Source organism: Centruroides vittatus, unplaced genomic scaffold, assembly GCF_030686945.1.
Source record: "Centruroides vittatus isolate TY-2023 unplaced genomic scaffold, ASM3068694v2 contig_150, whole genome shotgun sequence".
NCBI classification, from domain to species: Eukaryota; Metazoa; Arthropoda; class Arachnida; order Scorpiones; family Buthidae; genus Centruroides; species Centruroides vittatus.
Genome location: NW_027120928.1, coordinates 2,165,093 through 2,391,777, shown reverse-complemented (window position 1 = coordinate 2,391,777; position 226,685 = coordinate 2,165,093). Strand labels below are relative to the sequence as shown.

General features: G+C 26.8%; 1 protein-coding gene across 1 annotated transcript; it reads right to left on the bottom strand.

The window, feature by feature from the left end:
• Positions 1-12,217: 12,217 nt before the first annotated feature.
• Positions 12,218-202,246, bottom strand: LOC136968637 (voltage-dependent calcium channel gamma-5 subunit-like). The gene is made up of 4 exons (XM_067262640.1): positions 201,746-202,246; positions 48,802-48,897; positions 24,364-24,504; positions 12,218-13,896 (listed from the first exon to the last, which is right to left on the bottom strand). The coding sequence occupies exons 1-4, from the start codon at positions 201,951-201,953 to the stop codon at positions 13,358-13,360; spliced, it is 984 nt and encodes a 327-aa protein (XP_067118741.1). The 5' UTR covers positions 201,954-202,246; the 3' UTR covers positions 12,218-13,357.
• Positions 202,247-226,685: the final 24,439 nt, after the last annotated feature.

Sequence of the window (226,685 nt, the reverse complement as noted above, 5' to 3'; positions counted from 1 at the left end):
AATTTTTGGAAAAGTTTCATGGAGATTTTATTAAAATAATTATTTAATTTATTAAGTTTCTTTGATGTCAAATGTTATTTTCCATACTGGTTGACCCCATTGAAGGTCAGTCCCTACCGTAACGGATGTAATTGTGACCAACCAGAAAGCGTTTATTCTATATATAATGTGATTTTTCCATTTTTGGTATTTATTTATTAATTTTGTTTTTAATAATAAAATTTGGCACTAAACATAACATTTTAGAATTATTCGAACTTTTTTCGATCAACTTTTTTCGTACAGTTGATTCTCGATACAGCGAACTCAATGACTGAGATAAATCATTCACTATATAAAAAGTTTACTATATAAATAAAGAATAGCGAAGATCAAATTGTTATCAAGTACTGCATCAACAGAATAATGTATTTTGTTCATTTAATTTAAGTATTTAGAATTTGCTTTGAATAATTTCTTCCACCTTACATGTGTTACGTTCTTCAAGCGCATTTCTTAAATCAATATTTAATGAATTTCTATAGAAATTATGTAAATATTTTCTTTGCAACTTTCATATAAATCTTATTTGTCACGATACATTGATTTTTAATAGGTTTAAAAAAGAATCGCTAAATAGAATTTCATAACACGATATATTAACTTGTTGAAAACTGAACTAAGCTTAACATTGGGAAACAAAGGGCGGCTTAAAAGGATTTATTGAAGGGTGACGAACGAGTAAACAACGCCATAAATTCTTCCATGTGTAAAAGTTGATGGATTCTTCGGCCGGCACCTCTGAATTTTGCATCTACCTGGCACCTGTTCAAAATTAAGGCTCCTTGTCCCGTGGTCTTAACTCTTGATTGCTAGTGCCATCTAAAATAAATAGAAGGGAGCAAGAAGAGAGACTTTTGGATCCAGGGGAGGCGATTTGGAATGAAAGGTTAAAAGAAAGAGATCGTCAGTGTTTCGTCGGTGTAGGAGAGAGGAGAGCATCGAGCTTGGTTTGAATTGAGAACTTCAAGATTTCGTAGTAAATAGAAGAAAGTAGAAAGTTCTCTCTTGTCGAAAATTGGCCACGCGTTATGGTAAAAGGACAAGTTTACTTGTTGTCCCTTTAAGTCTTAGTAGGAAGATAAAATGGTGGTGCTTACGATGGTAAATATCCCTACAGCTGGTCCAGTTTACTTGAAATTTCCACTTCCTACTTAAGCTTCCCCTGAAGAAAAACAGTCTTATTGGAATCTGTAGTGGTAACGCTCCATTGTGTAAATTATGTAAATTTATAAATAAACTAGTTATAAATACAAGTATGGTTTTTTCAGAGTCACCATAACCATCGTTCAGCGGATGAGGAGCGGTCTCGTTACACGTCGTACGCATTCGAAAAATCATCATTATGCAAAAAATAAATTAATGTTGAAATACATAGTCACTATTCTAGTGGTTATTTTCTTAATATTATTTCATTTTCTGTAAAAACATGGAATGTAAAATCTTTGATTGCGGACATCAAATAATCGATTATGGTATAAAGTAAGGCTTTTGCTAACAAAAAATAATTATTTGGTGTATTCTTTTTCGAATTTAAAAAAATCAACTTAAAAGTTCTTTATACATTGAAATGAAAGAAAAATTAAGCTATATTTTATGTTTATTTTAAGAACGGATTAATCCTTTTAAAGCATATTTTAAGAACAGCTTGGAACAGCTACGTATTCATAAAATAGATCTTGGTTAACCTTCTTTTCTGCCATACTGTTTAGTACACATTTACTTTAATTTTTTATATTTTTTTTTAAATATAACAAACATAATTTCAATATTAAGTTTTCAATTGCAAATTCAAGCAAGATGGGTCATTCCACTTGAAGAATGTGGGAAAGAACTTATCATCTTCCATTACAATTTTCAATATTGTAAAATAATTATTTAAAGAAATAAAAAATATATATTAGAAATGAAAGAATATATTTATACATTTCTAAATGCAAAAAAAAAATATTTATTATTATTTTTTTTTAGTTAATTATTATAATGGTAAGTAATATAACATAAAAACAACGTCCGCGGTAAGTTTAATGTCAAGTTTTTACGCTAAATTTTATAAATATAATTAGGTATTTGAATTTTTACTAACTTTTATTAATTAAATTAATATTTTGCTTTATTATAAATCATAAAACTTAACATTTATACAGCAGAATAGATATGAGATACAACTATTGGATGTTATGCGTAAAATTTGGATTGAATCTTCCAAAGCTGAAATATTATGACAAATGCACATTCGTATCCAATATCTGATGATGTTTCGATATTGAATTATATGATAAATGTGATGTTTTTTGAACATCTGACCCGGAAAATCACCTTAGAAAAACCAACATAAATCATCATCCACTGGGGATTTTCAGGAATATAAAGAAAGGTATAACTCTGAAGATACTCGATCTCCATCTTCCTAAGTGCCACATCTTGTGTTTAAAATTTTATTATAACTTATTTTCATTAAAAATTCTTGATAGGAATTAAATAATATCATAATAATTCATATAATTAAGTTATTACTGTACAAATATAAATATATATATTAATAAAATTAATATATACATTTATATTTGTACAGTAATAATTTTGTAATAAAACATGTCTTAATTTAAAAAATTCTTGTTTTTGATTCGATTATATATTCATTATTATTATTATTGATTATTATTAATTTTATATGTAATTACAACTAATTAAAACTAATACTAAAATTAGTATTTTATTAAACAAAATTAAATTTCTTTATTTAAAGTATACCTTTATTTTTGCTAACAGACATTGATATTGTTATTTATTGTTTTGATGTAAAAATCTGTAAAAATTTATTAAAAACAGAGTTTGAAAATCATTTTTACTAGAATAAATTTTTGTTTTAAAAAATTGTTTAATTTCAGTTAGTTCAATATGAATCCAATATAATCCTTAAATAAGTCCAATAATTAATACGTATTGATCCCATGCAGAAAATATAAGATTCAGTTATCCTACATTATGCATAGAATTCGTGTAAGAAATTGCTGAAATTTCAAATATTCATTCTCAAGTCTTCTTGCACTTCCTGAGTTTTTTTCCTCGAATCTTCTTGCTTTTTCTGAGTGTTCTTTCTCAAATCTTGCTCCTGCTGAGCTTACTTGTTCAAATATTTGTGAGTTTTCTTCCTCGAGTCTTCTTCCTCCTCCTAAGTTTTCTTCGAGTCTTTTCCCCCTTCATCCTAAGGGGTCCTCCTGAAGATCTCGCCCATAGTTACTTCCTTTAATATAGCTATGCCGGGTTTTTCTTTGTTGGCGGGATCATTCAGGGTATTATTAAAATTATTTTTGATGTTATTAATAGCCAGCAAAGCGGATAAGTCATAAAGCGCTTTATGATGACTTAGTACCTCACTCATAGGAACTTTTTGGATCTTGGCTAATCCGCTTTCCGGTTAATGCGATCTCAAATAGTTGAAAGCCTATTGTATTTATATTTTGAATGAGATCGCATACGTTCATAAGAGAATTTTTTTATGATTTCCAAATAATTTTCAATTATAAAATATCTACAAATGAGCTGTTTATTTATAATTCACCGTGTAGGTGTCATTTGTAAAATAATTTTGCAGTTAGGAAAGACAAGAACATTCTAAATCTTCTAAAAATATGTTTATTTTTTGCCAAACAAAGGGAATCATAAATCATCTTTATGATTTTATATTTATTTTTTAAAATTTGTTCATATATTTTTGTTTTTGATAATAAATGTAACATGTACTGTATGTAACTATGGAGCAGACTGATGATGAAGATGAAGAAAATCTTCTTGTATTTATAATATTTTAAAATAATTGATAGAAATTAGTATTTATCTCCTCTAAAATTTTAAAAATGTGTGTAAATATTACTTTCTGGTTTCTATTAATGTGATAAAGGAAAGAAATTTATAGATTGAATCCTACACAACAATGATTTAAGATGGAAGGAATGACAATTGTGGAGTTCAAATTCAAAGTTCTTTAGGCATATTTTATATTTTGAAGGTTTCTGAAATGACTTTTCTCTACAGTAATATGATAGATAATCATTTACGTCCATTTATCATCATCATGTTTTTTCGACTCACCAAAGAAAAAACTTTACAAAATACAGTAGTCTAATAGCATACTTTTTAAATGAAAAACTTAGACTAAAACGTCAACATAACTAAAAAATTATCATAAAACATGTTACATAATATTAAGAAATTCGATATTTCTCTTTCTTTCTTACTCGTCACGAACACAGTAAATACAAAACCCGTGTTTATTGTGAGAAAGTTGAGAACTTGATGTCTACTATGAGGAGAAATATTACAGAACACAAAAGCACTTCGTCTCAATTGAAACATAAGAGAACTTAACAGAATATAACAACTATTCAGACAATTCATGTTGTTTGAATTGTTAAATTTAGGTAATGTTCCTATTTTTGTATTATTTACAATTATCCAAAGGACACTTTTAACAATTTATATTTGAGAATTGTATAATATAATCCACAAGAAAAAAATAGCCCAAGTTAAAATGATCTAATTGGTTATAAATGAAGATTATATTCGTGTAAAGCCTAAGAATAATCAATAAAACTATGATATTTAAATATGTTGTTGTTTATGTAATCGTAATACAGCATTTACACTAGTCGTGAAAACGAGGGAGCGGTCGTAAAACAGAGACTATTGTATCTAATTTTAAAAAGTATATAGGCCTATATTAATTGTAATATTTAGCTTTGATGACTCCCCTAAATACAAGGAGCTAATAAAGCATTGAGCATTTATTTGACGAATTGTACACACTGTACTGAGTACAAAACCTTAGTACATAAGACCAAAATCTAGCAATGAGTTGCTTAACTTTCTTGGCAACATTTAAAACTGTGCGTGATGCTGCCATCCTTTCATTTCCATCCGCGCTTGGCAACTTCACAGTCGCGAATCCTCAAAAATTCCTAATTATTTATCCCAAAAACGGTTGAATTAAAGCTTTTACTCGGCATGATGCGTAGTATCTACAATATAAGTGGTGAATGCTTGTTTAACACAGGTACAGGGTCTATGAGAAGTAAAATGAATCCAGATCGGTCACAAATGTAGTGCCTCGCCCCCAGTGGTGATATTCGAAATATTTAACAAGGGGTTCGCTAGCAGAAAATTTACCCTGACAATTACCGACAAATGAAATGGAAGTTTTGAATAGAAAAATAGAAATAAATACAATACCTTTTCTTGCAACCGTATATCTAACAATCAGAGGCGTAATGTACTTGGAACGTAACGAGCCATGGGTGAAGGGCAGGTAACGATAATATTTTAGGCTGTCGATTTTTTTTTTTTTTTTAGGCAGGGGTAATCTTTACCGCGAAATGGCACTTCTGAAAATACACACGTGTCATCATCTCTCGAGATACATTATACTTTTTCTTTCGCTGTCCATAGCCCGACACGTGTTCGACAGCCATCTTGTATTGTCTCGCGCGCGTGGCATTCTGGGATCTCTCTTATGACTGGATCAAGAACTCTCTTGAATCGATCGCGATTAAACCTCGATTGAAATACTACGTTCGCACACAATCCTCGACTAACTTCGATCTCGATTTACCTACAATCTGGATTGTGACTGTCGCTATTCAAACGTCGTGCCGTTCGCACAGGTAATTCGCTTGAGAATAACCCGGCTATTGTAAGCGATGATAAAACTGGCATAACTACTCGGTAAGTCACAAACACCAACACACAAAATGGAAGTTTTGATTAGAAATAAATACTTTATCTTGCCATATATCTAATAATAGACAGATGTCATCGTCTCTCCAAACATCTTTTTTATTTCTTTGCCGATAGCCCGACACGTGTTCTGTAGCCATGTTGTATTTTCTCACGCGCGTGGGATTGTGGGATCTCTCTTATGACTGGATCTAGTTTCAAGAACTCTCTCCAGTCAATCGCGATTGAACGTCGTTTCAGTCGAGATTGAAACGGTCGAGGGTGTTCGCACCAAGGCATAGTCGCTGACCTTGGTCACAATCTAGATTGAAATGCTCGGTGCGAACGGGGTAAAACGGTCGAGAGAGATCGCACCAAGACATATCCCTGACCTTGCTCACAATCTAGATTGAAATGCTCGGTACGAACGGGGTATAAGGCTCTAGTTTAGTAGTATTACAGAGTATAATACGCATATTTTAATATATTTTTAAAAAAAACAAACCCACTGAGAAATGTTCCGTGTGTTTAACAAGGTTCGGGAAACTGAAAATTTTAACAACGGGTTCGGCCGAACCTGTGCGAACCCGCCGAATATCACCACTGCTCGCCCCTCTTTAAAAGTCACAGAAAATATGAATAAAATTACTAAAAACAAATACATTAAGAAAAAATATATTAATTTGTTTTATATTCGTGGCAGATTTTGGCATGAAAGAATGAATTTTAAGGCATGAATTGTGTCTAGGAACACAGAAAGCTCCCTAAAATTTAGTTTATTGTGTGTAGCCTTCTCTATCTGAAGTTTATTTTGTATCTTACATTGTAAATAATTTATCAATTTCAAAATTTATATCATAAGACATTTATTATATAACAATTTTAGAAATTTTACTATTACTTCTTTTAATTTTTCAAAAATATGTTACATGTAAATGCATTCAAAATAATTTGCATTTTTATTATTTTGAATGCGATTTTCTATTTAATTTTTCTTAAAATACATTCTTAAAAGATTAATTTAAAAATAATTTATTTCTTCGTTTAATATTAATTCAAAAATCTTGTAAAAATATAGAAAAATTTGTGACTACTAATTATTTTACTCGTTGGACACGTTTTAAATGTAAAGAAATGAGTCTTTAATCTGCTTTTTTAATAATATTTCTATTTTGTAAATGATTAAAACATTGATACGATCGATATATATTGGAAAAAATGAAAAAAATATTTGGGGAAAAATAGCCAAATTGTAAGAAAATGAAGATAAAGTCATCAAAGCTAAAGGTAACTTAAAAAATATCATTTGTCATCGAGTGTTTGTCATATCGATATTTTGTTTTTCTACTTAAAACCAAGATAAAAAATATAACTAAGGCTTGAATGAACTCTATAAGCTGTTAAAATATATCTTATTTTACAAAAATTTTGCAAATTATAGACTCTAGAATATATATTTTTTCCAGCTATTTGTTAATTACTGACAACTTTTAACATGCTGAAGACATCAGAATATAATTTAAAAATTAGAAGAGATCGCGATATACTGATTGATAAATTATCTAATAATTGGGCTGCAATTTTCAGATTGCAGACCTATACACTCCAACTGTTATCTGTTCGACTGTCTGTCCTTCGATAATCTCGAGAATGGAGTTAGATAGATCAAAATGGAGATCGAATATGGAAAGCTTAGGGGGAATAATATCATTAAAATCCAGACCATATATGGAGAGCTTAGGATGCACAACACCACTAAATTCTAGACTAGAGTTTAGGGGCCTGAGGCCCTGATTAACCATATAAGAACTCCCGGTCTGTACAAGAAGTCAAATTATTGTGTAAGTTAAAAGATGATTAAAAATTGCAGCCCTGCACTATGATGATGTCACAATAACATTATGTACACTGTATATCTTTATGTCATTCTATTAATTAATATTTTGTTTCTCTTCAAAAATACACTCAACGTTATGAAATAAATCAAATTTTTTTGCAATAAAATCTTAAACATGTATTCAATATGAAGTTCTACGTATTTTAATTTGTGGAATTCTCTACATTTATGAAACAACCGCGATTATTTGCTTAAGATTCTAACGATTGAAATTTCAAAGTCAGCTTCTGTAAACAAAACTATGTTAACTCTGTATAATAGTATACAGCAAGAAAGTATAAAATATTAGAATTTAAGAAGATAAAATGACACCAAACAATGTCGAACACACGAGTACATTCCTTTCACTAAAAATAGAGCCAATTTTGGGAAGTGAAGAGATTATTCTAAGATCTCAGTAAGCCCATCAAAGAGCTATATCACAGGATTCTATGGTTTTAACGATATAGGAAGATTGTTTGTCATTTAATTTGAACTTATGTGCCGCTATAAGATGGATGATGTCAAGAAAAATTGCCAACAAAACTTATATGAAAGGAAGCTGTACAAATAAATTCAATATACTTCTTTATCTTTAGGTCCTTCAGTGAAGAAATCCCATTATTATCTGTCAATATTTATAATTTTTCGTTCTAATATTCATTATTGATATATTTTCTAAAGATTTATTTTATTATTTAATAAATTTTTAATAAAATTTACCAGTAAAAATATTTTTTTCATTAATAAAAACATCTTTATTCATTAAAATAATGCATTAAATCCAACAAAAATATTGGAATTTATTGGAAGATTTACCTTTAAAATATTACCATTAAATTAAAAACTATTTATATTTCATTGATTAAAATATAAAGAAAAACCTGTGTAAGCCGGAATGGCATCGTACCGAATATTTTTTCCCAGATTGGTAGGTTTCCGTGTTACTCAGGTTCCGTTTTGGATAAGTTTTAGTGTTTACGTACTTTACTTAAGAATTAAATTATAAATAATTTATTAATACTTTTATAATTATAAATTATGTATAATATATTTAATATTAAATTTAAAATCTTTAAAATAAAATTTTAAAGAATTTTATAAATTCTGGAAAATTATTTATTATTATGCTTATTATAATTTATTTTTAATTTTAAAAAGTGTTAATTGTATTAAAATCTCATAAAAAAAACTTCCCATTTCTCTTAATTATCATTAAAATATGAACGGAATTTATTCTTTTATTCTTAATCGACATTAATTAATTTTTTCTTAATTCTAATGATGTTGATTCATTATCATTTATAAAATTTTTGTAATTAAATAGTGCATTTCCTTTGTTTATAAACAATATTATTTTAAATATTTAAATGGCATTTTTCTAACACATTAAACACTTTATGTAATTAATTTTATTATAATTATGATTATTTAAACAATATTATGATGTTTATTCATTAATAAATCCTCAAACGTCATTAAGAGCAATTTTTATAATATTTAATTTAATTAATATAAAAAATATACAAATATAAAGCATTGACATCATGTAAAACCTGTTTAAAACCTGTTTAAAATGGAACTTTCCTTTTTATACAAGTTTATGCTTTTATTAATTAAAAAGATTAATAGAGTCCTTTCATTGAGGATGATGTGCTATAAATACAACATCCTCAATGGAATAAATCTCTTAACAGAAATAAACGAGTTGCGTAACTTTTCCGGCAAAAAAACTAAAATCGTGTGTGGCGCCATCTATTATTAGATTTTATTTTACAAACTTTTTATATTATTTATTGATATAAAATGGTAAAATGCTTTGTTTTGAGAGTAGGGACGGATTTTATAAAAAATTGTAAATATTAATATCGTGTAAAATCGTCATTAAGTTTGACCCTCTCTATCTCTCCATCTCATTGACTTTAAATCTCCAAACTTTAATAGCATTAACTCCCCTACTGCACAAAACTTACTGCAAAATTTCAGAGATTTTCGGCAGAAAACACAGGACGTATTAAGCTTCGAAGTGGGGTGAAGAAAATTGTGCCCTCCACACCCACACAAACAGCCATACATAGAAAAAAAAAACCCGATTTTTTTTTATTTTTCGACTCTTCACGATCTTCTAAATCCAAAAATATAAATATTTTCGGCAAGGGGATTTAATTTTTTCACAGATTACCATACTTTTTCTTTGTTTTACTTGTGTATAACAGCCGGAAAAATAAAAATGACAGACTCTTATTAACAAGAAGTATGCCATGATTCGAAACCGCGAGTTACAGTATGAGTTATTATTTATAATTTAGCGTCAGTTACGCTGAAAATTTCCCTGCTTACTATAAAAAGTCTTATTTTTTTCGTTAGACAGGTTTCCAGCTTACAATAGCATTTTACTTATCAAATCTTTCTGAGATTTATTTTTCGTTTAGACAGGTTTCTGTTCTGTAGATGGTCTGTTTTAGACAGGTTTTACTGTATTATGTGTTGTTTGATTATATCGATTTACATATTTTTTTCGTGTGTTGTTTGAAGGATGTGCATTTGGTAAAATGCCACAAAGTAATGCTCAAAAATTAAATTTTCCATGTCTACATAAAAATATAAAGTGTAAATACTTTATTTATTAATGTATTATTATAAACAATAAAACTGGCTTTAAACATTCTTAAAATATATTTCGGTCAACACACTTTTAAACCTCTCTTTATATTTTAAACATAAATTTAATCACGTTTTTTATTATACAAAAAATAAATTAATATTTAAAATTATTACAGTTTTTAAAACAATAATTTTTGAAGAAAAGCCATTAAAAAAAAGTTAATCTGTGTGTCTGATCTTCAAGCAGAAATCTCGAGCCCATTTATATTAAATTCCGATTATAATATATCAAATCAAGATTATATTTAGAGCCATTTCTACTAGTATATATTTAGGCCTACGCTAAGAAAATCGATCGAAGGAATTGCATTTTTTTTGTATAAAATTAATTATTATATTGCGTTAGAAACCTTTCATAATACGTGAAGTATAATTATGTTAATCATAAGATATAATAAATTAAGACACTAGAAACTTATCTTTTTATTTATTAAAAACACACAGATCTTTCTACTTAACAATTCTTGCAATTATATTACTTAACGCATGTACCTTTGATCGTTAAGCAGAAGTTTTAGTTGATTTTCAGCAGTTAAGCTGCAGAGTTGATAAAAGTTATAATCAGGTTAACGACTATTAAGGTTCGTGACCCCCTTTATATTAATGTGTATACATTTCTCTTGATATATAAACCTTAATGATAATTTGGTGGACATACTTCGACTCATTAATTGTCTTCAAGAAAGAGGGGGTTTCACATGATAAAACTTGGTTAACGTTAGTTTAATTAAATTGTGAGGAAAATACGGTATATTTTTATGTAGAGAAATTATGTTTAAGTTATTATATATGTTTCATATGAAGCTAAAACATTGAAGAAATGCTATTAAGGGTGTTTCATTATTCAAGAGAATGTGAAAAGTATCTTCCTTCTGGTGTATATGGATCTTAGAGAATTATCAAGGAACAAGCTTTTTAAATTCGTTATACTTCACTCGTGCTCCACTTTAAATAAACATCTGGTACAAATAATTAATTACCTTAATGTATTTTGTAAACTGCAACCTTTAAGTCTTTTAGAATTTATAAAATTAAGTCAGGAATACAATAATTAACAAATTTGGAAATTTAATTTTCTTACAATTATCCTGGTTTATATTAATTATTGATCATAAATTTTCTATTTTATTTAAATGGCTGATTAATAAGTTATTTTATTAATTGTTATATCTATAAATTGTAATTTGTACTTTTAAATTAATTATTAAAATTGAGAGGTAATTAATTATTTTTCTTTTTTATTTTATTGTATTGATCAATATCTATTTTAATTTATTAATTGTTTTAAAATTATATTTTATTTTTGGGTTTATTATTTTTTTTAATAAAAATACATTTTGATGGAAATTATGTTTTATTTTAATTCTTTTAACTGAAAATCTTCATCTTTTATTCGAATTTTTAATTGTAAGATTACATTTTACTCCATTTTATTAGATTAAAAAAATGAATTTTATTGTAATTTATTAACTGAAAAATTGCATTTTCTTCATTCTGTTGACTGTAAAAACTGCATTTTTTAGAGGTAGTTTAATAAAAATTACTTTTTTATTTTATATTTCTAACTAAAAAAAGGGAATTATATATTTTTCCAGTGTAAAAAATGAATTTTACTTTAATCTCTTAATCCAAAGAATGCATTTCATTCCAAAAATTACCCGGTAAACAAAATAAAATAAATTGAGTTTTATTGGAGTCTCATAACTAAAAGAATTCGTAACTTTTTTCAATTTTTATTAACTACAAATATTTTTATTCTTTATACCAATTTATTTTTGATTACATAGCAATAAATTTTCTGATGATCTACGATATGTCTCAGAATTTTTATAAAACCGAATATAACAAATGTTAAAAAGACAAATAATTAAATAAAATTCACACATTAAAATCGTCCTTTAATAACTTTATTAGCCTTTTTTTTATAATGAATAATATAAAAACAGATCTGTACATGACTAAGAACATGCCGATGGGGATAGCTACGTGTGCTGCGTGAGTAGATGGCAGTGGCTGGAGCCAGTGTGTCCCTAATAAAAGGGGCAATTAAGCAATCTTCAAATGTTAATTTCAATCCTTTTTTTAAAGCCAGACACAATTTTCTGGTTATTTCTAAATGGCACGAAATGCAAAAAATGTCGAGGAACCCTCGTTATACCGCTTGTTATTGTTTTCCTACTTGTGTCTACAAAAGAGTTGAAAACACCGAATCCCTCTTTATAACGAAGGGATGCAGTATTGTTTATCATACGTGTTTCTTCTACTACTATCGGCTTTTATTAATTGATGAACACCTATTTAATGATAGGCTGGAATTATGTCTTAAAATTGCTCCAGCAAAATGATGATCGATTTTTATTTATTTATTTATTTATTTGTTTGTTTTTTGTATGATGATGGACTTATTCGTATATGATTATTATGAAAACACGATGTTATAATGTACTCTATGATATGCGATTTTCTGCATACCAAATGTTAACTATGAATTAAATGCGGTAAGAAAGTAAGAAAGAAGCAAATGTTCTCTTGTGTGTTTTCTTAAAAGAGGAAGAATGTAATGTTTAGCGCGGGGGAGAAGTTATGAATTCGTGGACCAAAAGGGGAGTTGGTTGGAGGGGTGTTTAATTATGACGCGAGCTCTTCCTGTGTATGTATATTTTATCATTTTACTTAACTATCTCGAACGAAATTGATAAAACATAAATCATCAGTGGAAGCAGCGTGGAAGGCACAAAGGATAGGTTCTGAGCAATTTTGGTGATGTATTTTGTTTCATTTCTTTTTTGTGTGGGCCTTCCAAAATGTAAAATGACGTTGTATGTTTGTTTTTTTTGTTTTGTTTTTCGGTGAGCACTTGATGAATTTCAATTATCGATAGATGAGGAAAAAAATCTTCGCCACCATGAAACATCATAGGGAAGACTATTGTCCTACTAAGCTCCCATACATCGTTGTCTAAATGATGCCAACATATGTTGATATGGTAATTATATACCAAAAAAGCACCTGGATACTTCTTAAAACATTAATTTTTTTTGTTTATTTTGGGGTGCACAATCGTCACACTGGAGTGGTGCGCCTCAGTGTATCGAAAGAAAAATCTCGTGAATATTCCCTGTTTATGTCTGCTGTAGTAGAAACAGTATTGCACGTGGTGTCCCTAGAGAAAGGGGGGAAATTACAATATGCTAAATCACGCATAGATTCTGACAACGCGATCCCTGTATTTGTAGGACGACGTCCACGACTTGTTGATGGACACGGTGATGCCTCGCGTGACATTTCTCGTGCTCTACTGTTTTTTCTACCACGATGACGTCGACAAGGCACGTGATCTTCCCCTTGAGGAAGAAAATCTGCGTATTTTTGGCGTTCGGCCTTTTTCTTTATTTCTTCTTCGTATTTTTGTATATAAAGAAAAATGGCGAACGTTCCTGCTAATTCGCACATCATTAGACCAACGACTGCTAAAAGAAATGAGAAGCCATAACTATATTTAAACATGGGGCCTTGAAAGGAAGACTTAGGCCTTAACTTATTCCCAACTTCTGCTTTAAATGTCGATATATAAATGACCATTCCCATTAAAATCAATAAACCTAGAAAAGAAAGAAAACAAAATAATAATAATAAAATATTACAATTTTTATGTATTTCTAAGTAATTTAAGTGACTTTATATATTACTATATTTTTAATAATTTCCACGTAATATCTACAGGATGGTCCAAAAGATACATATCAAATTTAATGCTTTATCATAATTAAATGATGAAGGATTATCATAAAAATTTTTACTTAAATGTTACTCGAGTCTTCATTTCGAGCCATCTATATACAACGTGTTCAATATGTTTGCCCTCAACTTCAAGATTACAAAAAGTACCATGAAAAGGACTGCGTATTTTCGCCATCCTGGCGACTTCTTTTCACGCAAATATCATTCCTTAATCTTATCGCAAAGTCTGACATCACATTTTGAAAAATGTTTTCCAAAATAGCAAAGATTTCAAACTCACGATATGGAGAATCCTTGAGATTCTCCAGGTCTAAATCCTTGACACTAGACTTATTTCTTTTATGAATATATCACAGACTTTTGGGATTCTAGTCATCGAATAAGTGCGAAAATTTTGCTTGTTTATCTTAGAAATGATATCTCTGTGTAAAGAAATTCCAGAGATTCATATATTCATATTTTGAAGACCAACAAGAAAATGCAAATTCTCAAGACGACTTTGCACGGAGACAACTCTTGCAAGTAATGCAACGTAATCTTGAGAATTTGCATTTAAAGGGCATTAAGACCAGTCAATTCCCTCCATGTTACAAAGATCGAGGACAAACATATTAAACATTTTGTAAGATAAATCGCTTCAAATATGACTTGAATGGAGTTTGAGTAAAGTTTATATACTCTACAGGTTTGATGAAGCATTAGATACCTTTTGGGTCACCCAATATTATCTTTATATAGATTCTGTGAGTATTATAACAAAGTAATATTATAAAAAGTTAAATATTTAAAGAAATGTTAAATTTAAAAAAGATTATTTTGATATATTTTTGAAGTCCATTTTACTAAAAAATAAATAAATCAAAATGTAATTAACTTTGATTGTATTTTGATTATAATTAGCTAACTAATTGATTAATTAAAATTATATTAAAAAGAACCTTTAAAGAATTAATTATTTAATTTTAATATTTTAACTAGTTTATTTTATTACAAAAATAAAGACATAAAAATGTTAGCTTTTTGTCTTTAATTTAAGTATTTCATTTCTTAATAAGTTATTTTAAATAATAAAATATATTTTTTAATTGATTTTAATTTAAAACAAAATTTTTTTATCCTTTCCATTAAAAAAATTTTTATAGTATTAAAATGATTTAAACAATATTAAATTAGAATAAAAAATAACTAGATTAATATTTTTATCATAATTTAATTTATTTTATATAATAAATAAGTTAAGTTAAATATGAATTAATTATAAGGAAACAATATAAGATAAAATATATTTAAATATTTATCCTTTTTAGGTATTTTATATTTATTTCAATTATATTTTATTACTTTTCCTGCTCTGTTATATATTGATATAACAGAGAGAAAGTATCATGATAGGTCAACAATCGACCCGTCCAGATTTTTATATTTTTTGGACTCGGGGGATCTTGAAACGTCTAAGAATGCAAATATTCTGGGTTTTTTTGTATGTGTGGATGTTAGTGTATGTATATGTGGAGCACGATTGTGTTCACCCTGTATGAAGCTTAATAACTCCTGAGCTTCGTCAAAAATTTCTGAAATTTTGCAGGCAGGTTTGTGTATTACAGGGATTGATGCTATTAAATTTTGGCGGTTAAAGGTCGAAGGGTAGAGAGATAAAGAGAGATCGTGTGTTATATCTCGAGTGGGGTGTGACTTAATGGCGATTTTACTCGTTATTAGCATCTACAATTTTTTTATGAAACTCACCCCTAAACTTAAAATTAAACTTTTTGCCATTTTATTATAATTAAAAATATAAAAGTTTTTAAATAAAATATCATTAACAGATCGCGCCACACACGCAGTTTTAAATGTTGCCGGGAAAGTTAAGCAACTTGTTGTCGGATTTTTTTTATTGGGATTATTGAGATTCTTATAATAATTTAATAATAAAATATCTGTTGAAAAATCTGGCAACGTTGTTGCTGGACTTTTTCGGAATTCTTTGTTTTTATCTCTAATAATTGCTACCATTCATTACCTTTAAAGTCTTTGGATTGATTGGAGAGATATAAGGGGTGAGCCCTATCTCTCAAACCAATGGATCGATTTTTCTGAAAAATTCTAGGAACATTTTCCTCTAATATGCAAATTTTGGTGCTAAATTTCAGAAAATTTTTACAAAAGACACGAGAGTTATTAAGCTTTAAAATGAATGAACAAAATCATGCCCCACACACACACTAACATCCATACATACAGGAAAAAAGCGCAACATTTTTCGACGTTTCAAGGTCTTCCGATTCCAAAAATGTAAAACCCTTGGGGTCATTTTTTTGACTGATCGCCATACTTTCCTTCTGTTATATACAAAAGCATGGAAAGTAAAAGGTAAGAAATATATAAAAAGAATTATTATTTTAAATAGTGTTAATAATCATTATTAATGACAAATATAAAGTAATTATGTATTAGGTTAATTTTTATAGAGAAGAGCTATATTAAAACTGTACAAATTACAGTAGCCTCTCGATTACGGGGGATTACATTAACCGTAAAGCGGATTAACCGAAGTGCTAAAAATGCTTATGGCTCTGTCACTAAGTCATTACAAATTGCTTTATGATTCATCCGCTCTGCAGACTATTGGCCAGAAAAGGGGGAGGGGAAACGATTCACTTTCTTGAAGTGTCCAATTTATTACAAGTAACTACATGTGGTAGTTATACGCGTTGTTCTCTTCAAATTTCTTTGAAAATTTACCTGTAATGTTTACTGAGCACGGGTTTTAAATTGAATCGGATTAACCGGGACATTTTTCTAAACATCTCGGATAATTGAGAGTCTAACGCATTTAATTCTATTAAAGTTATTATCTTAAATATTAGCAGAAAAGTTTGTCTAACCAAATGTATAATAAAAATAATTTTATTTATTCTCTTTCGAAGATTGAAAAATAATAGTTAAGACGCTTCTATATGGAGTTTAAATTAGATCAGCATCATGATTTTTACATGAAATTATACATTTTCCTCTCCATGTTTCCTCTACAAAGAAAATAGAGTAAATGATGTGTTATGTACCCCTTTATCTGGGATGTTCTTTATATAAGCTATCTATTATTAAATAATGGAAAGATTATGATGTTTTAAATTATTTTCTTATTTAATAACTTAAACTATCTTTATAATTTTATAAGAATATATTATTTTATTTTTATATTTGTTAACAAATATTTATATACCTGTATATGTTCCTGTAGAGAAGTAGAAGATATTCAAATTTATTTATTTATTTTGTTTATATTCACCATTAAAAACAAAAGTTAATAAGATTTAAATTTTAAATCACATAATTGACGTAATAAAACAGAGCTTAACTTTAAAAAATATGTAAATAATTGAAATTTGTGAATCGCCAGAAGAAAATATTAAGTCTGATTACTTAATTAATGAAAATAACATGGATACAACTACTGTTTTGCATGCTAAATATTATTTTTCATATAAATTATTCCTTTTTTCACTTTTTTTATAAGTTAAGAAATGGAATCCACGTGAATAACATTTCCATTCAGGATTAAGCCCGGAGTTTTTGTTGAAAAATAAAATTTTAAGTGGATAAAAAGTATCTTTATGGACGAGAGATGAGGGTTGATGGTAAGATTATAAATAGGAATGAAATCGGATGAAAAAAACTGCTTTACTGTTAATTTAAACTCACATTATTCTTTAATTTGAATATAAAGACATTTTAATCAAGGCTATCCATTCACAGAATCCAAGTTTCTTGAGTAGATTATTTTGGATGAATTCAGAGATGAGATTAAATTAATAGTAGAATAATGGAGGAAAATCTTAGAGTTTAACTATAAGTTACTTTTTATTATAAAAAGGGAAAAATTAACTTTATAATGATTTTTTGTTTAGAATGAAAAATATTCTGATTTACGAACGATTATTGACGCTTAATTACATTAGTATAAGGTGCTGGATAGTGTTTGTGATGCTGGATAGAGTTTGAGGTGTTAATAAGTTAATTCTGTACAAGCGTAATGAAAATAATATAAATAATTATAAAAAACAAACAATCAAGTTAAATATTTGTATGGAAGACAATTGAATTTTCCAATGTTATCATTAAAATAATGATTGTATTGAACCGAAAATATTGATATTCTGGAAAAGATAGAAGAAAATACAATAAGAAAATAGAGATGCTAAAACAGTATATTTACATTAATTAATAAATCTGTAGAATTGAACAGTTCTAAATTTACTAAATACAGTAAATGCATGAAACTGAAATCGATAAATTAAATTTTAGACCTTTATTTTTCTTAGTACAGTCAAACTTTGCATAGCAAATCCTTAAATAATTTAGATAATATATGGGAAACATAAATATTCAGAGCATATAAATAAGTAGTTTTTTCCATTTTTATGAACTTTTCTTAATTTCTAGTATAGATACATGCCGAATTTTAAATTGTAAGTGAATATTTAATGCCAAGCACGCGGGCGGTAATATGTAATTATAATGTTGTGCAAGCTTCAAATAATTCACTAACTATAGCCAAATCGATGAAGCTGAAGAGTTTTTATTAGATTTGACAAATGTGACCACATAAAGAGAATTTTCCATTAATAAAAACAAAAAATACTAAAATAAACACAATAAATATGTTATTTTTAAGATATGTTTATTGTTTTATATATATGGAGTGGTTCTTTAACACTTTATTCTTTAATATTTATATAATTGTGACGTTAATAGAAAGGTCTAATGAATTTTAGGTATTTTATCATTTTTAACTCTCTTATTATTTTATTTTTTAAGACATTTCGAAGCAGACAACTACACTAGACGTGTGAAGTTACCAAAACAATTAAAAAATTGATAGTAAAATTTTTAAGCCGTATTAAATTGTAGTATTTTATCGTCTACAAAATTGATGGCCTGAAGACATTATTTAAAAAGAAAAGGTAAAAATTATGATACGTATACATATATTTCTATGAATAGTATTGCTTGTTGCATATCCATGATCTGTTGAAACTGTCTCTATGGAGTATGACTGATCATGATCTATCACAATTCCCCTGTAGATTAATCAGCATCTGTCACAATCATTCTATATAAACTCTCTGAAATGAGTATGATCTGTTATAATTATTTAAGCATATTCTAATGATTCATGAGAACTCATTTCATCAAAAGTTCATCCATAAGGACTTCGTTAAACAATAAAATTTTTATGTATGACTTAGAGGGATCCATCTAGGTTTTATCCTACGATAAAGGTTTCCATAGATAAGAACTTTTCTAGAGGATAAGGTGTTTGTAGATTTTCCTTACGGACCTCCTTATGACTCCATAAGGATGCATACGTACGAAGCCTTCCTTATGAATCCATTCTTATAATCGTTTTGGATGAGGATGAGGATTATCAAAAAGCATGTCGCGATATGTTATAGCATTAAATGCTTTACGACATGAGCGAAACGAAAACATTCTAATGACTTTAGTCTCCACTATTATATATGAATATAAGAACTTTTAATACCAAAATCATTTTAAATTGTTAAACTGATGACAGTAATATCTAGTCATAAACCCTGAGGAAGTACACAAACTTAGGATTCTGATACTAAAAGTTACAACTTTCAGGAACTTATCCTCTGTAATCCTGATAAATGATGGTCATCTCTAATATTTTTCTGTTATTTTTTTCCCTTATAGATATAATAGAAATTAGAATTTCTACATCTTTCCTCATCCATCACCTCAAAACATACTTAACTATAGGGGGAGGATTCAAAAGGCGTGTATCAATCAAAATTGCGACATTGATTATTTAAGAAAAAACATCTTTCAGGTTATATTCTGCATGAAAACTAAGTATATCTTTAATTTATATTAATTATTACATAATGTATTGTATGTAGGGTGGCACAAAAGTCAGTTGACCGAGTTATGTTTTTGTATGTTCCAGATATGCTTATAAGTATGCATAAACTATTTATAGCAGCTTGCTTTTTTATGGTAAAAACATAATTAAGTACTTTAAACGCTTGAATAAAGTAGCAATTTCGTGTTTATAACGGATAACAGATCTTTAGGCCACTCTGTACTTTGATATTAATTAATAACTCATCATAGCACTGAACAATAATCAATAGATTTTATTTTTTCTTTGAAGACTTTTATTATATATTTATGCAAGTAAAAATTTGTTATATGTAAAATGAATACTTAAGCAAACGAAAAAATATATTAAGTAAAAATATTGTGTACAATTCTAATAAATTTGGTGGAAAAACAGAAAATTATAATTTAGAAGGCGTTAAATTTAATAAATATCCTACGTTACATTTTCAGTCGTCATTTTGAAAGAAATTAGCGACTAAAATTAAATTTTACGTAACATTTATTCTTTTTAATCAGATATTACGAGGATTCTGTTCTATTAAATTCGGAAATTTACGTCTAGACAAACGAACGAACGGAGATTAAAACAAAAGTATAGTTTTAGTTATAAATTTTTTAATGAATTGTAAAATACTTAACGTAAAAACTTCGTTAAAACTTTCTATTGCATGAATGCTTAAACTATATATATAAAATTTAAATAACGGAGATATATATTGAGTAATTTAAACATAAGGAAGAAAAATATAGTAATTTTCTTAGATAAAATTTCGCTAGCAATATAATTGATAAATTTTAATGAATTCTTATATGAAAAACTTTGTATTGTGTCTTAAAACATCCAGAAATGCAAAAAATTTTGAGTTTTTTTTTCTATATCTGTGAATGTTTGTGTGGGGAGTACGATTCTGTTCATCCAATATTAAGCTTAGTAACTCCTGTGCTTTTCGTCGAAAATTTCTGAAATTTTGCAGACAGATTTCTTTATTAGGGAAATTGATGCTGTTAAATTTTGATAATTAAAGAAGATCGAAAAAGTGGGAAGATAGAATGGGTTGTGTGTCACATCTCGAGTAGGGTTGGACTTAATGAAGATTTTACTCGTCATTAGCATTTACAATTTTTAATAAAACTCGTTTCTACCTTCAAAATTAAGCTTTCTGTCATTTTATAATAATTAATAATATAAAAAGTTTTTAAAATAAAATATTGTAACAGATGGAGATTCATCCAATTTGGAATGTTGTTGCCGGGAAAGTTACGCAACTCGTTGCTGAATTTTTATGTAAGTCATATGAACTGTATATGGCATTGTGTGTTTGTGTGAAATATACAACTCTTAGTTAACTATAAAATACTGTAAATAAAATGTTAATGAATGCTAACAAAATAAGTTTAATTTATATTATTAAAATTTCATGTTTTTATATAAAATATCAGCTGTAATGTCTGTAATATCCTCTCTTTCTGATCTTTATGTATTTCTTAATTTCTTATATATTTAGTTTTATATTTTGTCTGTAAGAATTATTAAATTACACTTATAATTATAGTTTATTCTTATTTTATATTGGACCTATCTACAAAAACTTATTTAACATAAAACCCAAATATATAATAAGAAATATATGTTTTTGTTGAAGAATTTAAATTTATTTTTAGACGATTCATAGACCACACAATACATTTTGGTGTACTTGAATAGTAATTTTTGTAAATAATACCGAAAACAAATTGGTGTGAATGAATTTAGCTTAACTAACGAACAATTTTAATTCATTATTTACCTCAAACTTACTAATTTTTACAGACTGAAACTGTTAAATAGTTTGTAATACAGCTAAATGAAGTTAGGAGAGAAAACCAGTTGTTTCATCCTTATGGATCCTAGTAAGATGATAGAAATCCAACACCTGGTATGAAAATCAAACTATATGAAATTTTGACACTCATATCAATGTACCAATTAACACTGGTTCAAATATCCAATCTTTATTTGCCCTCCTAAATATGAACTTTCCATTAGTAAAAGAGAAAGAAGAATTATTTACAGATAAGAAAAAAAAATCAAAGAACGTGCGGGGATAAACAAGAATAACAGAAAAAACAAGAAAGAGAATACAAGATGTGCATGAGAGAAAGAAGGCAAATGAGAAGTTTATTAAGAATACACGAAGGAAGACAGAAAAAGGAACAGGAAAAAATAAAGGAAACTCTATTTGTCACCTTTATTTCTGTCTCCTTCCTCCCTTCTTCTTTTCTCCCTTCAAAAAAAAAACAAAAAAAAAAAAAAAAAAAAAAAAAAAAGGAAGAGAGAATGAAGAAAGGAGCGATAAATAGATAATACAAGCTACACGAAGTTCAATTCTTGTCGATTTTCTAAAATACCTTTCACATTTAACATTTAAAAAATTATATTTTAGTGTAATTAATCAAAATGCCACTCCTGTGTCCTTTCCTTATTTATAAATAAAATTCTCTTCTATATTTTATTTTATTTATTCTTTTATTGCGCGCTTCTATGGTTCCTATATCTTAAGTGATACCACGCACAAAACGGAAATAAATATATAATTCAACAAAATACTAAATTCACAGCGTGTCCTTACGTGAAAAAAGTGGTTCAATGAGCAAATTATTTGTCTATTTTCAGATTTATTTACAGATTATTGCCGTAACGAGTTTTATTTACAGTATTATATAAGGTTTGAATTCAAACTAAGACCTCATTGTGTATTTTTGATTGACAGGTTAGGCTTGAATTGAGCCATTCTTTTAATAGAACAGTTTTGTAACTTGAGGTATGCTTCCCTGCACAACACAAGCTGATTTGCAGTAAAGCGAACATATAGGAACTCTCGTCGATTTGATTCTTTTAATCCTAGTATAATTTAATAAAATTAAATTCTTTTACACGGTTTCTAACTCTATAAATATTCAAAGTTTAAACAAATTGTAACTATGATAATTGAAGATTTTCCTTTCGAAATAAAACAAAATTCTAGATTGTTTTCTATCCATTAATCTGCTTCCAATTTAGGATAACTTCTAGACATTTTTTATTAAAAAATTTTCATAAAACTATTTGTTTTAAAGTTAAATTAAAAATTAAAAAGCTACAAAGATTAAATAATAAAATAAACTTATAAAATATTTTATAAAAGTACACAAAAAGGAATAAAAGAATAGGAACAGAAAGAAGGAGATGTTGACTTAACAAATTTCTTTACTTTAGAAAATTAAATAAAATTTTAATAATTTAATCAAAGTATATTTTAATTATTAAAGAAATTTTAATAAATTAAATAGAACCAAAGTAATTGTAACTAAATAATAATAATTTCTTTAAATCTTGACAACAGATGGTTATCAATTCGTTCATGTGGTATTATGTAAAAAGATGAAGTTTTAAATATTTTAAATGGTAAATATTTTATTGTATAAAATTTAAATTTAAAAAAATAATAAAAAACTAAACATTAAAAATTAATAATTTTATATATTTCTTGACGAATAATACATTAAAATTTACACTATTTCTTATAAAATTTTTATTAGCAATATTTAATTATACAGGATGATGCAACGTCTCCGGATAAAGGCAAAGGATTTACTTTATTATACAGCTATTTATAAGTTATATAATGTGATCTATGTAGATAATGTTTAACTGAATGTGCATATAAATACACGTTAAAGCCTCACGTTATAGGCACACATATATCAAGAGCATACCCCTTCAAATAATTCTTGTTCTGTATAGATAATTTAAATCCTTTCTATTAGTTTAATACATTCTGCAGGGGTGCAGAATGTATTAAATTAATAGAAAGGATATAATTGGAAATTATTATTTTTATTCTTATATCTTTCTTATTAATTTATTCATTAGTTAGGATATTTTTTATCTTTTTTCCTATATAAATTTTATTTGTATTGATAATTAATCACATTAATAACTCAATTTTTGATTTTAAAATTGGATTTTTTAAAAATTTATCTCTTTAAATTCTTGCTATTTAAAGAATAAAAAGTAAGTTTGTTAGTAATAACTATTTTTTAATTTTGAATAAAAATATTTAAACAGTACTTAAGTTTTTAAAATAATTCTTAATGAGGAAATTCTTCTTTTTAAATTAATTTTCCTTATTAACTCATATCATAGTTACATTTACTTATTTTATTAATTTTTATATAAAATTTACTTATAAAATAAATAACAAAAATCACTAAAATTAAAAATTTCTCATCTGAAAATTAATGTTTCAATGAGAAAAATTTATGAAGAATTATAATTAAAAACTATAACTATTTTTATATACAATTAAATTAGTTTTAAAACGAATAAATGCATTTAATAAGTAATTTATATTAATTTTAAAAAATTAGAAAAGATATTTATTTATTTATTTACTTACCCGAGAGAATAAAAGCGATACCAGAGGCAAATGTAAGCACCCATCTTCTTCGCAAGAGATGACCAAAAAAACACAATATTTCTCCTATTATCAAGATAAAAGTGCTGACCAGGATGAATATCGCTGCTCTTTTCACTGCGTCTAGAAGATAAAACAAAAAATTTAATATTAAAAAAAATTAATTTATACGTTTTTAACCACAATTTGCTCTTATGAGAAAATATACCTTTACTAAATTCCCTTATAATAGAGCTGGAATGGTGTTAAATATATGAAATTCAATACCAGATATGGAAAGCTTAGGGACAACAGGAGGCCTTGATTGTCTTATATACGAACTTCCGAAAGTCACGTAATTTCAATTAAAAAATTTTTCCTGGAAGGTGTTAGATAGATGACCGGCAAGAATCTATTGTTAAAGGAAAAGCATGCTATACAGGGACAAACCACTACTAATTTGAGGTAGGAGAGCATATATTTTAAATTAAATAAATTAAAAATATGATTAAAAATTGCAGCCCGGTGACGATGCTACAATAAACAATTGCTCGTTATTTTTTATGATTAAAGTATAGAAGCTCGATAGTATCGTAGAATTTGTAACTCAAATCTATTTAATACGAGCAACTATTTATTGTGTTATTATTACAGTGCAAGGCTGCAACTTTTAATTTAAAAAATTATCTGACTTCCGGCCGTGACAGGAAGTTGGTATATAGCAGGCTTGGGCAAATGCAGCTATTTTTGAGTTACATGCGGCTCTTGCTGAAAATGTTAATTTCTGTTTTTTATTATTATTTTTACAATTTTATGTTTATAATTTTGTGAAAATATGTTTATTAAAAAATTCAATATTTGTTTTATATTATATTTATATTATATAATAAAATCGCGCACCTTACCATACTATCCACCACGACAGTACAGAACTGCGGCTCCCATGCATTTTGCAAATCCTACATTTCGGCTCCCACTGAACTCTTGCTTGCCCACCCCTGGTATATTGTTAATCGTGTTCTCGATCCCTAAGCTTTCTACAGCTAATTTCAATTTTAGTAGCCTCTTCTTTCCTGATAACAATCCAGTCATGCTAATCATCTATCTAACTCCGTGTTGAGGATAATGAAGGACAGATACACAGTGGAAATATATATGCCTGAAATTTGAAAATTACAGGCCAAAAACTGTAGTCGAGTAAAATCTCATTTATCATTCTATACAAATTCTATCATTTCTTAATCTACTGAGGATTTTAGAAAGAGAGAAAATTCAAGTTGCAAGTATAACCGTTTAGGAAGTAATAAGCTTGATATTGTCACGCCGGCTCCAGGGGAGACTAGCGCAATTGTGTGGAGTGTGGAGTAACGAGAGAGAACGATCTGGAATATTCAAAAAATAACGTTCGAGATGTTTCTTTTAACGAGTTCTATGACGTTTTTGTTGAAGGCTCTGAGTTGTACTGGAATGTCCTAGAGTACCGATTCATGGGTGTGTATACTTCTAACCTTTTCGGCCTTTCGAGAAGTTACGATAGTTTGGTGGAGTGGTAGTATAAGAAAAGACCGGGTGTTACCGAGGAAGTGCAGTTCAACCTTCGGTATAGACGAGTAACGAAGTGTCATTGGAGTGACAGAGAAATGAACAGTGTAAGTGTGAAGTAATTGTAGTGTCTATTAGATTGTGAACTTGTTAGTGTATCTAAATAAAAGTGTCAGTTTCAGTAAACTGTATTCTGAATTTATATCCCGAGCCCCACAACTCGCAACAGATTGGTATCAGGAGTGCAATATGAATCATGCCGTTTATGCTGAAGAAGACGCTGAAAGAATTCGTACACAAAGCCAACAGTGACAGCAGGCGATGGATCAGCGGCGTTTTGGTGAATCTTCTGATCGGACATCAGATAGTCAGCAAACAACTGACTCTGTTTTAATTGCCAGCACCTCTGGCGTTACTCCAGCACCAGCTATGCTGGACCAGTCTGTATTGTTCGTGGCGTTACAAGAGCAGACCAGTCAGTTGAAAGCTATGCAAAAAGGGCTTCAGCAAAGTCAAGAAGAGCAGGCACGTCAAATGAAAGAAGAGCTCCAGTGAGGCCAAGAGGAGCAGGCACGTCAACTGAAGGAACTGCATGCCACGATTGGCAACGATTTAAAGGTAATGAAGGAAATGGTTGAGTAACATGAAGAGTAGGTCCAACGGCATGAGGATTGAATGGCCAAAGCTGAAGTGAAGATCACGGATGTTGAGAAAGCTTTGGTCAAGCTCAAATCTGAGATTGGAAATGTCACTCCCGTTATAGCTATGCCAGCAGTACGTGGATTTAAAGTACTGCATTTTGACAGAACAACTTCATGGTCGGCTGATAAAATCCAGTTTGAAGCCGTGGTGAGGATGAATGGATGGACTAAAGCACAGGCCATCACAGCACTCACATTGGCCCTCTGCGATCAGGCCTTGACTATACTAGAGGCCCTCGGTAAGGTCGTCACTTACGACCAACTGGTGGAGGCATTGGACTCCAGATACGAGGACAAGCATCTCGAGTACGTATATCAGGCGCACCTTAAGCACCGTGCGCAACGTAGCGCCGAGACTCTACAGTGCTGGGCATTGAAAGTTGAGAACCTGGTCCGAAAAGCATATCAGTCTTCACCTGCATCAGTTGAAGGACTACCTTATACAAGCATTCATAGATGGAATACGCGATTTTCGAGCCGCTGTCAGATTGGGACATCATGAAACTCTGAAGGACACTTTGGCCCATGCCTTGGAAGTGGAGGCAGTAAGATGCGATGATCGATCCCATTGTGTCATGGAGGTTGTAACGACAGGTCCTCGGTGTTACTACTATAGAGCAAGGGAACACCTGCAGATGAATTGCCCAAAGCAAGGGTACCTTGGGAGAGACCGAAAGGAGGATGGACTTCAGAGGGTAGAGGCAGCTGATACCACCACCACAGTGGCAGCAGGGAAACGAGTAAACACCAGGACTACGTGGCAGGTTCTGGCTGGTTCTGAGGGAGCTCCAGGAATCTCGATCTCCCAAGCCTATGATGGGAATAGCCTGATTATCTAAGGTGAAAATTAACGGAACATCTGGCAGTCAGGCCAACAAATATCTGAAAAGATGAAGACACGATATGACCGAAAAGCGAACGATCAAGGCTTCGAAGAGGATTCCTTAGTGTGGTTACATAATCCAGTGTGCAGCAAGGGGAAGTCCCCTAAATTACAGCCAAAGTGGGACAGGCCATATCATGTCGTGACTAGAATCAACGATGTCACCTATCTAACACAGAAAGGGTCAAGAACTGCCCCAAGACTGTTCATGTGGATCGTGTGGCGCGGTACTATGGGTCTAACGATGCTCGGGGCGAGCATGTCTTAAGAGGGCAGTGTCGCGCCGGCTCCGGGGAGACTAGCGCCATCGTGTGGAGTGTGGCGGAACGAGAATGGTCTGGAATATTCCAAAAATAACGTTCGAGATGTTTCTTTTAACGGGTTCTATAACAATTTTGTTGAAGGCTCTGATTTGTACTGGAATGGCTTAGAGCAGGGATGGCGAACCTATGGCACGCGTGCCCAAAGTGGCACGTAAGAGAAATCATCTGGCACGTAATGTATCATATAATTTCTGTCCTTTTCAATCATCCTTTCTATTTATCACCTGATCATCCTTTTTTCAATCAGATTTTTTACATTTATTCGAATTAAAACGTATTCGTTTAATTTCTTTAAATATCATCAGTGGCGTGCCGTCATTGGAAGCGGTGGAAGCGCCGCATCCACCTTCCAATGACTTTCCCTTGTAGGCTATTTTCTAAAATATAAATTTTCATATTTTAATGTACTTTGAATTAATTAAAATTAATATTTTATTATAACTGCATTATGTATCTTATTAAAAAATTGTATACTAAATGTGAATAAAAACGATAAGATTGCTATTGTATATTCGAATGTCAGTGGCGAAATGGAAGCGCTTCCGAGACAGCTTTCAAGGCGAGGATAACTGAATGGTGTAGAGCGGCCAGAGGGCATTGGCGCATGCGCTTTACAGAGCACCAACCTCAGCCGGTTTAGCTGGTGGAAACTACACATGTGTAACGCTTCCAACGATTCTATCCTTTAGCCACTTGGTAGGGAGCTATCTGACTAAGTGAATTGTTTTAGATTTAAAAAATAAAAAGTATTCAATGTTATTTTTATGTACATTTTGTACATTTGTACATTATGTACGTTTTATTGCAAAGTTATATTTAATTACAGTATAATTAAAAGAAAATTCTAATTATATTGACAAATATTCAGACAAAATCTTTAAAATTTTTATCACTCTTAGATGTTTTTCATAATATTGAAATTATTAACAATTTTTCCGAACGTGTTTTAATTCTTTAAATTAAGTAAATTTTATGGGAAATTTTTTGATTTATCTAAATTACGTAGCGAATCGCAATATTTATATTCGTGTCCGGACTATATTGACAAGTAACTCTTAAACATAAAACATATTATAATTAATGTCGATCCGAACAAAGACGTACTAAAAGAATTATATGATTTAATATCATTAATATTTACGGTACCATTTACCGGTGGGTCTGCTGAGCGCAGTTTTTCGACCACGAAGCAAATTCATATATTGGCCAGGAACACTCGGTCAGAGGGAAAAATTGTCGTCGCTAGCGTTGGTTTCGATAGAAAAGGAGCTTTCAAATGTGTCGATGGAGTCGACGACCAGCGACTTTTACGATAAAGTAATTAACGACTTTGCGGAAAAAATCGCCGAATAGAGTTAGTTTATAAAAAATTTTAAAAAGTTTTTATATCATTGTTTGTATCATATCAATTAGTATTACGTATGTACTATTTGTATTTTAGAACTAAAATACATAAATTGTTTATTTTTGTCATTTCCAGTATTTGTTTAAAACTTTTATGGAAATGTCATGTACCGGACAGGTCTGACCCGTCACGAAAGACGCGAAAAAACGGTTAATTTAGAGAAAAATTTATTAGTTTAAAAAAACATAGGTAAAAGTCGCTTGTAGTCGGACACCCATTGTTTATATCAAACTGCCAGGCAGAAACCATAAATCGCGAAAGGAATCTTTCTATGATCGGTGGAAGATCGAATTCGTCTTCGATTTTGAGTTTTCTCACTCTCCAGGTAAGAGGCTCGTTACGTTTAGTAACCAGGGACCAACCACTCGGGAAGCGTGATTGAGGGAGAACGACCAATCAAAATGGATGAAAGAAAGAACGGAGATTGATATAATTTCCGACAATCGAGGACACCTGGCACTCGGTTAACGTTCCGAATAACCAAAACGCCGTGTGTCAACGCGCAAAAAAAAAAAAAAAAAAAAAACAATTTCTCGTCTATTGTGCCAACCTGTAACCCGTGCCACTTCGGACTTACACCGTGTCTCCGACTCCAACGGACAAAGCCTCCCCGTGCCTTACGGACTCGTCAACGCCACTGTCCCGGAGCCACCTTCGATCGACCATCAAAGAACCACATCGACGCTCGGGACGTCCGAACGGCCGATTGTCCTAAAGCAAACTATTTTGTACATAGTATATGTTTATTTTATGTTTAAAATAAACGGTTTTTGTCAGATACTTGTCGTCTTTGTCTCTACAGCCACCACCTATGTACGAATGGACCCTAGACCATTACTGACACGCAAGTAATTGATTGCCCCTGGAAGTCGGCTTCTTACAGAAACACAGCTTCCCTATCATCAAATGTCACGGCACGCCACTGAATATCATTATTAGAAGTCTAAGACTTTGGCGCGCATTAACATCTTTAAAGCTAAGCATGCTTACAATATGGCACGCGGATTCAAAAAGGTTCGCCATCCCTGGCCTAGTGTACCAATCCATGGGTGTGTATACTTCTAACTTTTTTCACCTTTCGAGAAGTTACGATAGATTGGGGGAGTGGTAGTATAAAAAAAAGACCAGGTGTTGCCGAGGAAGTGCAGTTCTACCTTCGGCATGGACGAGTAACGAAGTGTCATTAGAGTGACAGAGAAGTGAACAGTGTAAGTGCGAAGTAATTGTAGTATCTATTAGATTGTGAACTTCTTAGTGTATCTAAAAAGTGCCAGTTTCGGTAATCTGTATTCTGAATTTATATCCCGAGCCCCACAGCTCGTAACAATATTAATTATGGATTGTTTCCATCGTTTCCTTTTTTAATTTTCTTTATTATTTTTATAAAGAACTTTTTAAAATAGATTACAAAACCTGAATTTATTATGATACTTTTAGAGAGAGAAGAGAAGCCAGAACGCAATTATGATCCATTTAGTAGCCATAATTTTGATAATATTGATTCAAGGTTGTACCCTCTATTTTTTCTTTTATTTTTGTTTATTTTTTAAATAAAAGTAAGTCTTAAATTTCGTATAAAACTTTAATTTCTTATGAAATTCCCACGTGGAGAGAGAAAATCCAAAATATAATTATAACCCATTAGGTAGTAATAATTTTGTTATCATTAAATAAATATGTTTCCCTCATTTTTTATTTTGAATTTATTTAGTTTTTATAAAAGGATCTATTAAAAAATAGCGTAGAACACTTTAATTTCTTATAATGTTCCCCTGAAGATTTACATTAATGATTCAATTTAAGCTTTTCCAAACACATCTCTTATGACAAAAGTGAACAAAATTTTCAGATTTTTAATGGTTTATACATAAAAATAATTATTTTAATTAAGTTTTTACAGTGTTTAAATATTATTACACGACATAATTTAATTATTTTTTATTACATTAAAATTTTACTCGTGTAGAAAAATTTATAGATTAACCTAAATCTCAGGCAAAATGTATGATACACTGAAGGATAATAAATAAATTATTTAGTCGCAAGTTATAAATAAATTAATATAAAATATTTTAACATTTTTAATTTAAATTATTAAAATATTTTTAAATTTATAAAAAAAATTCATTATAGAATATTTATTATAAAGTCAAGCCAAAGAATAAAATCTAAATCACGAGACGTCGGTTCGGTGCTAATTCAGGAATTGAAAATTTTATTTCAGAATTGAAAACGAACCCTCAACTTTTAACGTCGTAAAACACGAAGGCTCATAAATCAGTTAAGTAAATTAACTGAACTTTTCTGAGATTTTTGGGCCACCCTATCTATTATATTTGTTACTTTACCGAAAGATTCGGGGTTCAGTTCCTAATTAGATTAACACGTTTCATTTACATTTTATAGCTGTAGATTATGATTTAATTACATTTTAAAATAATATTTTTACAAATAATATATATAAAACTATTGTTAAATCAATCATTTTAACGTGTTTTTAGAAAAATTGAAAGAAAAGTTTTGTTTGCATTTTTCAAATATTTGTATTAATTTTAGAAAGAGAAATTTGCCCACAAACTATTTACAAAACTCCTTCACACGATTCAAAATAGGATATTCTGATGATTTGATAGTAGCATCTTCCCGAAATTGCCATGCCCCCGGTCTTAGTTGTCAGAAATGAAGATCTCTAAATGAGGTTAGGTCATGTTTCAACCGGAAATTACAACTCCTGATCAAACATTGATAATGGATATTAGCTCTATCATTCTAGCTATCAAGGAATTGATACCTATCACTTAATTTCATGATTTCAAGTTGTCTATTTTTATATTAAATTAAATAGTCTTTCATAAGTTTCATATTAATAATATATTTATATTTAATTTTTACTTTTCCGGGTGTTACATATAACAGAGGACAAATCTGGGTTCAAAACATCACCCCGTGAAAAGTTTTACATTTTTGGACTCAGAAGTCTTCGAGAAATTCAAAACAATTTGGGAGTTTTCTTCTATATGTATGAATGATTGATTGTTTGTGTCTGAAGCAAGTTTTTGTTCCCCACTTTGAAGTTTAATAACCCTGGTTCCTTTTGTCGAAATTTCGTGAAATTTTTCAGGAAGGTTTGTGTGTTGGGTGGATTAATAATCCAAAATTTTGGCTGTGAAAGGTCAAGGAGTTGGAGAGATAGAGGGGGTTGTTTTTCATAGCTGGTGTGGGAATGGACTTAATGAAGGGTTTTACTTGTTATTAGCATTTACAATTTTTCTTATTTTTTAAAAAAAAATATAAAACTCATCTCTATCCTCAAAATTAAGCTTTCTGCTGTTTTATAATAATTAATAATAATAATAATATGTTTAGAAATTAAATCTGATAACAGATGGCGCCACGCAAAATTTAAATTCTTTCGCGGGGAAAGTTACGTAACCCGCTGCTGCACATTTTAAGCAATTATTTTAAAATTATTTCAATAATTATTAGAATATTGTTATTTACACGAATCTCCTCACTTGTTGAACTTAGCATCTTGTCTATTTTAATTAAAAATTTTCTTTAAATTTGGCTTTTTAAAATTTGAATTACAATAAATTTTAGCGTTTTAACTTAATGCTTAAATATGTTTAAATTATTTTTGATTTATTTTAAATTGATATATAAAAGATAATTTATATTTAAAAAGCTTTGATCATTTCCTTTCTTGATTAAGTGTTGCGGTAAAATTTCCTGAATTATACTTTATCTAAATAAAAATATAATAAATATTTTATCTGAATATTTCTTACGGATACGCTATAATTTTTTTAAAATTTATGCTTAATCATTTCTTCACTTAATAATTTCTATAATTATTAATAAACACATTGCAATTTAGAATCTAATGAGCAATTATTTATTGTGACATGGTCACAATGCTGGGCTACAATTTTTAATCATATTTTTAGTGTATTTTATTTAAAACATATGTTGTCTGCCTTAAATTAGTAGTGGCTTGCCCCTGAACATCATACTTTTCTTTTAAGAATAGAGACGTGCCGGTTATCTATCTAACACCTATTAAGGAAAAATTTTGAATTGAAATCATTTAACTTTCGGTTTATACCGGAGGTTCTTATATAGTGAATCTGGGCCTCCTTTCCCAACTCTTTCTACCTGTTGTCACGATTTCTATTTATTTAAAACCATTTCGAGATTAAGGAATGACAGACGGACGGATGGACAGCAATGGAAATTTATAGGTCGACAATTTTTTCAAAAAAAAAAAAAAAACACAAATACTTCGAAACTGTTTAAAAACCATAACTGAAGCTCATTTAATTTATTAAATTATAAACAACTTTACATTTAATTATTAACTATATCGAAATAAACTTCTAAAAAAGTTTTAACATTAAATAAAGAAAAATTTTCTTTCCATTTTGATCTCCTTAGAGCATAACAAATCAATTGAAAAGTAAATATACGAGAGTGCATAAACTAATAATTGCTTGCTTTATCTATCTTCCTATGACTAAGAACTGTTTACATGTCTCCAATTCCATAATATGCATTGCAACGTTGAAGTTGCTTACAAGCCAAGTGTACGAGTTGTAAACAGCTAGTTTAACGCTAAGGGACTATGGATCACACTATATAGTCGACAATAACGACGTCCATATGAGCTACGTGTAACTAAGCACTGTAACTTTTAGTTTGTCCACTGTTCGGCTAGTTGAAGTCGTTTAATTTCTTACGGTCGACCTGCATTGCAATATATATATATATATATATATTTATATATATCCCCAACTCACAACCACTGATACTATTTTCCCAGGAGGGAGAAAATGCATTTGTTCTCATCAGCTATCAACTTGATACAGAAATCTCTTTATTCTTCCTCCTTTCCTCATCTTCTAATTTATCAAAAATATATTTTTTTAAAATTATATATATATATATATATATATATAAGTTTTTAAAAATATTTATTATAAAACTTTACTTAATTTTTAAAATTATTTTTCTTTTATTATAATTTATTAAATGTGTGTTTTTTAATACTTTAATAAAAATAAAAATTAAGTTTTATTTATGAAGAATTTTTATTATTATTACTTTTTAATTATAATTAAATATTTTTAAAAATAAATTTTAGATTACTTATTATTATTTTAAATTAAAACCTTATCAAAATATTAATTTAACATGTTTTTTTTATTTATTTACTGTCAATTTTATTTTATTGTTAGTTTTTTAAATTCGTTGTAATAGATGAACTTTCACAAGTAGCAGGTTATGAAGAAAATCCAAAAATAATGGTTTCTTACGTTTTTCTCTCACCAAAAGGCTGGCAACAACATCAGAACACATTTATTCAAACATCATTCCGTGTTTGAGTATATAATCCTCATCAGATGGATGGCGATGTATTTGTTGTATTTTTTTTTTTTTTAAATGTAAGTATGAAGTCTGTCTCTTCGCAGGAATATTTTCTTTGGGCATTTTATAGTTATATCTAATTTAATTTTTTTAAACTCTAGCAACGAGTTGCGTAACTTTCCTGACAAAAATGTTAAAATTGTGTGTGGCACCATCTGTTTTGAGATTTTATTAATGAACTTTTTATGTTATTAATTATTATGAAAACGGCAAACGGTTTAATTCTGAGGGTAGAGATGAGTTTCATAAAAATTGTAAATCTCATTAACTAGTAAAATCTTCATTAAGTCCGATCCCACTAAAGATATGACACATGATCTCCTTCTATCTATTCTTCTATGATTCTTGATTCTTCTATGACATATGACTCCTTCTATCTTCCCAACCCGACAACCCTTTAACCACCAAAACAGCATCAAGCCCCCTAATACACAAACCGACTTGATAAATTTCAGAAATTTTCGACAAAAGATTAAGGAATTATTATGCTTCAAATTGGATGAATAAAATTGTGTCTCTGCACACACACTAACATTCATACATGCAGAAAAAACCCTCAAAATTTTTGCATTTCTATCTGTAATTTGTATTATATAAAAGTATTTAATTGTAATAAAGTTTTACTAAAGTAATTTTATTGTTATTAATGTATTTTTAAATTATTTTTATTAACAAATACATATATATATATATATATATATATATATATATATCGCTTCTCTCTCTCTTCTGTCGCTAGCTTTAGAATGAAGGTATTAATTTTAAAATATTTAATTTATCGATTAATAACGAGAAAAACTGTATTTATTTATTATGAAAGTGAATATTTCACTTTCATAATAAATAATTATGAAAGTGAAATATTCTAATTTAAACTTATTAATTTATTAGTTTCAAATACATCTCTGTTCATAGGCTTTCCATAAATATTTGAGTTAACGATTTGATTTATAAGCTTGAAGTTTTCACACCGAATTTAGTTTTACCTATATTTCTGTGCACAAAAATAATTAAAATTGGATCAAGAAATTATTAAAATTACTCAAAACTTCGTAAAAATTCGTACAATTATCAATATTAATAAATTTATACAGTTTCTGATACGTAAACAACCAAATTTTAAAATAATTTATTTACTCATTTACAAAAGAAATTAAACAAAATAACCTTACATAAAATCGATAAAATCTTGTATAGAAAGTTAGATAAGTAAAATTTTTTATCAGATATTTATTCTTCTTAAAATCGATATTTGGAAAAATTCAACAAATTCATCGATTTATCGAGAAGAGAGCATAAACTGTCAAAAGAGAAAGATGCTGTCAAAATAACAAATAAGCAGTGACAATATCCTTTAAATACTTTTCCGTTAATCCTTATGATCTTACTTAAAAATAGTTTTTGCCCAATCGAAAGAAATGCTTTTTTCCTCTATTGACTTCCTGTATAATAGGATTTCTATCTAGAGATTATCTTAGTACATTCTTCTATTCAACTAGTTCATAGCAATGTACAAAGTTAAAGCTTTCAAGAGCATCTAATTACTACTGATAACCAAGAGTTTCCTGATCGATGCGTTTACCTTGTTACCGAGTGTAACCACATAACCTTAAATTGTTCATTGAAGCAAAATTCTTTACAGCTCTTAATTATATCAATAGATAATTACAGATTAATGTTTACATAAAAATTAATAAGGCCTTTATAATTAATAAATTATTTTTCCTCGTTAATTTAGACGGTAATAAAATTTTATATATATATATATATCGAATGTGATAAATGTTCGTATTTTATTAAATTTCTTAAAGTGATAAGTTTAAAATTTAGGAGAATTTTAATAATTATTTATCATTTTTATTTATTTGCATTATTTATTTATCGAGTGATTGCCGTTTTAAGTAGATATCCTTAGGTATAATACGGAGGTACCTTAAGGCCACAGTCTAAATCCGACCCTACTTCAAATTATACTTCTGAATTGATGTGTGTTTTTAGGGATTTTTATGCATAAAGAATTAAGCTTTTCACATTATAACTTAAATTTTTTAAACATAGTTTAATACATTTCTTTCTACAACATACATTTATAGTATTAAATTTATTAGCATAATGCTCTTATCGTCTCAAATTATTCAGTGAAGTGAGTTACGTAGAATGTATTAATGTGTACCTTGATATTATATGTTGAAAGGGGCTTTATCCCTTATTTTTATTATTTTTTTAAAGAATTTTCACCAAAGTGGTAAACAGCATGAAAACAAGAATAAAAATATCTCTGGATGAGAGTCATAACATCTTCAAGGTATGAAATATTTTCCTTCATACTATTTTATATTTGTGTTTTTCCGCTTGGTGTAACATCCGAAAGTTTAGTGTATGGTCCAAAGATTCTTCAATTATTTGTTTTGATTAAAAACAAACCGACTTCCTGGAATTTAATTTAAAAAGCTAACCAAGAACCAATTAAATTAAATTAATTACGTTCGCTGCTAACCAATCGCAATTCATTCGTTCAAATTTGTTTACTTAAGACTCGAATTATAGAATAATGTACTGTACATCAGGGAAAATTATCTATTTAATAAATAAAATTCACAACATTGAAGCAACTTAATGTTTTTTTTTCTTCTTCTTTTCCTTCAAGGAATAGTCTTGAAATTTACTTAAATGTTTATAAAAACGAACAATTATTTATTTTTAAATTATCACAATTCTGGGCTGCAATTTTTAATTGATTTTTTTTTGAATTTAAAAAATCACGTGACTTCCGGTTATACCGGAAGTTTGTATTTAGTTAATTGAGGTCTACGAATTCTAGTCTTTCCATATGTGCTCTCGGTTTTAGTAATGTCTTGTCCCTGTACATCATTCTTCTCCTCATAACAAGCGAGTAATGCTGTTATCTAACTCCGCTGTCGGGAAAATTTTGAATTGAAATCTCGTGGCTTCTGTTCCAGAACGGAAGTTCATAAATACTTAACCGGAACCTTTGGCTACTAAATTTTCCATATCTGGTCTCGATTTTTATCTATCTAATTCCGTTCTTAAGGTTAACGAAGGATAGACAACAGAAGGATAAAAATGGAATTGTATAGGTCTGATATTTGAAAATTCAGTCCAGTTATAGCTAATTCCTTTGTATTCAATTAATTCCTAAGTAAATTAAGTCATAATTACGTTGAAGAAAATATAAATTGTTCTCTTGTGATAATTAGAGTAAATATAACTTTATTTAATCCTGAAAAATATACGAATATAACAATTAGAAAAGTTATAATAATTATCCATGAGTAAGGTCTGAGAATTGTGAGATAGGGCCGAATCAGCAACAAATGTGGGCCTCCCTCTCTTCGAAAACAATAACAATATATGAATTAAATAAATAAAATAAATAAGAACAGATTTTTCATAACTTAAACATAAAATATATATTATATTGTTTTCGTGTAATTTTTACATAAATGACTAAATTTTAGAGTAATTTCTGTCGAGACAATGACTAAATGACCTCTATATAAGACTTTACAGATAATTTTCGAAATTTAATTGAAAATTTTGATTTATTGAAGGTTTCTAAACGAATTAATGCTTTAAATTGACTTAGTAAATGAATTATATTATAGATTTATCAGGCATATTAATGTTGTAGTTTGTATTTAAAATATAGTGATACAGTATAAAAATATATGGAAAATTGTAGAATTTAATTCAAACTTTAAAATATAGATTTTTATTCATTAAGTTCATTTCAATGAATCAAATTAAATTAATTTTACGAGTTTAAATTTTAAATATCGTTTAAACATCAATTTTATTTCGAAAAAATAATTCATATCCCTCGGGTCTTACGTGAATTATGCAGAAATATTGTAGATATCGTTACAGTACCTGATACAAAGAAGCTATTATTGAGCCAATTGCCTTAAAGCTAGTCTTTAATGTCAAAAGCAAATCCATTGGATAAAAGAAAGCAGTAGAAAGAAATATAGCTAGAAAGAAAGTATGAGTTCAATACAGTCGATAGTTCATGAACTGTATAAATTTATAGTGCAGACATACAGAGGTGTTATAATTTTGACTGGAGGAGCAACAGGAATAACACGTAAATAACGATCAATCACACGTGCAACAACTGACCACAAGACAAATAAACTCAAAATTAATCGAGGAGCAAACCAAAGTCTGTCGCGCAGTTCAACAACGTGAGGAATTGTCACGAAAATAAATTAAACTTTTAAGAATTTTTTTATATGTTGCATGAATATTAGGTTTAAAGATATAAAGTGTTTTCAACGAAATATACGTTAAAAATTAATTTAAAAAATTTCATATCTTGTAAGCATGCTTCTCTAAACATTCGTCATCCTCATCCTCCAACACAGAGAAAGCTTGGATAAATAGACTTTTCAGAGAAAATATAATTATCTGGTTAAACAATTATAATTAACCTAGAAAAATAAAATTATTTGTTTAAATATTTTAAAATTTTATTTTATGTAACAAAAATTGTTAAGTTCCTGTTAGGAGAAAAAATTATATTTAAGTGATACATTCCTGCCAGTTATTGATATAGGAATATTTTGAAAAGAAATTCGTGGAATCCGTGAAGAATTTAAGAGAAAGATTGGCAAAAAGTTTGATATATATCACGGAATTTAAGAAATTTTGTATGATTTAAGAATGATTTTTATAAATAAAAAAAACATTTAATATAACGAATTATAAAAATATTTTTTACACAAATACTCAAGATTATGAAAAGAAGATATTAAATTATACATGACTTAATGTTAAGACAGTAAATTATCTTAGTTAACGTTTATTTTACTAAAAAATAAATTTGTTTAAAGATAAATAGCATTAAAATATCACAGATTCCATAGATTCTTCCACCTTTACCTAATCACTGTAGAATTATATTCATTTGTAATGCACCCTCTTTTGGTTTTATAAAGGTTATAATACTTAAATATATAGAATAATATTTGTAATTATTACAACTAAGAGAAGCAGCAATACAACTGTTAGTAAATGGAACACTCCATTCAATTAACCGAGGGAAATTCTCTTGGCTATAGACTAGAGTATATCAAGTGCATCAATCTCCCCTGAAGAGAAGAATGGGCACTACATTTGATGTCATTGATTTTGTGACCCAAATGAAAACAATTTGTTGCAACCTAATGCAATAAATAATTGATTGCTTACTTTATTTTTCCTAAGAAGAATTTAACTTTTTCGTATACTCTAAACTGAGGCCCTATTCTATAAATACGTATCACTATACAAGATAGGATCTGTGGGTCTCATTTCTGTCACAGATCAAGATAGGATCTGTAATAGGAATGATAGAAGTCTATTTTCTTATATTACACTTCTGAAAATGGTACACATATTTAACATTAATCAATAATTTATAATGATTAACTACACATATATATACATATATATATATATATATTTACTCTGCATCTTCTAATTACTTTCTCGGCTGTTATATCAGGAGGAAAGTATGGAGGTCAATCAAAAATGTCCTTCTAAGATTTTAACATTTTTGGACACGGGATCTTGAACGTTAAAAAATGCAAAATAATTCGGGGTGTTTTCTGTACTTATGGATGTTCGTCTAAGTCTGTATGTAGGTGTGTGTGAAAGGCAGGGTTTTTTAAAACAAAATTTCAAGCTTAATAACTCCTGTGACTTTAGTCAAAAATGTCTGATATCTTCCACAGACGTTTGTGTATTAGGAAAAACTTTTTCTAGAAATTTTCAGAAAAATCGGAGCTTCTCGTCAGGATATTAAGGGAGTGGGAGCAATATCTCTTCCAAGTTATGAAATGTTTTTTTACTTGTACAAAATCTGAAGACTTCAAGGTAATAATAGCAATTAATTAGAGATGAGAACAAATAAATAATTCCGAAAAAGTCCAGCAACAACACTGACAACTTATTATTTGAAGATTTTCATTAGGCTAAACATTTTGTTAGTACTCCTATATTTTTTATTAAAAAAATGTATTTGTTTGTTTTTTCATTTACTTTTGTAAATAATTTTTATTGAAATATTCCTTTTTCTTTAAAATTTACGATAATGTCAGAAAATAATGCAAGTTTTGCATTACTTAATGTTTTTTAATCTTAAGAAGAAAATGCATTAGCTTATGAGGCAGTGATAACTATTATATATATTCTAATTATAATAATTTTCTCTTTTGCAATTTAAACGTTAATAAATCTTAATTTATAAAGAAAATAAACATGTTTGAATTTGCACATTTCAGTTCTATCAACATTTTCTCTAATTATTTATTTTAAATACATTAATTTTTATATTTTCTCCTTTAACTTCGTATTCTTTGCATAACACAAAATACTGCAGCGCAGAGATGCTAGCTTTAGGAGTAATTAGGAATTATTTTGAGATAAAATTAGTTTCTTCTATTGATTTCAATGATTTTAAATGAAGGAGGAATTTAGCTCAAAAAATAAAAAGTTCAATTCAAACTTTTATAAGAATTTTTAAGATTTTAAGCTAAACTCCAACCTCTATCTCTTAGATTTGAAGAAGTCTTGAAGGCAAGATCCCTCACTTCAGGCCAACAGTAGGCCTTAATAACGGTTTCTAGAATGTCTGTCTGTCACGCTTAAAAACCTCAATATATTTACTACAGATAATTATGATTCATGCTCGTTTGATAGGATTCGCTCCTATCACACGAAGTAATAACCTTTAAAAACAAGAATGGATTGGGTTTCAGAGTGATAGTAGGAAAACAAATAAACAGCAGACAAATAAACAAAGTAGAGCATTTTACGTTCAATTAATAACATTTATCTTTAAAAAAATACGTTACTTTATAATGAAAACATAAGGTTAAAAATTGCTTTATTGAATTTTATATGATTTTCATCGCTTGTGAATTTATTATTTCCCTTTTTTCCTATATTTCCGATTTGTTTTCTCATACATTTAAGCTAGTTTTCAAAATTTAATATATTTTACGACCTTTCAAGTAATTAGAAATATAAATTTATAGATTCAAAAATTCTAGAAAGATTTTTCATTTATATGAGTTCTATATATTCTAATTAACAAATAATATCTAAAGTATCTAAATATATAAACAAATACTTTGCATCTTTGAATAGAAGAAATATTTACTCAAAAATTAATATTCAAAAGAAAATGAAATATATCCCTCTAAATGGAATAAATAACTACACCTTAAATGTTTAAAACACTAAACTCTAAGCTAATCTTAACTTTATACCAGAAATTTTAAATGAAATAATGTTGAATTACTTATTTTTAATAAAATGAATAAATACTAAAAGTATAAACTGTAATATAAATCATATCTTACCAAAAGATAAACTAAGATTAGAGGTAAAAAAATCCGATTAGGATTTGATCTCCTTATTACACCAGTAAATTAAAATTAAATCCTAGATTAACTAAAATTTCTATACGATTAATAGCAATTAAAATTCAACAGAATGAATATAAAATTTTTATATTAATAACTAATTATTTTAAATAAATATCTTAACAGAGGTTCTGAAGAACGTTTCATTGGTGTACGAAAACGTTTCGTTTATAAGAGTCTTTGTTCTTGTACAAAATCCTTCTAAAGAGCAATCAAAAGTAGACAAAAATAAAAAATAAAAACAAACTCTACGATCTTGTAGTAAATCACATAAACATTAGGTCCTAAGGGAAAAAATCTTTTCTTCTTCCTCCTCCTCTCTGCATCACTTCTATTCAACTTGCTAGTTTTTCTTATTGACTAACACAAACTCGAATAAAATATTTAAATAAGATTGTTAAAATTACATTCCTTAGAATTTCTAAACAAAAACAAATCTCTTATGTAAATAATTTAAAAGAAGCATTTATTTATTTTAAATTTTTAATTACATTATTCTTTATATAACAATTAACATAAGCTCTAAATATTAATAAAAAAAACAGGAATTTCCATAAATTTTAAATAATTATAAAATTCAAGAGATAAATTCAATTAAATATTAAAATTACAATTTATATTCATTTAAAATTTATGTATTTAATTAATATTTATTTTTTTAAGAAGTGAATTTACGATTGAATAGAAACAAATGCATTATACTTCAATACGTTTCCAAGTTCACAATTTCAATTATTTTTCAATTAATTTCATCGTGGTTGCAATACTTTTGACTTTATTATTGATCAATATTTAAATTACTGTAACTAATAATTATAATAAAAATAATTAATGATTAAAAAATTTGAATATTTTAGAGGTATTTATTGAATAATTACAAAATTTTAGTATATTAAATGATAATTTTCCTACTTGAACTATCTTTAAAAGTCAGATTTATTTTTCATTTTTTTATTTAAAAAATAAATTTTAAACTAAAATCTTATAGAAAATATATTATAAATATGTTAAATGATATTTTTTTTTCATGAATTTCATAAGATTTATACAAATTTAATCTTTAAGACAGAGGTTTTCAGATTACAGTTCGAGGTCTCACATCTTCAAAAATATTGGCGATAAGTTCAAAATGTAAAAAGTTTACTACTAAAATATATGTTAAGAATCTAAAATATTTAAAAAGAAATTTTGAATTCTTCTCATTAATAAATAAAATAAGAATAAGTGAACTTAAGTGTTGATATGCCACTCATTAGCACTGTAAATTATTTAACTATACTTACTTTTATATCATTTTATTTAGTGTTCAAATATAAAATTTTATTATATTTAATTATAAAAAGATATAGATTTATATAAACCGTAGTTTGATATTTAGTGAAGAAAGACGTATGAAGAAAGATGGTGAGATAGAATGATTGTTCCAGATTGTATGGAGTCGGGTCAATCCCGGTTAAAGAGAAATAAATGGCTTTCAGAACAGCTGTTATGCTTTAAAGAGTCTTCTTCATTCTACTTACTTGTCTCTTAGTTCATCCATAGTGAAAGAATTTACCCATACTCTATGAGCAATTGCTCTTAGACTATGGAATGCTCTTAATACATTTTAATTTGGGAACTTGGGATAAGGACTTAAATAATTGAATTGTTCTTTTCTTTTATTGAGTTTTAGAATATAAAGTTTTATATTTTATTTTAATAAAAACTCTTAAGTAAATTTTAGTACATTTATAACAATAAGATGAATCAAGATATTGTATCGATAATAATAATAACTTTCAAATTAATATTATATTATTCTTTAAAAAGTACGTTATAATTAATTGTAAACAAAATTAAATTGTGTTAAATATATAATTGTATTTTTTAAAATTATTCCTTATTATTATTATTATTTTAATATCTAACTTTAAAATTATAAATGAAATTTTTAGCTCAAACGAATTAAAATAAATTTGCAATTTAAAAAAATAACTAAATATATTTTTTGTATTTTTTTTAAAAAATAAGAAAACATCGAAAAATTTTGATTCCTTTGAGGAAAATATAGAAAAGACGAAAATGCATTTCTCTCCCCCCGTTGACTCTTTATATTTTTTGACGAAACTATTAAAATCCACAAAGGTGAAACTCTCTAGATAGGTTTTTCCCTCCTTTTACGTATGAAATTTTGAAAAATTTTTAATAATCTGATCTACATCTCGAGGGAAGAAAGAATGGAAAATTTGATCAATTTCTATTTTTATTTTCGTTTTTTCTATTAAACAAATAATTTTATCTGGAGCAGTGAGATCATTTGATGTAACGCATACAGATACGAATTTAAATAATTTATAATGTTCTTCAAAACTAAAAATTATATGTCAAAAATTTTAACTGTAAATTCGTACAGAAATTTATAAATTTAACTAAAAAATGAAGTAAAATTTTCTAAAAGATAGCATTAAAATTTAAAATGTTTTTAACAATTTTAATTTGATATAAAAAGCACTATTTAAACGCTATATTTTATGATAAAAAATGCATCCTTTATCACAGACTTTACTGATTAAATATCTTTGTATTAGTGATAAATTATTATTAGTATTTAATTTATTTTAAAAAATACATTTATAACATTTTTTACAAAATTATTTATTAAATAACAGATATAACAAACCATAAAAGTTGTTTCGTAAGAAATAACACTCAGAAAATGATGATAAATGATATCAAAGTATATAATGAATATATAGTGCGCTCTTTCGATTACTTTGCAAATTTCAATTCTCCCCATACAAAGTCTTTTGTAAACGAGAAGAATATCTTTTCTTAAATAAAATCCTTTGGGATATGTATTTGGCATTGCAGTACGTCACTATAACACGTTCAAATCTGTTCTAGTTTATCCCAGTGTTCTGAAAATCTCCATCACTTAGAGCTCGGTCCCTCTGAGAGTCACGTATTCGCTGTCGTTTCTAACGAACTGGTTTGTGTTCCTCTTCTCTCTCTTGAGATTTTTGTTATAATTCTTGAATGCTCTTTCTGTTCTGAATAGTAATTTTTAACTTAAATCTTCGCCTCCTTTCTTATAAATTATTTTGTCGAGTTATAAATATGATAACTTGATTAATTTAATTGATGTTAGTCAGAATTATTTTGATGATATCTGCTATTCATTTAGAATTATATTTTGCGTTTTATAAATATTGAAAAGTTAATTTTCAGTGCTTTATATTTATTATAAGGCATAAATATGAATGAAGATTAATTGATAAGGATGTTAAATTGTATTTACGCGGTTATAAATAGCGTGCTTCTGTTTAAACTGTATAACATTACTCATCATTTTTAAGATAATATATATTAATTATATTAATTTAATTTTTGATTTTGGAAAATATTAATTTTAAATTTTTATAAAGTTAAAATAAATTAAATTCTTATATATATATATGTATATATTTTGTCCTACAGTAGTTGCTTTTCGTACTATTTTATATTTTTAATTTTCAGGAAGTTTGACTTAAAATTATGGGTTTTAACCCCTTTCACACTTAAATATGTCTATACATTTATAATTTTAATAATTTTTAAAATGTATTTTTAAACTTTATAAATATATTTTTAATAATTAAACAAGAAGAAATTAAAATTTACGACTAGAAAGTGTAGACCAAATGTCTTGACTTTACAATAATAAAAATTGCATTTTTAAATATATAATCTATTTCTATTCAGTTTTATATTAACTGTTTACTACTTTTTGAGGTTTCTAGAATTTACTATTTGATAATTATATAGAGAAAAAAAAAACAGCCTTAAATTTACGCCTCTTCTTCTATAGACCACACATTAATTAATCGTTAAAATACTATTACTACGACTAATAATATAGTATTGAACAATTAATTGTAGTATACTTCTCCCATCATAAAAAACAAACTTTTCTATAGAAAAATTGACTATCTCGCACTATTGACAAAATTTCTATATATTTTGCATAGTATCGGATACGGAACATGCACATACTCTACACATCTTGATTAGACCTACAACTTAAATTTATCTATAATAATTCAGGAATTATATATAAAAATTAATAAATATATTCTGGTTCTTTAATTTTTTCCTCCTTTCTATTTCGTAGCTTATTAGTTAGCATACAGGTATTTATAACTTAACAATAAAATTTATAAGAAAGAAGGTAAAGATTTAAGTTTAAAATTACCATTCACATCAGAAAATACATTTAAGAATGTGAGAGAGGAACATAAACCAATGATACCTCCTCTCCTTAATCTTGTTTTCATATAATACTCCAACTATGTACAACATTATTGTGTATAACTTTCTAATTTTTATCATATTGTTATAAAATATTTATAAAATTTAATCACGTATACATTTACGACCTTTATTTTCTATAATGTATGCAATATAATGCTATGGCGAGAAACTATTTAAATTCGAATGTTTTGGAACGTGTCCTTTATTTTTGTTCTATAGAAATAGTTGTCAAATTGTAACAATAATATATAATTATTAAAATATTTAATTTAACACTAAATTTTAAAAAAAATTTTAGTTTTATATACAGTATAAGGTATCACTAATAGTACTGTTAGTAATAAATTAGTGACATTTTTGTAGATAAGAAAATAAGAGGATGTAAGAAAAAATTAATTTTTTTTGTCTTTAAAGTGTAATTTATAATGGAAATTGTATGATGACTTCAACACTAAATTTTCCTAATATTTTTCTTATATTAAAAGAATGGTTTAATATCTAATCTAATAAAACCGTGACCATTATCAAAGAATATAATATTCTAAAAGTGTTTCAACTTAAGACAGAATTTAGAATTAACTGCATTAAAAATTAAAATTCATGGAAAAATTCATTTATCTCATGCCTATTTAGAATTGAAAATGATGTAAGTAGTTATGCTCGAGATTATAATTCATTGGAATAAATAAGTTTTCAGTAGAAATGATTAAAAACATTAAATTTTTAAAAAGACAATCCTATTAATGTCTCTATTTTGTACAAGACACTTCACTGTACGTATTTAAAAAAAATACAATTAAAATTACCAAAATACAAGATTATTTTGGTGTAGTAATTTGAATTTTTATGGTATTTCTATTGTAATATTTTTTACAAAATGAAAATTGTGAGAAGAATATTTTGTTACTACGGTTAATAATTTGGTAATTAATTCATTTTATTCAGATTTATATGGAAACTGTTTCTAGTTTTTACATCTTTGTGAATGTCCAACTCTGAGAGACTCCAAAGTAGAAGTGTATCTTAAATATTTATTATTAATCTAACCTGGAAATTATCTCTGTTAAACGTTAAATAATATATTTGAATCTGTGTTTTATAAATTGTTTAACTATTTTTTAATACAAGTAAGCTTTAATGTATTATTAAGCTCTTTAAGTTTTCTGTAGTATTGTCCTGTATCAGATCAGCCTTTAATTACAGAAATTTTTAAAGGAAATATTTATGATTATTTATTTTGAAATATGTGATAAAGAATTTAGGATATTTCTATTTTTATATAGGAAGAAAAATTCAAACTTCATTAATAAAATTCTACATTCATGAAGATAAATGAGAACTAATGAATACGAAATTGTAAATTTCGTAGATTAAAAAAAAAACTTATTTTATAATTTTTAAAGCGCTTTTTAATATTCTTCAAATTTCAATACGAATATTCATTAAAAATTTGTTATAGTATAAAGTAATTTGATCCATTTTCGATATTACAAATATAAATATGTACGCAAATTGATCATTTTACCACTTTAAAATATGCTTAATTACAGAACTAATTATTTAATAAAATATTAAATAATATTATTTACTAAATTTGAGATAATTCTGTAATAAAATATTATAAAAATTTTCTATATAAAACAGGAAATTTATAATTTTAAATCATGTTCACTTCCTTTTGCTCATATTCATTTAATCCGAATTTTATTAATAAAAATCTTTATTTTTGTTTCTATATTACAAAAGAAAACATCCTGAATTCTTTATAATTTATTTTTAAAATTTTTTATTAAAAGTTAATAATATATTCATCCATTTAATCCTTTTTTAATAAAGTTACATATTCAGAATTTTCTTTTCTTTTTTATGAAACAATCTCATTACAAAATTTTGTTTAATTTATTTATTTTTGTTTATTTTGTTTCCTACAATTATCAATTCGTTAAAAATATGATATTTATATAAAGAAAACATTTATTTTATTAAAGTTTATTTCCTCTTAGAATTATTTTTTCAATTAAAAGTTTATAGAAATTACATTGTTAGTGACTTTTTATCTTATTTTGATTTTATTTTATTAACGAATAAAAATTTCCAGATTGCAATTTTTAATCATATTTTAATTTAAACTAAGCTTTCCATATCTGGTCTCGATTTTAGTAGTGTATTGCCCCTGTACATCATACTTCTCCTGATAACAATCGAGTCATGCCGGTCATCTGACTCCGTTCTCGTGATTAATTAAGGACAGACAAACAAACAGACAGACGACAGTGCGAAAGTATAAGTCTAGAATTTCCAAATTTCAGCCTTATATAGAAAAATAATTGAATGATATAAAATATGTTAAAATGATATTATTTCAATGATATCGTTGGGATATTTTCTTTAAAAATCAATAAAACTATAAAATTTTTACTAAATAATTTACAAATAAAATAAATGATAAAATCATTTTACTCACACGGTATTGCCATGGTAGAATCATTAGGATCTGGACTGTATTCCTCTTTTGGAAAATAGTCTATGTTGATACAATGAACTTCGGATGCGTTAACAGCTAAATAAAATTTAAAAGTGAATTTTCTTATTAATTATATATTTTTAAAACTATTTTTCTATTTTAAATATTAAAATAAATGCGTAAATAAATTTATATTAATTTATTTATTCATTCTTAACCTGGTATTCAATTCAATTTTATATATATTATTTTCCTCTCAATATATCTAAAGTAGATTACTTTAAAAACGAGAGAGAATACGAAGCGAATATTTTATTATGTGACATTTTCATCAGAAAAAAATTAAATTTTATTAAAATTACTTATATGAAAGTATATGAAAATCAATTTTAATAAATTGTATAATTTTAAAAAAAGAAGAAATTATTAATTTAAATATTGATTCTTTTAATACAGTAAAATGTATTTTTAAATTTTTTTTATAATGTTTAAAAATATACACACTATAATATGTTTTCAAATTCCAGTTATATTATAGCTTAGATAAATGAAACAATGTGTAATTTATGTAGAAAAATACATACATATTTATACAATATATTAATAAATCGTGCTTTATAAATTTTAATTAACACGAAGCATTAAATTTGTAACGATACCAAATGAAGCTTTCATTTTTTCTAATATTCACTTGAAAACGAAAGATCTGTTATAATCGAGCTGTTCACTCATTCAATGAAGCTGTAAATTCATCTTCAGCCTCAATGAATGAATAATTAGATAGGAATGAAGCTTCGTTAGGGAAAACAAGTGTGATGATCTTCAGAACCCTGTAAAAACTCACCCATTTTGAGTCAAGAAGTTAGCTCAGAATAAAAATTTTTTTGATGCTCATAATTCTTATACCTAGCTTGACCCTTGAATCACAAAAGCCTTATACTTTATAGTTTTGGACTTGCAATCTTGATTCATGAAAGTTTGAGTCATTGAATCTTAAAACTTATAAAATGCAAAAGATCCTCTTTTAATTATTGATATTTTACATTTAAAAACAAAGTATTTATATTATTTTCTGTGAAAAACAAAGGCTTTTTTTCTGCATTCGCTTCATTCTTTAGTCACTTTCTTCAATTCATTAAAAATAAATATTTTAATTAAAGTATATTAAAATAAATAATTTATACAAAGATACAAAATACATTAATTAAAACTTTAAAAAATTACGATATTTATTTTTTAAATATTATAATAAAATAAAATTATAATTAATGGCTTTCGTAATTAATAATGTAGTTTTTTATAATTGTTATTTAAACATTTAATTTATTTTATATTTTATTAATAATATTTAATTTATTTTATTATTAATTTTGAAATAATATATCAGATTTAAATTTTATTAAAAATGGCTAAAAATATGAGTTAAAAATATTCTTTTAAATCATTAATCACGTTTTATAACTCCATTGATAATCTTCATAAATTTAAATGAGCAAGGCCATTAGTTTTCTACTGTTTTATTAAGATGAATGAATAAATATCCAGCAAATTTATTTACAGATTAGCAGAAATGCACGCAAAAATACTATTAAAGTCTTTAAATATAACATTTTATTTTAAATATTTATAGACGACACTATCAAATAAATGGCATTAAAACACGCATTTTTAGACTTATTTTCTTTATTTTAATTATTTATTTTTCTATTTAAATTTATTTTTTTAAGCATAAAAAATTCATTCACATCGTTTTAACATTCAACATTTGTTAAATTGAATATAAGAATGTACGAATAAAATTTAAATATTATATATATTAATTTTACAATTATTATTATATTTAAATTTAAATTTAAATAGAAAAAAAATTAAAAATAATCAAACAATAAAGTAAAAATGTATAAAACTGAAATATTATATAAAGCATATGTTTAAACTTAAAAATAAATGTATTATATACTACATTTTTAACTTTTATATTTTTTTAATAAAAATTTAAAACATATTTATAAGAGTTTCTATATATTTCAAAGAATATTTCTTTTTATCATTTTATTTTTATTCTTGGTTCCTACTTTAAAAACGAATGGCGATCTTTTAAACATATTCTTCAACCATCCTTCCACCTAAGGCTACCTCAGTAGTTATTGTATGAAACTCAAGGGAATTCAGACACTGATTTATAGGTTTTTAAGGTAAAAAAATTATAAAATACGAATGTAAACACGTTAAAATCTCGTCACTACATTTAAATTATTTTATTATAATTTTTAAGCAAGATTATCATACTCTACACTCCTTACACCTTATAATTAATTACACATTTACTTATAAATATCTTCAATTTTTATACATTAAAAAGTAAATTAAGAACAACATTTAAATAATATAGTTATAATTTAGATTTTATTATTAAATACAAACACTTCTTTTCTATAAATTAATTTCCTCTCTAACTTAATAATAAAGTATATTGCATATGTAGAAAAATAAGTATATTATATTGTGGTGGGTACATAATTCTATTCATTAAGTTTTTAATTTAGGTTTATTCTCAATTTACTATTCACTAACTAAATATACACCACTAATAATTATTCTCAATGGGATTCTTCTCTTCTCAAACTGACACTAATCGTATCCAATTACTATACTGAAGTCCTGCTGATGACACTTCAAGTCAACCTCTTCTGATCACAAATCTATAAATCTTTAATACAGATAAATTCAATTACAGTAAACAAAAAGTTAATGTTTTAAGTAAAAAGAATGATAATTTACAGTTAAATGCACATTTTAAACTTTAAAATTATGCAGGGTGCTTCAGAAATATGTGTAAAAATATGGAGTGTTTGTAGAGAGATTCTTTTTCAGCCATTAAAAACTCGTGACATCATTTCTTGTTTAGCGAAAACTATGTCTGAAGTATGAAGATAACCGTCGATAATTGCATGTTAGTTCGATACTTTTTAAATTTTGACCCTTTTTAGACGTTATTATTTTGAATTTTTAGAGCCTTTGACCCTGTTTAGTAAGCTATCAATAAGAGTATTGATAGCTTACTAATATTATATCATTTATTTTTCCTTTACACCTATTATAGCTTATAATGTTACAAAACAAAACGATCAAAATTGGAGTAATAAAAGAGTAATTGCTTATTGTGAAATCGTCAGTTAATCATTTTTTAATTTAAAAAATCACGTATATACTTAATCTGGGCGTATTGTCTCTCAGCCTAACAAATCTGGTCTCGACTCTCATCTATATAATCCCTTTCTCGACTTTAACGAAGGACAGCCAGCCAGACGGACGATAGTGGGACAATATTAATTGGAGAAAAATTGTACCCCAATTAATATTGCAGATAATTAAAAATATTATTAAATTAACGAATAACTCAATAAAAATAGCAATTCTTTAGTAATTTTAACATTTAATTTATAAAAGAATTATCAAGTGAATACATGAATAATTATTCATGATGATTTTTAATTGATTTTTAATAAAGAAAACATATAAATGTATTTTAGTTTTATTGTTTTAATTATTCGAATTTTTTTAAATTTAAATATTCTTTTGGAAAATTAATAAGTAAAAATAATAATAATTACTGTAGAAAATTTGTATTTAAGAAAAAAGTTAATTAATTTAATTAAAGTAGATTTATAAGCTTAAATAGAATTTTATATATTCAACTAATCTCAATAGATTGTTAAATTTCTCCTAATAATAACTAAATTAATTATATCATTCGGTGTATTACCATCAATATTACCATCAATATGATATCATCAATTAAAATTATTCCTTAAAATTTTTAATTAAAACATTTTAAAATTACAAATAACACATCTTTAATACAGTAAAGTGGTTCATTTTGTCTAAAAAAATTAGTAAACGTAAATTATAATTTAAAATAATTTTAATAAAATAATTGCATGACTTTTCCGGGAGATTTTTATAAAAGAAAGAGTAAGCTCGCTGAGATGCGGAAGAGTGTATCGTATTTATAAAAGTACACATGAAATTATGGCTTGGGTTCTGTGTAACAAAATGCATTCTGGAGATGTTCGGTGACAAGTGAAGACCTTGTATGAGAATTACCATAGTCTGCAAAAGTCGAAGGAAGTGACAGACAGACATTTCTAGAAAGACTATCGTCAATATTATTCATAAACGCAACAGAACAACAGTAAAAAACTCGGTCGATCACCTGTCCTAAAAGATCAGGACAACAGACGTTTGTTGTAGGAATAGTGATCATACAGAATCAGCTCGTTACGTGTTTCCACCAGGAATTTTTGTGTGTAAATCTACTCTGTCGTTCTATCCCTGGGTTCTGCAACAGGAGGGTTTTAACTATTGCAGAATATTGAAGAACCTACCTCAGATCACAAGGCATAATCAGGAGTGCCTTGACTTGCCCGGCATCACTTCTGAGTCTACCGATTTTAATATAGTAGTTTTTTCATATAAAATGTGATTTCTTTTCTGCCTATCGACGAGTTGTACTCCGGACGAGTTGTGCTGTTGTGTACTCAGATATGATCGCGATGTATCCACCCATTAACGTGTGAAGCATCAATAAATACTGGTAAAATGTTGTGATTTTAGGGGCAGTCACTTTAGGGCATGCCACTTTAAAATTTGTCAATCAAAACATAACAGCGGTGCTTATCTGGAGAACTGTCAGCACATTCTTATTTCTTAGATCAAACACTTAGTTTGCCTGCGAAAAATGGATATGGCAGGCAAGACAATGTGTCGATACATAAAGTCAGACTAGTCATTAGGTACTTCTTGACTAGCAATTCAATTTCTTCACTGGCCATAAGAATTCCAAGTGTATCACATCATAGAAAATAACTAACATCTTTTGGAAGTGCAAATATACAAAGATCTACAGTACAGCAGTGGGAAACTCGTTGATGCCATTAACCAATTTAAACAAAGAATCTATATAAATCGGTACCGAAACTAGGGGCTCTACATGGAGGCTACAAAAAATTAAGTCCTCACCATTGATATAAAAATAAATTGCAATTTATTTGTTCGAACTTCAAAACGTTGTTTTTAAATATTTACGATGATAACTACGATTCATCGGACCATCTGCGATATAATAGTCGCAGACGTGTTAATAGAAAACGTACTTATAATCTATTTAAGAATTTAAACGGAGGAATTAGCCTTCCTTTGGATCCTTCCGGAACTGCCTCTGACCAGAATGACATTTTGAGGTGGTGGAGAAGAGGGGAAATTGAAAAACTGGACCTATATAGTCTGTCTTTGACATAATGTGTGCTTAATTCTTTGGAGGTTGATAAATATTACGTCCATGTTAAAATCGTAATGAAATCTATGTAATGGAGTCACACACCTACACTGTCTCTGTTATCTCATACCACTTCCAAATCTCTACATTAGTCCATAAATGTGGCGCATTATGTGGCAGATTAGAGTGCCAAATGGTGAAAAACATATTGCCAAGAATATAATTCTTTTTGAAAAGTTAATATTCTATTATAATAATTCATAATTATCTTATTGATTTAAGATATGTTTAAGCAAATAAACAATTAATGTATTGTCTATGTCTTCTTTTTCCTTTTATTCCTATGTACTGTTATCTTACATTTATCCTGTTTTCCCTATACCTATTACCTCTCAACCATCTTTTTTCTTTACAGCTCATTGTCTTAAACTTATTGTTTTCTTACGTCACATTTATCCTATTTCGACGTACTAGTATTCTGTTTTCCCTAAACTCCATTATCTATATTTTATTCCCTTATCATTTTAATTTTTATATAGATCTATTTTTCAGAATAGAAGATTTACATTCAATTATCTCAGATTTTTATCGTAAAATATGCCAATTTTAAGATAATTACTTCGATTTTCGTATAAAAATTTTTATCTTGACACAATCTTCCCATTACATTAACTTATTGTATTAAATGTCTGAGATATACAATAAGTTAAAAGTTACATTATATGGTTGTATAAATCAATTTACTGATTTCTATTTATTTATTATCTTCCATTAAATAGCACAGAATATTGAATGGCTATTTTACAAACATCATTTCAATAAGTCTGTGATTTATTTTTAACAGAATATATTGATCATTCATATTCTTTATGCTATTATATAAACTTTATAATTATAAGTTGAGGAAATAATTAGCTTTAAGCAAATATTACCTGTACAGGTGCCTCAGGATTTCATTGAAATTTTTGTAAAATAACATTGAAAATTTGATTTTCTATGTATTTAATATATTACACTATAAAAGGAAATTGCACTCGAACACTGCAATAAACAATTATTAATTATGTAATTTCAGTATGCGAAAACTAATTTTCTATAATTAGCTCCTACAAATCCTATAAAATGGGTCTTTGCGAAGTTCCTTTTCCCGTAAGTAAGTGGGACACACTTCAGTAACATTTTCCCCATCTCAGTTATGTTTATAAAGTATATTTGTATTTTAATTGTAAAAAGAGATAGTTAAGTTACGATGTTTTTATTTCGGTTATTCGTTTCAGATTCCGAATAAGACCAACAGATTCTTCAATTTTTACAGTGAAAAGTATAAAAGAGAAACTAAATCACAATTTATCGTATCAAGTAATGCGTAGTCTCACAAATAGAATATATATACACGAGGTAAATTCATGTACAGTTTAAGCTTCACAACACAAAACATTCTTGGAAGGGGGGCTCCAGTCCCTTGAGACCGGATCTTAAAATCATTTCATTTCTAAATTATCAAATTTAGTTTGTTGAGGAATAAGCCACGTCTTCTGTTAAACATTCAGAAATTTTGAAAAATAAAGCAAGATGCTTCAATAATTTTAAAAAATTAAATATTTATTATCGTAGAATATATTGAATAAGCTAATGAGGCATAGACCTAATACTAAACTGGCTTAATCTAAAAGTCCATTGTACACCGTACAAAAAGTTAGTTTACGAATTTATATCCATCAATGAGTTGCGTAACTTTCCAGGAAAAAAACATTTAAAATTGAATACGGCGCCATTTGTTATGATATTTTATTTTTAAAAACTCTAAGCTTTTTACCATTTTATAATAATCTTCAGGGTAGAAATGAGTTTTATATAAAAAAAATAATTTTAAATGCTAATACGAGTAAAAATCTTCATTAAGTCCTACCTCCTAGTGATACGACATATGTGCCCCACTGTATCTCCCCAACCCCTCGACCTTTAACCACCAAATTTTAACAGTACTAATCTACCCTATACATGAATATCTCCGCAAAATTTTAGAAATATTCGGCAAAAAGTATAGGAGTTATTAAACTTCGAAGTGAAAGAACAAAATCATGTCCCGACCACACACACTAACATCTATACATACATACAGAAACCTCCAAATTTTCTTGCATTTCTCAACTTTTCAAGATCTTCTGAATCAAAAAAAAATGTAAAAATCTCGGAGACCATTCTTTTCACAGATCGCCATGATTTTTCTGTTATATACTATATAACAGCCGGGAAAATAAAAACCGTTTGATGTTACAAATATATTGTGTTGCATGCATTCTGCATGAAAACTTAAGAGATTTTCATGATGAAGCTCTAAGTGAAATTAGCACTTAAAATTTAAAATTACTGAAATAATTTTCCAAAAATGTATAAAAATCACGGCTTGAAATTAATAAATTTCACATTAAATTGTCACTGACGAACAGGCAAAGTTTAAAATTATCTTTATAATATAGAATAATGGGCATAGTATTTATTTTAATTATTTCAATGAATTAAACATTATAAAGAATCAAATTATTATTTCACGAATAAATTTTCTTATCACCGCTGAAATTTCAAAACATTTATAATAAAATTATACCCATTTAACTGTTACATCAGCACTCTGTCAAAGATATGATTTTTAATATACTTAAATCAAGAAATTAGAATTAATTTGTGAGTTTTGTGACGTTTATATTGGCTCTGAAAGCAATTCAAAACTAATTTCACGTATACGTTTTTTTCAATTTCCTTGAAAAACGTATAAATGGGATTTAACTGCAGTAACATTAGGAATAAACATGGCGAATTAAATATGGCGGAATTCTACACATCTAAAGACGATAGTACTGTTTTAATTATATTATAGTGGTTACGATTGACAATAGTTAAAAATTGTATATAAAACTTTAAAAATTTTTCTTAAATGCACTTTTTAAAATCTTTACAACATTTAAAACAGATATACGAGTGAAAATATTTTATTATATTAAAGTATTTTTGTAAAATTTAATTCAATCGTGCATCATAAATGAGTTAACGTTTCCACATTTTGCAAAAAATTATGAAGTGATTTATTAATTATTTATTTGAATAACATAATTATAAATAAAGCTATGTTTGTATGAGATTTAAAATAAAAAAATGGAATATATAACAGAATATTCTTGCAAGTTTGATGATTAAAAAGTAACGTCATTAACTTAATAATGTAACTGGAGAGAATCAAAAATAATTTAGTATAAAGCTACATCTTAGAGTTTAGTATTTTCTTCTTTTGTTTTCTAAAGTATCTGGATTCTGTTAGTATTGTTTCGATTAATTTACTGCAAATTTCTACTTCGGTATCATTCAAAATGTCTTTTATTGTTTTCCTGAAGCTCTATGTCTCTGGTATGTTATTTAGATTTGAAAATATTTTTCAAGATTCAAATCAAATGTGCCCACAAGGTATTTGAGGAGATTTGAACCTTTTTGATTTAGTAAAAATGCGAAATACAGTGTACTTGGTGTCATTTTCGTGTGTTATTTCAAAATAATTTCTCACTTTTTCATTAACACAAATGGTATAATTTTGCTGAATAATAAATTAGCAATAATATTTAATAGTTAATTTGTCAAAAATAACTCGCACCTTTTGATGTGAGCATCTTCAAGTCGTGAAGGAACCCCTTCCACGTTTTACAGTGTAGGTATGATGCATCGATCTTGAAATTCTCCAGCAATATAAGTGCTTCTGATTCAAAGTGGTTGATTTTAGTTTTGTCCAACTAAATATTCAACAATTATTTATAGTTCAATTCCCAAACATTCTACAAATTCCTAGTATCTTCATATTCTTCAAATTTTTTCAAACTTATTATTATTTGAATTTATATTTAAATACCTTAACGCAGTAGACACGACTTCGCAGCTATGCTACATTCCCTTACATTAATTAATCGAACTACAGTATATACCTATGTAAGATGCTTAACTTTTATATCTTACATGGAATCTTAGAACCAAGTAAGTATTTAAAAAATTTATCCTTTGATTCTCTTATTCTTTTGAATATTGTGAAAAAAATTTTTATGATACACACTTTATACACAATCCTTTAAATATATTAAAGAATATTAAAAGAAAAAGAGGATAAAAGGATTCTCTTTTCTTATTGAAATAGTTGAGTAGCTTATGCCTAACGTGGAAGCTACTTTCCAAGAAAAATGATAAGAATTTGTTTTCTTTTCTTTTTGCAATAACAATTAGTTAAACCTGTATATAAGGAAAATTGTTTAAGTGTTCTTTTAAAGGGGTTTTACAAATTTGGTATTATATTTTAACTGATAATATATATTTTCGTGTAATTTTTACACGAGTAAGCGTATTCAGCCTTCTTTTCCTTCTGTTTCTTTTATTATTATAGGAATATTTTATTTATTTTATTGTTAAATGTTTATTTATATATCTAGTTACGGGGATGTGTCTCGACCGGCTAAGGTATTGGCGCGTTTATCTCAAGAGAATATCGATACTACTTTGTGTGATAGTGGTTTGTTCTCAGGTGAATATGAACCTCAATTGAAATAGATCTACAAAAATAGACTATCCCTGCTATTGATATTATATCTATTGGTTATTTAGGGGATAGAAATTACCCAAAGTCCGTTGTCTAGAAATTTAATACTTGAAGAATTTTGGTCTAAGAAACCTAATATTAATTTAGAAGAATGGAAAAAAATAATATTCAAAAAGAGATCTGTGCAGAAGATCGAGGCTGAGGAGAAAAAAAGCTGATTTCAATAGCTCAACAAGAAAAAGCCAAAGGTATCAAAATAATAATAAGAGACGATTACTACATAAATAAAGAGACTATCTACACATATGATCTCAACTTAGTTATACGACTAAAGAGTTTTTTAGGACTAAGTTAAATGGTTTATTGTATATGCACGCAACAAAATCTTATATTACTGTGAATTCTTGGAGTACAGATGATATCACAAACCAAGAAATAATTTTAAAAAAATAATAATAAAAGGCATAGATTAGACCAGACGAATGTAGTTATAGACATGCCACTAGAAGTTTGATTCAATACTAAACGCGACAATTCAAAAATTCTCATTGGTTTTTGGAATATTCAAGGACTCCATAGAAAACTATACACGGACATATTTTACAATTACTTGGAATCTAATGCAGTTATTGGTCTTTCTGAAATTTGGTTGGTGCAACTAAAAACAGAAGATAAAACATACTTGGAACGAACATTCTTAGAAAGTAAAGGTCAAAGAAATAGCAAATTCGGTCGTCCCTCTGGAGGTCTGTTGCTGTTAATTAAAAAAAAAAATAGGTGAATCGAAGTTTTGGTATGGTGACAACAATTACATCCTAGCTGAATTAGAACTTTGTCAACGTTTATGTACATTCTGGGGAGAAACACGTTTAGGACTCATACTTATATACTTACCACTAACCACCAATAAAAAGATTATCTTACTAGAAATCTAAAATATGATAATACAGAGAACTAATATTACAGATCTGTGGATAATAGGCGGGGACGCAAATAGTCGAATAGGTGAAAAAATGGACAGAAGAAACAAAAATAATAATGAAATAATTGATAATATTAGAATGTCTAAAGATAAAGAAATCAATTTAGGAGGAAAATTATTACTAGAATTTATACAAGAAAATGGTTTATACATATTGAATGGAAGACTCCCTGACGATTGCCCCCAGAATACACCTTTCTGTCTAAGGTTGGCAAATCCATAATTGATTATATTATTTGTTCGGAATTCGATCTAAATAAGATCAAGAAATTTAAGGTTTTAAATAATATTTCTGACCACTTTCCAGTGCAACTAGAATTAGTTGGATTTCCACACGAAAATAAGGAAGGCCAAACCCAAAAAACAGTCGAACCTATAAAAAAGAGATGGAAAGAAGATTTAATTTGATAAAATTTAAAAATGAATTCAATAATAAATTGTCAGAGATAATAGATCGTGATGGTAATACTACGGCTATACGTAAGAAATATGATAACTTAGTGAAAATAATAGACCAGTTCATATATAAAATCTCCAGGAAAAATAAAAGAATACAACTCAAACAAGCTTGGTTTGATAAGAGTTGTTACCTTCATAACATTAAAAAACAACGTAGCTTACAGTATTTTAGAAAAATGAACTCGGAGTCAGCGTTGAAGAAATATATAAGGAACAAAAAAATTTATAAAAATTTAATCAAAGCAAAAAAGAAGAAATATTATTCTGAAATAAGTGACCAATTATTGAAGGCCAGAGATACCAAAAAATTTTGGAGTATTATTAATTAAGTCCGTAATAAATCGCAAACTACAGAGCCTAAGTGCTATGTGACGTACGATAATTGAAAGCAATACCTAGAGGAATTTTCTATTACCTATAAAAATAAATACAAAGAGCAGAAACTACAACTTATTAGGGCTACGATTCAGCCAATAACAGAAATATTCAATGTAGAAAATTTACATAGATGTGTTAAAAATTAAGAGAGAAAACGGCTCCTGGTGCTGACTCTATTACCAACTTGATAATCAAAAATTTTTCTAGAAGGTATTCACGTATCGGCTAACCTATATAATAATTTTTATTACACGGGTACAATACCTAAAGATTGGAATAAAGTCATTTTTCAAATGATATTTTAAAAAGGTGTAAGAAACTGCCCACCTAATTATCGGCCTATCGCTCTTCTGTCTGGGTTCCGCAAACTCTTTACAGCAGTATTAATGGAAAAGTTTAATGAATGAACTGACACTAATAAATTCCTCAATTATACACAGTTTTCATTCACAAAAAACGGAGGTACTTAAATTGCATTATTCACATTGACGGCTCTAGTTCGATTGCAATTATATAAAAACAGACATACACTGAAGAGCAATTGAATTAGAACTACTGTAGTAGCGTGTAGCACCACCTTTCACCTTGATGACGGCTGCGATTCGTCTTGGCATGGACTCCACAAAACACTGGAAGTGATGCGAAGCCATACATATCCACGAGTCCTGAATAATCTCCCACAAATCACAAAGATTAGATGGAAGGCAATCGGAGCCTCGAACATCTCTCACAATTGCATCCCAGATGTGCTCGATTGGATTTAGGTCAGGTGACCGCGATGACCAGGAAAGCACGTGCAGGTCTGTAGAATGTTCATCCAACCATTCCGATACAATTCGGGAGCGATGGCACGGTGCGTTGTCTTGTTGAAAGACAATCTCTGTAGTGGGCTGTCGAGAACAAACAAACGGGAGCAGATGGTCGTCAAGGATATCCCGGTAACATTCACCTGTCACACATACCAGGGGTCCCGTTTCAGTCCATGTGAACAGTCCCCACACAATGATCCACCAACTTGAAGAGTCCTCGGCTGGCAGGAAGGATTCATCGCTTCGTGTGATTTACGGCATACACATACTCTGCCATCGGCATGTATCAAAGTGAATCTCGACTCATCACTCTAGGCAACATTTTTCCACATCTCGACGATCCATTGGCGACGTTTCCGTGCCCATGCTAATCGTTGCGCCCTGTTTTGTGCAGCCAGCAGGGAACTCTCGTAGGACGATGACTGCTGTACCCCATTTACAGAAGATGGTTTTGTATGGTGTGGCAGCTTACACCTTGCTGTGCACTAGCGTTAAATTGACGGGTAATCTGTTGCACTGTGGCCCGTCTATCCGCTGTTACAATGCGGGCTAGCCGCTGACGACCTCGCTCATCCACACGCTGTTGTCCGCGGCAGTTGACCCTGACAGCAATGGTTTTAACGGAATCGACGTACTCACGGTACACCCTCGACACAGTGGTGCGTGAAAATCCCAGTGTTTCCACTACTTCCGAAATGGAGTGACCCATTCGTCGGGCCCCGACGATTTGTCTACGACCAAATTCCCTTAGATCTTTACTCTTATCCATTTCGCTTCTGACTATTACTGATACCATTAGCAGCACTCCTTATCTTGTCAAACTGCTGCTTACCTCATCTGCAAATCACTTTCACGCTTACGCACAATTAAAAATTTTTATAACGCCAGCTATTCCTAATTCAATTGCTCTTCAGTGTAAAGTCTACGCCTTATTTTTGGACATTAAAAAAGTGTATGACTCTGTGGTTATTGCAGTGTTGCTAGATAAGTTGAGTAAATATGGAGCAGATACTTGTATGATTTGAATAATTGACCAATTGTTTGGACACTATGAAGTAATAATAAAACAATTTGACAAAAAATGGCCAGTACAAGTGGACAAAGGACTACTACAGGGCGAACCATGGTATCCACATCTTTTTAATTTTTTTTTATCTGATATAAATGAATGTTTTGAGATAGAAGACGATGGTTTCTATATAGATGGCTAAGTAATCCACTCCATATCATATGCTAACGATATCGTAATAGTCGCACCCACAGCTACAGCAGGACTCCGTAGGAAAATCAGAAAAGTTCAAGAATATTTTGATAGATTAAAATGAATTATTAACCCAAGCAAATCTTCAATTATGATATTTCGAAATGGTTCCAGACTTGCAAAAAAAGTACATCTTTCTATTTGAATAAAGTACAACTTAAGATAACACAAGAAGTCAAATTTCTGGGAATTTTACTGATTCCCACTCTAAAGTTTGAAAAGCAATATAAAGAAGCCGTTCACAAATCTAATCGACTGATTAATAACATGGTGAAACTTTTTGCTCAAATCAAGCTAAGAAACATATACAGCCATTTTAGATTATTTACTTCTGTAATTCTTAATGCGATAGCCTACGCCTCACCAATTTGGAGTCTAATAAAATATAAAAAATTTGAAATAATCCAAAATAAATTCATTCGAACAATTTTTACATAACATATATAACATAGCTAGATATGCTCTTAGAATTGAACTCAATAGATTCAAATTAACTCCCTTCTTTGTAAAAAGATTTATTAACTTTCTTTATAATATCAGAGACAATGGTAATCTACCAACAAAATTGCTACATTTGCTGTACTAAAAATCTTGTCAAAATCCCCAAAAACGTTCGTGGATTAGCCAAATGAGAAATATTGCCAATGAATATGGAGTTTCTATAACTCCATTGTTAGAAAATTCAGAAATTAGCGATTTAGTAAGGAAGCAACTAATCCAAAATACATTAGAAATTACTTTAGCTCAAGATATAGAAGAAATGAATAGGAGAAAAGAAACTAAATGGTATAATATTATGTTGGACTACACTTTTAATAATAATTATATGTTACAATCGTGTAAATGTACAAATGTAAGTCGTTTACAATCAAGAAATTTTTTTATACAACTTAGATTAAATACTAAAATGATAATAGTTAATAATAGAATTTACGAATTTTCTAAAATAACCTGCCCAAGATAACAAGATTTATTTATCAAATATCACATGTTTTGTGAGTGTAAAAAGGGACACGAACTAAGAATCCAAGCGAATTTAAACCAACTAAATTTCTTTAAAGAAGAAAATCAAATATATCGTCTATTTCATGATGCAAATTCTGTAATTATTTACAAACTATACAATTATGCAAAAACTTTTTGTAATCAACCTCTTTAAAGTTATAAGTCTGTTCTGATTCAACTAATGAATGTAATAAGATGAACTGATGATACCAAATGATATTATTGTTATGATTAATGTGAATACAATGTAATAACACCCTGTAATAACAGGCTAAGGCCTAATATGACTAATAAATATATTATTATTATTATATCTAGTTACATTATTCTTTAATTATAATTCTTTCTTTAACATGCTCGTTATTAAAAATCGCCATTACACACATCATTGACTCACTTATGATACCTATTAAATAAATTTCGCTTATAATTAAATAAAAAATAACGATATTTAATTAATTAAAATTTTATATATTTTATAAATAATATAAGCTAATTAAATTTTTTTAAATTAGTTTCTCTATTAACCATTTATCAATAACTAACACAAATGAAAAGATTTGTTCCATTCAATTATAATTTTTTAAAATTATTATTTTTTTTAATTTGTGGATTTTTATTAAAACTTTGTTCTGAATTTTTATATTAAAAATTTTTTACAATTTTTTTCCTCTAAAGTGAAATAATTGCTAGCAATTCTTAGGTTAAAAAAAGAAGAGAGAGGAGCATTTCACAATGTATACGACACAGTTTAGAGCTTTCTATACATAGTGAATAAGAGCTTTCCGTCCTTGCACTTCAATCTCCTTTCACACAGTTCCGGTAAACTTTTCAAAGAACCTAATTGCATCATTCAGTTCTTTTACTGAAAATTTTAATAAATTATGAAACTCTCTCACCTGCTTCCTTCTCTCCCCCTTCTCTTACCAACTTCCTGTTTTCTGATACTATTCTTTCATCCCTATTCTTATTCTAGTCATACTAGTTATATATTTTTAGAATAAATTCCTAATAATCTCCAAAAATAATTTTAATTTTAATTTATTTATTTATTTATTTTTATCGACTACCGAATAAAGTATTAAATTATTTATTATTCTAATTATTTTAGATATTTTTGCACCAATTGCACCAATAAACAAATGCTACACTTCATAACCGTAAAAAAATGAATAAATTTAATTTTACTATTTCTGTAATAGTTCAGTTTTCTTTATAACAAATACCAGGGCCGGATTTACATAAGGACATTTGGGGACGGTGCCCAGGGCCCCCACAAAACTATGTAAACATAATTTTTTTCCTATTACTGCGACAGCCTAGTGTGGCCTAATTACGAGGGCCACAGGCAAAGAAAACCAAACCCGGAAAAAAAAAACCTATGAAACATCGGAAAATTTCGGGAAAAAATTTTACATAGGTATTTTTCAATTAAATTAAAATAATTAGTTTTACGCAATAAAATATATGTATGTTTACAATAACCTTATTTTTAAATGAAATTTACCACTTTCTAGTTGAAATCTAGTTGAAAGTACAGCATTTTGTGTAAATTTTCTAAATCATCAAATTTGCCTACTCTTAAAGGGGGACCCACCGAATTTGTGCCCAGGGCCCCTGAATTGGTAAATCCGGCCCTGACAAATACATTGATTGATATTTAAAAATAACTTTAATATAAATTAATAAGTTATAAAATAAAACTAGAAAGTTATTTAATTATTATATTTACGATATAATATTTCTGTTAACATTAATTTATCATTAAATTAATCTATATATTTTTTTAGAAATGTATAGAATTCTAAGCTAGCTTAAATTAATATAGCATCACTTTCTACTTTTCAACCAGTAGACCGCGAGTTCTCAATCTGAGTTTACTAATTATTAAGTATTTCAGCGCTCAAAAAACAGAATTATAGCAAATAAATGTATAAAAAATTTAAATTTTTTAAATAATTGCTATATTAATTTTTAAATATTAAAAATATTTTATAAATATTTAAAATTGAACATGATGTGTGAGTAATATATTATTTTTAATTTTTTTTAATAAAAATTGTTATAAAACAAATTTTAAAACTATATTAGAAAATACTAGATTTATTATCAAATAAAATTAAATTGTTATCTTGCTTTGTTTACTTTAAACTACAGACAGGGTGCAAAAGTACTTACAGTAAAACCTGTCCAAAACAGAACCCGAGTAAAACGAAAACCTGCCTAAACGAGAAACGGAGCGGTTTTCTGTTAAATAACCTGTGTAAAACGGACACTCTTACACTGGTTCTTAAAAGGTTTTACTGTATACAGTTTTGAATCTGAGAAATACACATGTTTGGTGTTCATTATTATTATTATTTCGTCACATTCCTTATTTGTTTAATTTACTCCTTGATTTAATTTACGCATAAATGTTTCTTCTTCATATTTTTCCATAATAGCAACTGCACACGTACTTTTGCACCCCCTCTCTAACTTTATTTATTTTAGTATTAAAAAATTAAGTATAATCGGATCATCCTTCCGTTTTATGTTATTGATACTTATATCATTATTTCCATGGCATTTAAGTTAATAAATTTAAATTAAAAAGTAAAAAAAATTAAATTATAAATTTAATTAATATTTAAATTAATTTCCTAATAAAAATATTAGTTTATAAAATATTTTTATGGGCAGAAATATCGAGACATTATTTTACACTATTGTGTTTTTGATAAGTAACTTGCGACCCAATATTTGAATAATATTAAAAAATAATACTAATAAATAAATAATGTAAAAATTACAATATTTATTCAAATTAAATTATATAATATACGGTGATCCACGAATGCAATTTAAAATATTTATGAGATCGTGAGCCACAGGTTGAAAAGCACTGGACTATCTTATCATTATAATAAATTTTAAATAAAAACAATAAAAAATTTTAAATTTTTACCGTACGTTTTTGAAATTAAATAAATCATTTTAACCATTATTATTATTTTTTCTCAAATAAAACGATTCATGCATTAGATTTTCAAATGCAAATATTTTATCACCTTTGTTTCTAAATAATAAAGACAATGAAATAATTATAAAATAAAGTAATAATAATAAATTTATTTATAAAATTATCTCTTTATTTTTATATATAAATTTATATTTTTGTTGGAAGAATTTCGTTACTTTCAGAAGATTAAGTTATGTTGCTGAATGCAATCTTCAGTACATGAATCTTGTTGAGTGATAGTGCAATTGGAAAAACAACTCAGTGTAATTTTTTATCATTCTTAAACTGTACTTCTGTCATATATTTTCTATTTTTCTCCTGCGATAAAACTGTAAACATAATATAAATCGATCTCACAACTTCTACTTTTTCTTTCTTTGTTTTATCCTACACCCCCTTTCATTCGCAATTAAATTATAAATATAAAATCTAATTATAATCACGTATAAATATTTTAAAAATATATATATTAAATTAATATTTTGTAGTTTTAAAATTTTAATTTTTCAATAAAAAATTATATTATTTGGTGTTATTTTTTAAATTAAATTTCTGCCTTTTTTAAACGTTTCTTTATATTAAAATTTTAAAATTAACACAATTAAGTTTTAATTTTATTTAATAAATTACTGTTAATTATCAGTAATTTATTTTATTTTATTGTACTTTTAATATTAAAATATTGAATTGAAGAATTTTTATCAATTTATCCTGTAAAACTTTTATATAAAAATATTTATAAATAATTAAATATGTGAAACACTATTAATAATTTTTAAAAATTTATATATTTTTAATTTTATTACTATTTAATTTTTATGCTTGATTTTTAAAATAATAAAATGTAATAATAATAACAATGTAAATATTTTTTTTATTTAATTTTTTCCAAGTAAATTTGAATTTCTTAAAGGTAAACAAAGTGGAAACAATCCTGTTATTGGCATTATCATAGACAGTAGAAAGTAAATGAGTAGTGCGGAAAGATTGGAGTAAAGAAAGATGATTGTTCCCAATAGGAAAAATAAAGATGACTGAGGCTTATCAAAGCAGAACACTCGCAATGCCAGGTCATAGGCAATGACTGCGATCGTCTGGTGAGACTTAGTCTCTTGGGAAAGGCAACTTCTTACCACTCAATATCTTCCAATACTTTACTAAGTTTCGTTCAACGTTAAACTTGAAAAAAAAGAAAAAAGAAAACACTCCGGATATTTGTACTTTTAAAACTTTTACCCTATTTCCGGATAGGAATATCAAGCTTTTAGTAAAATAATGCTACTTCTTTCAGTCCAAGTAACTAAGATTTTTATTAGAAAAATAACTGTTGCTTTATAACAAAATATACTAAAGCATTTTTAGTTTTTATAGTATATTATAATAAAAAAACTGTATAGTATTTTGACAGAATATCAGTTACGTATAACTATATTATCATAATTTGTTAAGGCTATAACTTTCATAAAATAGGCATGTCGTAATTGTACGATAAAATAACAATTTTATATGTTTTAATGTAAAAATGTTTATATTTTGTGTAATAATATTTATTTTTAAACGATTTTCTTCTTTTGTAATTGGAAAGTAAACAATTTTTAGAGTCAATATTCTCAAGCTCCATTAAACTTAGTGCCATTATCCGTGAAGATAACAAAGAAAAAATGTGGTTTATCGCTTAAAGACCTGATTATTTCTCTTTTTTTTCTTATTTTTTATCAATAACTGGAAATATCTATTTATTACAATGTTATATAATAATTAAATATTTATAAAATGTAATATTTTATTGATTAAAACTTTATTTTATCATAAAAAAAAGAAATAAATCATGTTTAATTATATGTTGCATATAATGCGCTCTTCGGTGAAACTTTATTATAATTATAGTTAATTAAACTTGCGTTGTATTCAATTTTTTACATATTCATATCATTAATAAAATTTTTGACCGTTTTACAGAATTTTATAAAAGATAATTATTACATAAGGTCATAAAATAACTCATCATTCATCCTACGTTTTCACACTTCGAATTACTTAAAAACTCATTCAAATAATTTGAAATTTAAAAAATAGAACATCAAATTTAAAATAAATTACTCGAATATATATATATTTTCTTATTAAATCAGATAAAGTGTTGAAAAACCGTTTCCAGTAGTCACTATTACTCAAATTTTCAAGAAGGTCAGATGACATTCAGATAAAATAAAATTCGTTTTAGATATACAATAAACTCTCGATTATCCGTGTGCGGATTATCCGGTTTGCGGATCATCCGTGCATGAATTTAATTTAAAAAAAAATGTGATGAAGGTAATGATTTGATTAAATTTTGGAAAAAAATTGACAATACTGGATGCGATACATGGTGTAACTCAATCTTGGAACAAAATAAAGCCAATAACACTCGTTCGATCGTGGAGGAAAATTCTACCAAATGTAGAAGGTGATTTTTTGGATTCTATCAAGCCCGAGACAAGTGAAACAGTATCTGAAATAAGTGAGCTAAGTGCAAATTTACATGGCTTTGAAAATTTGATAGAGAAAATATTGAGGAGTGGTTAGAACATGATTCATATGATGGAGGTTTTCAAATAATGAGTGACGCGGATATTATTTCCAATCTCATACAACCAGAAGAGCAAGAGAATGAAGCTGAAAGTAGAGGAGAGGAAATTATCAATCGCATTAGTCACAACACGGCCTTGAATTCTGTTGACACTTTGTTGGAATACATCGACCAATGGGAATTCGAGTATAATGACATAATAGCTCTTAGAAAAATTCGAACTGATATTAAAAAGTCATTAAAAGTTTCCTGTAAACAAACCAAAATCACAGATTTTTTTAATAATGAGCATTAAACATGTTAAAATAATTGTCTGCCTTAGAAATGTATAATATGTTGTATTTTAGAAATAAATAATTATAGTTCGGATTATCCGTGCCACCTCGCCCCACCATTAGCCCGGATAATCGGGAGTTTACTGTAATTTTATTTAATCCTACGACATTCTAGTCAAATAAATCAAAGTAAAAAGTTTTAAAATCTTATTTTCGATATAAATATTGCTTTAAATTCATAATTATGACACGCGGAGGTTAAGAGGTCAAGTAATTTAGAGTTATGACGTGGAGTCAAAGGTCGGTTCATTCATACTTCGGGCCATGCGTTAAAATCGTATCAAATTTTTTAAAATAAAAATTAAGGTTTTATTATACAAAAAATTCAATTGTATAAGTGATTTGTGACGAGTGTTTTTCAAGCCTCGGTATGTAAAACTCCTTAACTAATTGGTGGCTTCTTATTATAGGGCTTCGACAAATGATGGAAGTATATAAAACAACATTAAATGGTTTATTATTTTCATTACATTAATTAGAATTATCTATTTAAACAATTGTTTTTATTTTGAAAAAATATTTAAATTCTTTATTAACTGGTTAGTTTTAACTTTATGAAAATTGGCCATTATTACTTAAATCACGATAAAGCAAAATTATACAATGAAATATTCAATAATGTTATTAAAAATTATAATTCAAATATATGATATTTTATTTAAAAGTATATATATGTATATACTTAAATAGTTTATTTTAAAAGATATTTAATTTACTTTTTGATTTATTGATAAAGTTATACATTATATAGGCCTATTTTAAAATTTTTTGTAATTTAATTAACATTAATTATATATTTAATCAGATTTTATAAATAAAAATACTTTATTACTTAATAAATGATTTTGAAAACATTATTTTATTAAGATAATTAATTTTATATTTTTAATTTTAACCTAATTGTTTACTTAATAAGTCGTAGTTGTTTCGTGTCTCACTTCTTTTGTTTTATTGTAATGTTAAAAGAGGCCCACCAGTGGCCTAGTGAATAAAATCAACGTGGTTCGTGAGTTCGCGCCTGGCCAGCAGGCTGTCATGTGGAGTTTTCCGGGGTTTTTTTACGTTAGTAACACCTGAATAGGGGCCAGTTTCCTATAAGTCCCCTCGGTGCATCTCCCTGAACAGATTGCCTTATACGAATAAACCATTATTATTAAAATATTGTTACCAGTTTATACAATTTAAATACCTCTTCGGTAGCTTTTCCATCCACGACCATCAAAGATCTCAAGATAAACGACTTCTTTATTTAACTAATTTTGGTTGCTTATAACTTGATTAAGGCCACGAAAGGAAATGGCTGTCAATACAACTAATAACCCAATAGCTCGAAAGTAAAATATTACACTATACGTTTTTTTGCCTCCTGCCCATCTCTAACAGTAGGAAGTCTATACCGAATCCATTTCGGACACTTCAAAGACGATAAACCCGACCTATCTAACTTACAGGAATTAATGTTAAATGGTTTTGATGCCATTAACAGGAATATAACAGAAAATAACTATGTGATATCAGAATTAAAAAATAAGCTAGAAAATGTAATCAAGGAAAACAGCGATCTAAAACATAGAGTTGAAATTCTAGAGATTAACAAAGATCAATTTATCGAACAAGACCTATAAAAATAATAAAGGTGGAGTCAAAAGCCAAGTGATTGAGTTAATAACACGATCTTGTGTTTAACAATTCGAATAAGCAATCTAGCACAACGCGGTTTCTCTACGACTGACAATAAACTCGATTGTTCCACAAAAACAAGAAACTACATTCTGAAGAACTTCTGGACTAAACGTTAAGCAAATCGTATCTCCCACAACTAATGCATAATTATTCCAGATCTTTGTGCCAGCTCCATAGACAGGTGGAAAAACTTTGTTTCATTTTTATGCCAATCCTTATTTAAAAATCCTTTAGATCTCCATATTCGTCTCAGAAACGACTCACTGATTACTGATTATCACTACAAAATCATTTACTCATAACACACCAACCATATAATAGACATCTCTTGTTTAGAATAAGCTCACAATCCTCGTCCTCTGCAAAACATCTACTCATCCCATACTATCTTTCATCCTACTATTACTATCAACCTCATTCCTCCCGGCAATAATCAATCTAACAAACCAGTCCATCATTTTCCTCCTAATCTCATCTCCTTTTAGAATGTTTAAGGTATTTTTTAAACAACCAATATAATGTTGATCTAAACTTTATCCTACATAAATCCTTGATCATTGGTTTTTTGAAAACCTGGTTTATAACTTCAGTCGCTAATTATATCAAAGACAATAATCTCATTATTGTGGAAGTTTTGGCAAAAAATCAAAATTTTGCAGACTGATCGGCGGATTGGTCTTCCTCGTCGACTAAATACTTGACAGAGCTGATATTCGATTCACTTCTGATCACTTCATCGCAGTTTTGATCAACCCTGCCACTCCTGATGCCTCATAATTTGTCTCAGTTATATTCCTCTATATTCGTATTTTGACAATGACTTGACGAAGAACTGGTTGATTACCTCTTCCAAAATGATTATTATAGGAGATTCGAACATAAGATTCTCCAACGATATGGACTCTATTTTGGTTATATCTCTGACTTTAAAAATGTGAGATATAATAAAGACATTACAAAAAATCCCAGAGGCATCAAACTTATTATATTGGATCCCGATACTTCTCTTCTCACCATAAACAAAATCCAAGGTGATGTTCCAGCTGATTTCATCCATTGAAAGAGACAATTCCATCGTTGATATTTTTATGATGTCAGCTAATCTCACTATTATATGCTTCAATTTAAAAGTTCTTGACCTCAATGGCCCAGACCACTTCCCTATAACCATTTATTCACACAATTACCCTCAATCATCTAAAGTCTCGTCTCATCATCTGTAAAACCCTTCATCTGAAACATTAAAAAGTATCAAAGATTTCTGACTACGTTTTAGTTCTGAAATGGGAAATGCACTCAACCTCAGTCCCATTTTAACTCCTCCGATCCTAATTACGTTTGCCTGGATATCATAAAGACCTTTAAATTCGTAGTTTCCAGTGTCAATCTTACTCGTTGCTCCTTCTGACACTTCCCTGTGTCAGAAGGAGCGACGAGGTCTAGTATGATTTCTGATGTTTCCAATTGAAACACAAGATGAGACCATTTTGTAGTTTTCTCAGTACCTCCTCTCTCTTCGATTTGCTAGACTACAAGAAAATTTGTTGTAACCTTTATAAGACAAAAAAACGTAAATACGTCAAAGACATTTGCTTGAAGCATTGTGGCTCTCGTAACTCCTGAAACTTCTGGTCTAGGGTCAATAAAATAAAGTTTTTTCAATTTTCCATTATGCCCAATGCCAATTCTAGGCATATTCACTTTGAAAAGAAGTTTTCAAATCAGCACGAAAAATCAGTCTTTTTCTCTTACTAATTTTCCATTTAGCATATCAATACTACAGATTTCACTCTAGACAAACTCAAAGTTGTCCTATGCAAAAGTAAGTCTAACTTTCTTCCCTGCCATTGATTTTAGGAAGGAATCAGACTATTCCTAGGATCATATATAGGACTATATTAGACTATTAGGACGGAATCAGAAAATTCCTAAAATCTTTGCCAGACAAGATGCATTGTCTTCTTCTCAATTTATTCAACAATTACCCTTCTCAAGTTACGCCTCCCAGAGATAAAATAAAATAATCTACCTCATGGTCCATAAGAAGAACAACAAACAATTAAAATCAATTGTCTTTCTTCCATTAGGAAACTCTTTACCAATTTCTTCGCTTCAAGACTTATTAATTGGTTTCAGTCAAGTTCCATCATCAATCTCTTGCAGTTTGCATTTATTCTAGACAGAGGCATCCTAGATGTATTACTTATTCTTACTTCCTTAATTCAAATCTAGATTTCCCATAAAAATCAGAAATTATACGCTTGCTTTTTCAATTTCAAATTAGGTCCACCTTTGTCTTCATTAATATTCGTGCTCTACTTTCAGAGCTCCAGCTCACATACTCCTTCTTCTACCTTATCTTTCCAACGCATCTTTGGTCTTTCTCTTTTCCTCTTACCTTTTACTGCCAGTTTTCCGATCTTCTTTCCAACATAATTGTCACTTCTTAGCTGTACGTGACCAAACCATCTCAACCTACATTCTTGCATCTTTTTGCTCAAGGCGCCCACCTTAACAGAACCTCTAATCATTCCTTATTATATCTTTCTTTGACACTCCACACATCCATCTCGACATTCTCATCTCCGCCACCTCCATCTTTCTTTCTTGGGCTCTTGTTATTGCCCGTGTCTCCGCTCCGTATAAAACTGAAGGTCTAACAACTGATTTATACAATTTTCATTTCAGATTGCAGCTAACTTTCTTGTCGCATAACACACCGCTCAGCTTCCTCCAGTTCACCCATTCACACTGTATTCTATACTGCACCTCCGATTTCACTCCTCCCATTTCGACAAACGTCCCAAGATATTTAAAACTCGAAACCAAAGGGAGCGGCACATTTTGGATTTTAATATTACACTCGTCTCTACCATTCAGAGTCATATAAGCTGTTTTAGTTCTGCTAATCTTCATGCCCCTTTCTTCCAAAACTTTCCTCCAATCGTCCAGCCTTGGTTTGGGAAAGTTCACACAACACAATATCATCCGCAAACAGCATATTCCACGGAGCCTCTTCACGTCACCTACCAACACGTCCATTATCGGGTCAAACAAATCAGGGCTAAAGGCTGATCCCTGATGCAAACCAACATCAACGAAGAACCCTTCTGTAGTGCCCACGCTACTCTTAACTTGGGTCTCTGCTCCCTCGTACATTCGTACATTTCCTTGACGAGTCTAACATATTTTTCTGTATCATTCTTTTCTCTCAAACATCTCCATATCTCTTGCCTTGTACCTATCATACGCCTTTTCTAGATCTATCAACACTATGTGCAAATCTTCCTGCATTTCCCTGTGCCTTTCCATCAGCTGTTTTAGTGCAAAGATAGCGTACTCCTTCCCAGCAAAAAGCCAAACTGTTCCTCTCCAATCTGATTCTTGCCTAATCCTTCTTTCTACAATTTTCTCCCGAATCTTCATAGTATGGGACAATATCTTTACACCTCTGTAATTTCCGCAATTCTGTACATCCCCTTTACCTTTAAAGATCGGCACAAGAATGAATTAAATAGCAAAGATCAAGTGTATGATAATGTCATTAATTTATCTTTAATTAAATAATATATAATAACATATAGATTATAAACTCTTTTATGGAGTATAGTGTAAACTCTTGAATGACTATAGAATAGAATGGTATGCAAATAACTACTCATGAAATACAATGAGAAATTCGTTAAAAATGTAAATAAATTAGATAAATTCAAACATAATTTAATATATAAAAAGTACAAATTTGAATTAAATAATATAAATATACCATAGGATTAACACATATAAACTATATTCTACATACAACTTTCAACAAAATATATTCGTTTTTCGAAAAAACAAATGTTAGTGAATTGTTGGAGTAGTGGAATATAGATTTTCGGTGTTGGTAGGTTGAATTGAATAAATAAAAAGGAAGGAAAAAGAATAATTGGATGAATAGTGATATTGGATGGTGGCCTGACATGTGATTGCAAAGTGCATGCTTACTGGAGAAGGACAGTTGTAAGAAAGGATACTCGGACAGTATTTGTTTTTTCAAAAAAGAGATGTACTTTTTTGAAAATTGTATATAGGATATAGTTTATATACATTAATCTTTAACCACCAAAATTTAATAGCATCAATCCCCCTAATACACAAATCTGCCTGCAAATTTTCAGAAATGTTCGACAAAAAGCACAGGAGTTATTAAGCTTTAAACAGGGTGAACAAAATCGTGCCCCCACACAAACTAACATTGATACATATAGAATCTTCCCCGATATTTTTTGCATTTGTCGACGTTTCAAGGTTTCCTGAGTCCAAAAATGTAAAAATATGGAGGGAGGTCATTTTTTGATCAATGTACTTTTTAATTTGAAGCCACCTTCAGTGTACAATAAATCTGTAGATATAAAAATAATTCTATTCAAAATAAATAAAAAAATTAATTAATAATATAGAAAATAAAACGATTTTTTAAGTTATTTATTAATTATAAAAGCTATTTTATTGTACACAGTAAAACCTGTGAGTAATGTTCAAAATAACCACTCAGTCGGTTTAACGAAACACAAAGTTTATATTTACAATACAAATGTACAAAATGCTACAAATTAGAGTTACAGTTAATTATGCACAAACACTAATCCAAACGACGACCGACTATATCCGTACAAGTTCGTCGGAAAAACTCCTTACGATTTTCACAAACAGACTTATAATTAACAACACCTCCGAGTCAGGAACAAGTTCGTAATAATCCACTGGAGTTCACTTTCCCCAGATTTTCGTAACGTCCAACGAGAGAGATAGTTAACACTTCAATAACGACGATCTCGATCTGATCCGATCTGATCCGATCTGATCCGATCTGATCCGATCCTATCCGATCCTCTGTTCCCGCCGAAACTACTGCTTATATAGCGGTCGGCGTTTAAATCCTCCGCCAATCAAATTCGAATGTTTCCACAACGTCTGGCCAACGGTCACTTTCCGCCAGCCAATCGTCCGTCTATCGTCGACTTAAAACTCAACGGTTCTTCTAACGGATCTTTCTAACAGTCCTCCTAACGGTTCTTCCGTTACGAAAGTTCGTTATAGTAAAACAGGGCGGAAACCGCTCGCCTAGGCGATCTCATACCCTACACTGTGTAAACCGAAATCGCATGGCATCGAATATTTTCTCGGTGTAGCAGATTTCCGTTTTAAGCAGGTTTTAACATTAAAAAATCATTTTGTTCGGAAATTTTTACCATTTAGGCAGGTTTCGTTTTGGACAGGTTTTACTGTATTACTATAATAAAAGTATATTAATTTAATTTTTAACTTATTTTCTATTTATACTTTGGATTTTTTATCATCTTCACAATGCTATCTTCTCACCTTTTGACATCTTGCGGTAAGGGAATAAGATGAGAAGCATGAATTTTCTTTTTGCTATCAACAAACATGAGACTTCCATATCATTGAATGATTGATGCCATTCAAAACATAAAGAATTTGAAAATTTCACAGAAGAATTTAAAGTTAGTTTCTGGTATTGAGTTTCGCCTTTCTTCTAAATAAAAGTATTATTTACTAAATATTTACGCTTTTACTAGTATTTGCTTTTAGATTTTAACCTATCAGTGCGCGAAAGAAATATACTGTTTAAAATACTCTTACTATTTATAGAATGCTACAACCGAAAACTTTAAAATTATAATAATAATTTCATGTATAATCGTCTATGAAGGATACATCTTACATATTATTCTTTACAAGATGCGTAAAGGATTCTTTACAATTAGGATATGAAACGTTCAAGATACGAGAAAACATTACTGTGACATCGTCACAATGTTGCAATTTTTAATCATATTTCTAATTTATTTAATTTAAAATATATGCTCTCCATCTCAAATTAGTAGTGTCTTGCAGCTGTACAGCATACTTCTCTTGATAACAGCAGAGTAATGCTGGCCATCTATGTAACTCCATTCTAGGGAAATTTGAATTGAAATCACGTGATTTCCGGTCTAAATCGGACTTTTGTGTATAGTTGTATAATACGGGCCTGCTGTCTCTAAGCTGTCCACGTGTGATCTCGACTCTATGTAATACCGTTCTCGAAATTAAAGAAAGAGAGATACAAATGGACGACAGTAGGAATTTACAGGTCTACAATTTTTTCAAACTGCAGCCCAATAATAGGATCCTATAAAGAATCTTGTTTACATCCAATTCTTGTTTTAGGCATAAGCACCTTACCCATTTGCTTAGGCTTTCGCGCTTTTAGGGGTCTTGCATAAACAAAAATATATGCTTATTCTTATTCGGTTTGTCTAATACTAGAGCTCAATACTAGGATCCTAGACCTGATATAATGTCAATTGAAGTACGATAAGAACATTCACATTATAGAAAATTATATAAAAGGATCCTCGCTTGCCTAGTGTCTAGCACAATTTTAAATTGTTACTGCTTATATCCTATTACTTTAAAAAAAATTTAAAATCTTATTATATTCAAAATTTTAAAATAAATAATAATGAAAATTAAACTGAAGATTATATCTGTTAATAAACGTGGATAATGATACGGATATGGCTTATTGTACGCGTGATTTCTTGTATAGATGAATGGTAACATATCAGAACAATAGCATCGTCAATCATGTAATGGCAAACTGTATATTGTCACAATTAGTAGTGGTTAATGCTCGTTCTCCCGAAAGAATTGCTTCATTAATTTTCATTTGGAAAGGAGTGAATCATGTAGAATACGTCGACGAAAACAAATTGTTACATCATGAATTATTTATAACTCAATCGACTCTATCAAAAACAATTTAATAAAATAAATTCTTTAAAAAATATATACAATATTCTAAAAGTGTAAAATTTCATTATAATTCACTGAAATTCTCTACTGAAAAACATATAAATAAGCAATTATAATTTACACGAAACAAATTAAAATTATATTTAAGTATACATATTTTACTACAATTTACATCATTGTTAAATTTTTGATAAATGAGCCTTTATCGTTGAAATTTTACTAGCTCTAATTTGGCTGAAAGTTCATTATGAAATGATACTTGTTAACAGATTACACCTTGTAACTGACCTTTACCCGTTCATCAAACTGTGTCATATCTCAAGCTATAAGCCCACCCGTTGTGCTAAATTGCTTTTAAATTTGATAGCACCTTCGCAACAATGCAAGACCCGATCGATATTCTTCTACTCAATGTCGTACACCCTTTATCGATACCTTATCGTCCAACTCTGGCTGTATAGGCTTTGTAATCTTCCTTAATACCAGTTCACTAATCTCGTCAAAGTCTTTTCCACAAAACTAATCATTGATAAAACTTTTCTCTTTATGATTAAGCTTTAAATTGTCTCTTTATTATTGTTATTATCTTTAAAAATAACAATTGTATTAAAGGGTCTTTAGTACAAAAATTGTAAAATATATATACAGTGTATATATTTTAAAGTAATTTTTTAATGTAAAATTTCTTAAAAAATGTGACTTTTTTAAATGAAATTCTTAATAAATATCCTAGAAAATCGGTGATATTTAATAATTAATACGGTTGTTTTCATCGATAAAATGGCTGTCAGAACATTCTGACTCTAATTTTCTCTACTAAATTAAACGATTTTGATATATATTTTCCATTGGAATTACTCGTATAACTGACCTCGAAACATATTTTCTGAATGTGAATTTTTCAATAAACTTTGCAATAAATTAAAGATTATATATATATATATAATTGTATTGATATATTCATTTTATTATTATAATAAATAAATTTAATTTTGTAGTGTCATATCAATGGAATTTTTGTTTTAATTAAAATCATTTCACTTGCTGTTTGTTTTAATTTATTGAATATTTACTCAGATATGCTACGTTTCGTTTATTTGTGTTTTAAATGTGACTATGTGAATATGAATAGTAAGCTAAATTTAAGCTTACAACATGCTTCTGTTTTACTAAATTGGTGGTGACGTGATAAGAAAACAATGCCATTAATTATTCGAGTATTTGATTAAAGCAGAAATTTAGCCTTTACGATGGTTGACTTTTAGGCCACCCTGTAATTAGCTACTGTATTTTATCATTAAAATAGTTTAACTTTTTTATTTTCAAAAGTATCATTTATATAGAGATCCTATATTCGGATCCTTCTGTAAGGTTTAGCTAACAGTGTATTTTTATTTATTTATTTATTTACATATTTTAATGGCTTACAGACAAGGATAGGCCCCACATTTACAAGTGATTCGGGGCCTAAGCCGGAAACAAGGTACAGTTTATGGCAACATGTATTGAAGCTACAGCTTGAGGCCTCGTATTATTTGGTGAAAAGGAAGGAATTTTTATATATTCTATTAAGTATTTTTAAAATACATTTCGTTTAAATTATTATATCTATTTTCAAGAGATTTATGTATAAAATTATACATTAATCTCTTAAAATTAAGTGATATCAATATCTAATAAAATTATATCGTGTGTTTATTTTAAATTAATAACGTTCTTAACAACTAAAAACGTGAATATAAATTATAAGAGGCTCAAAATAGCCTTTTATTCATTAATTTTATAAATTACAATGCATCTAATTATTTAAAAAAATGAAACTTTGCATCTTTCATGACTCATATTATATGTATTTTATGTTCTGAAATATAAAAAAAGCAAGAAATATGTATATAAATGAACTAAAAGTTTATATAGTAATTTTCGTTTTTAAAAATCAAATTATTTTGATTTTTTATTGATGTTGATACAAAAGCATTTTCATGTTTTGGGACTGCAATTTTTCGATTTCGGACCTGTACAGTCCCACTGTCACATGTTTGTCTGTCTGTCCTTCGTTAATGTAGAGAAGTGAATTAGATAGATGAATATCGAGACCAGATATAGAAATTTTCGGTTTATTTCCTCGATTTTCATCTATCTAACTCAGTATATATCTGGTCTCGATTAACTACATACGAACTACCGGTCTAGACCAGAAGTCACGTTATTTTTGTGACTACATCACGATAATATACATTCGCTTTTTAGAAGATGAATCATCATCATCATCGAAACTTTCTTTGGTGCTCCACGTTTTATAGCATCAACAGTTTGACAATTGCTTGAAGCATAAAAAATCGCTTCTCTTGTTTCACTCGCTATTATTCAGTATCATCATCATGTGTTATAACTGAATATTCATACATTTGTATGAATAAATCGACAAACATTTATTAGAAGGTAGTGGAGTGTCATTCCTTGCTATATTTCATAGTGAATTACATTTCAACAAACGTTCTTGATAGTACAATTAGTACAGTACCAACTCTCTTCACACTCTTTGAATCTTAATAACTCCCGTAATATTTTCCGAAAATTTCTGAAATTTTGCAGGCAGGTTTGTGTATTAAGAGCTTTGGTGCTAATAAATTTTGGTGGTTAAAGGTCGAGGGAGTGCAGAGATAGTGAGTAAAGTGGAACTTAATAAATATTTTATTTGTTATTAGCATTTACAATTCTTTTTATAAAACTCATCTCTACCCTCAAAATTAAGCGTTTTGCCATTTTATAATAATTATTAATATACGAAATCTCTAAGTGCAATATCAAGAATGCCGTTTCACTTCATCTATATATTTCTAATGATATAAGTCACATACCATATGAAATTACTAATTCATTTTAATAATTTATCGACTTACACGGGGCTTAATTAATTAATTAATTTCGATATTCCTGTAAAACTAACTTTGCGAAAGTCATTTAATGAAGTTTATCCACTTAAGCTTGTTCCTACATCCCTAAGTATTTGATATATTTATATAAAATTCTAGAATATATAACGGAATAAGTATTATTCCTATTAATATTTAAATTAGTTTTATCATTATTTATAATTCTGTATAAGTTCAGGAGATAAAAGAAGTAGGAAGGATTTTACACTTTCATATTAACTAAATTTGTGTTACCATGCATTAACTTTTTGATTATAAAACAAACAATTATTGTCGGTGCAATTTTTAATTATCTTTTTAATTTTAAAAAAAACTATATAACAACTTCCGGTCTAGGTCGTTGATCGAGGGTCGAGAAGCTTTCCATATTTGTTCACGATTTCAGTAGTGTCTTGCTTCAGTAAATCATACTTCTCCTCATAACAACACAGTCAAGATGCTCTTGTATCTAATCCTTTCTCGAGAAAAATTTGAATTAAAATCACCTGACTTCTGGTCCAGACCGGAAGTTCGTATATAGTTAATCAGGGTCTCTCACTCTAAAATTTCTATATATGATCTCGATTTTCATCTAGCTAACTCCCTTCCCGAGGTTAAAGAGGGAGAAATGGCTAGATTGTAGGAATGTATAGGTCTGGACTTAAATTATTGGGCTTCAATTTTCAAACTGAAGCCCAATAATTGAATTATATATCTGATTTATTAATAAAACTATATTTTTTACAAAAACTTTCGAACAAGTTTCGTATTTTATCTATAGTGATAATTTCGTTTATTTTTTAAAAAATATTATCATTACTCAAAGGTATTTTTTTTGCATTCTGACTTACAGATTCTTTATATTATTATTATTTTAAAATTGAAAGTTGATGATCTTGCAATTCTTTATAATTTCATTTCGCTTTTGTTGATGATGTTTACACACGCAAACATCTCATTTCTATATGAGATAACTCTCGCAAAATCACTTCTACATGGCAAAGTTACATGTTATAAATGCTTCGTGTTAGTTAATTTTCAAAAAAAATGATAGTAAAAGAAAGAAATTATTATATTTATAATCACAGGATAAGGTTTTCTTATTAGAATTATTTGTATAATTTATTTAAATTGCGTATCCTTCGGATAAATCGTGAAAATAAGAACGTTTTCCAATATTTTTATCTTAAAAAAAACCTGCAAATTTGCCATAAAAAAGAAGAAATAAGCCATGTAAAAATATTTTATTTAATATATATATATTGCTTTAACCTCAATAAATTAAATTATCAGTTTTATAAAATACAAAATATAACTTATATTAATTTTTATAGTTCTGAATAAATTAAAGATATTCCATGAATATTTTTTACTTATTTTATAAGTTTTATACGTGATAAAAATTTTATTTTAAAATTTAAATTTTGTGGGGAAAGGAAAAAAATGTCAAAATTTGGCATTCTGTTCGAGTTTCTGTACAAGAAATTTTTCATTTTTATAACATTTTTTAAAATATATTTTCTATATTTAAAAAAATATTCACGTTTCAAATAATAAACGACAAATAAAACGTATTTTCTGCACTAGACATTCAGATTCATAATATACAAATCCCTTAGCCCATAAAATATTCATATAAATATACATTTATATAAATATATTACACATATTTTAGGAAGTAAACAAATTACAAAAAACACAAAAACACCAAATATATCTTCAAAAAACAGCCTACAAATACGAGAATTTATTTAAGAAATTTCAATATTTAAATTAGTTATTGTAAAACCTCGATATTGCGCTCTTGTAAATTGTTCCATCTCGATAAAGCGTCATTACATATAATTCGAATAAAATCAATGAAAATAAAAAAGATGTGTAAATAAAAATAATGAGAAATTCTGAAGTTTTCGTAATTTATTTTTATTTATTTCTTACAATAATAATTATTATTATTATACCTTCTGAAGTATACTCAAATTGGCCTAAATTTCAAAATTCCTAACTTTTAAATAGATTTTATTTTGAATATTAATTATTTTTAAATATAATTGCTTATTTAATGTACTAAAACTATTACTTGTTAGACATTAAGTACAAAATTTTATTTGAAAATTAAACTTAAATAATACTTAATGATAAGTTATCATTTTCAAGAGATGGCTGAGATCGAACGTAGTTAATTAAATCATTTGATTAAGATAAAGATTTCATTGCATATTCATTTGTTGAAGTGGGTTTTAATAAATACCGTAATGTTTGAAGAGCTTGTCAAAAGATCTACTTGAAATTAGTTAAGAGTATAATATAAATTATCATGTTAATAAACAAATAGCTCTTATAAATTTCTAAAGAAGGAAAGCAAAATTGGCACTGAGAAAATGTGCATGATTCTAATTGGGAACCGATGTTCTTTGATATGATAAATTATTTCAAAAACCGTATGTTTATACTTGTATTTTATTAAATTTATTCTATAAATAATGAAAATATTTTCATGGTAAAGAGTAAAGAATTTTACAACTTTTTCCCCACTCATTAAAAAAGCCTTTTTTCATTTACTCCTTTATGGTCAAGGCCTCAATGGAACAGCGGATTGTGATGTACAGCACCTGAGATATTCGGTATAGATTTTTTCCAAGCGCTGTCTAGCTTTTAAAAACCTAAAGATTTTGATCTGTGCTCGAACCCCGAGTACTCTGGAGTGGCGTGCTGACGTCTTATTGTTTGGGTCATCCGGCAGTGATATACTTTGTTTTTTTAGTACACAGCAACGTGATACATGGAAAATGCTGGGAACGACTTTCTATCGGTGTTACTAACATGAAAACCCGAAAAGTTTCACATAACCAGCCAGTTGGTCAGGCGCAAACCCACGACAAACTACTAGTGTTCAGTGGTCTTATCCACTCGGTCACTGGTGGGCGTAAAGTAATTTACATCATCAATTTAAAGTATGTAAATGCAAATTTAATTTAAGTGAATTTAAATATATTTATTGAATATTAATATTATCTACGTTTAGATCATGTTAACTTTTTAAAGTACATATACAATGAAACCTGCCAAAAACAATAACCTGCTAAAACGAAAAATCGAAGCCATACTGTCACATTTCGGTTGACTGGTTTTATTGTATATTTATATACTAAACATGTGTATATAAACATATACATATAATGGTAAGTTCAATTTGATAAAATGTAAATATATTTTATCGTATATATTTTAATTCTTTTATTTAAATCGGATCTCTTTTGCTTTATGTACTTAGGTGGCGTGCACATATTGCGACAGCAGATTTTGCTTCATTTTTTACTCTCATCCCCCTTCTGTATACAATTCGTCATCATCACTGCCTCTTTTTTCTCCATTTGCGAAGTCATATGTACAAGAAATGTCAATTAACAACAGAATATTCCAAAATAAATGAATTATTTTGTATGCGCAAACACTCGGATGACCTCCCCTCCCCGTGTCAGCATTCATCAACATCTTTCTGATACCCTCCTCCATCTCAATGTCGTCGCAATAAATGCAATCTGCCTTAATACATCAAAAATATCAATATTTCAAATTTACAATTTTATATTATTATTATTATTATAAATACGCCAAGAAAAAGTTTGGCACCACCTAATTCTGAAAAACAGTGAAGAAGTATTTGGAATGTGGCATTCTATTTTAAAATAAGAGCCTTGTGTAATGAAAATATACACTTTATTGTCGCAAAAACTGAAAGCATATCTTAAACAAATGATTTATCTTGGAACCAGACATTTAAATCAATGTCTGCAATGTTTACGAAAGGTAATATGGTGGTCTCAATACGTCGTTACGCCACTTCTAAAGATTTTCACCGCTATAACTCTCCATGTCATGCTGATTCATATTGTCCCATTTAACAATGGCTATCGTCAGAGTTCTTGAATTATGCGTGGTAAATGTGTATAGCATCTTAGGCTCATTTCAGTTTGTCCCAAGCATGCTTGATGGGATTCACGTCTGGAAAGAGCTCAGACCACGCCATTCGTGTGATTTGGATCTCCTCCAGATATTCGTATACAAAGTGACCACGATAACAACAAACATGAACTCCTGAAACACGAATCTTGGTCCTTATGTTTGATGCAATGGCCCTACAAACAGTTTTAGGATGTTTTTCGATAACATCTGATAGTCAACTTACTGTACAGCGAGTAAATGAAGAAGTATTCTGCAACTGTGGATAATGCCAGTTCAGAATATGAACGAATCACGACCAAGCTGAACATGAAGAATGGAGTGCTGAAGACCTAGAGTATTTTCAGGTTGACGTCACACGTGTCTTCTGGTATCATCCGATACCAGGTATATTCTCATCTCATTGATAAACAGTACATTACTGTAAGGTCCATACTTGATGACCTAATATCTGTCTGCAAGATGCTGTTGGGGGGTGCGGTTCTCAGGAATGCATCATATAATTGGTTACAGATAGACCGAGTTGATACAGAGATTCCAGTTGCATCCAGGAAACCAGAACTGAGTTCCTTTGCAGTGTTCTGAGGATTACAATGGCACAGAAGTGTTTATTACCGACTCTGAGCATATGTCGTTGCTCGTCGTCGACACTACGGTTCCTGTCTTTAACAATTCCAGTGCTCCGGAATATTTATTGAGTCAGCAAAATGTCGCTATGCTCCTTTCCATTGATTCAAGCAATATTCCTAATTGACAGACCTTGCAGACGAAATGAGATATTTTGTGAATGATAAAACCGAGTGATTGACCGAAGAAACATGATTATAATAGTGTGGGAATCCGGAGTTGAGAAAGTGGGTTTCTCACTTTCTCAACTCCGGATCTGTTCGGCCTCAGATCAGGAAGATCCGCCCGCAGTGTCTCTAGGATAGATTTTAGTAATATTTAATTTAGGGATAAGAAGTTTTTATGGTCCTCCTGTCAGTTTTTCCTGACATCAGCCTAATTAGAGTGTTAGGCACGCTAATTAGTAAATTTATATACTTTTCCAAGAGGGAGAAATCGTAGATCCGTGATAAGACATTGGCGCAGAGTTTAATTCAATAACGAGACCATTTAAATCAAACGAAACAAAATTTAATAAGGACAAAATAATATAAATCTACAGATATACAAAGACATTCTAAATCCCTATTTATTCGCGTGAGAGAGAGACAGTTTACGACTTAGACGCACTATCTTGATTGAAGGTCTCGATGTCGGTCTTCTCGTTGAACGAGGGCGGCGTTGTTCTTGAACGAGGCTTGAGGAGGATGATGTGAGTAAGGGAATTAGATGCTTGCTTCTCAGCACAAAAACCGTCCGTCAATTATGGCAATGTCGGGTTTCTATGAACTGCCTCGAATAGCGAGAAATCGTCCCTTTTACATCAGTTTCGACCAATAAAATTTATGGATTTATGTCCACTAACGGGGTGTACGGGGGGATTAGATACCCAGATGTTTGTTAAAATAGGAGATAAACTCTTGTGAAGGGAAGTTGATTCCCCTTTTTTAACACAACAATGTCACTTGTGTCATTCGTTTTTGTAAACACTGTGAAAAGATAGATATATTTTCCCACGTTAATTTTATGATATAATTCCGATTCTCACACCAGGACGAATAAAAAACAACGTGAAAATGCAAATGCAACAGTAATAGAGATTTTGAAAGTACACTCAAGAGAAGATTATATGAAACACTACAAATTATTTACTGATCGGATACATCGTAACAGCTGGCGCAAGTGGATGGGAAAATTTAAACAGTAGGATATCCTCTAACCAATCATATAAAGCCTAATCTACCAGGGAAAATATCTTAGATCAACTAGACGGAGTAGATGAACTAGAAAAAAGAGTAGCCGACTCTCGAGTTGACATGTCTGAATTTTTCTTTCAGACAACAGTTTTCATAGTTAGAGTCTGATAGTTCGTATAGCTACGAATGATCTCAGACATTACGGATCGAAAAGTGTGTAGTGACGAGAAAATAAAGGATTGAAGTGGATTGGATCGGCCGGGCTTACTGGCCAGGCTTACAAATTCATGGATTTGTTGGCGCCAGCAACTTTTGGCGAACCAGCAAAAATACTTTAATGTGGAAACATGTGCTGGTGCACCAGTAACATCACTGCAAGCAAAGATGTAAAAAGTTGGAAACTTCCAAATTTTTGGCACGCCATTAATGCATCACGCATCCAATGCCAGTAAAAGTCGCACGTGTGAAAATAAATTATTATGCCAATTCATCTGCGCACGTGAAGATTTTGCTGCTGAAAGTTGTTTTTATATTATTAATTATCATTATTATGTACGTATTGTTATTACTAAATAAGAGAATACTGATAAAATTTTTAAGATTAAATTTTTTTAAAATTAAAAAAAACAGAAAAGAGACTTCGGGAAATATAAAAATTCTTAGAAGCATACGAAAAACATCTATGTTTATAAAATGTTATGTCTGATGTTTATAAAAAGCGAAAAATGTGTGAGAACGCATATGTAAATATAATAGAAATTCGACACGCACTACGGCTAAGTTCACGAGACATTTTCTAACTGCAGCGACAAAATATAAACATTTTGATGCACTAGTACTTGAAAAAAAAATTGCAAAGAAAATTTAACAGTTGTATGTAAGCAACTAATGGGAAAGTTTTACTGGCGAAAGAACCGGCTCAAGCAAATTTATACTCGTGTAAACTCGGCCAAAGACCACGCAACAGTTGAGAGATCTACCAAGAAGGATTCTTCGGGCGCTTTCTATGGAAAACTGGCATTTATTTAAAGGTTAGACACGTGAAGAAAATTCAGAAAATTTCGTGAAATGCGAACCCTCAATCAACTACCAGCGTTAGTAGTTTTATCTACTTGGTCATTGGTTGGCCTATGCAAAATATCTATGGAAGAGTATTGTACGAATCCCTTGTAAGACAACATGTGTGTAATAATAAATACGAAAATAGGTATCTGGAAACTTTCTTTTACCTAATGCCAAAAAATCAGCCATCATTACTGTTTTTCATAAGATCTGTACATTTAATGTTTTGCTTAATAGTAGAGAATCAAGAATTCGACTTGTTCTTCTGATATTCTGAGAATGTTGTTCAGAATCTTCTATACGCAATTCGTTGATTAATGATGAGCAAGTTCCAGCTTTATCACGAAGCTATTTCTTTAAGAAAACTTTCTTTGGCAATTTTACGTTAGGCAGACACAATAACAGCCGCACTTTGTTGTTGGTTCATTTAGTCATCATCCAAGTCAATAGACAAGCGGACATGATTTTGAGAGTTAATGTCGGAATATAACTCTCAGCAGAACTAGTGAGAGTAAAATAACTCTCTAGTGGACACATCACCTGAGAGACTTCTCGAGAGTTGCTATCGCTCTCAGCTCTCAGATGAATACGTAACTTAATGGTTGATGCTCATCCGATTCACTAAAAGGCAGACCATGAATGATGCAATACTATTTTGTATGGTGTATATAAAAATTTTTCATTTAAAATATATCAGAAAAAATCTTGAATAAATATTTTGTATAAATTTTATTAATAATATTTTAATAATTTTGTTCTTTAACTGTAATTAATCTACACCATTTAGTTTATTATTTAATTTATAATGATTTAAATTTTAAAAACATTATCTATATTGCATTGTAAAATATTTCCTATTTTATAATTTCAATTTAAATTAGAACATTTATATTAGAAATTTTTACAATTAAAATCTTTTTACTTTGTGGTAATTCAGATATAATATGTAAATATGTCTCTAATATGCTTTATCTCTCAATTGAAAATGAAACTGAATTGTCAGCTTTGCAATAATATAATAAAATAATTTACTTTTATTAATTTATTAAAAAATTTTCAGCAAAACAGAAGCGACAGCCATTTTTGTAATAATATAAGAATTTGTTTACGTATTAGCAAAATCAAATTTAGACTTACGTTTCTAACACATAAGAGGTCTTCGCCTTTATTAAATAATAACGCATTTAAAGGCTTGAGGCCTCAAACGTTACCTTCGTGTAGTTTGTTTAGCTGATGTGCTTATTGATGTTTATTAAACTCCTATTTTTATGTACACTTCAACGTTTGATAATTTTTATAAACATATTCTATATAAAATAACTGATTACGTCGAGTCCACCACTCACTATTTGGTCGCCCCATTGTGTGTCTGAAAAATCCACTATGGGTATGAAAGAAGTCCTCTTAGTGCCTACATGGGAAGAATTAAAAATGAAAAGACCTGTAGAGCTAACTGTTTTGGAAAAAAAATGATTTATAAGATTTAAAACTAGAGCTTTAAATCATTTCCTTCATTTCAAATCTGTTCATTGGACGCTGAAATTGATTGTCGGAATTCTAGAGCCAGAACACATTGCTAGAATCAAAGCCATTCAAAGAATAAATTTGGCGATTGAATTTTCAATACAGTTTACTAATTCTATTTAGTTTACAGAAGTGAGAGTTTGAACAATGTAAGTGAAGGTTGGAGAATGCAAAAATACGGTTCCTCCATCAAACATGTAGCCTTAGATTCAAAGATAAGTTTCCAAATAATAAAGAAAAAGAAAATCTTAAAATTATTTTAACTAATCATAGAATTGCTAAGTATAGAAAAAATTGGTAAGTATGATCACTTTTAATAAATGAACGAAAACACGGAATATTGAAGAAGTTTTTGGATTATCATCAACAAGAAAAAGAAATAATGCAAAGAAAACACGACGAGTTTGAAACAGACGTCTTGGTCTAAGAACTTCGAGCTCACCAATGGTCGAGCCGATGAACAATGATAGTTTGTGTGATTCGAACCTCGCCAACAGACTGATCACGTAAAGTTTTCTAGGTTTTCTTCACGTTTGTAACACATAAATAGGGGCCAGTTTCCTATAAAAGTCCTCCCAGGAGGAATCACCTACGTGTCGCTTGCCGCAAGCAAATAAATAAAATTTAAGAACTTGATGATTCATCGATGAATTTCATCGTATCACAAATTATGATTTTAACAGACTTTAATATGCAAAAAACAAAAAAAAAATTTTATCACATTCATCAATTAATGCAATACGCAGATAATCTAAATATGGATAAATTATTTATTTGACTAATAAATTATATTGATTTTGCTGAAATAAAATTGTGTCATCTTCCGGAGGTCTCGAGATAGCGTTTCACACGGCATTTTATCATCAATACATTGGACGACGGTATCACTTTTTTATTCTCAATCAATAATATTCCTTCGTTTACCTTAATTTCAAGAATATGCTAGAATTTAAGTGGATTGAGTATTGGTCAAACTTCTTGGATACAGTTTGTGCAATTACAAACTATATTTTATTTTTATCTAATATGTTTTATTTAATTTATTTAATTGCCTAATAAACTTAATTAAATAAAATAGAAGTTTGTAAATTGCACAAACTGTATCCAAGAACTTTGATGAATACTTAATTCACTTATATTCTAGCATTTTCTTGAAATATTCTTGTAAGAATTTCTTGAAATTAAGATACACAAGAAGAAGATAAATTGAAAATATTAGAACTGTTAGAAACTTTAATGTTTTAAAAAAAATGTCACTGTATGGTAAAATATGATGAAGAAATAACTAAAAAGCATTTGAGAATTTTTAAAAAGAATTTTCAATATTCTCCATAAATCCAGCTTGTTGGGAGTTGAAATCTTGAACAGCAGTTAATATTGATCAATATATACTCTTCAGCAGGCCCTGTGAGAGATGAATCGATCGGGAAAATTATTTACCTAATGCTCAATTTCGAGGAATTCGAAATTTCTCTTATAATTTAATGGCGTATCTGTGCCATTGTGCCATCCAAAGGCGCCCGCAGGATTTGTCTCAAAGGGACAAAGTATATACGATTTAGATCAATTAACCAATCAATTGATTTATTAAACTAGAGAAAACTCCATCTACCTATAAAAACGTGTTGTCTTTGTAGTATGGTGCCTATCAAGAAGTAAAGGAGCCATGTCATCAGGCTCAGAATGTAGTTTCTTTAGTGTAAAGGCTGTTAAAATAAATGTAATTACACAAAAATATATTGCTTTATAAAAGTATCATTTTTTTCTTTTTTTTAACAGGGTTTCTCCTCCTTTCTCCTCCTTAATGTAATCACGGTTATGTCCTCAAATAACATCTTTCATGCCTAACAACTGGTAATGACATCATTTACGGAAAATAGATCTAAGGTGAAGAATTTCAAATTTTGAATTTAATAAATGTTTAGTCATTTCTATGATATTCTCGAAATCTATCACGGTGGCTTCCAACCCGCCTTTCACGACACTCCAGGGCGTCGCAGCAAGATTTTAAGGACGCTGCAAGATTCTCGAATATAGAATAAATTATAAAGTTTAAATAAATTATTGGGCATCAGGTGTGTCATACACACCAAACTAAGACAGTTAGAGTGCTGACTTCGATAAAGTATTAAGAAGGAAACCATTGCTGGTCATGAACTCGTGCTATCTTGCCTCGTAAAAAATTAGAACATTTAAATTTGGATAATCCAACAATAATAACGTTCATAATGAAAGTTTCACAAATATCTTAATACAGTATTTACAAATCATTAATAATAAAAACAAATTTAAAATAAAAATATATAGAAACAATTCCATGATATAATTAAATTTTCAATGTAAATATTTGTAGGGATTAATATTCAGTTTGTAAGAGATTAAGAGATCTTAACATAAATATTTTCGCTATTTATAAATAAAGTTTCCTATTTTAATATTAAATATTCTCATTCTTTATAAATATGAGATATGAAAAATAATTCTTTAATATTTAAACTTACAAATTAAATCAATATACACAAGTCCTGTCTTAGAAATTCTGTGACTGTAAGCTATAACAGATAGAAGACCCTTCCCCTCCACCTCATACGAGTAAAGTGTTAGCTTATTTAGCTTCTATATAAATACGATTCTAAATATATAATATAATAATTGTAAATTTAAAAATTAAAATAATATATTAATAATAAGATGGGATCAGTGCATGACCCAAAAGGCTGGAAAGCCATTTGTCTTGAGACTATTTTTACAATTCCTCATAAACATTCGTCACAAATTAGTCATTTCATTGCAATTCTTGTATATTAAGGCAAGAGAAAGCCTTTTTTGTAAAATTTTAGTATATAAAATACAATTTTTTGATATATACTGAAGTGTCTCAATCGTTTCTTTACCTCTGAGAAGCACTGTGTTATATAGAAAAAAATATACAGTTTTAATAAATAGGAAGCAATACATAATTAATAAATTATGAGATTAAAATGAATTTGTATATAAGATAAATGAATATCAACTGACATCAATCTATGATAAACTATACTCGATAGTAATTTGTAACAATTCAATAGATTATTATGGCATCATTATGTCCATGTTTATGTAACCAAGGACAATGGATAGATCTAGATAATATCATTCGAAACTTGACAATGTTACTCTCAGTTATTAACGTTATAAATAGTATTTTAATTATTCTGACTTACTTAAACACAATTATAAATATTTTATTACAGTGATAATAAAATTTTATTAAATTACATTAACTAAATATTTTTTTATTTTAAAAAACTATCGAAAGTATAATTAAGAAAAATATATTTTGTCTACTAATTTGAATAAAAGTGAAAATATTAAATTTTTGTCGTTAAAATCTTTAGATTTGATGGCAAAAATAATATATATTTTATTTTATTTCTTCTTTTTTCAGCATGTTAAGATAGTAATTTTTACATGATATTTTAAAATTTATATACCTTCTAATAATAATAAAAGCTATTAATTTATTTTACACGAGTCTATAAGAGAATATATATATAAATTTTTACATTAAATTCATTCTTAAATAGAAATATATAATACACAAATAATTTCGTTCTTTTAACCTGAGGTTATTAATATCAGCATCCCACATGAATGACATTTTTTAAAATATATAAAGTTGCATAGTAATTATATATTAGTTTGTATCAGACCCTATCATAGAAGGGATTTAAGAGACACACTTAAAAACATTTGTCACAAATTAGTCGTGTCGTAGTCCGCACCATTTCTTGTAAATTCAGGAGGAGGAATGTTATTTTTTAATATTGTTTTGCTTTTTTGATATACTGAGGGCCTCAAATATGTTAGTGGCCTCTCACGTCCTTTGAGATATCTTGGTTTGAATATTGCCGAATAAGTATTCAATTGCCTAAAGTAATTAAACTAAAACTTTCGTAAAAATTTCAGAGAAGCGACGTCAAAATTAAATCTCGCAATTAGAAAAAAAAAGTTTTATCACATTTAAACTTTCCGAAATAAATTTAAGTAGTACACGAGTTTAAAGAAGAGAATTCTATTTATATTTGACACAAAGTGAAAGATATAAAAATGTATTTATATACAGGTGCGTATGCTGCAGGCTAAATCAAGAATCATAAAAGAAAAAGATCAAAAAGTATAATAAAATTTGTTTACAATAGTAAGCAAATTATTACAATATATTCAATTTCCCAAAATAAATATATTTTAAATATATATTTAGCTTTATTCATTTAATTTCTTAAACGCAAGAAGATTGAACTCTACTTCATTTTTGATGGTGAAGAATTTAGAGCTAATTTCAGGCGAATAAAAATTACTTGTATATTAAACTCATTGACAGTAAGAAGTAAATTCTCATTGAATTTAAAAAAAAAATGTCTGCTTGAAGGTTTCTGAGAAATATTAAAATTCTTTACAGAAAGAAATGAAACTGATTCTGTAACTCAGAAACCAACAGTGGGAGAAGAACATTAAACAAATGGTATTTAAAATGAATTATCCTCTTACAATATGATCAATTCCAACCGGTTCTTTACTCAATAACAATGAATGTGTGTTTTAATAGAAGCATATCGCGCATGGTTAAAAAAATGTCTAATTCAAAATGTGAGCAATGAGTGAAAGTCAAGGTTAAACTTTCATACTGAAACCTTTTCAGTTATTGACTGAATCTTACGTGAAGATTGTATATCTCATGCACGTGCTTTTGAAAGGCACAAAAAAAAAACGAAGACAGGGAACGTGAAAGATGACCGTCCAGGTCGTTGCACTCTTCGATGTTCGGTGTTAAGATGCCAGAATGTGTTCTCAAGTAGCGAGTCTGTCAATCAACACTGTTATACTGAAATTTTGAGTAAATTACGTGAAGAATGAGAAAGAAATGGGCTAAATTGTGAAGAAACATGTTGATCTTATACCATGATAACGCGCCATTCCAAAACGTTTTGTCTGTAGTGTAATTTTTAGTCAATAAAAAATCATTTTACTCGCTTATCTTCATTATTAGCCAAACCTCATGCTAAATAAAAACGAGGATAAATTTTATTTCGAAAAAAAAGCAAAAATTCGTGAATAATATACATAAATATTTATAAAAGATCAAAATATTTATTCATCAATTGACTTTTATATGTAAAAATTAAGACGAATTTAATTAATTTTTTGACGTAATCTTCTCGTTCCAAAATAATTTATTTCATTATAAATTTAAATACTTACATAAAGTTAAAAGATGTGATTAGACGAAACAATTTCATAAATTTTAATTACTAAATATGAGGAGTTTTAAAATAAATTTTCCACAATGTCTCATTGTCGAATATCGTGAGAATATATTAATTTACCACAAATTTACATATCTAATCGATATTGATTTACTAATACTGATAAATATTTCATGACAAAATATTTATATGACTTCTCGAGGCAACATTTTATATACATAACTTATATGTGTAGAACGTGAATCAGTTTTTCCCCTTAGTGTCCCATTACTCTCTATAATTCAGCCTGAAGGTTTCGCCTGTTTTGTCTGAAGAATTGGATATAAAAGTTCAAAAACTGGCTGAGACTGGTTAGGTAAACACGAAGGATTCATTCTTTGTTAGACTAGCAAGCTGGTAAGATGATATATCTCAGTATCTTGCATATTTATGAGTTGTCTCAATTTGAGAATATAAAAAATTACACTGCTTCTTGTTGTATATAAGATACAATATAAACCGTATTATCTAGAACTTAAGACCCTCGAATTTAGCAAGGAACGACAGACCAACAGATGAAAGTAGAAATTTATAGGTCTAAAATTTTTACAAATTGAAGTCCAAGAAGTTAAAGAATCACCGCTCTAAATTAAAGTCTAATACTTATTAAATAAAAATTTGGTATAGAATTATTTAATTTTGTCAATATCAGCTACATTATTTAATAACACGAAACTGTTTAATTTTTGAAATGGGTGACAAAACTAGTAAATTTATCAAAACATACTTATAAAAATTCCAATTGTGATTGATGACATTGCATTAAATTCATTTTATCTGATTAATGTCTTTGATATAAATAAATATATATATATATATATTATTTTTGAAATAAAGCTTAAATCACTAGAGATGGAATTCTTCTGGAATGTTCAAATATCTCAGTTCTGAAATTTGAAGCTGTCAAAGGAATGACGAAGCAAAGAAAAAATGAAAACAAAACGAAAAAAATGTTCAAAATGAGGAATTGAAATGTTTTTTGTATATCCTAATCGCTGACTTGATCGATTCGTCTTCTTTTTTAATCAGTCAAAGACGAGAAAATTGTTCAATCATTCTTTAAAATGTCAAAAATATAAAGAAAAAAATTTAAGAAATTTATTTTCAAAGTATCGAATAAAATGCAATTTTATCAAATTGCAAAAATTCGAAAAAAATTATTAAAAAATTCATTTCTTCACTCCCCATTATAAGTATATGTAATCTGAGAAATTTTGAAGAAAAATAAATAAATAATAAAAATAAATTGAGATTTCAACTAGTAAAACTTATAAAAATAATATTTTCTCTATTTTATAAAACTTTTATACCATTTAATTTCTTTAAAATAAACTTAATCAACGTTTTAAAAAAGCATCATTTTTAACACTGAAATTTTAAAGAATATTTTCAACTTTTTGGCATTTTTAATGAAAAAAAAAATTATTTTTACTATTCTGTTTACTTTTCCCAATAAACAATTAAATTATTTTCCTTTCCTTTTAGCAGAACAATTGTTTTTCTCCACTTAATTAAGTCGACAAATTTAATTATTTTACTTTGTTATACAATTTACAAAATAATTAATGGAAAGAATGTTTTTCTTTCTAAAAGCTTCAAATTTTCAAACAATTTTTTAAAATTTTTTTCATTTAAAAAAAAATATATTTTAAAACCTTGGTTTATACAGTAAAAAATTTTTTACGTGTGTTTATTATACTTTCAATTTAAAGTTGATCTAGAAAGCAAATGAAAGAAGAATTATAAAAAAAAATAAATAAAATTGTTTGGGAAAAGTTAGATTGTCTCTTTTGATAAAATCTAAGAACATTTCTCTCAGTTAATTTTTCTCAGGAGAAAGAACAGTATGTAAGGAATTTTCGCAGATCCCTATAGAAAATCTAATCAAACTTGTGGAACATTGGATAAAAGTCTGATCTCTGTAGACTTGTAACTGAGCAACCAAGAAGTTCATGATTAGAAATGATTTCTGATGGTTCCTCTATTTAACGTTAACACAAAATAATTAGTAAATCAATCTACTAATTTATATCATTACCTTTGGATAATTTCTTTTTGCCAATTTTAATATCATAAAATATTTTACTAAAAATATATCTTAATAAAATAAACAGTAATAGCTTTAATATTATTACATTTTTAATATTTTATGGTGTTTCTGTAACATTTTTTAAGTAGCAGTTTAATAAAAGACTCGAACAGAGTTGCGACAATAGTTAAAATTCTGTATGGCGTCATCTGTTATCAGATGTTCTTTAAAAGATCTTTTTTTATATTATTAATTATTATAAAATAGTAGAAAGCTTAATTCTCAGGGTAGAGATGAGTTTTGTAAAAACAAATTGTAAATGCTATTAACGAGTAAAATCTTCATTAAATCCGTCCCCACTCGAGATATGACACACGACTTTCTCTATCTCCTTACGCCTTTAAGGTTTAACGCACAGGAGTTATTAAGCTTCGAAGTGGGTGAATAAAATCGTTCTCTCATACCCTCCACACACATAACATCTATATATACAGAAAAATCCCCAACTTTTTTCGATTTCTCGACGTTACAAGGTCCCCTGAGTCGAAAAATTTAAAAATCTGAAGTATGCTTATTTTTTGACTGGTCGTCATATTTTTCCTCAATTATATATAACAGTAAGGAATGTAAAAAATGCCTTTTTTTATATTGCATTTTCTGTATTTTTATGGTTTATACCCTTGATTTCAATTGAAGAAATGTACAAGTTAACTATATTCAAGAATTTTATATATGTCTATATTCATTATTATCTCTCAAAATAAATTTCTTAATATACAATATATAAACAATTCCAACATTTTACTCCATTTTTTTCAATATAGATATATCACATTTTCATCTACAATATAGAAAATTCTCTCACTATTCATAAATAATAAGGTTTGCATATAAGATCGACTATAATAATCATAATAATATTCTGAAAGAATATCAAAATTGTTGCCAGAATCATAAAAAATGTAAGGATCAGAATCATAAAAAATGTAAAGAACAAATTATAGTCGACAATATCATGCTTTTGTAGGAATTCAGTACTTTACAAAAATTGTTTAACAATATTTTACCTTTGATAGACTTTTAAAAAATTGAATAAAGTGTGTACACACTGGCCATTATTAATTTTTTTATGTTTATTTATCGTAACGTAGGAAATATCATTAGAATTCTAAATTAACGAAATATAAATTCATACAACAGTAGGCATTCGATATTTCATGGTTCTCTAGATTCCAGTTTACAAATTTCTTAAAATATCTTTTCTATTTTCTTTACTTTAAGATTACGTAGTTTATAATCCATTAAAACTTTTGCTTTACTTGGATTTCATTCAATGGATTTCATATAAATGTTTGAAAGCTTTGAATTTACCGAGTTTCGACTCGATAAAGCTAAAGCCACCGAAAATCAAAGCTAACCACAAATTGACATTAAAGTTTAAAAATATATATATAAATATTGCTATATATTTGAGTTCCATAACATGAAAATTGTAATAGAATTTAATGGATATCATATCATTAAAGTGGGGCAGAAATCCAAGTGATTCAAATTTTTAATATTGAAAATACCGTATTTCATAAATACAAAGCTGATACATTAAAGAATAATTATATCCGAACGTAAATAATATTTGCATAAGTGGGTCTAGCTTCTTCAATGTAGTTAGCATTGTCAAATTTGAATTAGACAAGCATATTTATTATTGTAGACAATCTTATCTAGTATTCAATTAAAATGAGTGTTGACAAGTACGCATCTATACAGGTCTGAGGCTCCTTAAAAGAGCAAAGTCTAAGAAAAGTTTAGATTCATTATGTCTCAAATCGCTACAGCCATTATACAGTTTATTTAAAATCATATTAAGATAATCTCTAAAGAAAAACATAATACATATATCTTTGCCTTAGTTAATATTTTACAGAAAGATCTAACTCATACATAAGAAAGTACTTCGTAGTTGGAATTTCCATACATGATATATAATATTCACTATGAAAATATATCTTTGTCAAAAAGCGGAAGAAACTACTAAGAAATTCAAAAATAAACTCTTCGAATATCATACATGTAATTCAGCATCATCAAAAATATCTAATACACTTCCAAAAAATGTCAGAAGTACCGTACACTACATGCAAAAATAGTCCAAATGTAAAAACTAATAAGTTAATTAAAAAATTGACAGATTTTTGTGTAATGGTTGGTAAATATATCTTTATTTCAAAAATTACAAATTCTATAAATTTAATAAATATTTTATTTGTTAATTGATAGATTAATGTTTCGTCGATTATCATTTTTAAGAAGTCCACGTGTATTCTACAGGAGTAACTTCGTTAAAGAGATATAATCATTCATCGAAAATAATATCAATATCTAATATGATTAAATTTGAATTTGTTATAATTTTCGTAAAATATACAAAATATTGAATTGAAAGATAGTCAAAAGTGAAATTTGTCAAAATCATCCTTTTCTCCGTGGTATAATATTAATATTATACCACGGAGAAAAGAATGATTTTGACAAATTTTGGTAGATATATATATATATGATTGGTGAAAAGTATTCAGAATCCATGTATACATACACCAATAATATATTTTTATATCGTATCATCGTCAGAGGGATGATTTTAACAATAATTACATAGAAAGAAAGAGGCAAAGAAGGGTCAACTTTTCCCTATTATGTTCTTTATTGTGTTCTTTTCACACACCTGATGAACTCTTAAGTTTTTGTAATGTTTCTTCTATCCTACCAAATCATTTTATTGTATATTCGTCTCAAAATCTTATCATCAATAATTATTCATAGACATAGCAGTTCTTAGTACAGACAACAAAAATTCCATATAAAAAGTTTACAGATGTATTCAGAGATGTCAGAAGTAAAAGACATACGAACATGATTACCATGTCAATTATTTTCTCTATCATTAATATTATATTTAAATATTAAAGATTATTTCAGTCATTACGAAGAAAGTCGAAATCCTGACATATAAATTCATTTATGACATTAATGTAGACATATTAATATTATCTCATGCTTAGATCATGCTTAGTTTTGGATTATCATATATACAATATGAATAGAACGTAATGAATAAATAATAATAATTGATCGAAATACAGTGTATATATATTTATAACGTAAACAAATCGAGTGATATGTGATGCGTTAAATAATTAAGTATATTAACGTTGTACTGATTTCTTTCATCGTGATGAATTATTCTTACAGTAGGGAAGGAGTGAAATAAAAGCATGAAACAGTTGTACGGATGAAATATATCGTAAATTCTCTTAATGACCAAGAAAGATCCTGGTTCTAAGACACTCTAATTTATCATAGAAAATAGGAATCGACGTGTCATTCTCATCCCTGACGCCAATTGGGACAAGGGGTCATCTGGTGACCCCATTGCGGATCAGGCCCCCCTTAATGGGAGTAATTGTGGTTGCCATATAGCTTATGATGTGTAGGTGCCTGGCATTTAAAAAATAAAAATTACCTTTGGTCTGATATAAGAATATCATTTTGAAATGAAAATCTGTTGCGAAAATTATGGAGAATATAATTAAAAAATACATTTTAAATATTAGATTTAGATACAATACATCAAAAATATTAAAATAAAATTTTTTTAATGTTTTAGAACAATATCAAATCTTCATGAAGCACACAAAGCACGTTTAATTTCTGAAATTCATTATGAAGTCGCAGTTTCTATTGTTGAAGATTCTTTTAATCAAGTGTATTTAAATAGTCGGAATAATGTTTGATATTATTAATAATCAAAATTACATCCTATAATAATTTTTACCATAACAAAATTTAATAGTTTTATATTAGACTTAATATAAATATATCAGAAAGAAGATAGCTGAATCGTGTGTCATAGTCAGTGTCAAACTGCACGATCATTTTGAAAAAAAAACTACGTCTGAAAATTTTAATATTAATATACTTTTATCACACGTTAGAATAGACATTTTATTGTTTTTATTCTTATTGTTTTAGCGTATTTTTAATGAGTTCTGTTGCTGGGATCTATTTATGGGGTGGCATTTATATAGTCTCTGCAAACAAAATATTATGCAACAAAACATTTTTTCTATATTATAATATTGTTTATTAAATAAAAAGGTAATTTATAGTAAAAATATTAACAAAGAAATCTTAGAAAATAAAATATTTTTATCAGATTTGTCGATTTTATGAAAGGTAACATTTCATATCAACTCTTTCATTCATCCTACATAAAATACATAATTTACAGTAACCAAAGGAATATGAGGTGGGCCTGGAGCGCATGTTCCTTCAGTTAAGTATTTTATTTAGGATGAACAGCCTCATGAATTTGTCCACGAACCCAGTAGCATTTGTGTATGTTCTAAAGAGAGAAGTGGGTTACAGATAAAAACGGGGACATACCACTATCTTAAAGCCATAAAATTGTATGAATATAATCAATAAAAACAGGCGTTTAATGTATCAGAATAAACTATAAATTTGCATCATATTTTTCACATAAAATACTAATTTTTACAATCTTGAGTTCTACAAGGAGATGCAATTGCATATATTCAGGTAGGAGAACTCACAAAGGACTAAAGGTTCCTTTAAATTGAAGCGTTGTTGCATAAGGAATTGATGATAATGATAAGCCATCATACCCGTTCACGAATATATCTCACTTACATTCAATACATTATTACAACAGTCAATTAATATAAAAGTGTTACATTTACAATTCAAACGACACTTCTTCAAGATTAAAAAAAAGAAAAAAGATTATTAGTGAAAATAAGTTAATTTCTAATGAAAAATCTAATTTATGTCAAAAATTTCATTGATTAAATTAAACTAAGTATCAAGAGAATTTTATTTTCGAAACTTCGAAAGAATTAATTAATTGCAAGGAATTTAAAACTTTACAGCCGATTTGAATTTTTAGAATTATTATTTTTTAATATTTAGAACGAAAAGACTTAAAAAGTATAAATCTTTGTAATAAAATTAAGTAATAAATCCTTTTTTACGTGTTAAATAAGTCGACGTATTAGCCATGGATTTTTGTAATTTGATTCAATTAATAAATAGAAAATTAAATTTAAAAAATCTTTTATTAATTTTCAATCTGGAAATAATCCTCAAATATATAATTTTTATCAATTTTCTAATTTGTATTGAAATTTTCCTAATTAAAAAAACTTTTTATTGCATTTATTTATTAATATATAACATAATTAATATAATTAACAACGTTATATAATTTTTAAAAAATTATTTATTTATTTAATTTTTACAATATTACATTTATCAAATTTATATTAAATTAGAGAATATATATAAATATATATTCATTTCCATAAAAAATTAAAGAATTAAATATAATTTTGCATTTATATATATAAATTAAATTTTGAATTGCTTTAAAATATTATAATGATAACTTGATTTTGTCATTTTAATAGAATTTTATTATGAAAAATGAATTTTCTATAACTTATATATATATAAGTATAATAATCGAGAAATTCTATAATTCTTCAATTTATTTAATAAATCATTCAAGACTAATTAGCATATTAAATAAGTATTTAGATGGATTCTCTATAGTAGCATCTAAATAGTTACAATATTGATAGAATATCTCATCAATCACTTCCTGCTTTGCGCGACTGTATTCTAATTAATTTAGACTTAATCACAGATTAGATTCGTTTTCTGAGATCATTAATGTTCAAGTTATATCCCAAATGTAAAATTTCCAATTATGTTATAATTGACAGGATTTAACATCTGACTTATATATATTAACCATATCTTCATCAAGAGATAGAATAAATCTACGGTATTTATATTATCCATTATTATTTCTCTATGGTGTTTATGATAAGTAACATGCTTCCTAATACTTTCTTCAATAATCACTAGCTTCGAATTTTATGTACAGTGCATCAAGAATAATATCAACTAGAAAAACTCGAGGAGTGAGTTGCGTAACTTTCCTGGCAAAAAAAAAGTTAAAATTGTGTGTGGCACCATCTGTTATGAGATTTTTAATTATTATGAAAATGTGAACAAGGTTAATTTTGTGGGTAGAGATGAGATTTATACAAAAAATGTAAATGCTAATAACGAGTAAAATCTTCACTAAGTTCGATCACATGGTGGCATAATACGTGACCCTACTTCTATCTCCCATCGCCTTGACCATTAATCAAAATTTAATGGACTTAATATCCAAACTTCCCTTCAAAATTTCAGAAAATTTTGACAAAAGGCACAGGAGTTATTAAGCGTATAAAGGATGAATAAAATTGTGCCGCCCCTCACACACACAAACTAACATCTACACATAAAGCATACAGAAAAATAACTCCGCTATTTTTGCATTTCTCGACGTTTCAAGGTTTCCTGAGTCCAAAAAATCTTAGAGGACAGTTTTTGACCGATCACAATACTTTCCTTCTATTCTATATAACAGCTGGGTGTAAATATATAACATTGTTTTTAACATAAAATTATGTTTCTTGATAGAAATTTTAATACAGAATTTATGAAATTTCTACATTTAAATATCACAAATGTTTATTGTGGTGGGATGCAAACTGGTTTATTGTATGAAAGATGCTACCGGTAATGGTTAACTTATTCATCAAGAATAATAAATTTATCATTAATGATATTAATTAGAAATTAATGTAGACTTAAGTTAAATCTAATATATTACATCAGGGATTCCTAATGGGGGCTCGTATAAATCCCCCTGGTCAATGGAATTTTAAAAAGAGCAGTTGAAACTCGAGAGATCAACTGGGGGTCGATAAAAGAATCAGATACTTATTGTATTTTTCGAAAATTTCAAGTAATTTTCAAATGAGAATAGTACAATATTTTAGTAATTTGCAAGGGTGATAATACATGCCGACTTTTATTATTTAAAAAAAAGTCAAAGGTCTTCATCAAGAATAAGGAATTTACCATTAATGATATCAACAAGAAATTAATAAATTCTTAATTGCTATTTTTAGAAATTTTGTCAAAAATCCTTTCAGTCGTAGAAATAAACATAATGAATTAAATTAAATTGAAATTAATATTCTTTTCTAATTGATATCATTAATGGTAAATTCATTATTCTTGATGAATAAAAACTATCAAATTGAATGTATTTTAATAATGATTGAATGATTTTGATTAGTGTAATATTTATTATTCTATTTACTTCTATTCTTTCGTAATAATTTTAATGGACTTTTCGAGCAAATTCTCTAAAACGATTCATATGTAAATATAATTAATTATCTAAATACAAATTACTGATGCATTATACTAAAATAATAGATGTAATTTAAGAGTTAACTAATTTAAGATTAATTTCAATTAGTTAATATATGTAAAAATATCTAATTTCAAGTGGTTATTGAGAAAGAAAACTTTTTAAAAATTTCGAATTCTCTTAAGACATGCTTAAAGTATATAATTTTCTTCTTTTAATTAAATTATTTAACGATTTTAATTAAAATTCTTAACAAAAACCTTGACATTGTATTTTAAAATATCCAACGCGTACGACTGACTAGTCAATTAAACATTTATCCAATATACAGAGAAGTCCAAAATTTAACTATTGTACTAACTTGTAAGTTAACTATTGTAAAGGCTAAATTGCTGATTAATTAAAATATTTTATTGCTTACGAGATTCACAAAAAATTCTTTAAAATGATATCCTTTATGTTCAATATAAATCTGTATCGAAACAAAGCATGATGAGCCGACCTTTGGAATCCCCTTAATGTAGATTAGTACACAATCTTACAATTATTGGACTGCAATTTTCGGATTACAGACGTATACGTTCCTACTATCGTCCGTCCGACTGTCTGTCCTTCCTTAATCTCGAGAACGATGTTAGATAGATGAAAGTCAAGACCAGGTATGGAAAGATTATTATAATTAGGTTCCGATCGTTAATATATAATCTATATTATACGAAATTATAATTTACTTATATTTTTCAAGGTACATTTAGGCCCTATTACTGAATTGTAAAATTTTTAATATTTAAAAATATAAATTCTATTATTGAGAACAAATTTCTAAAACAATAATTTGAAAGATTGTAGTTTTTATAAAGAAACTGTGAGAAAAATTCGAATAAAATCTTTAGAAATGAATTTTAAATTACTTATCATAAGAAGATAAAAAGTGATTTCAAATTTTGTAGTAAAAGTATGTCATTTATTTCTCATCAAATGAATATGAATATAAGAGATATTGATGTATGATGTATTGTAATATATTTCCTGACATTCCCAATATAGAAAATATAACTTTATTTAGCACTTTGTCCATTGTCTGTCTGTATGTATTCGATAGATATCTTGAAAATCATATAAGACAGAATTTTGAAATTTTTCAGGATATTTCTTGGTGAATACGTAAATAATCCCAAGCCAAGTTTAGTCAGAAATGAATTTAAGAAGTTAAGTATTATTAATCTCATAAAAAATATAAAAAATTTAGAATAATATAATCTTGAATAATATTATATATATGTATATATTAAATATTAATAATTTAAATGAACTTTTTAAAAATATGTTACATCTAATTTTTCCGCTGACAGCATCCCTTAAATTTTTAAAATTCGCCATCGTGAAAAGTTCATTAAATGTTTTTGTTTAAGGGCATGAAATTATTTTATTTTCGCACCTGTATTTTAGCTTGACATTAAGTATAGTTTTATCAATTAAGGATCCTCCCTCAAAAATGAATTATTTCTATTGCTAATTAAATGAATATTTTTTAAAGATTTCTCATACCCCTGAAGCTGCTCGCACCCCTATTAAACACTATTCTTCTAATCTCTTGTTATTAAAATTCAAGCAATTAACTAATCGATTACTAGCTTGCAATTTTCAAATTGTAGGCCACTATCATCCGTCTGTTCGTCTGTCCTCCCTTAATCTAGAGAACGAAGTTAGATGGTTTAAAATTGAGACCAGATATGGAAAGCTTAGTGTATAGTATTAACTATATGCGAACTTCCCGTCTAAACCGAAAGCCACGTAATTTTTTACAATTAAAATATGATTAAAAATTGCAGCCCAGCAATATGGTGATGTAACAACTAAATGATTTTTACTTATAACCTATTAAGATTAATAGTGTTTAACTTTGTATATAGGCACAGGATTTTCAAAAGGGCGAGGTTAAAAATTGTTTCTTTATAAACTAATTTATTGATTCTTTCAATATAGGTATAGGCCTACAGAGTGACACAATATAGTAGATTAAGGAGAAACTGAATAAATAAATATACCGTTTAATTCGTTTTTATTTAACTTTTTAATTCATTCTAAAAGGGTTTAAATTCCCAAATCATCCCACGCGTGCGCTCTTTGCTTGAAGATACAATAGTACGAATATTTTTCCAGTCATTTTCTGATATATCTGAATTATTTATTGATCAAAATAATAAAAATTGTAAACATTACTTAAATATAAACCGATTTTATTTAAATCAGAGCTAAGTGATTTTACTTAAATTCAATTTGAAATGATCAAAAATTCTTACAAGATCTATTATTTATTTATTAATAAATTATTTTTATAAAAACTACATTAAAAATACACTTTTAAATTTAAGTATATAATTTTAAGATATTCTTTTGAAAGGAGGAAATCTAAATAAATGATGCTTCAATTACAGAACATATAATTAATAGATTGAATACCCTATAAAGAGAAGAAAATTGTTTAACATTTTTATTCTCGTACTTCGATAACATTAAAGATGAATGCTTTCATCATCTCTACAAATATTTCTCCTATGCAGTTAAGTACACTAGTCATATGTATCTTTAAATAATGGCCAAAAACTTATGATCACTACCTTACAAGATCAATACAGATATCGATATTTACTCTATTCAATAAATTTACTACTTTTTAAAAATGTTGACTTGATTATTTTTACAATATTTGATCATTCCTTATAGAAAATATAATATTTATTCGAAGTTAATGTCTTTACAATATGTATGGCTGTACTCTGTAGTTCTTACCTAAGGACAGGGCCTCATATCAGGGCTAGATTTACGCATATGCTTTACAAGTTACAGCTTAGGAGCTCATACCATACGAGGCTATAATTTAGGATCAAAACGTTTACATTTTATTATTATAAATTGGAAGGGAAAGACCTCGAGCATGTTATATCGTGAGGTCACAGGTTTAAACTTGACTCTGTCTTGCGTAGTAATTATTAAATAAATAAATATTATACAATAATATATTTTAAAAATCATTTTGAGCTCAATCACGCCTTATCATAAGAGAGGCAACAGGACCATTTGGTGCTGGACTTACATCTGCAGGGGTCTCAAAACATTTGTTACATAATTCACTTCGTTGAATTTCGTTTGTTTATTGTCTATATTTACTACTTAAAACAAATAATAGAAGCTAAAATTTGTTTTTTAATACACAGTGATATCAAAAAGTTAAGTAGGCAGAACCATTTATCATTGATATATACTTTTAAGGCTCAGTATATTTTAACTTAAGTATAAGTTTTTATTGATTAATTTAACTAATTTCATTTTATTAAATTGTAGGTTCATTTTTTAAAAAATGAAACTAAAACATAAACGAAACATTAGATAAATCTGCAGATTATGGGGCATTTGAATACATTTTCATATAAGCTTAAGCATAGCTCATAATTTTTATATATAATATGCAAATATATTTACAATTTTAAAAAAATATCCACGTTTATCATTGTCTAACTATAGTAAAACCTTGATATAACTGGATCCCCTCGCCCGAATTACACATTTAAATCGAGGTTTTACTGTATTTTATTAACCCCTTTATAGGACTTAAACTACAAAACTCACGATCCACGAATTGTAAATTAATATTTTATAACATTTAAAATCTTATACGTTTTTATATTAAGAAGGATAATTTAAAAAAATTTAAAATCAGTTTAAAAATTGTATGAAAAATAAAATTTGATTAAATCAAAAAGAAAGAAATCTTGTAAAATGCATCAACATCACGTAAAGAAAACGATTTCTTTTGAAGTGTATCCAGAATCCTGTCTCCTCTCGTTGCATACGTCTGATATAAACAGAAAACAACCTGTCAGATGCCGAATATCATTTTGATAAGTTCAGTATGTATAAGAGAAATGGAACTATGTGGCGGAAAAATTGTTTCCATCTAGACCAAGAAAAGTATTGAGAATAGTCCATGTGACTCGGGATAAGCGAACATTCGAAGGTTTCCAAGAAAAAAATAAAAATAAAAAATAAAAAAACAAGCTTGATAGATACCACGATGAATTATTCATGAGCAAATATAAAGCTCTATAAACGTGTAGTAAATGGGACAAAATTCTTAGACTATGGTTAAAGCATGTGGTAATCTTGATGGATGACTACGTGTCTCCAAAGAGACAATTTTGATCCAGGAACCAAATAACCAGCCAATTCCATTTATGATAGTATCCAATGCTTTTATAAAATCTATTTAAATTTAATAAGTTCTATATAGTCTACTATAAACAATAGAGATGGAATGGTTCATTTAAAATAAAGGCTTCGATTATAAATAAATACATATATATAAGAATTTTATAATATAAAAACAAATTATCCTATTTATTTATTTTTATTTATATTATTTATTTGGTATCCCAATATATTTTTGGCACTATTACTAATTAGTAAAAAATAATAATCAAAAAATAAATTGAAATAATAATTGTTTTAGGCATAGACAGCCTGAACTTTTACTTGAGATTTTGGGATTGTAGGGCCTCCGACACGTACATATAAGCTCTTTGACAAAAAATTTGGTCATCCAAAACTATTCGATTAAACCAAATTCGGCATACAACTATGACTCAGTCAAGGGTGAATGCAGTTGCAGGAAGGCTCCAGTGCATGCCAAGTATTGTCAGCAAAATGCCTTGAAGTCTTTACTCCAGTACTGTATAAAAGTCTCTTAGAGAGCTTCATGTGTTCGATATTTTCTGGGTACTGTACTTGTCACTTTGAGGTCATTGAACACGAGGTGTCCCTCTATAATGCATTCGAAGATAGTACAAACAACTTATTGAATTTGAGATAAGTGGCATCATTGGACTTCGGAAGTAGAATAATCGTTTTGTCGAAGTGCTGATAGGATTGAAAGAATGGACATACATAGCCCAGGAAGGCTCTGGTTAACTCACACAAACAACCCCGAGAGATGATCGCTTAATAGCGAGATCGAATCCAACAGTATCTGATTCGCAAATAGATATGACACGTGTTAAGAACCTGATATCATTACCCACGATTGTAAGGAGACTTACACAAGGACTGCATTCGTAGTCCTCCTTAGGCCGACTATTATTAATAACAGCTCAACACCAGCAGCTTCGTCTACGTTGGTATTGCGGACTCAAAATGGCAACATATCGTCTTTAGGGATGAATCTGTACACATATCACCATTGTATTCAAGTATATAAAAGGACAGAGATGTACGAAATCCAAAGTTTATTATTGAGCGTCACACTGCCAACACAGGTGGTGTCTTAGCGAGAGTTGCCATGTCCTGCGATATTCGGCCTTCATTAATACTAATCAGAAAGACATTTAGTGCTAATCGATATGTTCAGGAGATCCTACGACCTCGTGTTGCTTTTCATGGCGCGTCTACAACGAGATACTTTTAACACGATAATTCCCACTTATACACAACTCGGATTCCCAGAAGTGCCTCCATAATATTCATTGGGCCGCCCGGTCTCTAAATTTGTCATCTACAGAACATATGTAAGACAGTAACTTCAACCATCATCGAGTGTGCGAAATCTAGAGAGACAATTACAATAATTTTGAAAGATTTATTGCAAGATAGCATGACGCATCTCTATAACTCTATACCGAACCATATCTCTGCCTGTAAAGGTGCAAGAAAAGTTGCTACAAGATACTAATCATAAGTATAACACAGTTTAGTGTTATACTTAGGCATTAGTAACTGTTATTCTTAATTAAACAGTAAGTTTTGCATAATATTTTAATCAGTTATTTCAATCTTTATCAACATTGCATATATGAAGTTTCATTTGATTTTGATGCTGCTTCTTGGGTGAGCAAATTTTTTTTTCGTGAGAGCGTATGCTCTTATCGATATTCGCTCTTAGTATACTACTCAAAATCAGTACTAGTTAGGATTTTACACCTTCTACACTGTCAAATATAGTGTGATAAATGCTTTATAATATGTAAAATACTAAAGATCTCGTAGGTCTATATTTGGATAGGGCCTCACACAATCTGAAACTGCTACATTTACTAATTAATTTAACGTTTTTTCTGTTTATTAATGTCATCTATCTAGAAGAAAATTGTATTTTTATATTTTTTAAAATTTATTTAATGTTTTCGTAAGAAATTTTATTAAAACATTTACTGATCAAGAGGATTTCTTAAGCGGTAATGGTTTTATTTTCTTAGAAATTTTCATTTTGTCGAATTTATTTGATTTTCTATAAAAATTCTTTAATTAATTTTCTAAGATCTATAGTTATATAATTAATGTGTATACTCTATCGTCAGTTAATGAATCTATTTAATATCTAAATTTAGAAAGTATTTAAAATTAAATTATCATATAATCCATATAATATAAGGAGAATGGAATCATAGATTTATTTTAAAACAAGAAGTTAAAGAAACGAGCGAGAGTTAGGAAAATCTGGAGAAGGAAAAGGTAAGAGGTAGAACAATATGAAAGATAAAGAAATGAGGAGAGAAAGAAGAATTACAGTTTAATATACGAAAAAATTAATAAGGAAATTAGAAGATGTAAACCAGACTTGAAAATGTAACTAAATCAATTCTTTTCTTTTAAATATTATCAATTTTAAACAAAATTTCTTGTATTTACAAGTGTATATATTTATATAATTGCAATTAAATTAAAACGTTATAATTAAGTATATTAACAAAATATTTAATTAAAATTTTCGTTATTATGATTTCAAAAATACAATTCTTCCTATATCTATAACAATACACAAATTTTCATTCATAATATATTTAAAAAATAATAATAATAAAATTCCAAATCATTTTAAACAATATAGAAATATATAAATATATAATATTTAAATAAATTTCTAAGTAATAAAATAATTTCTAATAAGTGTAATAATAGCAAAAATTCCATGTTTATTTTGTTACAGTAAAGCAAACTTTCAGTAACTGGAATCACATTTCTGACAGTAAACATAACTGAACAGCAATCTCTTGTGTATTCTTTCCTATCAGGTACTAACAGCAGTGGAGTCGATACATTTCCACTTGGTGATACTGTTTGTAGGATACAGCTTCTATCGTCAGAAATCAATGCAACGTGAATAGCACACCATCATACCTAGCAAGAAATCCAATACTATCGAGGTTTTCAGAAACAAATGGATTCAATACAAAATTTAAAACAAATTTCTCTTCTACAGTAGAAAGGCTAATCATAATTTTAAATCTTCTTTAAAAATACATGATTTAGTCATTTTAGATTACTCTTATTTTTTCTTTATTTAATTTTTCATCTGAAAAAAAGGAAAAATTCTGACACGTTGTAAAATTAGCAAATAAATATTTTAACACAGCTTAAAAAGTTAAAATATTTATCAAGTTCTCGAATGATTTTTTTAAATATTTTATAAATAAATTATATGTATTTAGAACGATGTTTTAAAATCATTTTCCGGTGAATATTGTGTATAAATACGTTTATTTTCAGCAGAGTGCCTTAGAGATTCCATAAAAGATCGTGCTACTTATTTATTAATTTGAGGTTCTCGGTATATCGAAAATAGTAAAAACGTCATTAAAAATTATATTATATATTTTTAATAACAAAATTTGACAAAAATTATGTATGGAATAAATGAATAATTTGTAACAAGCGTTTTAAGCTCGCCTAAATATGAAGACAGCATCTTCGGTTTCCTAGTCATAGGGCCTCTATAAGCCCTAAAAGATTAGTAAATGAAAACAAATCTTAAGTGTTTTTGCATAAAAGATTAAATTTTACTGCTGTTATATAATTAAAATTGCTTTGTTCATTACTAATTATGCGAAAATAAAGTAAAAATATATTTAAATTACTAATTTAACATTTTATTTATGAATATATTGATTTTGTGTTATTATTTTAAAGTATTTTAAGTCATATTTTCAGGAAATGATATTATTATTATTATTATTATTATTATTACTTCATATCAAACTAAAAATTGCATATTTATTGTAATCTATTTTAAAGTATCTTCTCTTTAATAATAGGTTGCATGAATATTTTAAATATTCACTAAACATTTTAATTGGAGCATGTATACATTTAATAATAAATCGAGAGGAATTAAATTAATGTTAAGCTTAATTAAACTTATGGCCATTTCAATTGAATTCGTTTATTTAACTTAAGTATAATTTTAACAAAGTTTAAATTATTTCTGCTTTATTTATTGTAAAATATAAGAATATATTACACTTTATTTATCTAATTTTTAAAAAAATGTTTAGCTTAATATTAAATTAAATATTAAAATAATTATATAACAAAGTAATTTTCATATTGTACATAATTGTCCTACTTTGTTGTAAATTAATATTTTAGTAATTTGTTTAAGATATTATTGGATTTAGGTATTTTTTACACTTCTTTAAATTATTATCGTATATACATATACACGTATATGTGTATAATTGTACTGAATGAGGAATTTCTGGATGATTTAATATGAGGAACAAGATTTACATATAAAAAAATCGAATGTATATTACTGTGACATCATTACAATGCAGGGCTGTAACTTTTAATCACAGTTGAATTTTAAAAAATTATGTGACATCCGATCTAGACAGGAAGTCAGTGTATATATAATCAGGGCCTCAGGCCCGTAAGGTATCCATATCTGGTCACTATTTTATTCTATCTAACTTCGTGCTCGAGATTAACGAACGACGAATGGACGGACAAACGGACAGACAAGCAATAATAGGAATGTATAGGCCTGCAATTTGAATATTGCATTCCAATAAACAAGCTACAAACTACAGTTAAGGGCCTCGCGTTACGATCTATACAATTTAAACTTAAGCTGTACCTTCGTAACATAAATTTAGGACCGGTTTAGACATCGGTTTTTCGGGCCTCAGTCTGAGGCCTCGCTCTCAGAAAGGCCTCGTAAATTCAAATTTCTAAGAAATTTGTTATATAGAAGTTTTTTGGGATTCTTGGTCAACTATATAACCATATATATTTAATGTTCGTATATTATGTTTAATAAAATTATATGATTTTCCGAGAAAGACTTGCTTTTGCAAATATTTTGGGCCCCCATGAAGAACTTTTTCCAGGGTCCCGCAAAACCTCCAGCCGGTTCTGCATAAACTTATTGCTATTTAATGGAGAGGAGAGCCTCTTATAAGGCTATAATCATCATCATTTTTAAAGTACATAAATAATTATGCGTATTTAAGCAATACGACGAAGCTCTTCTTGTATAAGAGACCTTTCTTCCTAACTACTAATGAATTTTAAAAAATTGAGGCTCTAAAATGACTCCTTTTTGCATTAGATTCTAAATTCTATGAGGCCCTACACAACAGAATGTTTACAGGATCGGATTTAGAATCGTTATGGCCTTAGGCTAAGCATATAAGAGGCCTTCCTCTTCTACCAAATAAAATGTGATTTCAGAGAATGAAGCCTTCAGTTGCCATTTATCTTACGCATAAATCCGTCCCCGCATATAACACTCCCTTCATATAATTATGACATAATTTAACCACTTAATTAATTACAAAAAACATTAATTATTTTCTTACAAATCATTAAAAAAAACAACAAAAAAAATTAATATATTTTTAGAATTGTAAATATAAATAAATATATATATATAATTTTTATTATTATTTATATGAGATTTTAAATGAGAAGAACGGATTAAAAATCAAAACAATTTGCTTGATTATATTCCTGTAGATGTTGGGATATATTTAACGACTTGCTTCGCTATATTAAATTGTCCATGAAATGTTCTGAAACATTTCGATAATAGAAAAGATTAAAATTAAATGAAGTGAATTTAGTCGCTGAGCGATGTTATTAAAGTAAAAGATTTACTATCGCACATCTAAATAATCGTTTTACATGCTCTTTATACATTATAACACCCAGAGAAAATCCGATTTACTAATCGAAATAACTGTTCCTGCTTTACATAAAACTCGAGAAAATATATTACATAAAATAAATAAATTATTTATTTTTATTAAATAAAAATATATCTCTTTAAAATTGCTCATATTCCTTTATAAGTTAGATAATATTTTCATGTTAGAAAATTAATTTAATTGGGCTGCAATTTGAAAAATCTGTAGACAAATTCGTCCGTATATCTGTTGTCGATCCTTAATCTCGAGAAAAGGAAATCGAGACCAGATATGGATATCGTAGTAGCAAGAGGCCCCGATTAACTATGTACAAACTCCCGGTATAGACCGGAAATTACGTAATTTCAATTCAAACATTTTTCCCCAGAACGGAGCTACACAGATGATCGGGATGACTCTGTCGTTTCAGGAAAAGTATTATGTACAGGGGCAAGACACTACTAAAATCGAGAGCATATATTTAAAATTAAATAAATTAAAATTATTAAAATTGTAGCCAATTTTTGCTCGATGTAAATATTAATTCTATAAATATATTTTTAAAAGCATATTTAAGTATTAACTAATATATATATATATATATATATCTTATAGTATTAAGCAACTGTAAACTCGTATAAAATATATATATATTAATTACACACCAATATAGAATTCAATCACCGTAACAGCATCTTCAATGCATAGATATTAACTGATTAAGAACAACATTGTAGTTGTATAATTCATTTTTCAAGAGGTGAGTAAGATAATTTAAGATGAAAGCGAAAATTCTTCCATTATTACTAGGTAGAATTGTATCACGTGATGTTCATCCCCCATTAACTAACATACTTACAGTAGATCTCTACTACTAGTTATTGATTATCTTGCTGTGCTAGCAGGTCAAGACAGTTGGATTCCAATTACCAGATTCTCTACATATGATATATACTGTTCAAGTCATCGTGATTGTTCGATCACTCATAATAAATGATCAAAGTAGAAATGACATCTTTTCTTTTCATTTTAATTCTCCAAGGAGAACTTTTTCATGTATGAAATAAAAAAAAATAAAAGAATTCAATGGTTTATTATGAACATTTTCAATTTGGTTTATTGTTCGTGATGTACCTTTTTTTTATTTATTATTTGAATTTCTTGTCAATTTACTGGAAAAAATGTCTTGATAGATGGATCTTATTTTACTTTTAATTCTTATTTTTTACAGTTATTCAAGTTTTCTTTACATCTGGAATTGATTTTTTTTAAATAATCTTTAAAAATCCACACTTAAAAGTACTGTCTTTAAAGAAATGTTAGAAGAAAATTTATTTATTTTTATTACTAAATTATAAGGTGATAATTTTATAATTTAATAAAAAATTAGTAAATTAATTTTAGCCAATAGTTATCTATTTTTGCGAAAATTCTAATGAAGTTTACATAATATATGATTAGAAACAGGTTAATTATTTCCTTTCACTAATAAAGATGATGATGAGATAATATATGTATTAATATCTTAGACGAATTCTATTGTAGCTTTAATTCTTAGTTTTTATAATTATTTTTAAATGTTTAAGTCTGGATAATTCATTATTTTAAAACAAATTATCTAGAAAATTTACTTTATAATTGGAATTTATTATTTTAAAATAATTTGTAAACATTCATGGTAAGAAAAGTCTCTAAAGAATTGTTAGAAGAAATCTTATTTATTTCCATCAGTAAATTATTAACTTTTTTAAAAAATAAAACATTAAAGAAAAGGCGATAAATATGTATTAATTTGTTAAAACAATTTTGTAATTTTATCATAAATTTTTATTAAATTAAATTTATTTAATAATACTTTATTCTTTAATAAAAATTTCAATGATGTTTACTTTATATACAGAAATGATTATTAGAATATATTCAAACATGTACTAAATGAAAAACAATAAATTTCATATATGTAGAATAATAATTAATTATTAAAATATATAAAATTAAAAACTACAACGATCAGGATTTATTTAAAAATTGTATTACACGGTAGAATTTATGTAATACTAAATTGGCAACTAATAATAGAATATACAATTGTTTACGCTTTATACAGCTTTAATGAAATTAAATCTTCTTTAATAAAACTGTGTTGCGACTTTTACAGATAATACAAGATAAAGAATTTAATAAAAAAATCAGTTAAGAATTGATGTATAACAAATTTTTTCCATAGGATTACTGTATTCAACAAGCTAAAAAAACAAAAAAAAATGCAATTTAGGAACTGATAATGAAGAAGACTATTGACAATAACAAGTATACAATGCAAAGAAATTCTTGCTATTAAAGACAACGATGCTCTAAATGACAGTAGTTAGAAAAAGTAAAGAATATTTGTTCTTAAAGAGAAATAAATATTTGTTATTGTTCCTGATTGCAGAAGTTTCTTCAAACTATCCTAATTAAGAGTGTGTATGAAAAACATAAAAATGGATGGAAACGATTGTATGATTTATACATAAATAATAAAGTTATTCAACACTGTAATTTATTTGTTTAATATTCTTAATTTCTTTGATTTTTACACATTTTTGTATTTCCAGATAGTATATTACGGAAATTTTTATCATAAATTGTATATATTTAATGGTATGTAGTACAAATCATATATCAGTACCTAGGCTACTGTAAAATAACTTAATAAATTCACAAAATGTCTTATATAATATTTAATATTTAAAATTATCATTTTATGATTAGAAATGTATTTACGAAATATATGTAGAGCGTGCATCTGTATGTCTCACTCAATACCCAATAATTGAATTTTTCGTAATCCACATGGTATTATAGGATTAATAATTCTGCCTGGAGATTTCACTTGTTTTGCCTGAAAACTGGGGAATATAAGGAGTAAACATTAGTAGGACACGACTAGATGGACGACGAAGAATTCGTTCTTTGTTAGAGTAGCATGCAACAAGAAGAAAGGAAGACCTTTTCGTGTGCATCATATATATTAGAAGTGGCTAATTTTCTTATTTGAAAATTGATATAATAAATAATATTGATTATAAACTACCGAATGATTTAAATATATAGCCTACATAATTAATTCATATAAAAATTGCTAAAATGCAAGATGAATTAAATTGTATTACGTGATTACAATTTCGCTTGAAAATCATTTTATTCATAAGTATGACGTGCTTTATATTAAAATTAAGCTTAATTTGTAAAAAAAAAAATATATATATAATGTTTTATTTTATTAACCGTTAGTCGGTTGCTTTTGGAATGGTACAATTTAAAATTAATTGACAACTCGGCCTTCATACAGGCTATCTAGTTATTGATATAACAGAGTCTATATAAAATAACATATTTTATTAAAATTTTATAACAAATACTTGTTTATAATTGTTACGAGTTTATTTTACTTGTCTGAAATTGTCACTTTAGTTTATTTGTACACGGCAACGCGATATGTCAAAGAGGATGCCACTTTGGAGTACTTCCTATGGAAAACTGGCCCTTATTTAGTTGCTAAACTTGAAGAAAACCAGGAAATCTCCATTTGACCAGCCCGTTGGAGAAGCGCGAACCCACGACCAACCAGAGTCAGTGGTTTTATCCACTCGGCCATTGGTGGATACCTCAGACTTTAAGTAAAATTCAAAACGTACTGTACATGTGATAATTTTTAAATTTATAAAAATAAACAATTTATTAATTAAACAGTAATATAATCAAATGATTAAAAAAATCATTAAATTACTATGCTTTTTATGATTTGTATGGCTGCAAGAAAGTTTAAAAAAAAAATGTACCAAAACTTTCGTTTGTGGCACAAAATTTCTGTTAAAGACTGAAATAGTAGCCCATGTATCACATATCTTAGCAGACAAGTTTTCCTTTAATTAAATTTTTCTTCAATATATCTAAAGTTTAGCTCTTATTTACGAGAAAAATTCCATTATGAAGAATCCAAGTTGGATAAAAATTTGGATTCCGAAAAGATAGAAAGTCAATTTCTTTCGTGTTATATCGAGTTTTAAGATAAAATCCCATTATTGTATGTTTAATTAAAGAATTAACAGAACAAACTTTCAGAAATATTTGATACATTAATTAAATTCATCTTTAGGTTTACATAGGTCAAATTATAGTAACTAAATTAAAGGAATGAATTATACAGTAAATTCTGTTCCAGTTCATGTTCTTTACAGAAAATCAAAATCACTAAAATTTTGATAAAATTTACGATAAATCAGCTTAAACTATTACTATTTTAAATCTAATGGTATATTTTTTCTATGGTATTTTTAATGGATATTTAATCTAATTATATTTTTATTACGATTATTCTGATATCAGTTTTGAAATTGTAGTATTTAAGAATCAAAGTTCACTTATTAATATTGTTTTCCGCAATTTTGTGACTGAATTGAGCAGCGAATTTTTCAAAATTTTCAAGAAAATTAAATAAGACAACTTTTTTCATAAACAAATTACATTTCTTCAAATTTCTTTTACAAAAAATAAGATTTATTTTGATTAAAAAATTTACTAAAAAAAATATTGTACGTGTAGATTATTATATCCATACCGACCCACCATAGATATTTCATATGATTATTCTATGTAAATCCTCACTCAGTATGTATGTTCATATTTTACCATTTGAAAAAATTTTGTATGTTCTCGGATTCTTTAATCATAGCTCGAAGACATTATTGCCGAGAACCATGTACTAAAGGAGTTAATTGTAGAGGTAGAGGTCTACAATGGCCCATACATGTACGTCTATAAGTCATTGTAGAATCCATCAAAACAACAAATATTTTTGTTCTTTAGAGAATCCTTTCAAGAAAGATAATTTTGCATTCTACAATATATTTAAAATCCTTCTAAAGGAATAACTAAGTCAGTCTTGTATACATCAATTAAAAGCTTTTCTTTATAAACTATTTATGTAATTTCTAGAACATAATGCCATTCAGACTTCTCTTAAAGATCTCACTAAATATTCTCAAAAAGTATAAGACTTTGAAACTACTATCACATTCGTTAACAGTATTAACGCGAGATATCTGTATAATACGAGAAAATCTAAATGTCCATCTCCATTATTAATTCAAAATGAGAAAATCCATTTCCAATATTGTAACCTGCATTTGAAAACGTTACTTTTAGTACTATTGAATTAAAGAATGAAGAAAATGGTTTTCAATACAGACAAACACTAGAAGATCCTGAATATCATTTGTAATTTAACAATTATCAATATAGCTCTTCAAATATGTGGAAAATAGCTCGAGATTTTTTCTAGCCCTCCTGTTATTTTTATCCACAGAGTAAGCAAAAGTTGAGGCCTGTCAAGAATGAGAGATCCTAGTTAAAATGATACCCTTTGCATTGTTTCGTAAAGCTTTAAAAGTGATATCATCACTACATTGTTTGTATTATTGAAGACAATATTCAATATGTCACTGAAAGATTATTTACTTTATAAAATAATTATGATATTTTATACCGGAGAGGCGCATTTCTTCAGATATTCCAGAAAGCTGCTTTACTCAACAATATTAAAAACTCAATTCTTTTATTAACAGACTTCTAAAATGTAATTTATCTTTCAATATTATGAAAACAATTGTAACTCAAGTAAATAACAATATCTCATGTGAAATAACACTATTGAATAATACAATTCATTATTTATTTATTTACTTCTAAAGTAAACAAAATTTTGAAAAGTATAATTTATTTTTCCACATAAAAGAGGAAAAAATATTAAATTTAGGCAATTATAAGACATTAAATTTTCATTAATAACTTCAAAATCACATGTTTTTTTACAGATTTGAATCTATTGAAACTAATTCTGATTGTAAATTAATTTATTTTAGAATAATTTTTATTTTTGTGCTATGAATCCCATAATAATTTTCATTTTAATTATTCTACAATATGCAATTTTTTTAACATTACTAAATTTGTTATAAACAAATTTCTTTAATCTAGAGAATGGTATCAGAAAAACGAAACTTGAGACAAGATATTAAAAGAATAGGTGTAGGAGGTCCCGATGAACTGCATTTGAACTTTCGATCTAGATCGAAAGTCGCGTGACTTCAATTCAAAATTTTCCCCTGAAAGGAATTAGGTAACCGGCATGATTCTGTTGCTAGCAGGAAAAGTATGATGTACAGGGCAAGAAGACATTACTAATTTGAGATGGAGAGCATATATTTTAAATTAAATACATTAAAAGTAGGATTAAAATCACAGCCCGGCACTGTCTTGAATATATTACTTTTATGGAACCTAATAATATGAATTATGAAATACGTTTTCTTTAATATTTTAAAATTTAAAAACATTTCTAACAAATTATTGTCGAGAATATCTGAATTTATTAACTAATTAAACTTTATAATTTTTATTTTAATGTATTACATTATTTTTTATCTATTTTCTAATGAAAATAGTGAGATTCGAACCCGTATGCCCTTAGGAAAAGTTTGGTATTTGGTTGAAATTTTATGATGTTGCTTAAAAATTGTTCGAATGTTACACTTCGGGTCTATTTTTTAAAAATAAAAATCTCAGGTTTTATATAACTAATTTATATTTTTAATTTTATATATTTATAAGCAAAAAAATAGAATAATATAAATTAATTTTATGTATTTAAAATACAAGAATATAATTTATTCGTTTCTTTATTTTAATTCGGTAAAAATCAAATTGAAAGAAAGCAAAAATCATTCAATTTGTTTGCCTTTTTAAATTCTCAAACAGCGTCTTAATTACTAATGGCAGGATAAACAAATCCCTATCATTGATTGTTGAAAATACAAATTGAACAAATAAAAATGAAAGTAATACGATTTAACGTTTACAGTTTTTAAATATTGGTGATTAAAGATCGAGAAGGTGAGGTGAGAAAGGGTGATCGTGTGACATATCTCGAGTAGGGTCAGACTTAATGACGATTTTACTCGTTATTAGCATTTACAACATTTTATAAAACCCATCCCGACCCTCAAAATTAAGCTTTTTGCCATTTTATAATAATTAAAAATATTTTAAACATTTCTTTTAAATAAAATATCATAACAGATGGCGCCACACGCAGTTTTAAATGTCGCGGGGAAAGTTAATCAACTCGTTGCTAGATTTTTTTTTTAATTTCTATTTTGTCTTCTGTTCGTATATGAAATTCTTCCATTCACAGTAACTAAATAAAGAACTTTTCATATAGAACGTTTGTTCTGTACAACCAGAGCTTTTACATATTAAGGGAGAACCTGGTAATTTGGTTTTTTTTCAGGTTCTCAGTATATTAAACAAACAAATCAGCATTAAAAATTGCATTATATTATTTATATAATAACATTTGACAAAAATTAACGGTTCCCCCCTTAATACTTAATAAAGTCAATGGAATGACTTGAAACAAACGGTCCTGTGAGAGGACTCAGTACAACAAAATATTAATTTTTATACCTTCAAAATTAATTAAATGATAAAATTTTAAAATAACTCAAATATTTGATTTTAAAGATATCAAAAAATATATAATTTTTTAAATCATTAAAAAAATAAAATACATTTTTATACTGCTATTATATTAAACATTTTAGTGTATACAAGTATAAAAATATAATTTTAAAAAACCGCTTTGTTAAAGAAAATTTTAATTAAGAATTAATTTAATAATACTATTAAATAAACCATATTTTAAACTATTAAAAAGAAATCAAAATTTTGTACAAAATTATAGTATTATAAACACTTATTTATGGTAAAATTTTACATTAATTTAATTTATAATGCTTATATTTTTAATAAGATGTTTTTAATATTTTATTTTAATACATGGAAATATATATATACTTATAACAGTTTATATTTATTTACTGATTTAATATATTTTCAGTCATCAGATAGATAAATAATAACCTTGTACATGTACAGTTATCAAAACAGGTGCATAGTGAAATGAGTACACGGTGATTTTCTGCCAAACTCCCCTTTATAACGTGGGTATGTTCCAGACAGATTCACTACTCCATACCTGCATATTTTGAATTTATTTAGTCATTTAATAACTCCAAAATTATCTGAAGAACCATAGAACAAAGAGATTATAAACATTTACATACAATTTATTATTACTTTTTTATTTTTATTTTTAAATACTTTATATCCAAATAGTAATAATAAATTAATAGGTAAAAGATTTATTATACACAATTTATAGAAGTATTTTATGTATTTACCTAACTTAATATTTTAAAAATGAACGATAAATTATTAAAAATAACGCTACATATTTTAATATAAACCATTATTTCAGCAGAAAAAATATATTTTTTCACAAATAAAATGATGTTTTATTTTGATTTTAATTCTTTTAAAAGAGAAGTTATATAAGAACGACAATACAAATTGCATCATTAGCTGCATCTATTTGATAGCAGTTCTATTCTTGGATAGATTAAAAACTTACATACAAATATTGATTTTCATCCAACTGTGAGTATGAATTTTTCTGATAATGTGCAGCTGTTTCACTTTCAATATCGGACGATAGATTTCATTCTCACCATATGTTCCTCTTAAAAAATTACTAACCTTATTGTAAATCTACATTATTTCTACATTACTTTTTTATATCAACTTTATTCTGTTTTAAACAGTGTTAAAAGTAACAGGTGATATTATAGAATTTTGAGTGTATTTTAAGCATAAAATTTATATTTTATAAGTAACTTTAATTATATATTTTATTACTATTATATTGTATACTTTCAGACTATCAGCAGGATCATTCTGTACAGTCCTCACGTTTAAAAACTCTTACAAATTGTTTATTAATTTCATTTATGTATAAAATATAACAAAAAATAGTTTTATTCTATAAAAAATAAAGTATAATTTTTTAGCTTCGGTTTGTTTGTTTTCAAATAAACTGAAATCTCAATGTTTGACTTCTAATATATTTTACAATATCATAAATAATATTCGTCAATTAATTATAAGAAATCTGACGATAAAAAGAAATAATAATCTAATTAAAAATTATAATTCGTAAATAAACTTTTTCCTAATTTCTTTGATGTTAAATATTTAGCGAATATTTTAAAAAATAATATTTTTTATTTAAAAAAATGAGTTTTTTCATAAATTATAAGTTAAAATTTGAATTAAATAAGTTATAAATAAGAATTTAAGTATAAAACTACGTAATCAAAATTAAATTCGAAATATTCTATAATTTTTTAATGAAATTCTAAATAAAAAAATATAAATTGGATTTCTAAAACTATCCTAAAAATATGAAGTTACTGCTTCAAGCTATTTCCGAAATAATCATTAAATACGGATAGACAAACGGACAAATCGATAAAAAAAAAAAGCGTTTTAATCGTCGTACACGTTGTGAGTTATACCTTAAACTATATTAAATTGTATGTAATTTAATTTGAAAAATTTATCAGATTTTTAAAATAAAAATTCAACTTTAACTCTTATTTTTTAAATTACGTATAATAAATTATTAGATTTTTTTTACTTTTAAAAAAAACAATTCAATGTAATACTCCCAAGAACAATAATTTTATCGATATTGCAATTTTGTGAGATTGACAAATCAATCGAAATAGAAGAAACCGAAGAAAAAAAAATACTTCACTATTTCAAGATACCTTTGGGAAAATCGTAAGTTAACCAGTCAAAAAACAATGTCCCATTGGGGATTGTCACATTGAGTAGAAACCGAAACTGGAGTGATGGCGAAAATGAAAAACTTTTCATCCATCAACAGGAAGTAACAAATTGACTTTTCACGCTCCTCTTTCGGCTTTTGGCCCCGCCAAACCTATGTTGTCTGCTTCTATCATTTCTTTTTCAGACACTTCACACTGCCAATGCTCTTGTATCATCATGTAAAATGTCGCATTATTCAACTTCTATTTGCTTCATAGTTCATATCAACAGAAAGTTTATCTCGTTTTTTCTTTCCCATTGAAGTTTCCAATAAAAAAATATGTTTTTAAAAAACAAGTAAATTTTATAAATTATTTTCTTGTTATTTTGCAAATTATTAAGAAAAAAAATTTGTAGGGGTTTAAATTTTAATGGAAGTAGTAAAGGTGTGAAATATCAAGTAGATATAAGGAATATTTTGAAACATCGACTTAAAATAGTAAGCATCTGGAATATCAAATGGAAACAGCGAATATCTAGAGTATCAACTTTCAGCAGCAAAGAGCTCCAATATCAACTGTGGAAAGAGTATCTGGAATATCAACTATTAGAAAAGCATTTGGAATATCAAATGGAAATGATGAATATTGGAATATTAGCTGAGAGCTACAAAAAATTAGAATATTAGTTGAAAAATTAATATCTGGAATATCAATTGAAATAGCAAATGAAATTAGGGAATATTACCAATCGAAAATTTCAAAAATTATGTAATTTAAATCAACAAGAAATTCAAAGAAATTTACTTTTATTATTTTATTTACAATATGAAATGTCTATGACAATAGATCTCCTCTCCACATTAACAATAAAACACAAACAAATAAATAAAATACAATAAATTTTAAAAAAAAGTTGGATAAAAGTTAAAAAGTACAAAGTAAAAAACATAATTAATTCTTTCCTTTTTTACTTAATATTTATTAAAATATAGAATGTAATTTATCATTAACGATTTATAAGTTATTCCTTATTTTTATAAGCAATAATGGAGGATGTTAAAAGTTTTTATATTATTTAAACATTAGAAAGCTAAATATAAAAATTTAACTAAAGGATCTTTTCTCTTTTTTTTGAAAATATTGTGCATTAAGAATATCTTTTTTTCTTTGTTTTCTTTATACAAAAAGATGCAAATTTGACACAGCAAGTATATCCTGAAAGATAAATGATAACCAAGATATAAACAAAATTCTGATTCATCTCAAGGCTTTGTTATTTACTTTTATTCTTTTCTTAACATGATACTGTATTAATATACCATATCTTTTCTTGGTTACCTATTTAAATTAAACTTCAGCACTCATAAATTACATTTTTATAAAGAAAAAGAAGAAGAAGAAGAAGAAGAAGAAGAAGAGAAAGAAGAAGAAGAATAAACACTTTTCACTCTAATTAAAATTTATTATTATTATAAAAGAATTATTATTAATAACCTTTACAAGTTTTATTAAAATAAAGAAAAATGATTTAGTTGTAAAATTATTTTCTAATTACTTTATATATATATTAATTAAGTGTTATTAAATGTTAATTAAAAGTGTAATAATGTAGGTATGTAAATTATACTTTTCAATTATTAATTCTATTTATATATATAAAATAATTTATATTTGCTTAGGAATCTATTTTTAAAATTTTATATATAAGTTTTAATAACTTAAAAATAAGTGGAGTAGAATAAATAATTTCAGACCTGTAATTGGTGTTTCCTGTAGGACATTTTAGTAACTAAATAAATAATAGATTACTAAAACTATATCAAAGAAGGAAAAGATGTAATAAGTTACATGAAGATAATCAATAGCAATAAAAATAATGAGTGGAAATCTAAAGATGAAAGATGAATAAATGTTGAGTAATATGAATATAAGAGCAGCAAAAAATATCCAACATATAGATATTGATAGAAGTTTATGTACTGACAGACATTAAAATCATATAATTAAACATTATTTTATTTATAAAAACTTCTTCCACGTTTTAAGTTCTTATATGTTAATTATATCTTTAATTTATGTTTTTTATACATTTTAAAATTAACTATATAGCTTAAAGAATGCCATTAATATGATATTTCTTTCATAAAATTTTTTAAAAAATACTTAAATCCTGAATTTCATCTATCTAACACTGTTTTTGAAATTAAGGAACGACAGACAAACAGTAGGAATTTATAAGTCTACAATTTTTTTCAAATTGCAGCCCAATTAAGAGATTAAATTATAGAAACATTGATATAACAAAATGCTAAATGTTTTAAAATATAAAAAAATATATCATTTATATTTATTTAATTATAAATTATTTTTACATTCTTAAATAAATATTCTTTAAACATTAGTTTAGTATATTTAAGTTTCTATAAAGGACCTTGTAATTGGTGTAAATCTGAAAACGTTTTTTTATATTAAATTTTAAGAGTTTGTAATGTTATTAATAATTTAAGAAATAAATAAAATATAAATGCTATATACGGAATTTTCTAAGTGTTTAATTTTCATATTAAAACTTTAACATTATAAAACTGTATTACTGACGTAATTAATATACCTATGCCTTCTTATAATAGGATTTTCCCCAATTACGTTATCAATAAAAATTATTATTATTATTATAATTAATTTGTGATAAATTAATGTTTTTAAAATGTTTTTTAGCCTTTGTAATGAAGTATTTGACACACGGTTGAAAGATACTTAGAAGTGTAGATGATAGTTGAAGATAGTGTGAAAACCCATTAACTCCATAAAATACTTTAGCTTAAGTGAGGATTAAGTAAATAAAATTCCTTAAAACTTTTGTAAATTGTGTATGAAAGAGACAAATTTATCAAATTAAAATTTGCTTTGTATCAAAATTGGATTGAGGATTAAAGTAGTGGAAAAAATTTATAATTGTTCTTGAAGATAATGTATTTTAAATCTCAGAAATTGTAATAAAATAAATGTAATTTTTGAGCAAAAATTTAATATTTTTATATATGTTACAGTCAAAACCCGTTTTTAGTTAGAACGCGTTTTAACTAGTTGAAACTAGTTTATACTGGATGTCTTTGTTAAAACCCGTTTGTCTAGTTAAAACTAGTTTTAACTCAAATTCATTTTTGACTAGCAGTAAATTCTAGTTTTAACTAGACAAACGGGTTTTAACAAAGACATCCAGTATAAACTAGTTTCAACTAGTTAAAACGCGTTCTAACTAAAAACGGGTTTTGACTGTAACATATATATATTTATATATAAAAATATTCTAATTTGGTTAAGGGGTTCTTTCTTTTTGTTTAGTAGGGGAAAGAAATCTGCTGTCTTAGGACATTTCCAATTGTAGATGTAATAAAATAAATAAATAATTTTTTTGATTTTTTTATTCATTACCCAGATTTTAAAATTTAGCTTTTAAATATATATTTATAAAGTTTAATTATATTAAATAATGTCTTTTTATAATTTTTTAGTAAAATTATATTAAGTTTATCACATCATAAATTTCATATATTACTAAAATAAATTATATAAAAGAAAGGATAAATTATTGATAAATTTCCTAAATATGTAGTTGTATAAAGTGAATTCAAATAATATATATATTTAATTTATATTATGTAACATTCCTCTTTTTATGGAAGAAATTATATAATATATTATTATGGGGGCGTGTACTAGCCGCTAGAGGTACGGGTGAACTTTTATAGAAGCTTGATAATTCTGTTTTGAGTGAATTGAAAACCCATAAGAAGCCGAAATATGACAATTTTAAAGAAGTGGTTATTTGTGAATAGACTTTCCTTGATTTTAATTGTGTGTTTACTAATAATTGCTGGAATTGAGTCCCTCGATCTCCACAACAAATACGTCAAGAAGATATGCAAAGAAGGGGACGAGGCAGACCTTGCAAGAATAAGCTTAAAGAAAAAGAAAGGCAATTGAGCGATACATCTAGTGAAGATTATTATCAGTTAGAGGATGTTTTTAATAAAAATAGTCCTGGGACCTCGAGAGCTACGAAAATTTACGACTACTTCGAAACTTCAAGAGATTTAGGGCCACAAGTTCAGGAAGAGTCACAATTTACATTGAAAGCAATATACGAGCTAATTCAAGATAAGTTCTCTCTTCTTCATACGGAACTACAAAGAATTAGAGCAGAAGTCATTGCTTTGAAAGAAGAAAATAAATATTTGAATGGCGAATTGTCAAAATTATCCCAAAAAGTAGAAGAATTAGAGGAAATATCTAATAATAATTGCCAATTAAAAGGTATGTTAGAATTTGAAATAGACCAGCTAGCTAACGTGAGAAATAATAATAACATTATAGTTATAAACTTTCCGTTTAACTCGACCGATCATGTAAAAGAAATTAATCAGTTTATAAAAAAGGACTTGGGAATAATTAATAGTCATATAGAAAGGAGTGGTTAGATTAACCAACAGTGAAATCAAACCCATAGTGAAAATATTATTGGGGTCCGTATATGATAGGAATCTGATTATTAAAGAATTCTGGAAAAAGAAAGGCGACTTCAATAATAAAGTGAAGGAAAAGATAATAGTTAGTTCGGATTTATGCATGAAATCCAGAATGAGAAGAAAAGAATTATTGGCAATAATTAAAGAAGAAAAACACAATGGGAATAGAATTATTATAAAAGATGATTATTATATTAAAGACAACATAAAATATACATATGATATTAATCTAGATAAAGTAGTCCAATTGAATGATTTTTCGAAAAGGAATTGATCGTCATCATAGTTCTGATTATGGCTAGATAGAAGAAATAATAGTTAGTTTGAATGTTTAAATGCTAAAACTATGGTAATAGAAAAATTGAAACAGATTTGGCATACACTTATTCCTTATGATAATCATTATTAAAGTTTTTTCTAAGTTAGAGGATCAAAAAAATATCAACTATTCCACCGAAGTCATTATATCAAGTACATAATTGATATATTTCTCCTGAATTCTGCCTATCTTAAGATTGTTCTAATCTGTCAAAATCTTGTGTGGTATAATATAATTTCAGAACCTTATGCAACTGATATATGTTTCAGAATTTTTTACCATTAAATTTCTCCACCTGGCTAAGATTTAATAATAAGAAGGTAATTCAATAATAATAATAATTACCTTGCAGTTGGTACTATCCTAGATGTAGGGGTTTTTATCCCCCAAAAATTATAAGTGTCGTTTTATAGCGAGGCACTAGTGTTACGAAATAGATATAACCTCCGTGCGACGAACAAGATCAACAATGAAATACTAACTAAGCATTTTGTATGTGGAAAAAATTACAATTTGATGATAATTTAAAAAATTTTTTGTAGTTATGTAATGTGATATAATATATCAAATACATATGTTTGCAGTATTGCAAATATATATCAATGTTGAACAAATTAGATATTATTATAAGACGTCAATATTTTATAATTATTAAATAACAAAATCAACTATGTTGGTATCAACTGATTCTCCCCCTTGTAACAGGTATACCCTATTACAATAAACTTTACTTACTACTACTAATATATTATTATTCTTTTATATAATCATAATCTTTATTGATTTCATTTATTTTACATTCATTTCACTAAAAATTTGAATATTTTTATGAAATATTTTTAAAATATGAAATTATAATTATTTAAAAAAATATATATAAAATTTATATTTTGACATCCTTATAATATTATATTGATTAAAATTCTTAAAATATAAATTTTGATACACTATATACATATTTTAAAATATATTTACTTTTTTACATGAAAATCTTTTTACTTCTTTTCCTTTTTACAATTTATAAATAATTTTTAAAATGTAGTTTTTTTAAGGGTAAAGATAAAAAACAGTTTTGAAATTTTCTTAAAGATATTTATTAAAAATTATATTTTAAGGGTTTTAATCAATATATAAAGATCTTAAATTATAATTTATTTTGACAAATATTATATTAATTGCAACATTGTAAATATAACTATATATATATTTTTTAAATTTAGAAAAAATATTTCAATAAATATTTTTTTTACTACAAAAAAAAGGAGGAGAAAATAGTTGTAACAATGTCCATCATTCTGTTTCTAGTGATTTAATAGAAGTAGTTGACTTTACGTTTTAATCCTCTTCAATCTGATATAATGGACTAAGGATTTTCTTTGAATTCCAAGCATCATCGCTTTTCCAAATCATCAAATACTCTTAATCTACAATGACTTTCTTTTGAATGTTTCAAAAAAAAAATAATAATAATAAAAAATATAAAAATAAGTAAGATTTACTGTTTAAATTCTATCTACTGACAACTTCTGGAAAGTTTTTAAAATATAATTTATATCTAAAAAAACTAAATGACTTTTTACTTCTCAGACAGAAATTAATTACAAAGAAACTTGACTTTTCTACACTTGTATATATTTAAAATATATAAAGTGTAGAAAAGTCAAGTTTCTTTGTAATTTGTTTAATTTTAATTTTTGTTAAAAATTTAATAAAACTGATTTCTTAAATTATTTTCAATTTTAAAAATTTAATTTTTTTAATAAAAATATAGTGGTATTATTATTTAATTAATGAAGAATTGTTTAATATGATATTTAATATTAAAAAAATGTTTCTTAAAATTTATTTAAATTAATAAAAACATTACTTTGTATTAATTTTATTATAATATAAAGTCAATTAATATAATTAATGTTAGTTCATTTTTATAATAAATTTTTTATGCTTCAATTTAATAATTTTAAGTAAAACAAATTGCTTTTAACAGCGTTTTAAACTTACAATTCGATTTTTAAAATTCTATTTAAATATATATATATTAAATAATAATATAAATATATATATAAAAAATTAAAATTGAATTACTTTAATGAAGTCGTTAGAATTAAAAATAATTTAAATAATTATAAATTTTAAAATATAAAACTAAATTATAATTATTTAAATTATTTTTCATTCTAACGACTTTATTAAATTAATTCAAATTTAATTTTTTATACTTTTGTTGGAAGAAATTAATCAAATAATTAAATGAAATAATAATATATTACTAATTTTTTTATTTCTTATTAATTAATATCAATTATTTTATTATTCACGTTTGAATTCATCTAATGAAATTATTCATTCGTACAATAAAAATAATCATCATCATCTGATTTTGCTGTTTCTATTCGCTGTAACGTTGTGTCAGGTCTAGGGAAGCACGAATTTGCAATTTATCTTTTATATAAGATTATATAATATAAATCTTATATAATACCATACTTAACACTGTACAAGGTGTACAATCCTAGGCTAATAATGCTTGATATACTGGAATAAATTTGCGTAACAAGCACATATTTATGTACAGTTGAGGCTCAAGATAAGCTTAAAACCGTAAGTTGCTTTTATATAAATCCGTGTAAGGATTTTATCACGTGATACTTGATGTTCTACTAAATTTCGAAAATTGAATTTAGACCGAATATATACAACCATACATTTGTACGTGTGTGAGACTCCCGAAAGCACAACTCCCTATAAAAAACCCTATACCTTGAAATTGCCACTGATTAAAATGTATTTACAATTTTTTATTTAAAATTAAAGAAGAAAAATATTTTTATGTTTTGTTATAAATTACAATATTGAATAATTTATATTATTAATATTTATAATAAAAAATTTTGATCTAGTTTTTTTTAATATTATTCTTAAGGAAAGTGAAGCTAGCTTCTTATAAAAGTATAAGTTAAAAGATATAATTCGAGTTTAGATAATTAAAAAATGTTTATTATTATAATTATAATTCCTAAATATGAATTTTTCTTAATTTATTTACAACGTGCTTCGTTTTTACATAGAAATAAATTATTTTCTTTTAAAGAAAATTGCTAAAACTTACTACTTATTAATTTATTATAATTGAATAAATATATATTTATATACACTTTTTTTAAATTTTAATATTAATTTTCTTCTTACACTTCGTGATTTGTAGTTATCATCCAATTACTTTTTTACTTGCAGCCAATTACAGTAACCAACTTCCAGTTATATCTGAACATTTCACTTTAAAATATTCAGCTGTAATCCCTTTTTTAAAGTGAAATTTCTTTTATATTTTTTAAGATATAAATTTAAAGAAAATAAAAAAATTTCTACCGATAATATTCTAATATCCGAATATTTCCAAGGAATAAAAGACGACGACATACAAACTATACTGAAGAGTTTTTATCATTCAATATGCATCTGAATATATATTTTACCATATTATTGATTGTACTTTAAGTTAAAATATTAAAAGTTTTTGAAGTTTAAAGTTCAATTAAAAAGTTTTATAAAGTCTGAAGTTAAGGGAAATTTCCCTTTAGAACTAGAAAATGCAATAAAAGTAGTGATATATGAATAGGGAATATGGTAAGTGTAACTGCACCTGAGCCTTACGTTGAAAAAGATTTCGTTCGATCGACGAAAATATACAATCTTACAACTTTTTACGTTTCTATTATAGAAAATCTCGTGTAAAACGTATATATTTTTGACTCAGGACTATCGAAAAATGTATACTCTCTGCTTGAGTCTACTTTCAAAGTAATATAGTTATTACGTTAAAGATGATGTGGATCATGGGGATGAAGATGGAATGATCTCGAGACTTTGTTTAAAAATAACATGATTTTTCGTCTAATTTTTTGAATTTATTTCTCTTAAAAATGGAAGCATGATGACTGCAAAGTGTTTTGTAATAATTATAAAATATAATTAATATTATTTATTTTATTACACGAATTAATAATCTCCCTCTCTCTGAGATTTGCTCTTCGATTTGTACTTGCAAAGTGTAAATTATAAATAAGATATTTATTAATTCTAAACTCAAATGCAGCTAAACTTGGATTTAAAGAAGTTTTTTAAAGAAAATTAAAAAGTCTAATTGAAGATTAGATCTGTTTCTCCTAATAAATTCAGTGTAGTTTTTGCGATTTCATATAAAATATATTCGAGCCTTCATAATCCATTTCTAATTAGCAACCTTCTCACAGAGTACCAATGAATATTGGTGAACAGATCTTCCTCACAGATATGAAATAGAGAACCTTTCAGTATATGTGAGTTACTAAATATACAATTTTATATTATATATGACACTTTTATCAAGGCAAATTATGTACTTTCAACCTCTTAAACTTGTGTGCAGACTATTATTATATATAATTTTTATTTTTTCAAGTGGATCTGGAAAAAATGGGAAAGGGCCCAAAAATCTACAAATGAAAGGCCTCATTTCTCTTCGAAATCCATAAAAATATATGAATAATGGATACGAATTGTGACAAATGGCTTTGCTTCATTCCCTTCTATCTAATCCTGTTCACAAGTATTTTGAGACGTTTTCACACAGATCAATACTTTAAAATTTATTATTATTTATAAATAATAAATTCGAAATTCATGAAATTTGCATCAAAGAAAAATTCTACATCTTCACGAAGTAATATAAGATGTAGAAAAAAAACGAGAGTCGTGTCTTGTAAAATATTATAAATTCAGTTTACTTGATTGGTAATGATTTGATTTCAAAGAAAAGAAAATTATATTTTCAATTGAAAGAAATTGTTCCCCTACAAATTTATTAAATCATCTTTATATGATTTAGACATTTATAAAAAAAATTCTGTGATTGGCATGTCAAATATTGTTTGGAAAAATAAAGAATAGATGAAACATTTAAAAATGTTGTATTATATATAACAAGAATATTAAAGTGTGTATATTACTTTACATTATATTAATTTTTTCTAAAAGTTATAGAGTAATTTTATTCTTATTTTATTGAATTTCTTTAATATTAATTATATTTATTCATTACACTAAACTAATATATCCTGTTAAATAAATTAAACACCATTAGGATATATAACTTTATAGGAAAGCAATATAATAGTCACACAAGGGAATACTACTTTAAAATATTCCTATGAAATTTAACAATTAAAATAATAAAAGATATGTTATAATAATCATAAATATCTATAAATAAAATACTGTATTGTGTTTACTATACAGTAAAGATAGAAGGGGGGCAGTAAGGCTATTTAGTTTGGGTCTCGAACATAGAAGACCCTAAGATTTAGTCCCTATATAAAAAAAGTATTGTAAAAATTACATAAATGAAAATTTCATTTTGGTTTTTTTTTTATTTGTTAGTTTACAGCAAAGTGACACGTAGGCAATCTGCCGAGGGGGGAGAGCCTTCCAGGAGAACTTTCTATAGAAAACTAGCCCCTATTTAGGTGTTACAAACGTGAAGAAAACCTGGGAAATTCCACGTGGCCAGCCCGTTGGTGACTCAAATTACATTTTTAATTTTAAAACACTGACCTTAATTCTTTCTAGGACATTCCTGCATAGGATTTAAGAATTGAATATGCATCTGTTAGATTTGACAAAAAAAATTACATTATAAAACGTAGAATATTTTGCCTGTTTTATAATTACTGAATATAAAGCATTATATAAATTAAAATATAGTAAAAACTATCTGAAATTGATCTGTACGAAACTGATACCTGTTCAAACGGAAAATAAATATAGTAACAAAATAAGTATATCATCAAATGGAACGATTTTCTAGATACATACTATCATTATAAGCCGGAAACCTGTCTAACACGGAAACTAAAGACTTTCTGAATACCAGAACATCTTTCGTTTCCGTGTTAAACAGGTTTCCGGCTTATAATATAACATAAGTTAAATTCAGCGGAATTTCTTCCATTTAAATTCTACAACGTAATTAAAAGACATCCTAGAATAATGTGTTTTTACAGTTTTTTTTCAAGCTTGAAAAATTCTGTGCTATTGTTAATCTCCACGTATTCATCAATTCAACGCCTATAATGATATACTGTATAAGAATGTAGCGGCATCATTCCAAGAATTATGCAATATATGAAACTTAATTGATAAAATTTTTTCTTAAATATTCAATTTACACTCTTGTTATGTTATTTTATTTATAATAATGTTTACAAGGAAATTACTATTAAATTGACATTGATACATTACATTTGTAATAGGTATATAAAAGAGTACGAAGTGATTTAAAGACGCAGAAATTTATATAAATAAAAAATTATAATTTCATTTCCTTTTTAAGCTATTTTAAAAACTTAGAATTTTGCAAAATGCAGCGGAAGTTTTAGGCATAAACAACTAGGCTTTTATCTAGGACCTCACGCATTTACGACCCTCGATCATGCAGAAATATATGCTTTTCGGTGCTGGTTCTTGGCCCAACAAGTTCTGTACTAGCTAGGATTTTAGATACTTAATTGGGTTGAGTTATATGGATGAGGGAAGGGAATTGTTAACTAAAATATGCAGTATTTTTGAAGATGGCATTCATAGATTTTATTAAAAATTAATAAAATACATTATTAACATATCCATGAACTAAGCAATTAACTATTTTATTGAATGATAAGACCCTGAGAGTTATAAAACAATATCTACCGCGTAACTTTATATAAAGAAATAAAGAGAAGCAATAGAAAGCAACAGAATAAAAATATAAAATAGTCGAATATTTGATATTTCTCTACAAATATTTCAATTATTCCAATGATTAGAGACTTTTTTTTTACTTATATATTAGTTTTCTACTTATGAAAAGTGCCTCTCCATATTGAGATCTAAACAAAAGACCCTGCTGACACACCTAGATACAGCGAAGGGTTACTTAATTACCAAAATGAGTAAAATGTATAATTCTATCGATTACCAAACACACTGTATGCGTTTACACACTTTTATTCAAAAATTATTTATATAATTTTAAACATAACGTGAATATTTTGATGTTCTAAACAGTAGATTTCAAGATGTGTGTGATATTTATACGAATATATAATATTATTTTTTAATTGTTATAAAGTAGGTAAAGCTGTTAAAGTATCATCATAAATATTTAAAGAATATTCATGTTTATTACAATTATAAATTCAAGAGAGAAAGATTTCTCTTTGTATATCAGCATTCGTATTTAATTTTTACGAAAACAAATTAATTAAATTAATTAATTATGCAATAAACAATATAGTTAAATTTTACAAATGTTTTTCTAAATCTAATTAAATATGCTAATGAATAATCAATAATTAAAAATTTAGGAATTCGTTACACATTTTCTTCACACCCTACGTTATTTCTGAATGTAAATAATAAAATTCTTTAGAATATAATTTTAAATGTAAGCTTCTTAATATTTTTATTAAGAAAGTGAATAAAGCATAATTTTCTCATTTATATCCATAATATATATTTATTGTATCCTATAAATAAAAAATTTCATGAAAAAGGCTTTATATATTGTAGAATATAGATATAAACAAGAACTCTATTTCTATTATCAAGATTATCATCATAAGTATTGTGTTGATTATGATTTTGATGACTCAAAGGTATAGAAAATATTTGTCTAATTTTAAATATTTTGATATATATATATATATATATAGAAACCTTTACTCATCTGGAATAAACCGGCTATGTAACCAACCTTAAAAAGACCAGAACATACAATTTTATATGATGATAGATCATTCAGTCCGTAAAGTGACTTATTTTAACCATTTCTCAAAATATAACTCGGGTTATCTAGTTTTTATGTTCGATATCCGAAGCATTAAATGGAAAAAAATAATAAAAAATTTTCTTAACCAACTCTGTTCTTTAAGCTGTATGCATGGTATGATACACAGCTTAAAAAGAAGAGTTTATTAGCCTGTTTTTAAGCTCAATGTGTGGTTAGTTAAGAAAAGTACGAAAATGGTTGAAAGAGCAAGATGTGAAGGTAACTAAAGCCGAAAAATCCAAATAGACAGTACAGTACTTATGAAAAGAGAAACGTGGATACGAAAGCCACAATGACTAAATGAGATGGAATTCATCTAACTACGACTAATATCACAAAGGTGAGTCGTGCCTCTCTCCGAACTTCAATTAATTAAAATTATGTTTTCTGAAAATACAGTATTCAAGGTGCCATTCATACCATATCTGCTCGTGTTCGCTGAAACCTTCGACTATGTCAACACCAGTTATTAGTTACCAGTTAGATCATCGAGGCCATTTGGTTGAGAATGGTCTTCGTGCTTTTCTAATTGATATATTTTTAAACTAATTATATTTTCGCTATGCAGAACTAAGAAGGTTTCTTCTACATCTATCCTTGATTCGGCAGGACCCACAATGGAGAAAGTCAGATAATGAGAGATAAGACTCGACATATCTAAAACAGGTCGCTAATGAAAAATCCCTCCACTACATATACTATCAACATCACACGATTCCTTCTCATATAAACTATCAGCATTTGAGATCTTAGAAGAGCCTAAAATTTATTAGAACAGTGTATTTTAGGCTCTTCTAAGATCTCAAATTCTATCATAACTGACACTACCACAAAATTAAACTTTACTAAATAAGTAGCCGAAGACCATGGATACAAGTATAAAACAATTAAGAAATCTTCAAAAAGGTGTAAAATGATAGGATTTAACACAGAAATTGTGAATATCCACATTACTAAAAAAGTTTAAGAGCACAAACTACTTCTTAAAAGGATGATTTAAACTTTAATAAGAATTGTGAATATTATTCATTATAAATCAAATTAAAAAATAGAAGAACGAATTAAAGTATATTCTCAATTTTGAGAAATTTAGAAACAATAGTTACCTACTTGTCCTGGAAAAAATTTGAGAGCCAGGTTACAAATTGTTTCGAAATGTAAGACAATAGAATAATAAATATTGTATAATACTTTGCTTTCTTTTAACTTAATTAGTTGCTTATTGATTTAACATTCTTATTTAACTTTTTGTAGCTGATTTCGAACTGTTGCCCTGTACGAATTGCTCAACCATTACTGTGCCTCCTCCTTGCATACAATGGCGCCATAGTAGACAAGGTTCGTGACGTAAATCGTCCCAGTAGTATTTAATACTACCAGGGAAATCTAAATTTAACTTATTTTCACAACAAAAGACTACATGATTCTAGATTTCTGAAATCCAATATATTGGGTTGAAAATGCTGGGCACCTTTGATTTTACAATGGGTGTTATAATAAGTTACGATTTACCACACTCGATATGCGTACATTTTTCTTTTTCTTCAACGGTTGACAGTTTCTAAAAATTCCTAAAACTTGAGGGCGTATTTTATTTTCATTTTGATATATCTTTTAATAAATAATACATATAACATTATTTACAATTCAGTGTTTCAGAATTTATGACCTCAAAATTTTTTCAGCTTTGTATAAAAGAATAGCTAATCAAGGCGACCTGAATTTAACCGTAGGTAGAAATTCTACGATTTACACGTTAAGAAGTGACAAAGATGAGGCAGGAATAATGATAAAAGTAGATTACACTTAATGCCAGCCAGAGAAAAATTTGGTTTATATAATACAACATATGTGGGTGATACGCTAAGAAATAAGTAAAAAATAAATATGATTAGACAAAAAACATACAACACAGCTTGTCACAGCTCTACAGTGAGGTACATCAGGTCAGATTTAAAATCATAAAAGAAATTAGAAATTCCCATATGATGAGGGGATGCGAAAGAAGTTAAAAATTCACGAAAAATGCATAGTGGGCCATTGTATATTACAACTGGGTATTCAAATAATCGACTTAGCTTCAATCAAATCGCTTAATAACTAAAGTTTTCGGTACTTTTAGCGATTATCAGGACATTAAAATTGATTATTTAGAACATGAAAAAATCATTTGTCTAATTTACAAGTTTTCATAGTAATGATGATGATGATGATAATCTTGATATTCTACGTCTTCTTAATATATCAAGAAGATTAAGAATTAATGAAAATTAAATTAGAAATTTTATATCTATTCGCATTATAATCATAATAAAAGAATCCTACGTTTAAATTTTATGTTAAATACGTTGCATAGTCGATATTGAAGTCATGTTAGATAACTATTTTAAAATTCTAAGTAAAGAAAACACATTTTTTTAAATATCACAAAAAGCATTAACTTTTATTTATAAACAATTCAGTTACCTCATTAAAATTAATTATATTAATTTTAAAAACACGTCTCCAAACTGTACATTGAAAAAGTACATAAATGCAGTTAATTTATAATCGTAGCAATCATTTGTTTCCAACATTTTCAACCGCTGAATTACAATTGATAATGAGAAAAAATTTAAAAAAAAACTGTTTTAGAGAATAATTATAATAATGAATTAAATGCTAATTGCATTATAATTGCATAATTAATTCTTAAATAAAAACTGTAAGATTAATGAATTTAATCATTATTTATATTTTTACAAATGACTTATTTTATTAATTGTATAAAATATAAAATTTGCTATTTAATGTCTTACAGAGATTTCTCGCAAAAAAATCTTTTTTTAATTATGTATATCGTAGAGCTGTGGCGTACTTATGGGTGTGGTGTTGAATCCCCCGTAGGTTTCAGGAATAAAATTTATACTACAAAAATTCGTCTTAAACAACAAATCTAAAATTACAGTTTATTAATGAATAATTCGATATCAATCAATCATTTCATTTCTTATTATAATAATAAAAATAAATTCACAGTTATCAATCGCAGGAGTAGCTGCTACACGACTGTGTATTGTTCTAGAAGAAAGATCGTAGTTCGGATTTGGAGTTTGTTCCAGAACTTTCCTTCTAGACATGTTGGAAACAATCTAGAACATCTGGAGGGTATATAAGGGGCGCTTAATATTTCTTCATTCTGATTGTACATTTCTCATCATCCTCCCAGATCATCCCTCAGAGCAAAGTCTTAGTTAGTTCATCAAATAAAAGAATATTCATTAAATCTGTTAGTGTTTATATTAGTATTAAAGAGTAAATTTGGTCGTAATTATGAACTTATTTTCATTATCAAATTGTTACACATTTTAATATTAATTTTCATCATTTCATTTTATTATTTTCTCCCGCAAGATTTCCGATATCCTCCATTTGAGCTCACGATGACAATCTATACTAATATTTAATTATAAATATTTAAAAATTTGTATGTACATATATAAAATATGTTAAATAGACTAAAATCTATACAAAAAAAAACTGTTTATAAATTGCTTTCGTGGAATCAATAATTTAATTTTGTATTTATTGCTAAACAAATTTAAATTTTTAAGATTACTGTGATAAATATGTATTAGATTAATTAATTTTAAACATTTCAGTTTTGTAATCATTAATATATATATATATTATTTGAATTTATAATTAATAATGTGCTAAATTTTGGCTATAAGATTGATTTAAATATTGATGAACACGTTAAATAAAAAAGTCATAAAAACTCCTCTAGTGGTTGAATTGGGAATTACGCATTCAATTGAAAACCACGTGTTCTAATTACATTGGAAAGGATAAATCAAAAATATATTTAATAATCGTTGTAAATAATTAAAAATTACTATAAAAATACATTTTAGTAAATATTTTATTTTCTAAGTAAAAATAAAAAAAATTAATAAATTAAGATGATTTTCAGAAATACAGTACAGTACGTTCATAAGATGCATTCAAAAGTGCAGTTTTAAAAGTAGAAAAATTGGATTTTTTATATTAAAAAAATTAAAAAACAATTTGAAATATTGTTATTTATGATCTTTATAAAAAGAAAATCGCAGATTAAAAGTACAACATCGAGAATATAATCTCGATGTTGTACTTTTAAATTAATTGTGGAAAATATAATCATATTTCTTTCCAATTATTTTAATAAATTAGTGTGTTAAATGGAGTATTCATTAATTTGTATTCTCTTATCCATGTTCTCCTTTTATTTTTATATTTAGCTAATTAAGAGAGTTTTTTTAAGATAGAAATGCTTTCTTGACAACACTTTCTTAATATGCTGAAGTGCCTACTTTTTTCTTAAGCGGATTATTATTTACTGTAACGTTAAATATCAAATAATTCTTATAAAATATTAAGAATACAACAGAAATGTTGATTTAATTTACTTAAAATTTGCTTCAATTATATAGAATTGTAATATCTTCGATGGTAAATGTCATCCTCGTTGTGAATTTTATCAGAAAAAAGGATGTTAAATTTATTTTCGGGAGAAATTTTTGTAATTTTCTTATTTGATTTTTTTGTATTTATAATACTTTTTAAATTTGCAGTATATAATTTTTAGTTAAGAAGTTAAGAACTTGCTTATTTTTATACTAGCATCAATGTTTCTTACCTATGAGGTTTAAATATGTCAAACGTATTTTTCAATTAATTAACTTCTAAGTTCTGAATTAATTTCTTTGTAATGTTTATATAAGGGAATATATAATAAAATCTCCAGTTATTTAAAAATGTATATAATTAGAGCGAAGAAAGATAAGAATGGAGGTCAACAGTGACGTCAGCAAGGAATCTAAGATGATTTCTGAAGCCATGTGATGATGATAATGAAGATAGCGAAATATCCACTGAAGATTCTACAGAATTTTCAAGTGTTTCGATTAAAATCATTCTTTAATATTATAGATATACAATTTGAATTTCGTAATTTCTAACTACATCCAGTGTAAATGAGACTTAAAATTGCTTATTGCTCTTCCTTTATTTAAATCCCATTATTGAAGTAAAAATTTGATATAAATTATAAAAATGTTCCTATAAAATGACGTATAAAGTAAAATCAAGTTCAAATTTCTTTCGTACAGAGTTACACTATTAATTTAGAAGAATTTTTAGTTTAAATTGGATATAATATGCTATTAATAGTTTATTTAATCTTATTATTTTGTTGAGTGCTATTTCTAAATTATAGCTATTCGAATTCAATCTATTATAGATGGATTTTAAAATAAAATTTAAATTATTATCGTTAATAAATTTTAAATGAAAGATTCAAATTATTTTTCTCAAGAATGAATATTTTCTTTTCATATAATCATGTAATTTTTTAAAATTACTTTCAAGATTACATATTGAAAATTTTATATATATACAGTATTTTAGATTCTTTTAAGAGTCATTAAAGAGGGTTTAGAACTGCTATAATTCGTAAAATAACCTTAATATTTATTATTATTTTTATTATAAAGTACTGGCTGGATATCTATTTTCATATCAATCAATATAGGCCTATTTTGCATTAATAAATAATAATAATATACAATACTTTATGGGTATATTTATTTTGGGGAGGCCAGTCACTTAATATAAATAACTTATTATACAAATAAAATAAAAATTTGTAATTATTTTATTATTATTATTATTTGATAGAGGAATCTCGTGAATAATAAAAACTAAAAACAACACAAATAATAAATAAAGATAATTAAATTAAAATAGAAAACCATAAACACGTGGTTTTACAAAGTACAAAAAATAAAATATAAAATACAAACACGTGACTATATAAGCAATGTATTGATACAACTGAATCCCTAAGAAATGTAAACTAAAATCGGGTGAACGATCTTATTTAATATTAAAATCATTTAAAAGACAAACTATTTTTCGGTATCAAAATTCCATCATATTCTGTGTTAAAATTGAATTTTAATTTATTTTCTGAACAGTTTAATATAGTAAACAAAATTTATTACGTTTTTTTCTCTCTCATTTACTTCGACTCCTATCTCATTTTCTCACAGGGTTGCTAAGAGACAGATCATACCCGGTTCAGCTTTCTAAAGGGTCTGTTGAGATTCAAATTTTATCGTCTCGTCCGAGCTGTGCAACCTCTTTGTTTATACACGTGTATATAAGAGAGCCCTTTATCTTATACTCTCTTTTATCACTTTTGTTACATTAAGGACAATACCAGTGGATCGTCCTATGCTTTTGTATGTACCCATGTTGAGTAATTCAATTTGATCTCTTAAATAAACCCACGTTTTCTGAGTAAAGAGCCTATTTATTGAGTTATTAAACAACAGGGTAGACCCTGTTTTCTTTAATAACCCAATAAATTGAGACCCATCGGTTACAAAAAATCAGAATTACTTTATTTAAAATTTCATTCAAATATCTAGATATTAAAATGGTATAACCTACCTCTCGAATCAATAGTCCGATTTTCTTAAATATTTCTAGTAACATTTCACCCTAATGCACAAACTTCTCTACGAAATTTCAGAAATTTTTGTCAAAAGGCACAGGAGTTATTAAGCTTCAAACTGGGTAAACAAAATTTCTCTTATACTGACATGTACATACAGAAGAAAAACCCCAATTTTTTGCATATCTCGACGTTATAAATCGCCTGAATCCAAAAAAATGTAAAAAAATCTTTAGGGGGGGTCATTTTTGACCGATTTCTATACTTTTCCTCTGTTATATAACAGCCGTGAAAGTAATATAATTTAAGTACAATGTCTGCAATATGCACTACTGTATTGCCACATAAATTAGTGAAACTTCATTAAAAAAATCATTAAATCAAATGAAAAGAATGAAATGAGTTTGCTTTATTTATCCTGAATACAACGTATCGGACTATTTTTCTAGCAATTTAAATAAATATTCTACGCGTTAAACGACTTAACATAGGTTGACCATGAATAAATCTTTGTATAAAAGTATAGGTTATTCTTAACAGGCTATCACCTTTAGAATAAAGCTAATTAATTGTTGGTGAACTAAGAGTAAGAATGAGTAAATTAGTCTGAAACGTAATTATACATCGATCCACGTGCCTAACATTGAAGTATCGTGCAAAAATATCTCTTTAAGATTCCTAAATGTGATTACCATTACTGCTCTGAGAGTTAAATGGAGAAATTCATGTGAGTTTGGGGATGTCGTACCTAAAATTTTGTCGTTTGTATACCAGAAAAAATATGTTTAATAGTAAATAATTATATTAATTCTACAAATTTAGCATCTTTTAATTAAAAATTAGGTCATATTTTAATAGAAAAAATTCAAATATATCTGCACATCTATCAGCTGATAAAAGTTACCAATGAGGATAAGGATTTTTATCAATTATGTGCGGATAAACATATTTATTATTATTATAATTAATAATTATAATTAATAGTTATTAATTTTAAAGTAAAGAAAATAATATAAATAAATTTTACTTCGCATTAATTAATATTTATGAATGTTAATTTCATTATTTTAACGTTTATGAAAGTTACTTAATCTTTATAAATTAATTTTTTAATAAGTTAATAAAAAATATATATATTTACTGTAAATACAGAGTTAATTATGTTATGATTAGTAAATATTTTAAAAATAATATCTTTAATTAAGAGAGTTTAAAAAATTTGAGATTAATTAAAGTAAACATCTTTGACATATGTGGCAATTAAATGGCAATGATTCGTTTTTTATTTTTTTCGTAGCATGCAAATTATTTATTTATTGTTAACTTCATTAAGAAAAATAATATTTAAATAGAAAATCAAATAATTTTTTTATCTAAATAAATTTATTCTTTTAATCTTACTTTACATAAAATTTGATTTTACAACATTCATTTCTTTCAAGAAAAAATTGACTTCATATTTATCTTTATTTTAGAGTTATATTCGTAAATATTCATTGAATTACATAATTATTCAGGTAAGAAATATTATTTGCAAACCTATATATTCTCATTGTCGCCTGTTTGTCAGTCCATCCGTCTGTCCTTAGTTATTCTCGAGAATAGTTGGATAGATTAAAATCGAGACCAGATACGAAAAGGTTATTTTTAAATGAAAATGTAAATAAAAGTTTCAGCTTGACATTACAATGATATTTTTTTAAATTGATAAAGTGGTTAAAACAATACAATTTTCATTTTATTATCATTTTGAATTATTTTTTTAAAGAAATGTTTATTTAAAACAATGTTTAATATAGTTTACTAACTGAATAAAATTATTTATAAATAAGAATATTACTTTATAAATCTTATTTCTATTTTAAAAAAGAATTCAAGATCTAAAGAGGAAAAAATTGTTTTAAATTCCTTTAAGATACGAACCCACGACTTCTTAAGTTAGCTGGTACAGCATTTGGCCTATTAAGAGGTGAGTTTGGACCCTCACTAAACCCATAAAATAATTTTTTTTGATGATTATACTGCAACTATATTCTCATCTGCAGCAGAAGATGCAGATAAAAATTATCGTCTGATGCGGATGAGGATTTTTTCAGCGAGTATCCTCAGAATAATCGTGTTTATCCATTACAATTAAATTAATTTTATTGTTTTTATTGCTGTAAAATGAATAAAAGTTATATCTGTATTTTGAGTTTTTAGTGATTTAAAAATTACTTTTATTAGAACATTTTATTAATAAATTAAGTTAACTTTACTAAATTATAAAAATGCAATTAATTTTTATGAAATTTGAAGTTAGTTATATTAATTATAATTAAATCATTGCTAAAGAAAATCTTTATGTAATTTTATATAAAACATTATTTTTAAAGATATTGTATAATTAATGTATCTAATCTAATTAACTAATTTTATAAAATTTGTTTTGAATTTTTAATTATCAAAATTACGTAAGATAATACATTACATGAAATTACATTGAATTTTCAATTATTATTTTCTGAAAGGCTCGCAAAATTTAGTTTTTCTATATAAGGGACACGATTTTTCTATATATAAAAACAATTTTAATTTAAATTAAATGTAAATTAAATGACAGAAATTAAGAAAGGTCTTCTCATTCTTACAATACAACATAATGCTTAATGACCCCTCATGTGGAATTATTAAGCATCTATAATTCCTCTAAACGAATACTAATACACTTAATATTCCCTTACAAGACAATTAAGGATCTCCTCTAACAATTTATAAAATAATTAAACAGAATGATTTGAAAAGAAATAACAGAGACTTGCAATTTTCACTCCTTTTAGAAGAAGATAAGTTTATCTTACAGAGTAAATTAAAGTTCTTAGCTAGTAAAAATTCCTATATTTAGTTGCATTATTAATTTAATACGCATGTTTTCTCGTTTAAAATATTATCTTATTTGATGTTATTGGACTTCAGTGTACAGAACTAAAGTGTTATATACAATGTCCGTCCGTTTTTCGTTAATCTCGAGAATGGAGTAAGATAGATTGAAATCGAGACCAGATATGGAAATCTTATACTATAAACGAATTTCCGGGTCTGGGCCGGAAGTCACGTGACTTTCTAAATTAAGATACGATTGAAAATTGCAGCCCGGCATTGTGATGATGTTTTAGGAATTGATTTATGTACTTTGATCCAAAAAGATATTGTATTTCTTCGATGCTCTCAATTTTATTACTATTATTAATTTTATTTTTATTATTCTCAATTATTACTTTATTTTGAAGCTTATTTGTGTTATGTGGGAAGTATTAATTCCAAGTCTAAGGCGTTATCCATGTAATTTAATACAGTATGCATGTATATCAGTAATACACATTTCTCTTATAACAGTACAGAAAGATATCAAGAAAAAATTTAGAAAGAAAACTAAAACTAATCGAGTATATAGACATTTTAAGCAAGAAATTTTCATTTAAAGTAGAAGCTCTCGAGTCCACTTGTATCAATTTCCAGCGTGACAAAGCTAAAGCTACTTTAAATTTTTAAAGAACACTTATTATTGTTTCAGTTTTGTGTTTTTAAAATTTATATTCGATCAATATATTGCTAAATATATAACAAGCTTTCTAAATTTATCATAAAATGCAATTCTGTGCTTTAAAAAGTATGCTAACACAAGTCATTTTAGCTGAAAATGTTTAAAATTACATTCTATACTCTCTCACTCGACACTAATTCGTGAAGTGGGATGGCATGACATTATTTTTAAATTAAAAGTTTTAAGAAATAATATTACTTAAGTGCAAACTACTCTTGCTACATTGTATATACAATATAACGTATAAAGTAATTTTTACATACTTTACTATGCATAGTTGCATACAGAAGACCCTTTTCTTCAACAAAATAATAATAGACAATACGTATTATTTGTTTCTGAGGATGGATCGAGGCCCTACTTAGCGTGAGGCCCTAAGGTTATAGCTTGTATAGCTTATGAGCGATAGCGGATTCAAACTATTTTAGAGGGTGTAGAAAAAAAACAATATGCCTTACGAAATTTTTGATATACTTCTGAGGCTTTACTCGGAAAAGACCTCTAGAAAGAGGATACAGCTGCGCCCTGTGCAACCCTAAATCCGCCTCAGCTTATGTGTAAATTAGACCTTATGTATAATAAAATAAAAAGAGTGCGTGAAGAAATATTTTAGCACGGATGATTAGGCTGAGAAATTTTGACCGTTACCTAATAAAACTCGAAAATAGCACATTAATCTGAATATTTCTGTAATCAACAATAAATACTTTTCGAAATATTTGTAAAAACATCCATAAAACATGAATTCATGAACATAAAAGACGAAATCCTCGAAACATGAAACACATAAAACAGAGCCAAGTGTTAGAAAATAACGCTAAACAATTTATGAATTAATATGATAATAGTTAATTTAAATTATTCTCAATATACATTTTTAACAAATTTCAATGATTTATTTACATCATAGAAAATAATGAAGTGATAACAAAAATAAATAAAATCTATTTGACCTTTGACACTTGATGTCTACAGTTCAAACTCGCTTGAGTGAGAAAACCGAAATCGAATTCGGTCCGAATCCTCATAGATTTTTCATGGGTATTTTCAAGTAAATTCAGTCGATCTGCGCTTCTACACTCAAACTTTCTTCAGAATGAATGAAAAATGGATAAGAGTAGAATAATCATATCAATAACATATCAAATCCTTGATGGCAACTGAATTCTCCGCATATATTTTACTAAATTGTACAAAAACAATTTAATTCTCGATTGAAAACTGCTATTTAAAATATTTTTCATCGAAATATCTTTCTGTCCAGTTAGCTAAAATATTAAGAAAGAATTTATTTAAAATTATCATAAAAATTACATCACTCGCTATTTATTCCCAGTGTATACTTCAAGATAAATTATCAAGTACAAATGGATAAATGTATGATGGAAAACTTCCGAAAGTAGGCCATATCACAAGAGAGAAAGCGGGCCATTTGACCTGATCCTCACATTACTACAATAATTAAAATAGTTGTTAATAAAATATAAACTTTAGTTCACTATTCTAGCAATTGTAATAAGTGTAATTATATTAATTACCCTTTTAATATGGACAATGCTACGAGTCCTTTTCAGTAATCACAGTAATGATATATAAATCTTACATGGGCTCATCATTTAGCTTCACTTTTCATTAACATTTCGACTTATAATCAGGAACTTTCATATATCTATATACTCCCAATCCATTAAAAAAGCATTATAAAATTATATATATTTTATTTTTTGAATAAAAATCTTTAACAAAAAAATAAAGACTTATTCCTTAATACACAAGAAAAGCGGCAGAAAAAATCATTTGTAACGAGTAATTATTTATTGTGACATCTTCACAATGCCGGGCTTCAATTTTTATCTTTTTTAAAAATTTATTTAATTTAAAATATATGCTGTCCACCTCAAATTAGTAATGGCTTGCCCCTGTACATCATACTTTTCCTGTTAGCAACAGTCATGCCCGTCATCTAATTTCCATTCGCGAGATTAAGGAAAGACAAACAGAAGGGTGACAGTGGAAATTTATAGATCTACAATTTTTGAAATTGCAGTCCAACAATTATTTCTGAAGTTCCATAAATGTGAGGACCGAGCAAACGGGTCTATAACAAAGGCCAGCTTACAAAAACAATTAAGAATACTAAAACATAAATTCTGTACATCAATTTTTAGTAGAGAGCACTCGACATCTTTCTAAAGAGTTTTGAAATATTTTATTTAAAGAAAAACACCAAAAATTTGCATAAGCAACACTTACATTTGTATAAATATAATAATAGTACAAAAAAGAAAATATTTATATCATGTATTTAGTTCTTTCATATGTCATTCTAGTTTTGATTCCTTCGTATGACAATCACATATTACACGTCACTTCTTGATAACAACGTGGCAGTTATACGAAATGATTTCCTATCCTCTGTCCCTGTCCACAAACACAATGCCATTGGAATCACATTGCATAAACTTATTACAATACAAGAAACAAAGGAGAATACATTTACAAAATCTGAAAACTTATTATTTTCCTTAAAGAAATATTTTGTAAGAAACTATAAAAAATCAATTTCTGTAATTTTAAAATGACGTTTTCTTTTATAAGTAAAGAAAATAGCCTTAGGTTTTATAACACACACACACAAAAAAATTTAAAAATATATATATATATTGTAACTTTACCAGATTTTTTTAATTCGTAAAGAAAGGAACATTTATAATTAAAAAATATATAATGTAGTTGCTTATAATTTAAAACCACTCTCATAAATAAAACTTTTTCCAGTAATTCTTTATTAATGAAACAATTGTACGCAACACATAAAGCGATAATGAATTATTTCGCATCCCCCCTGCTAATACACAGGGTAGCCTAAAAATCAGTTAACAAAAATTATTGAAGAACTGATGAGGATATTTTTTTCACGTGTTGATAACAATACATCTTTACACCAAAAACTACGTAACAATGCTCTTAGAGCGTTGTAAATTGCGTATTGAACACAGAGAAACTTCCCCGGATTTTTACGTTTCCGGCTGTTATATATAACAGTGGAGCTTGGTCAATAACTGACCCCCCCACCCCAACCAAGATTTTAGAGTTTTAGACTCATGTGACTTTCAAACGTCGAAAAATGCCAAAATGTTGAGTTTTTTTTCCTGCATGTATGAATTATTATTCACCCAATTCAAAGCTTAATAACACCTGTACCTTTTGTCGAAAATTTCTGAAATTTTTCAGGGAGGATGGTATATTAGGGAGATTAATGCTATTAAATTTTGGTAGTTAAAGATCTAGGGTGTAAGGGGTAGAGAGAGTTCACATCTTGTATCTCGAGTCGTGTCGGACTTACCACACAATTTTTTCTTTTTTTCCGGGAAAGTTACGCAACACGTATATAAAAATTGAGACCAGATACGGAAATCTTAGGGATTACATTGCTGACGGAAAGGACAGACAAACGGATAGGAAACAATGGGAATCTATAGGTCTGCAATTTAAAAACTGTATTCGGCTGTTTCATGCTTACTTTATGCGTTTAAAAATATTAAAAAATTCCATTTCATGTTCATAATTATTGTTTGCATATTTTTTAAATTATAATCCTTCACTACAACCCTTTTTATTATAAATATATTATTGTAATGAAATAGTTACAATAATTTCATTTGTAGGTGCAAAGAAATGTGAAATTAATTATTATTATTATTAATGTACATTTTTACAAATATTTATAATTATTTAAAAATTTAATTAAGAAACAAAATCACTCAAAAGTAATTTTAAAAAAAATGTTTTATATTTTATATTAAAATGTTTATTTTAATATTAAATTAACTATTAAAAATAAATCAAAGTTTATATTATATTTATTTTATACTGTATTTTTGCTTTAAATAATGTTTAAGAATTTTTTAAATTTCGAATTTAATTTTCCTTTAAATTAATTTTAAGCAACTTTATAAATAAAATAACATAAAAATTGCAAATTATTTATATAAAAAAATATTAAGAAAACAACGAAAGAGCATTTAAGATTAAATACAATTCAGTTTAAGTAATTAATTATAATTAAATAATTAACTGTATTTAAGGTTAAATAACGCTTAGCATGATAATATTTATTCGTTAAAATTGATTAAAAAAGTCATTTTTATAAATAATATAACAATATCTTTCTATTGTTTTTAAATATATTCATTTCTATGAGGTAAATTATTTAAATTTGTAGAATAACAAAAAACAAATAAATTAATCTATAATCAAGTTTTTAAAAAAAATAATAAAATAATTAAATTTGACTTTTTTAATAGGAAAAATAGAATTTCGTACATTAGCAAGAGACAATATACTTGTTGAATAATAAGCAAAAGTATTGTTGATTTGAGAACAAGCGATTTGAATAAAACAGTTTCTAGTGTTGCTGCTGTTTTTTAATCTGTCGCTACAACACAGAGTAACACAGGAAATGTTATCCAATGACGTAAACTCTATATTGGAATTTCCAGGCTTTGCTTGCATTCCGGTTTATGTTGCTTTACGAGAAGTTTTATTACAGTGTAACATGCTTGCAGTTGCAAGATCAGTCCATCAGCTTTCTGCTTCCTCTCACTCCCTCTTTCTCTTTCTGTTTCCACCAAAAATACTCGTAATAACTCCGCCATTATTCGAGAATTAATTTTTTTGATTGAAAAAGTAAACTTTTACTCTAATTATAATTAATTTTTCGATTAAAATAAATCGTATTTTTTTAAAATACTTTATGAATTTTTATATCAAATTTTGTTAAATAATTATTTGTGATATTTTTCTACATTTTTTTTTTCGAATTTTTACGTTAGAATGAGGGCAGAGTTTATACTCACTCAATTACTTTATTAATGTTTAAATATATATATATAGTTAAGAATAATGTTATTAAATATATAATTACTCAATGAATAATTGAATAATTATATATTAATTTATCAAATAGTGTAATCATTATGAGATCATTTCCATCTTTGATTTGGAAGTAAAGGAGTTAGTTATTTAATTTAATGTTTTAATTTTTAAAATAAATGTTTATTTTAAAAAAAATTTATATTTAGTAAGAGAAATACTTTATTTAATAATCTGCACGTTAATATTTATTTAATTTAATGAATATTTTAGATATAAATTTAAACGTTTTACCGTCTTCCAGATGCAAGACTCTGCAAGATGCATTAATTATCCACATCTAATGAAATATTAATTTAAATTTTATAAATAAAATCTTATAACAGGTGGCGCCAAACACAATTTTAACTTTTTTGCTAGGGAAGTTACGCAACTCATTGCTGGATTTTTAAATATTATTATTATTATTATTATTATTATTCATAAAAATTGAATAAATAAAACAGCCTAATATGCTCTTTGTGATTCCAGTAATCCTAATTGATAAGAATTATTTAATTTGTACAAAAATGAATTTTCTTAATGTTATATTATAATTTTGTAATAAATATCAAAGAAAATTAAATACAGTCAAACTCTGAATTGAAATTCTCGATTTAGTGCCACTTAAATAATAAGTTACGTTTAGTAATGACGTCTATGCACTAGTTTGGGTTCGAGTGCATGAAAAATCACATGATTTTGAACATAACTGTTGTTCTTTCATCGAAGATCATTGGCGTATTATCAGAGTGGCGTTATTTACGAAGGCGCTATATCGGGGATTGGACTAAAGGTTTTTAAATCTTTTTCATAAAATAGAGTGTCACGTAAAATTAAAATATTTAATCCTTTTCAAAATTTTTTCCTTTCAAAATTCATAAAAATTGAAATCGTTTTAAATAAAATTTAAATTTCAATAAACAATTTAAATTTTATTTAAAAATTCAACAATATAATTTGCGTAAAACTTTATATTTATTATTTTGAGTATTCAAGCTTCTCTTATTACTTAATAAGAAAAATAAAAAAATTTTATGATGTTTTTCTTGTTTTTTTTAGTACAAAATTATAATAAATATTTTATTTTATGACATTTTATTCCTAAAATATTCCAATTTTACAACAAATTGATTCATTAAATTGGCAATAGAAATCTAATAAAGAAATGCTTTATCAAGTTGTGAATAAATTTTCCTTAATCGTGATTTTATATCAGAAAATTCTAGACAATAACCAATAAATCCAAGTTATTTCTTTATTTTTTATTCAAATAATTTGATATTGCCATAGAAAATGTATAGAAATTAAAGAATAAGTATGTTAGCATAGGAATTTTTGTCCTCATATTACAGAGGATAATTAATATACTTCATATTATATTATAATATTTACATCAGGTATAATAAGGATCCAGTAGCATTTGCGGTGTTAAGCTGTAAAAGGGTCTGTTAGCTTCAGCAGACTTCCAAAGAAATCCATCTCCAAAGTCCGTAGCACAAAAAGATTAAGAGCATTACAAAATGAGCTTATTTTTTTATATTATAAGAGATAAGTAGATCTTATAAAAGTATATTTCGATTGACTTCAATTATTGACTTCAATTGACTTCATACAGCATAAACACGATTATCTATCCGATAAAAGAAACTATTTTTGGATGGAAAATATATTTAAAATATAAAAAAAAAATTCAGGTATAAATGTAAATTAGCATCTGTATTTTAAACAATCCAGTAACGAGTTGCGTAACTTTCCCGGCAATAAGGTTAAAATTGTGTGTGGTGCCATCTCTTATGAGTTTTTATTATAAAAGTTTTTTATATAATTAAATGTTATAAAATGGCAAAAAGCTTAATTTTGAGGGTAGAGATAAGTTTTATAAAAGCTGCAAATGCTAATAACGAGTAAAACTTCATTAAGTCCGACCTCACTCGAGGTTTAACACACGATCCTTTCTATCTCTCCAACCCCTTGAACTTTAATTTCCAAAATTTAATAGTATCAATTCTACTTATACCCAAACCTCTGTGAAAAATTTCAGAAATTTTCGACAAAAGGCATAGAGTTATTAAGCTTTAAAGTGGGTGAATAAAATCGTGCCCATTCCACTCACACTAACATCCACACATAGAGGAAAATAACCCCAAGTTTTTAGCATCATTTTTTAACCGAGCGCCTTTGTTATATATAACAACTGGAAAAGTAAAATTATTATTTAACCTTATAATTACTTCTAATAGGAATAATATAGTTTATGTTTAAATATTTAAAATGAATTTTTTCACACAGTACAATAATTATTCCAGAAATTCAATAAATAGATATAAAATATTAGTTAAATACGCATAAATAAATATAATATACGATTATGATATATAATAAACTAATAAATAAATCATTCTTATAATAAATTGATGATTTTTTTACAATGAGATCAGGAAGAAAAACAAAAGATTAATGCTTTGAAACTGAAGAGGAGTGATGACAAGCTCCTTATCAAAGAGAAATTAATTGTTCGTTTTAAATACAAAGATAACGAAATACAAAGCAGAATATTTGATAAAATTCTTAACAATAAAATTAGAAAATTAAAGGATATAAATGCGAAACATTGATAGATTTATACAACTTTTCATGCTATTACAGAAATATATGCTCTTTAATCTTTATTATCGGATGAAAATAGTTAAAATATAAAATAAATATTGTAGAAAGGTAATATCAAATAAATTTTAATGAATTCTGAATTGGTTATTTCCCTAAATATTTATGAATAAATTACCTGTATCGATATGTAACGTGTTTAATATACAAACAATTTTCGATCCTGTTCATTGACCATCCTCATGAGTAAACTCTTGGGAAATACTTCAATATTTCTTGTTTAAATTGAAACCATTCCAATTTAAGTATAACCCGATGATGGTCAGTGGAGATGATCGAAAATGTATATTTTTTATTAATATATTGCTTGTTGATAAAGTTTTTTCATTCATATAGGGCAAGGATTGGTAATTTGGTGATGATGTTTCCACAAAGAATCACCAGATTATTGTTAGATAGCAAGTTATGATTGGTACCACAGATTACTATTAGAGATGGCAAATTACGATTAGTACTGGCAGTCTCTAATAGTAATTCTTTGTGGAAACATTATCACCTTATTACCGACCCTTATTCTAAATTTAGTAAAATTCTATATAGAATTCTGATTATTCTAGCAAATATTAAATTCTATAGATTAAAACTTCTTTATTGCATGCCACTCTTTAACGTTTATTTAAGTTCTTACTAATTCAACGAGATGTTGAAAGTTTATGTGAAAGTTTCAAAATATTCTTTCTCTGCGATATCCTATGAATAATTTTCGTAAATGTTAAGTTGAAATTCATAATTTAGAAAGCAAAAATAATTATGATTTTTATACATTTACTTGAAATTAGAAAATTTCTAATGGTTTTGTATGGATGAGAATATTCCAAAATGATGAAATATGTGAGAAATGCCTGCACGAAATTCTATAAAATCTAGACTTTATTTAAATAAATGCAATAAATATATAAATTAATCTTTAAACGTTGAGTAAAATTAGGAAAGTATTGAGTTAAGATAAAGGTCGTCACCTTAACAGGAAGTTCTTGTAAAGTTGCTTCATCAAATGGAAGATGCTTCAGCTTTATTACGATATTGTCCATTCTGAACAAGAAATCAATAAAGAACTTCTTGTTCTTGAGTTACAACGAAATATCGAATTTGAATCAGTGGAAAATATCACGATTATTCTTAATATGGGATGCTTCTTACGCTGTTAATGCCTGTTCAATGTTGAGGAAACATAAACGATTTCTAATGTTTAAATGTAACTTACACTTAATGCCTATTCGCTTACACTTAGTGAAAAGATATAAATGAAAAGTTGTTGCACACTATACCAATTGCTATCAATAAAACTGAGACGATAATTCTTTCCTGATATTCTTATAAAACATGAATTAATTACATTAACTTCAATAGATTTTCAACTACTATGGGTCTATTTGTAAAATATATTAATCGATAAGATTAATATATTTTACAAATTTACCAAAAGGAATAAATTTATATTGAAAAATTGACTGACATACTGAATTTTGGCCAGAAGAAACAAATTCATATTACATCTTCAGTCAACAACTAGCGTTAATCCTACTTGATTCTGTGTAAATCTGCATGCTCCTGTAAGTCTTGCTCAAGTTTACTTATATAGTAGGGCATCGTTGTATTGTTTTTCACGATAATCCATACATTTTCGAAGAAAAACAATCATTTTTTTGCCTTTAACAAAATATTATCGTGCCACTTCTCCAAAAACACTGTACGCAAATAAATTTTCACGAGACCTAGACTTCTTTAATCGTTCTAACAATTGTAAAAATCTGACTTAAAAAAAAACATAATAATAATAGTAAAAATCTTACAAAATCTTCCGGATCGAAGGTTTTTTTCATTTTATTATTATTACCTCTATAAAAACTATCTAATTCTTCAGAAATAAAGGGTGAAAAGCAGTGTTATGCAGCATTCCTCGTAATTTTCTGATTTAACTTTAAAATGCCAATAAAGAAAAATTTAGAAACGATTTATTCAAGTATTTGAGCATGCAAGGACTGTGTAAGGACCAAAAATAAATTTATTAGCTGTTTTTGAAGATATCCTTTGCAACTCGTTCGCAATTTTCACTGTAACAAAATTTACACAATATGTTATCAATGTATTAATACTTGTATTTAATTTAAAATCTTATTTTTACAATTTAAGTTATTTTATTTGTCGTGTTTATTTTGCCTTTAGCACCATTTGTTGTTGACTTAAAATCATTTAAAATACTCAAGAAATTTACATTTTTAATAATGACTTTTATGCAAATTTTAGTAATCAATGACTTGTAAATTAGTTTCTAGTACCATTATACAACATAAGCATGAAAATTAATTAAATTTTTATTTTTAATTATTCTAAATTACTTCATTTTAATTTGTTATTATAAAGGATTATACATTCATTGATTAAAAAAGTATGCACCAAGAATGAGGCGGTAGATTCGAATGAAACTTTGCTGAAATGGTAATAAGTGATGGCAATATCATAAGAAAGAGACAAATTCCTGTACAACAATGGTACAATTTAAACAAACCTTTAGTACCACGTAGGATGGCCTCTTGCTTGGATACACGCGGCAATACTGTCGAGTATGAAGGTATACAGACAACGTATGCTATCCTGCATACACAAGATTTGCCTAAAAACGCCACAACTGCTGCTCCAAATCTCAAACTGATACTCGTAGTTGGACAAAGCTGGCCTCTCATCTGGACTAATAAATTCTTGATGGGCGACAAATTTAGACACCAGACAGCAAGTAAGGGAGCAACACGTTCCTGAAAAACCCTAGCTGTGTGCGGCCATTGCAAGTCGCAATGTTTTGTCTATTTACTTCGTGCGTGTCCCTCGCTTATCACACTTCTGTAACATGGGCATCTATTCTATCTGTACATATTGGTTATTGTCTTGTCATAAGGAACTTTGTCGGTTCTCCCATTGCAACTACAATGGGTGTTGTAAATATGTTATGTTTGCGTGCCAATCATTTAGGGCGCTTCTGTAATTCTTTACTACTGTTCACAACTGAATGTAAATTTTTAATTTTGTTTTAAATAAAAGCGATACAGGCGCCCTTTGGACTTCCGTTTCATCCCCTTTTTTATTCTTCTTTATAATTTCACCGTCAGCCTTTTCTTCTAAATCATCTTTCTTCTCCATTTTCACCCCAGGCAATACCTTTGAGTATCCCTGGTTTCATCCCCTACTTGCTAAAAGTAAAAGCTATGTGCGATCATTAGAATTTTTCCTAAAAAATGACTGTTTGCAATCCTGCCATGTCAGGCAAGTCAGGAAGGCGCAGGATTTTCTGAGCAACCGCTGAGCCATCAATATCTCTCTCGCCACACTAGAGGTAACTTACTGTCATAGGACATACTGGCTGCCAGACTAATACGCTAGCAGTGAGAAGTATACCACCCAATAGTAAAGGCAGGAGTGAAGTGCTCACTAATGGCCCTCCGTTTCCAAATAGAACTGGGATTCGTCGCTAAAGGCAATACGCTGCCAGTCCTCAGCAGTCCATGCTTCTCTGTCATGGAATCATTGCAAACGATGCTGGGTAATGGTAGAAGACGTAAAGGTGTAGAAGATGAAAATTTCTCTTTTCTAGTCGCCTGTGAATGATACAAGAAAAGACAGAATTCTTCATCAAAGCTTTCAACTATCTGTGGATGATCAAAAAGACACCGTTTCAGATATTCATGCCATTTCACGATTAGATGATTAACTTTCCTGGTGTTTGCCTGGAACGTCTAGAGCCTGTGCCTCCTTGTCTGTGTGCATTTAGCCTGATGATACAGCCTTTGCCAAACTTCGTCAGTTGCGCAAAATTGTCAGTTGCTTCGTCTTTGACTGCGCAGAACAATAATGTTCGGCATTTGCAGACCTCCAGACAACAGGAGTATTGAAAATTCTGAACACAGTGAGCCTCGGAAACCCTCTTTTATAAGATTTTGAGATAACGATTTTAAGACAGTCTGGTGGCATGAAATCGAACCACAACATATATATATTTATCTGAGGTATAGCTATATGCCAAATTTTCCAGACAATTCTGAATGCGTAAACGTTTTTTCAATGAGTAAATAATAAATCTTAAGAACTTATTATCTATGAAAATTAACGCCGTGTAATTCTTTCCGGAGTTTTCAAGCAGCTATTAAATAAGATCTTCTTTTTCTGAATGATCCTCTTATTACAAAAATATATGTAGAATTGGGTTCAAAATCAGAATTAATATTTTTAGTGGAATCTTTTATTATTTTTCTATATAAGTTCACAATCAAATGTGGACAAATATCAGGATTAACATTCTGATTAAATGATCTCTACTCCTTTGATAAATTCTGATATTTAAAATAAATGTTAAATGTTATGTTTCTGAAATGAGCAATGTTATTTTCTATTGAACGTCATTTATATTTTCAACGAGGTTTAAGATATTTAATATTGAGGTGATGTTAAGCAATAATTAGAATAATTTATGAATAGAGCGGGATATAACTATAATTAATATTTTAAAATAATTATAATTTGATGCTGAGTAATTAATAAAAAAATTGTTTCATTTAACAATTTAATTAAATAAAATAAACGACGTTTAACAAAAGAGAACATCACTAAAGTATTGTGACATCGTCACAATTGCCGGAATGAAATTTTTAAAAAAATTACGTGACTTCCGATCTAGACCGGAAGCTCGTATATAGTTAATCAGGATCACCGACCCCTAAGCTTTCTATATCTGGTGTCGATTTTCAGAGTGCCTTGCCCCTGTACATCATACTTCTCCTGATAATAATAGTCAGGCAGGTCATTGATCTAACTCCGTTCTGGAGAAAATTTTGAATTATTTCTTGTTCAACCGGAAATTCGTATATATAGTTTAATCGAGAGTCAAATTCGGTTCTCTAAGGTTCTAGCCTCGATTTTTATTTAACTCCGTTCTATAGATTAAGGATTGACAGACAGACGGGCGATAGTGGAAATGTAGACCTGCAATTTGGAAATTGCAGTCCAGTAAGACTAAAATGGCACCTAGCTTAAAGAAATTTTTACGTAAATTCTATTTGAGTTAACATACATTTATAATTACATAAATATTTTATAGATTACAGACTAAATCCAGAATAAACTATATTTTAGTTTCGACGAAATATTATTTTTAAGCATTAGTTCAATGTGTAGGTTACGTTAAACTTCACGTTAAAGATATTATTATATTGCAAGTGTTTAAAGTTCTGTTTATAGCTGGATGTAGGTATTTTTAGGTGTATATTTAGCAACATTGATGTAGACAGGAAGGAAACTATTTACCTTCCTATGATTTTTATTATAAATCAACATATCTAATGGAATTTTTAGCGTATATGAATTATGAATCATTAAGAATACTCGAGACATAGCTTACTCGATTATGCTGATGCATTACATTAATTACATTTATGTTATATATACTTAAAGCGCTAAGTATATAATTTCGTATATCTTATTACCTAAAACTTTATATAGATCGGTGGTTCTCAACTTTCCTGAGACCTCGGAATATATATATATATATATATATATTATTAAGGGGGAGAATTAGCAGAAATAATTAAAAAATCGTCAAGCAACTCCATGATTATTATTCCCACAAAATAATAAAGCAATAAACTAATAAACTTTATTGTGTTTGATAAAATAGTAAACTTGGAATTGTCTTCGAATAAAATAATGAATAAATTTCTAATAAGAACTTTAAAATCTTTTTGTTTTTCGTAGAACACTTAGGGCAATAAAAGGCCTTTCCTTCGACCAACTAATAAAGCGTAAGACCCAAAAATGCTTCCTCGTAGCGTAAAGATTTAATCTCTAACTTCTTTGCAGGGTCGTATTTAGATTTTTTTATGCCCCTAAACTATAATTTAGAATAGGCCCTTCCCTCCTAACAATAATAAATTTAAAATAATGAGACCCTAAATTGTATCTTCGTAGTGTAAGGCTGTAGCTTTTTAGCTTAAGTGTAAATTTAGCGCTGGGTATTATTATCGTAAAATTTTACTTGTAACTAACATTTGTATTTTTTAATTAATTTTAATAAGATTCGACCTGATCAAACCTGATTTTTTATGTGGAATTCGAATATACTTAACCATTAACCTTATCTTTTCTTTAAAATATTTTCGAGCATTTTTGTGTTGATCTTATATTAAAATATAATTAAAATTCTATTTCAAAAAGTTTTTTTTTAGAAAATATACCTTGTATTTAAAATCTTACAGAGTTGTTAATTTCATATAAGAATAGACTACATTATTTTCAATAGTAAACCATCAAGTAAAAATTAACACTATATACGAAATTCGTGACGAAATTTCAACATCTCGGGTGAATTGTCATGATCAATGTTGAATTAGGCTATTCACCACTTATTCAAGTGTTCAGATATTCTAACATATGGAACTATTGAAAGAATAATTAGTGATATTTCATTGGCTTTTATCATTTGTGTTCATCACAAACAACGCTCCTTTCATAGACCACCATCTTCCCTTTATTTCTCACAATTCCTTTTCTTGTTCTTCTAGCGCCTTTTCTTTGCTTTGTTCGTGTTGACAACTCTGCTTTTCTGTTTGATGTTGCAAGACGTACTTTTTACCAACACTTTCCTCTGAAAGGGATTTCTTTATACCTCTTTGATTCCTTTGATCATCATGGCTTTACGATGATTTCGAAATATCTAATCCCACTGGCTTCGTGAGAGCATCTGCACGTTTCTTTTGATCTGTAAATATTGTACTTTTATGGTTGGATCTCGATCTTTCCTCAGGCTAAGTGGTATCTAATAGCAATGCATTTTGTTCTGTTGTTTATTCTATTGGTTTATGTGGTTTTTTTAGGATGAGCAATCGTTGCCTGGTTATTGCAATTAATGATCGTTGGACTCTTCAACAATCCGATTTGGTTAGTTGGCGCTTCATTTCTCTTTTTCACTTTGCATATGTCGGTAGAGATATGTATTCAGCTTCCATTGTAGTAAGTGCTATTGTTCAAACAATCAACACATATGACGTCACAGTACTGACGCATTCATTTAGAGTTATACGTTGGACACATTGAACTCCAAAGGAAAACACCATCCTAAGTCATTCATTAAAACTGATTCTTCCTCGTGAAGAGGGGTACGAAGCCTCACAGGTATTTTACATCTGCACTACAAACAGATACTACAAATACAAACGTTTTTTTTATATAAAAAGAACATCACGATTACACAAAGCTGTAACTCTTGCAGAAAAAACAGTACGCCATTAAACTTATACAGCACAGACCTGGATGAAACACAATATACAGAATACACAGACACCATCAGACAGTCTTGGATTCGAAAGTAGCTCCACGATCTCATCTAGGATCATTCTGTTAGAACTGCGTCAAACTACTGGCTAACTCATAAGGAGCATCTTTGGAGCGATAGGAGGATTCATGATTGCCAAACATGATCAGGTCATAAATACAAGAAATTTCAAAAAGCCCATTTTAAAAGAAAAGTATAACAGAAACGATTCTAGTAGGGAATGACATATCACGAAATAAACTATACAACACATCACACCTGGTTGTAAGCTTTTAACACAAACAAACTACTTACATCGAGATCATCAAATAGCAAATGTAATGCACCAAAAGCTTGCACTCAAACACAAACTACTACACACTCAGGAAACATATTGCAAATACACAACGATCGTAGAACATAACACACACAAAATATACTGAACTAAAATGTCAGACAAGACAATATATTATAACAAATCTGACATTACATTCATTAACAAAGCAAAATCACCTACATTATAGACATGATATACAAAATGCATGCACTGAAAAAATTAGTAAATACACATAAACTAGCCCAGAAAATAAAGTGGAGAATGGATAAGGTGTTGAGTCAATTGTCCTTGTACACTGGTCATACTATATACATCATAGAAAAAGTGTAGAGACATTAGGGTTTCACAATAGCACATACATCGTACCCGCAGAAGGCTGCCATACTAAATATATATCACATAGGAAATTCTTAAACACAGATATATACACAAAAACCGGTATATATGCCGTGTAAAATACACTCCATCAACATCTCTATAATAATAATAATAATACATTTTAAAATAATTTATTAAATTGTTTATTAATTATATTTACTCACTTTCATTCATCACAAAAATTCTACAACACTCATAAGATTTATATGCTCTTAAATAGATATGTTTTCTCGTGATTTATAATATAAATTTGAAAACAGATTTATGCTTTTATTGTCAAGAAAATTGTTTCAGTCATTATATAATATATTAAATTGATTAATTTTATAAAAAATATAAATGTTTTTATTAATTGAAAGAACATTTTTAAAGATCTAAAGTCGTGTATCAGCAAACAAACAAACAAACCAATACAAAGAACGACTCCAGAAACTAATCTTTGATGTAAAAATATAATATAAATTTAAATTTCTGTTTTTGTGGATTTTATTTGTAGATTTTATGCAAGAAAGATCAACATTTGTGATTGAAAGGGGCCAGCATTTGATCTCTCACATCTTAACCATATTTATTTTTATAATTTGAACACATAAATCACATAAAAATTACATAAATATATTAAATATTGAGTATACGTTCGCAATATTACGCGCTCGAATCCTATATTTTAATGTAATTTATTAAAAGAAATATCATTGATTTTCTTAAATTCTCTTAAATAAATTAAAATTAATAATTTTTATAAATTATCTTTAATTTTTCTCATTTAAATTTTGAAATTTCACTTATTTAATTCGTTTTTTATATAAAAATTAGACATATTTTCCTATTCTAAATACAAAATTTCACTATTCAAAATTAAATAATATAATTTATAATAATTTTTAAGTCAACACATGATAATTTTATAATTAGAATTTTAAATTTTAATTATTATACCATTTCTAATGACTTAAATGAAAAATTAAATAAAATTATTTAACTCTTTCAATTTAATATTTAAAACTTATTATTTACATTACAATTTATTTATTAACTTTAAATTGAATTAATCAATACAAATTATTTTATATTATTTTTAAACTTAACTTTTTTAAATACAATACGACATTATTTTATTAATATATTGACTAGGTTTCTATTCCTATATACAGGATATACGTTAACAATTCATATTATTGCCTTTAAATCTTCAGATTAGCTCGGGAAATATTAAGGAAGTAGGACCATATCTTCCGAACTAATGATCTAATTTTCTTGAAAACTTATGGAGACATTTCACCATAACACACAAATCTCGCTGCGAAATTTCAGAAATTTTTAACAAAAAGAACAGGAGTTATTAAGCTTCGAAGTGAGTGAAGGAAATCGTGCCAAGTGCAAATACCGACTCCCCACCAACATCCATTCCCCACACAAATAAACATGCATAAATACAGAAAAATCTCCAACTTTTATACATTTCTCGACGTTTGAAGATCTCAAGTAAAAGAAAAAATTTCGGGGTCATTTTACGACCGATTGCCATACTTCCCCCTGTGATATATCGATACAACAGCCAGAAAAGTAAAAATTTAAGAAATTTAAAAAATAAAATTTATAAAAAAAATATGTTAAAATAATAATTACAGAAAAATAAATATATAAAATGTTGGCCTTTATCATTCTTGCCATTGTTAAAAACTACGTTATCAGATCATAAATAATTTACGTTAATTAATTTATGAAATAAAATTTTATTAAAAATAATAACATAAAAAATTTCATTTAATTAGTATTTTAATTATTTATATTAATTTATTTATATTTTAAATCAATCAAATATATAAATATATACACAATTTATTGTTTGTTTATTCACTTATTTGATTATTATTATTATTACTTTTTTAGTAAATAAATAAATAATTTAATTATCTATTTTTTTAAATAAATTACTATTTACTTATTTATTTATTTAAATTCTGATAATCGTAAAAAATCAAGTGATATTTTTCGAAACATTCAATGATATTATTCCATTTTGCTGATACAGATTTTCGAGTTAGCAATAGATCATAGGGTTGTATGTGTGTGTTTTTAGACATTTGGAGCATTGATTGAAAAAAATTGTGAACTTCAAAAATGGTCACGTACCAAACAGAAATATTTTTCTTTCCTTCTATCTCAACGTGACATTATATCTAACACTGTACCTTCTCCCCAAAACTGTATCTATCTTTAAAATATATCTTTCTTTCCATTTTTTCTCCCTATATACATTTTTTTCGAAAAGTACATATTAAATCTCATACAAAAAAATCCATGAAATTCGAATTTCTCGTGTGTTTATAGAGGCCATAATGTTTATTACCATCGAGTGCTGATTTTTAGATTTTAAAAATAACCCAGCAACGAGTTACCTAACTTTCTTGGCAAAAAAAAGTGTGCGTGGCACTATCTGTTATGATAGTTTATTTTAAAACTTTTTATATTATTATAAAATTGCACAGAGCTTAATTTTCAGGGTAGAGATTAGTTTTACAAAAAAAAATGTAAGTGCTACTAACGAGTAAATTTTTCATTTAGTCGATCCTACTCGAGATACTATACACAATTCTCCCTCTATCTTCCCACCTGCTAGACCTTTAACCACCAAAATTTGACAGCATTAATGGCCCTAATACACAAATCTTCCTGCCAAATTTTAAAAAAAAATTGACAAAAGACACATGAGTTATAAGCTTCGAAGTGGGTGAACAAAATCATACCACTCACATACCCACACGCAAAAAAACCCAATTTTTTCATTACATTAAGCATTAGCATAAATAGCCGGAAAAGTAAAAAAAAGCAAAAATTTTATACTTTTTAAACGAAATTTTATCTTAAAAACGAGTTATAAATTGATGAATATTTTAATTACTTAATAAGTTAACTAATTACATTAAAATTTTAATAAAAAGTAAGATTTTCGTTAATCTGTAACCTAACTGGAAGAGTGATTCTACGTGTTAAAATATAGATACTTTATTCAAATTATTTAACATTTTAAAGATTTTAAAATTGAAAGTATAAAAATAAGTAAATGATTAAAGTGATGCTTATGATAAATTTGGATAAATTCTGATGATGTTTTCTACATCTCCAATTGGTTGGTGGCTTTGTTTAGTTTCGTTTTCTGCCCATCAAATACTTTCTACAACTCCTCCTTAACAACTGTGAGAGATAGCGTGTTGGATTATTTGCAGAACCGTTTGTGGCCAAGGATATTGAACAGCTGCATCTGACATGTGGAATTCTGCTGCAGGCAGTATCGGCAGGTTGGTTGCCAAACAGACAACCAGACGTCTTAAAACACGACAAACGTCCTTGTCGCTTATAAATTACTTATATTCTTCACTTCTTTCATATTAGCTTTACCTATATCACTTTTGACCCGATTTCGTTGTAAATATATTTCAATAGTACGAAAGATATTCAAAATAACCTAATTGTATTTTCCGTTTTGAATGCCATTTTTAATATTAAAATTTTCACTAATATATATATATATATTTATTTATTTATTTTAATGCATAAATATTTGCATTTATTTCTTTTAATGAATTTTGATACGAATTTTTCAGGGTGCTTTTTTATTTATTTATTTATTTTATAACATTCCAATCAATTGTATTGCTTTGTTGATTCAGTCCATGGCACAGATTCCGGTGATAGATGTGGTTCGTTTGACACACCAAAACCTTCACGAACATATATTTACTTGCAGCAATGGAGAAACTTGGTAATAAATCGATTTGTTTCCTCACCACATTGTTTGTTATGGATGGGGGAGGTGAAAGTTTGCTTCAACTTCCTGCCTAGCCATCAGCACAATTGAGTCTTTCTGTCTTTCTTCAACCATCTGCTGAATAAGACGGCGACTGCCTGACGTTTTCAATCTACACATTATGATTTTTTCCTCCTTAATTGAATATATTTATATATATATACACCCCAAAGCCAAATTTTTCTTTTCCATAACCGCAACATTAAAAATTCATCACTTCTCTATCCAAACATATCTACCAACATAATATATGCAATTAAAACATCATAAATTCTACTTAAATACGAAATATCGACTTAATTTACAAATTTAAAATTAAATAACTGTAAGAAATACATTTATATCCAAATTTTTAATGACTTTCGCATTAAATATATAAAATTTGTCCAGAAGTTTTTTGCCTATTTAGAATACAAACGTCCTTAAAAATTAGGTCTTAAACGCATTCAAATGCGATTATTTAATTAAAAAATGGAGAAATAAATTAATTTTAACATTATAATATTAAATTATGTTTTTTATATAATGTAATTTCAATTAAATCAAAATAAAAAAATATAAAACTTTTTTAAAATTAGGTTTTTAGATGAGACGATTTTATCTTAAAAGTCATAATTTTTCTTTTAGTATATTATCAAGCGAACAATGATGATTTTTCTATCTCTACTTTATCGGTTAATAATATCATTTCTATGATCATTTCCTCACTGATGTCATTAAGATAAAAATTTATACGTTCAAAAAGAGTACCATAATCACTCCAAACATCACACAGTATTTTAAAAAGCACTTTACTAAAAGTAATTTATAAAAAGAAAAATAAAATAAATCCAGCCCATAACATGATCATTTAATCTTAAGCTACTAGTTACTAAGAATCGCTGACTTACTACGAGATGATGCGGATGTTGAATCCCCCTAGAGACTTCAGAAATAAGATTTAAACAAAAAAATTTATAAAATAAATAATTCTTTTAAATAAATAAACGTAACTTTATTGTACGCTTAATTTTTCTTTATTTTGATTGTACTCGTCCTCCTTCCAGGTCAACTCAGAGCAAAATCTTAGTTATTCGACTGCTAAAAATCTTGCAACGAGTTACTTAACTTTCCCGGCAATATGTAAAATTTCGTTGACACCATCTGTTATTATATTTTATTTTAAAAAACGTTTTATATTTCTGATTATTATAAAATGGCAAAAAGCTTAATTTTGAGGGTAGAGATGAGTTTATAAAAAATTGTAAATGCTAGTAACGAGTTATTAAGTCCGACCTACTCGAATACGACACATGACCCCTTTATTTCCCCACCCCTCGATCTTTAACCACCAAATTTAATAGCGTCAATCCTCCTAATACACAAACTTCCCTGCAAAATTTCAGAAATTTTCGATAAAAAGCATGAGTTATTAAGCTTCAAAGAGGGTGAACGAAAAGTAAACAAAATCGTTTCACCCACCCACACATTAATGTTCATACGTATAGAAAAAACCTCTAAGTTTTTGACATTTCTCGACGTTTCAAGATTCCCGAGTTTAAAAATGTACAAGTCTTGGGTGGGGGGGTCTTTCTTAAATCGATGGCTATACTTTTCCTCTGTTTTATATAACAGATCAGGGAAAGTAAAAATAGAAGATTTTTAAAATGTATTTTATAATATCAATATTATCTTAACACGTTAAAAACTAAAACCCAACATTTCAAAAAACGAAAAGAACATGAAACACAAAACCTCCTCAAAAAACTCCACTAAAATTAAAAGTACAAATACAAGAAAGGGGGATTAATAATAAAAACATATAATTTTCCTATTAATAAATACAACCTCTAAAAGTATATTAAATTGAGAGTTATAAGTTACTTTTCCCAATTTAAAAGTTGTAATATATATATATATATATATATACTTTTATATAGTCATAGAGTATACTAAGAAACTGGCAGTAAGTGGCAAACTAAGTTATACTACGATATTAAACCATTATGGATTTCTCTATTTTGTTATTGCACAAGCAATAGTCTAGAGGCTCAATAAACTGCTTTCTAGAAAGCAATAACCATAGCACGTGCTGAGTGTTGGCGGTTCCTAGATTATTCAATATTTCAGTCCATCTGTCAGTTTTAGTGATTTTCTGTGTTATAGTTTTCTGGTTTGTAAACCGTCTAGACGTTGATATTTATATTTTACAAAATTTATTATATTTTTCTTTATTTTTTATCATTAACATCAGCTCTGATTTACATATATTATGTATTATGAACGTAAGTTATATGTTAATCAAGAATATAAATAAAATAAAAATTATATAAAATATGGATCTTTTTAAGAAATTTATTAATTTTATGTAAAAAGATCAATTTTCGTATCATATTTTACTAATAAGCTTTTAAACTTAGAATTTTTTATAAATATTATAGAATATGATATTAATAATCTTTAAAAAATATGAAGAAAAATATATAAAATATGTATATATTTGCATTAATATATACGTTAGAAATTATTAATTAATATATAAATATTTTAGTTAATATACCAATACCTATATATATATATATAGTTATTGTATTGTACCTATTGTACCTACAATACCAATATATAGGTATTGGTATTGTACCTATATATATATAATGAAAATTCTTATTAATATCATCAATTATTACAAAAAAATTTCTTTGTTTCATTTTATAAAATTAAAATTCGAACAATGAATTTAATTAACAAATTTAGCTTTTAAATAAGAGAATACTTTCTTAGTAAATATTAAAAAAAAATTATTAAATTATAAAATTTTATGTAAAATTTTACATTATTATTATTACATACATTACTACATATTAATACATAGACAAACAATTTTTTCTGTTTGTCTATGCGGGGTACAATTTTATTCACCAACTTCAAAGCTTAATAACTCCTGTATCTTTTGTCGAAAAGTTCTGAAATTTCGCAGGCAGATTTGGGCATTAATGGCACTGATGCTGCTAAATTTCGGTGGTTAAAGATCCAGGTAATGGGGAGTTAGAGCGGGTCACGTATCGTATCTCGAGTTGAGTCGAACTTAATGAAGATTTTACTCATTATTACCATTTACAATTTCGTTATAACACTCGTCTCTACTCAAAAAATTAAGCGTTTTTCCATTTTATAATAATTAATAATATAAAAGTTTTTAAAATAAAATCTCGTAACAGATGGCGCCACACACAATATTAACTTTCTGGCCGGTAAAGTTATGCAACTCGTTACTGGATTTTTTAAAATGTATTGTTTAAACTAATCTTTATTGTAAAATAAACATATGAAACAATTGCTCATATTCAAAGACTTTCAGGAAAATAATTACTTTAAATTAATAAAGTAAATATCAAAAATGTGTTTAATTAAAACTTTAATTATAAAATTCCAATTTAAAATACTTATTATATTAATAATAAATTTACTGTTTTTATTATGTATGAAGGGTTCAATACCTTACATAACTTGGAATGATTAATAAACTTAATTATTTGTAAAAATTTTATTAAATTATAACATAAAAATTTAGATTTTAAAAGTATAAAATTATATTTTTAAACGAAAACTAAATTTTTATTTTTAAAAAAATTAGAAAAATTGGAAAAAAATGAATTAGAAATTACCTTAAATTGTATATAAATATAAATAATTTGTACATCATAATTTTTAATAATTATAAAACACATAAAAAGCAAATTAAGTATGAAAAAAGTTAATAATTATTTTTAAAAAATTCCATAAGGATAATCATAAAGACAGTGTCATAGTTAATCAAGAGTTTTAAGTGGAGAATTTTAAAGAAAAACAAACAAAATTCACTCAACGGTAAAAATTATTGATCATTCATTTTCATGAAAATTGACATTAACTTCCTTTCAGCAATTAAGCTGAGACTTCAAATACATTTATCTCTGTTCATGATATAAATTTGTCAGGATATTACAATCAACAACTGCAAACTAAGTCAAAATTACTTAATGAAAAACCTTTATAAATATTTACTTTATTATAAATTATATTACAATCAATATATATTTGTTTAATTTTATATATTTAATACTTCATCAGGCTGTAAGTTTTTTAAACTATACAGGGTGGCCCAAAGTAAGTTGATTATTGTAAAGACTATATTTCTGTTTTATTCAATACTAAATTAACATGTTAGTGGATTTTTGGCCACCCCACGTGATTTTATATATAATTTTATCGGATTATTTAATTTGTTATCAGGAGAAGTGTGATGTACAGGGGCGCGACACTGCAAAACTGTACAAAAATTGAGACCGGATATGAAAAGCTTATATACAAACCCTTCTGCTCGGGACCGGAAGTCACGTGTAATTTTAAAAAATATTAAAAGACGATTAAGTTTTATATGCATTACGAAAGTTGAATTCATGAATAAGTAATACAAATAAATAAATGTTCAATTTATAAAATAATTAAATGGTTGTTAAATTATTCTATTTGCTAAACTTTTAGAAAGTTTCTAATTAGATAATATTGACTTAAATTAATATTTATCTATTATATACAGGATTTTAAAATAATATAAATTGGAAAGATTTCAGAATTTTACTTCTCAAACGGTAGGACGCGATCTAATTTATTGTAAAGATTATACTAAACAAATTAGCGATACGAAAATTTAAAAAATATATATTGAAAATATTAATTTAAATTAATTGTAATTATTTAGTTAAACTAAATAAGTTAATAAATTAGAAAATCTATAACTCACTATGTAAATTATATAACTAATTAATTAATTAATTACAGTTATTAATTGTATGAATTTAACCAATGTCTTTATTTAAACATTAAGTTTATAATTTATGTAGAAAATTAAGTTTTTTTAGCATTTTTCTAAAATTTAATATTTTATCAATAAAATTTTTTTGTAAATATAAAGAAAATTCGTACATTAAAACAACCTTTAAGTTTTCAGATTGGTTCCGGAGATATTAATGGGGTGGGGTCATATTTCTTGAACCAATTGTTCGATTTTCCTGAAAATTTCTGGAAACATTTCTCCACAATATGGAAATCCCTCTGAAAAATTCCAGAAATTTTCGTCAAAAACGACAGGAGTATTAAGCTTCAAAGTGGGTAAACAAAATCCTGCCTCCCCATATAAAAACTCCTAATTTTTTTTTTTCATTTCTGAACGTTCGAAGGTTTCCTGAGTCCAAAAATGTAAAAATTTTCGGGAAGTGGCCATTTTTGACCGATTTCCATACTTTCTCTCTGTTATATATAACTTCCGGGAAAATAACATTGCTTCAAAATACAAAAAAAAATAAGGTAATATGTATATGTTTATGAAGATAAAAGACAATTTTAAAATACATAAGCATAAAAACTTATTAAAATATAGAAAATAATTAGTAAAATTAAACATTAATAAGTGTTATTTTCGATCCTAAAAGAATTGATACGAAATTAAGATAGAAAACCTGTACAAGTGTATATTGAAGGAGAAAACGTATAGGTTCGTATGGAGGAGGCATAAAAGGCTAAATTTTGAGGCTCAAAAATAGAAGGGTATCCAAATTTCTATGTAAAATAATACGATTTAAACGTAAATATTAAAAATTTTATTATTTCTTATGTCTTTATTCGTGTATTTGTATGATTTTCGGAGAGAGGAAGCGCCTTATATATGTGACTTTTATCGCTCTATATAATAAAACAAAATTTTTGAATTGAGATCATGTGAATTCAGGTCCAGACCGGAAGTTACGTGATTTCAATTCAAAATATTCTCGAGTACGGATTTAGATAGATAACTGGGATGACTCGATTATTTTCAGGAGAAGTATGATGTACAGGTGCAAGACAGTGCTAAAATTCATGCCAGATATGGAAAGCTTAGAAGCCGGAAACCCCGATTAGCTATATACGAACTTCCGGGCGGATCCGGAAGTCATGTGATTTTTTAAATTAAAAGATGATTAAAAATTACAGTCCGGCATTGTGACTATGTCACAATAAATAAATGCTCGTCTCCATTTTCATCTGTCTGACTCCGATCTCGAAATTAACAAAGCACAGACGCACAGACGAACAACAATGGGAATGTATAAGTCTGCAATTTGAAAATTGTACCCAATAATCTCAATGTAATTCCATACTTCAATCGAATTTGTTTATTTATTTATGTTTTTTATCGATTTAATTTTATTGTTTTTAGAAGATTTAAAGTAGCCAAAAATGATTTATAAAAAGATTTTTAAGTGATTTTTTAAGTGATGGACAACAATAATCCAAAGTTTACTGAATTATAAACGTGAACAATTATGAAAGATCGATAAGATTTATAAAATATTTTATGATTCTTAGTTTTAAAGAAAGAATATAATTCAAAATCTCTACATTAAAAATGAACACCGCTTAAAAATTTACGTTTATCGTGTGTTAAAATTTATATTTAAAAATAGTAAACAATTAAATACAGCATAATACATGTAAATTAAATTAAACATTTATATTATCTGATTATTTATTGAATTATAAACAAATATTTTTTAAACACGGAGATAAAATATACTTATAGCAACGAGGGATATCCATGGGGAGCCCAATGTTGGGGCTACAATGCAAATTATTGATCAGTGAATTGGCAAGAAGGGTAATATCCAAAGTCCTGGATAACACAATATATGGAAGATGCACTGACGATGTTCTAGAGTTTGGAGAAATAAACCCAAAGTAAAAGAATTTCTCTGGATGTAAACAACACTAATATGGTCTCAAACAATTTAGACCAAGTAAGCAAGAGCAGAGTACATTTTCTTGACGTTCTAACACAGGAGATTTTCGCGCCAAAGTCTACATCAAACCATTGTTAGCCATACGTCTATATGTAGAATATATATCCCTAAGTATATATACGCTATCTATACTCTATACATTCCTAAGTGCTCCAACGACCTATTGTATAAAATGTCTGTCTTCGGGGCTTTCATTGCTAGAACACGCTATTGTACTGACATCATTAAGTTGGTCCTGGACCATCTTAAGAAGATTGCGCAATTGGTACTCGCACAAGAATATCGAGGAGCTTACAGCGAAATTTCAGAACGAAAAACTGAAAGTTTAACATACACGACATCAGGTAAGACCCGTTGTAGTTATATACAACATGAGCCTGGACAGAACGTACTGTAGTAAGAAAGAAGGCATACAATTGACCTACAAGCGTAACTCTAGTGTATAGAACATCCTACTCAATACTGAAGACCCGATCGACTTAAATGATGAAAGGTAACAGAAACGAATCATTTTGTAACACGTTTTTAATGTTTTAAATTTTGTTTTATGAATTACAGTTTAATAAAAGTAGTGTATTCACTTATAGGTTGACTGCGGATAATGCGTAACCTCGGTTAATTGGGCCCGGGTAATCGGGGTTCTACTGTATTCAAAACACGACATAATTTTTGAATGTTCTAATTTTTTAATTTGAATATTGTTTGGTTTAGAGGTAATTCTCTTGAAGATGGTCTCTGAGACAGCCGAAAGCGTTAGATTTAATAAATATTTTGTTGGTTAAGGTTGAATTGTTTTGTCTCGCAATCAGATTAAACCACCAGTTTATAAAATATACAGAATATTTTTAAATAAAATGCAATATATAATGTTACAAATATTATGTATTTAGCTTTCATAATAATAAAAATATTTTAAAAATCGTTTAAATTTAAAATATTTTAGCCTTTATGATTTTAAAAAATATATTTGGTGTTTGATTTTTAAGTAGATAAAGTAACGAAAGTATAAACGGATAGATAGAAAGAACAAACAGTTATTTAGATAAAGTAAATGTCTTAATGTCTAATTTCTTATGATGGCCGAGTGGATAAAACCAACGAACACTAGACGTGGGTTCGTGCCTGGTCAATGACTGGCCCAGTAAAGTTTTCCAGGTGTTCTTCACGTTAGTAACACCTAAATAGGGGCCAGTTTCCCCCCTCGGTAGATCGCCCGTGAGGCGCGTTGCCGTATACCAATAAAACTAGAACAAATCGAATTTCTGTAGGAATCTGGACAGATAGACGATTAGAAAAGTCTGTCCTTCAGTTTGTCTGTCTTCAAATTTCCCAAAAAACTAACGTTATTAGAGTAAAATTGACAATAAATTAAAGAAGTTTGTATGTACCATAATTTGCTCGTAAGTTCCTTAATAAATTAAAGCCAAACTGATGTTAGTCCGATTGTCTATCCATAAATTTCTCAAAACATTAAAGCGATTAGAATAAAATTAAAAAATAATAAATAAAAATCAAATTTTATTTAATTGTAACTTGTATATTATATTAAATTTAAGTTGAGATTTTCTTGAATTTTTCTTGTAGTTGCTTTATATATGAATATTTTTACTACATTAATTACAAAATTTAAAATTTTAATTATTTTATTGTCCTACCCAGTATGAGTTTATTTATAACTTAATGTTAAAAGAAAATATATGCGATTAATTTACAATACTGTAATTACATTCATTCATTACAATGTACAGTCATACAGAATTTTCAAAAGCCTTTGTGCATTATTATTCCACAGATAGAGACATATCTTCAAAATTTATAAATATTTATTATAAAATAAAATAAAAATCCTGAATATTTTAGTATCTAAAAATCAAAAATAAATTTTATATATAATGCATTATATGAGAATTATAGAAAAAATTTTAATAGGCCTACGTTCAGAGTATTACTTTTATTAATTTTTTTATGTACGTCTGTGTGTTTAACTGTATTTGTTATAAGACAAATTTGCTTCCTGTATCCATCATAACTAATTTGCAATGGTGATCCACCAGTGTCCAATAACCACTGAACATTTGTGGTAGTTGGTCGTGGGTTTGCGCCTCAACAACAAGCTGGTTGCGTGGACTTCGGATTTTTTTTCGTGTGTAACACGTAAATTTAGGCCAGTTTTCTATTAAAAAATGCCTCCGGAGAAACATCCCTTCTTGGCAGATTCCCCTGTGTTGCATTGCCTTATCCGGCAAACCAAACCAAACCAATTTACAATGGCTTACATTACGTCGCATCCAATTTAAAATGGATTGCATCGAATTGAAAATAATTTACAGCAGGTCGCATCTCATTGCGACTGATTTACTATACAATAGATTGCATTGCGTCGCAACTAATTTATTATATATAGCACCGCGTCATTACCAATTTATAATATATCGCACCGCGTCATTACTAATTTTCAATGGGTCACATTGTATCGCAACTAATTTGCAATTGGTCTTCATCGGTTCCCACTAATTTATAATGGGTGGCATCTCATTGCATTCATATATTTTTGAATAACAGTATTATTATTTGAATTTTCGTGCATATATGTTACGTGTTTGCACTCAAAGCAATTCAACAAATTCTTTTTCTCACTCACAGTCTATTGTTTTAAATTTCGAGAATGTTAAAGTTTCTTTAATCTTCAACTGTACAAATTATTTTTCAACACACTCTTAGATTTATGACCTCACACCATCGATATACGAGACTCTGTAATGCCTTCACCATACTATTTTTGTCACAACCATCCTTTTACTACAGAAAACTAATTCTTTGTGCTTTTATCAAACTTCTTGCCAGGAATTGCATTTGCCAAAATACAAAAAGGAAAATATAAAAGACGAAAGCAACAAGATGGCGTCATTTTCTGGAAGAGTGTAGCAGTGATTCTGATAAAAACGTTAAGTGTTCAAGCAAAACAACTGATATGTTTGAACTTTAAAGATGCTGAAGTAGTGTTTCAGCAATAGTCGTACCTACGAGGATATAACAAAAATACCTCTCCACCCGACGATTTGAGGTCACATGCAAGTCTTCGTACCTATCATTATCCTTCGTTCTTCACCAGCCCGAATCTTAGTCCTTCCGAGTATCATCTCTTTGATCCTTTGAAAGATGCAATTCAAGGTGAGAAGTTTGATAACGATGAGAAGTCACTTCCGAAGTGGAAAGATGGCTGCTAATGCTTACCACTCTGTCCATCTAGACAGACAGAGTGGACCACGAAAGCACTACAAGTTCTCGTATCTCAGTGATATGAGCCCATAGATTTGAAAGGAAAATGTTAAAAAATAATTTACGGAATTCAGAGATTCAAAATTTATTATATTATACTTCAGTTTTACTTTTATATAATATTATTTATAATATTTATATATTTAAGATAAAATTTGTTATACACGAGCAACACGTGTAAAGCATTAATTTGATATCTTGTAAGTTAATTAATTTTAAATTTTATATAGCCTATTTATAAACGAGAATTTAATAACTTGATTAATGAAATTAAAGAAAATTTTTAAAAAAAACTATTTTTATTTAAATAATTTATTAAAGCTGTTATATTTTAATACAAAATAGAGTGGAATTCAACTTATAAAAATGTTAATATAAATTATTTTTGATAAAATTTTAATACGTTCTAATTTTAAATAATTTTATTTTTATTTATTTTATTTTATAATAAATAATAAAATTAAAAATCTAATTAATAAAATGGATATTTCTTATGTTTTTAATTTATTTATAAAAAATCTTTAAAATAAAATTATTATATTTAAAAATAATTTAATTTTAAATCAAATTATTGTAAAAAGTTAATACTTTAATATTTGTTAATTTTTTATTATTTGAAAATAAAATTTTTATTTCTCTTTTTTAAATAATAAAACTTCAAAATCTGAATGTTCTAATTGAAATTAAATATTAATTACCATTCAGTTAATTAATTCTAATTGATACGATTTTAAACATTTAAATATTCAAATTTAAGTTTTTTAAAACTTTTCTTATTATTATTTGTTTAATTAAAGGTAATTATGTAAATTTAGCTGTTTTTTAAATAGCATTATAAAAATTAATTTAAAAAATATTTAAAAAATTAAAATGTTTTAAAAAAACAACTTCAGTCTTAAAATTTTATTAAAATTAATTACAATAAAAATAATTGAATGAATATGCTATTTATAATTAGTGCTAAAAAATAATTAAAATATAAAAAATTACAATTAAAATATTAAATAAGAATTTAGAAAAAAATTATTATTATTATTAATTTTTAATAACTTCTTTTGTAAATAAACTTGACTATTTTAAACAAGCATTTTTACAAAATAAATAAAATTTTTTTATAAAACTTTATGACAATAATTTATTAATTAAAATTTGTATTTATATATTGTAATAAATTTATAAAAGCAAGTAAATTAGTTTTAATTAAAATTCTTTATTATTAAAAATAAATTAATGACTTTTTTATATAAATAAATTAATTTTATACAAATAATAATAATAATAATAATAATAATAACATTAACAACAATTTACTTTTTTATTCTTTATTATTATTATTAAATATTTAATATTTAATTATATTATATCTAATTATTTAAATAATTTATTAAATAAATAGTAATTTTTTTAATTTCAAAAAAATCACGTGACTTCCGGTCCCGACTGGAAGTTCGTACATAATTTAATCTGGCTCCTGACCCTTAAGATTTCTATATTTGATCTCGATTTTCATCTATCTAATACAGTTTTCGAGATTAACGAAGAACAACACACAGACAGACTGATGGACAATAGTCGGAATATATAGGTCTGCAATTTGAAAACTGAAGCCCAATTTATAATCTAAATATTTTTGAGGATTATATTTGAAGTTTTTATTGGTAAAAATTCATATTAAAGTAATAATAGTATTTTTTTACATATGAAAATATTATTGTTTTTTTAACTTTAAAATGTTTATATGTTAAATTTTCATTATAATAAAGTGATAAAATTATATTTAAATTTTAATATATTCTTATATAATTATGAAATATATATTTCTTTAATATTCCATTTTACCAAATATATTACGGTATATTATGTATTAATATAGAAAACAAATTTAATTGTTATATAAAAGTTATATTTTTATGTATTTAAGACATTTTTTTATCCTGTTCCCCTTTATATTTCCCCATTCTTCTTGGAATTATAGAAATAATTTCAAGAAATATTTATAAATTTCTGTGACATGATATCTTTATAATTCTATATATTATAGAAAATATACAGGAAGGCCCATATGTCAGTTAACCGATAGTTAACTAACTGCTCACTTAATAATATAAATTTCACCAATTTGTTAAGATATATTTAACTAATTCATTCTCATTAATACAGAATTTACTACTATAGACTCAATAATGATATGCAAGAGATATAATTTACATTACAGATAAATTGTAATAATTGAAAATAGTTAAAACTAGTTATCAACTGTTATTCTAGGGCATAGGATATAATTGATAATTACTTATCATTGTCTGCCTTCATCTGTGTATGTTGTTGTTTGCTTACAGTATATAATAAGTTCAGAAACAAGATAAGTGTTGATTATGAGTCAAAGTAATTCGAGACTATCGAATCCAAAGAGGAAATAGTCACTTTCTACACCAAGTTCTACTGAACGTAATAGGGTTTCTATCGAAATAGGTGAGTAGACAATGTTCTATCCCAATAATCCTGATATTTCTGCACATTTCCGGCTCTATCATATCTAATATTTACTAAGATAACTGATATACGTTTCAGTTTATTTAATCGAATCGACATTTGGCTGATACAATATTTGTACAATACATATATAGTCACCTCTCCATTAATTATTCTATTTTACGTTATTAACCGAGTTTAATTAATAAGAATGTAGATTAAATTAACTTTTATATAATCTTTTTTAAGGATTATATACTTTGATTACGTTTTATAGCAGATATATTACTTAAATATTTGCTAAAAACTGTCATTAATGTTGAGAAATCGCAATATATAATGTCTGTTGGAATTCGATCCGAAGATAGTTTGTCATCCCTTCTGCAAATACTATCCGCGAGTAATAATATTGATCCAACAGAAGAAGTAAGTTAGGTCAACAAAATTTGAATATTTTACATCAAATAAATTTATTACAAACTTTTCAATCTGTTTCGTTTCATTTCTTGTTTCGTTTTTAGTTATTTTACTTTTTGAATTTTTATTTTAAAAAAATATATAAATTAAATTGTTGTTCCATAGGAAAATTTTCTGTATAAAAATATAATAAATGTATTTATTAATTTTAACAACGCATAAATAGTATAATTATTAAGAATTTAATTTCATAAAACAGTAAAGAATATTATAATTGGAAACAGCATCGTCAAATGTGCGTTAATGCTAAATTATGTTGCATGTTAAATGTATTGGGCTGCAATTTTCAAATTGTAGATCTATACATTTCCATTGTCGTCCGTCTGTCTGTCCTTCGTTAATCTCGAGAACGGAGTTAGATAGATATGAGAAACTATCGAGACCAGATATGGAAAGTTCCATTAACTACATACAAACTTCCTGTTTGGACCGAAAGGCATGTGATTTCAATTCAAAATTTTTTCTGAAAGGAGTTAATAGATGACAAACATGACTCGATTGTTATCAGGAGAAGTATGATGTACAGGGGAAAGACACGACTAAAATTGAGAACATTATTATTTCAAAAAATTTAATTAATATAGTCTTATCCTCGTTGATAAGCTGGATTACAAGAGTTACAAATATACAATAAGTCAAATCATATAAAATTACTGTTCTATATAAAATAATGTTTATTCTTTAAAGTATATTACAATAAATTTCATATAAAATAACTCTTAGTTAAATAATGAAGTAGAGTAGCAGGATACTTCGCAATTGCAATGACATAGGTTTATAAACAATCTGAAAGGGAAAATGTGTCATATTTTACAGTATATTACTCTATATTTACAAGACATACATATATTCATTTTGTATGTAGGTATGTATAACTTATTTAATTCTATAAATATATGTGTATATATATATACATATATTTATAGAATTAAATAAGTTAGATAAGGTATAATATGTAGGATTTTCACTAATAGATATTGGCAAATAAAGAAACTTAAAGATACGCTAAATTTCGACTATTTTCCCACCTTAAATGTTTCATTTACTGATTAAAAATGCTTTTTCGAGTAATTTAAAAATTTTTTAAGAAAAATAAGCAGCAAACTCTTGTAGAAAAAACAGAAAAAAGTCAAGGTTATCACAGAAAATCAACGATTGGTATCAAAATAAACAGTTAAAAATTTGATACATTTGCGGCTGTAATCATATAAATTATCTTCAATATTTTCCAAATACAAAAACCAAACTTATAGTTAAAAATATTTAATAATTAAGTGCTACCATAATAATATTTATAAAAAAACAATTATCAATAAACATATAAATATTACAGCAGTTTAATAAATAATTATCTAAAAATATATGCAAATAAATAAGGAATCTATAAAAATATAATTTAAATTTTCTTATAAATAATTAAAATGTCAATAAAAGTATTTCAAAATAATTGATTAAAGTTTATTTAGACATTAAAAACACATGGAAGCACTTTGAAATAGTATAATTATATTTTTATTAAAAAATAATAATAATTTTAACTACGAAGCTGATACATGTATATGTAATATAATTTAGTTGAAAGAAAATTATATTTTAGATGTTTCTCATTGTTTCTACGTGTTAATATGCTAAATTTCTTTAAAAATAATACTATTTTATTATACATATGTGTGCAAAACTTACGGACGTACGCAACTGCTCTAATGGAAGGATAGACCAATCTGTTCCAAGAACACCAGAATCACTTGGTGAACAGCCTGCCACGATGTTGTGAATGCTGCAAAGCATTCATAATATCGTGGCAGGCTCGTCACTCACCAATTGTGGCTCAACGAGGTCTTGGCAGGCTCGTCACTCACCAATCAGAGTGGACATATTCCATTCTGACAGGTCTCTGTACATGGTATCGGTCAGCATTTTACATCCACCTTCCAACTATGTTCAACTGCTGTATGTATTATTTTCACCAAAGACTTGCTTTTATTGCTTTGATTTGTAAAATCCTAGAAGTTCTGGATTGCCTTTTTGCTTTCGTTGTAATTGTTACGAGTAAGCATAAAATTGTTTGAGAGAACGAATCACACAGATGGAAACACGGGCTTTTATTGGTTTCTGAGGATAAAAGCCTGTTTCCATCTTAGTTGTGTTCTTGTATGATTCGTCCACTCAAGCAATTTTATGCTTACTCATAACAATCCTAGAAGTTGTTGTGTATTATCCTGTGGAACTTTTGGGTCATTCTATAATTACGAAAAGGATTACAGTATTTATTTACTATTCTTTCGTAAATTTAACGTTCGTAAAATTTATTTTTAAAATAATTTTACAGAAAATATATTTAAAAATTCATTATAAGTAAAAACGGCATATAAATTATACTAATAAACAATAAAAACTTATTACTAATTAAGAGTAATGAATACGATAACTTAATTGTAGATCTAGTTATCATTTTCAAAGAAGTGATAGCCTACGTGACAGATTTTTCGATATATTTTTTTCACATTGCTAAATTAAGAAAATTATACGAATGAATTATTTAATTAAAGAAGAATGAAAGTTTATGGTTGAGTAATGGTTTCATCATTCATCATTAATATTCGAAGAATCCGACGGTTTTCTTTAAATGACGATATATTTGGATAATTCTCGATGCTTGTTAGATAATTAATCTTTAGTTAAAGTACATTTCTACTAACGAAAATGGTTTCTAAGATAATTCATATATGGACACAACTAATATAAGTAAGTCTATACACTGTAAGAAATTCAGGACATTTCTTCATTCTCCAGAAGAAAAAAAGTTGATTTATTTGAAAAACTTTTAAAAAAAATTATTTTATTATTATTATTTTACAATTTTTTGTTAAAGTTTTATTTGACGTTTGAAATTTTTGGTGTGACGTTTGAAAAGTCCGACCCTACTCGAGATATGACACACGACCCGCATTATCTCCCACGACCTTCAACCACCATAATTTAATAGCATCAATCCCCCTAATATACAAACATCCGTGCAAAATTGCAGAAATTTTCGACAAAAAGCACAGGAGTTATTAAGCTTCAAAGTGGGTGTACAATGTCATGCCCCCACATACACACTAACATCAATACATACAGAAAAAACACTGAATTTTTTTTTTGCATTGTTCGACGTTTGAAAGTCCTCTTAATCCAAAAATATAAAAATCTTTTTGGGGGATCATTTTTTGACTGATAGCCATACTTTCCCTCTGTTATATATAACAGCGGGAAAATAAAAATTGTATTGTGTTGCTAAGTATTAATAGAAATATTCAGATCTAAAATATATTTCTGTACAAATATTACAATATTCCCATTAAAAACATTTAAATTTCTCAATTTTTACAGTTTTTAAAACTATTGTTCAATAGTTAAAGGTCGAAAGAGAGGTAAGATAGAGGAGGTCGAGTGTCATATCTCAAGTGGAGTCGGACTTAATGAAAGTTTTACTCGTTATTAGCATTTACAATTTTATAAAACTCATCCGTACCGTCAAAATTAAGCTGTTTTTTTATTTTATAATAATTAATAATAATAAAGTCTTTAAAATAAAATCTCATAACAGATTGCGTCATACACAATTTCAACTGTTTTGCCGGGAAAGTTACGCAACTCGTTACTATATATATAGATATGTAATGATTAAGGGTAGGACATCTAAGAACTAAAAGTGATACATTAACAGTTATCAAAATTGTGTGTTATAAAATTTATAACTATTTATGTGATGTTTAGTGCCACGATATCCTTACAATAGTAATGATAGAATATAAGCAAAAGTATGATTTGAAATGCATAAGGGTTTATAAGTTAGTTGTAAGAGTTATCTTTACACTTTATACAGAAAAATACGTATTTTATTTAGTTAGAAAACCGGAAATACGTCAATTATGCAGAATGTTCTAATCTGCATAATTGACGCATGGGAGAATAATTGCAGGTAGCATTGTCCTGATTTCGTAATTTTTGTCGAAATTTCAATTTTTCATTCCAACTATTCGAGTTATCTAATTGATGTATCTTTGTTTGTGGCAAAAACACTGCTAGAACATCTTCAAATAGGTGTTCTAGCAGTGTAGTTTTTCTTGATGTAGTACGAAATATTTTAAAGTTTAATTACGTCACTATAGCATAAAAATTTTAATAAGTTTTGAAGATTTTGTGATGGAATAATGACATGCCTGCTAAGAACATTAGTGAAAACTCCAAAATCGATAATTTTGGAGTTGTCACTAATGTTCTTAGCAGGCGATGTACTGTACAGTATGTATGCTTATGATAAACGTATGCAGGTATGTTTATCTGAAGCATTTCTAAAACACTGCTGTTTAGCAGTATAACAGCAGTACATAACCGAGAAGGAAGCTACCGAAAAGCAAAACAAAATGGCTGATTATCTTATGCAAGCCACGTCTGTTGGAAAAATTCTTACAATTTAGACAGTTACAAAATTTTTAAATTTTCGACACCGATAAGTCGATAAGAGGAGTGAAAAAAGCTATTCGCAGCAGTTTCTGCAGAGCCTGATATGAAAGACAGAAGGGGAAATCCCTCATCCCTCTTCAAAACGCATAGAGTCCCATAGAAAACACTATAACTTTATTAGTTAAATCATTTGTTTGTAATTTAAAGACGTCTAAAATTTTATACATTTATCTTTGATTTCTTTATTTATTTGATTACTTTATACACTCGGATTTCTAGTTTGTCTGTTATTTGTGTAAAATTTTAGGCAACATATTAATTTTTAAATTATTTATAAGTAAAATTTTCACTAGAAAAAAATGCTCACTTTTGAGTATCGAAACTTGTAGAATAAATTAAAAATTATTTGATGACGAATCGTTATAGAATAACGAAAAGAATAAATTACATTTGAAATTATCTTAGATAAATTAATTGAAGAATTTTTAAGTTTATGAGCAGAAAAATATAGTTTCATCAATTTGATTTCTTTGCAAGATTAGCAATTCTCTTTTCCTATATTTGATAGAATTATATATATTTTTGTCTCGAAAACACGATTTTCTCATTATATTGGTGAAATTTTTATGAATAAAAATGTAAATTTATTATATAACACATCTTGAAACGTTGAGTAATGCAAAAAAATAGGGTTTTCCTCCTGTATATATGGATATTAACGTGTGTGTGTGTGTGGATATATGGGAGAGTGCGGATTTCTTCACAACTTTGAATCTTAATAATTCTTGTGCTTTTTGTCGAAATTTCCTGAAATTTTGCGAGGAGGTTTATGTATTAGGGGGATATTTTGGTAGTAATTTTCAGAAAAATCGGACCATTGGTTCAGGAAATATCAAGCGGGTGGAGGCCATATCTCAAAAGTTTCCAAGTTATAAACTTTTTTACTTGCACAAATTTTTAATTTACCAAACATTAATAAAATGTTTTGTAAAAAATTTACCCTACTCCGAAAGTAAGGTTTTTAAAATATTTTTAATAACTTTTGATGGAATAAATCAATTGAGTTCTGACTTTTTTTAATATGTATTTATATTAATAAAATAGTATTAACAAGTTGATATTTTCCCAACTTCCAACTCCGTGATAGTTTTATGAAATTGTTTGCGTGTTATTAATAATAATTTTCACCGAAATTAGACAGAAAAATATTTATATATATTGAAGAGGTGTAGTAATATTTTTAAAACAGTTAAATTACCCCCATTTTATGAGTAATTATTCGTATTATTAATTTTATATAAATCTGGAGACTTAATAGTAGTAGTTTCAATTATTAAGGATTTTGCCAGCGGTTTTATTCACTTTTTACAATGGAAAATGATGTCAAGAGAATTTAATTTCCCAAACGGTAGATCGCGATCGACATTTTAATTAATTAGATTTATTAATCATTTATGAATTTGTATTTAATATTAATATTAATAAATAAATAGTGAGTAATTATTTAAAATAAAAACATTCAAATCAAAGATAAGTTACATTAATTTTAAATATAATAATTAATTAAAATAAAGATAATTAAAAAGTAATAATAATAACTTATTAATTAGAGTTTTTAATTATTAATATATAAAATTTAAAATAAAACAGTATTTAAAAAATGAATTTAAAGTGTTAATATTAATTATATTATTTCAATATTTAATATTAAATTCTTTATTTAAATTTTATTTATTTTATTATTATTTAATATACAAAATTTATTTGAAATTTTGTATTCAAAATACATTTATATAATTTATATTTTAAATAAATATTTTTTTTATTCTATTGAAAAATAAACATTTTAAATTGATTTTGATACTAATTAATAATAATTAAACATTAATATTGAAGATAATTTTATTATAATTCTACTTTTAAAAAGTTAAAATATTAAAATTTCTAAACTAAATAAATGTTTTTATCGTTAATACTTTTAATGAGGATCCATAATTTTATTTTATAATTATTGAATAATTAAATAAAGATTAATTGAAGGAGAGATTTCAAAAATGGCTAATTGACATGTTAAATTGAATAAAATACGTGCGAAATATTACAAATTTCATTGTATACATTATATTTGTGGGTGTATAATAAACATTTAAAAAAAATAGATTTTTAGAGACGTTATGTTTTTGAAATATTCATTAAAATCAGCTAAGAACTTCTATTATTGATGAAAAATTCAGTAGCAGTGGAAATCAATAGTAATAGCAGTAGTACTTGCAGCACTATCATTTGTATCAGTAGCACTTGTACTGGCAATTAAGCAGTAGCAGTTGCAGCGCTAGCAGTTATAATAGTAGAAGAAAAACTACCATCTTTATTAAATCTCTTAGAAAATAAATTTAAGAAGCCTTCAAATCAATTTTTTGAGAGATTTTTGGTTAAAGATAATGCCATTATTTCAGGAACTTACGAGATATATCGACTTAAATTAGTATTGGTTTATGTAGTAAAGTGCTACGTTTTATTTTTTTTTCGATCATCTCGTAAATTAAGATGATCCTATCTTAAGATGACGGATCTTAAATCTTATCAGTGCGTCATTACCATAATTTTTAATTGATTACTGTATAAATCTGTTTAAATTTAAATATGAAAGAATAAAAGAGCATAACTTCAATTCACTAATTTTTTTTACAAATAAATATAAAAATCTTTCAGTAAAATAATTTAAATGAATATTTATATTTAATAAAATATAATTTATAATATTTAAATTTTTTTTATGTATTCTTTTTTTATTTTATTGATCATTTCCTATTTTCACTTTTAAATACGTGTATTTATATTCATTATAAGTATAAATAAGTAAAATATTATTGTTAAAAAATTAAAGATTTGATTATTATTAGTTTTTAAAATAATTTTATACATAAATTAAATCATAATTATAGGAATTTATTAAGCATATAAATCCTTAAATTTACTCTTAATTACAAAAGAAATGAGAGTCTTTCTGATTTTCGCATCAGGGCTTCTCCATCTTTGATATTTAATGTTTATTAACAACTACAAAGATTACATTATGTCATATCAAAGAACCTTAATATGTGTATTAAGGTCAAAACAAAACAGATATTTATATCTTTTATCCTATATAAAAACAATATAACTCGAATGTCCTTACAATGGCATTTTTACTCTTCTACTTTAATCTCATTTTTTCTAATCGTTCTAATTATGATAAATATTTTAATATTACATAATTTAACTCAATAATCTTTAAAATTGTTAGGATTATCATGCTTTTAAATAATTATTTATATATAATTAATGAATATGAAGTTATATGTCCAAATTCAATAAGGAAGTACAGTACGTTCCTTTCACTGAATTTGGAAATACTACAAGATGTTATATGTGTAAATTAACTAAAAATATACTGAAAAATATATTTTTTCAGTATTTTAATATTATTTTATTTATTTTAAAATTTAATATGTACATTTATAATAAAATTTAAGATTTAACATGGAGTTACTCTTAATAAGAATATTGTTCAGGAATTGGTTTATGTTCTTTATAGTTTACATTTTATGTTTTTTCAATTTTTCTACTAAAAAAGTCTTCAATATTTTCTTATTTTCTTATCGATAAATTTCACTACAAAAAGTCAAAAAAATAATAAAAAAAAGATATTGTCACCAATGGAATATGGTCAAAGGAATTGAATAGAACGAAGTACAAGAATTTCTGAATTTTACCAAGAATGTTTATTTACAAAAATATTTACAGGAAGAAAGTTCAAAGAAAAACATGTTTCAACTCTTCTCGAATATAAAATCCGCAGCTGTGCAATATTAAATAAATCTCCATAGAATTTGTATTCGCTGTTGAAAGTTGCTGAATACAAAACTATAATTAAGTAAGAGTAACGAATTTCTGCGTATAAAATACTTTGAAATAAATTAAACATTTATTTTAAAAGATTAAAAAAAAAGAACAATAACTTAAAGGTCTTATTTTCAAGGAATTACGTCACAAAATTAGTCAAAAATCATAATAATTTTTACAGATTCTTATTTATATCCTTACGCAACATAAAAGATTTACTTTGAAAATTAAATCAAGCGAGAATTACGAGAATTTTTGAAGTATTTCAAGCGGGTTCAAATCCATTTATTTGAAAATTGAATCAAATAATTATAATAATTTTTTATAAAAACGATAAATTGGATTTGAACCTTTAACACAACCCTCCCCAAAACGTTCTTATAATTTAATTTCGATTGATTCATATTTGAAAGTAACAAAAAATTAAAGAATAAATCTTACAAATATATATACGTTAATGAAATTTAGTTATAAATTTTAAATTTTTAATTTAATTATAATTCCAAATTAAAGAAAAATAAATGAAAAAGTTTCAAGTTTTATATAAGGGGAGAAAATATAATAATAATAATAAGAAGAAGAATTCTTAGTGATCATATTATACCCAAGACAGATCAATGATAGCCTGAGAAAATCCTCTTGATCCTGACCTCGCTGCCAGATCCATCGTTGAAAGATGTGTCTTACTGTCTTAGACAGTGACAAACTCATAACTTTTCTATTCAAAGAATTTTCACTTAACTAATATTTTTTCTACACTTTAAGTATTATAAATGTACTGTATATAGCCTATACCTATGCAACAAAAATAGATATTTTAAAAAATAAATTTTCTATATTTTCAAGTAAAAATTCCTTTTTTTAAGATCTATAAATCTACGAGTATAGTATTAAATGCTAATACTTAATGAATAAAATCCTCATTTAACGAATGTTAAATCAATAGTAAAGTATTTATTAATGACTATTCATACTTATATAATAACTCTATATAGATTTTAAATGAGTAGGATTATTAATAATTAGTAGCTTTTAAATAATAAATATGTCGATCCAATTCTTGCAATTTTTATATTATTTTAATTAACTTAAACGATAATTTCTGAAGAAATGTTATAGAAGAAGAATATATCTTAATGTTTAAACTCGTTATAAAGTTTTAAATTGGCGTATTTAAAAAAAATCGTTTCTTACAAATGAAATTCCAATAGGTAACATTTTTCTTTATTTGAAACGAAATTCATACATTTTCCATTTACAATTAACCGAAGTGATCTTTCATACATATACTTTAATCAGAAATAATGACTTAGAGAATAATTACAGCTAATATTATTTCTATTGAATCTCATTACAACATACGAATGAGTTTATGGATAGAGTATAATGATGAGTTTCTTTATCTGACTCTACGATTTTCATCCACATAAAAGATTTTTCAAAGAAATAAATTTAATTATTTGAATTTAAGCCCTTATATTATTATTATTTCTATAATAAGGAAGAGAAAGGAAGGAAGATACTGAATAATACTGAAGAGAAAGGAAGGAAGATTGGGAGAGCCTTCGTGTATCTTACATATACTTCTACCACGCTTATTTTTATGTATGGAAAATTGTTTACAAATTATGTTGCAGATATATATAACTTTATATTATATTAATATGGAAATTATAGTAATGAACCAAGAACGAATATACATAAACATATGTCTGAATTTCCATGAAAGCGCGAATTTCAAGGTAAAATGTTAAGTTACTTATGTGTGAAAACTCCACTACTGTAACAAGATACCTAAAAATAATATGTTTCTATTACAATTATATGTTGCTGAATATTGCAAGATATGCAGATTTTTATGTTAAAATTAAGCATTAATAGCAAACGGATAAAATTCCAATAGAATTATCCTTCTACATTTTCAACGATGCCACACAATATAATAATATTTTATTTAACTATTAGAGTAGATCACTGAAGAACAGTGTTTGAGCGAGTTTAAACAGTGGACATGACAGGTAAAATAGTATAATGTGTTATCTGTGGACTACACTCAAACCTGTTTTTGTGCGGTCTATCTTTGTACGATTTTTTATACGTACAATGTGTTTTGTGCAATTATTTTTGTGCAGTATACCAATTTGATTGAAATTCATATACCGCACACAAAAAATCACACAAAACAAATCGCACAAATAAAAAATCGCACAAAGATAGACCGCACAAAAACAGGTTTGAGTGAGAACTTGTACAATTGAGGGATATGTGAAGTAAGGGTAAGATGACAACGTCGGAAATATTTACTCAGAATTCGAAGGTATCACGGATTATGTTCAGATGAGGAACCGGAGTGATTCGGTTGGCCGCGTTATGGCATTTTTTGTGATTAGAGGATCCAGTCAATCTGATTGTTTAATAGTGTATCAATAAATACGCCGAATTGTTTGCGACTGTAGAGTACCAATTGAGAGAATGAGAGTTGCTATTTTTTGAAAGCGACGAAGCTCTTTTAGAAAAAGGACTTGAAATTATTATTTAATCTTTTAATAAAGTTAAGGATTTGTTTTATCAGGAATGGATATAACTTGGTCCTTTTTAGTTCGATCCTCATAGCGTAAACTGCCACCGAGTGGTCAGGTTCGAATACTTTTACTTGGCGAATAAAGATGCATTGGATTTGTTCAATTTCTTATTTAAGGATCATATATTAACCAACATTAATTGTGTCAAAATTATCCAAAATTATGAATTTTTTATCTAACAAAATGAAATTAATTATTTTACTTTAATATATTCCAAAATTTAATGCATAGTGCCATATGTCAATACGAAGAAACCACGTTGTGCTTTACAATTAACTAATTTATTTTTGAATATAATAATAATATTTTGTTATAATATTTAAAGTCTTTTAAATTTAAATTAATTATTACATTTTAATCATTAATATTTAGTATTTGAATATTTAATAACTCAGAAAGTATTCAGACAATTGCACTTACATGAAAAGAGACTAGTAAATGAGGAATACAGTAGATTTATATATGAAAGAGTGAAACTGTAATAGAGAGTGAAAAAAATGTATTTCGTTGACAAGAATTGAGAATTTTTAGTCGAAAGACGAAATTTCAGCTTTAGAAATAAAGAAAGTTAGTATTTAAATTGAAAAGTTGTTTCTACATTTGTAAATGGTTAGAATTTGCAGTAAATTTGTCTTGATGCCAATGGACATAAAAATGTTTTATTCCAAAAGTATGGATAATCTTTAAAAAATCGATATGAATATAACTTAAAAATATATATATATTTTTGTCATTTATAGATTTATAAATATCATATTAAAGCTAAATTTCCTTTAAAAACATAAATATTTTCAGTTCTCAACGTTAAAATTGCAAATATTAAATAGCTCATTAATAACTTAACATGCAATATAAAATCAGTAAGTATATTCTATAAATTTTATAATAAATTCTTGTTTTATTTTAAATTTAAAATGGTTAAAAGTTTTATAAATTCGCTTAAGACGAATTAATTAAGAACCGCTCTTTAGAACTGTAAGACTCGATTCTTCTAGTACGTTTAAATGACATTATTTGCATATTATTGTAAGAGTTTCCTACGATTCTTATGCATATTCTATCTATTTCTTTGATCTTTAAATCAGGATATCATTTATTATTCAATTCTTGCATATATCATCACATTAATCTCCATCTTGTTTTCTTTTTTTTCAAAGGACATAAATCTTTACTGACGTGATTTTCTTATTCATTGAAAGACTTTTCTTGTTATAAGAACTATATCCTGTTTCTATATTATTCATAAAAATAAAAGAGTTAATTATTATTAAATTTAATCGTGAATTGAAGAATTTAAGGCAAACAATAGCTATAAACAGATGCATTTATAAAAATATTCTTGTACAGGTTCAGGTATAAAAAATTCATAAATAAATATTTGATGTTTATTTTAAAAATAGTAAAATAAGTAAATAAAAATTTTTAAATTTTCTTTTCACACAAAACAGAATCATGAAAGAAAATTTTGCATATTTATTATGCATAAAAAGTGAAATTCTTCTCATAATCACGAGTTAATCCTTAAATAATCTACAATAAAGCAAATGCCAAGTATCGGATGACTTTTATAAGAGCCAAGAGCCATTATATTTTGCATAAGTATGAGATGTATGTTACCTAATGTATAAATTAAATATTTTTTCTTTTAATTGTTGCCTTAAATCTAGATTATTCTTGGATAAATTTAGTAAATAAAAACTTATATTTTGGTATAAATTTCTTGATGCAATACAGCACAAGAGAGAAAAATTAGCATAATTTTTCTCTCTTCTGCTGTATTGCTCTCTTCTCTGGGGAAAAATTTTCGAATTGAAATCACGTGACTTTTGGTCCAGATCGGATGTTCATATATAGTTAATCAAAGTCTCCTGTCCCTGCGATTTCCATATCCGGTCTCACATTTCTCTTATCTAAGAGGTTTCTCGAGATGAAAGAAGGACGAACAGACAAACGGACGACAGTGGGAATTTATAAGTCAACAATTTTTTAAAATCGCAGTCCAATTGCTACAAATTAAACAATAATTTTAATAATTGTCGAATTGTTACGCATCTAAAAATACATTTTAAACATTTATTTTTGTATATTTTAACTGATTACAGCATAAAAATACCTTAGATAATTCAATAATTAAAGTACTGTGGAATTATTTATAATATAAGGATTATATAATTTTATAATTATACAAATAAAAATCATAAATATAATTATTTTAAAACGAATTTACAGTTTAATTAATTAATTATTTTAAAAATTATTATATAAAGGTGAAATAAAATTTATTTTAACATGTTAAGTTACGAAAAACTAATACCAAATGCCTTATAGAAATACCTATTTTATAGTAATTTTTAAAAAACAATTACAGAAATTTAAATTAATTTTTATCATTTATCCAATAAAATAATTGAGATGAATTTAATCATTATATTATTGTTTAGGTCAGCACAAGTAATAAATTTCTCAAAAGTGAAAGATTTTGTATGAGAAAAATAATTTAAAAACTAATGTAAAATATTCTTTTGATGAAAATAAAAATATATATAAAGGAGAAATTTTATTATGTTAAGATTTACATATTTTAAATAGGAAGAGGAGTCGTAAAAATCTGCAACAAAATCAATGAACTACAAAGTATCATTCAGCAGAGATTCTTCATTGAAACTCAATCTACTTGCCCTTAATTAATACAATTTTTTTAAAAACTTTTTTTACTTTTAGGAACAAGGTCTTTTAAATTTCGATTAGCTCGACAACTCTACATTGATTTAATTACATCTCAAATCATTAATCACACTCAATTCACCCCATTCCCCATGAGTTCTGAATTCAATATGTACAAGAAATTCTCCCTATTTACTTAGAAGTAATATATTTTTTAATCAGTTATTTTTATTTTCTGTAAGATAAAACGTGTTTATTATTGTATAATTAAAGGAAAAATATCAATTACAAGTTATTTTTACGTAATTAAAAGACCGTATTCTCTTATTTAAGCTTTCAAATTACGATAAAAGTCTATTCAAAGTACCGTTTCATAAAGGAAGTGATGATTAATATTCGTTGAAAAAATTTATTTATTTTATTTATTTATTTATACAGTATTAAAATTATAGAAATACTTAAATTTTCTTTATTTTAAAAAAAAATTTAAATAAATTCCATGGAAGAATTTTTATTTAAGTGAAGTTGTTATATAAAAATTCGTAGAAAATATTTTTTTTTTCTTTTTGAGAAAGATTTGCTAAATTCATTTAAAATTATTACAAAAATTTATTCTATTTAAAACTGTAATTAAAATTATTACAATAATTTAATTTTAAAACTTCTGTTTCTAAAAAATTATTAATGACATTCCGGTAAGAATTTTCTGCTTAAGTAAAATTATTATACAAAAATTCGTTGAAATCGCTTTTAAAAATTACAATATTCTGTACAGAAATTTATTTTAAAATATTTTTATTTCAATAAAATTAACATAATATGTTTTGTGGAGGAGGAAACATTGTAAATCTTGTATAAAACTAATTCTGTATAAACAATATTATTACAGGTAATTCGCTAAAATCATTTTTTAAAAATCCATCAACGAGCTGCTTAACGTTTCCGGCAAAAAAATTAAAATTGTGCTTGGCGCCATCTGTTACGATATTTTATTTTTAAAAAGTTTTATATTATTAAATATTATAAAATTGAAAAATGCTTAATTTCTATATAGAGACAAGTTTTATAATTTAAAAAAAAGTCGTAGATGCGAATAACGAGTAAATACATCATTTAAATCCAACCCCACGCGATCCTCTCTATCTCCCCACTCTCTTGACCTTTAACAACCAAAATTTGATAGCCTCAATCCCTTTAACACTCAAACCTCGTTGCAAAATTTCAGACATTTTCGACCAAAGGCACAGGAGTTATTAAGCTTCAAATTGGTTGAACAATATCGTGTCCCCACAAACACTAACATATAGAAATCCCCCAACATTTTTGCATTTTTCGACGATTGAAGGTCTGCTGATTCTAAAAATGTAAAATCTTTGGTTATTTTTGACCTCTCGCCATACTTTCCCTCTGTTATATTATAATATAACGGAGGGAAAGTATGGCGATTTCAACAATTTTCTATAATACTTTCCTTCTGTTATATATAACAAAGAGAAAGTATTATAGAAAATTGTTGAAATCGTTTCTGTCACTAAAGAAATTTGATAAACTTTCTGTTTAAATGTAAATATTCGTGGAAACAAATCGCATTCATTTTACCCACAGCAAATCATCGAAATCGACGTTAATTTCAATGAAATTAATGAAGAAAACTCTTTTAAAAAACAACACGGAAATTTATCGAAACTTAATAAAGCAATTACAAAAATTTATCAAGATCTTAATGAAACTATATAAAACATGTGACAATAAAATTCTTCCCAAACCACTTTCTACTTCGAACAATTAGACTTAGAGTATGGAGACGAATTGAGTTTCTTGACGTTACGTAAAAATTTTATCTAGGGAAAAGTTTTTCATTGGTTGTGTCTTCCCTCTCTCGGGTGTAGACATTGTTATTGTTCAGGTAGTCAAGTCAGGATCGCAGCTAACTGCCATCCCACTGCGAATAGTACGACTGGACTTTCCGATCACACGCTGATTATTATGTGCCGCACGTATGAGAGCAGATGTTTAGATGTAGTCTTACATCGAGAAAAACATGTTGTTGTCTTGTTACTGGCCATGAATCCCTAAATAGTTAACTAGTTCTGTTCATCAGACTTATTTTCTCGTAATAGTATTAACCGCAAAAGCTTCGTAGAATTCATTCTCGAGAAAATTTTCGTCGTATCGATTTTCGTGCTAACTTTCCACTGTACTTTAAATAATAGATAATAGAGAAAATATGAGGCTTTCCTTTAGACAAATTTAACTTTGGTAATGCATTTTTTCTTTTTTTAATTAATTATAATTATGTATTAATTATGTTTTTAAAAGGCGTGAAGAACTTAATTTGTTAGGTGATTTTAAAAATTAAAGTTTTGACATTGATTGGTAGCTTTTCTGTGTTGAAATTTCTCATGATCGGGAATTATGGTTTGTAAATTAATTAATCAGTGTCAGTATATATTATCTCTTCTCTCTGTTTAATGTCAGAACAATTTCCTTTTTTTTAATTATTCTTGACATATTTAAGTAGAATGTATATGTACGGTACATATTTTGTAATATTTTTATTGAATAAAAATTAGTTTACGACGAATTTTGAGAAATTTTTATAGCAATTTTATGAAATGATTTTCAGAGAAATATTATAATTTAGTGTTTTCAATAAAATAAAAATGATTTTTAACACGTTTCGGCATCACTTCCATTTAAAAAATTATTTTCAACACATTTTTATATTGCTTCCATTCGTAAAATTGATTTTCATCGAAGTAAGAGTAATTTTCAACAAATTTTTAATAAATTCTTGAAAGAATAATAATTTTTTTAATAAATTGATTGTTGCAACACACAAATCAATTGTTCAATCGATAGTTTAGTTCTTTTACTGAAGTAAAAGTGATTTTAAACCAATGCAGAGTGACAAAGCTAAATATACCAATGCCAAAATATATAAATTTAGCTTTTTGCACATCTGTATGGAAAGGATAATGTAGAGCTATATGATTTAAGTGCAGATATCTTTTGTCTTCGTTTTAATAAGCATAAACAGATGGGGTTCGCAGTATCTCCACAGGCTACTGTAAAATTTTTAAGTTATTTTTTTCTATTATAAGTGATTTTTAAATAAAAAGCGTTATGGCTTAGAGTGACCAAATGAGATCCTTGTTTGGTTTTCTACAAAAAGCTCCAGCAACTTAATAGGTTGGGAAAAAATGCCGCGTGTTCAAGAGGGGAATAACTCTCAAAGATGTCAAGTCAACAGAGTTGTTGTGCTTAGCAGGTGTATAACCACTGAGTGACAACAAGAGGAGTGATATTTCTGCTAAGCTGGAATTTATAGATGAAGAGAATGGAGAGTTTTTCAATGCCATTTTAAGTAAATAATGACTGTAGAATTGAATCTTTAAACATTTTATATTACATGGACTTAGATCATTTCAAACATTATCTTGTTTGTGACTATTTTCTATAGTATCTAGGCACAAAATTCCTATTTGAATAGTTGCTTTACATGTTTCTGAAGAGTTGAATGCTTACAGCGATAAACAATTTATTTTCCATGGACAAACAGTTTTTCCTTTCCCCTTTCCCCACTTAGATTATTTAGCTTTTCTACGGATTTAATTCAATTTTTTAAAAATTTCACGCAGGTATGTGGGGATACGTTTTGAGAAATACGACGTTAGAAACATTATAGTATGAAGTACACACTTATAATTATGCATGCATTTGTAATATGATAAAGTATACAATTAAAATATATTCTATAATGCAGGGGTGGCCAACAAGTCGATCGCCAAGCCAATTTTGGTCGATCGCTCGCGATGACTTGATTTAATGTATTATATTTGTAACCGAACACAACAGTATGCATGCAGTTATGACTCGACTCACAAGCAGTGCACCACGTACTGAAACACAGTGTATAAACATAGTATGTATTCACACCTCCCCCTCCCCACTTACACTATGCCTATGACAACAAGTCGATCGCGACGCATTTTTAAGATAAAAAGTAGATCTTATGTATACAAAAGTTGGCCACCCCTGCTATAATGTATACATCATAGAGTTGACGTAGACTAATCTACGTATGGGGCTCTCGAGAACTGGTATGGGGTTCCTTTTGCCCTTTCTTTTGAACAAATGGAAAACGTAAAATGCTTTTATTGATAAAAATTTAATCTAACAATGTGAATGAAACTTTCTATCTTGTAAAATTTACAAAAATGAATAAATAGTAAATTTAAGTTAAAATACGTTAAAAATCATAAATATCTAATTAAATTTTAAGAATTTAAACGAACTTCTTTGTGTATAAAAGGACAGTATATCCGCGAATGAAGATAATATATAAAGTTACAAAATTTTAAAGTTTAAAAGTAAAATTTTTAACAAAAGTTAAAGTAAAAAAAATTAAAAATATAATAAAAAACTTGTGTAAAAATAATAAACCAATTTAATTTTACACAAGTTTGTTATTATATTTTTAATTTTTTTATATATTTTTAAATTTTTTAAATATATATAATATAATATTACATATAATATGTAATAATATATATATATTATATTTAGTTCAATAACTTTAAACTTTATATAATTGTCAGATTTGATTTATGATTATCTTAGCCTCAAGCTTTTCTCTTATATATTTATCACTAAAAATTTATTTATTTTTTTTAATTTTTAAAAATAAAATTAATTATATATGTATATAAAGTTCACGCATTTTAAATATTTACTTCTTTTTATTAAAAAGTATTGAATTATTCAATTTTCTTTTCTAACTTTTAAACTTTTGTATAATAATAATAAATTTAATAAAAATTGAAAATAAAATCAAAGTTATTTTTCTTTTATATATATATTTCTGTTATGATCTAGTTCGTAAGTAGAATCGAATAAACGAGGCATGAAACTTTTTCACATATTCTCACACTCGAATAGGTACTTAAAAGTATTGAAAAGAATTGATTTGGAAAAATTCACAAAATTAAAAAAAAATTAAAGTAATTCCATTAAAAGTACAAATTTTAAAGCTTTTTTAAAACGCTTTTATTATTTTAAGATTTATAAATATTGGGATGCAATTTTCAAATTGCATTTCCATTGTCTGTCCGGTTAATCTCGAGAATGGAGTTAAATGAAAATCGAGTCTAGATATGGAAATATAAACGAAAATCGAGTTCGTATATTGTTAATTAGAATCAGAGGTCCAATTAACTATATACGAACGTCAGGTTTAAACCGGAAGTCACGTAATTTCAATTAAAAATTTTTATTTAAATTAAAAAATATGATTAAAACTTGCAGCCCAACATCGTAACTATGTCACATTAAGCAATACAGATTTTTATTTAAAAAAAATTCTGTTATAATGAAGATGAATTTTGTAATAGTTTTTCAAATTGAAACTGATACCTAATCAAATTTTCCTTAACATTTTTATTGAAATTCGAATAATTTTCAACTAATTACGAATTATTTTTAATGTTAAAAGTATATTTTGTTCTTAAGTAGAATTGAATAAACGATCGATGAAAAGTGTCAGAGATTTCACTATAAATCTTTGACACTTTTTGTTTCAATTCTTGTCTTTCTTTAATTAAATTACTCTAGGATTTAAAGATAATTCTGTAAAAATATAAATTCTGAAATCTTTTTCTAAATTTATTATTTTAAAATTTATAATTAATTACGGAAGGATTTTGTTGAAGTAAAGATGACTTTCAACAAAATTTGTAATACATATAATTTTTTTCAAATGTAAATGATACATAAACAAATTTACATAGTATATTTTTTAATAGAAGTAATAATAATATTTAAAAATAAGTTTATTAGCAATTTATTGAAATAAACATAAGTTGCAACGAATTACAAATAAATTTTTTCTTATATTTATTATTTAAAATAATATATTTTACATATTTAGTTCTCAGTTTTTACTCTGAATCTTCGCTTATTTTTGTTTCATAAATTCTTATTTTTCTGTAATTAAATTAAAGGTAATTCTGTTAAAAATATAAATTCTCCAGTCTTTTTTAAAAGAAGTTTGTATAATTAATTATAAATTCTAAAATAATTTAAAAATTAATGAAAATTTTGTGAAAGGCAGATGAGTTTCTTTTTATAATACACCAAAAATGATACACAAAGAAATGTTGATAGTACTTTTATAAAAAAATATAAAATGATTTAAAGTAATTGGGCTGCAATTTGAAAAAATTGTACACTTATAAATTCACACTGTCGTCCGTCTGTCCGTTGTTCCTTTATCTCGAGAACGGTATTAGATAGATGGCCTGCACGACTCTGTTGCTAGCAGGTAAAGTGTAATTTACAGAGGCAAGCCACTACTAATTTGAGGTGGAGAGTATATATTTTAAATAAAAAAATTATTAAAAATATGATTAAAAATTGCAGCCCGGCATTGTCACAATAACTAATTGCTCGATGGAATTAAAATAAATGTTAACGAATTTACTCAATATTAAAAATAATACTGGGATATTTTGTTGTAATATTTTACTCTAAATTTTTTACCACTTTTTTAAATCAATTTTTATTTTACATTTAATTAAATTAATCTAATGGACTCCTTATAAAATTATTTAATATACTTTCTATTCTTTTTATAATATCTTAAATTTGCATAATTTTATTTTTCTAACAAGTATTACATCAAATTATAAATATTAGAAAATTACGTCTAAAAATGTTTATTTTATTTTATTTTTTAAAATTTGTTTGTGAAAATTATTTTTTCTTAAGAATTTTTAATAAATATTTTTTATTTTATTTATATTTCGAACATTTTCAATATCTCGCGTTACTTTCTTTTTATTTTTCCTTTCTTGTATCTGAAAAATTATGTTTTACACAAAATTCCCATAAGTTTTCGTGTATAAATATTACATGTTCGGTTTATTCTTCGAGTTCCTGTATATTTGATTATCCTGATAACGATTTTCAGGAATTGACATGTTAGGACATGTTTTTTTTCTGTTCATTCTTGTCATTTTTGAAATTCCTTTATTACTGTCTACCAATTATGCATACATACCGCTTGTTATACGTTATTAAAAACCTCAAATTTAAATTTTCTTTTAATAAAATTCTGAAGTTATACAATTTAAAAGGTCCGAATTGAACAATACACACATAAAAGTCTAAAATACTTCTATACTTAATAATAATTACCACGTTATTAGTATTTTATCAATTAAAAATAATATAAAACTTTATAAACTAATATTATTTTTGTTAGAAAAGTCAACTCAGATTTAAACTTTCCAGTAGCTTTTACCAATGAAGTAAGTGAATCTCATCTTATGCGGGCTCTATCTTAGTTGGTAGGATTTTAAAAGAAAATCTAGGAAAATGATTCTCTTCAAAACAACTCTAAATGCGATTGTGAAATACTTTTCACTTGTTCCAAAGCTCTTGTACAGTGAAAAAAAATAAAATAAAAGAAGATAAAACTAGATTAGGCGTTGCTGCATATCTAGGAAAATCTTCTCCTGAAAATCTATAAATCTTAACTTTCTATTCACTTCTCACTAACTTTAATTAAAAGAAAATCTCACTTTCTAATTTAAAAAAAGCAATGTTTCACTGTAGAAATTAACTTTCTACTTTATAAAATTACCGTATTTAAAACAAAAAACTTGTCCTTAAAAGATGAGAAGACAATTATTCTATTTTTAGTTTTCGTAGGGATTATTTGGAGAGAATTAATGGTTATTTTTACCTTTGACAAGGTCAAGAATGGCAGGAAACTCGTCTTTCGTTCAGGTAAAAGACTTGTCTTCTAAGTAGATATGTGTGTTACCTTACTCTTAACTTATCTGCTGCAATCAGTGAGTGCTACTAATGCCTGGCTAATATAAATTAGACAAAATATACGCAAGAGAATATTCCAGATGGATAATATTCTGATAAACAAAAGAAAATTAGAATGACTAGGATATATTCTGATAGTAACGACTATTTATTTATTTATATATTATACTAATGCAGAGGTTACCAATCTTTACCATGTATCACTCCCGTTACTATACACAAATATATATGTAACAGTCTGTTGTATCATTTTTAAAGGCATCTTTTTACATTTATTTGAGAGGCAAATCAATTTTTCAAACTAGAAAATTTTCATCGACCCCGTACTAATGTGTACATTCAGTTAATTACAGGTATACTCAGGCATTTTAATTAGAAAAAATAGTTTGATTTTTGCCATTAAAGACCGAGAGGAGCTGAAAATTGAATAAAATTAAGCATTGAAATATTCTCTATTATTCATATTAACTATTGCGTATTGAATCCAACCTTTCAGTAGTTGTATAAACTTTACATTTACTTAAAATTATATAATATGATACACGTTTAAAATGATGATAACCATAAAAAATACATTTGTAACCACTTTAATCTGTATTTTTATACAAAAGAATATTTTAATTTATCATTGAAATATCCTATATTGGTGGTAGAATTCAACTAAATTTTATTTAAGCTGTGATTGTCTCATTAAGTGGACCTGTAGGGTTTAATTATGAAAAACTAAGGAATATTGGAGAAATCCTGATTAATGGTAACAGAAGTTTGGTAAATGCAATAAATCAACTTATCCATTGTCTATAAACGTGGATGTATCTCAAGATGTTCCTCTCTCATCACTATTGTCTGGAGACAACGGAATTTCCTTCAATTCTCCCGTCAAGTTCCATTATCGTGCCTTGAATAGGTTATGGTACAACTGTGAGCGAAATTACTGCAACTAATGACTCTCCTGTTTTAAGCATTATATATAAATATATAAATATATATATATTATAAGTTTTCTATTATTAAATCTCAATTTTATGTCAAATTAATATTTTACTTAGAGCAATTCCCTTCTTGTAATTGTTGGCAAAAAAATTTTAAATTGTTTCATTAAATTTATAAAATATTAAACAATCGATTAAAGAAATTAATTGTAATTTTTATAGAAATTTTACAATTTTTATTATAATTTATAAAATTCTATTTCAAAGTTACTTTATATTATAGATCCATGACATGCATGAGAAATTTAACAGCCTCTAGAATTTTGGATGTTGACAAATGTAGTTATTTTTCAGATATTTTTTTCTTTTTATTTTGCCATTGGTGTCGAAGTGGCAGACTTAACGATTTGCAGCATCCACTTGACACACAAGATGTGACATGGTGGAAATGATGTTATGGTAAGAAGGAAGACTGTAGGTACATTTCACGCCATTCTCCGAGAGATATACAATGTGAGAAATTTCTGACTAAGGTGTATGGTTAAGAGCAAGCAGTTGTCATTCACTTGTCGCCATGACAACCGGGAACGTTGCGTGGGCGAAAAATATAATCAATAAGTAACAGCCAATGTTACAAACTGCTCGTGTATACGAGGTTGGTGATATTGCCATTGTGACAATTTTCGATTGACAATGTATATATAAAGAAAAGATATTACTTACGATCGTTGAAACAGAGTTTCCAAAGTCCCGATACGGTAAATTTGGACAAATATTCTCTGTCACCAGTTCCGTTGTATTTAGGATTGGCCATTAATTCTTCACTATGCAACCAGCAGTTAGAACATAGGGCGATGCCCTGAGCTACGAGTGAAATGATAGCTGACAGTAACGACAGAATCCTTAAGCATCTGATCGAGATCTTTGGCATTGTTTGTCAGGTCGTCGGACCACAATGGTGATGTGCTTCGTCCAGGTGAAGTGTCGAAATTCCGACACCACCTTTCTTACTTCCCGCTTCCAAGCAGCCAGCTCGATGCTGTCCACTCACGGTGTCATCCGAATGCGGACAGCAAGGACACAGCTGGAACGTACCACGCCAACATCACGACATAACCCCACTCTGATCAAGTGACACACGTTCACTGACACTAGATGTGCTGTGATGCTGCTCGACCACTCAGCCAGCTAGCTACCAGTGGATGTTGCGGATGGATGCGGCAGTTCACGCTGAACGTCCAATGAACAGGGGTTGATGGGATACAGGATGGCGGTCGACGTTCGACAAATACAAGTACAGTTCGTCTACCATCTTCCTTCATCGCCTAACTAACTTTCAGCATCATTTGCATCCGCATCTTCTCTTTCCTATCCCTCATCCAGCATCACTCATTAAATTTATCTGACAATATATATATATATTTATTTATATATATATATAATGCCGTAAATGATTATAAAATTTATGTAAAACTTTTAAAAGATTTAAAATAGTTAAATAATTTCTCAAAAATTAAACAATAAAAATATTATTCGATTATTTTTCTAACAAATATTTATTTTTTTAAACTGTTTTACATCATTATTTTGTTCAGTTCAAACGGAGAAAATATATGAAATAATTTTAAAATATTTTATATTTTGTTAAAATTCTAGAAATTTAGAAAATTTTAAAATATAATTATACTAAAATTTTAATTAATTTTTCTATAGAATTTTACAAGATATTCAAACTTAAATAAAAATATCTTAAATATAGTTAAAAATTACTTTAAAATAGCTTTAAAAATTAAATAATTTTTAAAAAAATTAATATAAAAATTTATTTTTTTAGTTTCATTAAAGAGATATTAAAATATACATATATAAAATAATAATAAATACTTTTTATTCGCGATAAAAAAAATTTGAATATTAGTAATTATTCAATTTTCAAAAATAAAATAAAATAAATATTTAAAAGATTGTGAATTACTCGATAAAATATTATTTAAACTTAGAAAATGTTAAAAGAAATGGCTATTTTCTTTCTTTTTTCAATTAAGAAACGTGATAGAAGTAATGGCCGACAGCAATAGTAGCGGTTTTTTTTATTTTCTTGATATTTCTTCTATGAATCAGTACAATTTACACATAAAAAATTAATTTATTATTATTATTATTATTAATTTATAAAAAATATATCTTTAATTATCCATTAATATAATTAAAAAATTAAATAAAATTAATCTTCATTAAACTATTTTTATTGTTTTTATTAATTATTATTGAAGAAAATCTTAAACTAGAATTATTCATGATAATGAAGAGGAAAATGAAGAGGAGGAGACGGAGGAGGAGGAGGAGGAAGAGATGAAGGAGGAGAAGAATGAGGAGGAGGAGGAGGAGGAGGAAGAAGATTAATTATGAATTATTTTTTAGTTAAAGATAAATAAAAATATCCATCAGAAAAGAGATTTCTTGGATTTCCTAGCAAAATTCTTCGATCTATACAGTGTTTGGTCAAGTGATCAGCCATCACCTGGTTATTACTTCTATGGGAATCGTGTTATCAGGAACTGCTAGTCTCTTAGAAACTAAGTTGTTGGTGGAAATATTTTTCTTTCCTTACATTACTGAATATACGCATATATAGTTTTATTTTTTTAAATAAAAAATAAAGAAAATTATACAATTTTTCATGTTTCTTCCAACTATACTAAAAGTATTAAACGGCATCCTTTAATTTTGTTTTTTACTTTATTATAAATTTATAAAATAATATAAGATTAATAATTAATATTTTATAATAAATTAATTTATTTTAAATAAATTTTTTTAGATTTTTTGGTGGGTTTTTCAAGTGAATTTCCTTTTTTTTTCATTTTTACAAAATTTCAATGTAATTTCAATCTGGGATGATTTGTCAACGACATCTGCAGAAACTAGAAGAGTGGAAACTTAAAAAAAAGAAAAAAAATACTTATTTTATTTATTTATTTCAGCTGAAGAATTTTATTTAAAATTTAACAAGATCTTTACCATTTATTTATTTATTTAAATATTTGAAGAATTAATAACACACTATCGAACGTTTACGTGTAAACATTAAATTAAAATCACTTAATATATTGCTTAAAAAATAATTTCTACAATTTCACACAAATAAAATATATTATTATTATTTTTTTATTTATTTGTTTAAAATGCATTCTTTTAAATTAAACAATATCTGCACTGTAATTCGATATAAAGTTTAATAGGGTAGCCCAAAAGTTGACCGTTGTAAAATCCCCAAATTGTTTGTCGTACTTAAATACAGAATAATTGTTTTGAAATGATCGAATCACTTGTAAAAGTACGCTTAACTGGCTTTTGGACCACCCTATACTCTCATTATATGTGCAAATGTACAGTACTATTTGCTACAGAGAAGTGATGCGTGTTTAAAATATAAAAAATTTACACTAATTTTTAATTAATTTTTTTGAATAAAGTGTTTTTTTATTACGTCGAATAGGAGAAAAATGTATTTTAAAGTAGTTTAAAGTGGCAGATTTGGAGATTTATTCGGTGCAACATCTGGTTAGAAGCATTATTTCGAACGTTAGTTTTGTAGCAACAGTAGCCATTATCTCGTGTATTCTGCTTTATGGACGTGTTATAATGCGAGAAATTGTCGAATTAGATATTGTTAAACAAGAAAATAACGGTAAAATCTCGCAGATTTTTACGATTTTTAAGGAAGGAATCGATTGGAAAATAGCATCCCTACCAATCGATAACTGTATAACACCTGATTATTCTTTAGCGTGGCATCAAACATTCGTTGACAGTATTATGACGTCACTCAATCGCACACTTCCGATTTCGTCAAGCGACATCTGGCGGAAATATTACAACAACTTCCTGTATTCTAACACACCCTTTCCATTACGTGAAAGGTCCCGAACGGACCTGTATTGGATATCTCTTTTATATTATTTGATACATGTGTACAGTACACAGTATTTTTTTGGAAATTCCAAAAAACACGAAATTCAATTTTTGTTAGGAAAATAGATTTCTTTCCAATTTATAGATATATTGCAATTCAATATATATATATATTCGAAAATAGAATTGTAAGTTATCATTTAAACTAGATGTAAAGTTGATATACATTTTGTATTTTCTTTATTTTAATATTAATTTCTAATTATTATTATTGTTTTAAAAGGATTTTTAGTTAAAATGTTTCTAGAAATATCAAATTTTCGTAAATTTTTAGAAAGTTTTTACCTTGTAAAATGCAAGCGTGTCCGTATTTATGCATGAGATACACAACTTACAGCTTATCGGCTCGTGCTTTAAATTTATTTTTTAGGGCCTTAACGTATTGTTGGGCCTCAAAAGTATAAAAATTTCATAGAAAGAAGAACTTTGTATATGTTAGACCTTAGGGACATAATAAGTTTAAAGCCAGTCTTATAAGTATAATTATATTTTCACACTTATAAAATGGAAGACAAAGAGGAGAGTCTCTACTTTTACACTACAAAATTTAGAAAACAAAATTTAAAGCTTTGAAACTATCATAAACATAAAATTTACATTATAAAATATAGGGATTTTATCAAAACACACGTAGGAATATAAATATTACTTTACAAATTACAGGCAACTCGAACATTCCACATGTAAACCGTAGAAAGTATAGCAGAATCTCATACTTTTAAATGTAAATTTTTAATATTGCAATGGAAGATTTCACCAAATTTACATTGAAATAAACTAAATTAATTTATTTGACTTAAAAAAACGTGCATTTAATAATATCTTCAGTAAAGAAAACTAACGAAAAGTGACATCTTTGACGTCACTTTTTTCAATAAATATTTGACAAATTCTAACTTTGGTCACATCAATAACGAAGGTGGAGACTGATTAATGTTGTTGGAGAGTTGCAATGAGTTTGGTGCACAGGGAATCATTATCAGTAATGATAATAGGGAAAAGCCGAAAAGGAATGTGACATTTTTGCTTCAGGTTAGTTTCAATGGATAGTTACATTGATAATGTAGATATCTTGTGATAAAAATGTCTTCCCATTATAAGATTGTCTACATATTTTTGATATTTTTCTACAATTTCGAAGGAAGAAAAGATGATTTACTATATTTTCATAAGTTCCTTAATTAAATTTAAGCACAATTTAAGTTTGTTTACAGTAAAATTTTACTCATTGACGTTCATAAAGTTCTTTTAGTAGAGTAAGCAAAAGCGAAGGCAAATGACAGAAGTGAAGCGGACAAACGAGTGAATGATTAATTCTATTGTTGTCATGGTTCACATATTCTTGAATCTATTATAATATAATGGGTGTTACTTTCTACAAGCTTGAAAACTTGTTCGACTTCTCACTTCGCTCCGTTAGGCAGAAAACACTATCACTAACATTAACGCCTACACTAGTTTACACGAGTCTTTCACTTACTTAAAGATGGTTCGAAAAAGCTCTTCTCGTATTAAATAGCTGAAAATTCCACAGTTTTTTATTACTTAAGAGTTGGATAAAATAGTTTATACAAGGCTATAGAAAATTATATAGATTGTGAAAATGTTTACTTTATATTGAAGAGAGGATAAGAGTTATATTCATTTACTTTACTCGTTTATCTTTGAATATTGATGTAATATTTATATTTTAATACATTATCCATTAATATATTTTGTTTAAATATTGATGAATATTACTAGGAACTTTAAATATGCACGATACAAATTGAACTCCATAAGAATTTATGCATAAGGTTTTGTAATAAATATTTCAAGATAAAATTTTACAGGAAAATAATTAATTAATTTTTACAACCGAATTATACTTTATTCAACTGAATAAATTAATTAAAATTATAAAATTAAATATTCTAAGCTAGGAATCCTGCAAGGAAACGTCGTAATCGCGTATAACCCGCAGAGCGCATCAATTGAACTGAACAATAAATTAAAATTTAACGATTAAATTCTGCTTTATATTTAAAATTAACATTCTAAACTAGTTATAAAAATAAATTTACTTTAATTTTAATAACTGAAATTGTAAAAAAAACAAACAAAAGTAATTTCTTCAATTTTACATTTTAAGCTAAAATTCTACAATCGAACGTCAATTAATCATACTAAATATGCATAAATTAAAGTTTAATATAACAAAATACAGTAAAAATTTTAATTAAAATGTTTCAAATTTAACAGTTTTTCAAACAAACATTTACATTTTGAACTAAAATCATGCAATCAAACCTTATTTTATATAATTAAAATAACCATTTTTAAAAGATTACATTTAAAAATAAGTAATTATCACATTAAAATAAAATATATCAAAGAATATCTTCGAATTGCAACGTACAGTACATAAAATTTTCATCCGCATCATTAATTAAATCAAGAGAGATAACTTCAGATGCGATTTTCTCGCGGTTAGTTTATAAGATAATTAATTTAATTTAACCTACATATAAGGTTACAAGTCATTTTATATTGTCAGGAAATGAAAGATTTCTACTTTAGGGCAGGAATACGTATTCTTCAAAGCAATCTTTGTAGCTGTCTCCGGATGGATTTGAAAGTAGATGATAACTTGATCCGCTTTGTGATGCAGTGAAGTACCATCAGTAAAATGCAATATCAACATCATTACTATATTTATTATTTTGACATTTTTTAAAAAATATGTATATATAAATTCATATACAAATTTGTACAATTCACTTGTATACGAATTAAAATTTTTTCTATTTAATTTGTATACAAATGTATACAAGAATAACGTAAATCATACGGTAAGCATCCATATACATATAAATGTAAGGGATAAAAACTGAATTTACTTATATAATTCTAGTTTAATATGGTTAGTTGTTAAAATATAAATTAATTGTTTTTTAAATTTTATATAAATTTAATAAAGTAAATAATAAAATAAATACATTTTTATATTTATAATTAAGTATAGATAAATATTTATTTATTGTAAAAATATATTCTCTTTATTAAAGAATATTAAATGAATTTTTATAATAAAACAAGTAAAATACACAATATTTTAAATGTAATTAGTTTAATTTATTAAAATTGTCAGTAATTTTAATTATTTTTAAAGTAAATTGTTTATTAAATTTAATTAATAAAATTAAACTTACAATATTAATTAATATAAAATATAGAAAGTTTTATAAATTTTCATATTATTTGATAAGGAATAAATGTAAATTTCTTATATAATATTTTAAATAAATTAATTGTGACGTTATAGATGTATTTTGCTTCATCTTAAGGCACATTTTCTCTAATTAAAAATTGAATTTTTAATATTATTTTTCTTAGAAAATTCAACGAAAATTCTAAAACAAGAAAGTACTCTTGCATATAATCCATATAATAATATAACAGTCAAAATATGTACGTTTGTCTGCATGTATGTTATGTAAAGGTTCTATGCTGTTCAACGTATCAAATTTGGCATGAACATTCTTCAACATCCTAAATACTGGCTTTCACCCCCAACCACCCCTAAATATATCCCTTCTTTACTTAAGCTCGAACAATTGTTTGTGTTTTTCAGTTTAATTATCGTAAATAATCCGATCAATAAACGTACATTTTAATTACTATGACTATTGTTTTTATCACCCTCTTCCAATTCAAACTCACCAATCCCATCCCTTTCATTTGTTTGTTAAATATAAAGAAATACATTTAATAACATTGTGTATTCATTTTGATAGAATAAATCAGATATAAAATAACAAAACAGCTTAATTCTTAAGGTATAGATGAATTTTATAAAAAAAATTGTAAATGCTAATAAGGAGTAACATCATTAAGTTCGACCCACTTGCGATATAAGCCATGACATTCTCCCCTCTATCTCCCCACCCCTTTGGCCTATAAACACCAAAATTTCAGAGCATCAATCACCCTAACACAAAAATCTCCGTGCAAAATTTTAGAAATTTTCGACCAAAGGTACAGCAGTTATTAAGCTTTGAGTGGGGTTGACAAAATTGAGCTTTCGAACAACTTTTTTGCATTTCTCGACGTTTCAAAGTCCCTGGATCCGAAAATGTAAAAATCTTGGGGGGTCATTTTTTGACCGATGGCCAAACTTTCCCTGTTTTATATATAATGGAGCCGGAAAAGTAAAACTGGTGGCGTAATTTACATAAAAAGACAGATAAAAACTGCTTTTGTTTCGTGTTTTTCGTTAAAAATGTCTCTTTGTTTTGGGGTATCAACTGTGTTTAGGATGGTTTGAAGAGGAATAAACCTTTCTAGAATTAATGATGAGGGTGGAGATGTTGACATTCCTGATGCAATGAAGCAAATAAACTTATATTTACTTAATTTAAATTAATTTTGTCCTTCTATTTTTGGCATAAATTGTTCTTGTTAATTATCCAACCTTCTACTTGTTTCATTTACTTATTATTAAAATAATTAATTGTAATTTAAGATCTGTTAATTGACATGAAATAATAAAACTTTTTGTTATTTTCTCGCATTTACTTTAGAAATAAGAGCTTTAATTACGATTAAATATGATTATAATTCGAATAAGTAATGATGTTTATACTTGGAAGCGATAGAAATGTAAGTTAAACGATGTTATAATATAAAATTTCAATACATAAGATACATTTTGAAGATCGATAAGACCCTTTAGTTGTTAAAAATACTTAAAAGTAATACTTAAATATGATTTTTCTTTACAATCAATGTCTGTCTATCACTCTATATAAGATTTATTTTATATAAAATACTCTTATACTAACCGTTATTGGACTATACATTCCTACTGTCCCCATATACTAGAAGTCAGTTAGCTAGATAAAAATCGAAACCAAATATGGAAAGCTTAGGGGGAGAAGACCCCAATTAACTATATACGAATGTCCAGTCTAAACCGGAAGTTACGTGTTTTCAATTCAAAATTGTTATCAAGAGAAGTATGATGTACAGGCGCAAGGCGCTAATAAAATCGAGGTTTTAGGAGTGTCTTGCGCTTATACAGGAAGGTTTAGGGGTCGGAGGCCCGATTAACTGCATACGAACTTCCGGTGAAGACCGGAAGTCATGTGATTTTGTATAAAATTGTATCAGAAAACATTGTATATTGATATAAATGTAAGTAATTTGAGAATTTAAAGTTAAAAAAATGGTCGTATCTAATTAATTTATTCCAATTAATAACAAATTTTATTCTTTTATTACTAAATAAAGGAGGAATTCTTTATAAAAATTATATTTTTTCTTAAAAAATTACTTTAATTTAAAGTTTACTATACTTTTATTTATTTAAATTACGTTAATTTTTCTATCTTATTATTAAAATATTAATAAAATTAAAAATATATATTTCAAATAATTAATAAATTTAAATACTTTTATACTTTCTAATATTAAAAATATATGGAAACTACGTTAAATTGATCAAAAATTGCAATAAATATGCCTTAGAAATATCTTGAAATGTATACAAATAATTCTAAACAATATAAATATTTTTATTTATTAAAATAAGCAAATAAATAAATAAATATTTTATTAGAAAGTAAATATAATGTGCCAATATTAAATTTATATATAATAAATTGTCATATAAGCTAAGCAGACACAAACTTAGTTTACATTGCACTGTGCGCTTTTTAAAACTATATATTGAAAAAAAATCTTTTAAAAATAAATTATTTACGCTTAAAAAATTCTTAAATGCTACTATATATGCCATATTTATTATCAAAAACACTAAAAAAGTTTAAATTCATAAATATTTATAAGAGCAAGTAAGAAAGTAAATCGATGTCTGCACGAGTATCTTTCGATTTTTTTTTTGTTTTTATATTATTTTTATAATGTATTTTATATAATAATATTGCTTTTTATTATGGCAATCAGAATATTTATTTAAAATCAAATAAAAAAGCCATTTTTCTTAAGATTCCAATTGCTTATTCTTGCACTACGTACTTTCAATGAAGATGGGCAGAATTTATGAAAAATTTAACAAAATTTTATGGTTTAATTAATAAATATAATAATAGGACGTACCTTATTCTTTTTATATTTAGATATAAATAATTTTTATTCATAATTTTTTGTACAATAATGTTTATACCCAATGTTAGCCACCTTAATGTATAAAATGGATATACTCAAACATACTTCAGTCATAAAATATGAAAATATTTACTACTTATACTTAAATAATTTAATAAACTTAAAAATTATTACATTTAATTTGTTTTCTTAAAATATTTTTTAAGTAGAAGGCGTCATTTTAAGCGCTGAAAGCTCAGAAACTTGGTTCTTATTCTCATCAAGTGGTCACTATCCAATGGTAAAGAGCAGCAATAAACTTAAATAAATGTATTAAAAGGAATAAAAATTATATAAATTATTGTAAAAATATATCGATATGTATAAAATACACAAATAAAAAATAATAATTACATAAAATGCAATAAATTTTAGAAATTCTGTAAGAAAGTTGGCACATCAGAAAGGAGGAATTAAGCTATTTTTGATGTAAGAAAATAGAATATTTTCCCATAAAACTGTGATTTAATTTGATTAAGATTAAAGCTGATATATTAGAGCATTAAAACATTTATTAATTAATGTAAAAATCTCTTATTTTTCTAATGAAAATTACGCTTATTTATTTGAAATAGACCTATAAAACTGATCATTTTTAAGCTAAAATGTTCCTAATAAACAAACAGAGTGGTTGATTATATATATATATATAAAACGATAAGTGTTAATTTAAAGCATATTTAAGTCCTGTAGATGAGAAAATTTTTGATTTTTTATTCAGAACTGCGATTTTTAATTGATTCACGTTATAATTACTCAAAAAAGGAAGTCAATGTGTTCTTATCATACCCAATTAAATTATCTAATTGTTTTCATTACTTAACAAGAGTAATTATTCCTTCTCTTTTTAATTCCTTTAAAGAGAGAAAATTGATTTTCAATTTCAAAAAATTTCAAATGCTTTTTCTAGAATTCATTCATTTATTTTTAAATTTCTAAACTGTTCTAAATGATCGAACATCCTGTCTTGAAACACTTCCAAATAAAAAAAAATTATGTATGACTTTTAGTAAGATCAATTATTCAACTTTTCAAATATATCTTGTTTTTTTAATTGGAATAAAAAGTAAAATTCTTGTGCACCAATTAAAGATTGATTTCCTTAGATTTATATTGTTTTATTCTTCGCATTTGATGCATTACTTTAATGGGAATTCCAAGATGTTTGCCACAAACCAGAGACGTTGCATAGCTTTAAAATCGAAGAAAACTATTAAAATATTGATTTTTTTACTAAGAATTGTCAACTATTTTATTAATTATTAAGCCAAATTATTTATTTATTATTAAATTTCTTAATTTTCATTTGTAGTAGGTTTGAATACCACGAAGATTGTTGGTTCTAAATGTGGCGTGTATATATAAAAGTTTCCAAAATTTAATCTTAATATTCTTCGTCTCGATATTTTTCATTGAGAAGTTATAAAATATGACATTACGAAGCAATTTTTCATCATTTTTTTGCAATATACGAGAAGACTTAAACGATCGAATTTTAGTCCAGAACATAACACTATAATTGTTGTATCCTACATGTATAACAATTTAAAATCATTGTATACTGTACTCAAACCATTAAAAAAAATGGATAAAAATTACACGGGGTGGCCCAAAATTTAGTTAATCACGTTTGTGGGGGTTGTTTTTGTTTCTGTTTCACTTACAAATGCAGAAACGAATTGTAAACTGAGATTTTTTCTCCTATAAAATTGGTAAAATTATATTAAGTGTTGGAAGAAGGCAATAATTTAGCCATTGCAACGGTTAGCCGACTCTTGGACCACCCTCCACATACTCAATTTATGCTTCTTGATGTATTTTATTTAAAGTATTTTAATACGTTTATTTTTGGTGATAACTGACTTTATTCATAGATTAAGTCATCATTAATCATTGATGCTGATGACTTAACGTTGACAATTGCTTCATTGATGCTGGTGATTTAACGCGTAGTATCTGATTCACCGGTGCTGAAATCTGATACTTCATTATCATTGCTTTGTATCATCGATGCTTCATTGACGTTGATGATACTGACGTATTTTCGATATCTGCACCTGCATCGATTAATATTTCATCTACGTCGACAATGCTGACGTCATATTTGCTTTAATGATATTAACGAATAGTTATAACGTCATTGTTAATGATACAATGAATAACAATTGAAAAATTTGGGCATTTTTTCTCTATGTATGGATGTTAGTGTGCGGGGGACACGATTTTGTTCACCCAATTCGAAGCTTAATATCTTCCGTGTCTTTTGTTGAAATTTTCTGAAATTTTGCAGGTAGGTTGGAGTATTAATTCGAAACGTTTTAAGAAATTTTCAGGTAGTTTGGACCATTACTTTGGGAGATATGGCCTCATCTCCTTAATACCTCTCGAGCCAATCCGAAGACTTATAAATGTAATAGTAGTAAGAGATGAAAACAAATAAAAACTGCCAGAAAAGTCTACATATCTTAATATTTATTTAATTATTACTTATAAATAATTTCCCACTTTATTTGCTTAAACAAATGCTCAAAATTTCAGGAATTATCTCGAAAAAATTCGTTCGAATTTTTTTTCTCCCTGTAATTTTAATTGTTGGAGTAGCAATTTCTCATCAAAGAACAATGTAAAAATGATTCATAATTATCGTATTAATTGTGTCATGCATGATTATAAGAGCTTATTAGGTTAATTAAAATCTAATAAGATACCTTATGACAGTTAAGAACTCATTACTTAGTTTTGATACTCTCCTCTTACAATCCTTCATCCATTTTTTCCCTAATGATGATCATTAGAAAAAATTTATTTCGACTTCTTTTTTATCAATTTTAAAAATATATTAATTTCAATATTTAAATATGTTTAAAACTATTTTAAAATGTAATATTTAAATATAATTTATTTTTAATTTATAAGTATACTACTTTAAAATTAAAGCAAAAAAATGTCGAAATTTTTAACTATAATTAATACTTTTAGCTCATTAAAACTTGATAATTAATCACTAATTTATTTGTTAAAAATTTATTTAAAATTTTCAAGGGTTTAAAGAGCGCAAAAATAAAAAGTTGTAATTCATTTTTGGCTGTACAAAGGCTATGTTTTAGAAGTTTTTCTTGTAGTTTAAGCTTTAATTCTTGTCAATGTTAGTTTATAAATACTTAAAACTCTCCATAATCCAACTATCTTGTCAAGTAGGAGCGCTCGTTATAACAGTAGATCGAAGTATCTTTGACCATTTTTCTTGTAAAAAATTCTTCTCATGCTTTCACCTAACTACACTAACTACACTGTAAAAGTCACAGTTGCTAAGTTATTGAAGTAAATGTTGACAAGTTAGACGAATTGAAGCGAATTTCCTGTCTTAAGCATGGACATCCTAACAAGCAATTAAGTACTCGAATTCCCATGCAACTCATGATCTTATCCTTTATACATCTTTCGCAGCTTAAGAAGTAACTTAATAAAAGGATATTTATTGAATAATATACAATTTTTTCGTCCAAAACTGCAAAAATTTGGGGGTTTTTTCTCTGTGTATGGATGTTAGAGTGTGGGGACCACACATACTAACATCAATACATACAGAAAACCATCCAATTCGAAGCTTAATAACTCCTGTTTCTCTTGTCGAAAATTTCTGAAATTCAGCACGGAGGTTTGTGTATTAGGTGCATTGATGCTGTTACATTTTGGTGGTTAAAGGTAAAAGGGATGGGCAGATAATTCACGTATCTGGAGTGGGTTCAGACTTAATGAAGATTTTATTCATTATTAGCATTTATAATTATTTTATAAAACTCATTTCTACTCTCAAAGTTAAGCTTTTTGCCATTTTATAATAATTAATAATATAAAATTTTTTAAAAATAAAGCTTCATAACAGATGGCGCTACATACAATTTTAACATTTTTGCCGAGAAAGTTACTTTAATGTAGATATTGATACGTTCACTAAAATAAATTTAGAAAATTTGACTGTTAAAAAATGTAGAATAAAATAAAGTTATTATAAATAATTATAAACTATATACTTTTTCTTTTATATTTATTAAGTTTATAACAATATATATGCATATAAACGTTATAAAGTACGATATAAAATAATAATAATGTTAAGAGCATTATAAAACATTCACATTTTCAAGCATTTCTTCTTAAATTATAACAATATTTTTATAAGTAAAATATTAAATTTATAAAATATAATTATATAAAGTTCAAAAATTTATTATTTTTCTTAGTCAAGATAAAAGAGTAAAACTAGAAAGTGTTTTTATATATATGTATTTATCTTTCCAAGGTGTCATCATCCATTACTCATCACATGACAAAGAATTCTTAAATGAAAATAAAAATTTTTGTGTGTGGCGCCATCTGTTATGAGATTTTATTTAAAAGCTTTTTTATATTATTAATAAAGTTACAAACACCTTAATTTTAAGTGTAGAGATGAGTTTTATAAAAAAAATTGTAATGATAAAATCTTCATTATATTCCACTCCAGCTACTAGACTTCATCCCTTCTAACTTCCTACCCCTTTGACCTTTAACCGCCAAAATTTAACAGCATTGATGTACCTAATACACAAACTTCTCTGCAAAATTTCAGAAATTTTTGACAAAAAGCTTAGGGGTTACTAAGCTTCGATATGGGTGAACAAAATTGTGCCTTGTACACACAATAACATCTATATATACAGAAAATTCCCTAATTTTTTGCATTTTTCGATCTTCCCCGAGTCAAAAAATATAAAAATTTGGGGGATTATTTTTTAACCGATGGCCTTACTTTCCCTATGTTTTATATAACAGCAGGAAAAGTAAAACTAAAATTACAATATTTTTTTCTTTTATTACTCATCGACTAATGGGTTTATATTGATAATATTTTTTTATTAATTATACAATGTACTTATAAACATTACATTTAAAAATAAAATAAAATTCCTCTTGAAATTTTCAATATATTTTTACTTAAATGTGTAAATCTTTAATAAAAATTTATTAATTTGTAAATATTGACATTATTTGTTAGTAAATAAATTAAACAGATTTTAAGGAAATTTAGCTTAATAATTTATTTTATTCTATTTTTTTTTTATTTATAAAGTTAAAACAACGAAAAACGTTGTTTAATTTTACTTATTTTTGAATTTTAAAAAAATATTTTAAAAATATTTTATTTATTTTTTAATAAATATTCTATTTAATTTATAAATTTCTAATGTACACATTTACATAAATTAAAGTGTACATATTAAATATCTTCATTTAAAAATGTGTAAAATTATATTAATTTAATTATTATTATTATTATAAAAATTCGTTTAATACTTTAATACTTAATTTATTAATTAAATTTAATATTATTTTCTTCCATTTTTAATTGAAAGACGAATAAAATTAATTTTAAGATTATTTATTAACTTCAATGTTAAATAAATTATAAATTTATAAATCAAAATTTATATTTAAATAAAATTTCATAATTATTTCCCTGTAGATGTGTCTTCTCTGCATGAATTTTTCGGTCATGTAAGGAAGTATACACCTAAATTCGCGAATGAAATAATTAATCATTTATAAAGTTTAAAAATTTATTTTTTATATATTATTTTTAAAAATTTAACATTTTAATTTATAAAATTAAAGAAAAAGTAATTAAATTTATTAAATAAATTTAATTTTTAATATTCGAAACCGTTCGAACAGCCATCTGTTGTTAAATTTTAGTACTAATTTAATATTATTATTATTAATTTATGTTTTATTTTTAAAATGTGTAACTTTTTAATGTAAATAGTTACAAATAAAAATATTTAAGTAAAAGTAATCATTTCTAGAGGAAATAATTAATGCTTTTATTATATATCTAGGCCCTTTGAAACTGTCCATTTATTAAGATATTTATCATCTATTCTTATGTCTAGAAAATAAAATAAAATAAAAATTAATTAGTTTTCTTTCTTATTAATTAATTATCTTCAGGAGTTGAAATGCGTGTATCTACGTTATCAAATATTTTTATTAAAAACAAAATATTCTACATGATTATGAGATTTAGATGAAAATTAAAGTTTCCATACGAATTATTTTTGTTTTAATAAAAGATATTTTCTTAGACGAAACATGAAAATAACTCTTGAAATTAATTCCTTTACTTTTCTACATAATCAATATCATTTTTTCATCTTTTCAACAAGTTTTCAATGACATCACAAAAGAATCTCAAACTTTGTTCCTCTATTCGGGCCCTTAAAAGCCTTCTGTATGAGTGAAATAAATGAAAAGATGTCCATGAAAGTTTTTGGGCACATCTGTAAGTTGAAACGAAGAAAAAAGTACAAACTGTCGGGATTTATAGTGAAACAAAGTGGGGAATTCGTTCTTGATAGTTTCAAAAATTTGTACATCGTTGTCAGAAAAGTGTAGAGGATGATGCTGATTATGCAGAGAAGTAGGCCTAAGTAAAGATAATATGAGCGTATTTCAACAATAATTTACATATTTCGTGTTATAATATCCTTATTAAAACAAAGACGAACAAGATGGAGGCTTCACTTTCCATTGAACCCACGTGTGATGCACATTTATTTATATTTAATTTCTCTATAAATCGCTTATAATTTTTTTAAAAGTTTTGGATTAGTATAAGTGAAAATTATATATTTTATATCCCGAAACTATTTTAATAATTAGTAGTTTAAAATCATGCTCCTAATTTGTGTTATCCGCCATTATCATTCATTATCCATCATTAATTAAGGAATTATCAATAATTATGGTTAAATTTCAAAGTAATGTTGACTGAGGATAAATATGGAAATAAAAAGAAATTAATTTTCAATATATATTACAAAAGTATATCAAAGAGTAATCGTCATGAACGTAAGCATTATCTAAAACAATGGAATTGTCTTATACAGTAATTCAGTTAGAGTCGGATTTACAGATAAGCTGAACAAACTACGGCGTGGGTGAAAATTAACTAGACATTGAGAAATCAATATAATTTCTATACTTGTAAAGCAAAAAAAAGAAAATCTATTTATATTGTATCTTATTATGTGGAAATATAGATGCATAGCGTAAAATTTAAACTAAATACTGGCACCATTTACCGACGACACGTGTTTCTCAGATCGGGATAAGGATGGACGGCCACTTCTCTGTGCATCCGCAATCGAACCCGTTGTAATTTTAGCTTAAAATGTAAATTCTTGATTATTTTCGGACGGATTGTGACATGACGTCTCTTCACCGTACTTTACCATCTTTGCACAGCAACCATTGATTTCCACACCTCATAGCGTACACCAATCTGCGTTCGCTCCTGAACAGACAAGCGGTTGACCAACGTTTTCTTCACTAAACTTGCAACTTATGTTTATTCTTCACGCAAACAATAAAAGGTTTACAAAATACCATTAACAGCTGTACACGAAAACATAAACTTTATTATTATTGTATTATTATTCCAAAATTAATAATGATTTATTTATGCCTAGTTACTTTCTATCTAATCTGTAATAATAATAAGTTTAAAAGGATCTTGTCCTTTTAAACTTATTATTATTGTGGGGTTTAAGACTCTCTTATATATTAAAAAACAAGTCTAGATGCGACTTAAATCTAGCCTCTTAGATTATTTTCTTATTTAAATTTACAACAATATGGAAAAATTTAATTTGATACTTATAAAATACAATTAAATTAGAATATTAACTGACATTTTAATAATAAACGATCAATAAATGACTCCTCCCAAGATTTTTACATTTTTGGACTCGGGGACCTCGAATCTTCGGGAAATACGAAAAGTTGGGGTTTCCCTCCAGTAGTTACGAATGTTACCCTATGTGCATTTGTGTGGGGAGCACAATTTTGTTCACCTACTTCAAAGGTTAATAACTCCTGTACCTTATGTCAAAAATTTATGAAATTTTGCAGGGTGGTTTGTATATTAGAGGAAAAAGTTTCTAAAAATTTTCAGAAAAAAACGAACTATTAGTTCGAGAGATATGGCCCACCTCCTTAATATCTTTCCAGCCAATCTGAAGACTTATAAAGGTAATGGTAGCAATTATTTGGGATGAAAACAAATGAAGAAAGTCTAGCAACATTTTCAGTTTTTTTTATTGACTTTATTCATAAATATCTAAGCTTTCAAGAGAAATTGTCCTTCATATCTCCTAACTTAATTAACAAATTCTTTATGACGTAGCTTATGTAAGATTAATGCAAAACAAAAAGTTACTATCCAGTAAGTTATTTTGTATTAAACATTATATTTTTAATATAATTAATTCTACAAAAACTCTTAATATTTAGTGTATTACTATAAATTATAAATGAATTTTTTATGATTATTGAATGCTTCATTTGATGCAATATTTTTGTTCATTGATCTCTTTTTCAAAATGATTCTTGCGGTGTAGCTTAAAAAAGTCAATTAATTTATTAAGTATTTTAAAATGATTTCATTTAATGAATTATAAATGCAAATATAAACATTGATTTATACGCAATTTTTAGCTTATGTATTGATTTTTTAAATCAGATGATCAGCAATCGCAGAGATAACGTTGCCAAGTACAAATGGTATCTTTGACTTTATAATTGTTCTATATAAAAGTCAAGATGGCCTAATTTCCATCCTTTTCACGTTCGATCCATTATATCTGGAATAAGTTTGACAGTTTTTCTATAAATTTTATTTTGTCCTAAAAAAGAAAAAAAAATTCTTGAAAATTTTATTACGTATTTTTATTGGGAATTCGAAATATAATCCTTTGAACACACAAAAATCAGCTTTAAAATGGTTATGTTCTTAAATTAAATCGTGTTAAAACTCCTCTGGGCTTACCTAAATGGATGAATTACCCTAATTGGGCTGAAATTTTCAAGTTGAAGACCACTGTCGACCGCTGTCCGTCCTTAAACTAGAGAATGGAGTTATATGAAAATCGAGACCGGATATGGAAAGTTTAGGGGGCCCCAATTAACTATAGACAAACTTCCGGTCTAGAGAGGAAGTCACCTGACTTCAATTCAAATTTTTTTCGAGAACGGATGATAAATGATTAGCATGGACTCAATTGTTATCGGGAGAAGTATGATGTACAGGGGCAAGATACTACTAAAGTCGAGGCCAGATGTGGAAAGCTTAGGATGAGGAGGATCTATTACCAATATACGAATAACTCATTACAACTCATTATTACTATAAAATATATTAAACGGGGCCTCTAAAACCGAATATTTGAACTTTTGAACTTCCAAATTCGAGTAATATACATAGTTACCAACGAATTACTGAAGATCGTCAATAAAGTATAATAAATCATCTCAATCATCATCATCAGAAAAACAGTGTCAAGCTGATATTTTTGGTTTTAATCGGAATGAAGATTTGAAACTTTGGGTGCATTAATAGAGCTAGAAATTGCATTTTTGCAAGCTATTTTGATAATATAGCCTTTGAACTTTAATGGATAGAAGGATTTTAACTTTAAAATTGCAAATGGTAGAACATATCTTATCGCTCATCATTTTAAGGGATTTTTATACTTAGTCTTTAGATTTGAAATCGATTGGGGCATTCAGAAGTTAAACGTGATAAACCTTATCGACTAGACATGCAAATGGCAAAATATTTTCATTGAACGGTTTCTTTTAAATGTTAAAAAACATAAGAGAAACATTGGAAATTGTACTTAACTATAATTTTTTCTAATTAAATTAATTTTTATTGTTTGGAGGTGCTCCAAAACAGCCAATTATTGAATTGAAATATCTGTAAAGAAGTTTAAAGGGCAACGTATTTAATATATAATCAGTAGCCGAAGGGCTTGCTTAACTATATACTAACTTCCGGTTTGGACCGGAAGTCACGTAATTTTTTAAAATTAAAACGGAACACAATGAAATATATTAAAATCTGTACGTAATCTATGTTTTTACAGATATTTTCTCATTAAAATTATAATTTTCTTATTATTTAACTCATAAAAAATATATTTATATTTTCTTTATATGTTTAATTAATTATTTAAATATTAAAATAAATATTTAAAAAATTAATAATTTTATTTACTTCTAACAGATGGCACTACCAATTTTGAATATAAAAATCTAATAATTTAAAAAAAAAAAAAAAATATATATATATATATATTAATTAGTTTTTATTTCAAAACTAAATTAATAAAATTATTTTTAATTAATTAAATTAGACGTCAATTTTTATTTAAAAACTAAAGGACAAATATAAATGAAATAAGAAAATAAAGTTATGATGCAAAATATGGGTGAAATTTTAAAAATACGTTTTAAAGAAACTAAAATATGTGTTTAAAAATTTATTTTAAGAATGTAGAATTTATAATTAGTAAATTTTAGTTGTAGAAAGAAGATCAAGGAAGTTTTGGATAGTTTGACACAGTTCACTAGTCAATTAGAGACATTCCCATAAAGTGGAAGAGAAAGAGCAAATGTATCCCCTAGAGAACAACATACTTCCTCTTATCCACTACCGACGTGACTTTCCACAGAAGAATTTCATCTTTATGAAATCTTAAATTCTTCCTTTTGATGCTGAAATTAAATATGTGAACTTTCTTAAACCGCACTTGATAAGTTTCTAAGATTAAAAAAGAAAAAAACTTTTTTTATTTTATTTTTTAAGTAAAAAAAAATTTTTTAAGTGGTTTTTAATGGTATAAGTGCTTACAAGCGATATTGTTAAGTATTTTGTCCACATAAACACAAAAGAAATTACAGTAATTGGAGTGTTGTATATATATATATATTTTAAACATGTTTCAAATTAATGTGCATTTTTAAATATATAATTGTATTTTATTCAGTAAAATTGTTTATTTTCTCTAAATTTTAGTGTTTTTAAAGAACGTAAACTGTAGCTCGCGAGTACCAGATTGAAAAGCTTCGAAAAGATATGCTAATAAAAACAATAAAATATTTAAATCGTGCTTAGATATTTATTTGTTTTTATTACAGAATAACTAAATAATAGTTAAGGATATAAAACAGAATTTATTGATTTTAGTATTTTACAAGAGATGTTTAATAGAACATCAAACTACTGCTTGAAAATTACATGTAACTTGTCAACTACTCTGCAATTAATTTCAAGTGATAAAATTGTTTCAGATATCTCTGATCTCAATTTATGTCAACCGTGTAATAAACTTGAAAGATATTTTATTCTCTTAGGAATGGTTTCGAGCTCTCTAAACTTATTTTACCGTGTCAAAGTGAAGCATTAATTTATAACAAAATCATGATTTTTACTATAACAGTTCCTCAACTTACTAAGATTTAAATATTCTAACTTGAAGATAAAACTTAACAGGAATTACTTTTAGTATTCGAAAGATTCAATTATTGGTAAAAATAGTTTGATTCTCTTCTTTATAATTACATAGAAACATAGTAAACTCTATATAATTATACCTATCTATTTATGATTAATTTTTATAAAAGCTCCCAAAATAATTTCCATATCTAAATTAATTAATTTATTTTATGCACATTTCAATAGATTCTATGAAATTATTTTATTATTTTATACTTAAAAATAGAAACTTTGTCGCAGTTTTTCAGTAGGAAACTTTAAAAAATTATTTGCATAATTTAATGCATCTATTTTCTAAGTTATTATGGAAAAATCCAATTAATTTTAATAAATACATGTTCATCTGCTCAATGAAACTTTTAAGCATTTGTTGAATATATATTTATCACGATACTATAGCTTGAAAAGTTATATGTGTTTATCTTAATTTAACTTTTTTCAACAAGTAGCTCACGAACTACATATACACATTATCGTTTGAACTCGTTAATTCTCCATTTGTTTGCTGTTTAGATGTTTTAATAACAATATTTAAATCATAATTATAATTTTATTAGATTAAAAACGCTAAAAATGATTATTTCTTTATAAAAAAAAATCACTCATATTAATCTATATTTATTATATTAACAATATATATCAATTAAAGTTAATTTTAAATTTAATAAATAATGATTAATTGTATTTAAATATTAAATTTTTTAATGGTTCCATATATTCAAAAATTTAAATTGATATAAAACTGTAAATATTTAAATATTTAAAAAAAAAACAATTGGTTTTATTCAATTTTATAAATAACATGCATTTTTTTATGTTAATTATTAATATTTTATTATCAAAATTGTTTAGATATCAATTCTTAAATTGCTAAATAATAAATATATTATGTTTAAAAAATAAATAAATAATAATTTTAATACATTCTTTTATATAATAAATTTAATTTGCATAGTTAAATAAGGTTAAATAATTTTTAAAATTTTTAAAAGTATTACATTTTAAATATAATTGAGTATTGAAATAATAAACTGAATATTGAATTAACCAATTCAATTTCAATAACCAATTCAATATTGAATAACCAATTCAATATTCAATTTATTCAAAAAATTAATTTAAAAAGTAAATTTTATATAAATTATTAATTTTTTTACACTAGAGGTGATGCCATAAAGAAAAAATCTCCTCTCCATTTATAACAATAATAAATAAAATAAATAAATTATTTAATTGTTTATAATCATTTATTTTTTTTAAGTAAATTAATTTAAAGTTTAATTAATAAATTAATAATCTTTTATTTAAATTTGAATATTAATAATAATGTTGATAATCGAATTAATTTTAAAATAAAAGGATTTGAAATCTTTAAATAATTATTTTAAAAATGATATTTTTTTAGTTAATCTTAAAAATATTTTTATTGTATATTTTATTATTAATACATTTTAATTATAATTAGTAAGTACTTTACTTTCCCTTATTTTTTCTATGTAATCTTTATTAGTATTACTTATATTAATAAAATATAATTATATTTAAACTAATTTTTACAGAATTAGAAGCTTAAAATAAACTTTCTTATTTGCCTTATTTTATTTTATTTACTAAAAGATTTTATTTATTTATTTATTTAGTTTAAAAAACTTTAAAATTAATAATTAAATATAAATTAGGAGAGTTTAGTGTAAAGTTTAGTGTAGTTCCTTGAAAGTATTGATTTTTTTTGCTTTTTACTTTATAAAAGTTGTAAACAGAGTTGCTGTTTTAATATTTCTGATATATAAGAAATTTTAACGAAATTTTGATAAATGATTCAGGAATATTAAAATATTTTTACTATTTTATTCACTTTTCTACACAGTTACATGCAAAATATTAATTTATTATTTAAGAAAATGTTGTTTTATTATTAATAAATTAATTAAAATACAATAGATAAATGTAAAAACACATTATAATTTATAAAATCAGAATATTTCAATCATTTCATTCCAATTTATTCTAAAATATCAAGGATAATAGGGTTGAAGAACTACTGGCTGGGAAACTGTAATGAATAAATTATACAAATTATCAAATAATCTATTTTTATGCATATTAGATCACTTCCTACATTGTATAAAATCATTATTTCGAAAATTAACTCGTTATAATTACCACATAAATTTAATAATTGGATACTTTTCTAAATGGGAAACAAAGTTGTGTGCACCACACCCCCATCGTACTTATTCCAGGGAATTTTCGGTATCAATTCGATAGGGAACACTACGAAACGCCCTAAAAATCACGCAAAAAGTGTTATAGATAACTATTTTAATTATAATTCAATAAATAAATTTTAAGTTAAAGATACAATTATACAAATTAAGGCATTTTATCATCATAAAATATGTTAAGGTTCGAGTTAAACACACGCAAGACCAAATTTACAACTAAGATAAACAAAATACACCTAAGGGGTTCAAGATATAAGAATGTAGCCTTCAAAGTATGGCCTTTAACTACAATTAAGGGCTTCATCTTTTAAATGTATTATGTATTGGCGGTGAAAGATCTCATATACATTATATCTTAGGCCTCCCCACACATTATATAATTATTTATCATATTCGGGCCCTCGAAGAGGTCGAGAGAGGCCCCAACTACTAAAGTTTTTGAAGATCCTGAATATGATAAGAACTTAAGAACTTCTGGGATGAGTTTAAACTGCTGTGGCCCTAATTAATAATGAATTTAAAAGTTAGAGAATTTAAATAGGTAACTACATATAAATCCTTCTCTAGGGGATGATTATATTAATTTAATACATTAATCAGTTTGAAACTTAATATTATTATAAATTACAATTTAAATTTTTAAAATGTCTACTAATTTCGAGATTTTTTTTTTTACATTAAATTTGTTTACTCATTCGTTTATTCCTTCGTCAGTCTGGCTGTCTGCTCTTAAAATCTTTTAATAACAAAAGAGCTAAACTAATTTAATGTCCTGTACGTATATAAAAAATAATAAAGCTAAAAATTATCAAATTTAATTTATAAATTAAAAATAATTGTTTTAGTGATTTTCTATATTTTTTTAATATTTATTTATTTATTTTCCTACTTCCAAAATTTTAATTTTATATTGAGCTACAATTTTCGAATTGCAGACCTATACCTTCCCAATCTCGTCCGTGTGTTTGTCCGTCCTTCGTTAATCTCGGGAGAGGAGTTACATGAAAATCGAGACCGGATATGGAAAACTTATTTTGAAATTAAAATATAATTAAAAATTTATTTTAATTTTTGAGAAATTTACGAGATTTCTAAATCTAATTCCTAACTATTGCATTAAATTTGTTCATTCGCTTGTTTATCCATTTATCAATCTGGTTGTCTGTTCTCAAAAATCTCTCAGAAATTGAAAATCTAAATTAATTTTTAAAAATTGTCTTAATTAATAACCATGCAAATTAATTTTTATATAAATTTTAAGTTATTCCTATAATTAAAATCATTAATTAAAGAGGAAAATTATATAAAATTTATATATTTGTATAAAAAATATACAAATTTAATAAATGAAAATACCTTTTTAAATAAATATTTTTATATTTTATTTTTAAAAGAGTAAATAAAGGAATTAAAATATTAAAAAATTTAATTTTTAATTCAATTTTTAAAGAAAAAACAATTAAAAAGTGGCGTTTTTAATTGAAATATCTTCAAGAAATCAACAAAAATTAATTATTTTTTTTAAATTAAGCTTTTTATTTAAAAAAAATACTAAACAAACTTATTATTTAAAACTTTAAAAAAATGATAAATATAAATTTTAGTATATTAAATTTATTTTTAGCTTTTTTAATATTTATAAAATGTATTTAGGTCATTCTACGTTTATAAATAAAATCACACAGATGATATTAAAGTAGTAAACAAAATACTAATTCCTATTTTAACATTAAATTAATTATTTTAGTTTAAATGTGTTTATTAACAAATGAAAATTATATAAAATAAATAATTTATTTTTTTTTAGATTTATATACTGAGTAATGGATACATTTATGATCGATCGAAAAATCAGGAAGTCTATGGGAGGTGGCTAACAAGAAAAACTTCATAAATCTTTCTTTATACGGAGCTTTACTGTACTTTTGTAATTCCA

Bases quoted from the DNA above. Each gene is read 5' to 3' on its own strand.
- LOC136968637 (XM_067262640.1), bottom strand. From the start codon at position 201,953: ATGCCAAAGATCTCGATCAGATGCTTAAGGATTCTGTCGTTACTGTCA. The intron at 24,505-48,801 runs GTGAGTAAAATG...TTTATCTTCTAG, and splicing joins TTCTACCATGGCAATACCGT to ACGCAGTGAAAAGAGCAGCG. The intron at 13,897-24,363 runs GTAAGTAAATAA...TTTCTTTTCTAG, and splicing joins TATCGCTTTTATTCTCTCGG to GTTTATTGATTTTAATGGGA.